This window comes from Dipodomys spectabilis, unplaced genomic scaffold (genome assembly GCF_019054845.1).
Source record: "Dipodomys spectabilis isolate Male_0828 unplaced genomic scaffold, ASM1905484v1 ptg000273l, whole genome shotgun sequence".
Taxonomy (NCBI): domain Eukaryota; kingdom Metazoa; phylum Chordata; class Mammalia; order Rodentia; family Heteromyidae; genus Dipodomys; species Dipodomys spectabilis.
Window position 1 is genome coordinate 8,530,902 of NW_024870950.1, and position 282,915 is coordinate 8,813,816.

Genomic DNA, 282,915 nt, shown 5'->3' on the forward strand with positions numbered 1-282,915 from the left:
TCGAAATGTGATAGATTAGATGGATCTTGATTCAGGCTCATTCCTGGTTCTGTTGATAAACTCTTATCCCTAAGGGACCAAGTGCCAGTGCCAAGTCCTTTGGACATCATGTGGTTCTTGAAGTGTGCATGGTTTCCCAAGCATTCACTCTGTTGTTGACTCAAAAAAATGCTGAACAGTGTGGAGCTGGAGGCCAGGGGGAGGGATGTATTTTTGAGAATCTTTTCCCCAGAAGGATCCTCAAGGTTAGGCTAGGGAGAGGAGTGGTACGCGTATGCACAGTAAGCCAGTGATCAAAGGCTGAAGTAACTACAGGAGTCTGGGTTAAAGAGGCTTGGCTATGGTAGCAGTAAAGCTGTCTAAGAGTCTGAATTTCATTTTCCTCACCAAATACGTGATTTTGTTGGGTAAGTAACTTTCAGCTTTTGTTCTTTCCTCCCTTCCTCCCTCCCTCCCTCCCTCCCTCCCTCCATTCCTTCCTTCCTTCCTTCCTTTTTATTGGTGGTGGGGCTTGAAATCTTGGCCTGAACGCTGTCCCTCAGCTCTTCAGCTCAAGGGAAGCGCTCTACCACTCTATCACTAAATATAACCCAGACTTCAATTTAGGTGACATGACTGCACAGCATGCACTTAACCACTCTGATCAAGGTTCAAGGTTAGCAGGAATGCAATAACTATTTGAAGGAGAGAGTGATAACTATCTGAGGGAGGGCACTTGTTGGGAGATCTTCTGCTTGTTTTTCAGGAGTGGGTACAATATGGAAAGATGCTGAGGATGAGTAGAGTGAGGAGAAAATGAAGATAGGAGTTTCTATAGGAAGTGGATATCTAAAAAGACTTGAATAGCCAGACATCTGTGGCTCACGTCTGTAATCATAACTACTCAGCAGACTGAGATCTGAGGATTGCTACGTAAAGCCAGCCCCGGGCAGGAAAGTCTGTGAGACTCTTATCTCCAATAAACCACCAAAACAAAAAGCCAGAAGTGGAGCTATGGCTCAAGTGATAGAGTGTCAGCCTTGAGGAAAAAAAAAAAAGACCTCAAGGACAGCCCAGGCCCTGAGTTTAAGCCCAAGGACTCTCTCTCTCTCTCTCTCTCTCTCTCTCACACACACACACACACACACACACACACACACACACACACACACACATATCTTTGGTCATCAGAATAACAAGTATTAGAGAATCAAATGTGTTCATAGGCAAAGAAAGATATGGAAAAGCTCCAACTACCAGTTTGTGGCATCTCATGGAATGTAGGCATTTTGAGGCAGTGTTGAGCCTGCTCACTGAGCATGCCCAAAGCCAGAACTCATGGAGGGCCTAGCCAAATAGTGGCACCGGCCAGCCTTCCTACCAGAGCTCTTCACTTTGCAAAGAATTTGCATGGCCTTTTCTCTTCACAAAAGCCCTTGGAGGGAGAAGGATGGGTGGCCTGATGCAAGGTCTGCTGCTTGTGTCAAGTGGCCGGCAGCAGGGACTGCCAGGAAGCACAGATGCCAAGCACAGTTGTGGAGCCCAAACCCAAGCACAAAGCTTAGGAGAGCCCTCCTCTATGAGGAGAGGCAGGAGGTTTGCTCCCTGGGCTGAATTCATCTCCCTGTGCAGAAAGGTCCTTTGGTGTGTGGTTCCCAGTGACACTCCCCAAGTGGCTACCTCCCGGGGTGGACGCGGTGAGGGCATCAGTCAAGGTCATTGCAAATCTCAGCCTTTTTTGGGTATAGCACTTGTCAGTAGTGGTTTCCTCCCAGGTAGAGGGCTTGTTTCACAAATGGAGATTTTTCTGGACTACCTCTCAATCACATGCTGCTTATTTTTTCTATATGCAGCAGAGCTGGAGACTAAACCCCATTCTCTTCAGGCTGGTGAGGAGAAAAATCTCTTTTTCTGTTCTAATGGCTGCAGTCACAATCTGCACCAGATTTCTCTCCATGACTACGCTTCTATTAACAATGGAAAACAAAGACAGGAAGGGAGCGGGGAATGGATGCAACACTTCTTCCAAGAGGCACCTGCAGATCTGTGGAGGATGGGGGGGGGGGGCTTTTACAGCTCTGAGAGAATCCCTTGATGAGTAAAAGAGGGTTTGATGTACAAGATGATAGAAGATGAAAGATCATGGTGCCTCACTGTGTTTTCTTTGAAAAGTCAGGCTAGGATTCCAAATGCCCTCCACAGTTCTGAAAGCCTAAAGACAGAGGTGGCCAAGGCCATGAAGATTTTTGCCAGATTGTCTAGTGATAAGTCCCTAGGATTTATAAACATCTCACTAATGAGCAATGATGAACCATTGACTTCGGTAACAACGAATGTGTGTCTACACATGCTAAATGCCCCAGGGTTGGATAGTGACTCCTAAAGAACAAAATTAAATCGAGTTGGGGAATCAGAAGAATAATAACTCATGGGTGTTTGGAACAGCTGGGTGTCAAAAAGTAGGGCTGTGCAGTTACTCAAGGCAGCTTTATTAGCCAGCCCCCGTTTTGCCTGATCATTCTGAACTCAAGGTTTTGATGTGCCAGTTGTTGGAAGCGTCTGTGATGTGGCCCCTCTTACCCAGCAGGTGCCTGGCAGCTGTTCTCACACCTAGCTCTCTGCTAGGAATTTGAGAGACAGCAATGGTGAGACGATCTCTATCCTTAGGAAGTCTTTTCTTTTTCGTTGTTGGTCATAGGGCTTGAACTCTGGGCTTATTCTCAAACAGAACAGAACAGAAAGCTGGGTGCCAGTGGCTCATGCCTATAATCCTAGCTACTCAGAAGGCTGAGATCTGAGGCTCATGGTTCAAAGCCAGCCCAGGCAGAAAAATCCCCATGAGACTCTTATCTCCAATTAACAACTCAGAAACAAGAAGTGGAACTGTGGCTCAAAGTGGTAGAGTGGTAAGCAAAAGAGCTCAGGGACAGTGCCCAGGCCCTGAGTTCAAGCACCATGGCTGACAATAATAATATTAATAGGAGTACTAGTAGTAGTAGTAGTAGAACAGGAGTGCAGGGTAGGAAATGTGCAAATGAAATGGCCACCCTTCTAGGTGCTTTCTCACACCTTTGGAACAATGTAGCCTAACAGGTAAGGCAAATTGGATCTCATAAATATTACTTACCTTATCTAACATTGGGTCTAAGCAGACCTAGATGTGAAGGCTCATGGAGCAGCACTCTAGAGGCTAGGTAGGCAAAGTGTGAGTTTGAAACCAGCCTTGACCCCATAATAGATATGTGTCAAAAAACAATGAAAACACACTTTTGAGATCCTTTGCCTGCAATTAGAGCATCCACCACAAGGGGCAGCAGGAAGCGTGTAGTCTAAGCAGCCATTGCTCCAGACAGGAATGCTATGTTGAACAAAGTATAGGGTTTTTTTGTGTTTTGTTTTTTTTTCAATTCTTAAACCTTTAGAACACAATTTAAAAATTAATTGTTAAAGTATTCATTTTAATTGGTACACTATATTTGTGTATATGCTAAAGAAGTATAATTCAACATATGTATATAATTTGTAATAATCAAATTAGAGTAATTAACATTTCCATCATAAAGAGAGAGACTGCACATTTAATAGACCCAAGCTGTGGTAACCTATATAGAGTTTAGTGGAGGGCTGTGAATTCATCAGCATTCATTTAACAAAGTCCATTGTGTGCCTACTGTGGACAAAGCACAGCCCAAATGTTCCTGCTCTTAAGTAGTCAAGTACGGAGACAGATAATTACAGTGCAGCAAGATAAGTGGTATAATGAAGGGATGGGCAGAGAGCACTCAGAGCATAGAAGAGGGACTCATTTTGCCAGCAGGAACACACACACACACACACACACACACAAACACACACACACACATTTCTGTGTGCTGGGGCCAGATGTTCACCTCTGAGTTAGAATATTTACACGAACATGAGGAGGAGGAAAAAAAACCCAACACACTGGAATATATGAGGTGCTGTAAGGAATTTAGATTGGTCTTTTGGATAACTTTGGACCTGAGGGGATGGACACTTCCATTTCTGGTCCTTAGCTTCCTAAACTGAGGTTCTCTGATCGCTTGGCAGCGCCATCCTGACCGTGTGGGCTAGAATGACATGCGAATTAGTGATGACTTTGATCTCCAGGGGCCAGGGCTGGCCTTGTCCCAGCCCCAAAGGCCTCTTTGGCACCTGCTTGTCTAGATCTATGTGCTGCTATCTCTTCATTCTGGCTGAAATGTTCCAGGATATCGTAACTAGGATTCTGGTCCCAGGAACTCAGTGTCTGTGAGGAATTAGCCTTTGGTGTCCAATGGAAATGGACTAGCTCTCCTGAGGTGCTATTTGGCTGTACCATCCCCAGAAGCCAGACTGGTCCCGCCAAAGCACTAACCACTGCTGTGCTGTCCTACCTTCTTCTCATCAGCAGATTGACCTCTTGTCTGTCCCTGAGGCCACTATTGAAAAGCTTTGGCTGGGTGCTGTGGCTCATACCTATAATCCTAGCTACTCAGAAGGCTGAGATCTGAGGATCAAAGTTTGAAGTCAGCCTGGGCAGGAAAGTTCATGAGACTCTTATCTCCAATTAAGCACTAAGTGGAGCTGTGGCTCAAGTGATGGAGCACTAGCCTTGAGCACAAAAGCTTAAGGACAGCACCTAAGCCTTGAGTTCGAGCCCAAAGACAAGCATACAGAGAAAGAGAAAGGAGGGGGGGGGAGGGAGGGAGGAGGGGAGGGAGGGAGGGAGGGAGGAAGGAAGGGAGGAATGGAAGAAAGAGAAAGCCTTGACTCAGTCAGGTAGAGGATTTCTGGTGTCAGGTCAGACCCACAGCTGCCTTTGAAGACCTCTAGAAGACAAGGCCCTACCTGGCCTGTGCTTCCCTCTGTAGACCTTCTTGGGCATCAGACAGTCTGATCAATTCAGGCCAGCCCCTACCCTGTTTTTTCCCAGACCCTATACCTCGCCATCTGTGGCTACAGTAGCATATTAGTGTTAGGGGATTTGGAGAAGCAAACATCTTAATAAATTGAATAATGCCAGCATTTTTAGAAGCAAACCACTTAAAACTGCTAATTGTACTATAGAGAGTTTTAAAATACAGTACGCTAGAGCTGTGCCTTGTTAAGTCAGTAGACAAATAGAGGCACCCAGAAAGCCTTTCCTGAAATGCCATTTACAAGTCTTTTAAAGATTGTTTGCGTACGTAGGGTATTTCATGCCTGAGTCTGATATACTCTGAACAACCTGTTTAGTCAAAAACCCAGCTCATGTCCCCTGTACCCTCACTCTGGTCCCTCAGTCCCGAACCCTCTTCTTCAAAGAGCTCACCCCTACCAGCTGGGACTACATCACTCAGACTGCCTTTCTCACTCAAGAGCCAGCAGAGCCTGAACAAGGGGCTTCCATAACACAGGTAGTGGAATGACACTTTCTTCCTCTGCCATCCTCTCCATTGACAAACATCCTCCTCCCCTGGTGAGGGTCTGGCTGTCTCTCATCTCTCTGGAAGCACCTACCCAGAGTAGCCCACCTCACTCCTGCTCTAAGCACGCCCGACTCCCTTCCCAGACTCAGCAAACAAAGCAAAATCAACATAGGGCCTTGAAAGCTCTTCTGCAGAGGATGCTGCCTCCACTAAAGGAGATGAGAGGGGCCGGCTGAGATACGCAGGGCTGCTTAGAAACTGAACACAAAGACAAATTAAAACACTCCTTGGAAGCAATAGAAGGCAGATCAGTGGAGTGAGAAACAAGATGTCTCCCTGCCCAGATCACTGCAGAAGAGAAAAGAAGAAATTATCAGCGGTGGCTCCAAAGTCAGAAAAGAAAAGGAAATACAGAAAACACAAGAGGCCACCCGGAATGATTATGACAATAAATGTAATCGTTTAACACTCTCTTGACAGAAGACAAAGGTTCCCAGATTAAATTAATACAAGAGACTCACCTAAAATAAAACAGCTCCCAGGGCAGGCAAAGCTATAGCAGGTAAATGCAAACAAAAGAAAAAGCGTGAGTGGCTATATCAGACAAAGCACAATTTAAGGCAATAATCAGTGTCAAGCAGGATAAAAAGGGTAATTTTATATTCATAGGAGCAATTGTGAAGGCATGACTGTTCTGAACAGTTGTACACTCAGTACTTTAGCATCAAAATACATGAGGAAAATCTGTTACAAGAAATACAAGAAGCTGGCCAAATGACAGTTGTGGGCATAAATTTGCATACTACTCTCAGAACCTGACATCAAGTAGCCAAAACATATATAAAAATAGAAAGGAGTAATATCATGAAGATTGAACTAAAAGGTGGGTACTGACTTTGCTATGGGTCTTTAGCATGTTTTAAGAGATCACTATAAATTGATGCTTGTGATATGAATGTTAAATTTAAGACATATTTTATGTATAGTGTAATTATAACCACAACTTTAAAAACCCAAAGCCACTGAAAAGCCACTGAAAGAAAATACACCAAAATGTTAACATTTGGTGTGTTTAACAAGGTTGGAATTTAGATATTTAAATTTTTTTCTTTCCACTTCTCCTTCCAGTGTTCTTTAGTGATCTTATACTATTTTACAACTTTAAAAAATGAAGTAAATTATGTAACTGTAACCACCCTGTATACCACCTTTATAATAACAATAAAAAACGTTAAATGAACTAAAAAGAAAAAGAGATAGAGGAAGACTCATCCTCCTAGCATAAGGGTTATGATTTTCAAGATTTAAGATAATATAGGGGGCTGGGGATGTGGCTTAGTGGTAGAGTGCTTGCCTAGCACGCATGAAGCCCTGGGTTCAATTCCTCAGTACCACCTAAACAGAAAAAGCCAGAAATATCACTGTGGCTCAAGTGGTAGCCTTGAGCAAAAGAGGCTTATTGACAGTGCCCAGACCCTGGAGTTCAAGCCCCTGGACTGGCAAAAAAAGAAGAAGAAAGAAGAAGAAAGAAGAAGAAAGAAGAAGAAGAAGAAGAAGAAGAAGAAGAAGAAGAAGAAGAAGAAGAAGAAGAAGAAGAAGAAGAAGAAGAAGAAGAAGAAGAAGAAGAAGAAGAAAGAAGAAGAAGAAGGAAGAAGAAGAAGAAGAAGAAGAAGAAGAAGAAGAAGAAGAAGAAGAAGAAGAAGAAGAAGAAGAAGAAGAAGAAGGAAGAAGAAGAAGAAGAAGAAGAAGAAGAAGAAGAAGAAGAAGAAGAAGAAGAAGAAGAAGAAGAAGAAGAAGAAGAAGAAGGAAGAAGAAGGAAGAAGAAGAAGAAGGAAGAAGAAGAAGACGACGAAATGGTCAAGGAAGATTAGAGTAAATCTAATAAACAAGGGGAGAGGTGAGGAATTCCAGCAAGCCCTGCATAGCCTGGGCCTCTTAAAATCTCCAGGCTTTCTGAGGGGGTCACTTCCTGCTTGAAACTGTTTTCTTTGCCTAAAAATAGGATCTCAAGTAATTAGGAGTTGTCTTTTAGGCATTAGTGCATTCTCATCTATGGAGCTTCCCCATATAGATTCTCAATGATCAGGCATGGGGCAAGTGTGAGGAATACCAAATTCTCCCTTGCCTCTATTGTGCCTTCTCTATTTTCCGTCCATCCTCCACTAGCAACTCAAAAATGACTGTTCCAAGCTGAGACACATCTGGAATCCCTTCCTTTTCCTTTCTGCCCATGCCCCCAGGTAACCTTGTCTAATTTTTTTTTTTTTTTTTTGGCCAGTCCTGGAGCTTGAACTCAGGACCTAGGCTCTGTTCCTGAGCCTTTTTGTGCTCAAGGCTAGCACTCTACCACTTGAGCCACTTTTGGCCTTTTCTGAGTAGTTTATTGGAGATAAGAGTCTCACAGACTTTTCTGCCCAGGGTGGCTTTGAACCACAATCCTCAGATCTCAGCCTCCAGAGTAGCTAGGATTACAGGTGCCTGGCTCTTGCCTAATCTTATAGAGGGACATAGCTCACCTTTACATGCAAAGGACCCCCAGATTCATCTCCAGCCCCAAATACATCACAGATGCTCTCCAGCCTTCAGGCTACAACATACAGGCTGGAAAGCATTGGATAGATACGGGACAGGAATGGTGGACATGCCTACCAGTCAGACCCCTCTAAGCATCTGATGGTGGGGCAAAGAATGATTGAGTGTGAGACAGGAATGCCCCTGGGGGTGGCGATGAGAACATTTAGGCATCCCCAGTCAAATGTAGAAGGTTCCCACGAATGAATCAGAATAGATTGTCGCCCACTCTGTGCCATCCAAAAATGAAACCTAGGGCTCACTCAGATTTATGGGATTATAAACTATTTCAGCACCTAAGAAAAGCAACAAAGTTGAATTTAAAAAGCCAGATCCAGGATGCCCTGACACTTAGGATATTCACTCTGGACTCTTTGAGTTTTCTTTCTCTTGCTTTTTTTTTCTTTCTTTCTTTCTTTCTTTCTTTCTTTCTTTCTTTCTTTCTTTCTTTCTTTCTTTCTTTCTTTCTTTCTTTCTTTCTTTTCCTTTCTTTTTTTTCCTTTCTTTCTTTCTTTCTTTCTTTTCTTTCTTTCTGCTATGAGGCTTGAACTTAGGTCCTGGGCACTGTTCCTGAGCCTCTTCATGCTCAAGGCCAGCACTCTATCACTTGAGCCGCAGCACCACTTCTGATTTTGAGTGGTTAATTGGAGATAAAAGTCTCAGAAGGCCTTTTCTGCCCAGACTGGCTTCGAACCACAATCCTCATATCTCAGGCTCCTGAGTAGCTAGGATTATAGGCATGAGCCTCTGGCACCCAGCTCTTTGGATTTTCTTGTGCCCACTGCATACATCCAATCTCTGGATGTGTGGACAGTCAAGGGACAGAGTCCACCTCACCTCTAAGACTTGCCAGTCAGTGGTTTCTGGTCTGGCCTCCTGGCTTCTGAGGGCAGAACAGAAAGTCTCTAAATACTCTGAAGTTTTTAATCTGCCAGTAAAATGAATGAGGATGAAACCACTGATGTGGTTTGTTAATTTAAAGGCTTTTATAACTACAAGGTACAGTCTCTTTTGAAATGAACAAAAAATAAACTTAAGTACTAATTTGAACCCTATATTCTTATCAATTTCAGCTCAAAGTACATAGTCTCATTGGAAAGTAAATCACTTTGAGAGCTTTCTAAAAGCATGACATATAATTCTTCTTAACTTTCCTAAGTTTGGATTTCTACCCAATGCCATTTTATTTTGAAAGGCAAATGTGATGAGACTAGACTTTGGGAAAACGGCTTCATGAAATCCTATGCAACTATCAGGTTTTACAGAAGAGATGTTGCTAAGTAACTTCTTGCAAGTCACTTGACTCTTCCAATTCATAACCTCCTCTTGTTAAAATGAAGGAAATATTATCTGCCATAAACTGTTAAAACAACCAGAATTTGTGTGTGTGTGTGTGTGTGTGTGTGTGTGTGTGTGTTGGTTGTAGGGCTTGAACTCAGGGCCTAGGTGTTGTCACTGAGCTTTTTTTGCTCAAGGCTAGCATTCTACCATTTTGAGCCTCAGCTTCATTTCCAGTTTTCAAGTGGTTAATTGGAGATAAGAGTCTCATGGACTTTCCTGCCTGGGCTGGCTTCAAACCACAATCCTCAGATCTCGGCCTTCTGAGTAGCTAGGATTACAGGATGAGCCAGAGCCTGGATATTTTTAAATAAAATGCCTGGTACGGTGTCTGTCCTGCAGGAGGAGCTCAGTAAGCAGCGGTTATGATTCTCAAATCCCCAGATCCCCCGCTCTTCACTCCTGCCCCATGCGTTGAGATGCAGGGGGGGGAAAGTCCCCAGGTCTTGTATAGTTCCAGATCAGCTCCATCTCCATCTTTTCCCAACTCACTCAAAAACAAAACAAAACAAAATTAAAGGCACTTTGATTACAATTGATGCAATTGTAAGGTAAGTCCCTAGGACATTTGTGTATTCATTTGTAAATTATTACTCTGGATTGTTTTTTTGTGGGTCGTGGGGCCTGAACTCTGGGCCTGGGCTCTTGCCCTCAGTTCTACAGCTCAAGGCTAGTGCTCTACCACTTGGGCCACAGCACCATTTCCGTTTTTCTGGTGGTTTTTTTTATTGGAGATAAGAGTCTCACAGACTTTCCTGCCCGGGCTGGCTTTGAACCTCGATCCTCAGATCTCAGCCTCCTGAGTAGCTAGGATTACAGGCGTGAGCTACCAGCGCCCGGCACTCCTGATTTTTAATGTTTTATCATCAAGAACTAATAAATAAGGGTACACTAACATCTAAAAGACAAGTTCCAATGACTTGAGAACCTATTTTCACAAAACAAGGCCTGTCCTAACTTCCCTGGGAGACAGCAACGCTAACAGCCCCCTTCATTAGGTGAGCATGAGCCCTGGGGGCTTCCTCCTTTCTTTACACTCTAAAGCAACTGGGCACTAAGGGCCACATTTTCTTACTCCCTTAACCCCTATCCACTGATTGGTACAGTGCCTTGCTTTTGGTTGACAGTTAATAAATGTTTCATGAATAAATGCCTCTGAATCTGCCCCCCTCCTGCACTGGGACTGGCAAATGCTCATTATGAGCCAAAATCAGGTCAGATGACCTGGCTTGCAGCAATAATGCACACAGAAGGCAAATGATTAAATAATGCATGTCTATCCACTTGACATGACATTCTGCAGCCACTGGAAATGATGCTCTCGAAGACTCAAAGGCCACATGGAGATGCATCTAACATTAATTGAATAAATAGACCATAAAGAGAGTTTCCTGGTCCAGCCATTCTGCACTTGGGCCCAGACTGAAGGGGAAGACCAAACAGAAAACGTTGCCACGAGAGCAACATGACTCTGCATGAGCTGTTTCCAAATTCTCTTCTATGTTGGTTTCGCAATTAGCAATGGGATGTTTGGAGAGAAGCCCTCTCCACCCCCCTTCATCACCCCCCCCTTCCTCACCTCCCTCCCCCCACCCCCACCCCCCGCCCCGCAGCCTAAGCAAAAATTAGCCTTGGTTTTCTCCATAGGCACAGAACCAAATGCAGTGCAGTGAATTCAGAATGAAGGCTGAGTAGCCAGACCAAGGGGAGGATGGGTGAGCCAGAGTCCATCCAGGAATGAAATATGGACTTGACCCAAAATAGCTGTCATGTTCAGCTTCGGCGTCTGCATTAATCCTCCTTTTAGTTTATTGACATCTATGAAATTGATTCTCACCACAGAATTACAACCCATGGTCCTGGCATTGCAGTCAATAAAAAGCGTGACTGGAGAGGCAGGAAGGAACATCTGCACCAAGTATTTGCAGATGGGCACCATGGTGGGCTTTGCTGAGTCTTGTGTGTTCTCTGAGAAATGTCCCTATGCTTTCCTGGAAAGAAAGGGAGGTTATGACTGGAGTGGGGTGTTTTCTGTTGCTATAGCAAAATACCACAGACTGAGTAATTTATTTAGAATGCAGGCTTATTGGGCTCATGGCTCTGACCTGAATGCTGTGAAGTTCAAGATGAGATGGTCACATTTGATGTTATCTTTCTTGCTAGGGGAGACTTCCTGCAAAGTCCCAAGGCAGTTCAGAGCATCACAGGACCAGACAGAACTCTTCTTAAAAAGCTACAGGACAATTAGAAACCCATACTTTTTCTTTTTTTGTCAGTTATAGGGCTTGAACTCAAGGCTTGGATACTATCCTTGAGCTGTGCTCAAGGCTAGTACTCTATTGCTTTGAGCACTATTACTTGGTCTCATGGATTTTCCTGTCCAGGCTGGCTTTGAACCTCAATCCTCAGATCTCAGCCTCCTGAGTAGCTAGGATTATAGCTGTGAGCCACCGGCGTGCAGTAAAGAGCCCATTCTTATGGCTTCACTTAAATTTTATTACCTCCCAAAGGACCCATCTTCAAACACCATACTTAGGTCAAATTTAATATTTCACAATGGGCATTGAATTTCAACATGAGTTTTGGTGGAGATGTTCAAATATAGCAGAAAGTCCACACTAGTGGCAGGACTGGAGGACAGGACCTTCTATTTCTTTTAGATCAAAGCCCCATGGGTGCCAATGAAACTCCTTTCTCCTTTGAAAGTTCAAGCAAGAAGTCCCCTCAGACACTAATTAGCCAGGCCCTTCTACGGCTGTACCTGATTCCCCCAAACCTTTAGGGGAGAAGTAAGGGTACATTCAGTTTGCAAGGCAGAGGTGGAACCGGCTGTCAGAGGCAGCCCTCTTCTATTAGAGGTGTGGCCTCCACATACCCATCAAGCATTTGTCCTAGTCTTTCTGATCATGCACACTTTATTGCCTTCGGCTTCCTAATGCCTTTTTTTCCATGGGCAAATTGTCTTGAGCGATGCTCATAGAAGCAAAAGGGCCTTCACACTGGAAAATCTTGGGCCATTAGCCGCTGTAAGTGGAGTCAAGTGAGTTTGTCTCCACGGTGATGTTTGTTTTCCTGCTCCCTAGATGAGACATAGGCTGCTCAGATTCACCAAAGCAAACAAAGAAATGAGATGTGGGTGAAAGCGGGCACAAGCTTACAGGAAGTCTAGGATATCCTGGCAAGCAACTGGAAAGGTGCTTCCTTTGGGGCAGGCCTATTAGCTTGAGCCCTCCCCTCATCTTTATATTTATGGGCTTTGATCCTAGGGAACAAGGGACTGCATCCTCAGGTGAACTCATGTACTTGCCCCCACTTTCCAAGCCCCTCCTCTCCTCAGTCCTGCCCACTCTCTCCCTCCTTCTCTGATTTAATGCCTTAGCTCCCACACGTGGAGGTGACTGCTCACAACGCACCAGCACTCCCTCTTCATTTTCAGTTCTCCATCCCACTCCTGTGATCCAAAGGAAAGGTGTTGCACAGTCCCCACTCCAGAATCGTCCTGTTGACTTCTGCCCATAGCCACAGGCTCATGTGGTCCAGGATGGTAGCCAGTAGCAATGTACAGCTATGCAGAATTAAATTACATTGAATTAAAATTTCCATTTTTTTCATTCACACTAGCCACATGTAAAGGGCCAAATGGCCATGTGTGGCTAGTGTCTACCATACTGGACGGATATAAACATAGAATATTTCCATCATTAGCAAAAGTTCTACTGGACAGTGCTCCCCAAGGCCTCAAAATACTTTAGGGTCGATTCTTTCACTAAATGCATTCACTATTCCCCCCAGCTCTGTCTTCCACCTACAAGTTTGCTAACACAAGAGAAGTAGGAAGATCGTCTTCTTTGAAATCAGACAGACCTGTTTAAATTTCTGCTTTGAAATCTGCTTGCTGAGTAAACCTCAGATGCTTCAACGCTAACTGTAAAGTAGAAACAATCTTCTCAACCAAGTGGATTCGTAGGATTAAATAGGGAAATATAAAGTATTTGACAGAAAGAAATAGCCCATCACTGTAGTTATTATTGTTCTTGTTATTGATAAGCTGTCAAACATCCCGGGGCTGAGACTGTCTGTGTGAGAGGTTTAGATGTGTGCATATGGTCAGCTTGGAAAAATGACTTCAGTGATGGAAATGGTGAAGAGGAATGCAAACCTGTTCCTTGGTCTCTTGGGGATATTTCTATTTTTCGGTGCCATTTCCTCGCCATATTGATTTTAAATCATTTGTTAAGAGCTTTTCATTGTTTCACAGCTTTTTGAAGCGTGTCTTTCTCTCTCGCACGTATTCAGTAGTAACCACTGGCAACTTCCAGCAATGAATCACTTGCACAGAAACCAAGCAGTAAGACTTCCAGGCCTCCTTGCTAGACCCTCCGGGGGTCAACTTCAGCCTGCATGGGGAGACACACGTGGTTCTTGTCATAGTCGAGAACTGATTGTCAGTGTGACCTGGGTCAGCTCTTTGCTTGTTCTTCATGTCCAATCCTCACAATAACATAATAAATGGGTTGTTAGAGATCAAATGAGGTTATCAAATCAATATTAACTTCCCTACGGGTGCCCTGTGTCTGACATCCTTAGTAAACCTTAGAAGATGATGGAAAATGTGTTCATGGCATGTCAGATCTTTACATGAATCAAGGTATGCATTTTATAAAAGTGGACCTAGATTATTACTACAATAGATACGATGGATGGGGGTGGGGGAGGACACTCAGGCTGGGAGCATAGCTCAAGTGACAGAGGCTTGTCCAGCAGACATGAGATCCTCAGTAGAATACCCAGTACTGCAAATAGAGCCTCTTTTATTTTCACCTTTGTTGTCTGAAGTCTGAAGTTTTATTTTCCTGGAAGAAAATGTGACCCAGAGTCAGCATCAGAAGATCCCAGCTCCTTTTGGGTCAAACCCGCTTACTCAGTGTCCCCTGAGGCTCTGTGATGGGTGCTGGGGTATACTATCAACCGCAGAACACACATGCGCTGCATTTCTCTACAGCAGGGCACCCGAGAGAAGGGCTGGCTAATCAAGGTGCTGTCTGTCCCTTCAGGATTGCAGACCTCTCCCTTTCTTTCAGAGGATGTTTGCTCTCTCCCTGTCCCTACCCACTACGTCCCAGCCTGCGCTGGCTCAGGCCAAGTATCCCGTTGAGTATCCCAGTCTGTGGAACAGAGCTAGGAATAGATTTGCTGCTTTCGATGGTCTCCACCTTCCTTCTCTGTCCTTCCTTCTTCCCACCATGGCTAGAGGGTCAGCAGAGCCACTGTGCTCTTCAGGGGACTCTCCTTGTCTTCATGGTATCCAATGAGCTTTTCCTCCTGTAGCTCCCCCATTCCAACAGCCAAGGACCCTCTCCACCAGATGAAGAAGCTGGACTGCCTCCCTCCCTGTGCTAAAATCAGTCATGGGTGCTTCACATGGAATCTGGGAGCCATAAGGCTAGAGGAGACCCCCTTGGCATGGAGGGCTCTTGGCTACCGCATCTGACCCTAGCAGTGTGTTTTGCTGCATCTGACCCCAGCAGTCTGTTTTGCTGAATGGGAGAGACCCCCTCTTCATCTCAGTTTCAGCTGCAGTACACCTCCAGGGTCATCCAGAAAGTTCACTTTTTGTTTCTCATGTGCTAACAATTGACAGCCAAAAGTCTAAAGCCAGAGGGACTGATTCTAACCCTTGTAGGCCTGGAGAGATCTGAGGATTCAAAGCCCCAAGGCAACATCTTTGGGATCCCTGCATCCTGTCGTGTACACACAGGGTGTAAGGACCTGGCAGTGTACCAGGCTGAAGAGGAGCTAGGAAAGACTGTTGTTCTGAAAGTCTAGTCAAGATTGAGAGAACTGTAGCCAACCCACCATGCTTTCATATAATGCTGCCCCGGGATCTCCTCCCTCCCCCAGCCAGAATCCTGAAGGACTCAGCTTGCCGCCGTTTCCTCTACTGAAGCAGAAAGAAGAGCTAAAGATAGAACAGCAACCCCCAGAAAACAGAGAACCAGCTCCCCTGGCTCTGGGCAAGGCAGGCCTAAACTTTGCAGGAGATTACCCCAGATCTAGCCCTTAGTCTTTTTAGGCCTGTCCACCCTCAGTGTGGGCTGTTCCCTAGTGTGGTTCAAGGCCTTTCTTTCCTTTCCCCAGCGTTGCTCTGCTCCCCCTCCCCGCACATCCCTCCCACCCCCCAGCAGCATCTCTTACCCACTACTGGATGCCAGAGCTGCCATATTGGCTTCTAGACTAACTTCTTCCCTCCATGCTCAGATTACCCTGGAAGAGTACCAAGCTTAGGAAATACCTATCAGTGGGTAAACAATGAGGCAACTTGGGGTGCCTTATCTAAACCTAAAGCAGAGGTCTTGGGTACAAAGATAAGACTTGGGAAGAAAGATCCAATCCAGTTTGCTGGTAACTCCTTATAGATTCTCAGAGCCAGGTTACAGGATAGCAATGAAGGGATCGTCAAAATCTCTTCTGTGTCACAGAAGAGGCAACAAGGCAGCCAGAAAACCAGAGTCAATCAATACCCTGGCTCTAACTTGAACCAATCACCTGTTTCTTCACCTGTAAAGAGAATGATTGGTATCAGATGCTTGTAGGTTGTTGTTGTAAAGATAATTGATCTCATAACTTTGAGAAAGCATTCTCTGGGGGTCTGTGTGAATGTTAATGATTCTAATGAAAAATCCTATAAACTACAGAGGGGCCATAAAATGGGGAAGGAAATGGGAGATTCAGACTTTTTATGCTGAAAGGGATCTCTGAACCCCCTCTCTAAAGAAGGAACTAGTGCTTCCCAGCCAGACCTCTGACAGCCTGCCCCCCTCAGATTTCCTCTCTGTGGTTCGTTCATCCTCAGGAGGCAGAAGTTGGCCCACCATACCCTTGAGGTAAAAATATAGAGACTGCAAAGGAAGCTATTTGCCACCCTCTAAGAGCTATAGCCAAGGAGACAATCTCCTTCCTTTATTCCTCAAACCCTCAGCGCCATCAACCAGTAACTGGATGCTAAATAGGAAGTAGATTTCCTCTCCATTAGTTCTCCTCTGACCTTACTCACCAACAGCAGTGAACACCATTCCCCCCACACCTTCGCCTTTTCTTCTCCTCTGCCTCTCACATACTCTTCCAGTTCTTTTTCTGGGAGTCCATTCCTCTAGTCTGACTTCAGTGCCTTGGCTTAGGGCTCCTACCACCTTCTAGGCGTATGTGTGTGTGCCAGATCTGGGGTTTGAACTCAGGGCATGGGCTATGTCCCTGACCTTTTTGCTCAAAGCTATTGCTACCACTTGAGCCACAGTTCCACTTTCTCCTTCCACCTTCTAAAAAGCATGCAAATTCAACTCTTGCATCCCATCATCACCCCCCCCCCCAATCTGGCATTCTTGCCTCCTCTTATAAAGGCTTTCCTGGGGCTGGGAAGGTGGCTCAGTGGTAGAGCGCTTGCCTTGCATGCCTGAGGCCCTGGGTTCGATTCCTCAGCACCACATAAGAAAAAAGAAAAAAGCCGGAAGTGGTGCTGTGGCTCAAGTGGTAGAGCGCTAGCCTTGAGCTGAAGAGCTGAGGGACAGCGCCCATGCCCAGAGTTCAGGCTCCACGACTGGACCCAAAAGAAAAAAAAAAGGCTTTCCTGACTACATTGTATCCACCTGGATAATCTACTTCAAGAGCTTTAATTACACTTGCAAAGTTCCTTTTGCCATCATCATAGCTTCTGGAGATTAGTGTCAACATCTTTTAGGGACCAATATTTAGCCTGCCATAGAGGCCTACAGGTCTAGAGGCAGGCTCCTTAACCCCTGAGCTGTGGTTTCCTCAGCCAAGAGTAGAAAAAACAGATGCCTACCCTCTGACTCAATGTGAACCAACTGAATGATGCGTTAGAATGTCAATGGCCAGGAATGGAGGCTGGGCTATGAGTGTCCCGCCTGATTCCTTGGCCCAAGACAAAAAGGAGGTACCTGGGAGATGAGGGCCTGGGTTTTGGACTTGGGTTCTTTTACCTGCCAGTCCTTCTTCAGGGGAATGGACAGACCTGATCTGTACACTAACATTGCAAGTTGGTCATAGTGCTTGACAGAGGGCAAAAATGTCCCGCAGAATGAGTGTGTCTAGTGGTCACCCCTAGCTAGCCCAGGTGGGCCAGCAGCTGGGCATCAGCGGGGGCCCAGGCATGGAGCTGTTACGTGGCCCTCATCCACACGGGAATTGGCCTCTGCGTGCCATGATTATAAGTCTGGAAGGACAAGAGGGAAGTGTTTTGCTCTGCAAATAATTTTGGCCCAACTCCAGGGACAGGGAATGCCCACTGGTCTTGGCTGGGCTGAAGGCCATGGCTTGCTGAGGGAGTTGGTTTGGTCTCTATATCGGCTGAAGACACATAAAGGGGGCCTGGGGCTCCCAACTAGCTGAGTCACTGCCGTGAAGCTTAATGAAAGCTTGCAAAGCACTCAGAGGCCTTGACTGAGAGGCCCCACGTGAACACGGAATATCTTTATTAATCACCGAGACAGCACCAAGTGGGGTGGCCTAGGGGGCAGCTGCCTCCAAGCACAGAACAATGGACGGTTAAATTGCAGTGTTGAAGAGTCGTCTTGATCAGCGGGGCTCAAAAGCAGCTTAGCTGGAGGATGCAGGCCCCTGTAGGAGCCACTTAACTCACCTGGCCCTTATCAGCCATGCATTAAGTAGAGGCGATAAACCTAACTCCCTGCTGGGCAAGGACTGTCAGGCAATGGTGAAACATCCCTTTTAAACCCCGCCAAGTGGAGGGGCACAGAGGCTCTGTCAGGCTGGGTGTTGTTGGGCAAGTCTCTGGACCTCCCTGAGCCTCAGTTTCCTCCCCTGCAAAGTGTGACATTTAAAAAAAAAAAATCCTATCACTTCCATGTAGGATTGTGAAACTCAAATGACATATATACGAAAAAGCCTCGACACCTATAGTATAATGAGACCAGTAAGAGAAACAGTTGGCAATGAGTTAATAACAAGAACAGTAACATACGGGCTGGGAATGTGGCTTAGTGTTAGAGTGCTTGCCTAGCATGCATGAGGCCCTGAGTTCGATTCCACAGTACCACTAAAAAAAGTTTAAAAAATGGTGATAGTTTAAAGAGAATGCCTGGGGGGGGGGGGGGGGGGGGGGGAGATCTAAAAACCAGTAACATATTAAAGGCACCATTGGTAAGAATAGCAATAATAGCAGCAACAGATGTGGACACTGCTCCTTGCTAGGCACTCTTCTAAACTCATTCCAATAATTAGCTACTCGGACCTTCATTGTTTAGATGAAGAAGTGACCTCCAAGTTTCCACAGTCAGTGAGAGAGGGGACTGGGAGATGGCCCAGAAAGTCTGGCTCTAAAGTCTCCTCTCTCCCAGCTCTCTAATGCTGCTTTGTCATTAGTGTCATTATGCTCATTTTAGGAATGAAGCAGGCTTCGTTATGATTGACATTATCATCAGCAGCAGCATTTCACGGAGTAAACAGAAGCTGGACCTAGGGCCAGCTGTGCTTCAGGAAGGGACCCTCTGGTCATCTTTAACTCTCTGTCTGTCTTAAGAAAGGGGGAAAAAAGGTATTGTCAAGACAGAGGTGGAGTGTGTGGGTCTGCTCTCTAATCAAAACTCGAGATACAAGGAAAAGTATAACTAACAGATTTTTAGAAAGAAAGAAAAAAAAAAAACAACAATTGTCAGCAGATGTTGGAAGAGATTTAAATGTAGCCCTGCCCTGCCCTTTCCCTCAGGAGGCCATGCACTGAGGGGGACACTGGCCCCACCTCTGGGAGGCAAGTTGCTATCTGTGGGTAATGGAGCAGGTTAGTCTTTTTGCATGGGATCACTCCCCCAGAAAGGTTCCTGCAGCTTAGTCTACATCCCAGAACTTCAGCTAGTCCCTGCAAGTGGCACTGTGACTCAAGAGCATAGCCCTAACCCTCTCTTTATGTCATTGGTAACTGAAGCAGCTCAGGGCAACTTCCTCTAAGACTCACCTAAGCCAGGTACTGTGGCTCTCACCCGTAATCCTAGCTGTTCAGGTGACTGAGATCTGAGGATCTGAGTCAAAGTCAGCTCAGGCAGGAAAGTCCACGAGACTCTTTATCTCCTCCAATTAACCACCAGAATAACCTGAAGTGGAGCTGTGGCCCAAAGATAAGACTGCCGGCCTTGAGTAAGAAAGCTAAGGCCCTGAGTGCAAGCCCCAGTACTAACACTAAAATGTATACATATTTAACTAACTAGCCCCAAAGGGGTCAGGAAAGCTGGGCACTAAGTTTTTAGCAGGACTAAATGCCCTAGTCAGATATATGCTCTGTTCCCTAGCCGTGTGTTACTGCTCCTCTTACCCCTCCTGAGGCCACTCCCACAAGCAGATCATGCTGAGAACCTCTCTGGACTCAGCTTTGCCCTCGTGTCATGTCCCCCTTGTGTCCCCCCCCATCATGCTCCTTTATCCTACCCTCTATCCTTACCATCCTGTCCTCACACCATCTCTCTCTCTATCCAAGGAAGACGCACCTATGGGCATGCTCCAGACCCAGCGTGGGTATGGTTTCCTGCTCTGGATTCCTCATCCCTCAAGACAAGAAAGGAACTGGGCATAGTGACCTAGGCCTGTTATCCCAGCACTTGAGAGGCTGAGACAGGAGGATCACAAGATTGAGGCCAGAACAGATTAAACAAAGTGATCCTAACTCACAAGAAACAAACATGCAAAACAAAGTGTGGTGTGATGGCTCATGTTTAAAACTCAGCTTCCCAGGAGGCAGAGCTAGAAAATGCAGCTTGAGGCCAGCCTGGCAAAAAGTAGGAACAACAAACAAGCTGGGCATGGTGGCATGCACCTGTCACCCCAGCAAGGATAGAGGTATAAGTAAGAGAATCATGGTCCAGGTCACGTAGGTAAAAAAACAAAACCCAACAAAACAAGATACTACCTAATAACTAAAAGCAAAAAGGGCTGAGGGTATGGGTCAAATGTTAGAGAACCTGCCGAACAAGTGCAGAGCCCTATAAGTTCAAAATACCACCTACAGGGGCTAGGAAGGTGGCTCAGTGGTAGAGTGCTTGCCTTGCATGCATGAGGCCCTGGGTTCGATTCCTCAGCACCACATAAGCAGAAAAAGCCAGAAGTGGTGCTGTAGCTCAAGTGGTAGAGCTCTAGCCTTGAGCTGAAAAGCTGAGGGACAGTACCCAGGCCCAGAGTTCAGGCCCCACAACTGGCAAAAAACAAAAAACAAAAAACCCTAGAAACACAAAGGAAATCCACTTTAGACCCATCTTTTGACAAGTTCAAAACTAGGGTTTAATCCTATTTGGTGGGTGTAAGGGGAAAGAACCAGAAGAACAAAAGAAAGACCTTCCTAAACCACCTTCACTTTGAACTTGGCTTCCCTATGCCCTTGTAGTTCTGACCTGATTTGCAGGTAATATGTGGCACTTGGGTTGCTGGTGTTGACTACAAATTGCACAACTTCTGAGCTTCCCAGAGGAACTTGAGATGCCAAGATGGATAGAGTCTGCCTTCCCCCTTGCCTTTTGGGGAACGTGTCTCAATCAGGAAAGTGAGTCTCTCACCCTAAGGAAAGATCTCAGCTTTAAAAATTTAGTGCAATTCTTTTTATATCAGAGGGTTATATTTAAAGTATTCAAAGGCCTAGATTTGCATCGTCTTACTTAAATTACTCATTACCCACCTCTCACCCACAACCCTTTTCTCATTCTATAAAATCTCAGTTTACATAAAGTGTTTAGAGATTTGCCAGGTATCGCTGGTACATACCTATAATGCCAGCACTCAAGAGGCTAAGGCAGGAAGATTGGGCATTTGAGGCTGCATAAAAAATTATAGGCCAGCCAACACTACCTAGCAAGATGCTGTCTCAAATAAAACCAATTTTAAGTTTCTTCCAGCCATGTAGGTGATCATTTCTCTCACTGGACAGGGTTATCTACTATGTTATCCAGTCCAGACCTGCCTGGGACTACAGGCCTGCACCACTACTTCCAATTCTCTCATTCTGATCAAAGTTCACTGAGCATTCTCAGTGGCCTTTCTTCTGCTATACACCATCTACTTTGAGCTGCAAAGGCCTAGCCAACATCTTTCTGTCACTAGAAAGTGAATCCAAACAGGCTAGAAATACATTTTAGTTGACAGCAAGCCAGCACACAACAGGAAGGCAGTTACTTAAGAATAAAATGGCCAGGAGCTAGTAGCTCACACCTGTAATCCTAGCTACTCAGAAGACTGAGATCTGAGGATGGCAGATCAAAGCCAGCCCAGGCAGGAAAGTCTGTGAGACTCTTATCTCCAATTAACCACCAGGAAACTAGAAGTTGGCAAATGTTGCAAGTCATTAACTAGCAAACAGCTCTGTCTGATGCCATACTTCCATGGCTGCATATATGTATTATTCATTTTTACCTTGGTACAACAGGAAAACTACACAAAGCTACAATCAAGAAGCTATGCTAAGAGACTATGGAGGATGGCCAAAAATTTCAATTGTTGGTGTTGATAGCATAAATACAAACCCAAACCTAAACAGACCCAAGGAATTTAGAAGCACAACTTTCCCTCAGTTCCAGTTCAAAAATAAGTGCTCCCAAAATGACCTCTCAAGGAGCCTGAGTATCATGCAAGAATGTAGCGGTCCAACCAGTGAGGGGGCTCTGTTCCACAGGGTCCTCTCTCAGAGGCTTCTAGAAACATCTTAGCAGTCCTAGCCCAGCGTGGACAGGTGGCTCAAGAGGAATCAAAGAGCTATCCATCAGCCCAGCTTTCTCACAGAGCCATAGCAGGGACCCTAGACTAGGCTTCTCAAGTCTGTGCACATTTGTGCAAAGAAGACAGGAAGACAGGACTAGACAGTGGGGAAAATGGACCCAGATTGTGCTGGCTGCTGAAACTTCAGCAGTTCTCTCCATGGAACTCAAGGGCTGGGGTGGCCCTTCAGAGTTCTTCCGGAATGGTCAGGGGCCTGGTCCTGCTACTCCTCATCCCATCCCACCTCCATCCACCAATCATTGATCACAGACTTATCTCTGGGAGGGGATTTGAAGGAGAAAATGCCCTGGAGTGCCACAGCTGTAAGGAATTCCTCACACCCCTTTGGTCCAGCGTTTGTGATCAAGTGCCCAGCAATGAGCAGGCAATCTTCCAGCCATGAAACTCACTAGTGACCCAGGCATCCTCTCATGCCAAGCCTCCCCTCCGAACTTGGCCAAGGCAAGCCCAAGGACCAGCTAAGCTACCCCTGGTAGAAAGGACATATTTCCTGTGCTCTGAAGCCTCAAGGCTGAACCTTCTAGTATGGACAACAGTAATTTCCACTGGGAAACTGTCAAAACACCAACCTGTGGTATAACTACCTACACACACACACAACTTCAGAAACAAAAGCTTCATAAAGCACCTGGCTTTAGCAGTGTTAGTACTTCCTGGTGAGCGTGCCAAGACAAACTGTTTGCTAAGCATACAGGGACGAGGTAAAATTAAGGGACGAGTTGGGTGATGCTATTAACAGGAAAGCTGTCAAGGTTAAAGAAGACAATAATAGCCTTCGATTTGAACTTCATTAAGTCGGCCATTGATGGGTTAGAGGAGACGGTCAGGAGGGATCAGGGCCACCCCAGCTGGGCAGCTGCAATGATCTGCAGAGGGGACAGTGGTAGAGGAAGTAGGGGAATAGCTCAGGGTCAGTGGTCCCATAGAAGGGAAGATGGGAAGGCACTGTCTCAAGACCAGGAGCTGAAGTACAGAGCAAGGGAAAGGGGCTGTGCTATACTCTATGGTAGCTTTCATTCACTATCAGTTTGCCCTAGCCTAGCAGGAAGTGGCTGGTGCCTGATCTCCAGGCACGAGGACCATAGCAACTTGTAACTTTTCTTAATGGAGATCTGGTGTCATGTTCCACAGAAGGCAGAATCCTCCGTTTCATTCTGATTCTATTTGGTTCTGCTGGCCTCGCCTAGCTGCCCTTGCAGCATAGATGTTGTCAGTTTGAATCTGCTGCGATGAACTCTTTAAATAGCTCCCCTAATGGATAATCAATCATCTCAGAGTTTTAATACTGAATCAGGCTGCTGGACATATTTGGGGGCAAAGCTGTTTGTACCGGAGCCAAAAACTGACCTTTCTCTTTTCTTTTGCAAAGCAGAACATGTCACATTAAATACCTAATGGTCTAAGACAGGTCTCTAGTGACCTAAAAAGAAAAAAAAAAAAGCTCAAGAAGTGGACTCTCCAAGAGTACAAATTACATTTAATTGGTACATCTTTTTAAATTAGGCTCTTCACTGAAAAGTTTAAGGGATAATAAAATAGAATCTCATGTTAATATTTAAAAGCATATCATATATATATGTATATATATATGTATGTATATATGTGTATATATGTGTGCACATATATATACCTATATATATATATATATATATATATATATATATATATCTCATAAGAGAGAGTTTGAACTCAAAGCTTTAGCACTTACCAGGCAACAAGCGCTCTGCTGTTGAGCCAGGCCTTCAGCCTGCATCTATTCTTTGTGTGTGTGTGTGTCTGCATGTGTGCTTGCACACACATATGTGTGCACACCTGTACTGGAGCTTGAACTCAGGACCTCTTGCTCTTGTTATTTAACTCACAGCTGGTGCTCTACCACCTGAACCACATCTCCACTTTTGGCTTCTTTTTTTTTCTTTTTCTGGTTAATGGAAGATCTCACAGATTTGTTTGCCCAGGCTGGCTTTGAACCTTGATTCTCAGATCTCAGTCTCCTGAACAGTGAGGATTACAGGCATGAGCCACTAGTGCCTGGCTCTGCTCTTTTTTTTTTTTTTTTGGTTGGATATGGATATGAACTCTGGGCCTGGGCGCTTTCCCTCAGTTCTTCAGCTCAAGGCTAGTGCTCTACCACTTGAACCATACCTCCACTTCCAGCTTTTTCTGCTTACATGGTGCTGAGGAATTGAACCCAGGGCCTCATGCATGCAAGGCAAGCACTCTACCACTGAGCCATGTTCCCAGCCCTCTCTGCTCTATTTTTGAACCTCAAGTGTAACATAAATGCAGTGTTCATAGTTACCCCTTTCAGGTTCCCTACATTGACAAGAACCTGGCAGGGAGAAAATTTACACCATAGCACAAAATGTTCACAGATCTTCTGGAAACCCCCAGGGAAGCCCACTTGAACCTTCTGTCCAGGAAACAAGCCATCTGCAGAGTTGCAGAGCTGGCTCAATGGCAGCTGGAGTTTCACAGCTGGAGCCTCTCTATGCTGATCAGGCAGGGTGCCTTTCCTTCCCTCCCTCCCTCCCTAGCTCTCCATTCCTGGTCCCTCCAATTCCTGTCCCTTTCAAGTTAATGCAGTAAGTAGCCATTCTCAAAGGCCTCCCTGCTGCTGTTCAACCCCTGCTGATTGTGGTTTCATGGCTCCTACCTCATGCTGTCTGCCCACTGCTTGGGCTTCTCTACAGGAGATCATTTCTTCAAACTCCAGGAGTTTCTTCCTGGTCCTCCTTGAGTTTCACTCTGCACTTTTTTTTTTTTTTGCAGGGGCAGCGGGGTGGGGGTCATGGGGCTTGAACTCTGGGCCTAGGCACTATCCCTCAGCTCTTCAGCTCAAGGCTAGCACTCTACCACTTGAGCTACAGCGCCACTTCTGGTTTTCTGGTAGTTAATTGGAGATAAGAGTCTCACAGATTTTCCTGCCGGGGCTGGCTTTGAACCACGATCCTCAGATCTCAGCTTTCTGAGTAGCTAGGATTACAGGCGTGAGCCACAGGCACCCATCTCCCCTCTGCACTCTTTTATGGGATTTCTCAAGCCACCTCTGGCTTTGCCCTGTAAGTCCTAGTACCATTTCTTCAGTTTCTGCCTGAATACAAACCAGGAAACAAAGGCCAGCTCCCATTTGTGAGGCTTGGAAAACACATACACACACCACACACACATACACCAACCAGACGCGTGTGCGCACACAGACAAACAGACAGGCACACACACACACACACACACACACACACACACACACCAGGCAGATACTTTAGGTCTGGAAAACCAGGTTGCCATCCCCACATCAAGTCTGATTGCATCTCCCAAACCCATCATTGGATGGGTGATGTGGGAGAGACCAGGTGGGCTCTCCCCACAGCTGGGATGGCACACAACTTGATTTGATCAGGGAGAAAGGATACTCCTATTGCTTATCTTCCCTAAGACACTTTTCAAGATTTCCTCCAAGTTCTTAAGTGTTTTCAAAATACTCTGCCATCCTCCCACTACGTGCTTAGCTTCGCAAAAGCTGTTGAATTACCCAGTGCCCTTTTTAAATGTCCTTGTGATGAGGATCTCACAGTTAACTTGTTTATCCTCCAGTGGCAAGGATTTTGCAGGTCACCCAAGTCCATGTACACCAGAGTCCAATCAGAGTCTAGGAATGGAGTCAGGTGGCCAAGTGGGGAAAGAGGCCCAGAGCAGGGACTCCAGTGGCAAGGACCACAGCCTGTCAGTGCTCTCCTCAGGTTCTGAATTGCCGGCAGGCCCGTCCAGGCTTCCTCTGTCCACATCTCAGGTAGAAGAGCACAGGCAGGATGGTAGAAAAGGTTCAGCCAGAACGTTCATACCAGGTCTTTCCGGAGAGCACTGACACAGGGAGAGCGTGCCCATTTGGCAGATAAGGGAACTGAAGCTTGGGAGGTGAGGGTACTCGCTTGAGGTTTTCGTGGGTTTTTGTTTTGTTTTTGCCAGTCCTGGGGCTTGAACTCAGGGCCTGAGCACCATCCCTGAGTTTCTTTGTGCTCAAGGCTAGCACTCTGCCACTTGAGTCACAACACTACTTTCAGCTTTTTCTGTTTATGTGGTGCTGAGGAATGGAACCCAGGGCTTTGTGCATGCTAGGCAAACATTCTACCACTAAGCCACATTCCCAACCCCTTGCCTGAGGCTTTATACTGGTGTATAACAGCTGGTAAGGATAGGGTCTGTACAGCGCTCCACACTCTACCCACTGAAAGTCACTTGCTTTGGGTCCTTGAACCTGAAAACAGACATTCAACACACACGGAGAGAAAGAAAAGAGGGGATTATCATGAGCTCTTTCCAAAGGAGGATTCAATCCTTTTCTGGATGCATCCTAATGCTTGGCCATGTTCTGTGACTAGCCTAGAGTTCTCTGAGTCCACTTATCTTTTTATAGTTTGACCTTTACACAGGAAAAAAAAACCACAATGATTTTCAATTATTTTGAATAAACTGAAATGGATGTGTTTTTCTAAATGATTAAAGAATGAAAAACAGAGCCTGTCACCATCAAAGTCCTCTGGGGAGTACTTAGAGGATGGGTTCACTAAAGTCCCTTCCAAAGCTGGGCGCTGGTGGCTCACACCTGTAATCCTAACTACGCAGGAGGCTGAGGTCTGAGGACCGAGGTCCAAAGCCAACCCAGGCAGGAAAGTCTGTGAGACTCTTATCTCCAATTAAACACCAAAAAAAGCCAGAAGTGGAGCTGTGGCTCAAGTAGTGTAGAGAACTAGCCTTAAGCACAAAAGCGCAGGGACAGTGCCCAGATCTTGAGTTCAAGCCCCAGGAGCAGCACAATACATACATGCATGCATACACACATACACACATATGTGTATATACATGAATACATACATACATGCATGCATGAAGTCCCTTCCAGGTGAGCCAACCCCTTCGTTATGACGGGGAGCTTGAAGCCATTTGTTTTTCTTCCACTACTCATACTCTTGTCATTAGGAAAAGGAAGCTAAGTGCTGGATGCAGTCAGGACTAGACTTGGCCCTCATCATCAGAGTTGCTGACACCATGAAGACCAGGGCAGGACTATCTTGTCCCATAGAGAGTTGATAGGATGATGACATCCGTTATCCATGTACAGACTACATGGATCAGCAAAGCATTCCGCTGTAGTCTCAGATACTTAGAAGGCTGAAGGAGAAGGATCACTTGAACTCAGGAGTTTGCAGCCAGCCTGAGCAATATAGTAAAATACTATAAACAAATAAACAAACAAGAGGCATTCCTTACTCACACTCACCAGGGACAGGCCAGCCAAGGGAGAAATGAAAAAGGCATTAGCAATCTGAGCAGAGTGGCAAACAACTTCAGCTCTCTTAATCTGCTTCCTTTTCTGTGAAATGGTGAAGGTGATGGTGCCTTGTAGGATTGTTAGAAAGTTAATGAGTTTAAGAAAGTGTGTAAGGCTAGGTATGATAGCCCACACCTGTAATCCCAGAATTTGGCAGCATGACTGTGAGTTCCTAATCAATTTGGGCTACAAAGTGAGACCCTAAAATTAAAATAAAATAAATGATCATGTATACAGATGAAATGATAAACAGATCGTGTGTTTATATGGTAGGTATTCAATAAATGTGCTTCCCTCTCTCATCAAATGTTTGTTTAAAAGCACAATTTCTCTTTGATACAAAGGTCTGAACTCAAGGCCTGATTGCTTGGCTGGTGTTCTACCAAAGGAATCACACCTCCAGTCCAGCTCTTTTTCTGATTAGCCAGAGAGGGATCCTCCAATTGAGATCAGATTCCTAATCCTGGGTAGCTAGGATTACAGGCGTGAGCCACCAGTGGCTGATACAGATTGGCATTAAAAAAAAAAAAATCAAACTAAATAGCAACATCTATCACAACTGTGTGTTATATCACACAGACAGGCTGTGAGCAAGGCTGCCCCTCACAAAAGGAGCCCACTAGGATCAGAGGTGCTGGGGCGGCCAGCCAGCCAGATGTTTCAGAGGTGCAGTCTGCTGACTCATGGGCCGACAGCTCTCTTTTGGGAGGTAGTTGTGGCTGGACATCAGTTGAATCTCCTCATCTTGAACTTCCCTTTGTTAGGTGGTTTGGTCACTTATGGGTCTCACAGGCTGCCATCCTGGCTTTGGGCTTTTCCCCTATCACTCCCAAGAATCGTTTCCGGCAAGCAGGGACGGCGGTGCATGTCGGTGCTGGTCATTAGGCCAGGGAGCACTCATGGCTGCTAATGAGTAGCAGGGCTGTCACCTGGCTCCTTAGCACATTTTTTTTTAATTAGTCATAGACCTTGAACTCAGAACCCAGGTGCTGTCTCTGAGCTTTTGTGCTCAAGGTTATTGCTCTACCACTTGAAGCCACAGCACCACTTCCGGTTTTCTGGTGGCTAATGGGAGATAAAAGTCTCACAAGACTTGCCTACCCAGCCTGGCTTTGCTCCTCAGATCTCAGTCTCCTGAGTAGCTAGGATCACAGGTGTAAAACACCAGTGGCCAGCTCCTCGGCATATTTTTGATGGCCATTCTGCTATGCTAGAATCCCCATCCCTAGGGTACTATGCCTGGACCTTTCCCAGCCACCCACAAATCAGAGCAAAGCAAGAGCTAGTTCCATTTGGGGTAAAGCGAGCTGGCTTGACAAGGATGCTCTTCACGTTCACTGCTGTTCTCCATCGCTGCTGTGGACCTCGCTTTTGATCATTATCCACCACCGCTTCCACCTGCCTGGCCTTGACTCAAGGCCCAGCTGGCCATTCAGCTCAGACTCAGTCCCCTCAGCTCCCTTCCCCTCCTCATATCCTCCCCACCTTTCCTGGCCTGCAAGGAGTCCATCATTAGGGCCTGCTAAAAGAACAGCTAGAGCCAGGGTAGCACTGTCACCATCAGTCCTTTCCCCCACTGCCCCATCAAGTCCCAGCCACCACCCACAGGAACCTCATGAGATACTAGAGCACTGTACACCCTGAACAGAGCGCCCCCCCCCCCCCCACCTACCAAGTTCCACCATACTCTTCATCCAATAACTCAAAACAGCCAAGTCCTGCTGGGCCGGTCCACTGAAGTATTCAGTGTGATAAAATAATAACACTGGAAGATTCTATTCTTCTTACTAAGAGCTCTAAAACACTCCCAGAAAGTTCTAAGTAGAGTTTGTCCTTTCCTGATTTTAGTTTGTGAGCTATAATTATCCAGTACTGAGTAGCAACTGGTACCAGGCAGATGACCCCCAGATTCTGGGAAAGTGTCTTTGCCTTCCTCGACTTTTTTTTTTTTTTTTTTTTGTCAGTCGTGGGGCTTGAACTCTGGGCCTGGGCACTGTCCCTCAACTCTTCAGCTGAAGGTGAGTGCTCTACCACTTAAGCCACAGCACCACTTCTGATTTTCTGTCAGAGTTTCTTGAAAGGGCTGGCTTTGAACCATGATCCTCAGATCTCAGCCTCTTGAGTAGCTAGGATTACAGGCGTGAGCCACCAGTGCCTGATTTTCTGGACTTCTTAACCCGATAAGACAGCCATGTCTCCTTGCTCTTTAGGTACAAACACACCAGGCTGTCTGGTATACAAATATGTATAGACATATGCATACATGTATCTACATGTTTGTACATGTAGATACATGCATGCACATACATATGTACATGCATAAATAAGATAGCCAGGTGCAATGGCTCATGAATGTAATTCTAGCCACTTGGAAGGTACACATTGGGAGAATCTTAGTTTGAGGCTAGCCCAGGCAAAAAGTTCTTGAGATCTTATTTCAACCAATTAAAAAAACTAGACATGATGGCATGCACCTTCATCCTAGATATAAGAGAAGTATAAATGGTAGGTTCTTGGTCCAAACCAAGGCACAGGTGAGATATCTTATTCAAAACAGAACCAAGGAAGAAGGGCTCAAGTGATGGAGCAACTGATTAAGTGAACACAGGATGCGTGTGCACACAAACACATGCATGCATTTTGTCAGTACTAGGAATTGAGCCCAGGGCCTCACCTTGCTAGGCAAGCTTTTCATTTATATTTTAATCATCTTGCTAACATATCTTTTGTCATTAGTCTTCACTAATCCTTTCTTGATAAAAGGCATGTCATTGTAGCCACACGAGAAGCATAAACAGGAGAAACACAGTACAGGCCAGCACAGGTCATATATCTAAGACCTTAATCCAAAGATAATGAAGGCAAAAATGGGGTAGTGGGGGCATGGTTCAAAAAGGCAGAGCATTTGCCAGCTCAAGATCCTCAGTTCAACCCCAGTACCACCAAAAATAACTAAAAAAAAAACCCCAAAACACTCTTAGTTCTTCAAAAGAGGCTATTATTTAAATTATTACTTTCCAAAGACAGTAACTTTGGGTTCTGCCCGTGAGCCAGCCTGCATGCCCTTCCAGATGTGGTCTCAGACATAAACTTTGTAAATTGGTGGGGACAATTCTCATTGCCTGTTTGGTTTCCCCTACATGCCCTCAGCAAGCTATAGATAAATCAATACTTCTCGCTAAGCTACATTTATGGTTAAGCAATAATTATAAATGGAGAGTAAATGTTCACCTCAAGCAAGATGTGAATCCCTTTAATATTCTCCTGGCCAAGCTTCTGCCCTGTTTCTTGCCCTACCCCCTACCTCTAGTCTAAGGCCACGTTAATTCACACACACACACACACACACACTCACACACACACATACACACACACACACACACACACACACACACACACACACACACCCTGTAACACCCATCTGATTTTAGAAGACTCCCCGGGCAAGCATTAAGTCCTCAGCCTCCCCTCCCCCATGCCCTGATGTGCTGCTAAGAGCAACTCTCATTGCTACAAGCTGATTGTGTTCAGCAAATGTTTGTAAATGTCTATGGCCATGTCTCTTCCACGCTACGGTGAGCTTCCGCCCCCTGAAACTGTTTTCTGAGTCTTTTGTGTCTCCTAATGGTGCCTGGAACATTTTGCACATGATAAGGAACTCAAATAAAATGAACAATAAGCATCCCCATCCAGCTTGAGCTTTTTACAAGGCTCTCAATGAAAACCCTGAACCGCATCCACGTCCGATAAAGGCAAACATCTGGAGAAGCCCGAAGCAGATGCCCAATTATGCTGAGCCTGACGGACGGCCAGGGAGTTATTTGGAGCTCAGTAGCATCGCTCAGCTTTGCTGCTGCTGCTGCTGTAGGCAACAGGCCGTCCCTTCCCTAGACACAATGCTGGCCTGGAACTAGGCTTCAAACAGCTGCTCATCTACCCACCATCTACCTACTAACACCTGCCATCCCAAAGGACCACTGCCAACAGTCCCATCCTCAAGATAAGGAGGACTGGATTAGGTTTATGTATTTATTTTTGCTGTGTGTGGGTATGTGAGTACACATGCACACACACCAGGCCAGGCTTGGGCGCTATCCCTGAGCTTCTTTTGCTCAAGGCTAACCCTCTACCACTTGAGCCATAGTCTTTTTTCTGAGTAGTTTATTGGAGGTAAGAGTCTCATGGACTTTTCTACCCAGGCTGGCTCTGAGCCATCATCCTCAGATCTCAGCCTCCTCAGTAGCTAGGATTACAGTCATGAGCCACCCAGCACCTGGCCAGTTTATTTTCTCATTCACTTTTCCACCTCAAGAAATACCATACTTTCTACAAGAAAATGCTAATTGCACCGCAGACACCATCAAATGGTATTAAGTGATAACTAAATGTTCAGGAGGTTGACATGCATATTGTTTCAAGTGGCTTTGTGATTTATTATCTAATTTAGATAAATGGCAAATAGTGATATCATAATAGCCTCTTTTTATTCTGGTTTCTGCCTCATTGTCTCTGGATATAGACTAAGAAATGAATCATCAAACAGGCCCCACAGGAAGACTGGCAGACTGGTTCAGAGCATAAGCGCTTGGTGTCAGACCCTTGGGGTTCAAATCCCAGCCACATGGCTAAAAAAGAACAAAAGGAGTCAATACTAAAGGGCTTCTCAGAGAGGGACAGGCATGAAGCATGTGCTTCTATTAGTTTTAGTATTAGTGAAACCAAAGTTTTAGGCCCCCGACCCAAACTTCTGGGCTTCTACATCAGGTCTAGCCACTTGTCCCTATATGCCAAGAACAGAGACATGGTAAAGGTAGAGAAAGCAGCTTTCTTACCTGGTGTGGGCAGTAATGGGAAGACAGCACTTCAGGACCTCTTCAGTCATCTTCTACCTATAGACCTGAGCTATGGGCTAAAATAGGGACAAGAGTGAGAGGTATGCAGAGCTAATCGTGGCCTGGTTGATTATTTGTTTGCATTCTGGAGAAGTTATCACTAGCACAGATGAGGCTCTGATGTTTCCTTCTTTTGGGAAACATACTAATCCTTTCTGGATTCCAGAGTGACTGAAAAGTGGATGGTGGACATGAAGACAGATAGAAAATGGAGGTATATGCCCCACCCAGCAAAGACAAGAGGGCTGTAAGTGTTTCATGGTGAGAGGGCATGCTTGTGGCACGCCATCCTGTGCTGAACTGGCATTTTTTCAGGGTCTATGCCATGCTAACTTCAGTTCTGACAGAGAGAGGAGCCTTTACCCTAAGCATTGTTATCTGAGTGTAAGTGTGTTCACAGTGGCCTCCCAGCCATGTTGTCTCTCAGCAACAGACAGCAAGGAATCCTGAGGAGTCACAGGAACTGAGGAATCCAGGCCAGCAGGTCAGAAGATGCAAGGCGTCCATGAAACCTAAAGCTACATCCCATTAAAACACCCATCCAAAGTTGGCAGTGAAGGTCGACGGCCCAGCCGTGTGCAGAAAAAGCTGAGCTAGACCACCAGGCCCTGAGTTCAAGCCTCCAGTATGGGCACAAAAGCTAAATAAATAACTTTGCTGTCCTCTACTAAGTAGTCGATCTTTACCAGCAGTCCTGTAACCTAAAAGTCAAAGAGAGCAATTTCCAAAGGTGATAATCCCCAAAAGTTAAAAATCCCCAAAGATAAAAATATGACTAACACAAGAGGAAAAGTATATTTCTCAAGAGTTACCAAATATTTGAGTAAGAACCAGGTTCTACTCCAGTGTGACCCATGGGGCCTGCCAAGCCCAGGCACATTTGGCTGGGACTGTAGGTAGGAAACTCACAGCACCCTCATTTTAGGGATGCCAAAAACTGCTCATCCCCCCACCCACACTTCCCCAATTGATCTTAGTCACTAGATTGTCAAACACCAGTGCTTCCCCTCCCCCCCCCACTTCCATCACACTCTTGGAAATAGTATCTCAGGTCATTCTGGTCCTTCATGTTCTGTACTGGGCTGCAAAAACAACAGTCAGTGGGGGCTAATGCCTCAGGGTCAGGTGGATCTTGGCAGAGAAGGACTCCTGACACATCACCTCCATCCTGCTTCAAAAGGTTGCCTGCCACAATCTCCTCACACCCTCCATCCCCACCCTTGTGGTTTCTAAGCTATAGCCCGTGATGATTCCAGGAAAAGACAGAGACAAAGCCAGGGGCTGGAATTCTGCCTAGCATCCCAGCCATCCCGGCCAGGACCTGGTGTTCCCTGCAAAATGAAATGCATGGGGCTCCAAGAACCTTCCCCTCAAGGGCTTTAGCTCCCATGACTCATGTTGGGGGGAGGGGGTCACCCTGTAATCACAGACACTGAGTAGGGTCTTCACGTGAGCATGGAGACCTACACCCCTCCATCACAGGTAGATCCAGCAGAGAACTCTCCAGGGCCCTGATTTTGAGATGAGCCAGGGTAAAATCATTGTGCAAATAATCAAACCTCAGCAAATCCCTTCTAATTCACTTCATTTAAAACTTTTGTTTTCCATAAAGGATTAGGCTAAGAAAGAATTTAATCATAGCAAATCCACTTTCAAAATAGTTACAGATCCCATGATCAAGAGGAATAATTAGAAGAAAAGACTGAAAATCCCCCCTGGATGTTGAGAACTCCTGACATTGAAGGTAGCCTGCTGGGATGTTGTCCTCGCATATAAGACAGAGGCAGAGGTGAGGCTACGTTTCTTCGGGGGCTGTTCCGTCTTTGTCTAGTGCAGGAGTTGTTCTGGATGGCTCATGTCCAACAGTGGACATAACAGCAAAGATCCCTGCCCTCATGAAACTGTTCCATTCCCATGGCAGAAGAGACAATATAGACACGCACCGTATGTTATAGTGGTTTCAGAAAGGAAAATGAATCAGGGAAGGGTGATGGAAGGGACATTATTTGTATGCTGTGGTCAAGAAGGCTATTCAGTGGAGAGAACAATTGCTCATGAACCTGAATAAAGAAATGAGTCACATAGATATCTGAGTGTTACAGTAGAAGCAAAGGCACTGGGGCTGGAAGAGACATGGGGCTTTATGGACTGCATTCTGACACAGCATCTACAAAACCACTTTGTAGACTCAAGTGGCAAGAGTAGCTCATCATCATTACAGGAACAAAGCTTCTCCAGCAAGTCAGCAGAGCACATCTCATTACACGTCCCCACGCGCCCATCTCACCCTTCTCAGCATCTTCCTGGAAGCCTCCTAGCTTCAGCACACTCTGGCTTCCCAGGGGAAGGATGTCCCACTGGGGATTAGATTCCTGACTGGAGTTGCTCATCCAATCAGAACAGGCTCTGACCAGTGGCGCCTCAAGCACTCATTCACAGCAACCATCCACCATGTCATTTCCAATCAAACCACTGGAAGGATTCCCTGGCTCCTTCTACCACAGGTGGGTAGGGGCACCCTACCTCAGGTGGGTCTACTCTGACAGTACCAAGGTGAAAAACCCAGCTACATCATGATGCTGGCATGGAGCATGTCCTCTGGTTATGCCCAATCTACATGCCACAGAACCAATGCCAGGCTATGGCCCCTTAGCTCCAAGATGCAGCCCCCTTTGGGGAAATATATATCCAACTATCCTCATTTTACAAGGGAGAGAAACTGAGGCCAGAAGAGTAAGGGGCTACAGCAGTCAGGCTCAATAGCCCAAGCAGGGCCACTCTAAGCATGATGGAATCAGGAATGTATCCTAGGAGTTAGACCTTTCCAATTGTAGATGTTGCTGGGGAAATGGAGACATACAGGATCAGAGAAGATCACTAGCCAGCCCTGGGTGGAGGATGGGGAGCAGCAAAAAAGGGTTGGTACCTATGGAAAGGTCTAGACTGTGGCCTCTCTTGCTAATGGAGAGCTGAGGTAGGAGTCCCTGGAAGTGAATTCCATCGCTGTGAGCTTGCAGGGAAGTGTGGTGGGAGCCTGGCTTGCTGTGGGGCAGCTGTGCTGGCAATCAGAAAGAAAGGCTGGATACAAAGCCATGGAAACAAGAACAAATGAAACTGCCAGTCTCCAAGCCCTTTTGATGACCACGTTTTCTTTCCTGGGATTCTAACGTTCTTTGGGGAAATGTTGTCTATGATCCTGAACACCTGGCTCAGCAGTCTGCCTTGCACTTGCCCTGCCTAGGATGCTCCATGGAAGCCCCAGGCAATACAAAGACTACACTTCCTGGCACCAGCCTCCTGGGTGAGGATCCCAGACAAGCACCTTTGAGGCAAGGTCTAAATCTAGGAGGGTGGAAATGTGAAGCGGGGGTGGGGGGAGGGGGGGGGTTCTGGAGGCTGTTTGGTACGCTTTGCACATGTCTGCCTCACCCCTCCCAGCCCTGCCCTCAAATCTTCCAGCCCTCCCCCCACCTCTAACACACTCAGTAGCATCTCATTTACTCCATAATCTCTGCTTCCTCCTCCCACTGATCCCTCCCAATTCCACTTCCAGCCCGAGTTACCCCAAACCAGGCCTTGAACATCAGTGGCTGACATTGTCACTGCTGTGCAGTCCAAACACCCCATGAGCAAATGATCAGCTCCATGCTAAAGCACCCCGTCCTTCAGATATTGTATGACCTAAGATGGCCAGAGCAGAAAGCAGGTGAGATCTGCTGTCCAGGTTTCTGGGGGGCATGAAAATTTAGAGTTCTAGTCTCAGTTCTAACAACCACTGGCTTGGGTACCTTATCCCACACCCTGGGCATCTGCCCCACTGTCTGTGTGATGCCTGAAGGTTACAAGGATTCCAACTCCTATTTGTTCCTTGCCCAGCACTGCCAATAATGCTAAGTAAGTAGGACCCGATACATATAGCCTTAAGGAGAGAACAAAGGTAGGAAGTACTGGATAGAGGCCCAAGGCCAGGCCTCCTCAATCTGCCTCTGCCCTGCCCACTACACCTCTTTCAGAATCTCCTTCCTTTTTCTATACCCTGCACCACAGCCCAGTAGCTTCCCTAGTTTCAAAGACTCAGCTCTTCCTACTCTAATCTTCTCTCAAGCATCCATCCAGTAATGGCAACCTGGGGCTGAATTGAGTTCTAGACATCTCAGCTTTAAGTCCTAGCACCTCACAGAGGGACTAAGAAAAACTAGAAGATAAATTAGATGATTAAATCCTTTCTCATTCAGAGGCGGCCAGATATTTACGATCTACACATACCCAGTTAAGTCCTCAGGCACAGAAGGGGCTGGAATGGCTAGCCACCCTCACTGACAGATCTTCCAGGTTTGGTTTGAACAGAGCAATGTCCCAGGCACCTTTTTCAGGGTTTGAGGTACATGATCATGGCAAAAGGAAGCCAGTACAAAAGATGCTCCCATCTGGATCTGGGATGTATGAGCTTGTGTATCGGTGGCATAGAAGTAGTTCACCTCTTCCAGTTACGTTTTAGAAAGCTAGCAGAAAATTCAAGTCGAGTCTTCTTATCTGAATCGAATCCTACCACCACAGCTGTCTCACCCCCAAACCAGCTTCTGTACCTTGATAAATGTTACTTAGAGCTACCATATTGAATTAGGAGCCCATTATATCTGATTTACCCTGTAACAGGGTTAGATCTATTTCCTGGGATCTAACAGAAGGCCTGATGGTGCCCAAGCCACTCCATAATTATGTTTTAAAATTATAGCCCAAAGCTGGGCACCTATGGCTCACGCCTGTAATCTTAAGTACTCAGGATGCTGAGACTGAGGATAGCAGTTCAAAGCCAGCCAAAGCAAGAAAGTCCAAAAAATGGAGATATGGCTTAAGTGGTAGAACAGTAGCCTTGGGCAAAAAAAAGCTCAAGGGCAGTATAGGGCCCAGAGTTCAAGCCCCAGGACGGCACACACACACACACACACACACACACACACACACACACACACACACACGTATGTGCACACACACACACACACACACACACACACACACACACACACACACACACGTATGTGCATAGCACCTGGGGAGAAATCCAGCTGAGCTGAGCAGCACTTGACAAGATGCACCCTGGCTGCACATTTCAGAGGGTAGCACCTTCTAGAGGCCATTTTGCCAAAGACAAGAATTAGGACCAGGAAGCTCAGTAACAGAGTGAGTTGAAAACAGTGACAGTTTAGAAGTTAGATGCATCTGGGTTCAAATCTTATTCCTCTACTGCAATCTTGGGCAGCACACTTCCCCCCTCTGGGCCTCAGTTTCCTCATTTGTAAATGGTAGTAGCTGCTTGGCTGTAGTGTCAAGTAGGGAGGTGTGGTAGATGCATCCATACAGGTGACTGAGGAGCATAGTGCTAAGATGGCGAAGACCTGGGATCCAGCCACTTGGTCTCAACCCAGAGACTATGCAGGACTCTGGGTTTATCTTACCCCAGGGATGTGAGCAATTTTGGACTAAGAGGGTCCTTTGTGGGCACTACAGAAACAATGGCAAAACTTGGCTACTGGCCATTCAAATCAAGGAGGACAGGAGGAATCTGGCAGTCAGGAGGCAAGAAGTGGGTCATTTAGGGAGAAAGGCCAATCCAGAAATACTGACCACCACTTACCCACTGATGCACTGCTTCAGCTGCCTGGGGAGGGGGCACAGGAAGGTCCTTCTATAAGACTAGCAGTTGGCAATATTCTGGAGCCCATGGACCTAAAGGGAATTCCTCCAATCCCTAGGTAAGGACAGCAGTGTTATTCTGCTTACATGCAAGGCTTGTGGGGCCCTCATTCATAAATGAAGCACAGTGGTAACAGATGTCTGGTGGGGCATCAGGCACTGGGACAGTGGGAGTTGGAGGAGACTCCCCGCTGTCTCCCCTGCCCTCCACGTGGAGGACAGAGCAGGAGCTGGGTAGAAGAGGCCAGAAACCAGCAACCGGAGAAAGCAAGGCCTCCTGCAGCAGGCTAGGCCTAAATTTTGAATCCTGAAGTGACCCTACCCACCCAGAGGGCCACCTCTCTGGTGGCAGCATTTGGATGTTAAGTCCAAGAACCCAGAGGCCCAGGAGAGAAGCTCAGTCCCAGTCTAAGGCAGCCTAGGATTTGCTCTCTTTGTTCAGAGCCAACAACTACAGTCTCAGTGTTTTCAAATGTTTGAATCAACAGAGAGACTGTTTATCAATATTTAAAAAAAGAAATGTAATTAGAGGTTGGCGAACCCCCAGAGCTCCTGGCCACAGATGTCAAAGGCTTCCTTGAGTTGCAGTGGGAGGGGACAGAACGCAAAGCAACCACAGACACGGCCTGCCATGCTGTGCTTGGCCACAAATCCCACTTGACAGGCGCTCCCCACCGAGCCTATAAAAGATTCTGTGGCTAATGGAACGACATTTCACATATGGCCACCTTTTTTTTTTTTTCTTTCATTCCTAGGTGGTTTTTCTTTTCTAAATTTGGGACTGTGGAGATTCTATTTGAAGAACATTAATTACTGTCCAATGTTAATGTAACTAATGTGAATCCAAAATACAACTGTGAAGCGAGGAAAGGAAACAAAAGCAACTTGTGTGGTAATTTTGTGTTCACATCCCTCAAGATTGCCTGAGAACATTAGTCTGATGCATTTATTTCTGGTCAAAAGAAGTGAATAGCCAGCTTTTTGGGGGTTTCTGGAAAAGGAGATGAGGGTGGCCACATCGGCCTTAGAGACGCCAGCCCAGGCCACCTCAGGCCAGACTCCCTCTCAGGGGCTCAAAGAGGCAGTGTGGGAGGGTAAAAATAGTGCGAGAGAGGGTTTCAGCCACAGCTTTGACACATGGCTTTCTCATTGCAGGGCCTGCTACAGAGGGCCCTCCTCTTCTAGCTATTCTAAGTGAAAAAGAAAAAAATAAGATTATCTGAGGACTAAATAAAAACAGTGCTACATTTTAGCCACCTCTCCTGCAACCCTCCCCCTTTCCCACAACCCTCCCCCTCTCCCAGTGCTCTTTTGTCAGCTCTTCTTTCCTCACCAAGCCAAAAATGGATGAGCCCCAAAGTTCTGTCCTTGACCCCCCTTTTTCCTCCACCTGCCTGCCCTGAGAACTGGAATCCACAGCTGTAGCTTCAACAGGGGTCCATGGGGATCCCAACCCTGGCACTCCCCCAGGAGTTCTTCCAATACCCCAGACCCAAATGGCACATTCCCCCTTTAGAGGGGCACAACTGGACCCGATTCTTTCCTGTGGTCACTGTCCCTGTCCCCTTGCCTGACTGTAGGTGACTAGGACTGCTTGACCTGGGACCAGCTTCTCAGTCCTACCAGAGCTAGCAGTGCTGGGGGACCTGCGGGTTCCCTGCAAGAGGCCCTGATGGTAAAGGAGAGGAGACATCAGGAAGGCGTCCCTGAGAAAGATCATCTTCAGCTGGGCATTGGTGGCTCACACCAGTAATCCTAGCTAGTCAGGAGGCTGAGATCCAGGTTCTAAGTCAGCCCAAGCAGCAAAGTCCATGAGACTTTTTTTTGGTCATGGGACTTGAACTCTGGGCCTGGGCACTGTCCCTCAGCTTTTCAGCTCAAGGCTAGTGCTCTACCACTTGAGCCACAGCGTCACTTCGGATTTTCTGGTGATTTATTGAAGATAAAAGTCCCACATAGTTTCCTACCCGGGCTGGATTTAAACTGTGATCCTCAGATCTCAGCCTCCCGAGTAGCTAGGATTACAGGCGTGAGCCACCAGCACTCAGCTCCATGAGACCCATCTCCAATTAATCACCAGGAAACTGAAAGTGGCACTGTGGCTCTGTAGCTCAAAGTGGTAGAGCGATAGCCTTGAGCAAAAGATCTTAAAGACAGTGTTCGGACCCTAAATTCAAGCCCTACAACTGACAATAAATAAATAAATTAATTAATTAAATAAACTTAAGAGGCACCCAAAGTGTGGACATGGCAGCCGAGGAAAGGCTCACACAGGAGACCAAGGAACAGAGGAGAGAGGGCACTGAGGACCAGCAGGGGAAAGATTAGCTGGGAAAGGAAAGTGAATATACGGTGTGAATCTTTCTGGGGACCAATGCGTGTGGGTCAAGATGGGAATACACTCTGCTTGAATATGTAAAAGTCACTCTGCTTGTGGGTACAGAGTGGGAAGGGCGCCAAGGCTAATGGATTTGGTGTGAGCCATGAGGTGTCTCCTCCCATCGCTAGCCACAGCTGCTGTCCCAGACATCTGTCTGGTGAGAGAGCTGACGGGCCTGTTCACACTCCAATGTTGGGGACAAATAATGGCAGTGTTCTCAAATTCTCCTAGGACTGGTCAGAGGACAAAAATGGGTAGAGTAGACACCAATAAGCCTTTCCACACCAACCCCCTAGGATATGCGCTGTGCATTAGGGGGTCCTGTGCATTAGGGGGTCCTGTATTGTCACATTTCTAACCTGATCCAGGTATCTGTGCTCACATCTGTTGTCCTTGATACTTGGGAGGCTCAAATAGAGAAAATTGATGCTAGGGACTAGCCTAGACAAAAAAAAAGTTTGCAAGACTGATTTTCAACCAATAGATGGACACAGTGGTGAATATCTGTCATCCTAGCTTCATGGGAAGCAGAAATAGGTAGATTAAAGTCCAGGCATGTGCCCAGGCAGGAAGCAAGACCCTATCTTAAAAACAACCGAAGCAAAAAAGAGGGCTGCAGGAATGGTTCAGTGGTAGAGCTCCTACCTAGAATGCAAAGTCCTGAGTTCAAACCCCCAAACCAGGAAGTAAATAAAAAACACCAAACATTTAATTAGTATAGGCCTGCAGAAAATCCTCAACAAGCCATACAAGTCCCTACCCAAGTCTAGTTTTCCTAAGAATAGGACGTAATACTACCCAACTTCCCAGTCTACTTCACTTCCCTCATTTTGGGGAACTGAGCCCAGGGCCTTGTGCATGCTAGGCAAGTGCTCAACCACTTATGTCATACCTCGGGCTCCACAGCCTTTAAACAAGAAAATGTACATCCAATGTTCTTAGCACAATGTCTGGCATACATAGGTACTCCCAAATGATGATGAAGAGGAGGAGGAGGAGGAGGCTCACTCAACCTAGCAAGCTGTAGGTGCTAATACCACCCACTTGAGTTCACATACATTTTTTAACTTCAGGTCTCCATTTTTGTACATCTTTATGACACACAGCAGATTGATATAGCGGTTCAAACAATGGAGAGTACTTGCCCACTATTCCTACTGTTCTCCTGGTGTGCACAGAGGGAAAGAAATATGTTGTGACTGACATGCCAGCCTGGCTAGAAACTATTTGATTAATTTGACCAAGGTCCCCCAGGTACTTTGCAGAGTACAAGCACAAGTACAGAGCCCTGAGCTTGGTGCTCAGGTTTTTGGGCTTCTGAACAAACTGTGAGGCAGTACAACTGAAGAGAACGTTGACAGTTTAGAGATGCGCCTTGGAGGATGGGTGCCAGGTGGATCATCCAAGGGCTGCCTGGCAGACACGGGCATGTGAAAGGTATGGAGCGATGGTATGTTCTAGGCCACAGGAAAGTTTGAGGTTGGGCCCACAGAATAAGTTTGTGGAATAGAGGGAAGGAAGAAGAGAAGGAGGGATAGAAATGGGGTTGGAGAGGGGCACAGCCAGATCACCTGGAGTCCCAAGTCAGGCCAGGTGGAGGGGTTTATCCTGTGGCAAGGGGAAGGCAGATCTGAAGATGATAGACAAAGGCAGAAGGAACTCCCAATTGATCTTGGTGGGGATCCAAGATTTGGGCATGGAGGGTGATGGCAGAGACCAAATGCAGGCTGGGTGGTTGGGCCCAGTGCGAGCAACAAGAGGCAGCCTTGAGTGGAGGTAATGGCTAGGGAGGAGTGGGAAGCAGGGACTAGAAGTAGTCTCAGGAGCTGGCCTTGACTCCAGACAAGCTGAGGGTGAGGGAGGGGCCAAGTTCAGAGTGAACAGCTGGAGAGGGTGGGCAGCCAGCCCTTGGTAGGCAGAGAGCCAAGCACCAGGGGTGAGGAGTCCATGCCTTGCCTTTCCTCATCAACTTTCAGCCTCCTTCTCTCTTCCTTATCTGCTACAATGGGAAACAAAATATTTTTATTTTTCCTTCCTGCAGTGCTGAGAATTGAAACCAGGGACTCACCCATGCTAGGCAAGCACTTTACTACAGAGCTATATCTCCAGCCTGAAAAAATCAAGTAGTTCTTAATTGTTTAATATACTTCCTCATTTTAAATGTAAAAACTGAGTAAATGTTTTATTTCTTCCTCAGAGAATCAAAATTATATATACAGTTTCTCAAATGCATGAATCTCTAGATTTTGTGTGTGCATTGTGTGTGTGTGTGTGTGTGTGCGTACGCACACGCGTGTATACACCATTTCTAGGCTTGAACTCAGGTCCTGGGCACTGTCCCTGATCTTTTTGTTCAAGCACTGTACCATTTAAACCACAATTCCACTCCCATCTTATTTGGTAGTTAATTGGAGATGAAGAGTCTCACAGACTTTCCTGTCAGGCTGGCTTTTTTTTTTGGGGGGGGGGGTCCGGTCATGGGCCTGAACTCTGGACCTGGGCACTGTCCCTCAGCTCTTCAGCTCAAGGCTAGCGCTCTACCACTTGAGCCACAGCACCACTTGCGGCTTTTTTTTCTTCTGCTTTATGTGGTGCTGAGGAATCGAACCCAGGGCCTCATGCATGCAAGGCAAGCGCTCTACCACTGAGCCACCTTCCCAGCCCCTCAGGCTGGCTTTGAACAGTGATCCTCAGATCTCAGACTCCTGAGTAGCTAGGATTACAGGCGTGAGCCACTGGGGGTCAGCTTCCCTGAGATTTTGTGCTTAAGGCTAGCACTCTACCACTTAAGCTACACCTCCACGTCTGGCTTTTTGGTGATTCGTTGTAGATTTTCCTGCCTTTGGCTGGCTTTGAACTCGAACACTCATGTCTCAGTCTCCTAAGTAGCTAAGACTACAGGTGTGAGTCACCGCTGCCCAGCAAATCTCCAGATTTTATTTTCTCTTATATTTAAAAAAAAAAAAAAAAAGACAGTTTAAGGACCCAAATGAGGTCTGGAGACGTCTGTCGGTGCCCCGCTGTCCTTCCAACCTCTCATCCCGCAGCCCCGGCAGAAGCTCAGCACTCAGAGGCCAGGGCTGTGTGGTCACACAACCGCCCTTTACCTGTGCGACTGAGATTTTTTTTTTCCCCAGAGCTTGGAGGATATTCTGTAATCCCTGGGGCATTGACATTTTGATAAGGTTTAAAAGAAAAAAAGAAGATTTCACTTTGCAAGACAAACAGCTAATAAAATAGATTCTTTTTTGGTAACCACCCATACAAGCAATCAATCTGTCACTTGGAAAACCTGGCTTCTGAGAAGTGAAATGAGGTTACTCTGCAGTTCTGTGGGAACAGAGGGCCCCCCAGAAGTCCTCCTCAACACCAGATGACACTTGCCCCTGAAACTGGGAGCACCTTTGATAACAGCACAGGAAACACACAGCTAATTAGCTGCTCAATCAATACTGACTTTGGGAGGCTGAGGTACAGGGAGTGTTACATTGTTTACATGCAGCCTGCCCACACCAACACCAGTGTACCCCCCCTTTCTTTTCAATTCTATCTCTATTGGGGAAAAGGCAAGGGGAAAAAAAAAAGAACCATTTCCCACTCAGGGGGCAGACAGTGAGTCAACACCCCAGGGGCCCTCTCCCGGTGGCAGCCATTCAAGCAGGAATTTAAAACAAAGGGTCATTTCAACACCACCAACAAAAATCAATAGGACAAGGCTCAGTCATAATACATATCCCTCTATGTTCACCTGAGGCCGTGCTGAAATAAAGAGACTGTCACCTCGCTCCCTTTCCTTGTATCTCCAGTTCTGCCTGGCTGCTTCTACCTTTATTTTCCTATAGCAATACTTTCTCTTGCTGGTTTTAAAAAAAAAAAAGCTTTACACAGTACATAGAAATAGAATATAGTTTAAATCATTTCAAGAACAAGATAGAACAAATAAACTAATCAGAAACTGCCCCCAAAGCAGCTCTCACTGAAGAATTCTGAATAGGGCTGCACTAAACTTGGAAAGGACAGATGGCCACAAGTACTAATGAACAGCAGTGTCTCCGGCACACATTAGGCCCTTGATAAATGTCAATGAATTACTTTCTTTCTTTCCTTTCTTTCTTTCTTTTTTTGTCTGTCCTGGGGCTTGAACTCTGTGCCTGGGCGCTGTCCCTGCCCTAGGATTACAGGCGTGAGCCACCCGTGCCCAGCAATGAATTTCATTTTTAAATGATGGAATCTGAAAGGTCTCGGGAACAAACAGGATAAACTGAATGATAACTATTTAGAAATAAATAAATGACCAAAAATTACTAATGGGAACAGATCAGAATTAAAAAGTAGCTGTACTTTCATGGTAAAAAGCATAAAAGAATTAGGAAACACCTAGAAGGGATTGGCATCAAGCTGAAAAACCTGAAGTCAGTGACATTGATAAAATAAGACATCAGACCAAAAATGTAAGCAAAACAAAAAAACAAATAAAACAGAGAAATGAATAATTGATTTGGAAAACAGGAAATAGCATTACAGCCCTAAGACAAATAAAAAATTAAAAAATAAAGCATAATGAATGGTGTGAGGCATAAGATAAAGGGAACATTGAGGGGGAAATAATGCAAGACAAGACTCCAGAGCTAAAGAGAATTAAAGAACATATATATATATATATAGTGCCTTTCAAGTTTCACTTTGAGGAAAGAACTGAGCCTTTGCTGGTTAAATTTCTGAATTATACATTACCCAAAGTGAAGGGAGATATGCTCTTTTGAAAGCTGATAAAAATGACAAGAGAACTGACATCACAAATATTGAAGACAAAATGAGCAAGGGGGGGGAGATGAAATTCGAACCATATTCTCATCCTCTATCAGTTGTGCTCTGAACAAGACTTGATTATAGCAAGTAGGAAAAAAACAAAATCATGTAGAAATTTGGGAGACTTGGTTCACAATTACACTTTAAAAAAAAGCACTGGAGGCTGTCTGCTCTTTTTTTTTTTTTTTTAATAAAGCTACAAAAGACAAAAGCTGTCTTATATAACAAGAAATTAGAATTAGAATGGACCAACTGAAGACAGAAGAATAAATGATCTGACGATATGTCGTTGTCACTCTCAAGACTTCGTCTATACTAGGGCTGGGAAGGTGGCTCAGTGGTAGAGCGCTTGCCTTGCATGCATGAGGCCCTGGGTTCAATTCCTCAGCACCACATAAGCAAAAAGACTTCGTCTATACTCTGACAATTCCCAAATCCCATCCCTGTCCAGATCTGACTTCCAATGCTATTTGCACATCCACACAAATGTCACACACCACCCAGTGTACCTCGATGACCCGCGGGTAATGGTACAGATGAAAGAAATGCTCAAACTGGGAAACCTCTGAACTCACTCTTGGTGTTCTTTTGCTATTCAACTACCCCTTGGGTCCCTCCCATCCATCCGTCCATCCATCCATTTGTATTCATCTGTTTGAGCTGCCATAAAAATACCACAGACTGGGGGGGCTCAACAAGCTAGAATTTATTTCCTCATAGTTTTAGAGGCTGGAAATCTGAGATCAAGATTCTGGCTGATTCTGTTTCTGGCAAGGACTCTCTTCCTAGCTTATAGACAACTCAACAAGTTCTCACCTGGCCCTTCCTGAATGTGTGAGTGTTCCCCAGTGTTTATTCTTAGACATTAATCTTACCTGGACAGGGCCCCACCCTTACGATCCTCACTACCTTAATTACCTCCTTAGAAGCCTTATCTCTAAATTCAGTTACACTAGAGGCTAGTACTTCTATATGTGAACTTGGTGTGGAGGGATACAATCAGTCCAGAACCCACTTCTCCCCTCTTCAATGTCCCTCAGATAGGGGCTGGGAATTATGGCTTAGTGGTAGAGTACTTGCCTAGCATGCATGAAGCCCTTGGGTCCATTCCTCAGTACCATATACACAGAAAAAGCAGGAAGTGGTGCTCTGGCTCAAGTAGTAGAGTGCTAGCCTTGAGCAAAAGCAGCTCAGGGACAGCACCCAGGCCCTAAGTTCAAGCCCGGGGACTGGCAAAAAAAAATAGTAATGTCCCTCAAATAGGTGACTCCCACTCTTCACTCCCTGCTTCCACTACCACACTGGCCTTCCTGCCTGTATTTTGTTATCCCAAATAGATAAGAAATCACTCAATACCTACTAAGGATTTCCCCCAATATTGTTTCTCCTTAGCATCCCAACAAAGTGGAAGGAAAGTTTGGAGAGGCTAAGTGAAAGTCCTATGTTACTCAGAGGTGGATTTGAATCCAGACTAGACTCAGAAGTGCATGTGCTCTGTGTCTCCCCATCCTTACAGTCCAAACACCTGAAAGGGTGCCAGGCCCGCAATACACATCACAATTTACCATGGGCAGATGAGCATGGTTTAAGTGTAATCATAGGGCTGGGAAGGTGGCTCCGTGGTAGAACGCTTGCCTTGCATGCATGAGGCCCTGGGTTCGATTCCTCAGCACCACATAAGCAAAAAGAAAAAAGCCGGAAGTGGCGCTGTGGCTCAAGTGGCAGAGCGCTAGCCTTGAGCTGAAGAGCTGAGGGACAGCGCCCAGGCCCAGAGTTCAAGCCCCACGACCGGACCCCCCCCACAAAAAAAAAGTATAATCATAATCTCGCCTTCTCTTTAATCAGTACTGATGGTAAAGTTGGCTTCCCTTCTGATTCCAGCAACAGATAGTCAGGTCCTCTGATCTGGAAGCAAAAGCACTCTTTGGGGGCAAAAGAGAAGTCATTATCAAATTGAAAATGCATACAGGTTCTTATATGTGATTCCCAATTATATACCAACAAACTTGCCTTTGCTATTAAGGGCAGAAAGTTTTCCCAAGTATGAAATGACAAATGAACTACTGCTTTGTGTTCATTCCTACTAGCAGATGCCTTAGCCTCTGTTCACAGATCAGAAAATCAAGTTGAACCAACCCAAGTGAGACAGTTCCCTCCCACAGCACTCCACGGGGAGTCCTTGAACCAACTTTCTCCAGCAATTATTCTCAGGCACCTTGTACACCCTATACCCAATGTCTCAACCAAATGGACAAACAGGTGCCATGAACATACCTGCCACTCCCCTTGCCTTGGTGCTGAGGGCCTCGGAGTGATTCCTTCCCCCAAACCAGAAGCTGCTTCCACTGTTAACTTGAGACTGGAATGACTCAAATCTGCATGAAACCTGAGCCTGACACTTGACTGGAGGCCTATGAAACTTTGAATACATGACCTGGGCTTGAGCCTCACCACGTGAATAAATCAATCTTCCTCCTAAGAGCCAGCAAACATTCTTGCACCTATGAAGTCAGGTGGTATGGGGTAGGGAGGACACAAGGGAGCCGGGGAGCAGGTGCCACACTGTATCCAGCAACGTTTTGCCAAACATCCTGCCCCATCATTGTCCTGGAGTAATGATTGGCTATGGTTGAGACTACTTAGTACAGTGGTTAATGGTCCTTAGCAACCACCCCAACAGACTTCCCCACCTCTGGAGATAAGCCAGAGGCCTCATCCATGTCTCACTGTGACCTCATCCATGGCTCACTGTAGTTGTGGTTTCATGTTCCCGCCCCCACTCAGATTGCCATCTTAGGTCTGAAGACACCTTACGAGGTAAACCATTCTATTCCCCTTTCTTAGAAATCACCACAATTGTGTACAGATCTTAACATAATCAATAGCATAATTGTTAAATCCAATCTTGAGACTAGAGGTTTGGGGTACTTGACTATTGCTGGTCAAGCCATCTGCCTTCAGTTCCTTTTGGGGGGAACATCACTTTAAGATCACTCTTACTTTCATAAAATCTAGCATTAGCCAGATGCTAGTGGCTCATGCCTGTAATCCTAGCTACTCAGGAGGCTGTGATCTGAGGACTGTGGTTCAAAGCCAGCCTAGACAGTAAAGTTCATGAGACTCTTATTTCTAATTAAAAACCTGAAGTGGAGCTGTGGCTCAAAGTGGGAGCTTTGAGCAAAAAGAGTTCAGGGACAGCGCTAAGGCCCAGAGTTCAAGCCCATGACTGACAAAAAAAAAAAAAATCTAGCTTTAATACATAAATCTATTCTTTCCTCAGTTAGACCAAGGCCTTGCCACCCATCTCCCCCGGCAAGTATTACCTGCATTTTAAGAAAGTGGAAACTAGTCAGGCACCAGTAGTTCATGTCTGTAATCCTAGCTACTCAGGAGGCTGAGATTTGAAGATCCTGGAAAGTCCATGAGACTCTTATCTCCAATTAACAACAACAACAAAAGAAGTGGAGCTGTGGCTCAAGTGGTAGAGCACCAGCCTTGAGAGAAAAAGATAAGGGACAGCACCCAGGCCCTGAGTTCAAGCTCCAGTAAGCACATCAGAAAGAAAGAAAGAAAGAAAGAAAGAAGAAAGAGAGAAAGAAAGAAGGAAGGAAGGAAAGGATGGAAGGAAAGAAAGAAAAGAAAGAGGAAGGAAGGGGGAAAGAGGAGAGGAAGAGGGAGAGAAGGAAAGAGAGAAAAAAAGAGAAAGGAGAGGGAAGGAAGGCAGGAAGGAAAGAAGGAAGAAAACTAAGTCTTGGAGAGGTATCCTGCCTGCTCTCAGCTGCTTCTGAAGAGCAGGTCCATTCAATTCCACACTGGTTCTGTTACTCAGGCAAAATACAGGCATCCAAGAGCTTTACCTGGCCCTGCTCAGAAAATCCAGGGGCTTGGTCTCTAATTGAAGCTGCATGTCCATCAAGGGTCACCTCAGGTCCTGGTCTGTGGTCTAGGGGCCTACAGGCTTGAGGCCTCCTGGTGGACAGGCAGGCAGGCAGGCAGGCAGGCAGGCGTGTGCTGGACCACTGCTGGCTGTGTGCACACTGTTCTGCTGTGCTAGGTAAATAGCCCATTTTCCATGCCCGGCCCCCAGACCGGCCCTGCCCCACTTCCATTGCCTATTTAAACTAGAGGCCCCAACTCAGCCCAGGCACAGACAGCTTCCGGAGCCAGGAAGAGCAGCACTGCAGGCCCCACTCACCCTGGGATGAAAGATTCTTCTGTTTCACCATTTCCAACTGGTGCGTTCTCAAAGATGCTGTGGATCAGGGCTGCAGTGGGACGGGGTTCGGGACAGGATTCTGCTCTATTGGGAGTACATTGAGATGTATAGTTGGCAAAGGGAGGCTTGGGGCGGATTCCTCGCAATTCGAATTCCTGACTTGGTGTGATCTGATTTTCAAAGTGAGAGAAAGGCTGTAGTTTGTGAAAGGACTGTGAGAGAGCAGAATTTTAAAAAAAAAAAAAAAAGGTCTGTCTCAGAATATCAGTGATCTTACATGTTTTTCTATTCTTTTGAGAAAAGGGCCTATAATGTCAAGGCTGGAGATAAGTCATTTCCCATCAGGAACTCCTTCCTAAATAGTCAGTTCCTGTCACTTAATTCTATTTTGAAAAACATGTAAGGGATTTTTTTTCCCACAAGTTTGGCAGAGAGTATGAAGCTTGGAAATTGTCCACTTAGAGACTGTCAGGGGCCAAAGACTGCTTGACAACCTGAAATCCTAGTGAGAGTGAGCGCTTCCCAACGTGGGGAAAAGACATTGCAGGCTGAGACTTGCCCAGATCCTACAGTCCAGGAAGGGTCTGCCCTTTTTTTCTCTCTTTTCTTTCTTTCCAGCTTTTCTTCCTTCCTTCTTTTTTTCTTTTCGTTTTTCTTTTGTGTGTGTGTGGTCTTGGATTTCAGACTCAGGGCTTAGTAATTACAAGGTAGGCATTCTAGCATCTGAGACACTTGTCTTTTTTTCTTCCTCTTTGCTTTTATTAGGGCTTGAACTCAGGAATTCCAGGTCACTTGGCTTCCTTGCTCATAGTCTACCGGTTGATCCATCCCTGCAGTTGGACTTGCTGGTTAATTGGAGATAGACTCTCTCATACTTTTCTGCCTAGGCTGGCTTTGAACAAAGATCCTTCAGGTCTCAACCTCCTAAGTAGCTAGGACTAGAGGTGTAAACCCCCAACACCCAGCTTATGTCCACTTCCAAAAGCTTGCTAGCCTGTGGACTAGGGTTATCCACCTAACCAAGGGTGAGGAGAAATACATCCCAGGGACAGGAGTCAGGGTATCTCCTGGAAGTCAGGATAGCTTGCAGACTCTCCTGGCTATGGGGTGGGGGAAGGGGTTCCCAAGTACTTAGCTTAAAGGGAAAAAGTCAAGGTGTCCATGTGGGAACTAGGACCCCAAAGGGAACTTAAGTTCCCTTGTGGGCTCTGACTTCCTTCTTCCCACCTTGATCTGAGAGCATCAGGTTCTGAGATGCATGTAGTGCTAGCTATGACCACCCATGGTCCTGCACTTGGCCCCAGTGTTCTAGGGCAGCAGGTACTGGAGGCTCAGCAGCTACATGGGTGGCTGGAGGAGAACCAGGCCTCTGTGGAGCCCACACACTGACTTTGCCATGAGAGGAGCCATTCATGCCAGCCCCTACAATATCCTTGGCTGCAGGACAGCAAGTGGATGGGGACTCAGATTTCAAATTATTCTGAAACATTTAGTTTGGGTGACTGGCAAGCAAATTGTACATAAAAGATAGGACACGGTCCAAAGAAATCCTGTGGAGAGTGGTAGCTCTACTTTGGCTATGGGGATGAGAGAGCTTTGGAACCAGGCAATTAGCCATACCTATATCTCAGCAGTGAGGAGGCTATGGCAGGAGGACGGAGAGTTCAAGGCCAGCCTGGGCTACATATGTTTTGTAAAAAGAAAAGCGGGGGGAGGGGGCTGATGGCATAACCTTCTTTTATGAGCTACTATGAGTGTGTGTGTGTACACATAGTAGTTAACTGGAGATAAGAATCTCATGGACTTGGGGCTGGGAAGGTGGCTCAGTGGTAGAGCGCTTGCCTTGCATGCTCGAGGCCCTGGGTTCGATTCCTCAGCACCACATAAGCAAAAAGAAAAAAGCCGGAAGTGGCGCTGTGGCTCAAGTGGTAGAGCGCTAGCCTTGAGCTGAAGAGCTGAGGGACAGCGCCCAGGCCCAGAGTTCAAGCCCCACTACCGGACCCCCCCCCCCCCAAAAAAAAAAAAGAATCTTATGGGCTTTCCTGCTCCAGCTGGCTTTGAACCAGGATCTTCAGATCTCAGCCTCCTGAGTAGCTAGGATTACAGACATGAGCTACTGCCCAGTTTATGAGCTACTTTTTCATATTTGTATACCAACTAACCAGGCTCTAGGCTCTGTCTCCAGTAACAAAACAATACAAAACAAAAAAAATTTAAAAAATGAGGACTCTGGGTACCTCCTTAAGAAAGTGGAGGGTACAGAGAGCTTCGCTAGCCGGGCTGGCTAGACCCTGAACTTCCCCTGCAAGACTCAGACCAGAGAGCAGGGCCAGGAACCCGGGATGCCAGCTGGGCGGGGGCGGGGCTAAAGAGTCCAGACAGCCTGGGAGGCCGGGGTGCGTGATGGGAGAATTGCACTTAGCTGAGGAACAGCACCTGAGGACCAGGGTGGATCAGGAGGGCCTGGGGCGGGGCCTTGGGGTATTAGGTCCAGAATCCGAGGCCCCGGGCCGCCACAGGATGAGAGAAGCCTGTGCAATCTTGTCCAAAGGCCTCCTCCACTCACCAACACTCACCTCCCAAGACCCCGCTGGGGTCACGAAACGTCCTCGCCGGTCCTGCCCTTTGCCAGATCTGCTGCCAGATCTTCGTGACGCTGCTTTTTTCTCCCCTGCAACTCACCCAGGTGACCACTAGGTCCAGGGCCTGGATTCAGCCCCTCCTCCGCCACTCCCCACCACGCTGTGGGTGGGAGGTAGAGATTACACCCAGCGCCCTCGGGGAGCACCCTGATGGTCCGGACTTCCGCCAGCAGATCCAACCCAGGGCTGCGGTGGCAGCATTGATTGAATTCGCCTTTTTCCTGGGCCCCGCCCCCCAGCGTGCCCCGGCGGGCCCGGGTACTGCGTCCAAACGGAGGGTTCTTCCCCTCCCCTCCCTTGGAGTCCCGCACTGTGTTCAAACTTCCTCCTGGTGCCTCACAGAAACCCCTCCTCATGATCCCCTCCGGGGCAGCCCTTTGCCGGAGTGGTCAGCCAGACCCACACCCAGGCACTGGCGACAGGGAAGGGTGTGGCAACGCCTCCGGCGCAGGTGGAGCTTCTCTGGTCTTTGTACCTGGCACACCTGTTCTGGGCTGATCCTTGACTGTTGGTAGAGTTCCGGAGTTTGTTCCGGTCACCTTGGTAAATTGCTCTTCTCTTTCTAGGTCTTGATTGCAGTGACATCCCCTCTGTTCAGAAGAAAAGTCAAGATCCAGGTGGCCCCCTCCTCAGGTAAGACTGAGGCTTTTGAAAGGGGTGGCAGGCTAGGCCTCTCCTGGCCTGCTAGAGGGTTAGTGTTTTTAGTGTAATGAAATGCTATGTGAAATTGCTTAAGAACAGTTCTGCTGCCCAGTTTTAAGTTGGAAACTATTAGCTCCCCGGTTAATAGTCTAGGCAGGCCTGTCCTCTTGTGGGGCACAATGCCAGCCTAAAGGAGGTCTGTCTGTCTATGTCTGTGAAGAAAATACAAACTCCTTCAGTTCCCAGGAAAAGGACTGAGTGGAGGGATACTAGTGAATTATCTAGGAAAATGAAACCAGTATCACTGCTCACCAAACAATAAAAAGTTTTTACATGCTAAAACCAAAAGCTGGTTATTATGAAATAGCCATTATCAAACAATCTGTAGGTAAATTGACACAACCTTGGTAGAAATCAATCTGGATCAGAAGCTTTAAAGTTGACCAGTTCTCTCTTGCCTCTCTCTTTCTCTCTCTCTCTCTCTCTCTCTCTCTCTCTCTCCTCCCTCTCTCTCCTCCCTCTCATAGGTTGTTGGGACTGAAATCTGGGCCTGGGCACTGTCCCTCAGCTCAAGGCTAGCGCCCTACCACTTGAGCCACAGCGCCACTTCCAGCTTTTTTCTGCTTATGTAGTACTGAGGAATCAAACCCAGTCCTCATGCATGCAAGGCAAGCACTCTACCACTGAGCCAACTTCCCAGCCCAGACCAGTTCTCTTAAATTCATCCCAGAGAAATAACAAACTACTAGGAAATCTCAGGAATAAAAGCAGAAACTAAGAACATCATGACCTCCTGAGAATCAGGCGCCTCAGACCAGGAGTCAAATAGCAAGATCATTAGAAGAACCCCCCACTTCCCAATATTAACAAAAATAATGTCCTCAGAGCTGCCAGGAGTGCCCCCAGGCTAGGAAGGAAGAGAGATTTAGGGGGCCAAGGTAGTGATAACTGTACTGGGGAACAAAAGAGGAACTAGGCTGGCTGCTAGTGGCCACACCTTTAATCCTAGCTACTCAGGAGGCTGAGATCTGAGGATCACAGTTCAAAGACAGCAAAAAATTCCATGAGACTCTTATCTCCAATCAGATAAAGCTGGAATTGGCAATGTGGCTCAAGTGGTAGAGTGCTAGCCTTCAGCAAAGAAGCCCAGGGACAAAAGCAAGTGAGCGAGCAGGAGGGGGGGAGAGAGAGAGAAAGAAAGAAAGGAAGGAAGGAAGGAAAGAAAGAAAGAAAGAAGGGTCTGGGAAGGTGGCTCAGTGGTAGAGTGCTTGCCTTGCATGCCTGAGGCCCTGGGTTGGATTCCTCAGCACCACATAAGCAAAAAGAAAAAAATCCAGAAGTGGCGCTGTGGCTCAAGTGGTAGAGTGCTAGCCTTGAGCTGAAGAGCTGAGGGACAGCGCCCAGGCCCAGAGTTCAGGCCCACGACCGGACCCCCCCCCAAAAAAAAAAGAAAGAAAGAAAGGAAAGAAGGAAAGAAAGAAAAAGAGATGGATGAAACCTGCGGGAAAGGAGGAAGATATTAAGGTTGTCACTAAGACCACTGTAGGTTACAAGTGTAACCTTTAGGATGGAAGTCAAGCAGGAGTTTTGTCTTGTGGAACTTGTGGAACAAGGACAAGGCAGATAATGCAGGAACTATGTCATTCTTCTTAAGAACTCCTCCTGGAAGGGATGGAGGCTTGGTGCTCATTTACATGTTTTAACATGCATTAACATATCATTTATAGTCAGCTTTGTTGGGAAAGGTAGAGAGAGAGAAGGGAAATTGTATTGAAGTGATCCAGCTGTACCTCTCAGGGACTGTCATTTACTTCTGAGTCTCAGTTGACTACCCTTGCAGTGTGGTTGTGCAGTTTGATGCACTCGCAGAGATCAGAGCATATCCTTGGAGGTGTTTGTTCTGTGGCATCTGCTTGAGGTCACAAGTGGATCCAATATTTCTGCCTTTCTGATGCTCATTGTGTCCTTGTTGTGGACTGCTTCTTGGCTGGGGCCCCACCTCTGCAGGAAAAGAAAAAGGAATGAAAGAAGGCCACAGGTGGCCTCAGAGGAGATGGCTCCCTGAAGCTGTTCTTATGGTGCTCCTGGTCAGCAGGGGGCAGGGCTGTCATTTGTCAGGCAGGTGGCAGGCTTCCCATTACCTGTTGGCCAGCCACACACAGACAGGCAATAGAAAAAATACATATATATATACTGAGGGCCTATAGGATGTGAAGTGGGGTACAAGCCTCATTCCTCATCTGGCCTCAGAGTTAGACAATAGACTCCTCTCTGGAAGTGTGGCCCAAGTGGTAGAGTACCTATCTAGCCAGCACAAGGTCCTGAGTTCAAACTCTAATACTGCCGAAAAAAGAAAAAAACCAGAACCCTCACTCCTTAGGAAGAATTGAGTTGGAGTGGATGTGCTCCCAGAGTGCCCTTTGCACAAGGTCCCTGGTGCTGCAGAGACAACCCACAAGCCCCTGTGCATCTTGCTTAGAGGAATGGATTTGTTGACATAGGTTCAGCCTCCTGGCTCCACCTTAATAGATCTCTGCAAGTATCAGATCTATGTGATAGGAGCTGGGCACCTTTCTGGTGTGCAGTCTGTAAACCTGGACAATACATGTACAGAAACAACCAGCTGTCAAGACAAAAATGGCCTATGTAAGGCCAGCCAAGGACCCTCCTGAGGCCTGCAGGAGCCCTGGGCACAACGGGGAGCAATGTGGTCAGGATTATGGAGGCTGGCCTGCACTGCTGAAGGGATGTTGTACCGGTGAGCCGCTAGAGATCTGCTTCTAGGCCCATGTTCCACAGCTCCTCCCCTTCCCCCCCCCCGCCCCCCCCCCCCCCCCCCCCCCGTCTCTTCCTGACCTCCAGGCAGAGATCTGGAGGTTGCAGTGGTCATCAACGGAGGGGTCCTGGCACCATGGTCCTTTCTGAGTGGCTCCATCCCCCTTGTGTCCACTCTCAGTTTCCTGTCTGTCCCTCTATTGTCGCTGCCTCTTCCTGGTTCTCCACCTAACACCTTCCTGTCCACATACCTTCTGGGCGAACCAGCACCCTGAGTTCACACACTAAGGGGGCAAGGTGTCTCTGTTGCTGCAAATTTTCAGGCCCTTGCAGGTAAAATGCCACAAGCAGTCCTGTCTGATATGCTGGTAGTCCTGACTCCCTGTTTTAATAGCTGCTGTTGCGGCCCCTGCCCCTGTCCACCAGCATGATGTGGGGGTGTCTGACCATACCCCCAGCTTCTTGGCTCAGACTCTAGGCTTGAAGGACTCTCAACATCGCTGCCTCCTGCCTGACACCTGCAGGTCCTACTTGGTCTCCAGATCATCCCTTCCCACTGACCCTTCACAGAGGTTGCCAATGGATTTGCTTCTTGGTGTCAGTGGATTTACTTTCTACCTGTGTCACCAAAGCAACTGCCTCTTTCTGAGCAGAAAAAAATTTCCACTAAAAATTAAAAGATTAAGGCTCAGAAGCCCTAATACCTCATAGTCCCAGAGGACTTAGGCACAAAACAAGAATAACCTTTTTCAGTCCCCACACTGAGGCAGTGAGGCATGAACCTCCACTTATTCTGGATTCAGGGTGGGGAAATCACAATTGTTATCAGTATGAAGGGGAGGAAGTGGGGTCGAGAGGTAGATCTGGCTATGTTTTTGGAAATCAAAGGCCATCAATCAAGGCAGTCTGGAGCATCAAATAAATAGACTATTACATAGCAAACCAGAGCCTTCCTCCACTGGCCAGGATGGGCTGGGTGATGCTATGATTAAAATCCAAAGTGGTAGCCAAGCACTGGTGGCTCTTGCCTATAATCCCTGCTACTCAGGAGGCTGAGATCTGAGGGTTGCAGTTTGTAGCCAGCCTGGTCAAGAAAGTCTGTGAGACTCTTATCTCCAATTAACCAAAAACAGCCTGAAGTAGAGCTGTGCCTCAAGTAGTAGAGAGCTAGACATGAGCAAAAAAAGCTCAGGGTCAATGTCCAGGACCTGAGTTCAAGCCCCAGGAATGGCACGCACGTGCACATGCTTGCACACACACACATACACACATACAAAATCAAAGATAGTATTATTTTTGCTCTTGTGGGCTGATGAGCCCTGCTCCATGCCTCCTCATCCTGAGCCCTAGCTGATGGAACAATTACCATTTAAGCTCTGTGGGTCAATGTGGCATTGGGAAAGAACTCTGGAATGTCTTACTCCTGATACTAGCAGACTAAGAAGTTAGACTATCCTCTGTGCCCACTGTGGCTGTTCCAGAGGCCAAAGGAAGGGATGAGGCCGGAGTCCTGGACCAGGCCTGGAGGGAGATGCAGACAAAGGGAAATCTCTACTCACCACTTTACCCAGGCAAAGCAGGTTAGGTTTTTAAGTAGCCACTCCTGAGTGGAGATGTATCACTGACTACACTAGTCATCTGAGTACACATAGCTGTTACAACTAGAGCCCAGAGTTCTGTCTCCTCTTTCAGAAGTGTAGGATTCAATACTGTTGCCACCCCCAAAGGGGTAGCTGTTGGTTGGAACCCAGAACCCCATAGGACCTGTAGTGTTGGAGGAAGACAGATTTGGAGGCAGAATTTAGAAAACTCCCATAATCTCTTTCCCATGGGTCTTGGATTTGGACAAATGACTGATCTACTGTTGAAGCAAACAGACTCCAAGTCCCAGCTCCCAGGATAGCTGACTACAGCTGACTCCTGAATCCCCTTCCCAAGTATATACAGTAGATACACGAGACAGCCTTACGGGCAGCTTGAAGAACTCCTCACACATACAGTCCTTTCTTCAGCCTGAGCTGGGTACCCTCTCTCGGAGGGGCAGAGTCCTGGTTGGTTCTCAGTGGCCTTTAACCAGAAATCCCCCAAAGAGTCCAGAACAAGGGCCTCAGGCCTCAGCAGGAAGTGAGAGTTGGGCCTCAGCCCAGAAAGCCCAGCCCTCTGGCTCAGCTGCCCCAGCGTTGGTGACACGCGGACACCTGCTCTTATTTACTCACCCTCACTCATTGACTGTTTGATCTCTGCATAAATTCTCCTCCAGAACTCAATTTGTTAAGTATTCTTTGCATAGAAAAGTTCAAGCTGAATGTGAAATGATTGCCTTCGGAAGAATTTCAGCAAGTCTGTTCTGTTTCAGGAAGGTTTGTTGTCTTCATCTATGTTCTCTGGTGCCTGGAAATGCCCACACATCGCTCAGTCAGCCAACCCATTCCAAGAGGAAATGCTGTGCTGGAAACACAGCCGATCCCAGGGTCTGCAGAAATGCTAGCATTCATGTGCACTTAGGTTTAAAATCTTCCTCCTCCAGAAGGCAGGTTGTCATTCCTTCTAGAGCAAAGTGTGTTCAAGCCTTGTTTGCCTCACGAGCCACTGAATCAGCCTTTGTGGCAGGGAGACAGAGACTTTGTTGAGGCACACACAGTCTCATCAGCAGGACTGAGAGAAGCAAAAGGCCTCTGGTTGCCATCCCTGAGAATGGTCTCCTATGGGTGGAGATGGTTTGGGCCAGCAAGGGGCATGCTGAGGGGGTCTTCCTTGGCACTCAATAAGCAGATACCAGAGAATTTACCAAAGGCAGATAAGGCAACCTGCTGAGGAGTTCCAGGATGCCCTGCTTGTGGCTATTGCTGAGGTTCAGCTCAAACTCAGACCCCAGTACCCAGGCAGGCTCAGGGTGCTTGAGGATAAAAGGCCCAGGCTAGACTGGCAGGAGCCCCATGGCTTCTGCTTGAGCAGCTCTAGAGAGCTGGATCTGCTTCAGGCAAGTTCTTGAGAGTAACACCAGGGTCTATGTAGCATGGCGTAGTTCAGGCACAAGTTTTGGTGCCTGTCCTTCTAGCAGTGCCCTTTGTGGGTCACCAGTAGATGAAGCTGAAATAGTAAGTAGTGGAAGGTAGGGAGGTCAGATCTTCAAACTCAGTCTTCTTCTGTGCCTCCTATTACTCTCTCCTCTGTGCTGCCCATTGCTCTAGAGGCAAAGCTCCAGGGGCTTTGCTATTTTAAACATCAGATTGTCTTGGTATCCCTGGCTCCTGCTCCAGCTTGAGATTTCCTTACCCTCCTTCCCTCCCTCCCTCTCTCCCTCTTTCCTTCTCCTTCCCTCACTCACTCTCTTCCTTGCTTCCTCCTTCCCTCCTTCTTTCTCTGCTTGCCTTCCTTCCTTCCTTCCTTCCTTCCTTCCTTCCTTCCTTCCTTCCTTCCTTCCTTCCTTCCTTTCCTTTCTTATTTTTGCTATTGTTTTGGGATTGCTTCTGGGGCCTCACTCTTGCTAGGAAAGTATTCTACCACTTGAGCTATGCCTAGTCCTTTTTGTTTTGTTTTGTTTTTTCCTGAAACAGATGTTGATGATTTTGCTCAGACTAGCCTCAAACTCAGATGCTTCTATCTGTACCTTCCAAATAGCTGGGGTTACTGATTTGTTCCACCACACCAGGCTTGCTGTCCAATCACAGACAAGTCAGCTTCCTGCAGGCTTTCTGAGTTCTAACAGAAATGCAGAAGCTGGCTGGTGAAAAGAATATCCCAGAGCTGCTTGCAGCCTCTTCCTCCTCTCAGAAACCACATGATGCATTCATAGCTCCTGCACAAGGTTTCTTTTTGAAAATTTTATGGCTCTTTTGTATGCACCTGGCTTCTGCAGAGGCCTATGACTGAAGCTTGTACAAGCAACCCACAACAAACAGCTTGGATGGTATCCTGCCAGAAGACAGGTTCTGACATCTCCTACATGGTCCTTGCCCTTCATCTGGAAGAGTAGGTCCCTCTTTGTAAGGCTAGCTAGGCCACATGAAGGAAACTCTGAAGGCTCCAGCTGCATGTGTGTGTGTGTGTGTGTATGTGTGTACACGCACGCGCGTGTTGGGGATCAAACCAAGGGCTTGGCAGATACTAAACATGTACTGTACCACTTAGCTGGACCCCAACTCTCTTAAGGGCCTTTACAGCAAGGACATCATGCTGGTGATCATGGCAGAGACAAGTTAATCTCTATACTAAGCACTGAGCATATGTGGCCCTTTCTAACCATCCCAAAGGATGACCCATGTTTAACCAGGAGAAAACTAAGGGCTCAGAAGCATCCTTTAGGCAACATGTCCAATATCCAGCAGGAAGACCTGGTCCCAGAGTTTGTATGAATATCTGTTTGTTCAAGTTGCTGTCTCTCTCCAACGGGTGTGCTGAGCCACACAGATCCCATGAGAACTTGAGTCCCCTTGGGATTCAGAAAGGGGTCTCTACTCTGCCAATCAGGGGAAGCACTGGAGGTGCAGATGGAGGCAAAGCTGAGAAGAACTGCATTTTAGAACGATCACATACCTGATGTGTATAAATACAGCACGATCTCTTTAGTGGCAAGTGACAAAAACCCAAGTCAAAGTGACTATAGCCAAAAAAAAAAAAAAAAAGAGGATAGGGATTTGCTGACTCATTAATTAAAAAGTCTATGGATTGTGTGGCTGCAGGCACCAGGCGATCAGAGCTCAATATGTCACTAAGACTTGGTCTCTCTCCTTCAAGCCCTAATGTCTTTTTTTCCTCTGAATTGGATTCTCTCTCAAGGAAGGTTCCAGATGCCTCAGGCTCTCTGTGCAATACTTTCAACTCAGAGGAAATAGAGGCTTCTTTCCTGCGGGAAAGCTGAGTTTGGTTCTGCTTGGGATCAGAGGGAACTAGAGTGCAGTTCAGCCTGACCTAGCTTCCTGCCCTCCCTTTTGAGTATTATAAGGGCAGTGGTCTGCCTCAACCAGAGAAATAGAACAGGGAGGGTGTAGGCAGTACAGAGGTGTTTGGATCTAGAAGGATGATAGACAGTTGTTACCTGGCACACCTGTGTCCATGGGCATCACTGCTATAGCCCACATATTCATGCACAACCCCAGACCCCCAATTCTTTTGTGTGTGTGTGTGTGTGTGTGTGTGTGTTTGTGCGTGTGCACGTGTGTGCACGCACGCCCGTCTTGGAGTATGAACTCAGGGCCTGGACACTATCCTTGAGCTTTACCGTTCAAGGCTAGTACTCTACCACTTGAGTCATAGCTCCACTTCTGGCTTTTTGTTGGTAGTTAATTGGAGATAAGAGTCTCTTGGACTTTCCTTCCCAGGCTAGGTTTGAATCATGATCCTCAGATCTCAGCCTCTTGAGTAGCTAAGATTATAGGTGTGAGCCACCAGCACCCAGCCCCAGACCTCAATTCCGTCTGGGATGTGGTTTTCACCTGGGTTTGCCTGCTCCATCCCACTCAGAAACACATTAGTCTCTCTTCAATCTTTCTGTCCTCCCAGTGACGAGCTGACTCCAAGTTTCAGCAGCTCAGAGCTCAGGTTGCCATGCCAACTCCCGAGGTAGCATCAGGCAGAATGTGCTGGCCCCAGCTCCGTGCTGCTGGCGGATGCAGGCACATTTGGGTAATTGGATTGGAGCAACCCACAGGCCTTTCCTGTGGAAACCTGGGACCTGGCCCAGCTCCTATTTAGACATGAGCATGGACACAAAGAGAACTTGGAGAGGAGGGTCCTTTGCTCCAGGACAACTTGGGTCTAGGAAGAGAGTGCTCAGCAGGCCCAAGGGTTAGTAAAGGAAAAACAAGTCCTCTCCTAATGCCCAAATGAGCCAACTGCAGACCTCAATTAACCAGAAGCTTCCCAAAGCTCAGAGCTTCCCCATTCCTCTCCCCCACCCCCCACCTTGGCCCAGAGCTGGTGCAGGCCTTCACAAAGCAGCCAGGGCTTGCCTTGCCTAACAGAGAACTGGCTTACTTACTCACTGCAGAAGAAATTCAGAATCAAAGTCAGCATCCCTCTGGACCCTTTGAAGCTGCTCTGCAGGCGGGCCCTGTACACCAGCAAGCCTGGAGCCGAGTTCCTGTCCCAGGGCCTGTGATACTTTGGCGTCCAGTGGCAGCAGTCCCATGTAGTTGCCCCTCCCCCAAAAAGAAAAACAAATCCAGTGCTCAGCTTCACCTTCCTGAGAGGACCATTCCTGGTGAGAATAGGGCAGAGTATCTCAGGTGAGAGACCACGACTCAGCGGAGACCTCTGAGAAGCCACTTCCCCCCCTTTCCCAGGCTGTGGTGCCTGCAGGTCTCAGCAAGTATCTCAGTGGTGACGGGTGAGCTGGTAGAAGCAGCCATACTGGAGTTGGAATTGCTTGCTGTCAATGTCCCTGGATACCTAGAAATGGCGAGTACCTCTGGGGTCCGGCCATGGTCCGCTTTCTCCTCTCCCAAATGGTCTTTCCATTGTCTGGACTTCCAGACATCTCTAGGCATGACCCCTCCTGTCCAGGTCAACTTGTGAACTGTAGGGCCCTCTGCCCCTCTATCTATCCTAGATATATGGCACAGTATAGTTCCTACTGCAGCGGAAAGAGACAAGTTAGCAAAGGCTATGGCTCTGGCCCAAACAGTGTAGGGGCATCTCTGAGGACCATGGAGGCATTCTGAGTCAGAGTCCTAGAATCTTGAGGCTGGGCTCAGATCAGCCTCCAAACAGGGCAGAGAACACAGGCTTGGAAGAGAGGAAAAAGCATATGAGGGTGAACCTGTGGAGAGAGTGGAAGGGTGAAGAGGAGGGAAGGAAGTAGAGCTGGCAAGGTCACCATGGTCCTCTCTAGTCCTCATGAGAAGTGCCAGGATCTCATGCAGTTGAGTGGTTGAGGGCAGAGCCGTAAAGCCCAGGTGAAGGCAAGGCAGGTCTCTGCTTCTAGAACATAAGAGCCTGGCTTCTTGGAGCACTGCCTGGATCACTGTGTAACACCTCTTGGTGTTACATCTTGGACCCAAGGCTCTGGAGTAAACCCCGGGGTATACCAGGATCTCTGAGGATATAAGGGCATCTAGGAATCTAGCCCAGCCCTAGAGACCGTGGTGTTTGGAGGGTGGCTTTGGGTAACCCTGGAAACCACATAACAGGATTTGCAAAGAGGATCAACCCAGGGGTGACTGTTGGTCTTCATTCACATAAGGAACCTTAAAGGACAATCTAGTCTAAGAGGCTGAGCTGCAGAAGCTCAGAACACATAGGTTTGGATGAAGGGAGCTGCTGACTCCATCAGAGGTGCCCTGTGGTGGGCTCTGCTGGGCAAAGCTGCCAGCCCAAGAGCATGGGAGAAAACAGGGCATGGAGGAGAAGGGATTCCTCGCCCAGAGGCAGAGCCTGGGCAGGTCACACCCACAATGTCCAGCCTGCCAAAGCAGCACCAGCAAGATAGAGAGGCCTGGAGCAGCTGAGCCCCGGCCTGTGTCCCGCCAGCCCAGGAAAGCCACATCCTACTGTGGCCATACCTCTGAAGACAAGGGAACTCTCTAGAAGTTGCCAGCCTCTAATGTGTAACTACAGCACTCCTCCTTCATGGGGAAAGTGTAGATCAGACTAATTAATGTGTGTTGTTTGTTTACCCTCCTTTCATTTCCCTGAGACAAAATAATTAACCACAGAGCTTTAGAAACCCATTCATCAGTGGCAGTCCTTCTGTGTTTCCTATGGCTCAGCTTCTATGTGTAGATGCAGGGACCCCGTGTGGGGCAGGGGCAGTGGCAGCACCTGGGACAGCTCCTATCTACAGCACTGCAGGAGGAGAGCCTAGTAAGGGGGGCTTGGAACCAGAGGAGGGCCAGCTATGAAGGGCCTGGCATGGGAGCAGAAAGGGCCAGGAGGCTCAGGGCTCCATTGATTTAGGGGATCAGTGTGGTGGCACTTCTGTCACTTGCTCCTGGCTGCCAGCCACCTCAAATCCTAGCTAAACACTAAATGATAACAAAAACACCTCTGACGGCTCATTGCCACTGCCAGGAGGGGAGTTGCTCAGAAGCATTTCTGGGGTCACAGCTTGAGTGAGGGAGAACAGGCCAGCAGGGTCTCTCTTTCCTTACCCCCCCCAAATCCCTGTCTCAGTTCATAGCAGAGCCCAACATGCCCCAGCTTGGGCCAAGAGCTGGAGACAAGATGCACTGGACAGAAGGTTTTTCATAGAAACACTCCCACACCCTTTTTTTGTTTTTGTTTTGTGCTGGTCCAGGGGCTTGAACTCAGCCTGAATGCTGTCCCTGAGCTTCTTTTGTTCAATGCTAGCACTCTACCACAATGCTACTTCCAGCTTTTTCTGAGTAGTTTATTGGAGATAAAGACTCTCACAGGACTTTTGTGGTCCAGCCGGCTTTGAACTGCAATCCTCAGATCTCAGCCTCCTGAATAGCTGGGATAAGAGGCATGAGCCACCAGCACTAGGCACAGAAACCATTTGATGAGACCACACCCGCCCATAGTCAAAGCACAGGGATTTAGCCGCCTTGTAAAACCAAGCCAACACTACCTTGAGGGCAGCAAGGTCCAAACCCTGCAGAGGAGCCTTGGGAGACCCCATCCCATCCACCATTGTTCTTGCAGAAACTGGCCTCTCTTAGCTCTGGTCATCTGATGAGACAGCCCAGCTTCTGAATTTCCCAAAGACCTGGCATAGAGCCAGCTGTGGTCTGCGGTTTGCGTGGACACACCTGCAGCTCTGAATGGAGACCTTCCTGTGCTCACTTCCAACGGATTGCCCCTGAGGAAAGGAAAACCCTTGTGCACAGTGATGGTCAGAACCAGATACAGCCATCAGCTTCAGGGTCATCTTTAGATGGGGATGGAGGCTACAAGGTGCTTGGGCCACCAACTCGCTGCATAGACAACCCCTTCTACCATGGTACTGAGCTGGGAAAACAGCTGCCTCCTCCACCAGGGGCAGCTCCGATCAACCTCCACTCATTCATCCCAGCTCTGGAGCATCTGTGACTGCCAGCCTGGGGCTCTGTCACTGGGCCACATCTCCACCTCACCCCCATCCCATTTTGTTGAGACAAGTTCTCCCTATGTAGCCCAGCATGGACTCAAATTTATAATCCTTCTGGGATGATATAAACTACCAAGCCCAACTCTAAACTGAGTCTCCAACGAGAGTGAGTGAGGCAGGGAGAGGGGGCTGAGGGCTGGGAGATACCAGTATGAGAACTCTACAGGTCTGTGGAGGTGGAAGCCTCCAGCTACTGTAGAGAGTGGGGGCTGGTGATGGAGCAGCAAAGTGAAACCCTAGGCCCACATTGGGAGGGGGGATTCTTAATGGGCAGAAGGAGCAGATGGGAACATGTGGACTGAGAAAGAGCAGTCCAGACAATACCCAGGCCTCTGGCTTGAGTGACCAAGGATTCAGAAAGGAAGAGAGGGGCCAGGATGAATGATGGCCCCACAGGCCCAGACCCACTCAGTGCCAGTGTAGAGACAGGCTAGGAAAGACTTCCAGCTGATCTGGTCATAAAAATGCCAGGTGAGGGGCTGGGAAGGTGGCTCAGTGGTAGAGCTGCTTGCCTTGCAGTCATGAGGCCTTGGGTTTGGATTCCTCAGCACCAAATAAGCAGAAAAAGCTAGAAGTGGCGCTGTGGCTCAAGTGGCAGAGCGCTAGCCTTGAGCTGAAGAGCTGAGCGACAGCGCCCAGGCCCAGAGTTCAGGCCCCATGACCAACCAAAAAAAAAAAAAAAAAAAAAAGCCAGGTGAGGCCTCCACAAGTTTCACTCTGAAGCAGCACTGGGGGTCCCTGGAGACCAGGTAAACTTGAGCTTCTTGTCTTTATTGGTGACATAGCACAACAAGTGCACCAAGTAGCCTCTGCTGGTTGGGGCCCTGGGAAAGCTCCAAAACTCAGAGCCTCCCAAGAGCCTGGGACAGGAACCCAGAGTGGATGTATTCAGTTGCTGCAGGCCTTGCATGGGTTGCATCTTGTAGGACAGGACAAGCAGAGGTTGAATAAAGTTTGGGTCAGATCCATGCAGGCCCCAGGAGCTTTTCCAACCATCTCAAGGACTGGCAGGGCCTTGCAAGTAGAAGCTGATGATGCCTAGGCCATGCTGGGTCCTCATTGGCTGGGGTTCTGCTGAATGTAGAGCATAGCACCTGACCCAGGCTGTGGGCAGGCATGGTTGCACAGGGGTAGAGCTGCCCTGCCTCAGGCCCCGCCAACCACACTGCCTTCTGCCCCAGGACCTTCTGGCCCCCTTTCGCAGTCCTGATGTAGGCAGCCCTCAGTGACAAGTGACAGTGTTTGCAACTTTTCTGCCTGCCCTAACTCCTAAAAGACTTCTTCCAGTCTCAGCTAATGCATCCTCTGGGGTCCCCTGCATGTCCTCACTGTACCCACAAAGCTGTGCCCCTGGAAGACCTAGGTCATTTTTGTTGTTGTTGGTTATTGGGCTTGAACTCAGGGCCTGGGCACTGTCCCTGAGCTTTTTTGCTCAAGGCTAGTACTCTAGCCCATTGAGCCACACTGCTACTTCTGGTTTACTGGTGGTTGATTGGACATAGAATTTCACGGATTTTCCTGGTCTGGCTTTGAACTACAATCCTTAGATCTCAGTCTCCTGAGTAGCTAGAATTATAGGTGTGAGCCACCAACACCGGGCTTGACCCAGGTCTTTTCTAAGTAATTAGGTTACAAGGTCAAGATGGTCAATCCAGTCATCAAGCCATTTAAGAGAACAAAACATAGATAGGCTGGGCACAGGTAACTCACACCTGTAATCTTAGTACTGAGGAGGCTGAGATCTGAGGATCATGGTTCAAAGCCAGCCTGGGCAGGAAAAGTCTGTGAGATTCTTATCCCTACTAAACCACCAGAAGTGGTGCTATGGCTCAAGTGGTAGAGCACTAGCCTTGAGCTGCAGAGCTCAGGGACAGTGCCTAGGCCTAGAGTTCAAGCCCCATGACCAACAACAACAAAACCCCCAAAACATACAGATAAATGGAATGTACCAGGGCCCTCTCTTGCCCCTAAATGTCCCATATGAGCCTGTAGGCTCTGGCATGCTCCCTGAAAGATCACTAACAGCCCCACTTTCTGTCTCTGCAGGTTCTCAGCAAGCCTTGGTGGCTCAGCATGGCCTACTGAGATGAACCATGACCTACCGACCAACATTCACCACTAACCATCCAGAGCTGAATCTTGACAGGAGGTGATTCATCCTTCAACGGCCCCCCCAACTTGCCCACCCCTGCCAGAAAAGTGCCCTGGCTGCCACGGACACCATGTAGTAGGGCTGGCCGCAGCGCCCAGTGAGCTGCGATGGTTTTGCACACGACCCCCTTTCCTAATAGCTGTCTGTCTGCTCTTCACGCTGTGTCCTGGGCCCTCATCTTCCCATGTTACTGGCTGTTGGACCGACTGTTGGCCTCCTTCATACCCACCACCTATGAGAAGCGCCAGAGGGCTGATGACCCGTGCTGCCTGCAGCTCTTCTGCACTGTCCTCTTCACACCCATCTACCTGGCCTTGCTTGTGGCTGCTCTGCCCTTCGCCTTTCTTGGGTTCCTCTTCTGGTCCCCCCTGCAGTCTGCCCGTAGGCACTACATCTACTCACGGCTGGAGGACAAGGTTGGCGGGGCGGCCCTGCTCAGCGAATGGAAGGGCACAGGGGCTGGCAAAAGCTTCTGTTTTGCCACTGCCAATCTCTGCCTCCTCCCCGACTCACTTGCTAGGCTCAACAACGTTTTCAACACCCAAGCACGGGCCAAAGAGATTGGGCAGAGGATCCGCAATGGGGCTGCCCGGCCCCAGATCAAAATCTACATCGATTCACCCACCAACACTTCCATTAGCGCGGCCAGCTTCAGCAGCCTGGTGTCACCACAGAGCAGTGATAGTGGGGCCAGAGCCATCCCTGGGAGCATTAAAAGGACAGCCTCCGTGGAATACAAGGGTGATGGCGGGCGTCAGCCCAGTGATGAGGCTGCCAATGGCCCAGCCTCTGGGGACCCGTCTGATGGCAGCCTTGAGGATGCCTGCATAGTGCGCATTGGGAGTGAGGAGGGAGGCCGGCCGCCAGAAACCGATGACTCTGCCACTGGGAACCAAGCCAGGAATGGGGCCACTGGAGGCCCGAAGGGTCAGACACCCAACCACAATCAACATGATGGGGATTCGGGGAGCCTGGGCAGCCCCTCCGCCTCCAGGGAGTCCCTGGTGAAGGCACGAGCTGGGCCAGATAGTGGCGGCGGCGGCGGCGGCGGCGGGGATACAGGTGCCAACAGCAAGCTCCTGTACAAGGCCTCCATGGTGAAGAAGGCGGCGCGCAGGAGACGGCATCCCGACGAGGCCTTCGACCATGAGGTCTCAGCCTTCTTCCCTGCCAACCTAGACTTCCTGTGCCTGCAGGAAGTGTTTGACAAGCGGGCAGCGGCTAAGTTGAAAGACCAGCTGCATGGCTACTTCGAGTACATCCTGTATGATGTAGGGGTCTACGCCTGTCATGGCTGCTGCAATTTCAAGTGTCTCAACAGTGGCCTCTTCTTTGCCAGCCGCTACCCCCGTCATGGACGTGGCCTATCACTGTTACCCCAATGGGTGCAGCTTCGATGCCCTGGCCTCTAAGGGAGCTCTGTTTCTCAAGGTAGGAGCCCTTGGCCAAACCTACATCCTAACTGGTACCCAAGCCACGTGTGTATGTGTGTGGGGGGGGCGGTTAAAATGGAAGGCAGAAAAGGGTTTCCATGAAGTTAGACCAGAGGATTCCCCAGCTCAGGAACAAGGGAAACAGTTCCAGACTTAGTGTTCTGAACCCACTCCTCAGACCACCTCAGATCTGAGCTGCCATCTTCCCATCTGTAAAATGGGAGCAAGCAAGGTGGGAGTGAATCAGCACAGCAAAACCCAGAAGGAGGTCCGAGCTTCTGCCCGCATAGTGGGTGTGGTGATGATCGCTGCTAGCCATGATGATGGTGGTGGAGATGGGGGGGGAAGAGGAATTGGGCCCTATCTCCATTCACACAAGGCAACTAGAGTGCAGGCTGGCAGACAGACCTCTCGCCAATGAGCACAACTAGTTCTTCGGGCCACCAGCAGCCCCTCCCCCCTGGCTATCAGCAGCTGCATGCCAGGCTCTCTGCCCACCAGCCCATGGCTTCACTTCCATAGTCACTAATTAAAGTGAGTCATAATTATTTCTGCTAATTTGGCTGCAATTGGAGGAGTTTTTAGACCATGGCAATTTGGTCATTACGCATTATCTTCCATTGAGTTTGAGACACTTGGATGTTAACTTTTTGTTCTCTATCCAAAAGCCATTGCTGGTGCTTCCAGAGTTTTCTGAAGCATTATTTGGCCACCTGATGCGGAGCAAGGCTTTTTGCCTCCTCTGCCTCCCTCCCCCTCCCCTGGCAGTAGCTGATGTGGGGATGGGTTCTGTTATTTTAAGGTGAGAAATAACAAAATGAGTGCTTACTAGGAAAGCTGGGGCTCAGATGCCCAGGGCGGCCTCCCCTGACTCCTCAGTTCCCTGTTTGAAGTCACTGGGCTCAGCCTGTCCAGGAAAATGTTGGTGTGGGAGCCAGGAATAAGTGAAGGTAGACTGTCTCCATAGAGCAAGTTACAGCCAGGGTGGACCTCTGTGGACCTTGGCAAACTCCTCAGGAAGGCTCAATGTGTCTTGTATGGCTCTGACAGGCTAGAATCGGGGTCTCTCTGGCTTTCCATTCACAGCTGAAATTGAACCAACTCTTCCATCAGATAGATCCAGCCTTCCTATTCTGGCATATGGTTCGTTGGTGTTCTGTTCTGTGGGTATATTTTTGTCTCAGCAGTCAGAGTGACTTTCTGCAGAAGAAAGGAATATGTTGTCAGGCTCAAGGTGGGAGGGGTACCCTGTCACCCTTGCCCTATTATGGAAGGCACCAAGACAGGAGACCCCACTACCCATCAATCTTGTGCTATGCAGGCCAATCCCTCCTTTAGCTGGGACCCTGACCACAGCTCCAGGGTCAACAACAGTGTCCTTGGGGACACTGTGGCTCTGTCCTGAATGCTCTGTTACCCTCTTCTACCTTCTGGATCTCAAACTTGTCTGCAAATTTGTTTAATTTGGATCATGCCAAGACTTTTGTTTTTTGGGGGGTGGAGGGGAGAGTAGTAAGGTTAGAGATGTGGTAGAGCACTTACCTAACACGTGTAAGGCTGTAAATTCTACCCGAGACGTTGTAAGGGGAAAAACTAGGTTTTAGAACCTCACACTGTGGCAAGCCTGGCAGCACCAGCCTGCCACACATGCCACCGCTGCTGGAGACTGGGATCCTCACACCAAACCCTGCACCTTGGGAGTGTGACCCAATAGGCTTTACTTCTGCCCTTGTTAATGACCTTTGTTCCAGCCCATATTTCCAGAGCCCTAGCCCTCTATCTGATCATCTCCTGAACACATCCATCTCTTCTCAAACCAAACTCCTTGACTAGCCTCTCCCAGGCTCCACCACCCCCATGCCAGACAGAGCCACGGAGGCTGCTGCTTGTGCCTCCTGTCCGTTCCAGGTTCTTCCGTTCATTTTCCAATGCCCTGGCTCTGCCTTGTCTCCAGCTCTACCACTTTGGCCTAGGCTCCATTCCTCTGTCAGTCCAACGTCTGGTTGCCTGATGCCTTCCAATGGCAACTCTACTCCTTTCCTCCTCCATTGCTTCAGGAGAAGCCCAACTTCCGCCTCAACCCCTCCCCACAACTTATGCTCTGCCCCAGCCATACCACTGTCAAGGGACCACCACACTCTTCTGGTCTTGGTTGTGCAGAGCATAACCCAGTTCTCCCAGCATGGAGGCTTTACTACTCTGCCAGGCTGATTGTCACATCAGACATAGCACTATAAAGCCTGGCCCCGCAGCACCCACAGCACCTCTGTTGGCCCAGAGCATGGCTGTCTTCCTGCTGTGGAGGACTGAAATCAATGCAGCTTCAAAGGGTCTGATCTACCTGGAGAAGAACTGGGGACACAGGAAAGGTCCTATCAAGGTCCTTTCCCCCAACACCTCTGCCATGGGGGCCTTCTTTGCCCTCCTGGTTTACTCCATGATACTATAGATTCTTTGGGGAAATCCAAGTCTCTACAAAGGAAGGGGCAGTAAAACCGAGCTTAATTCCAAGCACCTGTTGTATTGACGGTCAGCCCACCAGGACTAAAAGGCACCACCTCTCAGTGTAATTGTTTGTTTCTGCAAGAGAAACACACAAGACTGTGGCTCCCCACACGAACCAGGGATCAATAAGCCCAGCAAATAATAAAGTGGGTCCTGGCAGGCTCACACACTATTTGAGGGAGAGGCGGGGTGCATGATTACAGCTGTGCTGTGCTGCTGTGATCTGGCTTTCCCAGACCGGCTCTCCTCTGCAGCAGGGATGAGTAGGACAACTTTTTTTTTCCCCCCGTCAGTTGTGGGGTTTGAACTCAGGGCCTGGGCGCTGTCCCTAAGCCTTTTTGTGCTCAAGGTTACCTACCACTCTACCACGTGAGCCACAACTCCACTTGCAGTTTTCTTTCTTTCTTTTCTTCTTTTTTGGGGTCCGCTCGTGGGGCCCGAACTCTGGGCCTGGGCCCTGTCCCCAGCTCTTCAGCTCAAGGCTAGCGTTCTACCACTTGAGCCACAGCGCCACTTCCGGCTTTTTTCCTTTTTTGCTTATGTGGTGCTGAGGAATCGAACCCAGGGCCTCATGCATGCAAGGCAAGGCTCTACCACTGAGCCACCTTCCCAGCCCCCCACTTGCAGTTTTCTGGTGGTTAATTGCAGATAAGAGTCTCACGGGGACTTTCTTCCTGGGCTGGCTTCAAACCACTATCCTCAGATCTTAGCTTCCCTGAGTAGCTAGGACTATACAGGCGTGAGCCACCAGCACCCTGCTGCACAGCTTTTTTTTTTTTTTTGGCCAGTCCTGGGGCTTGAACTCAGGGCCTGGGCACTGTCCCTGAGCTTTTTTTTCTCTCTCTCAAGGCTAGCACTCTACCACTTGAGCCACAGTGCAACTTCCGCCTTTTTTTTTTTCCTGTTTATGTGGTACTGAGAAATTGAACCCAGGGTTTCATGCATGCTAGGTAAGCACTCTACCACTAAGCCACAGTCCCTTGCACTTTTTTTTGTTGTTGTTGTTGGTCGTAGGGCTTGGCACTGTCCTTGAGCTCTTCAGCTCAAGGTGAGTGCTCTACCACTTAAGCCACAGTGCCACTTCCAAGCACATATCTCTTATCCCTGTCTGGGACTCAGTACAGTGCACATAACAAACACTAAGTGTTAAGAGAGGAAAAGGCTGACACATTAAAACCAACAAATGGTGGTCTGTAAGAAAGCTCACCAAAACACTATTGGCTCAGATCTGATCTGCCTTTCCCATCTGAGCCTTGTGGCCAATGACTTAACTTCCCTGAGCATTGATGTTTCCATCTGTTAAAATGGCAGGTTTTTAGTGTCCTTCTTGCCCTCCGTGTGGAGAAGTGCTATGCCGGAGTGCTCACTCGTTGCCTGAGGAATGCAGGGACCACAGTGCCATCGTGTGACCCTTTTGAGCAGTGCTTTTGTTTCTGCAGTGGGATCTGTCAATGGCACCAGGCTGGCAGAGCTACAGGATAGAGGTGCTGTTGGGGGGCAGTTTGGGTCTGGAATATAGGCAGAAAGTAGACAGTCAGCATGTGGGTTTAAAAATAGTCATATAAGCCGAGCCCCAGTGGCTCACTCCTGTACTCCTAGCTACTCAGGAGGCTGAGATCTGAGGATCATGGTTCAAAGGCAGCCTAGCCCAGGCAGGAAAGTCTGTGAGACTTTTTTTTTTTTTGTCAGTCCTGGAGCTTAAACTCTGGGTTTGGGCACTGTCCCTGCACTCTTCAGCTCAAGGCGAGCACTCTACTGCTTGAACCACAGCGCCACTTCGTTTTCTAGTTAATTGGAGATAAGTTTCATGGACTTTCCTTCCCAGGCTGGCTTTGAATCGTGATCCTCAGATCTCAGACTCCTGAGTAGCTAGGATTACAGGCATAAGCCACCAGCACCTGGCTCCCGTGAGACTCTTATCTCCAATAAACCTCTAGAAAACCAGAAGTGGTGCTGTAGCTCAAGTGGTAGAGGGCTCGCCTTGAGCTGAAATGCTGAGGGACAGCGCCCATGCCCAGAGTTCAAGCCCTACAACCAATAACAATAAATAGCCCTACTATGAATACCAGTGACTCAGACCGTAATCTTAGCTACTCAGAAGGCTGAGATCTGGGAGGTCCATGGTTCATAGCAGCCCTGGACAGGCAAACCTGAGATTCTTCATCTTAAATAAACTACTAAAAATAAGCCAGAAGTGGAGCCATGGCTCAAGTGATAGAGCACTCGCCTTGAGCAAAAGCTCAGGTACAGCACCCAGGCCCTGAGTTCCAACCCCAGGAAAACACACACACACACACACACACACATGGCTTGTCCTGCGGACAGGATTTGGCCAGGGAAAACACACACACACACACACACACACACACGGCTTGTCCTGCGGGACCTGGGGACAGGATTTGGCCAGGGAACACACACACACACACACACACACACACACACACACACACACGGCTTGTCCTGCACACACACACACACACGCGCGCGCGCGCGCGCGCGCGGCTTGTCCTGCGGGACCTGGGGACAGGATTTGGCCATCCAGTTGGGGAGAGAGGTGAAGAGCTGTTAAAAGCCAGGAGTTTTTGCTGAGAAAGTCAGATGGGAAAGAAGACCCACCAGACTTTGGCAGCAAGAGGCAAGGTATGCCACTAAGCGAGGCATGGTCACTACACCCTCAGCCAATGGCTGGAGCAGGAAGCTTGTCCTTTCCAATCCACCCTTACCCCACCTCCTCACCTCCAACATCCAGTCTCATCATCCCAGAAAATCCATCTGAATGGAACTGTGCAGTCCAGGGAGGACAGTTCACAAGGGCAGTCTAGGAGCTGAGAAGTATCCCTGGGGACAGGTCCAAAATGATCCCTGAGGGACATGCAGGTAAGGATCATTGTCAAGAGGGCCAGGAGATTCATCAGGTGGGGAAGAAGGACTTCTCACTCTGTGATCATCCTCACTTTCCCACCATGGCACTGACAAGGGCCAACTGTGGCATGGTTACCACATTCAATGGGGCAGCTTGGAGTTGCCTTTCTGAAGTTGAGATGTCCATTTTTATTAAGCCAGCATTGGGACAGCAGTCATCTGCAGAGTGAGTGGGGTAGATAGAACCTGGTGGCTCCATCCTTCATGAAGGAGGTGAGCTATGGAGGTAAGGACAAAGGTCCAGGGAGAGTGGAGCTCTGGAGGAAGGAGGACGGGTCTCAGGATGAGGCCAGGGGATCACAGCTTACAAAATAGATGGAACAACTTACCATGCAGCTAGAAGGAGCAGATAATGGGGACAGCAGGAAGATGATAGGGTCTCAGGCCTCTGACCCCAGGCTCAGGATGGAGGCCTAGGCTTTGAGGCTGGGTCTACATGGTTAGATCCACCCAACCTTGGTTTCAGAGGGAAGGAGCAACAGGGTCAGATCAGACTAGGTTGTAGCTAGGGAAGAAAAGCCACAGGTGAAGAAGTTCCATAGGTAAACACTATAGTTACCAGTAGATGGCAGGAACTAGGGAAAAACTCAACTGTGGTTTCTGTATTTTCCCCTTAAAGCCCTATACTATACCAAAGGCTGATGTTACTTTTTGTTTGTTTTTAATTGGTCTTGGGGCTTGAACTCTGTCCCTCAGCTCTTCAGCTCAAGGCAAGCGCTCTACCAATTGAGCCACATAGCCACTTCGTTTTCTGGTGGTTTATTGGAGATAAATAGTCTCACGGACTTTCCTGCCTGGGCTGGCTTTGAACCATGATCCTCAGATCTCAGCCTCCTGAGTAGGTAGGATTACAGGCATGAGCCACTGGCACGGTGCCTGGCTTGATGTTGCTTCTTTATGTACTGGCCTCCTGAACTGGACTGAAAATTCCCAGAAGCAGGATGTGTCCTGTCCTTACCTAGGTCCTGGAGTCTAGCTAGGCATGTAGCACAGAGCAGCTCTTGTGAAGTTTGGACCCAAAGGGACAGTGGACATCAGCAGGGTCCTTTGGCACTCAGAGCAACGATGACCAACACCTTGTCTCCCTGACCCCAGGTGCAGGTGGGAAGCACACCTCAGGACCAAAGAATTGTCGGCTACATCGCCTGCACACATCTGCATGCCCCGCCAGGTACGTCACCAGCCCACGGTGCTTTGGGAGTGGGATCAGTGTCAGGAACTTGGCCAGGGAACTGGGTGAGCTTCACTGTCCATTTTCCATCCACTCTGCAGAAGACAGTGCCATCCGGTGTGAGCAGCTGGACCTGCTTCAGGACTGGCTGGCTGATTTCCGAAAATCTACCTCCTCGTCCAGCACAGCCAACCCAGAGGAGCTGGTGGCGTTTGATGTCATCTGTGGGGATCTGAACTTCGACAACTGCTCCTCTGGTGAGGCCGTGCTCCTCCCCTTGGGTGTATTGCTCTGGCAGGAAGGAGGGTTCCAGGCACAGTCAGAAAGCCTTCGGTTAGCAACTCACAGAACTTCCTGCTCTTTATGAGAGTGTGGGTGGGAAATTTAGCAAGACTGTGATGTCTCTGCCCCCCAGAAGCCACAGAACAGAAGAGCCCACGCTCTACCTCAAAAGCTCAGCAGCATCTGCTGGAGACAAAGTGATCCCCTAAAACAAACTTGCACCAGGCAGACCTGTGACCTCTGAAACTGAGATGGAGGGACAGTCAGCTAGCAATTCTCATGACGCGTTTATTCAGCCCTTACTTTTACCAGGCATGAGGCCAACTGCTGTTTAAGTCTCCCAACAACCTGAAGAAGTAGGCACTATTTCTCCACACTGTGGAGAGAAGCAGGGACACAGTGAGCCCAAGGTCACACAGCCAGTAAGCAGCTGAACTAGAATTTGAACCCTGCGAATCTGGGAAACCTGCCTAAACCATCAAGCTAAAAGTTAAAGTTCATTCAGTGAGACTGTAAATGATTGGTTTAAGTAACTGATCTTATAAGGTATCTTCTGTTGTTTTGGTGGTTCTGAATATTCCTTGGCCTTGAAGCTTTATTGATTCCAGCTATAGTTCCCAAAGGAGGCTGAGGATGGGGTGGGATGTGGGTCTGTCTCAGCAAGGTGCTCTCAAGTAGTAGCATCCAGTGACAGCTATTTTAACCTGTTCTTTGTCAGAGAAGTACATCCTGATAACAGGGTAAGCAAGGAAAACAGTCAACAAAAGTCCTGCAATATAGGAAATTACCTTCCACTGAAGCCATGTGGAACGTGAGGCTGTCACCTTAATACACCAGCTTCTGCCTCAGCCAGGACCCTAAGATCCCATCATAGTCACACTCCTGATGCTGACGCCTCACGATGGGAACTCCTGGGGTCCTAAGTCAGCATACACAAGAAGAAGCTGTTGGGAGGAGGATCCACCAGACAGGCCAAGCTCAGTGCCCTTCCCTCCCAGGACTCAGAGAAATGCTTTCTGGCTCAGTGTTGACAAGACAAACAAGAACCTGTGCAGGTCTCCCACCTTGCTGAGCCTTGTGGGGTCCACTCTTCCCTCAAGGCAAGGCACCCAAATCTATGAAGAGGACAGAAGTCTGGCCCACGAAGTATCAGCCAGTCTTCCACAATTGACCTGGAAGGTCTTGAGGTGGCTGTCCCTGACGCCCAAGAGGGATAGGGACCACTGTCCTTGGATTGTTATGTTGGGAGACATAAAGTGATGCGTGAGGCCTCTGAGAGGTGGCTACCTATGAGACAGGGACCCGGTGCCATCTCCTAGGAGTAGCTGCTAGGAAGCAGGCCTCTGGGAATGAAGATATCCAGAAGCATTTCCTTCCTCTTCCTCCTGTACAGATGATAAGCTGGAGCAGCAGCATTCCCTGTTTACACGCTACAAGGACCCCTGCCGCCTGGGGCCCGGGGAGGAGAAGCCATGGGCCATTGGTGAGCAGGGATGGGAGGAGTTGGGTGCTCCTCATGCTTCTGAAGTTACAGATTACCAGGACTGGGGCCCAAGGCCCTACTATCAAGGGTGGGCTCTAGTCAGTTTCCTGGGGCTCCTGGCATGCCTCACCCAAGAAAGGCTACCTTCTCAAGGCTGGCTGGCCCCTGCCTGTGCTCATCTCTCTCCCTTGCCCCAGGTACCCTGCTGGACACAAATGGCCTGTATGATGAGGATGTGTGCACCCCCGACAATCTGCAAAAGTGAGTGCTGATGTTCTCGGGTCTAGAGGAGACACCAAAGACTCTGGTGGCGAGGGATGGGGGCTGGGCAGAACTAGCTCATTCATGCTAGTAAGGGCTTCTGTTTGGTGGGAACCTGCCTCTCATCTGCCTTTGACAACTCTGTGGTCTCCAGCAGGAAGCCTAGTGGCAGATGGATGGAGGCTGTTCTGGCCTTTACACATTAGAGCTGGTCTTGCTGAAAAATCTCAGAGCCTTATGGGGTCTGGAAGAGCCATTTCCTAAACCAGCAGCCAGTCAGGACTATGTTCAAAGGCTCTCCCTACTCCAGTTGTGGCCTAACTTGCAGGTTCTGAAAAAGGAACCCTATCCTCTTAGGGCCAACAAAGGCCACACTCTATAGCAGAGTCACTGGGTAAGATGTCTGCCCTAGCCAAATTTCATTCTTTTTTTTGTCGGTCGTGGGGCCTGAACTCTGGGCCTGGGCGCTGTCCCTGCGCTCTTCAGCTCAAGGCGAGCGCTCTACTGCTTGAGCCACAGTGCCACTTCCGGTTTTCTGGTGGTTTATTGGTGGTTTCACAGACTTTCTTGCCCATGCTGGCTTTGAACCACGATCCTCAGATCTCAGCCTCCTGAGTAGCTAGGATTAAAGGCGTGAGCTCCAAACTTCATTCTTGATCCAATGAGGCTCAAGGGGACACAATGGAGGCTGTGGACACAATGAGGCTCAAGGACACAGTTGAGGCCCGCAGCAGACTTGATATATAACCCACAGCCTGAGACTGCACAGACCCATGACTATGGATCCTTGCAGCTAATTTAAGCCAATTAATTAGACTACAGAATAAATGTGAAACATCATTCCGTGCTGAGAAAATTATCTTTTCATGAGATGATTAAAAATGACTCTCAGTAATTCAGATCATTGATGCTAGAATTATCAAAGGCAAAAGACAGTAATGGATTATATCTCTCAGCCATAACAATGCTCTGAATGCCGTTAATATATTTACCTTAAGACTGATTTAAAAACAAAAAAACCAACGACTTGTAGGAACTCATGTTTACCAGCTTGGTCTTTCCAGTCTTGAGAATTTTGTTCAGGCATCTGGAGGCCTGAGCAGTGCCTCCCAACACCACCAGCCCATCACCTAAGCTTGGCCTCACAATGCAGGGGAAGAGAGAAATCCTAAATCACCTTCCTGGGGTGCTTGGGTTTCAGGGGAAAGGCAGGCAGAATGGAGACAGGCACTCTGCTGTCTCAGGGCAGTCATACCAGAAAGGAAAACAGAACCAAAATGAAGAGGCTAACAGGCCCTGCCTGAGTCTGCCTTCCCTATCCACCAAGAAGGGCATTTAAGCACCCAGGTTTCATCTAAGAACTGGAGTAACTGTCAATTCCCTGAAGCATCTTGGTGCTCACAGTAACCACATTTTTTGTGTATATGTGCTGGTTCTGTGGCTTGAACTCAGGACCTAGGTGTTCCCTTAGATTTTTTACTGGTACTCTTACCACCTGAGCCACAAGCTCCACTTCTGATTTATTTCTTTTGTGATTAATTGGGGGTTAGAATCCTCTGGGCTTTCCTGTCTGGGCTGGCTTCAAACTTTGATCCTCAGATCTCAGCCTCCTCAGTAGCTAGGTTACAGGGATGAGCCACTGGCACCCATCCACAGCAACTACCCATTTCAGAGGAGGAAGTAGAGACTTAAAGCTTTGGTACATGCTGGGTCATACTATTGCTTAGAGACAGACCCACAGAAGTTCTGCTCTCCTATGGGGCCTGGGTATTCTCCTGGCTCCTTCAGCCCCTTGCCAAGCTTCACAATTATGAGGCAGGGTATAGGGAGTAAGAGGAGATTTCAGGAGCGACTGGTCCCTTAAGCTCATGACAAAGACCAAATTCTCCCAAACATGCCTCTACTGGCTCAAAAGCCCCTTTGGGAAAAAGGGTACAGTGGCATCCTGAACCCAGCCACAGCCAGCATTGTTCCATGACCAGTGTCCAAATTCTGAGAGGAAAAGCGAGGGCTGACCGCCTGAGGCAGACACAAGAACCCAAACAGACCTTAGAGGATCCCTTGCTCAGCCAGGCACTGGAAGACTTAGCTTCCCTTCAGCCCAGGCCCTTTGTGGAGTAAGGGGGAAGAGAGATGGTCAGATCTGCTCCCCTCTCACTGTGTGAAAAGACCATGGCTCCTCGTTGAGGACTGTTGGGCCCAGGGTTGGCATGAGGCTCACTTTGGTTCATGCCCAAATGACAGGGTCCTGGAGAGCGAAGAAGGCCGCAGGGAATACCTGGCCTTCCCCACCAGCAAGAGCCCAGGGGCTGGACAGAAAGGGAGGAAGGACCTGCTGAAGGGCAATGGCCGGCGAATTGACTACATGCTGCATGCTGAGGAAGGCCTGTGCCCGGATTGGAAAGCTGTGAGTCTGGGGATGGGCCCTGAGACCCTCAACAGCACTGAGGTTCTCTTTGGACCCTAACCTCCTTTAAGATGAAAGCTATTATTCTCCAGAACTGAGACTCTCTGGGTCCTCTGTATCTGAAACCCTCATATTGCATTGCCATCTCCTACTCCCCAAACCCTCCTTTGGGAGAACACTTTAGGTCTAACCAGAACCCTCTCTTCCCCCCCCCCCCCCCCCCCCACAACAGGAGGTGGAAGAATTCAGTTTTATCACCCAGCTCTCTGGCCTGACGGACCATCTCCCAGTGGCTATGCGGCTGATGGTGTCTGCAGGAGAGGAAGAGGTGTAAATCAGCCAAGCCACCGGCATCCGGAGCAGGGGGACCTCTGCCAACCTTCAAAGTACAGCCCATCCCTGGGCTGCATACCCTCTACCCAGCAGCAGTGCTGGAAGGAGGAGGGGAAGGGGCAGGGAGGGAGCCTCAGTCAATCCCCAGGGAGCTCAGCGCCTCTGGGCCCTCTCTGAGGGCCATCTCCCGGGACTCAGGCTGGCCTGGGAGCCCCTGGCTGCCTAACCAGTGCCATTCTTTCCAAACACAATTTTCTACAGATCTACACAGCACAACCTAGTTTGTAACCCGAGCGTTAGTTATGAGGACCGGGTTTATGTACTCTTTGTATTTCTTCTCAAGCTTCGTCCAGGGTTCATTACTTTTGTCTGCTGCCAATGTTGTCTCGCATGCCTGCACCCTCGCATGCACGCTGCCCGCATGCCACGTGCCACACTGTAGCCACCCAGACCCCTTGCTCGGGCCTCACCCAAGGCCAAACTCCAAACACAATCAGAACCAGCCAAAGAAGCACTTCCTGGGCACGGCTACCAGCTCTCCACCTCCAGCCAGGACTGCACACTGGGGATGTGAGGGCTGCCATTACCAGCCAGCCCAGGGCTCTTCCCAGGGTCTTGCATTCAAGGGCGATTACATTTTAAAAAGAAAACAGAAAAAGGTTTAAAAAAAAAAAATTACCCTTCACTTTAAAGGGTCTGCAAGTTATTAGGTAGAACTTTGCTTTTTCCAAGTCAGGATCCCTTCCCCGGCCCCCACACCAGGGTCTGGCTGGCTCCACCTGCCCCAGCAGCAATTTGGGAGACTGACCCCTGCTGTGGAGTCATAATGGGAAGCCCTAGAGCATGATTTTTCTATAGAAAACTCACAGCATAAAGGGGAAGGGCATCCTTACTTTGAAAATGACAGATTTGTAGCTTCTTATATCCAAGCCAACATGTCCTGTCTTTCTACCAAGCCCCTTATTCCCCTACGGACACCTCTGGTTCAGGACCAATCTTTTCCTAGAGACTTTCCCCATCCAAGTGTTGGCTGAGCTCAGGATCTGCCTGTCTATCCCCAGGTAGGGCTGCAGTTCTAGCCTTAAGGGCCTTCCCTCCTCAACAGCTACCCCAGCCAATGCCATGTTCTAGGAGGTGACTTTGGAGGAAGGAACAGAAAGCCAAGGGGTGAATACTGAACTGTCCCTCACCAACGTGCAGGCTGGGGATTTCCTAGCTGATAGCTACTGCTTGTCCACAGCAAGGGGCGGTACTATGTGGCATCCAGGCCTATAGAAGCCACTCTGCTACTGTGGCCAGGGTCAGCCCTAGGCTCAACATGGCAGACTGGCCAGCAGCCCAAGGTCCTCCATCTGCCCCAAGCCTGGGGCAAAGGCACCAGGCAGCACTGCCTCTGCCCACCTGCCTTCTGAGGTGAGCATGCTCCCCAGCCACAAGGGGAAGGTCTGTTTCAAGGTGCCAGGCTCCAACTTGAAAGACTGTTTTTGACAACCCTACTGGTCTCAAAGTGACCTGCCCTTGCATCCACCATGCCTGTCAATGCTGGAAGGAGCACCAGGACGCTGCTGTCCAGACCTTTTGGTGCTGGTGCACTGAAGCTGTGCCTTGTCACCCACTTAGCAGAAAGAGGGATTAAGAGAGGGTCTGCAACCAACCAGCTGCAAGGCCCTCTGCTGGGGTAAAAACCCTGCAGAGCCTGCAGCTTGGCACTAGGATGTACATCCCTAGTCTGGATGTCTGAAACCTGCTCATGCCAGTGTCCAGAGCCAAGAAGGGACTGCTCACAGCAAAGGCAGCCCTGCTGGGCTCTTTCTTGTTCTCCTCTTCCACAAGGGCCTGGCCTTCCAGGGTCCTGACAATGCTTCATGGGGTAGAAGGTCCTCCACTTGTGAAAACAGCCAGGGTTCTGTTCATACCTAGGGTTCAAGTGGGCAGGCCCAACCCCTAGACCTATGCTGCTGTACACACAGGGAGAGTAGCCAAGGCCAAGGCCAGGGGCCCTGCAGGGAAGAGCTCCATGTAGAGTCAAGGCAATATGATCCTTTCCCTCCAAGCTCCCAAGGCAGCCTTAGACAAGTCATACTGCCCTGTGCCTCAGTCATTTCCTGTCATCACAAGGTGGCCTCTGCCAGTCAGGTCCTGGAATAGAGGAGGGATGTCCTGCCTCCCAGCGCCCCCACCTCCTTCAGCCCACCACATATTTTACCATGGTTTGCCTGTGAATTCCCAGGGCATATAGCCAGGCTTTTCAATTTTTTAAGGAAGAGGAGGGAAAAAAAAGACATTGCCAGGATCTCAGATTCTATGGCATCTAAACCTGGGAGGGGACAGTTACAGGGGCCACCCAGATCCCAAACCCAGGCTTTGGCCTGCCCTAGGCCCACAAGGGAAGCCTCAGGCAGGTGGGGTCAGCTTAGGAAGGAATTGTTCATTTGTCCAAAGCCACCTTGAGTTTTAAGTATGGATATTAATCTTGAGGCTTTTTAATATTGTATTAACTTGCTGAGATTTAGAAATACTGTTTTAAAAAAAAAAGAAAAAAAAACACTTTTTTAATTTCTGTATTTTCTTCTGTATTGTATCTTCATGGGACATTAGGGGTTTTATATGGTAAGACACCTAAGGTTTTGGTAAAAAACCATCAAATATATATCCAGACGACTCATCCCACCTGAAAATAATCTTCATACCTGATAAAAAAATTTTGAAGAGAGGTGGATTTTTCCTTTATGGTGCTGAAAGGAAGGATGGAGAATGAGGAGAAAATAAAACTGTGAGGCTCAAGGCTGACATTCTCTACTTATTTGAGCGACAAGCTGGGGAGGGCCCTGCTGAATCTAGACCCAGAGGCTGGACAGCTTCAAGAGGTAGTACGTGACTGTAGGGGCAAATAACAAAGGCTGCCCCAAAATACAAAACCACAGGCCATCTAGCCCCTCCTCCAGTGGCTTAACCTCGGGGCCTCACACTTACTAGGAAAGTTTCTTACTGTTCCAGCCCTTGTTTGTGCTGCTTATTTCTGAGATAAGGCCTAATTTCCTGCCCAGGCACATGGATGGACTTCAATCCTATTTTTTTCTAATGCTGCTGATGGGATGATAGATGTGTCACGATGTCCAGCTTCTTCTACCTCATAAACTTTTCTGACTTGGCTGGACTGGAACTGTAAGCATCCCAAATGCAGCCTCCCTCATAGCTAGAGTGACGGTGTACAACACTATGCTCAGCTATTGGTTGAGAAGGAGTCTCATAAACTTTATGCCTTAAGTGGGCCTCCAACTTCAAGCCTTCCAATCTCAGCTTCCCAAGTGGCTAGGATTACAGAATTAAGCCACTTGTGCCCATTTCCATCTGGGTGTTTACTGGGTATCTCCCCTATCTTGAGACCTGGAAGGTCAGTAGTAAAAGCACATCTGAGTACGTGGGAGAAATAAGGCTGTGGCCAAATCACCAATTTCAAGCTGTCCTTGCTAAAGCAAGGCCAGCACATTGGAAGTGGCGCTGTAGCTCAAGTGGTAGAGCGCTCTCCTTGAGCTGAAGAGCTGAGGGACAGCACTCAGGCCTGGAGTTCAAGCCCCACGACCACAAAAAAAAAAAAAAAAAAGCAAGGCCAGCACTATATTGGCAAGACTTCTGAGGGGGCACACAGGAAAGGGCTATGCCCTCTGGATCCCTTCCTAATGGCTGGTTTCCCAGGGCTCTACCCCAAGAACTGCTCTGGGATGCAGGGCACCAGTGGTTCATGCCTGTAATCCTAGGTCCTTAGATGGCTGAGATCTGAATGTTGTGGTTTAAAGCCAGCCCAGGCAGGAAAATCTGTGAGACTCTTATCTCCAATTAATGACCGGAAAACTAGAAGTGGTGTTGTGGTTCAAGTGGTACAGTCCTAGCCTTGAGCAAATAAAGCTCAAGGATAGCACCCAGGCCCTAAGTTCAAGCCCCAGGACCAGCACACACACAAAAAATTGCTTTCGGATGACCTCTAACCTGGCCTGTGCACAGCTCTTGGAGCATGGCAGGCCACCTAATGATGTGCATTAAGACCAGATGTTCAGGTGCGATGAATGGCGTAGTGAAGGTACTAGCAGAGGAAGGGCCAAAACCTAGTCCTTTCAGCCCTTGTGTCACTAGGATTTTCAAATGCCAGATTTCTAGAATTTCCTAGAAAGTAGACAGGCCACCCATAATCCTAGCTACTCAGGAGGCTGAGATCTGAGGATCACAGTTCAAAGCCAGCCAAGGCAACAAAATCCAAGAGACTCTTATCTTCAATTAACCACCAAAAAGCCAGAAGTGGAGCCATGGCTCAAATGGTAGAGACGAGCCTTGAACATAAAAGCTCAGAGACAGTCCCAGGCCCCTGAGTTCAAGCCCCAGGACAGGTACCAAAAAAAAAAAAAAAAAGAGAGAGCCATGCCAGGCATAGGTGCAATGATAGCTGCACTGCCCAGCTAAGCAAGCAGCCCATCCCCACCCCAGCTGGGACTATGCCTCTGTTCCCTTAATGGTACAGTAGTGGGTATCACTGCCTAGAGTCTTCCAAACCCTCAGAACCACAAGCACAGGGGTCACCCTGGTCCCTCCAGAGCTCCAAATCAGTCACACTGTCTGTCACACCTAGAAGTAGAAGCCAGCAGTGCAAAAACGCAAAGACAGAAGAGGATTCTTCTGTGCAGAGGCCAAGCAGGTCCCTGGAAGGAGAAAACTGCCTTGGCTTGTCTCCCTAGTTAGCCACAACCCATTCAGAGCCCATAGCCTTTATTTCTCAACGAGGATTGGGGGTGTCAGACCAGAGTGTGAGTGAGCCTGAACTCCATGGTGACATCTCCAGTGTGAGGGTGAAACTCCACTGCATAGCTGACTGTCTGAGGGCCATCCAGCGGCACTCTAGGATCCAGGGTGGTGCTAAGGAAGTACACGGCCTGCTTGCAATGGGGGTTCCAGCAACAGTCCCCCTGTAGGACAAGCATCAAGAAGACTGGTAAGAGTTCCTGGCATCTGTGTCACTTCCTGTCCAGTGTTGGGCCAAGTGACCCTAGGTCACAAAAGTCAACTTGTGGCCTGAAGGACACAGGACAGGAATACACAGAGCACAGGCAGGCTGTACCTGCTTTGGAATCAGCACAAAATAGTCCCAGTGTACTACCTTGTCTTCCACAGGCTCCAGGAGGCCAGTGCTGACTGTGCTGTCCGGTGTCAGGTGGTATTCCATCCACAGAACGGCCCCATGGCTCTTCCCAGGCCTGGGAGGAAGAGTTGGATCAAAGACAGGCACATAGAGATGGGCAGTCCCAGTTGGCCTTCCCTCTGCTTTCCTAAAACTTTCTGGTCTTCATTACTGCCCTCCTCCAGTTGAACACTCCTAACACTCTACATCCCAGCTAACCAAGTCCACATAGATAAGACTGAGGAAGAGCAGCCACAGCTCATCAGAAGTGCAGTCATTCCTTGCAGCCTGGCTAGGCCCTCGGAGTAAACCCTGGGGCAGACCTGTGAAAATGCAGGGTCAGTTCCCACAGGCTGAGGTCCAGGAGGGCAGAATAGAGCCCTGGCACTGAAGAGATGCTAGAAAACAGCCCAGGCGGCAGTAACATCTGCTCCCAATCCAGAGCCCGAGGCTCATGGTCTCCACTAGGATAGGAGGAGCCCATGCTCCTCTGTAAAGAGAACTAGCATTGGGAGAGTGTCTCCCATGCCTTGAGGCAAACAGCCTTCACCAATCCTAACCTACTTTAATCCCAAGAGATGAGGGAAAAAATGGGCCAATGGGTAAATAACTGAGCTCACATTTCTCTGCAGTGATAATCCAGTAAAGAGGTCTCAGATGGGGGGGCCCTTTCCTTACACATGCCCTGAAGCTGTGGGATATGCCACAAAGCAAGGATAGAAAAGATGTGGACATGAGGTCACCGAGCGGAGCAGAGGAAGTGTCCTGCATGGCTGGTACCTCCTCCCAGTTCTTCACCCCAGCCCCCCACCTCCAGAGCGTCCATTCACTCACTTCCTCAGCTCCAAGCAGCCCTCAGCACGCACAGACTGCTGGGGGACAGGCTGCTGAAAATTGAAGGTCAGGATCCGCTCGGGCACAGAGAGGCTGCGACAGGGGTACTCCCACAGTGGGTGGGGTTCCGCTTCCTTGCTCTCCCGGAAATCCAGGGCCCGCTGAGAAGAGAAGGGGATTTGAAAGTCTGTAAAGATGCACTGGAGCCAGCCAGGGGAAATTCACCCTGTGGCCCAAGTCACCCAGGGAAGGGAAGGTCATGTGATCATTCTGTGAAACAGCTTCTCCTTCTACCACTCCTCCTCAGTGGCCTAAGCCTTGCTTTTTAAATGGGGGAGATAATGGTTCTGAGGACCAGACATCTATGTAGGTGAAATCATGCAGGAACTGGACACACACCCCCACCTGCTGATACTGACATTACAGTCATACATCCCTTCTTAAAGGCTAGGGAAAGACAGCCATGTAAATAAGCAAAGCTCAGCGTGGGGAAGAACAGAGACACATTAGTTGAAAGTGGGGCTGTGGTAGGCAGAAGCAGGATAGAGAAGCTACCTGGAGGAAGTGACTGTAGGCAGGGTCTTATAGGTCCTAAGGTCAAATAGGAATAAACAGAAGGGCTAAGAGATGGACAAAAGCAAAGCAGGTAGAGGCGGCTGGGGTAGCTCAGGGTGACTGTAAGGTAAGGAGGACTTTTCTGTAGTGGACACATGGCCAGATTTAGGAGCTACGTGTTTCCTTGGACAGGAGACTACGGACTAGAGAGACCTGATTTGTTTGGTAGCAGTGAGAGCACAAACCTGGATTGGCAGGTCCTGGAAACCTGACAACCAACTAAAAGTAAAACCAGGACTGGCAGGGAGGACGCCTGGTCTGGGAGCAGTAGTAGGAGCTGATCTAGAGGTAGCTATGGGACAGGTACAACTGGGGCAGCATGAATATCAAGTGGCCTGACAACACTCAGCTGTCAGAAATATTTACTGATCTTAACTATCTGGTCTGTGCTCAGAAGAGAACAGACATTGATAATGAGGCTGGCACCAGATTTGCAATGATAGGAGCAAGAGATAAAAGATGCCCAGGAAGGCAGGTGCTGGTGGCTCATGCTTGTAATGCTAGCTACTCAGGAGGCTGATCTGAGGATCAGGGTTCAAAGCCAGCCCATGCAGAAAGTCCCTGAGTCTCTTATCTCCAATTAACCACCAGAAAAACCATAAGTGGTGCTGTGACTCAAACTGGTAGAGTGCTAACCTTGAGCAAAAGATCTCAGGGACAGCATTCAGGTCCTGAGTTCAAGCCGCAACCACCACCAACAACAAAAAAAGGTGCCTAAGAAGGAGCTTAAGAAGAGGTACTCAGAGCAGAACCTCAGCACATAGGACATTTCTAGAGACATGGATACTCAGTGGCCTACCAGGGAAAAATGAGACGCAAACAGAAAATATACACAAGGGGCTGGAAAGGTGGCTCAGTGGTAGAGTGCTTTCCTTGCATGCATGAGGCCCTGGATTCGATTCCTCAGCACACATAAGCAGAAAAAGCTGGAAGTGGCGCTGTGGCTCAAGTGGTAGAGCACTAGCCTTGAGCTGAAAAGCTGAGGGACAGTGCCCAGGTCCAGAGTTCAGGCCTCATGACCAAAAAAAAAAAACAAAGCGCCGGGCGCCGGTGGCTCACAGCTGTAATCCTACTAAGGAGGCTGAGATCTGAGGATTTCGGTTCAAAGCCAGCCCGGGCAGGAAAGACTATGAGACTCTTATCTCCAATAAAACCACTAGAAAACCGGAAGTGGCGCTGTAGCTCAAGTGGTAGAGCACTCACCTTGAGCTGAAGAGCTGAGGGACAGTGTCCAAGTCCAGAGTTCAAGCCCCATGACGGACAAAAAAAAAAAAAAAAAGAAGAAGAAGAAAATATACACGAGGGCTGGGAAGGTGGCTCAGTGGTAGAGTGCTTATCTTGCATGCCTGAGGCCCTGGGTTCGATTCCTCAGCACCACGTAAGCAAAAAAGCCAGAAGTGGCGCTGTGGCTCAAGTGGCAGAGCGCTAGTCTTGAGCTGAAGAGCTGAGGGACAGCGCCCAGGCCCAGAGTTCAGGCCCCAAGACTGGACCCAAAAAAAAAAAAAAAAAAATATACACGAGGCATATTAAAACTATAGGTGGGCACCATAGCACATATCTGTTATCCCAGCTACACAAGACATTAAGGTCAGGAAGATCGTGGTTTCAGGCCAGCCCGGGCAGAAAATCTCATAAGACCCAAACTCAATGGAAAAAGTATGTAACAGTGCATGCTTGTCTCCCCAGCAATAGCAGGAAGTACAAATAGGAAGACTGTGGTCCAGAACGGCCCAAGCAAAAAACATCTTATCTCAAAAATAACCAAAACCAAAAGGGTTAGTCATAGCTCAAGTGTAAAGTGCCTGCCTAGCAAGTGTGTGAAGCCCTGAGTTCAAATTTTTTTTTTTAAAGGTTTACTCACAATTTAGGTTCACACAGAAAAAAACATGAACTGAAAGAAAAGCAAGGGGTGGGAGTTAATTGTTAAATTGTTAATTTGCTTTGGTTTTTTTTTTGTCAGTCATGGAGCTTAAACTCTGGGCCTGCGTGCTGTCCCTCAGCTCCTCAGCTCAAGGCTAGCGCTCTACCACTTGAGCCACAGCGCCCACTTCTGGCTTTTTCTGCTTATGTGGTGCTGAGGAATCAAACCCAGGCCTCGTGCATGCAAGGCACGCACTCTACCACTAAGCCACCTTCCTAGCCCATAATTGCCACTTCTTTTTTTTTTTTTTTTTGGGTCCGGTAGTAGGGCCTGAACTCTGGGCCTGGGCGCTGTCCCTCAGCTCTTCAGCCCAAGGCTAGTGCTTTACCACTTGAGCCACAGCGCCACTTCTGGCTTTTTTCTTTTTGCTTATGTGGTGCTGAGGAATCGAACCCAGGGCCTCATGCGTGCAAGGCAAGCGCTCTACCACTGAGCCACCTTCCCAGCCCAAATTGCCACTTCTTAAATGCAGTTAGCACTGTAGTGTTCATGATTTCTCTCTTCTCTTCTCTTTTTTTCTCTTCTCTTCTCTTTCCTCTCTTCTCTTCTTCCTCTCTCTGTAGATTTTCTTCATCACAAAAATGACCCCACACCCTCCTGCCCTGTCCTACTTATGAGGACCTACCATGACTCTCTCCATCTCAATTTTCACATCACTGTTGCTGTCATGACTGCCCCGAGTTCTGGGATATGCAGCTCTGGGTGGTCACCGACTTCTGTTTGACACCCATGGAATTGTCAACATGTTACATAAATAACCCTGTAAGGCCCTCCTTATACATCCTTCCCCAGCACTCTCCTATTGGACAGAGTGCTCAGAATGAAAATGATTGCCATAGAAGGTGACCACATTATCTTGTAGAAAGGTTGTTCTAATAGAAAACAAGCTGCTAGCACTGGCAGAGGCAGTTCTAATGGTGTGGTGACACTCAAGTTTTAGCTGAATTCTTCTGTTTTTCTTTTTAGGGCTAGTATTAGGGCTTAAACTCGGGCCTTGTGTTCTTGTTCAGCTTTTTTACTCAGCTGGCACTCTATCACTTGAGTCATCAGTCTGGCACTTTTGTTACTTGGAGATATAGTCTCAGGGACTTTTCTGCCTGGGCTGGCTTCAAACTGTGATCCTTAGATCTCAGAAGTAGCTATGAGCCACCAGCACCCAGCCCTGGCTGAATTCTGATTCAGAGATTCCAGCATGGGGTCAAGAATGGGCCTGAAAACAGACATCTGGTACCACATTGTATCCAGGTTAACATTCATGCTAGACAGAGAAAAACAGCAACACCAGGGAGGCCTGCCTGTAGTCATGTAGAAAGGGTAGGTAAGACAATGCTCAGAACCATGGACCTGCCGACCTTAATCATGTCATCCATGATGTGTACATCAAAGCCTTCACAATCACCACAGGGGCTCCGGATCCGCCACAGGTCCTGTGGAGAAGGAAGAACTCTATAACCATCAGAGCCACAAGGAAGTGAGGCAACAAGAACAACAAAAAAATGAGGAGGCCAGCAGGAACCAGGGAGTGTATCTTGCTATTTCTGTACAACTGAAACTTAAGATTCCCAGAACTGAAAAGATGCAGAAATCACAAAGCCAGGGGCTGGGAAGGTGGCTCAGTAGTAGAGCGTTTGCTTTGCATGCATGAGGCCCTGGGTTCGATTTCTCAGCACCACATAAGCAAAAAGAAAAAAGCCAGAAGTGGCGCTGTGGCTCAAGTGGTAGAGCGCTAGCCTTGAGCTGAAGAGCTGAGGGACAGCACCCAGGCCCAGAGTTCAGGTCCCCCCAACCAGACCCCCCCCCAAAAAAAAAGAAAAAAAAAAGAAATCACAAAGCCAGTGTTTCTATAACAAATTGGAATGTCAAAATATCCTCGCCTCTAAGGAGACAATCAACCGGAGATTTTAGAGGAACAATTTTGTGCTTGCTGTCCAGACCATTTCCAGACACCACTCCAAAGCTAGTGTCTGCAAACAGAGATTGAGACATGGAGAGGAATGGACCAAGAAGCATGCTCTGGCCAACCCCACTTCTTTTTTTCTCTCTCCTGGAACATATGCATATGCCTGAGGCGAGTGTCCTTCTCTACAGTCCTTCTCTGGCTATGAGAAGTAGAATTACTATAGAAACTTGACCAGATAAATAATACTGAAAAAATGCCCAGAAAACAAGTGATAGAGTCACTTGCTTTCAGGCTGGCCTAGGGTCCAGACTGGCCTAAATTCACTATGTAAGCCATGCTAAACCTCAAACTCATAATCTTCCTGCTTCAGTCTCCCAAGTGCTAGGATTATAGAGCCATTTTTATAAAGAAATTATCAAGTGCAACCCATTCTACATTTTAGGTTTAAAAGCATTTCAATAGCCTTTAAAAAAAAAAAAAGCCTTTTCTCAAAAGACTTTGTGACTGTGGTTCTGCTTTGATGAGAAAATTAAAAGGAAGCTTTTAAGTTGCTTCCTGAATGAAGAAGTTGGCCCCCATCTCTGAGCACTTTAGCAGCCAGAGCCTCAGCTCTTAAGGAGAGCAGAGCAAGCTCTCAGCGTGTGTCTTCTGAAACGCCTAATTTATATTTTTTAATTATTCTGATAAGCTACAATTGTAAAATGACAACACATGGCTATTTCTATTTCATATGTCAAATTACTTCTTTTGAAAGACATAAGCTGCCTCTATTCAGCTCCACAGTGCACTGATATAGAAAAAGAGCCCACGTTGTTCCACCTGCACCCAAGGTGTATGTAAAAACACACATCTCCCACCCTCCTCTTGCTTGGTTGTTGCTAGTTTTTGCAAAGCCCTCTGGGTGGCCTACCTTAAACTCCACAATCATGGCGTACAGTGAGGCAGCCTGAGGCATCACCACAGCATCAGGCTCCAGGTGCTGGTCCACAGCAGTGCGGACATACCAGAAGTACAAGTTGTGCCATGGCAGAAGGCTGGTGGTGAAGAAGGGTTCACCCAAGAGGAGGGAGACCTGGTGACCAGAGCAGGAAGCAGGACTCAGGAGTCTGAAGTGCTCAACTGACAAGTGAAGGGCAGATCAGCAGTTTCACAAGAACATGGAAGGAACAGGCCATTCAGTCAGTCAATCAGTCAACAATGCATGCCAGGTCTGTACCAGCCCCTGAAGATATAAACAAGAGAAAGACAGAGTACTGCTCTCAGGAGTGAAGAACAAAAGATGAGTAGAAACTATCTTCATGTGACAGGAGCAAGGAAGAGGCATGTAGAGCCCCAGAGATCATGATGTACCCCAGGAAAGCTTCTAGGATGGTATCTTTCCCAGCTCCATTTAAAGCTGCATCACCCATTTATTAAGATTGAATGCACTGTCCCTGTTACTAGGTTTAAGCACACTATAGGAAACATAGTAGCAGAATGATATTGCTGGCACCCAACACCCAGAACAATGCCAGGTAGGGCAGATGTTTAGTAATCATTTGCTGAAAAAACAGATGCATGATGATGAATGAAAAGCCAGAGTGATGAGGTAAAGAATAAATAAATAAATAAAAGGTATAAGCAGAAGCAAGATCTTCCTGGAGCTTGTCAGGAGAGGGTACAGAGGACATAAATGGTGAGGGGGAGGTCAGAGATGCAAGCAAGAGCCGATCACTCAAAGGCAACTGATGACAGGCTAAGGGGGCTCAACTCACTCTGGAGGAAGGAGTTTGCCAGGGTTTAAAGTAAGTACTATATTGTAAAAGATCCTTCTGAGGACTAGAACGTATGCAGGGAAAGTTCTAAGGGTGGAGCTGGGGACCACCTGCTACATAGGAGAAAGCTTCTGTAACATTCAATCCAGGGGTGGGAGGATATAGCTGCACAAAGGGAGGAGAGAAAGCCAAAGAGACTCTGACAAGACTCCCCAGAGCTGGGAATGGAGAAGTAGAAACACCAGAAGAGCAAAGTCAGTCTTGAGTACTTCCCTCATGCTCACCCCTGTACAAATACCTCCTCTCACTATTTCTACTCAATAGGGATCTAGTATCTAGCCAATAGAAATGGCTTACAAATTTAATTATCTTCTAAACCCTCATGAAATTAGGATATCTAAGAAGACATCTAGAGATCTAAGAAGATATCTAAACTTGTATCTGAATGTTCCAAATGCCACTACTCATAAGAACCATAAGGTGGAGATAATACAAAAGTTCACAAATTAATATATGAATAAATAAAATACAGAATATCCACACAATAAACTATAGTCCAGCAATAAAGAGAAGAAGTAGGTCAGGCATAATGGCATACTCTCTTTATAATCCCAGCTACTTGGGCCAGACACTAACGGCTCTCTCATGCCTGTAATCCTACATACTCAGGAGGTTGAGATCTGAAAATCACCATTCAAATTCAAATCGGGCAGGAAAGTCTGTGAGACTCTTATCTCCAATTAACCACTAAAAATCTGAAAGGAGAGTTGTGGCTCAAGTTGTAAAGTGCCAGCCTTGAATGAAAAAGCCAAAGGATGGTGCCTAGGTTCCAAGTTCAACCCCATAGCAGCATGCATGCACAGGCATGCACACACACACACACACACACACACACACACACACACACACACACACACACACACACACACACACACGCCAGTTCAACATTAGCACAAGCTCCCACTGCATCTAAAAAAAACCCAAAACCTAAAAACATAAGAACAAGGATTGTGGCTCAAGTGGTATAGTGACTGCCTAGTAAACTCAAGACACTGAATTCAATTCCTAGTACAATAAGGAATGAAGTACTGATTTGTGTTACAATATGGATGATCCTTGAAAGTAGTACACAAAGTGAAAGAAGTCAAACACAAAGGTCAATATCTACATAAACATATATATGCATGTGTGTGTGTGTGTGTATACATACATATACATATATATATATATATATATATATATATATATATATTCCCCTTCGTATGCTTTGTTCAAAATAGGTAAATTCAAGTAGACTAGTGATGGCTTTAGGGCTAGAAAGATTAGAGACAAATAGAGCAACCATTAATGGTAATAGAGACCTTAGTAAAGTGTTCTAGGAAGAAAATGTTCTAGAAATGATCTGGTTATAGTTATACCCTATGTATATACTAAAATCTAATGAATTGAATACTTCAAATGAGAAAGTTGTATATGGATTATATTATAGAGCTCTTTACTTTAAAAAGCATCATGATAAATGGGCAAGAGACTTGAATAGGCATTTCATAACACAAGACCTAATAAGCACATCAACATCATTAATCATCAGGTAAATACAAATTAAAACTGGAATGAGATCCCTGCACACCCACTGCAATGGCTATATTGAAGAAGAGAAAATGTAGCAAGTGTTGGTAAGGACATCGAGAAACGAGCCCTCATACATACTGATGGGGGATGTTTGATGTGGCCACCCAGAATGACACTTTAGCAGTTTCTTAAACATAATTACCATAGCCCAGCAATTCCATGCCTAGGAATCTTCCTAAAAGAACTGAAAACAGTCCACAAAGATTTATATGCCAGTATTCATAGCAAAAATATTCAAACTAGCCCAAAAATGGGAACAGTAGACAGATATATCAAACTTGGCAAATTGATATTATGGAATATTATTTAGCATTAAAAAGGAACAAAATACTGACACATCCTACAATAATAGATGAGCCATAAAGACATGCTCAGTAACAGAAATCTCATACCCAAGACTAAATATTACAGTATGGGGCTGGGAAGGTGGCTCAGTGGTAGAACGCTTGCCTTGCATGCCTGAGGCCCTGGGTTCGATTCCTCAGCACCACATAAGCAAAAAGTAAAAAGCTGGAAGCAGCTCTTTGGCTCAAGTGGCAGAGCACTAGTCTTGAGCTGAAGAGCTGAGGGACAGCGCCCAGGCCCAGAGTTCAGGCCCCATGACCGGACCCCCCCCCAAAAAAAAAAATTACAGCATTTTACTTTTGTAATGCTCAGAAATGGCAATTGTATGGAGGCAGAAGCCAGAAAGGCAGCTGCCTGGTTTCAGGGGATGGGTACACTGCATTAGCTGGCTATAAAAATAGGTTCCCAGGAGTTTGGTAGAAATATTCTAAAACTGGATTATAGCTGTGATACTATGCATAGAGGAAGGACAAGATGGTAGAACGGAGTGGAAGGAGACAAACATGAAAGAGACTGAAAACGAAGCACCAGAAAGGAAAGAACAAAGAAAACCTGGGACAAGTAGCCCGACATAAATGCTTAGTAACCCCAAGGTCTCTGGTAGGAGTAGCTCTGGGGGCTGCAAGAGCAGCTGTGGTAGGACATGATGTGAACAGGAAGAAGTGAAGCAGCGTGCTATGAAGGAAAAAGTGGGGATAGATGAGCCTGAGTTCAGAGGAACAGTTTTGTGCTTGATGGGCCTCTCTCTGCAAACACCTCACGCATCCTCACGGTGGCAAGGTTTCAGCTGGTAAGTTAGCTGAGGGACATCACACACCAAGAGGTCTAAAGGACAGTGGGGAGTTGGGGCTACCTCAGCACTGGGCTGCCCCCTGCTCATGTGGCCCCAGAATGACCAAAAGCCCCTACTCCTTACCTTTTTACCCTCCAGGTCTGAAGAAGTTAGCAACTCAGGCCGTTTCTCAATGATACTAATTTTATCTTCCAAGTGGTTAGTCTTGAAGATCTTAGAAAGAAAGTAATATGATTACTGCATTTATAATGAAGCATTTTAGTCCAGGAGGGTAGGGGAAACTTGGGCTGAGGGTATAGGTCAGTGGCAGGGCTCCTGCCTAATGTGCTGGAAGTCATGAGGTTGATACAAAGAAAAGGGAAGGGAGAGGAGGGGAAGGAAAAGGAAAGAAAGGGATAAGAGAAAGGAAGGGAAATGAGAGGAAAACCAAACACTTCTCAAAGTTGCATTCTCTGCTTTTGAATTGTCTGGCCAAATGGCTCAAGAGCACCAAATTAATTGTTGTGCGGAAATTCCTCCCCAGCAGCTCCTATAGACCAAGAATGAGGTCATGAAAAAAGACTCTTGGCACTTCTTACAGTTGTGGTAGAAGTAGATCACCCTCCAGTGAGGAAATCAAACCAACACTGCCAAGCAGAGAAGTGCCTCCTCCAGTTGGGCTTGCAGTGACTCCCTGGACAAAAATTTAGTCCCAAGAATAGAGCTACAGCTGAAGAGATTTTACATGAAGGAAGGAAAGTCTAAGCTGAAGAGTTATGAAAACCAAAGCAGAGTATAAACATCTTCCAGTTCAAAGGGCTTCTATGTCAGTACTTCAAGCAAGAGCCAGAATCACAGGAAGGATTTTCAATATAGTGGCTACTTCTGCCAGTTCCTTGGTTCCAATATGCTGCAAAACTACCCTCCCAGACTCAGGAAGGAAGATGTAACAGATTCCCTTATTAATTCAGTAACATTTATCACTTACCCTTTTCATTAGTTTATGTGAAGCTGCTGAACTCTCAATTGTAAATACCTAAAGAGAACACCATGGTATGAGTTATCAGAGATGCACTTAACATATGGAAAAAACTCAAGAAAAAAGGGATGAAATCAATGAAGATTAATTGTACTTAAATGAAAATATTAAAAAAAAAACAACAACAACAACAGAAGTCAGCTGGGAATGTGGCTTAGTGGTAGAGTGCTTGCCTATCATGCATGAAGCCCTGGGTTCGATTCCTCAGCACCACATAAACAGAAAAAGCCAGAAGTGGCCTGTGGGTGAAATGTAGAGTGTTAGCCTTCAGCACAAAGAGGCTCAGGGACAGTGCCCAGGCCCTGAGTTCAAGCCCCAGGACGGGCAAAAATAAATTAATAATAATAAAGGAAAGTCAGGCACCAGTGGCTCACTTCTATAATGCTAGCTACTCAGAAGGCTGAGACTTAGAGGATTACCATTCAAAGACATTCTAAGTAGAAAAATTTGCAAGACTCTATCTCCAAACTAATCAGCAAAAGTATGGACTGATGGCATGGTTCAAGTGGTAAAACATTAGCCAAGCAAGGCATCAAAAAAGCACAGGATTCTGAGTTCAAACAAAAAACAAAAACAAAAACTAGAGCCCAAGTTGGATGCTGGTAGCTCACACTTGTAATCATAGCTACTCAGGAGGCTGAAATCTAAGAATCATGGTTCAAAGCCAGGCTAGGAAAAAAAGTCCATGAAACTTCTTTCTCCAATTAACCACAAGAAAAACAGAAGTTGCAAGTGGGTCAAAGTAGTAGAGCCCTAACCTTGAGCTGAAAAGTTCATGGACAGTGCCTAGGCCCTGAGGTCAAACTTCATTGACCAATCAAAAAAAAAAAAAAAAAACAACTAGAGCCCAGGCTTCATGCCTATAATCCTAGCTATGCTGAAGATTGAGATCTTAGGATAGAAGTTTGAAGCCAGCCAAGCTCTTATCTACAATTAACGCAAAAAAAATAACAAAAAAAAAAAAACCCAGAAGTAGAGCAGTAGCTCAAGTATTAGAACATCAGCCTTGATCAAAAAAACTGAAGGACAGTGCCCAAGCCCTGAGGTTCAAGCCCAAGACTGGCAAGCATGCACATACACACTTAAAAAAAAAAAAAGTCCCTTGCCGACCACTGGAGGCTCACGCCTGTAATCCTAGCTACTCAGGAGGCTGAGATCTGAGGATCACTGTTCAAAGCCAGCCCAGGCAAGAAAGTCTGTGAGACTCTTATCTCCAATAAATCACTAGAAAACTGGAAGTAGCACTGTGGCTCAAGGGGTAGAGTGCTCACCTTGACCTGAAGAGAGCAGGAAAGTGACCAAGCCCAGAGTCCAAGCCCCACGGCCACAAAAAAAAAAAGCCCCAGGACTGGAGCGCGCGCACGCGCGCGCGCACACACACACACACACACACACACACACACACACACACACACGAAATATGAAATGGGGGGAGGAGGAAACAAGCAGACAAAAGAGACAGAGACAGAAAAACTATCTTTAGGATGCTGATTAAAAGGCATGTGTCTAGTACCTGCTCTGCTCCAAGGTGATGGGCCAGCATGGAGAGTAGACTTCCATCACTGACACAGAGGCAGATGCTGTCTGGGGTCAGCACCTGAAAGAAAAGAACAGGCTCAACACAGGTTTGCTTAGCCTCAGACCTCAACCCATCCTCCTCATCACATGGATGGATCCTTTTGGCTCCCATGCTGTCATGTCTGTCTCCTAGATTCAAGCAATAAGCAGTCCTGACCTACTCATCTCTTCCCTCCGTGCTCACTGTCAGGAAACTCCCAATTCAACCAGAAGGCTGCGCAAATGCCCCACGTGAAGAAATCTACCTCCCAATCTATGAGAACATTTTTCCTCTTTGTCCATGTTTTCATTGACTCCTCAAAGGCAGGGGGACTTTATGGACCACAGACTCCTCAGATAGGAACTTGGGACAGCATGGATCCTTCCTCTCCCTGAAAAATGTATGCATTCACACCCAGGCACACTGTTTCTACACCCATATCCAATGGGTGCCCAAGACCTCTTGCAAAGGCCACATAAGCTCCCCAGGTGGATCCCCTTGCTACAGGCAGCAGGAAGCAAAGGTTTTCTAGCTGGATTTACATTTTAAAATTTATAGAGGGGCTGGGAAGGTGGTTTAGCAGCAGAGTATTTGCCTAGCATGCATGAAGCCCTGGGTTCCATTCCTCAGTACCACATAAACAGAAAAAGCTGGAAGTGGCACTGTGACTCAAGTGGTAGAGTGTTAGCCTTGAGCAAAAAAGAAGCTCAGGGACAGTGCCCAGGACAAGTTCAAGTCCCAGTACTGGAAAAAAAAAAAATTAGCAAATCACAAGCAGAGTACTGGGGTCTTTGGGATGGGATACTTACGGTCCTCAAAGCCTGAGCATACTGATCAGTTCTGTCCTGATCATTAATCTCTCCAAACCGAGGCCGATTCCACAGCAGATGAGCCTGGCAGTCACACACGGGACGCATTTGGTGGACCTTCCCATTTTCTTCAGGGCTAGGTCAAGAAAGGAAAAAGCAGACATAAGTGATTAAGCATGAACCATAAGATGCCAGTAAGTGAGGACATGTACAAGTCTCTAGTGAATACCAGCTCCCAAGCAGGCATAGCATCCAGACTTTGCTGTCATCCAAACAAGACATAGCAACCCATGAAAGCCTCTTATTGAGTATACACAAAAGTATATACCCTTTATTCTTATTTTATTCTATTCAGGTACGTATCACTCCGCCTTCATCTCTGAGTCTGTACATGGGAAATTTACACCAATATGCAGTTTCTAAGAAGCCTCAATCCTCCACTGCAAAGCACGGCATACCTGGTCCTCTGAAGGCTATACCATACACAGTAGTCATCATGGTGGGCAACCAAGCAGAGGGCTGCACCCTGTACAACAGGCTCCTCTTGTGGCAAGAAATACACACATTGCATCCAGTGGTCCCGCCACTGAAATGGGGAGCAGAGAGATAAGAGTTACCAAGCTGTACCAACAGCAGCAATTCTAATCCAGGGACCAAAGCCACGCTAGTATGCAAAGACATGGTACCCAGCTGAACTCTGTCTTAAAGAAGACTAAAATAATAAATAACTAATAGGTCTCTCTCCATATTGGGTTGCTTTCCAAATATGAGTTTTTGTCGATGCTTAATCCTTTAAATATTTCATCTATATCACAGTCTTACCATTTTAAATATCTGTGAGTATTCTGCATAAGAACTTAACTTACATCTAAGCTTAACTTACATCCAGTTTTTGCTAGCATAAATTCTGTAATGTACATAGTTCTGTGAATACACCTTTTTCTTTTTTATTCTTATCCTGTATATAAGGACACAAGAAAGAATAATCTGTATTTCCTTTTCTGTAATTCATGATTTTTACTTTCCACTAAGCTAGAGAAGGTGAGTTTTTCTGTTGTTGTTGTTTTTGTAGGTTGTGGGACCTGAACTCTGGGACTGGGCACTGTTCCTCAGCTCTTCAGCTCAAGGCTAGTGCTCTACCACTTAAGCCACAGTGCCACTTCTAGCTTTTTCTGTTTATGTGGTGCTCAGGAATCGAAACCAGGGCTTCATGCATGCAAGGCAAGCACTCTACCACTGAGCCAACTTCCTAGCCTGAGATGAGTTTTGAGGGCACAGAAAGTGAGGCTAAAGCTCTCTATTCCAAATTGCTCAGAGTCCCTAGTATTATCCCAGTGGAGGGCTAGTGGTCTTCGTGGCTGTGCCAGGATGACGGAAAGAGGTATAACTAATACACTAAGAATTTTTTGCTGCTTATTTTAATTTTTGTTGGTTGTGGGGCTTGAACTCAGGGCCCGGGTACTGTCTCTGAGCTTTTTTGCTCAAGGCGATTACTCTGTTATTTTGAGTCACTGCAGCACTTCTAGTTTTCTGGTGGTTAATTGGAGATAAGAGTCCCAGGGGAACTTCCTGCCCACACTAGCTTCGAACTGCAATCCTCAGATCTCAGCCTCCTAAACAGCTAGGATTACAGACTGAGCCACCAGCACCCAGCTGTTGTTCATTTTATTTATTTTTATTTATTGTTTTTTGTCAGTCATGGGGCTTGAACACTGGGCCTGAGTGCTGCTGTCCCCGAGCTCTTCAGTCAAGGCAAGTGCTCTACCCTTGAGCCACAGGGCCACTTCCAGTTTTCTGGTGGTTATTTGGAGATAAGAGTCTCACAGGGCTGGGAAGGTGGCTCAGTGGTAGAGCGCTTGCCTTGCATGCATGAGGCCCTGGGTTCGATTCCTCAGCACCACATAAACAGAAAAAAAAAGCCAGAAGTGGTGCTATGGCTCAAGTGGTAGCACGCAAGCCTTGAGCTGAAGAGCTGAGGGACAGCGCCCAGGCCCAGAGTTCAAGCCCCACAACTGGACCAAAAAAAAAAAAAAAAAGAATCACAGCCGGGCGCTGGTGGCTCACGCCTGTAATCCTAGCTACTCAGGAGGCTGAGATCTGAGGATCCCGGTTCAAAGCCAGCCCGGGCAGGAGAGACCGTGAGACTCCTATCTCCAATAAAACCACCAGGAAACCAGAAGTGGCGCTGTAGCTCAAGTGGTAGAGCGCTCGCCTTGAGCTGAAGAGCTGAGGGACAGCGCCCAGGCCCAGAGTTCAAGCCCCACCACCGACAAAAAAAAAAAAAAAAAGTCTTACAGGCTGGGTGCCAGTGGCTCATGCCTGTAATCCTAGCTACTCAGGAGGCTGAGATCTGAGGATCACTGTTCAAAGCCAGCCTAGGCAGGAAAGTCTGTGAGACTATTATCTCCAACGAACCACCAGAAAACCGGAAGTGACATTGAGGCTCAAATGGCAGAGCACTCACTTTGAGCTGAAGAGCTCAGGGACAGTGCCCAAGCCCAAAGTTCAAGCCCTATTTCTGACAAAAAAAAAAAAGTCTCACAGACTTTCCTGTTTGGGCTGGCTCTGAACCACAATCCTGAGATCTCAGCCTTCTGAGTAGCTAGGATTACAGGCGTGAGTCACCCAGCTTGCTGCTCATTTTGACTAGTGGTGCTGTCCATGAACTCACCAAGAGGTATGTCTTCCTACAGATAGGCTGTGTTTCTTAATATCTATCTACTTATTTATTTTGTATAGTTCTGGGGACTCTGCACCTCCTTATTAGTGAGTGTGAGTGTGTGTGTGTGTGTGTCTGTTGGTGCTAGGGACAGAATCCAGGGCCTGAAGAGTGCTAGACAAGCACTCTATATCCCCAGCCCCATTTCTGTTTCATTTTCAAAGGAATTCTTCTTTGCCTTTGATCGATAGTACTGCCTACAATTTTGTGATCAAAAGTTCTACAGGCTATTTTTCCCAATAACAAAAGATTCTTTCTAAGAAAACATGCTCAACTACTACTATCTCTTACCTGGAGCCCCTCTGGGTCTGACTGTGCCCAAAAGGGAGCCATGGTGCACTTGATCTTCCCCTCAGGGTCCATTTCAATGTCCCACCAGGAGAGAACCACCTGAGCTCGGCCAGATGCCAGAGGTTCAAACTGTTTGCTGTGGCAGGCTGCTGAGCTACTGACTTGCTTGCTAAAGTCCACACTGTGAAAGAATATTCAGGAACTACATATAATTTGATATCACACATTCTACTGTTAAACTTCTATGGAAGGAGAGCTCTCTATGACACTTAATTGCAAAGAACTTAGGTTTTCTTCCCAAATAAATAGAATTTCCCAATTCCGAAACCACCAAAAGTCTCAAAGCACCAGCACCTAGGGAGGATCCTTGGTACCTGAACATAGGCAGCACATGACTGAGGACAGTGAAGTCAGAGGGTGATACTTGGTTCAGTTGAATGTCGTAGACAGAAGGTGCACCAGGACACCTCTCTAGTTCTGAGGGGGGAACGATGACCTGCTCCCCAAGGCTGGTCTGAACATGGACAGGAAACAGCTTGTTCCATGACCACATTCTTCTGGACTCCACCAGCTGGGCATAGACAGTTGCTCTGTGAGGCACTGCTTCACAATTCTCCTAAGTTTGTATTAAAAACAACAACAAATCAGACATCCAACCCATAGGAATTTCTATTGGCCAAAAGATCTATTACTCATTTGGCAAGGAAAAGTTAGTAACATCTTTTCCACTATCAGGATAGTGACTGCTTTTAGTCAAATGCCCTTGGGGAAAGGAAAAAAAGAAGCCAATTTTTTTTTTTAAAGGGGGTGGGGTGGGGGGCTAGGAAGGTGGCTCAGTGGTAGAGTGAGTGCTTGCCTTGCACACATGAGGCCCTGGGTCCGATTCCTCAGCACCACATAAGCAGAAAAAGCCAGAAGTGGCACTGTGGCTCAAGTGGTAGAACACTTGCCTTGAGCAAAAGAAGCTCAGGAACAGTGCCCAGGTCATTAAAAAAAAAACTTAAGGGGCTGGGAAGGTGGCTCGGTGGTAGAGCACTTGCCTTGCATGCCTGAGGCCTTGGGGTTCGATTCCTCAGCACCACATAAGGAAAAAGAAAAAAGCCGGAAGTGGCGCTGTGGCTCAAGTGGTAGAGTGCTAGCCTTGAGCTGAAGAGCTGAGGGACAGCGCCCAGGCCCAGAGTTCAGGCCCCACAACCGGACCCCCCCCCCAAAAAAAAAACAAAAAGAAAACAAAACTTAAGACTTACAATCTCCTTGCTTCTGCCTCCTGAGTGCTATAGGCATGCACTACCACAACCAATTTTTACACCTTTTTTGTGGCAATACTCTTGCTATGCAGTCCAATTCTCCTGCCTCAGCTGCTCAGCAAGACTGAGACCTGAGTTTCACATGAGACTTTTACCTCCAGTTACCAGAAAAAAGACAGAAATGGTGCTGTGACTCAAGTGGTAGAATGCGAGCCTTGAACAAAGAAGCTAAGGGACAGCATACAGGCCCTGAGTTCAAGCCCTAGTTTTTTTTGTGCTGGTCCACAAAAACAAAAAGCCTGGGCTGGGAAGGTGGCTCAGTGGTAGAGTGCTTGCCTTGCATGCCTGAGGCCCTGGGTTTGATTCCTCAGCACCACATAAGCAAAAAAGAAAAAGCCGGAAGTGGCGCTGTGGCTCAAGTGGTAAAGCGCTAGCCTTGAGCTGAAGAGCTGAGGGACAGCGCCCAGGCCTACAGTTCAGGTCCCATGACCGGACCCCCAAAAAAAAAAAAAAGCCTGAATTGTCATCATGCTCTGTCATCATTCCAATTTCCATACCATCTTGGAAGACAGTCCAGGTCTTACTGCCAAGTAGCAATTCTGGTCCCAGGTTTAGTGTCCATTTAGCTCAGCTCTTGCTCATATATAAGAACCAGAATCTCCTCACTGCAATGACCAATGGAGAGCTGCCACCCTGACCTACTAGTTTTAACAAGCACTGCTGACCACTCTTCCCTGTTTGGTTACGGCTTGAGCTCCTTCTTTCACTCATTCATTTATTCACTTACTCACTCATTCTGCATCCTCTATATATCAGGCCCAGGAGACCCAGTAGGGAAGGAAAGTACTTATAGCCATTACCACTAGAAATGACAAGCACACAGCTTATCTACATCAGCACACCTGGCCACCTGAGCCAGATTCCTCCCAGGATTGAGGGGTATCCCAGAGTATACAGAGAGGTAGGTACTAATGTCTGTGCTGACCATGGTATAGCAATAAGCAATGTGTGCAATAGCTCACCTGCACCAGATATCTGTGTGCATGTTCATAGGATGGAAGTGCTCCCTCCCCAATCAGTTCTGTGTCAAACAGCTCTGTGACCAGGATATTGGCACGGCACGGCATGTCACCATCTGAAAACACAACATAACAGAATCAAAGCAAGGAACAGAATAGGAAAAGTAGTCATAGTAAATATGTAAAAGATAAGAAAGCCAGGTGCTGCTGGTAGCTCATGTCTGTAATCCTAGCTACTCCAGAAGCTGAGATTTCAGGATCACATTCAAAGCCAGACTCGGGAAGAAAGTCCATGAGACTCTTATCTCTAATTAAACACCAAAAAACCGGAAGTGGGCCTGTGACTCAAAGTGTATGAGCATTAACCTTGAGCCTTGAGCAAAAAAAGCTCAGGGACAGCATCCAGGCCCTGAGTTCAAGTTCCACAACCGTCAAAAAAAAAAAAAAGAAGCAGTTAATGGATCATTATATTGAAATGAAATGCATATGCATAGATTTGAAATATTATGCCTGCAACTGATTTCCCAGTGAACCCAATGGTTCAACAATGAAAGAATCTACATACCATCATAGTGGTATAGGCCTATAATCCCAGCACCAGGGAGGTGGAGGCAGGATGATTGAAAGTTCAAAGTCAGAGCCGGGCGCCGGTGGCTCGTGCCTGTAATCCTAGCTACTCAAGAGGCTGAGATCTGAGGATCACAGTTCAAAGCCAGCCCAGACAGGAAAGACCATGAGACTTCTATCTCCAATAAACCACTAGAAAACCTGAAGTGGCACTGTAACTCAATTGTAGAACGCTCGCCTTGAGCTGAAGAGCTGAGGGACAGCGCCCAGGCCGAGTTCAAGCCCCACGACCAACCAAAAAAAAAAAAAAGAAAGTTCAAAGTCAGGCAAATGATAACTGGCAAATACAGAGTCAGAGAAAATGAATATACTATACCACTCTTTTAACTCTTCTGTATATTTAAGTTTAGGGTACAGAAGACTTAGAAATAAGAAACTAAATACTATGCCCCCCAAATGTATACTAGATGGAAAATATAAACTGGAAAATGAAACAGTTCCAAATTGAAATCAGTTAAAAATATAGAAATCTTTCCATTCTATCAACAAAAAGTATTTTGGGAGCAAAAACTACCAAATATTTCCAGACTACACAGATGGACAGAAAATCAAATCCAGAAAGGGAAGTTAAGCTGGGAACTGGTGGCTCATACCAGTAATCCTAGCTACTCAGGAGATTGAAACCTGAAGCCAGCCTAGACAGACAAAACCAAGAGACTCTTATTTCCTCTAATTAACCAGTAAAGAGCAGTATGTGGAGCTCTAATTAAAGTGGTAGAACACCGGTCTTGATGAAAAAGCCAAGCAAGAAACTGAGGCCTTGAGTTCAAGCTCTAGCACTGGTACACACTGGCTGGCATGTGCACGCACACGCACACACACGCAAACACACCCAAAGTGGGGAGTTGTCTGATAATCTTCCAGTCACTTAGCTGCACCACTAAAATTGAGACTCATGATTTAGAATTCCCCAGAGTCTTTCTATTAAATCCTCCTAATTAAGTTGGTGTCTTGCTACCAAGTAATCTCCCCAGAACCATCTGTTTTAATAAAGTAGGACTTTGGAGAATTCTTTTGTTAAATGTTTTCTAAACCTCTGTAATAAGTTACTTCTATAATTAAAACTTTTAATGAACCAAGAAACAAAATAGACTTTGGAAGGAGCTATTCATCATAAAGAATTATTGTAAACATTTCTAATGGCTCATAAATTATAATTTGACAAAATCCACTCATCTTCCTTACAAGAAGACAAATCTGACAGATGATGCTAGAAGTATCAAAATAGTTCATAACAGGACAAGAGCTAGCAGCTCATGCCTGTAATACTAGCTACTTAGGAGGTTGAGATAATGAGTATCAGGGTTCTAGGCCAGCCCCGCAAAAAGTTCATGAAACCTCATCTCAACAGAAAAATCTAAATGTGGTGGTAAAAATCTGTCTACCCAGCTATGGTGGGAAATATAACTGGACTACAATCCAGGGTGGCCAAGGCATAAAGCAGATCCTATTTCAAATATAACAAGAACAAAAAAGATTGGAGGCAACCTCTACTTGCTAGCAAGTACAAATCTCTGAATTGAAACTCCAGTACTAAAAAACAAAAAACAAACAAACAAAAAAAACACAGTCATCTGAAATACAGTTCAGAGATGGGTATAGTGGGGAGAGCTTAAGCTTATAGTCCTATAAATCTGATCTGGATCTGTCTTTCTAACCTTGAGCCCTCAGATCAGACCATCAAATGTCTCATCTGTAAAAGGGGGATGGATGGTAAAGGGCAAGGACAAATGAATTCTGCCTCCTGTGATGGTATACTAACATGAAGTAAAACAGATGTTAACAAACTTCAAGTCAAAACCAGTGGCTCACACTTACAATCCTAGCTACTCAGGAAGATCTGAGAATCTCTGTTTTGTACCAATCCCAGGCAGACAAATCAGAGAGACTCTTAACTCCAATTGGCCAGCAAACAAAACAAAGCAAACAAAAACCACAGAAGTAAAGGTGTGGCTCAAGTGGCAGAGCACCAGCTATGAACAGAAAAGCTGACTGGACAAAAGCTCAGTCTGAGGTTAAGCCTCAATATCAAGAAGAAAAAAAAAAAGAAGAAACTGGCACAGGGACCAGTACGTTAAGGGGCCCTGCCCATCCTAATGTCCTGCCACAATGCTGATTGTCTCAAGCATAAGTACGTAAGCCTGGAGTCCCACCTCCTGCTGCACACTTGCTCCTGTCTCACCAAACAATAGTCTCAGTCATACTGTCCAGAAAATATCACTACCTTACTCCAATGCCTAGTACCCCATGAATGGGGAGCAGATACCAGCAGAATCCTTGATTCCTCCCCCGTTATCCTGCAGCCAATCAATCACCAAGCCCTGCCAGTTCTACCTCCTGAATAATCTTTAAGCTAATTATGCAACATAAAAATGATACATGATCCAAAACTGCTTCATTAAAATGAAAATAAAGCTTTATGACCTAGTGAATTTTAATAAATACTTCATGGGAACCTGTCATTTAGCATTGTGAGGAACAATGAAGAGAGGCCTGGAGAGGAGCAGTTTACCCACGTGTGGTATAGTCTTTGCCACATGAATGGGTAAGAGCTGCTATATCTGTTCTGTGCAATCCATCTCTGGGAAAAAGACCATAAACTTAAATGGCATTTCTAAGGAAGAATGACAACAGAACCTTGGAGAATTCACATTGGGACTAAAAAGTAACAAAGGACAACGAGTATTGGGAGACATCACTAAGAGAAAGTGTCAGGAAGGACTAAGTGACAGACAAGTACCAATGCTGCAAAAACTAGAAAGAGAAACAGAGGAAGACACCCGACTTGGCAACAAGAAAGCTGTATGTTGAGATGGAGAATTAGTAACAAAGTCTGCCTGGCACTGGTGGCTCCTGCTTGTAATCCTAGCTACTCAGGAGAATAAGATCTGAGCTGAGAGCTGAGCATCACAGTTCAAAGCCAGTTAGGGCAGGAAAGTCTGTGAGACTCATCTCATCTCCAATTAACCACTAGAAAACCAAATGTGGCTGCACTCAGAAAACTGGAAGTGGTGCTGTGGCTTGAGCCGAAGAGCTGAGGGACAGCCCCCAGGCCCAGAGTTCAAGCCCCGCAACCGACAAAAAAAAAAAAAAAAAAGAAAATCAAATGTGGTGCTGTGTTTCAAAGTGGTAGAACACTAGTCTTATCTAGCCTTAACAAAAGAGCTCAGGGACAGTGCCCAGGACTCAGTTCAAGTACCATGACCAACAAAAAAGAAAAGAAAAAAAGTTTTACATCAAGCTCAGTGGCTCACACCTATAATCCTTGCTACTCAGGAGGCTGAGATATGAGGATCAAGGTTCAAAGTCAGCCCAGGCAGGAAAGTCTGTGAAACTCTTTTTTTTTTTTTTTTTTTGGTCCGGTCGTGGGGCCTGAACTCTGGGCCTGGGCGCTGTCCCTCAGCTCTTCAGCTCAAGGCTAGCGCTCTACCACTTGAGCCACAGAGCCACTTCCAGCTTTTTTCTCATGTGGTGCTGAGGAATCAAACCCAGGGCCTCAAGCATGCAAGGCAAGTGCTCTACCACTGAGCCACTTCCCAGCCCCAAGTCTGTGAAACTCTTACCTCTAATTAACCACCAGAAAACTGGAAGTGGCGCTGTGGCTTAAGAGGTAGAGCACTGGCCTTGAGCTGAAGAGCTCAGGGACAGCGCCCAGGCCCAGAGTTCAAACCCACAACAAAACACACACACACAAAATGGGGGTGAAAACTTGACTTTAGGTAGATAGTTCAATTCTAAATAACTCTAAAAAAATAGAAAATTTTTTACTTTACTTTGCAAATCTTTCAAATGTACTCTCCAACTATCAAAGGGTATATAAAATTTTACAAGTCTGAATTGAGTTGCTCCTTCTAACTAGAAAACAACATTCTAGATATATAGAGGGCCTGTCCACACAGAATAATCTTACTTGCTGTACGTTGGGGCAGAATTTACAACTAAGTAAGTTTCGTTTTTTTTGTTTTTTTTTTTTTTTGGGTCTGGTCGTGGGGCCTGAACTCTGGGCCTGAGCGCTGTCCCTCAGCTCTTCAGCTCAAGGCTAGCACACTACCACTTGAGCCACTGCGCCACTTCTAACTTTTTTCTTTTTGCTTATGTGGTGCTGAGGAATCGAACCCAGGGCCTCATGCCTGCAAGGCAAGTGTTCTACCACTGAGCCATCTTCCCAGCCCCAACTAAGTAAGTTTCTTTCTGTGACCTTCATTTTATTTCTGTCAACCAAACTTAAGAGTTGGGCCATGCAAGAAGTCCAACTTGTTAAAGCAAAAGGTGCCATTTATGTGACTGCTGTACTTGATTAGCTACTTGCTTTAATAGACAAATATCAAGAGACCCAAAAAAAGAGGATTAAAGAAGCTATACCTATTTAACTGGAAACAATCTTTTCTTCCCTCATGTAAGAATGAGTAAAGCTTTCCAAACAGATGTGTAGCTCTCACCTGGCCCAACGGTCACCTCCGTGGAATGTTTGTTGATAACCTTAATCTTATCACTAAAGCCATTTTTCTCTACAATCTTCACAGCAGCATCAGCCATAGGCTTGAAAACCTGGAAAGCAGAGCCAAAACCAGAAAGAAAAAAACAGAGTAGCAGTAAGCTGGAAAATATTCTACCAAAGGGTAAGGGAAAATAACAGAGGGACTAAAGTTGATACATATACACTATATAAACAAATATACTTTGAGGGAAACAAATTACCCATGTCAGCCAGGTACCAGTGGCTCACACCTGTCATCCTAGCTACTCAGAAGGCTGAGATCTGAGGATCACAGTTCAAAGCCAGCCTGGGCAGGAAAGTCTGTGAGACTCTTATCTCCAATAAACCACTCAGAAAACCAGAAGTGACGCTGTGGCTCAAGGAGTGAAGTGCTAGCCTTGAGCTGAATTGCTGAGGGACAGCACCCAGGCCCAGAGTTCAAGTCCCACAACCAACAAAAAACAAAAACAAAAAACCTCCATGTCTAACTAATACAAGCTAATTGGAAAAAAAAAACCCACAAAGTTAGCAAAATATTTCTGGATTCTGGGCCTAAGATTTATAACTTATCTGCTTTATTCTACAAATGTTTGTCATGAAAATGAGCCCAGGAGAATGAGATTCAGATTTAAGGTACAGGCAGCGTGTGAAATTTCCACTGCATGCTAGCTAGCTCCTACTTACTGAACGGGGCTGAGGGGATCCTGCAGTACCAAGCAGGAGCAGTAGATGTCACTCTTATACTGTGTGATGCCAAAGAACAAGAAGAGGTCTTGCCACACAAATTTAGGGAAATGTGCTCTACTTGCCAGAGAGAGACTATTACCAGGTATGATATTGAGTATGAATAAGTAAGCTTCTTGCCCAGAACAGTCCCAGACCCCCATTGATGGCAGAAACTATCTGAATTTCCTTATGGTACTTGGAACCCTCTACAACATAATCCATTTTATCTCCCTTCAACATTCCTCACTTCCTTCCAGACCCCACAACCAATGCTTAGCCACCTAGACCTCTGAGCATTTCACAGGCAAGTCCAAGCTTTCCCTGGGCTAGCCCCATTTGTCCAACCGGCTAGCCCCACTTGTCCAATCAAACCCAGCTTCCCAGAACAGAACAAATCCTCTCCTTGCCGGAAGTCTTTCCTGAGTCTTTCACAGCTCCCTAGATACTAGTCCCTCCAACTCTTACATCCAACATCCCAGTCTAGACCTCATAGTACCAACGACGTCAGTGCATAACATACAACTCTCATGATGACATACACAGATTACAAATAAAAAAATGATAAATGTGACTGGTCATAATGACAAGATTGTCGTTTTTTTCTACATCTTTTTCTGTATTTTCTACATTTAAAAATATTATCAAAGGGGAAATAGTATATTGTTTTATAAAGAATATATGTGTGTGTATATATGTATATAAACATATATGTGTGTACACACACACACACACACACGTGGGGGGGGTGAATATATACCTATGGCTGGGTGCCAGTGGCTCATGTCTACATTCCTGGCTACTCAGGAGGCTGAGATCTGAGGATCAAAGTTCAAAGCCAGTGTTGGCAGGAAAGCCTCTGAAATTCTTTTTTTTTTGGGTCCGGTTGTGGGGCCTGAACTCTGGGCCTGGGCACTGTCCCTCAGCTCTTCAGCTCAAGGCTAGCGCTCTACCACTTGAGCCACAGCGCCACTTCCGGCTTTTTTCTTTTTGCTTATGTGGTGCTGAGGAATCGAACCCAGGGCCTCATGCATGCAAGGCAAGCGCTCTACCACTGAGCTACCTTCCCAGCCCAAGCCTCTGAAATTCTTATCTTCAATTAACCACCAAAAGAGCAGGAGAGCTTGGTTCAAGTGACAGAGCATTAGCCTTGAGCAAAAGAAGCTCAGGAACAGGCCTAGGCCCTAATTTCAAGCCCCAGGACTGGTACTGTAACCAAAAAAAGAAAAAAAAAAAAACAAAAAAACTGAGGCTGAAATCTGAGGATCCAGATTCAAAACCAGCCTGGGCAGAAAAATCCATGAAACTCTGACTTCCAATTAATCACCAACAACTGCAAGTGAAAACTGTGACTCAAGTGATAGGAATGCTGGTCTTAAGCACAAAATGCTAAGGGAAAGCACCCAAGCCCTGAGTTCAAGCCCCAGTATCAGCACACAAAAAAAGAACTCCAACTCAAAGTGCCAAAAGTTAAACCCCGTGACATGCAGGTCCCACATAATCTGGTGGCAACCCATATGGATTTTTCTACCATAAAATTCTTTGCCAAGATGTGAGTGGAAAAATATTAAGTAGATAATATTTCTGGTAACACTGTTCCCAAATAAACTATAGGATTTCCTCATCTTCCTACACTATGAGAATGTGGATCACAGTGTAAGAATGACAAGGTAGGCAAGTATATTACACTACACTTTGTATAAAAAAATAAAATGAAGTGGTGCTGTAGCTCAAGTGGTAGAGCGCTCACCTTGAGTTGAAGAGCTGAGGGACAACGCCCAGGCCCAGAGTTCAAGCCCCACGACCAAAAATAAAATAAAATAAAATAAAATAAAATAAAATAAAATAAAATGAACACTTCTATCTTGCTGAAGCCATTGTTTTTTGGGGACTTTATTTTCAACGCAATAACCACCTGAATCCATTTTGTTGTTTGGTGGGATTGGTGTTTAAACAATGGCCTAGCAAGTACTATCCCACTTGAGTCATCTTCTAGCCCCTGAGTCTAATTTTGTATAAGAGGCTGGATGCTAGTACTTAAATATATACTCTCAATCCCCCAAAAATATTAACAGTGGTTAACTCTGGGTTAATATGTTTCAAATTTTACATTTATCGATTTCCTACAGCAATATGTATTATCTGTGTTACCAGAAATATTATCTACTTAATATTTTTCTACTCACATCTGGTGATTCACTCGAGCCACACCTCTAGTTCTATTATACATCTATATAATGTTACTAACAAGCCAGGCTTCAGTGGCTCACATTCATAATCCTAGCTGTATCAGAAGGCTGATGATACCTGAAGGATGGAAGTTCAAGGTCAGTTCATTCAAAAAAGGCTGTGAGGGTGGGAAGGTGAATGGGAAGTGGTAGAGTGCTTGCCTTGCATACATGAGGCCTTGGGTTCAATTCCTCAGCACCACATAAGCAGGAAAAAAAAAAAAAAAACAGCCGGAAGTGGTGCTGTGGCTCAAGCACTCGCCTTGAGCTGAAGAGCTGAGGGACAGTGCCCAGGCCCAGAGTTCAGGCCCCACAATCAACCAAAAAAAAGGTTGGAAGACTCCATCTCCAATTAAAAATCAAAATGCTGGCTCACTTCTATAAACCTAGCTGCTCAGGAGGCCAAGATCTGAGGATCACAGTTCAAAGCCAGCCTGGGCAGGAAAGTCCCAGAGACTCTTATCTCCAATTAACCACCAGAAAACGGGAAGTGGCGATGTGGCTCAAGTGGTAGAGTGCTTGCCTTGAGCTGAAGAGCTCAGGGACAGCGCCCAGGCCTAGAGTTCATGCCCCACGACTGACATACATATAAACATACATACATACATACATACATAAAATGGCAAATTTGTAAACATAACAAAATAGCTAGGTCTTTAGGCCACATCCCTGAAAAATTAAATCAAAATCTCTGGGGAAGCCAAGCACTGGTGGCTCATGCCTATAATCCTAGCTACTTAGGAGGCTGAGATTTGGGGATCATGGTTTAAAGCCAACCTGGGCAGAAAAGTCCACGGGAAAGTCTGTGAGACTTTTATCTCTAATAAACACTCAGAAAAAGCTAGAAGCGGTGCTGTAGCTCAAGTAGTAGAGCACTAGCTTTGAGCAAAAAAAAAAAAAAGCTCAGGGACTATGCCCAGGCTCTGAGTTCAACCGCTGGGATGGACACACACACACACACACACACACACACACACACACACACACACCCCTTTGGGCTCTGAGTTCAACCCCTGGGACGGACGGACACACACACACACACACACACACACACACACACACACACACACACACACACACACACACACACACACACCCCTTTGGGCTCTGAGTTCAACCCCTGGGACGGACGGACACACACACACACACACACACACACACACACACACACACACACACACACACACCCCTTTGGGCTCTGAGTTCAACCCCTGGGACGGACGGACACACACACACACACACACACACACACACACACACACACACACACACACACACACACACACACACACACACACACACACACACACACACACACACACACACACACACACACACACACACACAGCCTTTGGGAGTTGGTGGGATAGGATAGACTACACTTGAGTTTTAAAGCCATATCAGTCAGTCTGATGTCCAGTCAAAACCAAAAGCCAGCCAAGCGCCAGTGGCTCACACCTGTAATCCTACCTATTAAGGAGGCTGAGATCTGATTCACGGTTCAAAGCCAGCCCGGGCAGAAAAGTCCATGAGACTCTTATCTCCAGTAAGCCACCAGAAAACCGGAAGCGGTGCTGTGGCTCAAGTGGTAGAGCACTAGCCTTGAGCTGAAGAGCTGAGGGACAGAACCCACACCCAGAGTTTAAGCCCCACCACTGGCAAAAAAAAAACAAAAAAAAAAAAAAAAAAACTGAGGATACAGACCAGAACAGTGTGGCTTACCTCAATAGCATAGCAGAAGTCTGCACCTGCTGTTACAGCCATCATTGACAAGAGTCCTGTGCCAGTGCCAATGTCAAGAACCAAGGCCTTCTCTCCTCTGTCCTTCACCCTGCTCACAGCAGCCCGAATACCCTGGTAATATTTTATATTCTAAGAGAGAAGAAGAAATTGCTATTACTTCACATCTGTTACTAAAAATAAGTGAGAAAGTACTGTATGCAGTTGGTGAGTCTGAGTTGGCAGCATCAATATAAGCCAGAATCCTCTGGCCTTCTTGGTCTCTAGAGGAATAGCACAGCTCAGATGAGCTAGGCAGGGCTTAGAAGACTTTAGGAGTACTGGCTTAGCTTCCTGCCCTGATTAAGCAATTATCTCTTCAATATTCACTCAAAAAATAATGGCTTAGCAGTAGAACACCTCTACCTAGCAAATGGGAAGCCTGAAGTTCAAACCCCAGTAGTACCATTAAGACAAACAGAAGAATCCTAACAAAATAATATCTTTTTTTTCTTGTCTAAGTACTAGGACTTGAACTCAGGGCCTGGGCATTCTCCCTTAGCTTTTTTTGCTCATGGGTGGTAGTCTACAACCTGAGAACTGCTCCATTTCCAGCTTTTTCCTGGATAATTGGAGTTAGGAGTCTCATGGACTTCTGTGCTCCAGCTGACTTCAAAATGTAATTCTCAGATTTCAGCTTCCTGAGTAGTTAGGATTATAGGTATAAACCTGTGATGTCCAGCAATTTGTCAATCATATCTTAATATAGCTGAGGAGGAGAAATAAAGCCAGAGTTAGGACTCAGCCTCCTGATTGATTTAATGTCCTAACCACTACATTACATTGCTTTTTGTATCATTTTTTTATTTTGTTTTTGTGAGTCATGGGGCTTGAACTCAAGATCTAGGCACTGTCCCTGAGCAATTTTTACTTGAAGCTAGTACTCTACCACTTTGAGCCACAGCTCCATTATCAGTTTTTGAGTGGTTAATTGGAGATAGAGTTTCACACACTTACCTGCCCATGTTGGCTTCAAACAGATCCTCAGATAGCTAGGATTACAGGTATGAGCCACTGGCCATCCGCTGTTTTTTGCATCTTTTAATCCAAGATTTCAAACACCATGTCAAGATAATGTTTTCCTACAAGTGCTCCAGTGGCTCATACCTTTAATCCTAGCTACTTAGGAGGCTGAGATCTAAGGAACATGTTCAAAGCCAGCTCGGGAAGGAAAAGTCTTATCTCCAGTTAACCAACAAAAAGCTACAAGTGGAGTTATAGCTCAAGTAACAGAATGCTGGCCTTAAGCAAAAAAACAAAAACAAAAACCAAAGAACAGTGCCCAGGCTCTGAGTTCAAACCCTAGAAAAAGAGTGTGTGTGTATGCGCGTGCATGTAAACACACACACACACACACACACACACAAAATAATGGTTTCCTTTTATACTTACCCTGTCTTTGTCATGCAACATATCTGCATAAGATGACCTAAAAAAGAGACAAGTCAAAAACCTTTGATAATTATCAACAAAAAGAAACATCCTTATATATAAACTAATTTCTCAATTAGATAGAATAAATACATGGTTGATTTGAAGTTATTTTAATAACCAAGCTGGTGGCAAACACTTGTAATCCTAGCACTCAGTGTCTGAGGCAAGAGAATCATGAGTTTAAAGGTAGCCTGTACTAAATAGCAAAATCCAAACAAAGCTAGGCACTGGTGGCTCATAATTATAATCCTAGCTATTCAGGAGGTTGAGATCTGAGGAACAAAATTCAAAGTAGCCTACACAGAAACATCTGTGAGATTCTTAGCTCCTATTAACCAGCAAAAAGCCAGTTAGGTATCAGTGGCTCACTCCTATAATCCTAGCTACTCAGGGGCTGAGACCTGAGGATAATGGTTCAAAGCCAGCCTGGGCAGGAAAGTCCCTGAGACTCTTATCTCCAATTAACCACCAGAAAACTCGAAGTGGTGCTGTGGCTCAAGTGGTAGAGTGCTTGCCTTGAGCTGAAGACAGACAAAAAAAAAAAAAGGAAAAAGAAAGCGGGCTGGGAAGGTGGCTCAGTGGTAGAGTGCTTGCCTTGCATGCCTGAGGCCCTGGGTTCGATTCCTCAGCACCACATAAGCAAAATGAAAACAGCCGGAAGTGGCGCGGTGGCTCAAATGGTAGAGTGCTAGCCTTGAGCTGAAGAGCTGAGGGACAGCGCCCAGGCCCAGAGTTCAGGCCCCATGACCAGACCCCCCCCCCCCCCCAAAAAAAGAAAGCCAGTAGTAGAGGTGTGGCTTAAGTGGTAGAACATCAGTCTTGAGTGAAAAAACCAAGTGAGAGTTTGAGGCCCTAAGTTCAAACCCTATACCCAACCCTCCACACCCCAACCCCAATCCAAATTTTCACTCAAATGAGAAGCTGTCATTCTTTAGTACTGCAGAAAATAATCTTAGAAACACATGCTTTCAGACTCAAAAATGCTCTGGTAGTTAGCTCTGTCACAATCGTGCCATAGCCAGAAGCATCTAATCATTTTATGCATTAGGTATTTTTTATGCATTATTTTTTATGCATTATTTTTCTCTTCAGAAAGAACTGACTCAATATCCCTCACACTTAACCTTGTGAGCCTTGGGAAGAGCAGGGTCATGACACTAGAGTTGTAACACCATCCTCTTCCCAGTCCAAATGGTTTTTGCTGCGTCTCTGTGCTGAAATTTTTTTTTTTAATACATCTGTCTCTCACTCAAAATTACATGTTTCTGAGGCTGGAAACCATATCTCCTCCAAATTAGCATAGATAGCCCTTGCACTACACTATCAAGTTGACTGCACTTAATGGTTATTAAACTACATTTGTTTTTTGTTTTGTCAGTCCTGGGACTTGAATTCAGGGTCTGGGTACTGTCCCTGAGCTTCTTTTGCTCAAAGCTAGCACTCTATCACTGAAGCCACAGCACCACTTCTGGCTTTTTCTGTTTATGTGGTACTGAGGAATCGAACCCAGGGCTTTGTGCATGCTAGGCAAGCACTCTAACATGAAGCCACATTCCCAGCCCCAACAAGGCATGTTTAAAAATATGTAGTTTAGCCGGGCGCTCACGCCTGTAATCCTAGCTACTCAGGAGGCAGAGATCTGAGGGTCGCAGTTCAAAGCCAGCACGAACAGTAAAGTCCCTGAGACTCTTATCTCCAATAAACCACCAGAAAACCAGAAGTGGCACTGTAGCTCATGTGGTAGAGCACTAGCCTTGAGCTGAAGAGCTGAGAGACAGCACCCAGCCCAGAGTTCAAGCCCCACGACTGACAAAAAGAAAAAAAAAAAAGGAAAAAAAATATGTAGTTTAGGGACTGGGAATATGGCTTCGTGGTAGAATGCTTGCCTAGCATGCACAAAGCCCTGGGTTCGATTCCTCAGTACCACATAAGCAGAAAAAGCCCAAAGTGGCACTGTGGCTCCAGTGGTAGAGTGCTAGCCTTGAGCAAAAAAAGAAGCTCAGGGACAGTGCCCAGGCCCTGAGCTCAAGCCCCAGAACTGGCAAAAAAAAAAAAAAAAAAAAAGCTTTCTAAGGAGAAAAAGAAAACACTTTGTTTTTTCACACAAGAGAATTTAACTACATAATTAAATTTCATAAACTCCCTGTTACTGAACCTGGGTCCTTTTTCCTTCACTAAATAGAATCTCTAAGACTCTGGTAAGGCTGCTGCTATTTAACATATGGCACTTCAGACAAGCAGGACTTTGATCAACTCCTACACACACACTACCTGGCTAACCAAAGCTGCTAGTGACCACATCTCCCCTGATTATCTACATCTGTATTCTGAAATGCCTGCTCTAAGACTAAGTGCCCCATCCAGCTGTGTAGCCAATCCTTGTTACCTGGCAATCTCCTGGTGGTAATCATAGTGCTCATCTTCCTCCAGCCATTCCACAGATCCTGTGGTTGGATTGGCTCGCCCACAGAAGACCTTCATGGTGCCAACCAGCTTCCTGGTGTTGGGATAGAGAAGCAGCCCTCCAAGTTCACTTCTTAGGGACAAATTTGATAGTCAGAAATCTATTCAATCATGCACCCAACCATCAAGGGGCTGGGGGGGTGGAAGAAAAGAGGGAAAAAAAATCAAGAAATTAACAAAAACATTGAAACACTTCAAAGTATTTGTTAATCAGTATTTTAATATTTCCAGGAAGAGACCCCTTAATTATATACTCAGCATATAAAGAGCTACAATAAAGGAGCTGGGAATGTGGCTTAGTGGTAGAGTGCTTCCTAGCATGCACAAAGCCCTGGGTTCTATTCTTCAGTACCACATAAACAGAAAAAGCTTAGAAGTGGTGCTGTGGCTCAAGTAGTATAGTGCTAGCCTTGAGCAAAAAGAAGCTCAGGGATAGTGTCTAGGCTCTGAGTTCAATCCCCAGGATTAAAAAAATGTCATATTAAGCCCCCCAAAAAATTGAAATGCGTGGAAGTATGGCTCAACTAACAGTATCCACCTAGCAAGCTGAAGGGCCTAAATTCAAACCAGAGTATGACCAAGAAAACAAAAAGGTAAACCAGGTACCTGTGGCTCACGCCTGTAATCCTAGCTACTCAGGAGGCTGAGATCTGAGGATTTCAGTTCAAAGCCAGCCTAGGATGAAAGTCTGTGTGTGACTCTTATCTCCAATAAATCACTCAGAAAATGGAAAGTGGCGCTGTGGCTCAAGTGGTAGAGCACTAGCGTTGAGCTGAAGAGCTGAGGGATAGTGCCCAGGCCCAGAGTTCAAGCCCCATGACAGACAAAAAAAAAAAAGGAAAATCACAGAATGCCTGTTCCACACCTACCCATCATCTTCTTAAAAACTAGCTTCAGGCTGGCACGAGTGGCTCATGCCTGTAATCCTAGCTACTCAGGAGGCTGAGATCTGAGGATCATGGTTCAAAGCCAGCCCGGGCAGGAAAGTCCGTGAAACTCTTATCTCCAATAAACTACCAGAAAACTGGGAAGTGTCGGTATAGCTCATGTGGTAGGAGTGCTAGCCTTGAGCTGAAGAGCTGAGGGACAGCGCCCAGGCCCAGAGTTCAAGTCCCAAGACCGGAAAAAAAAAAAAACAAACTAGCTTCAAAATCTCCCTATTCTATTAGTCAGAATTTTTTTTAATGCTCTTCTGAAGTTACCTAGTCTAAGTAAACATAAAATTCTTCTAGAAAGACAGGAAAATAATCTTTCCTGAAATGATGCTGTCACCAGCCTGGCTCAAAGTACTCAAATTGTCTTCTGGGAACACCCTTCTAAGTCAGGTGCCAGTGGCTCATGCCTATAATCCTAGCTACTCAGAAGGATCTGAATATCCTAGTTCAAAGCAAGCCAGGACAGGATAGTCCATGAGATGCTTATCTCTAATTAGCTACCAAAAAGCCAGAAATAGAGCTGTGGGTAGAGTGGTAGCCTTGAGCATAAAAGCTCAAAGGCAGTGACTGCCTTTTTTTGAAGACAGACAACCCACAACTATCAAAATCTGTAATGTGCTTTGGAAAATTGTGTCCACCAAATGCTATGTCAGAAATTATCATATGTGGCTTGAATACTCAGGATAGACATAAAAGATGGATAGTATTGGGAGGGGCTATTTTACTGTATCAGAAAGGTCTAGACAATCATATACACTAAATAAATTAGTTTGGCTAAAGTGAAAATGAACAAGTGAAAACAAACACATCAATAAGATCCTCATGGGGAAGGATCCAGAAGCCCTTATCCTATGGTTCACGTGGAATCAATTTTAAAACCATTTAAAAGATAAAACTGTAAAGAAGTTTAGTCAACGGAATTCCTTTCTTCTCTGTGATGTTGTGGCTCAACCTAGGATTACAATGTTTTTTTTCGGTGGCTCAGTGGTAGAGCGCTTGCCTTGCATGCATGAGGCCCTGGGTTCCATTCCTCAGAACCACATAAGCAAAAAGAAAAAAGCAGGAAATGGCGTTGTGGCTCAAGTGGTAGAGCGCTAGCCTTGAGCTGAAGAGCTGAGGGACAGCGCCCAGAGTTCAGGCCCCACAACAGGACCCCCCCAAAAAATAGAGATAGGCTAAGAGTGAGGTTCAAAGATAGAGCACTTGCCTAACCTGTAGGAGACCAATACCCAATTTTAGAGGAAGAGATTATACAGAAATCTAAATAATTACTTTTGGGGGGACATGATGCTGGGAAGTCAAGCCCAAGGTCTCACACATGCAAACTCTACCTCTGTGCTACATCCTATCTTTACATAATGAAGACGGAACCATATTTTGGTTTCCAATTCTATGAAGGAACAAACTGGTTCTAGTTAAAAACTATATATCCTTTATCAGTAACTTTCCTCAGGTATTGCTGTAATTTGTTCTCTCTCAGAAGTCCATACTTCGGATTCAAGAGAGCTCTAAGATCTTCTTCCTAATCTTCAAGAGTTGAGAACGCACATGGTCATTTACAAGGAATGAATGGAAATCACCTTCCCAAATCTCAATCATAAGAAGCATAATCATAAGCAACCTAACCATCCATAATCATTGTAGTTCTAGTATTGGAGATCAAGTACCTCCCTGATGCAAGGCAAACTCAATACTACAGAGCTACATCCCCAGTTCTCATAGAGAATAACGGAAAGAAAATAGGTCAAGGGCTGGGAAGGTGGCTCAGTGGTAGAGCGCTTGCCTTGCATGCCTGAGGCCCTGGGTTCAATTCCTCAGCACCACATAAGCAAAAAGAAGAAAGCCGGAAGTGGCGCTGTGGCTCAAGTGGTAGAGCACTAGCCTTGAGCTGAAGAGCTGAGGGACAGCGCTCAGGCCCAGAGTTCAGGCCCCACGACCGGACCCAAAAAAAAAAAAAAAAAAAGATAAGAAAATAGGTCATGGATGGATAGATTAGGCTAAAGTTGTGTAAGGGTAGTTTCTAATATGTGGATATTTATCCAACTTTTCAATGACAGGGCCCTAAAGTAGAAGTAGAAGATGCAAAAGGAAAACGTGACAAAAGTCCACTCAGAATTTTGAATAAAAGTGCAAAGAGCAGAGGAACTGATGGCCTTCTGGAAGTGACACCAGGCTTTCGACTTCGGAAAGGATTTTGCCCTGAGTGCATGTCCATACCGTGAGCTACGTCTACCTCGGGTGCATCCCTTTACAAAACTACTCCAGGTGAGCTCACAGAATGCTTTCCACTCGTACTTTCTACTAATCCTCGGAGTCGTGACTTAATAAAGGCCAGCTGCCAGGCATCCCAGCACCTAAGAGCACAGGCCAGTTTCGCGTGCGAAGGCTGAAGCAGTGTGAGGTCTGGCTCCAGAGAGGCGCCGGGCACGAGTACCGTCAATGACCCGGGCCCGGCGCTGGGCTCGGCCACGGACCCTGCGAAGGCTTTCAGCAGGCCAGACTGCAGGGGCGGGCGGGCCTGCAACCTCGCTCTCCCGTCCGCCACGGGGCTCCCACTCTTTCCATGCGGACTCAAGAGAATGTCCGGCAGAGACGCGTGTCCTGGCGTCCAAGCACAGCCACACCAGACGCCTCTGCCAGAACCCTAGAGGTAAGGGAAGGATGATGGCTGTCCCGGGGACTCCAACCACACGACCCCCTCCTTCTCAGCACACCCAGCACCTCACCGGCCTCTCTCTGACCAACCCGCTCACCTCCGCCGCCATCTTGCCGCGGCCAGCATGTGGGGGCGGGGCATCCCGGCAGCAAAGCAGAACGTTCCGGGGGCGGGGCCAGGAGCGGAAGTAGAGGGCTTCCCTAGTTCACCCCGCGTTTTCCCACAGTCCTCCGCGACAGGGGCTATGGAGGCCGGAAGGACGGCGGTGCTCCGAGTGAAGCGGAAGCGCAGCGCTGAGCCTGCCGAGGCTCTAGTGCTAGCTTGTAAACGCCTCCGAGGCGCCGAGGATGGGTCTGCCGCTCAGAAGACTCCCGAGTGTCTGGAGAGCGCGGCGGAGAACAATGTCTTCCAGCTGGTGGCCACCGTGCGCTCCCAGGTACCGGGCGGCGATGGAGTCTGTGGGGAGGGGATCTTAGGGTACCGCTGGAATTCCACGGGATGCCCTGACCCCCTCACACCCTTGCTGATGCCGTTCCCCGCTCCTGCCTGTCCCCCGCCAGGAGGAGCCACTTCAGCCCCTCGTGCGGGCTGCCCTTCGCCCTTCCCGGGACAGCCAGCAGCGCATCCGCCGCGATCTCCGCGCCTCAGCTCGGGAGGTCCGCAAAGAAGGCCGCTACCGGGTGGTCTCCAGCCGCCGGGCCTCCGGGACCTCTGGCAATCTGGAAAGCCAGTGCGCGCCAGAAGCTGCCGAGGATGCAGGCTTCGAGCTGTTGGACCTGATCCACGAGGAGAAAGACCCAGAAGGTGTTGTCACGGATTCCTGCACAGTAAGCACCCAGAAGTAGGCCCTGGGAGTCTGGACTGTTGTACCAGGAGTCTGCGACCGAAAATAGGGACGGTTGTGATCTGTTTGGAGTGATGGCCTCATTTTACCGATTTGATTTACTTTTGACATGTGTATACGAGCGCCAGACGTTGTTCTTAGATTCTGTTGAACAGCAGTGAGGACTTAACATTCAGGGAGATGAGAAAAACATAAAAATTAAAATCAGTGGAAGGTGGCAATACAGGTTGGGGGGTGCGAAACACTAAACAAGTGGACCCTATTTTTAATAAATGAAAAAGACATGTGAGTGAAGATTTAAAGAAGCTGAGTAGCAAGCAGAGGCATTGGGGATATCTTGGAGAGAGGCTTTCCGGGCAGAGGTCTTGCAAGAACACAGGTGGTTTAGTTTATACCAGGTCAGTATGCCTGGAGTCCAGCGAGATAACATAGTAGTAAGGAATTGGAAGGGATGCTTTCTAGACCCTGTAACGTTTGTAAGAAAATTGCTTTTCACTCTTAATGAAATGCAGGATCAGTGGAGCAAAGTAGATAGGGAAATTGATCAAAGGGAGAATAGAGACTAGATATCCCCGATTTCTTCAGTAACTGAGCCCATGGTCCATGGGACCAAGAAAATTGAAATCAATACAGAGAACTATAGCAGGCCTGCCTTCATCCAACTCTTGGAACATGTTTTGAGTCATTCATCTATCATCTGTATTTTTACAGATAGCTGACCCAGATGTGATTCTCTGCAATTCTGTAGAGTTAATACGTGAGCGGTTGGTTGTATCTGAAGATGGACCAGAAGTTGGGCGCCAAGAACAGAAACATGAAGACTATGTGTATGACATTTACTACTTAGATATGGCCACTCCAGGATGGATTGAGAACATTCTTTCTGTGCAGCCCTATAGCCAAGAGTGGGAGCTGGTAAGGGATTCCATATGGAACCAGCGTGTGACAGCCTCTCTATCTATTGTCAGGGTACTGTGCCTCTCAACATTCTAGTCCTGATAACATTGTTCTTAGGTCTTGTTACTTAAAAGGAAAAATTTAAGGCAAGTGGCCAAAGTGGTAGAGGGCCTGCCTAGCAAGTGCAAGTTCCTGAATTCAAGCTGCCAAGTATATGTGTATGGAATGTGTGAGTGTGTGTATTTTTTTTCTTTTCTTTTCCTCAAATACTTTTACAAACCTAATTTAGTGCAGAGAATTTAAGGAAAAACCATTAGTATTTATAGATTTTTTTTCTTTGCTAGTCTTAGGGCTCGAACTTAGGGCCTGGATACTATCCCTGAGCTTCTTTCACTCAAAGCTACCACTTGAGACACACCACTATTTCTGACTCTGTTTATGTGGTACTGAGAAATCAAACCCAGGGCTTTATGCATGCTAGGCAAGCACTTTACCAGTAAGCCACATTCCCAGCCCCGCCACCCCTTTTTTTTTTAGTCAGTCATGGGGCTTGAACTAGGGCTTGGATGCTGTCCTAGAGCTCTTTCACTCAAGGCTAGCACTCTACCACTTGGAGTTACAGAGCCACTTCTGGTTTTCCAATGGTTAATTGGAGGTAAAATTGTCATGGATTTTCCTGCCCAGGCTGGCCTTGAACTATGATCCTCAGATCTCAGCCTCCTGAATAGCTAGATTACAGCTGAGCCGCCAGTGCCTGGCTGTTTATAATTTATGTTAATAAGAAATCTTTTACAATGTTTACAAGATCTTTATGGCTACCCATTCTTGGGTAGAATATGTGTAGAGGCATTTAATAAAGTAATCTAGATACTTTTAATAAAAATGACAGCAATAGGGCTGGGAATATGCTTGCCTAGCATGTATGAAGCCCTACGTTCAATTCCTCAGTACCACATAAATGGAAAAAAACAGAAGTGGCGCTGTGGCTTAAGTAGTAGAATACTAGCCTTGAGCAAAAGAAGCTCAAGGACAGTGCCCAGGCCCAGAGTTCAAGCCCCAGAACTGGCAAAAAAATAAAAAAGCAAAACAATTTTTAATTTTAAAAGAGGAAAGAACCTTAGGTGATGAAAGATAACATCCTAACACCACTATTCTTAAGTTCTAACATCATTAATGAGAAAATTAGAGATAGTATCTGTTACACTAATAATGTAAGACAAGCACTTTATCCTCTCACCTGCACTACTACCAGTTTGACAGTCATACACCTGTTTGGACCAATGCATGGCCCTCTACTCCTGCCTTCCCATAGCTGGTACTTTTAAATTTTGTTCCTGGTCTTTGGCATTAACCACATTCCATACAGTCCTTCTCCCCCATGACTGCCATTCAGGAATTTGAAGATGGTTGCATTACCTACTCAGAGCTGTTGCTCCTCTACCCTGCTGATGGAGTTGGAATATGGTATTCTGAAATTGGATTCTGGGTAAAACAGGGCTCTTTGCCCACTCATAGCCTGAGATCACTACAGCCTCTTTTGCAGCAGTCAAATTAACCCCCTAGTCTACCTTTATCACCTGGCACCTTTCTCTGAGTCTTCCTACACTGATATGCTAATAGTTCCCATAAACTTCATAACCTTAGAAGTTTTCATTTAGACTCATGTTTGCTTTGAGATGTGCAGGTGAATGATGAACAACCAGCAGAGGACATTTATGAAGATGAAGATGATGAGAACAGTGAAAATAATTGGCGCAATGAGTACCCAGAGGAGGAGAGCAGCGATGGAGATGAAGATTCCAGAGGTTGGTGGCAGCCCAGATAGGGCGGGGACTAAGTATCCAAGACTAATAAGGTCTAAGAGTAATTGGTAGTTTTGTTGTAAATGACTTTCCTTCTCTGACACTGAACAGTGTTTTCAGAGACACTGCTGTGAGGTCGGTCAGGTGTAATGTCAGGCAGGCCTGTGCTCAGATCCTTATGTCATTGCTTCTCTATGGTTTCAGGCAAGTTACTTTACTTTCCTGAGCTTTATTTATTGTCCTTTTTCCTATTCTTATCAAGAAAATATTAAGCCAGGTATGAGTGGCTTATACCTGTGATCTTACCTTCTCAGAAGGTTGAGATCTGAGAATCAGTTTGAAGCCTGCCTTAGTAAAGTAGTCCTTGGAATTCTTATTTTCAGTTATCTGACCCCCCAAAAAAAAACTGGACTGGAAAGTGTGGCTTAAGTGGTAGAGTGCAAGCCATGAGCCAGAAATGAGTATTATGCTAGACTTGGACCTGTAATCCCACCACTTGGGACATTGAGGAGGACTGGGAGTTTGTTGTCAGCCTGGACTATATAGCAAAACCCTGTCTCAAAAAGTTTTCCATTAGCAGTAGGCTCAGGGTTGTTGAGTTATTTAGCACTAAAAACTGTTGTGTTGGGGCTGGGAAGGTGGCTCAGTGGTAGAGCGCTTGCCTTGCATGCCTGAGGCCCTGAGTTTGATTCCTCAGCACCACAGAAGCAAAAAGAAAAAAGCCGGAAGTGGTGCTGTGGCTCAAGTGGTAGAGTGCTAGCCTTGAGCCGAAGAGCTGACCGGACCCAAAAAACAAAACAAAACAAAAACTGTTGTGTTTTTCATCTATTGTTTTAAAAATATCCAATATTGACATATACCTGGGGGAATAGGAAGGAAACCTGGCCTGGCAACCCAGTTCCTTTGACAATTATGTCCTTCTAAGTGCAGCCAACAGAAACCAACATACTGCCTGGTAAAGGAACAATTAAACAGTGGCATAACAACAAAATCCTATGCTAAAGTGATGTAAACTGGGGATGTAGCTCTGTGGTTGAGTGCTTACCTAGCATGTATAAAACACTGAGTTCAATCCCCAGCAATACAAAGAAATTTTTTCAGCTTTTGCTGAGCCTGGTGATATACATCTATCATCCCAGTATTTGAGATGCTAAGGCAAGAGGATCCAGATTTTAGACCACCTCAGATACAAAGAGAAACTGTGTCAAATCAACCGGGTAAAGGAAATACTCCAGTGTTAAGGGACCTGAATTAGTGAGAATATAGTTGCTGCTTTTTTTGGGAGGGGGGAGGGGAGGAGAGGGGGTCTGTAGTAGTACTTGAACTCAGGGCCTGGCCTAGGCAGTCCCTGAGCTCTTGTGTTCAAGGCTAGCGCTCTACCACTTTGAGCTACAGCTCCACTTCTAGTTTTTTGAGTTGTTAATTGGAGATAAGAGTCTCATGGGGTCTTTTCTGCCCAGGCTGGCTTTGAACTGAGATCCCAGATCTCAGCCTCCTGAGTAGCTAGGATTACAGTTATGAACCTGATTTTTAAAAGATTTTTTAATTGTTATTATAAAAGTGATATACAGGGGGTTACAGTTACGGAAGTCAGATACCAGCAGTTGTACAGCAGTTAAATTAACCCCCCTAACTCTACCTTGGCACCTTTCCCTGAGTCTTTCCACACTGATATGCTAATAGTTCCCACAAGCTGAATAACCTTAGAAGTTTTCTTTTTCTGGTCAGTCGTGGGGCTTGAACTCTGGGCTTGAGCGCTATCCCTCAGCTCAAGGTGAACGCTCTACCGCTTGAGCTACAACGCCACTTCCAGTTTTTTAGACGTTTATTGGGGATAAGAGTCTGACAGACTTTCCTGCCCGGGCTGGCTTTGAACCGCGATTCTCAGATCTCAGCCTCTTGGGTAGTTAGTATTACAGGAGTGAGCCACTGGCGCCTGGCACCTTAGAAGTTTTCTGTTTGGATGTCACCCCTTTCTTCACTCTCTCCAAATATGACTGCTTTTTTTTTTTTTTTTTTTTTTAAAAAGGGTACTCTGTATTCTAAATTGAGCATGTGTTCTAGAAAGGGGAACAGCAATAACAACAAAATGCCTTTTTAGAATGGAAGAGGCTCTTGTAACAGCCTGCATCATACAATAAGTCTATTCCTGATTTCTTCCATCTAGGCTCTGGCTCTGATGACTCGAACAGCCTCAGTGAGGAGGAAAGAGACTTCAACGTGCGACAGGTGTGGAGCAAGTACCCTTTGGATGTACAGAAGGCGTTTGACTATGACAACCCCCAGGACCTGGATTCAGATTGACTTGTAATATCCATGTAGTTCTTCCATAGACTCTTGAGGGATTGGACCAATGTCAAGGCCTGGTGACATCTTTTTGGATTTCTAATCCTTTTGGATTTCTAACTGAACATACGGAGGGAAAAAGCATACCCAGTAACAGGGAAAACTTAACCTAAGAGAATGAGTTTTTTCCTCTCACAGTAGAACTCGTTGGCTTCAATCAGAGGTGATCCTACAATGGAAGAAAAATGCTATAAAAATGAAAGTTTCTTTCACTTCCTGTTGTAGGCTTCTTTTTCCCTAGTACAAGTCTGTGCTGAAGGCCAAAGGAGAAGCAGTAAGGTTCTACTTCTGCCTCTAGTGAAAGCCCATTCACTCTGATGAAGGGGCTGGAAAAGACTAAGTATAGTACAGCCTAGGTAGCAGCAGCTGTTAGGGGAAAAAGTAGACTCTGTCTGAACCATGAGGTTTTAGTAAACAGTCATCTCTGCTTCCCTTCTTGGGATTCTGACAATGATAAACAGATTATTGTCATCTTTTGGCAGTGGTGCCAAGGAACAATATGTATTAATGTGATACTCAGTTTAATAAACACTTTTGGGGGGGGCTTGAACTCAGCATGTGGGTGCTGTCCCTGAGCTTTTGCTCAAGGCTAGTGCTCTACCACTTGAGCCACAGTGTCATTTCCAGCTTTGTCTGAGCAATTCATTAAAACCAGCTGGGGCTGGTTTCAAACTATAATCCTCAGATCTCAGCCTAAGTATCTAGGATCACAGGCATGAGCCATCAGTTCCCAGCTAATATTTTATATAGAAGAAAGCAGTTCCTTTAAAACCTTTTTTTGGGGGGGAGGGGGAGGTCTGGTCGTGGGGTCTGAACTCAGCCTGGGCGCTGTCCCTCAGCTCTTCAGCTCAAGGCGAGTGCTCTACCACTTGAGCCGAAGTGCCACTTCCAGCTTTTTTCTTTTTGCTTATGTGGTGCTGAGGAATTGAACCCAGGGCCTCATGCATGCAAGGCAAGCACTCTACCACTGAGCCACCTTCCCAGCCCCCGCTTTAAACCTTTTAAATGTCTTAGTTGTCATCTATCTATCTATCTACACACACACATATATACATATATATATGTATATATATACAGTCCCCACACATACCCACAAAGAAAAAAAGCTGGTGAGACAAGTTTCAAACTTAATCTTACTAAGGATTTGTGTATATGTGTATGTGTGTGTGCCAATACTGGGTTTTGAACTCATGCTTTCAGGTAAGTGCTCTACCACTGAGCCATGCTCCAGCTTGGCCAGTGAGTTTGTTTCTGACTCCATTACATGGGAAAGTGCATTACTCAGAAAATGCCTTTGTGGGGTTTTTTGTTTGGTTGGGGTTTTTTTGTTTTTGTGGTACTGGGTTTTGAACATAGGGCCTTGTGCTTACTAAGCAGGCTGTATCTTTGAAATCATGTCAGACTTCCAGCCCTTTTTGTGCTAGCTAATTTTGATAGGGTATCACTTTCTACCTGAAAGCACATTGGATCATAATCACTTATTTTAGGTGTCCTCTTGTTGCCAGGATGAAAGGCAGATGGCACCATATCCAGTTTCCCTCCATTGAGGTCAAGTCCTGTGGACTTTTTTGCCTAGTCAGGCCTTGAAATCTCTTCTTCCCAGTCTCAGCCTACCACATAGTTTATACTTTATAAAAAGTATATCACTGTATTCAGCTGTGTGTTGAGACGGGGTCTTGAGAGCTCCCCAGGCTAGCCCCCAACTACCACCCCCCCATGCCTAGCCCCTCCAGAAGCTAGGATCAGAGGTGTGAGCCACCAGTGTCCAACTCCTACATTCTACTGTTGTTTGTTTTTTTTTTTGGGGGGGGGGGTTGATCGTGGATCTTGAACTCTGTCTTCAACTCTGGACCTGTGTGCTGTCCCTGAGCTCTTCAGCTCAAGGCAAGTACTCTGCCACTTGAGTCATAGCACCACTTCCAGTTTTCTGGGCTGGCTTTGAACTGTGATCCTCAGATCTCAGCCTCCTGAGTAGCTAGGATTACAGGCATGAGCCACCAGTGCCCAGCTCTACTGCTTTTTATTTTCAGATGCTTCTCTACATTGTTTCATTTGTCTATTTTATAATCCTTTGCTTATATTCTCTAAATGTCAGAGTGATTCAGTTCTGTGTATTTAGGTCCTACTATTGCAACCAATTAGACTAGACTAACAGACCCAATTTTTTTAATTCCAAGTTCCACAAAGGTAAAATTCAATGTTGCATAAATAGGCAACAACTTAAGTGTATAAAAGCCTCTTGCAGGCATAGAAATAAAGGATTAAAAACTATTCTACCATTCTAATGTGTTCAGTGCTTCATATGTATTCAGGTTTTGTCAACCTTGGAAGGACTAACAACTTTATGAAGTATACCCTCAGTAAAAGTGCACAAACTGTACCATTGCAGAAAGGATTAGCACACCAGGAGATGGATTTAAGGAGGCAAACAACAAAGACTTTGTGGGAATTAATTCCACCATGAAGCTTGAGTGCTGTTAGTCAGGCTTTGCTCCCATAGAAGACCCCTGGGGGCAGTCTGTATCCAACACAGAAGAATGTTGTCCAGGTTCAGTAATGAGTTGACATGGCTCACTAATCAAGTGCTAGGGCACCTGGAGTATGAGGCCCTTGCTTCTCCCAGAAACCACTGGGAGGCAGCAAATTCCAAGGATCAGCAGGTTGTGGGTTAGCAAACATTAAAGCCAGGGTCGGGGACAAGCACCCACTGCTTAAAGTATTAGCTTCAGAGGTACCCTGGGATTAGTGCCATCTTGGCTCACAGCCTTTGCACAAGACTCCTGTCCTCAGGAAGGAATCTACTATATGAATCCTTAACCCATGACAGGAATGTCCCCCCATATTCTTACAGAAAAATGACTTAAACGAAAGGCAACTGATCATACTCCCCTAAATCTTTATTGAACAAATAAATGTTTTTTAAGCTTACTCTGCAACTGGGACCAGTTTGATGAATGAATAGAGAGGGAGATTGTCTGTAGGGTAGGTATGTCAAGCCAATAGGTTCTTCAGGGGAAATGACAGTGGAGCATTCCATGTATGGGAGCATTCCAGAACAGTTGTACAATCCAATGCAACAGCCCATGAAGGAAGATCCAAATAGGCCAAGTCTGTTGTTCTAGCCTTACCCAGTAGCCCAGCTTGAGCACCAAAATTAGTTGCTTCCACTTTTGCAGTTTGCTGGGAAGTCAGATTGAGGTTGAAACAACAGTTCCACCAGGAGGGAGGGAGGGCATGCAAATGAGGAATGCACTATCCCAAGACCCACCAAGGTAGTCTGGAGTGTAAACAGAACCTGGTGCCGGGGACAGAAGAGAGAATGCAGCCTGGGGTAAGGTTTTCCAAAAAAGAAAATGATCGCTTCCAGCACCAAGGTGGGCTTGCCTGGGTCTGCATAGCAGGCCTTACAGAGAACAAGCTATTTAATGACATGGGTCTGTAAAATGTTCCCCAAGTCAATGACAACTGGTAGAATGCAGGTGATTCACCTGGATTCCAGAACATTCCAGCCCTGTTAAAGTTCATTATAGAAACCCAGAGATCAACTATCAACTAGAACAAAGACCTAAGGTCTCATAGGGTTATCCTTCAAAATAATTATTACCAGACTTACGACTCATCATCATTGTCCATCTGTCTTTGCTGTATCTGAGCCAGATGCTAGTAACATGACATCTAAAGTGTAACCAGGTACATGATCTTAAAAAGTTCACCTTTCTGGGTAAGACTCAATGGAAGATTGTGGGAAACTTAGTATAAAATCTGCTGCCAGAACCTGACCTGCCACCATACTGAGTGAGACATCCCTAGGAGAAGAGAGACTGCATTTGGGGTTCTTGAATTTTTAAACATAATCAGCTTATTATATCCTGTAAACAAATGAATGCTGATGTTCAGCTAGAATTGGTGTTTTCAATGAAAAAATAACAGAATCCAGGAGTTTGAATTTGGTGGCAGCAGTAGCATGTCTAGTTAGCTGCAGAGCTGCTTTCTCTCCAGCTGCAGCATTTTCCCTGCCTTTCAGGACCTTCATGGGTCATGTTTCCATCTAGGAGGGGCACAGTTAGGTAACCAAGATCAACTCATTATAAAGCTGGTAATTTGCCTATCTTCATAAGGATTTTAACCAGAGTGTAGACATGATCCAAGCAAAGTCAGGACCTCCTCATGGAGATGCATAATCTGTATAAAATAGGAGCTGTGGCTTCCCAGACATACAGACCCACAGCTGAGAAACCAGTCTTGACAAAAACGTTCAGTGAGCACAGCTGAGACCCTGAAATAATCCCCTCCCATCAAGCCTGTTTGTTTTGAGTGAAATTCCAACACAAGGTCCTCATGAAATTCAGGAACACAGATACACATGGTTCCCATATCAGTTAAATCAGTTTTGCTATTCATACCACCCCAACCATCCAACAAGCAGGAATGCAATTCTCTCCTGAGGAAAGAAGTCTGAATCACAGGAAGAAATGGTATCATTTCAGGTCTCTAAAGTCAGGTGATTGCACCTAATTAGAGGAAGGCTTCCCATAAAGAAGCTCCTCTGTAGAGACTCCTGGTTCAAACCTTCTGTGCTGGTGAGCCACCAGCACAAAATCAACCTAGCACTTCATCTTTCCCTGCTGCAGCTCACCAAGGTTTGTCATGGCTGTACCTACCTACCAGGAGCAAAACTAAACCACCATTCCCCTGCATCTCAGCTTCCCCTCTATCCTGTGGTCCCCACCTTCAGGCTGGCCTGAACCCTGAGTATCCTCCCATAGCTTACCAACCGGAAAGCATTAGCCCTGAGCCCCCCTTACAGTCTCTTTTACTTCAGGAGGGTTGGCCCCAGTCTTATCTTGGTGGTTGTGGCCACATCCTTCTGGGCTTTAGGGGATGTCATCTTTGGCCTCTAGTCAATTTTCCTCTCAACCTTTTTCTCTTCAGCTATATCTAGCTCAGTCAGGACACAAAAGCAAAGCTTCTGGGTGACTCTGGTGATAGTAGCTAAATGAAAATAGAAAAGCATAAAGTTTAGCAAACACATTTAGCTAGTGCCCCAACCTAAACACCAGAAGACTGAAAGTTCATCTGGCGCTCCCTTCCCACCTGTCCCTTGGGCATACTGAAATTGGCTTTAACCCACCCCCAACCAGCATCTGTTCTCCATTTTATGTCCAGCCAGAGTCTAAGATACTTAAGACTCCTTGTCTTCCCAGGTGAGTGGCATAGTTTAACCCAGAATAGGACACTAATTGTGTCAAGATCAAAAGAGAAGCAGGGCACCAGTGGCTACACCGCCTGTAATCCTAGCTACTCAGGAGGCTGAGATCTGAGGTTCTCAGTTCAAAGCCAGCCTGGGCAGTAAAGTCAGTGAGATTCTTAGCTCCAATTAATGACCAGAAAACCGGAAGTGGCTCTGTGGTTCAAGTGGTAGAGCGCTTGCCTTGAGCAGAGACATCACCCAGGGCTAGAGTTCAAGTTCCACGACCAACAACAACCAAAAAAAAGGATCAAGAGAGAAGTATGTGGGTACCCATGTTGACATAGCTAGTGAGTAATGGAGCAGACACTCACCCAGGACATTCCGGATAAACAATGGCCTCCGGGACTCTGGCAGGTAAACACCCATGAAGTAGACAGGGACCCCAGACAGGGCAATCCCAATGCCAATGAGAGAATTGATGGCGTCACTGAAGAGGGGCACGATCACCAGAAACATGGAGCATAGGCAGAACACAATGGGAAAAAACAGGCTCAGCTAAAATGGAGGGAAATGAGATATATGAGATGATGGTACAAGCCATAAGCAAGAAGGTACTTTGGAGAGAGGGCCCACCCCTCTAAACCTGACCTTGAGAGGCCGGGGCCGCTCGGGCTCCTTCCAACGAAGGTAGAGTTGTCCGACAACAGAAAGGCCCACAAAGAACCAGTAGCTGAAGCTGAAGTAGTTGATGAGAAGGAAAACGTCCTCCACAATGAGGTAGATGAGTGTCATGGTGCACTGTGGAGGAGGTAATGGGGAAGAGGAGTGAGCACTGTCACCTCCAGCCAACCCAGAGACTCTACAGCCAATCATCTTACACCTGGGTCTCAAATACTTAGGATATAAATGGAAGGAAGGCCTCCAGAAGCATCACAATGCCCTGTGGCTTTAAAAATGCATAAAAGGGGCTGGGAAGTTGGCTCAGTGGTAGAGCGCTTGCCTTGCATGCATGAGGCCCTGGGTTCGATTCCTCAGCACCATATAAGCAAAAAGAAAAAAGCCAGAAGTGGCGCTGTGGCTCAAGTGGTAGAGCGCTAGCCTTGAGCTGAAGAGCTGAGGAACAGCGCCCAGGCCCAGAGTTCAGGCCCCATGACCGGACCCAAAAATAAATAAATAAATAAATAAAAGCAAAATTAATCCATACCCACTTGGAGAGAAGACCGAAGTCACCCTCTCAAAGGGATCTTAGAGGACGGATCAGGGACTGAAGTCTTAGGACAAGGTCCAATTTGCCTAAATGTCAAGCATACAGAATATTCCCATCTATCTTTTTCCCTCAAAATAACACAACTTAAGGCAAAAAGATCCTATTCTGCAGAGACATGGAAGGACCCTCTGTATTAAGAAAAATGGTCAGGCTGGGAAGGTGGCTCAGTGGTAGAGCACTTGCCTTGCATGCATGAGGCCCTGGGTTCGATTCCTCAGCACCACATAAGCAAAAAGAAAAAAGCCGGAAGTAGTGCTGTGGCTCAAGTGGTAGAGCGCTAGCCTTGAGCTGAAGAGCTGAGAGACAGTGCCCAGGCCCAGAGCTCAGGCCCCATGACCGGACCCCCCCCCCCCCAAAAAAAAAAAGAAAAATGGTCAAGCTTAGTGGTATATGTCTAATTCCAGCACTCGGGAGGCTGAAACAGAAAGAGCTAAAGTGGAAGGGAAAAAAAAAGAAAGAAAGAAAAATCTAAAGTGTAAGGTCAATCTAGGCTACACAGAGATTTTATCAAAGAGAGAGAGAGAGAGAGGGAAATAGTGGAGGAGTTTGGAGTACAGTTCAGTGGTAGAACACTTGCCTATTAAGTGGAAGAAGGCCTAGGTTCCATCCCTAGCACTGCATAAATAAAATATGTGCAGATAGACAGATGGTTTTCAAATCTTGGAATAAGGCCTATCTATAAAACACTTTAGTGCATATTAGAAAGAACCCTACATAAATATGCCCAAACCCCCACCCTCTGTGAGCACAGCTTACATTGAACAATAAGGCAGGAATGGGTGTGAAACGCTCAATGTGGATCATAGACAGAAGGTCTGGGAGGTGGCCCTCACGGGAGCCCACAAAAAACAACCTGTAAAGATAAGAAATGTGTCAGCAGGATCCTTTTACTCAACCACACAACCATATTCCTTACTTAGATAAACTAGTCTCAGAGCCCCAGAAATAGCAGGGAACAGTCTTTCATACTCCATGCATGCCTAGCCCATTATGCATGAATACCCACATCTCCACCCTCTTCAACTATTAGCAACTCACCACTACTTGGAATGTACCATGCTACCATTCATTATCCACTGCCCACCCCTCTCCCAATCCTCAGCAGTGAAACTCAACTATCCTTCACCGACACTCCCACAACCAAATACCTCACCAACATCCCATTGATGCTGCATCCTGGCATCACCTACCAGCACCCCAACCCATCCAACCAGTACCACCCTCACTCTGCTATTTGCAAATTTGTAAATAAATTTGTAAATTTACATGACTTTTAAAAAGAAGGGCAGCCGGGCGTCAGTGGCTCACGTCTATAATCCTAGCTACTCAGGAGGCTGAGATCTGGGGATCAAGGTTCAAAGCCAGCCCAGGCAGCAAAGTCCATGAGACTCATATCCAACCAACCACCAGAAAAACCAGAAGTAGTGCTGTGGCTCAAGTGGTAGAGTGCTCACCTGGCTGAAGAGCTGAGGGACAGCGCCCAGGCCCTGAGTTCAAGCCCCACAACTAACCAAAAAATAAGAGCAGCGTCTATGCCCTTCCATGACTTCATATATGATAGACTACGGTGAACTAGGGGATCAGAGACAACCCAGGCCTCCTCTCCATATCTAAAACACTCCACCAGGCTGGGAATGTGGCTTAGTTGTAGAGTGCTTACCTAGCATGCATGAAGCCCTGGGTTCAATTCCTCAGTACCATGTAAGTAGAAAAGGCTGGAAGTGCTGTGGCTCAAGTGGTAGAGTGCTACCCTTGAGCAAAAGAAGCTCAGAGACAGTGCCCAGTAACTGAGTTCAAGCCCCAGGACTGGCAATATAAAAATAAAAAAAATAAAATTCTCTCCCAGCTGGGAAAATGACCAATGTAGATGAAGTATCATCCAAGGTAGCCTCCAACAGCATAGAGAGCACTCACTTATTGGACTTGAGAGTTGACTGAGGGAGCAAAAAGCTTTAAAAGAGTGGATCATATCTGAGTTGGGAAGAAGAGCTGGAGTATTCCAGAACTAAGTGGGCAGATAGGGAACCATCACATTTAAAGACAAAAGACCTCAGAGTCATTACAAAGTGTAGCTCAGCCAAGCGCTGGTGCCACATAATCCTAGGCTACTCAAGAAGCTGACATCGGAGGACTGTGATTTGAAGCCAGCCCTGGCAGGAAAATCCGTGAGACTCTAATTAACCACTCAAAAACCGGAAGTGGCACTGTGGCTCAAAGGGGTAGAATGCCCCCTGGGCACAGGTGGCTCATGCCTGTAATCCTAGCTACTCAGGACATCTGAGTTCAAACCCCATGACTGACAAAAAAAAAAAAAATACAGGCCCTAGGCTGGAGGTGATGAAGGTAGGCACCCTGATGAAGGAGAGAAATGATAACCTCAGTTAAATTTAGTGAGTGTGTGTATGTATACAAACGTGTATATTTGCGCACGTTTCAACTGGGGGAAAAGGATGGACATTAAAGGAAAATTCCAGATGCCAAGAGGCCAAGCAATTAAAACAGCCATAATGGCACAACTGGAAAGAAATAACATGTGGAATAAATAGTAGATGTTTGCAAGCCACCCAGGAAGAACCCCAGGAACTGATGACACCACCAAAAGTTTGAGTTGGCTAGTGAGAATTAAGGATTGTATCTGGACATGGTGGCACATGCCTGTAATTCCAGCACTCAAAAGGCTGAATCAGGAGAATCATAAGTTTAAGGCTAGCCTGGGTCCATATAGTAAGAGTGTGTGTGTGTGTGTGTGTGTGTGTGTGTGTGTGTGTGTGTGTGTGTGTGTGTATGTTTATATATGTCTATCATTGGTAAAGTTGACACTCAGTACCTTGATGAAGCAAAGATAGATGCATTAAGGCCCCCAAAGCAGGACAGAGCAACAGCAATAGGGATGGTCCAACTGAACATGCCAAACGTCTGGTCAGCAAATGTCTGGGGACAAAGCACAGGAGGACATTCAACACAGGACAAAGTTTGGAATCAGCCTACATGTATGATATTAGGTCAGAAGCAGTCATTGCTAAGCAACCCACCCTCTGCTCTAGACTTATCCCCTCATACTACAAGAGCTGGTCTGGCTGCAGAGAGAAAGAGAGAGAGAGGGGGTCATTTAGTGGGGCTAGATATCATGAGCTGATGATCCTCATTTGAGGATCCCAAGAGACTCACCACAGCCACAGCATCACTATTACGGACATCTGAAATGCTCAGCACTGTGTAATAGGCAACGTTGGTCAGGATGTAGATGAACATCACAATTGGCATAGAAATCCCAATGGCCAAGGGCAAATTTCTGTTAGGACAAGGGAAATAGGACCACCTAAAACCAACCTCTCCTGGGACCCACGGTTCATCAAGTATCCACTGGAAGGTTTTAACATTTAACAGTTTATTGGCCACTGGGTCTTTTGAGGCTGGCTCCTCTCACCTTATATCCCAAGGTGGGTATGTATCTTATGCCCATAGGCTCTTTCTACTGAGTAAGAGAAAGAGAGAGGGTGAAAGAAAAGAGAAAGGGACAGGAAGAGAGGGAGAGAGAAAAGGGATCAGAGGCAAGGAGGGAGGAGCACTTTTTCTATGAAGACAGCTCCTTGCCACAATAGGTCCAATGAGTCCCACAGAACTTTATGTTCATGCATCTCTGATCTCTGGGGACTAGAAGCTAGGCGATGGAACCCAGCTGGCCAAAAGAAACTCAAGTTCTGCCATTTGTTATCTCAGCACCCGCTGAGATTACAAGGCCCTGAGAGCTCAGCCCCAGCTGAGTCTGCTGCTGGCTTCTCCTCTAAGGAGGACCCTGGGGCTCTCCAGTGGGAACATGAAGGTATGAGCCAAGGACCTTCCAGCTTTCACTCACTCCTATCCTACCTCTTGATCTCTCCTAACTAGAGAAGGGTGAACAGGAAAATAGGATGAGAGGCAGAGGGAGGAGGCGTGTTCAGGGCAAGTGCACCCACTACAGCAGCAGTTTCAGTCAAGTTGGAGAGTGAAAGTATGATTTTTGCCTTTACCTTTCTGGGTTTTTTATTTCTTCTGTTACAAAATTAAGGGTGTCCCAACCTGAATAAGAGAAGAGGGCAGAGTAGAGGGCAAGAGAGAGGTTCCCCATATCCCAGGAGGAACCCTCAAAGGAGTTCATGAAGTGCCCAGAGTGTCCTACGGAGGCAAAGACAGATGGGGATTCAGGGAAAAGGAAGAGGTTGAGGAAAAAACATGGAAAATATGTGGAGAAGAGGAAGGATGAGGAGAAAGGACAGAGGAAGGAAACATGAAGAAAGGAAGGAGGGGAAGGAAGATAAAGAGGGGCAAACAAAAAGGGAAAACGGGAAAGAAAGAAAAAAAAACGTTATTTAACACCAAAAGAACAACAGCCCAAGTTTTCCCCCACACTTTATTACCACCCCACCTGATCACTCAGAAAAGTTCCTATCTCTTCAGGAAAACTGGACAATCTCAGAAAAATAAAGTTCTTCCTGGCTGATGTGCCTTGCTCTGATTTTTTTCTAACACCAGTAGCTGTTCCCCTTAAAGGAGACATTTTCTACTAGCAGTGCAAGGTCTTGGCTCAGATCACGACACAATTTGGTCACATGGGTTTATTAATCTCACAGACCACTGCTCTATTAGCAGTGGGTGCAGGTTGATAGAGACAGGAAATTACAAGCTAAGAGTAACTGAGGTTTTCTTATCTCATACTGGGTCACCCCCACTCTTCAGGGGGCCAGCTCAGGCCAAGATACATATATGTCCTTCTCCCTAAAGGCATCTGGAGACTGCAGACCTGAAGCCCAGGGGCAGCATCAAAATACACAGAGATCTCCGGAACACATTAGGGGTTTTAACAGAGACTCAGCCTTCTAAGGGAATTTGTTACTGACCTCTGTAGAAAGATAGACTCAGATCTCATTGTGGCAAAAAGGCTAGGTATGCAGCAAGAGCAAAGAACACAAAGACTCCTGTTCTCCAGAGCTGTCAGGCACTGTACATAGCAGTGGTTCCCTGAGGTTTATCTTGAGGTCTATGTTGATTGCTCAACAATCCAATTTGACCCCAAGATGCTCCTGAGACTCTGGGGACATCTAGATGGTTGCCTGCACTTACTTGGCATGAGCATAGTCCAGAACTCAGATCCTGGACCAACTGCCTAAGAATCCCCTAGGGCACTTCATAAAAACACAGCTTTTCGCTGAGGTATAGCTTGATGATCAAGCATTGTATAGTATTCATGAGGCCCTGGTTTAATCCCCAGTACCACAAAAATAAAAACAAACTGGGCACTGGTGCTTCACACCTATAATCCAAACTACTCTGGAGACTGAGACTGGAGGATTGTGACTCCAAGCCAGCCCAAGCAGGAAAGCCCATGAGACTCTTATCCACAATTAACCTCCAGAAAACCAAAAGTAGAGCTGTGGCTCAAAGTAGTAAAGTGCTAGCCTTGAACAGAAAAGCTCAGGGACAGAACCCAGTCCCTGAGTTCAAGCCCCATGACCAACAAACAAATAAATAAACAAACAAACCCAACCTTTTAGACTTAAAGCCAACCAGAGATTGAGTTGAGGGGCTCAGCTCTCCAGGTTATTTTAAACACAGCTGCATTTAGAGTCTGATCATCTAGAGGAAGGGGCTGTTAAATGAGGGAGAAATCCTTGGCTGAAGATCCTTAGGATTTCCCTTTTAAGCCAAGGAGATTATGGGAAGCCTATTACTCTCATGGTCAATTCAGTGTGCTCTGATCCAGAAATGAAAAGCTCTACAAAGCCAACATGCAGAAAAGCAGTGCCAATTTCACAATATTCTGCTATTTTGCTCAGTGAGCTGGCTTGGGGAGGAATGCTGAACCCAAATCCAGATGAAAAGTGAAGGCTGTAAAATAACCACAAAGCCAACCTCCCAGATTACTTACACACACACACACACACACACACACACACACACACACACACACACACACAGTCACCCTTCTATAGGAAGACCAAGTTTTCCTACTTGCTGCCCACCCTGCTGTCATAGACCAAAACCAGAGACCCCTCTATCTACTACCCCCACCCCCACCTCCAGATGGCTTCTGTGGCCCAATTATGACCAAAGTTTCACAAGCTGCTGTGCCTGTGGCTGGCTTCCTTCAATGCTTCCAGCCGCCCTGAGAGTTGGTACAATACTTCCAGTTAGCCAAGTCAGGCTGGCCCACAAAATTCAAGAAGAGATATATGACCATATCTTGCACTCACTGACACACACTAGCATAACACAGAAAGAGCTGAGCAATAAAGCTAGTAGTGTCCCCCAAATCTTCCTTAGGGAACCAAAGGAAATCCTGGGACATCCACCTTCTTCCCACATCAAGCCCATCTTACCCTGGCACAGTTTAACAAGGCCCATGACAATGATGGCAATGAGCGCCAGGACCTTGGCGTAAGTGAACATGTCCTGCACTCGTGTGCCCCACTTGACGTAAGCACAGTTTACAAATGTCAGCAGACCTAGGAGGAAAACCATAACGTTACTGGCAAGTTACTTTTCACAGAAAACATTACTCCTGACCTTCTTCACAAAAGGAAGGACCTGCCCCTGCTGAGAGCACCCATGAATATCCCAACACCGTTGACATCCAAAAATACAAAAGCATGTATGAACTTATAATCAAACATTCTGATAGCCAGAATCGTTTTTGGAAATTCTCCTCACACCCAAAAAGGGTTGACTTCATTTCACCCAATCTTCTCCATCCAGATTCCCTCCCAAGGTGTCAAAGTACAAACAAGAGGGGTTGGTGCCGTTGGTAGAGTGCCAGCCAATGAGCAAGTGTCAGGAACTGAGTTCAAGTCCCAGTCTTGGGAAAAAAATTGTACAAGAGCTGGGCGCTGGTGGCTCATACCTGCAATCCTCGCTACTCAGGAGTCTGAGATCTAAGGATCACGGTTCAAAGCCAGGCCAGGCAGGAAAGTCCCAGAGACTCTTATCTCTAATAAAACCACTAGAAAACTGGAAGTGCCACTGTGGCTCAAGCGGTAGAATGCTCGCCGTGAGCTGAAGAGTTGAGGGACAGCACCCAGGCCCAGAGTTCAAGCCCCACGACTGACCAAAAAAAAAAAAAAAATGTACAAGAGGCACAAAAGCTCTCTCTATGGACATTAGAGAGGGCCTATAAATACATTAATAAGTTAGGTAGATTTGAATGCAGATGATTGATTACTGAGGAATTAGACAATGTTTGGGGGCTCTTTTAGTTGATTGTTTTGTTTTGTTTTTGTGTCAGTTCTGGGACTTGAACTCAGGACCTGATTGCTATCCATGAGCTTTTTTTCTTTTTTTTTTTCTGCTTAAGGCAAGCATTCTACCACTTAAGCCTCAGCTCTACACTTCCATGAGACAATGTTCTGTATGTGTTAAAAAAAAAAAATCTGTTATGTAATTGACAACCTCACATATACTCCCCTCAATCAATTCTCACAAACCCCAAAATATAAGTATTTCTGTTTCCATTTTATAGATAAGAAAACGGAGGCCAGGTGCCGGTGGCTCACACCTGTAATCCTAGCTACTCAGGAGGCTGAGATCTGAGGATGCAGTTCAAAGGCAGCCCAGGCAGGAAAAGCTGTGAAATTCTTATCACCAATAAACCACCAGAAAAGTGGAAGTGGTGCTGTGGCTCAAGTGGTCTAGCCTTGAGCTGAAGAGCTGAGGGACAGCACTCAGGCCCAGAGTTCAAACCCCACAACTGACCAAAAAAAAAATTGAGGCTAAAAAGGGGTTAACTATCAAACTATCATTCCTAAGCCCAAAAGATCACTGGTAAGTACCCACAGTCCTTATCCAAACCTCTCAGGGAGGTCCATGGAAAAATGAGTTTACCAAGTGCTCCCAAGGTTCATATCAGCAGTGCTGCCTTAAGCTCCAGCTCATTCCTTATGCACCTCAGTGATATACGGGCCCTATGTAGAGGATCCAGCACCTTGCCCCCACGGGGGTTCTACAGTAAAAAGCATAGTGGTACCTCCAAATACTGCTGCTAACCTTGGAACTTAAAGATGCACTCAAATGTTATCACAAAAGCTGTCAGGCCCATCCTCTTGGCCACTTGTACCTACATTTTACCCACTTTGACAACAAGTCAAAAAACACAGCCAGGCTCCAGTGGCTCACACCAGATATAACACAAAAGAAATGCCCTCCTTTACCTCCTCCTCCTGCCTTAGCTATGCCTACTTCCAAGTCTGGCTCAGACACTAGGAAAACTTTCCTAAATTTACCTGCCACCCTCTGGAGCTCTCTACTCTCCACAGCACAGCTCAGTGTCTAGGGCTGTTGTCCTGTGGACATCTGTTGACATGAGATCTCCCTCTCCCTCTCCCTCTCCCTCTCTCCCTCTACCTCTCCCTCTCTCCCCCTCCCTCTCCCTCTCTCCCCCTCCCTCTCCCTCTCCCTTTCCCTCTTCCCCTCCCCTTCCCTCTCCTCTCCCCCTCCCCCTCCCCTCCCTCACATGTTGTTAGGTTTTGTTACCCCAAGATCATAAATTTCCAGAGGGCAATAAAAGCATAGTGCATTCTTAAACTACTTCTTAGCAAAAAAGAAAACGAATGAACGGTGGCTGGAATTAAGGTGTTGATGACTCTCGTCAAATGGACACTTCCCTGCGGCAAGCAAATTTTCAGAAAGGTAGACATTCCTCCTTTCAAAAGAACAGAAGCACCCCAGGACCAGCTGTGAAAATGAACACATGGTAGTAATGGCCTCCACAGTGTTTCAAGAGCTTCACTCACCACACTGGTAAGTAATACAGGTGTTCACTAATAACAATTATATGGAGGTGGGGGAACAGCAGCCAAGAGTGTCAGGGAGAAACTCCTAAACTGCTGAGCCAAGTTCTCTGTGTGGAATAGCCCAGACGAGCTAACACAGGCAGATAACCAGCAATTCACAGTAATCCACAGGCCCACGTGCAATATAATAAGTACATTCTGAGGTACTACTTGCTCAGCCTCTTGTTTTGGTTTTGGGTTTTGCTTTTGCTAGTTGTGTGGGGAAGGGAGGGGTGTCCTGGTATCTTTGCAGTGCTAGTGATCAAACTCTGGCCTTGAGTATGCTAAGCTAACATTCTACACTTGGGAATTGTTCCCACTTCCCTATAATCATCAGTCAGACCAGATAATGAGCCCAAGTCTGGCCTAGGAGATTGTCTCTCCAAGGAACTGCCCTTAGACTCAGAATGCCAAGAAACAAAATCTTTATAGTATTGGGCTACACCAAGAGGCAAGAACTACAAGTCAAAAAAATAATTCAAAGCCAGGCCAGGCAGAAAAGTCTGTGAGACTCTTATCTCCAATGAACTACTCAGAAAAAGCCAGAAGTGGGCTGGGAAGGTGGCTTAGTGGTAGAGCGCTTGCCTTGCATGCATGAGGCTCTGGGTTAGATTCCTCAGCACCACATAAGCAGATAGAAAAAAAAAAGCCAGAAGTGGCGCTGTGGCTCAAGTGGTAGAGGCTGGCCTTGAGCTGAAGAGCTGAGGGACAGCGCCCAGGCCCAGAGTTCAGGCCCCACGACCAAAAAAAAAAAAAAGGAGAGAATAGGAGGGAGAAGAGACCCAAAAAAAAAAAAAAAAAAAGTATCAAATGGAGACATGGAAAAATGGATATGTTCATGGAGAGAAACTGGCTCACTAAGCTTGTTTATAGCCTCAAGATGAGGAAGAGATTGAAATGCTCCTCTGCCCACAACACCAGGCATTATGTCTCACTTCTTCCCTCCATCCTACAGCACGTTTCCTGCAGGGTTGATTCTCTCTGCACACATTTAAGTACAGACAACACTGAGTGGAAATCCAGTAACCACTCTAATGAATGAAAGCGGTTTCTCATGGTCATCCCTGAAGGACTCATTCCATGACTAGCTGGATGAATACAAAAGTACCTCATCAGCTGGGAATTGCTTGGAAGACTGAGGCTGGGTCAGCAAGCCTGTCTCTACAGAGGAAAACTAAAGATCTGGAGAGACAATGAATAATGGATGGCTCACACTATCTTAACAGCTACAAGAGAGACATAAATAGGGAGATCATGGTCCAGGCTGCCCTGGGCAAAAACAAGTCAAAAGGGCTAGGGATATAGTTCCAGTGGTAGAGTGTCTGCCTAACAAAAAGCAAGACCAGAAAGAAAAAAGAAAGAAAGAAAGAAAGAAAGAAAGAAAGAAAGAAAGAAAAAAAGAAAGAAAGAAAGAAAGAAAGAAAGAAAGAAAGAAAGAAAGAAAGAAAGAAAGAAAGGGAGAAAGGGAGGAAGGGAGGAAGGGAGGAAGGAAGGAAGGAAGGAAGGAAGGAAGGAAGGAAGGAAGGAAGGAAGGGAAAGAGAGAAAGAAAGAAAGAAAGAAAGAAGGAAAGAAGGAAAGGAAGGGAAAGAAGGAAAGGAAAGAAGGAAGGATCTTATCAGGTGCTGGGAAATTTTTCCCACAGTATACTCCTTATATTTTCACTTATTTGTCTTTTTTATTTCCCTTTGGTTGGTCATAGGGCTTGAAATCAGGGCCTGGGCACCATCCTTGAGCTCTTTTGCTCAAAGCTAGCACTTTATCACTTTGAGCCACAGTTCCACTTCTAGTTTTCTGAAGAGTAACTGAGATAAGAATCTCACAGATCTTTCCTGCTTGGGCTGGTTTTGAACCTCAGTCCTCTAGATCTCAGCCTCCTGAGTAGCTAGATTATAGGCATGAGCCACCAACACTTGGCTACTTACTCATCTTTATACTTTTACTTATTTACCATGTACATTATGCTTCTTTATTCATGAAAGTAGTTAATTAGCCAAGATGTATTGCTAGGGCCAGGAGCAGTGTGAAAAGAAGCAGGTGTCTAGGGTACATAGCGTAAGGAGCACTCACTCTAGTGGGCCAAGTCCAGGAACTTGAGAGTGAGTATATCCTTTAAGACCAGCCCCAGGCACATAGGTTGCCTCATCCATTCTCAGTCCTGCCAGAGAACATAGTCTGCCAAGCAGATGCCAAGTCCCTGGGCTATTTCCCAGACTCTAAGAAATAAAAGGTCCTCACTTAGGTAACTGGAACCCCTCTGTACATCATCTTTATAATATGTGTGTGTGTGTGTGTGTGTGTGTGTGTATACAAAAAGGAAAAATAAATAAAATCTCACCACCCGAGCCATAACCCTCCATGCCAGCCAAAACTTAGCCATTTCGCTCCCCAAACTTTATCAGAGCACAAACTAAGATAGCAGAGCCAAACCTTGAGGCCAGATGCTCAGATTTCACAGTTACAGTTCATATCCTAAGCCTTCCTTCTTCTCCTGATTGCATTTTCATCTTCTATGAGGGTCTCCAAGCACGTCTGGGAGCTTGCTGTTTTTGTGGTTATTTACTTGTTTGCTTATTGGTGTGTGTGTGTGTGTGTGTGTGTGAGAGAGAGAGAGAGAGAGAGAGAGAGAGAGAGAGAGACAGAGACAGACAGAGACAGAGACAGACAGAGACAGAGAGTTTTTGCAAAATCAAACTGAGGACTTCAAGTACACTACCAGCTTGATTACTCAAGTTCTGGTTATTCAACTTGTTGCCAAGAAAGTATACTCTAATAGAAGAAAGAAAGATCCAAACACAACCTCTAAACAGAAATAGATCCCCAAACACTCTCTGTGGCAGAGACTTGCAAATCATCTTCCAGTATTTACTCTCTTTTCTTCCTTCATAGGAATTTTAACTGAAGTCATGACTAAAACAACTCCCCAGCTTCCCTCACAAGTAGTTATGGCAAAGAAACTAACACTAACCAACCCCACCCAAGGGGATTGTAAAAAGATGTTTCATATAAGACTCCAAGAAGCACTTCTGTGGGTGGGTGGGGTCAGGGAGGGGGGGAGGGGGGAAGATGAGAAGGGATGGGAAGGGGAAACAAAGGAGGAGGCAACAATGCTTGATAAGAAATGTACTCATTACCTTGCTCAAGTAATTGTAACCCCTCTGTACAGGGTGCTGGTGGCTCATACCTGTAATCCTAGCCACTCAGGGGGCTGAGATCCAAGGATCATGATTCAAAGCCAGCCTGGACAGGAAAGTCCGTGAGATTCTTGTCTCCATTTAAGCATCAAAAAAGCTGGAAGTGGAGTGAAGCTGTGGCTCAAAGGGGTAGAATGCTATCCTTGAGCACAAAAACTCAGGGACAGCACCCAGATTCAAGCCTCATGATTCTCTCTCTCTCTCTCTCTCTCTTTCACACATATACACACACACACACATGCACACACTCATTCATGCAAGCAAGCACCTCTGAAGGAGGAATGTTTTTCTTTACGTTTCCTAAGGAAGACACGACATCAGGAGTTTGAGTAGCCACCTTAGGTCATGGCTAAAAGTCATGCTGAGGACATCAGGAGTTTGAGTAGCCACCTTAGGTCATGGCTAAAAGTCATGCTGAGGACAGCAGAGATGTAAAAGAGAAGGAAGGAACTTGGATTGCTGATGCATTTTTGGAACTGTCCTTCTAGCTTCCCTAATTTAACGTATGAGAGGAATAAACTTCAGTGTTTCAGTTATGTTGCCTTAGGTTTCCTGTTGCATGAAATCCAAACTAATCCTGAATAATACATGTACCTCCTGATAGAATTGCCTCTCCTACACAAGGAGGGGGCTGGGAAATCTGAAGCTGTAGTCCTAGCTATGCTAAGCGTCACAGCTCCCCATTCCCTCCCACAGACAGGGTGTGGTTAACAGGCATTTGCGGACAGAGTACAGCCCTACACAACAACAGTGAGTGTTCTAAAATAGTCCATGGAAGGTCAGGCCCACCAAATGGACATCTGGAATCCAGGTCTACCTCCTTAGCCTATGCATGATTATCTAATGTACATGCATACTTTTATATATATTTTAAACTATTCTTAAAGATGATCCTGGTGTTGTACATCTGTCCTCCCAGCTACAGCCTAAGGAGGATCATTTGTGCGTAGGTTTGCACTCAGGAGTTTGAGACCACATTTAAAAAAAAAAACAACCCACTTGGAATTGAGGTACAGCTCAATGGGAGAGTACATGCTTAGCACGTGTAAAGGTCCTGGGTTCAATTCCAGGCACACACACACAAAAAAAAGTATCTTTGTTTTTTATTATACAAATACATTTATTTATTTATTTATTTTTTTTTGTTGGTCGTGGGGCTTGAACTCTGGGCCTGGGCGCTGTCCCTCAGCTCTTCAGCTCAAGGTGAGTGCTCTACCACTTGAGCTACAGCGCCACTTCCGGTTTTCTGGTGGTTTATTGGAGATATGAGTCTCACGGTCTTTCCTGCCCGGGCTAGCTTTGAACCACGATCCTTAGATCTCAGCCTCCTGAGTAGCTAGGATTACAGACGTGAGCCACCAGCGCCCGGCTACAAATACATTTAGTCTTATTATCAGAATAGTCTAAATAAGATGAAGACCCAGTTCTCCTTAGGTCTGTGTAACTCTCAAAACATGAGGGCTGTCTATCCATGAAAATAACTGACCCAAATGAGGGGAAAATACCTCTTTCTAAATCAAAACCCTGACTAGTTGTGAGTCTAAGAAAGCAGGAGACCAGGGCAAGATATTCAAGGCAGCCGGGGGCTGGTGGCTCACGCCTGTAATCCTAGCTACTCAGGAGGTTGAGATCTGAGGATCGCGGTTCAAAGCCAGCCCAGGCAGGAGAGACTGTGAGACTCCGATCTCCAATAAACCACCAGAAAACCGGAAGTGGCGCTGTAGCTCAAGTGGTAGAGTGCTCGCCCTGAGCTGAAGAGCTGAGGGACAGTGCCCAGGCCCAGAGTTCAAGCCCCATGGCCGACAAAAAAAAAAAAAAGATATTCAGGGCAGGGAACCAATGGCTCATGCCTATAACCCTACAACTCATAAGATTGAGATCTGAGGATGACTCTTTAAAGCGAAGTGGGACAGACAAATCAAGAAGCTCTTATCTCTTATTAACTAGCAAAAAGCCAGAAGTGGAGGTATGTCTCAAGTAATAACACCAGCTTTGAGCAAAAAAGCCAAGCAAAAGAGAGAGGTTCAGCTGGGAATATGGCTTAGTATAGAGTGCTTGCCTAGCACGCATAAAGCCCTGGGTTCTATTCCTCAGTACCACATAAACAGAATAAGCCAGAAGTGGTGCTGTGGCTCGAGTGGTAGAGCGCTAGACTTCAGCAAGAGAAGCTCAGGGACAGTGCCAAGACCCTGAATAAGCCCCAGGACTGGCAAAAAGAGAGAGAGGTTCTGAGTTCAAGCTCTAGAACCTGTACACACACACACACACACACAGGAAAAGTGCACTGGCAACACATAAGCCAGAAATGTCATCCTTCTAAAGTCAAATCAAATATTAGGCTCTTACAATCCTCGGAACCAGGTTAAAAAGAATACTGTTGGCAGAGCTGGGAATGTGGCTTAATGGTACAGTGTTTGCCTAGTATGCATAAAGCCCTGGGTTTGATTCCTCAGTACCATATAAACAGAAAAAGCCAGAAGTGACACTGTGAATCAAGTGGTAAAGTGCTAGCCATGAACAAAAAGGAAGCTCAGGGACAGTGCCCAGGCCTTGAGTTCATGACCCAGGATTGGCAAAAATAAAAATAAAAATAAATAAAATACTGTTAGCTAGTAACCAATGAGGAGACCCTATATTCCTAAGAACTAGTGTGTGTGTATGTGTGTGTGTGTGTGTGTGTGTGTGTATTAGTCTGGGCTTAAACTCAGGGCCTGTCACTGAGCTCTTTTTGCTCGTAGCAATTGCTCTACCACTTGAGCCACAGCTCCACTTCTAGCTTCTTCTTTTTTTTTTGTACCAGTCTTGAAGCTTGAACTCAGGGCCTGGGCACTATCCCTGAGCTCTCTTTTGCTTAAGGCTAGCACTCTACCACTTGAGCCACAGCACCACTTCTGGCTTTTCTGTTTATGTGTTACTGAGGAATTGAACCCAGGGCTTCATGAATGCTAGGCAAACACTCTACCACTAAACCACATTCCCAGCCCTACTTCTAGCTTCCTATTGTAGTTAACTGGAAATAAGACTCTCACTGACTTTCCTGCCCAGACTGGCTTTGAACCAGGATCCTTAGATCTCAATGTCCTGAGTAGCTAGGATTACAGATGTGAGCCACCAGCACCAGGCTATTAAGAACTATCATTGTGCCAGGAATATTGGTACACACCTGTAATCCTAGCACTTGGGAGACAGAGGCAGGAGGATCATAAGCTCCAACCAAAAAACTAAGGAAGGAAAATAAAATCAATTCCTCTCTACAGTTCCGTTGAGTCCCAGTGAGTATCAGTGCTTAAGCTTGCAGCATTCTGTCAGCAGCTTAATCATCTATCACAGAAAATTCCAAGACCCCAGAATGTATACAAACAAGTTCATCTGTAGGATGGGTTCTCAACAGCAACACTACTGATATTTGGAGTGGGAAAGTCTTTATTGTGTGGGCTGTTCTGTACATAGCAGCTTTTCAGCAACACTTCTAACTCCACTAGATTGCCAGCAATACCAACTTCCAGTAGAAGTATCCACTAAAAATTTATCCAAAAATTGTCCAATGTCTCCTGGGGCCAAACCCACCTCTGCGAATCACTACTAATAATAAGTAGCTAAGACAATCTGATATTCCCCTAAAGCTGCTTAGATCTCCCCACTAGTATAACCTGGAAATGTGGTGGGGTACAGCTAGAGTTTGCAGCAACAGTGCCTTCAGGGACCAAGAAAGTAATCTGAATGGACAAAGACAAAAAAAAAAATTAGGTTAAAATGAGAGGAAGCAGAAGACTGCAATGGACTGAGAAATGTCTAATCCACTTAAGGGGATTAACTGCTACTATAATCTAGCTGATTTCACCAGGCAGGAATTTGAGTTCAAAGTTGCCAGAGTTTTTGATTTTTCAAGAAAAAGAATCTTAATTCCATTGACATTCTTCACAGAAACGGAAAAAAAAAAACACCAACAATACTACAATTCATATAAAAGCACAAAAGAGGGCCTGGGAAGGTAGCTCAGTAGAGTGCTTGCCTCATATGCATGAGGCCCTGGGTTTAATTCCTCAGCACCATATAAGCAGAAAAAGCCAGAAGTGGCACTATGTGGCTCAAGTAGAGGAGAGCTAGCCTTGAACTGAAGAGCTAAGGCAAGTGCCCAGGCCCAGAGTTCAGGCCCATGACCAACCAAAAAAATAGCACAAAAGACTCTGAAGAGCCAAAGCAATTCTAAGCAAAAGAACAATCTTGAATTTGTCATAATAGCTGATTTCAAATTATACCACAGAACCACAGTTACAAAATAGCACAGTATGGGCTGGGGGTGCGGCTTAGTGGTAGAGTACTTGCCTAATATGCATGAAGCCCTGGGTTCAATTCCTCAGTATCACATAAACAGAAAAAGCTGGAAGTGGTGCTGTAGCTCAAGTGGCAGAGTGCTAGCCTTGAGCAAAAAAAAAGCTCAGGGACTGTGGTCAGGCCCTGAAGCCCTAGGACTGGAAAAAAAAAATTGTGTGATGAAGTGAACAATTCTCAAAACAAGTACAAATGGCCAATAAATACTTGAAAAAGCAGCGCACCAGTGGCTCATGCCTGTAATCCTAGCTACTCAGGAGGCTGAGATCTGAGGATCACGGTTCAAAGCCAGCTCAGGAAGGAAAAGTCCGTGAGACTCTTATCTCCAATAAACCACTAGAAAAAAAAAAAATCGGAAGTGGCATTGTGGCTCAAGCAGTAGAGCACTTGCCTTGAGCTGAAGAGCGCAGGGACAGCACCCAAGCCTAGAGTTCAAGCCCCATGACCGACCAAAAAAAAAAAAAGGGACATGTTGAACTGAAACCCTTTTTATAAAAAAAAAAAAAAAAAAGAAAGAAAGAAGGCTGGGAAGGTGGCTCAGTGGTAGAGTGCTTGCTTCGCATGCATGAGGCCCTGGGTTCGATTCCTCAGTACTACATAAGCAAAAAGAAAAAATCCAGAAGTGGTGCTGTGGCTCAAGTTGTAGAGCGCTAGCCTTGAGCTGAAGAGCTGAGGGACAGTACCCAGGCCCAGAGTTCAGGCCCCACCACCAACAAAAAAAGAAAGAAAGAAAAAGCCAGAAGTGGCACTGTGGCTCAAGTGGTAGCCTTGTGCTAGCCTTGAGCACAAAGAGGCTCAAGGACAGCATCCAGGTCCTGAGTTCAAGCCCCATGATCAACAAAGAAAATATCATACACATCTGTGTCCTTTTTTTTTTTTTTGTTGGTCGTGGGGCTTGAACTCTGGGCCTGGGCGCTGTCCCTCAGTTCTTCAGCTCAAGGCGAGCGCTCTACCACTTGAGCTACAGCACCACTTCCGGTTTTCTGGTGGTTTATTGGAGATAGGAGTCTCACAGTCTCTCCTGCCCGGGCTGGCTTTGAACCGCGATCCTCAGATCTCAGCCTCCTGAGTAGCTAGGATTACAGGCGTGAGCCACCAGCGCCCGGCCATCTGTGTCCTTTGATTTGAGTGTCTTTATCCCCTTGGACACAAGGATTCCCCTTATTTAATTTTATCCTAAGAAATATGCAGATATTCTAGAATAATTTATGTGCAAAGATCATCACAACAGCATTATTTATAAAAATAACATTATAGAGCACTTAGTATGTATCAGATAGGAAGAACCACTTATATACATATTGATTCAGTTACTCCTCATAACAATCTTTTCAGCTAGGCAACAATCTGAAATCTCATTTTAGCAAGGTGACAGTGGATCACATCTATAATCCTAGTTACTCAGGAAGATGGGATCTGGAGGATCATGGCTCAAAGCCAGTCCAGGCAGAAAAGAATTTTAAAATATTGCTCTTGAAGAACATTTCATGAAATAAGAGTAGGGGTAGAGTGGTGTACTATATTTAAGAAGCAGAATATTAGCTAAGCGCCAGTGGCTCACACCTATAATCCCAGCTACTCAGGAGACTAAGATTTGAGGATCGCAGTTCGATGCCAGCCAGGGACTCTTATCTCCAATTAACCACTCAAAAATCAGAAGTAGCACTATGGCTCAAGTGGTAGAGCACTAGTCTTAAGGGAAAAAGAGCTCAGGGACAGCACTTAGGCCCTAAGTTCAAATCACACACACACACACACACACACACACACACACACACACACACACACACACACACACACACACACACACACACACACACACACACACACACACACACACACACAAGACCCCTGAGCCAGTGGCTCAAGCACTTAGGCCCTAAGTTCAAATCACACACACACACACACACACACACACACACACACACACACACACACACACACTTAGGCCCTAAGTTCAAATCACACACACACACACACACACACACACACACACACACACACACACACACACACACACACAGAAGACCCCTGAGCCAGTGGCTCAAGTCTGAAATCCTAGCTATTCAGGAGGCTGAGATCTGAAGTTCAAAGACAGCCTGAACAGAAAAGTCCTGAGACACTATCTCTAATAAACTAGAAAAAAAAAGTCTGGGCTGGAGCGGTAGAACACCAGTCATGATCACAAGAGAGCACAAGATCCTGAATTAAAGCACTAATACCTGCAAAAATAAATAAAAATCAATAAAATTAAAAACCAGTATATAGTATTGAAGATATGGCTCAAGTAGTAGAAGACCAGCCATGAGCAAGAAAGGAAGACAGAGCACAAAGCACAAGGCCCTTAGTTCAAGCCATAGTACTGCAACCACAAAAAAAAATAAAGCAGAGCAACTGAGTGGCAAAGCGCTTGCCTAGCAAGTACAAAGTCCAGGGTTCATTCTCCCATAACAAAAGACAGACCAAAAGAAAAAAAGTTGGGGCTAGGAATGTGGCTTAGTGGTAGAGTACTTGCCCCCCGCCCCCATCTTCAGTAGATTTGAGAGTATTTAAATTTTCTCCTTGATGAACGTATCTTTTTAGGCCCAAGACAGGGACTCAAACTCAGTACTTGCAGTTTCATTCACTGACTAGTGCTCTACCAACTGAACCACACCTCCAACCCCTTGATGTACATATTCTATCATCACAAGATTAGTTTCCTTTTAAGTATTTAGTTAGACTAGAATCACACTGGCCAAAGCCCATGGGACACCTAGCTATTCACACACTTTTCTTCTTCCTTCCAGGATTATTTGTTTCCCTTTCACTTTTTGCATATTTTTTTAAATCCTTAAAGTCAAGAGGCATAGTATAATGTACAGTTATTGGGCTGGGAAATGTGGCTTAGTAGTAGAGCCCCAGGATTGGAATAATAATAATAATAATAAACAATTCTTTATTGCTAACTCTAAAGTACCATCAGTTTATTTTTTTTGCTGGTCCTGAGGCTTGAACTCTGGGCCTGGGCACTGTCCCTAAGCCTCTTTGTGCTCAAGGCTAGTGGTCTACAACTTGAGCCATAATGCCACTTTGGGTTTTTTCTGAGTAGTTTATTGGAGATAAGAATCTCACAGACTTTCTTCCCCTGGCTGGCTTTGAACTCGATCCTCAGATCTCAGCCTCCTGAGTAGCTAGGATTACAGGTGAGCCACCAGTGCCCGGCTCCCTCCGTCTATTTTTAGTCTTGTGGATAAACTATATGTGCAGCCAAAGTTTTTGCAAGCAGAGATAAAAAGCAAACAGTATAATCAAGTGCCTCTGGCAACACAGTGCTAAGGAATACAGGGAATTCTAGGCTCACTTAAGCACTACTTCTGCATGGCTAGATTAAATTCACAGTAATCTCTCCTTTTTGTCATTTCACCTAGAAACCCTCTTTTCTACCTCACAAGAGGGAAAGGAAAACAGGGATCTACTGGAATCTCTCAGGCTGTTACCAGAAGACTAAATGTGGTATGGAAGCTACCTTCCTCTTACTGGCTGTTCTTTTTTGAAGAGCTTGTTTACAAATTAAGCTTAAAGAAATCTGAAACATCAATGGATAAAAGCCATTTTGGTATGCTGCCTGCTGCTTAGAATAGAACACAAAGAATGACAGTGACAGGAAAGAAGGGTCCTGTGAGTTAAGGCATAAAGCTTTGGAACCGACCCCCTCTATACCCCCATAGTCTAGAGAAGTCTACTTCCTCACTGATGCCTTTAAACAGGCTTATGATGAATAGCTTGGAGGTAAAACACTACTACCTCCACCACCCCACCATCACCCCGCCTCTACTTTTTCTTTTCAGCAGAATAAAAGTCTCAACATTATTATTTTTTCTTTGCTAAGTTATAAGTAATGATACTGGCACTAATCAAAACACTGACTAGCCAGTCACCAGTGGCTCCTGCCTATAATCCTAGCTATGCAAGAGGCTGATACCTGAGGATCAGGGCTCCAAGTCAGCCCAGGCAGAAAAGTTCCCTGAGACTCTTATCTACAATTAACCACTCAAAAACCGAAGTAGAGGGCTGGGAAGGTAGCTCAGTGGTAGAGTGCTTGCCTTGCATGCATGAGGCCCTGGGTTCAATTCCTCAGCACCACATAAACAGAAAAAGCCAGAAGTGGCGCTGTGGCTCAAGTGGTAGAGCGCTCGCCTTGAGCTGAAGAGCTGAGGGACAGTGCCCAGGCCCAGAGTTCAGGTCCACAACCAGCAAAAAAAAAAACAAAAAAAACGAAGTAGAGCTGTGGCTCAAAGTGGTAGAGGGATAGCCTTGAGCTTTGAGCACAGGGACACTGGTCAGGCTCAGGCCCTGAGTTCAAGCCCCATGATCGACAAGCACACACAGACACACAGACACACAGACACAGACACACACACACACACACACACAGAAAAAACTAAAAAAACAACATGACAAAACATATATGAGACGTGTACCAATTTGTCCCACGGATAGGGACCAGATTTCAGTGACAGCCACGAACAGATTCAGACTTCTCCCTTCCCCATCCTTTATGCTTATTTCTCTCTCAGGACCAAACAACTTTGGTGAAATGACATCTTCAAACAGTAAGACACCTCCCTCCTCCCAAAAGAACAAAAGCATGCTCTTCAAATAAATGACGCCCACACAATTATCACAGCATCCCACCCCTCCTCACTTTCTCTACACCCAGCCCTCATACTTACAGATGCAGGCAGCAGCAAGAAGACGGCAGGCCACATAGGGGGGATCACACGTGGGGAAGGAGGGCTGGATGATGTAGTTGGCAAAGGTGATGGCGATGATGGCCTGACTGGTGGGCTCAACAATTAGCAGTGAGGCCCACAGGCGGATGAAGGCAATGAAGCCCCCAAAGGCCTCTAGAATATAAGCATAGCTAGCCCCTGACTTGGTGATGGTGGTCCCCAGCTCTGCATAGCAAAGGGCACCCACAACAGAGAAGAGTCCACCAATGGACCAGACAACTAGTGACAAGCCATAGGAGGCCGTGTGTGCCAATACTCCTTTGGGTGAGACAAAGATCCCTGAGCCAATCATGTTGCCCACCACCAGGCTGATCCCATTCAGCAAGGAGATTTCCTTCTTCAGCTGCACAGTTTCTGAGTTCTCTCTAGATGGCAAGCTGACATCCTCTTCCATCCTGGGCTGGTTAGCTGAGGTGAGGAGGTGGTAGGTAGGGGCAGGTCCCCCATGCTCCCGGGCTTCCATAGCAAATGGTTACTATATGCTTGTATTTTCTGTGGCCTGGCAAAGAAAACTAGTATGTCCAGTCTAAGTCAGTTGCTGGTGAGGGGTCTCCTTAGGGATAGCTTGCCACACATGTAATCAATAAGCCTCAGTTCCCACTTCAAGGCACAGGGAAAACGAAGGCAGGCAGATCTCCACTGCTCCTGGAAAAAAAATATAATGATTTAAGTCATGATCTGGGCTGGGAAGGTGGCTTAGTGGTAGAGTGCCTAGCATGCATGAAGCTCTGGGTTTGATTCTTCAGTACTACATAAGCAGAAAAAGCCAGAAGTGGCACTGTGACAAGTGGTAGAGTGTTAGCTTTGAGCAAAAGAAGCTCAGGGACAGTGCCCAGGCCCAGAGTTCAAGCCCCAGTACTAGCAAAAAAAAAAAAGAGGTAAGGCATGATCTGGTGATAATTTCTTTTTCTTTTTTTTTTTTTTTGTCGGTCGTGGGGCTTGAACTCTGGGCCTGGGTGCTGTCCCTCAGCTCTTCAGCTCAAGGCGAGCGCTCTACCACTTGAGCTACAGCGCCACTTCCGGTTTTCTGGTGGTTTATTGGAGATAAGAGTCTCACGGTCTCTCCTGCCCGGGCTGGCTTTGAAACGCGATCCTCAGATCTCAGCCTCCTGAGTAGCTAGGATTACAGGCGTGAGCCACCAGCGCCCGGCATGGTGATAATTTCTAATAAGAACCATGTCATGCTGGGTGCTAGTGGTTCATGCCAATAATTCTAGCTACTCAGGAGGCTGAGATCTGAGGATTAGAGTTCAAAACCAACCCGGACTGGAAACTCCATGAGACTCTTATCACTAACCACCAGAAAACTGGAAGTAGTGCTATGGTACAAAGTGGTAGAGCGCTACCCTTGAGCAAAAAGAGCTCAGCACCCAGGCCCTGAGTTCAAGCCCCATGACTGACAAAAAAGAAAGAAAGAAAGAAAAGAATATATATCATATCACTATTACAGAGATGACCAAAAGGAGGTCCTCTATGAAAATGCATAGCCAAATGTCACACACTCACACACCTATTTTACTCTCCACATTGTTCTAGCACAACCAAATACCCAAAAGAAAGAAGATTACAGAATGAGAAAAGAAGGAGAAAGGACATCCACAGGGTATCCTAATCTGAGACTAGGTCGTTATGGTCTCATTTGTTTCAGTCTTCAACAGCACACTCCTCACTATTACCCTGGGTTACAAAGAGATTCTCCCACAACACTACTCCAGAACCCAACCAAAGCCATAGGCTTCTCTTGGCCATAGATATTGGAAAGCATAGGCATTGGAAAGCATACTGTAGGGAGATTGCAGACACAAACCTGCCACCTTTGGATGGGAGATTAATCTAGAAACCTCAAGAAAGTTAGATCCCACAGTAATCTACCCATGAAGGATCCAAAATCTGTCAGAGGAAGACAAGAACTTTCTTGACCCTATATCCCATTGTGGCTTTCTCCCTCACTTCCTTCCTATGTATCAGACTCATCAAACCCATCTCATCTTCTGGAGAAAGGAACATGGTGAGCTGTGTGAGTCTCACCCAGGAGTCAGTCCTTGACAGTCAAAGGGATACCTTCCAGGAATAAGAATGTGATCAAAACATCAATATTCCCAGAATCCTCTTCTCTACTCACCGAAGATATATGTCCCTGATTCTGATCTCAGAGAGCTCAGAACAAGTTCAGAGCTTCTGTCACTTGAGAGTGAATAGTTCTTTTTTTTTGGGGGGGGGGGGGTCCGGTAGTGGGGCCTGAACTCTGGGCCTGGGCGCTGTCCCTCAGCTCTTCAGCTCAAGGCTAGCACTCTACCACTTGAGCCACAGCGCCACTTATGGCTTTTTTCTTTTTGCTTATGTGGTGCTGAGGAATCGAACCCAGGGCCTCAGGCATGCAAGGCAAGCACTCTACCACTAAGCCACCTTCCCAGCCCCGAGAGTGAGTAGTTCTTGAAAACTCTGATCTCCACAGCCTCCCACCCCAAATTCCTGCTTTACCTGTCCTAAATACCCTTCCAGAGTCTGAATCTCAACCCAAGTGAAAAAACTCCACTGGGGGGGCTGGGAAGTTGGCTCAGTGGTAGAGCACTTGCCTTGCATGCCTGAGGCCCTGGGTTCGATTCCTCAGCACCACATAAGCAAAAAGAAAAAAAGCCGGAAGTGGCGCTGTGGCTCAAGTGGTAGAGCGCTAGCCTTGAGCTGAAGAGCTGAGGGACAGCGCCCAGGCCCAGAGTTCAGGCCCTACAACTGGACCCAAAAAAAAAAAACAAAAAAAAAAAACTCCACTGGGGCTGGGCACCGGTGGCTCACACCTGTAATCCTAGCTACTGAGAAGGCTGAGATCTGAGGATCACGGTTCAAAACCAGCCCAGGCAGGAAAGTCCATGAGACTCTTATCTCCAATAAACCACTAGAAAACCAGAAGTGGCACTGTGGCTCAAGGGGTAGAGCATTTGCCTTGAGCTGAAGAGCACAAGGACAGCGCCCAAGCCAGGAGTTCAAGCCCCATGACAAAACTCCACTGGAACACTGGTAGCCTTCCCTGGTCCCAGGAGAGTTGAGTCTATTTACACCTGCTTAGATGAGGCTGGGCTTAAGCCATGCAGGTTTCTCTGTGCAGGCATGTGGAAGTATATTTGTATTCACATGTCCTGTCAGGTGAGCTCAGGCATCTGTGGGAACAAATCCAGTAACCAGCTCCCTAACTGTTTATTCATTCTCACGTTGAGTCATATGCAAAGAGACCTAGATTGCCTTTTTCTACCTAACTCAACACAGTGGCCCAAGTGGCCACTCCAACTTTACTTCTCTCAGACCTTAGATGGGGAGGTCAGGGATTGTGGTTACCAGCTATTCCTTTTGTCTCACGTAATTTGTTTACAGCTGTCTGATACACTGGGGAAACTGCTCAGTGGCAGTCTTGGACATGCAGACTTCTTGTCGATATGAGAAACAAGGCTCTTGCTAAAGTTTAGAAAAGATTCCTCCTCCAGCCCAGGAGTCCTAAGTAAGAGCAACTGAGGATTCTTTCTCCTCACTTGATAAAGTGGTTACCACTAGGCCAAAGTAATTAAAATTGTTCTTTGATAACAAGAGCAGCAGGTGATATAACACTAGCAAGTTCCCTAAGGCCAAACGGCCAAGTCCCACAATAGCTTGGTCACACAACTCCACACCTTTCCTCTATATTTAAACTCCACAAGCAGAGACAGGTGCCAAGCACCTACATCGTATGACTCTGTGCTGAGAACACAGAAAAGTAGACCATGTCCTTGTAGAAAGACATGAGATCACAAACTAGCTAGATCCCACCTTTCTCTGACCTCAGCTCTTCCCAGTTTGCACCACTTCCAGTTTTCTAGTGGTTTGTTGGAGATAAAGAGTCTCATGGACTTTCCTGCTGGGGCTGGCTTTGAACTATGATTCACAGATCTCAGCCACCTGAGTAGCTAGGATTACAGGTGTGAGCCACCAGCACCTGGCTTCATCTAGGGCTTGAACTCAGGGCCTGGGCACTGTCTCTGAGCTTCTTTTGCTCAAGGCTAGAACTCTACCACTTGAGTCATGGCACCACTTCTGGCTTTTTCTGTGTATGTGGTACTAAGGAATCAAACCCAGGGTTTCATGCATGCTAGGCAAGCACTCTACCACTAAGCCACCTTCCCAGCCACTGTACTGACCCTTTACATTAAATTGGACAACATGAAACTATGATAAAATGTGAACTGTTCCTTATCAGGGTTAATGTTGCTGGGAGACAAATTCTGGAAGCACGGAAGAATTAAAGGAAAGAAAAGAGTTAAAAGTTCTTTTCACTAGAAGATTAAATACAGTATAAAATAGATGTAAAGTATAACGTACCAGTGGCTCATGCCTGTAATCCTAGTTACTTATTGGGGATGAGATCCCCAAGATTGAAGTTCAAAACCAGTTGGGGACAGAAGAGTCCACAAGACTCCATTTCCAAACTAACTAGCAAAAACCAAGCTAGAGCAGGGCACAGGTGGCTCACGACTGTAATCCTAGCTACTCAGGAGGCTGAGATCTGAGGATCTTGGTTCAAGCCAGCCCAAGCAGGAAAGTCCATGAGATTCTTATCTCCAATAAACCACTCAGAAAACTGGAAATGATGCTATGGCTCAAGTGGTAGAGCACTCACCTTGAGCTGAGGAGTGCAGGAACAGTGCCCAAGCCCAGAGTTCAAGCCCCATGACCAACCAAAAAAAAAAAAAAAAAGCTAGAGACATGGCTCAAGTGGTAGAATGCCAACGTAACAAACAAATCAAATAAATGAAAGAACCTGAGTTCAAGCCAGCAAAAGAAAAAAAGAAAAAAAAGAAGGAAACACAGGCCCCTCAAGGAGAAAGAAATGCAAGGTTTGGCTTTCTCATGGTAAAAGACTACCATAGAGGTGGGTAAGAATTCAAGTGCAATTTTATTTTTTCAAGTGCAATTTTAATAAGCTACTAAAGGTCAGGTTCAGGTTAACAAAAACCACAGACACTGAGGTTTTTCTCCACAGACTCAGTAGTTGCTCACAGGAAACACTGGGCAGGAAACAAGAAAAAAATCCTCCTCAGTAGTGCTGGCCCTGGAAGAAGAAAATGCAAAGGTCCGCCCAAACCCTTCTCCTTTAAAGAACAAAAAATTATAAAGCCCTGAAGAAATATTAGCAAACTCTGTCACTAGAACAGGGTAAAAGAACATAACCAGAGAAAATTGGACAAACCCTTTATGCTTGGGAGAGTGGAAAGGTGGGAAGAGGCAGGAAATTCTGCTCAAGACCATTAGAGGTATCTTCTATCTAGGAGAATCACCCAAAAAGTTCTACCCTGAAGACTCAAGAAAACTCCCCAAGACTGAGGCTAAACCAGAGAGAACTTCTCGGCTCCCCACCATCATGTTGGCAAGCATCCAGGAATAACCAATGGCAGCCTGCCAGAGTGTGGTAGACTGTGCATGGAAAAGAACTAAAGCCAAGGGCAGAGTATAAACACTGAGAAAAAGTCTTCCCCCAAGCAAAGCAAAGCAACCCTAAACCCAAGAGGGTTATAAAGGAATTACAAGAGGGATCTGAAGTAAGGTTTACCTAAGGTAACCACAGCAACAACAAAACCCAAACAGAACTCTTCTCATGGGCTCAAACTCCCTAACCAACAACTTAACAAAAGAATTTATTCCCCAGAATAAATAGATAGCTCAGTCTTCTGTTCTATATACGAAGTCCAGCATTCAATAACCTGTTATAAGCAATAGTACACACACACACAGAGAGAGAAAACTACTATCAAGAGCCAGGTGCCGGTGGCTCACACCTGTAATCCTACCTACTCAGGAGGCTGAGATCTGAGGATCTTGGTTCAAAGCCAGCCCAGGTAAGAAAGTCTATAAGATTCTTTTTGGGTTTTTTTGGTGTTGTTGTTGTTGTTTGTGGGGCCTGAACTCGGCCTGGGCGCTGTCCCTTAGCTCTTTAGTTCAAGGCTAGCACTCTACCACTTGAGCTACAACGCCACTTCTGGCTTTTTCTGCTTATGTGGTACTTAGGAATGGAACCCAGGGCCTCATGCATGCAAGGCAAGCACTCTACCACTGAGCCACCTTCCCAGCCCCAAAGTCTGGTTTCTTTTTTTTTTTTGGTCAGTTGCAGGGCTTGAACTCTGGGCCTGGGTGCTGTCCCTCAGCTCTTCAGCTCAAGGTGAGCACTCTACCACTTGAGCCATAGCACTACTTCCTCTGTGAGATTCTTATCTCCAATAAACCACCAGAAAATTGGAAGTGGCACTGTGGCTCAAGAGGTAGAGTGCTCACCTTGAGCTGAAGAGCTCAGGGACAGCACCCAGGCCCAGAGTTCAAGACCCATGACCGACAAAAAGAAAGAAAGGAAGGAAGGAAGGAAGGAAGGAAGGAAGAAAGGAAGGAAGGAAAATAACAAAACAAAAATTTTTAATGAGGAGTCAAAACCTGTGTTGCACACTTGTGGTCTCAGGTACTTAACAAGGCTGAGGTGGAGGATTTGCTTGAGCCAGGAGCTTGAAACCAACCTAAGCAACATAACAAGATCCTCGTCTAATAAAACATGTTCTTTTTCAATCCCAACAACCTCCAAAAATTAGAAATAAAATAACTATAATTAGTACATTAAAAGTAAGGTGGGGAAAAAATGTGGAATTTTAGCAGAAGAAAACTATTTAAAACAAAATGGAGGGGCTGGGAAGGTGGCTCAGTGGTAGAGTGCTTGCCTTGCATGCATGAGACCCTGGGTTCGATTCCTCAGCACCACATAACCAAAAAGAAAAAAGACATAAGTTGCGCTGTGGCTCAAGTGGTAGAGCGCTAGACTTGAGCTGAAGAGCTGAGGGACAGCGCCCAGGCCCAGAGTTCAGGTCCCACAACTGGACCTAAAAAAAAAAGAATAAAGAAAGAAAGAAAGAAAGAAGGAAAGAAAGAAAGGCAGGAAGGAAGGCAGGAAGGAAGGAAGGAAGGAAGGAAGGAAGGAAGGAAGGAAGGAAGGAAGGAAGGAAGGAAGGAAGGAAGGAAGGAAGGCACTCAAAGCCTGGTGTTGGTGTCCCATGCCCGTAATCCTAGCTATTTAGGAGGCTGAGATCTAAGGATCAAGGTTCAAAACCAACTTTGACAAACAAATCCAAGAGACTCTTATCTCTAACAATTAAAAAATTGAAATTGGAGGTGTATAAGGTCCATTCCTGGATGGCGAGCAGACCCTGCCCAGTACCTGGGTTACCTAGGCAACTGGGATACCTGGAAGAGGTCACATCCGAATCCAGTGAAATCACATATGGATCTGATGTGGCCACACCTTTCTCCAACCGGGTCCCACCTCCTCTTATCCGGTCCCACTTCCCTTTACTTGGCCACACCTTTCCCCACCCCTACCCTAGATAAGGCCTAACCCAGGACCAGAGGAGACGCCTTCTTTGCCAGCTGCCAACCTGGCCTGGTCCCAGCAGGTCTACTGAATAAACCTACCCTTTACCTGAATACCATGTGCGTGGTGTTGTTCTTACTCGGCTACCTCTTTTTAAAAACCTAACAAGGTGGGGCTGGGAAGGTGGCTCAGTGGTAGAGCACTTGCCTTGCATGCTCAAGGCCCTGGGTTCGATTCCTCAGCACCACATAAGCAAAAAGAAAAAATCCGGAAGTGGCACTGTGGCTCAAGTGGTAGAGTGCTAGCTAGCCTTGAGCTGAAGAGCTGAGGGACAGCGCCCAGGCCCAGAGTTCAGGCCCCACGACCGGACCCAAAAAAAAAAAAAAAACCTAACAAGGTGTAGTTCAAGTGGTAGAGAATCAGATTTGAACCAAAAAAATTTAAAGTAAGAGCTCAAGGCCCTGAGTACACACACACACACACACACACACACACACACACACACACACACACACACACACACACACACACACACACACACACACACACACACACACACACACACACACACACACACACACACACACACACACACACACACACACACACACACACACACACACACACACACACACACACACAGAGGAAGGGAGGGAGAGAGAAAGGGAGAGAGAAAGCTAGAAAGAGGGGCACAATGGTACTCACCTATTATCCCAGCACTCTGAAGACTACACCAGGACAATCTTAAGTTTGAGGGTAGTCTTAGCTGTATAAGACTCAATTTAAAAAGAAAAAAAAAAGGAAATAAAAATAAGAAAAGAAAGCTGGATTATGGATTTATTTTGAGGAATAGGTAGCACTTTGTGACTGATACAAATGAATTCAAAACTATAATGTAGTCACAATAGCTCTTTGCAATTTTTTTTCACTCTGGCAAGTACTCTTTAGGAAGAGATCTAAAGATATACTTTATTTATACATTATAATATTTATATAGTACTCAGGAGGCTGAGATCTGAGGATTGTGGTTCAAAGCCAGCCCAGGCAGAAAAAGCCCCATGAGACTCTTACGTCCAATTAACCACTCAAAAACAGGAAGTGGCACTGTGGCTCAAGTGGTAAGAGTGCTAACCTTGAGTACAAAGAGGCTCAGGGACAGCACCAGGCCCTGAGTTCAAGCCCTACAACCACAAATAATAATAATAATAATAATAATAATGTATATTGTAAACTACAGAGCTGAGTACTGGTAGACCACTCCTTAATCCTAGCCAACTCAGGAGGCTGAGATCTGAGGATCAAGGTTCAAAACCGTTGAGGTAGGAAAGTCCATGAGATTCTTATCTCAGTAAACTACTCAGAAAAAGCCAGAAGTGGTGCGGTGGCTCTAGTGGTAAAGCCTGAGCTTTGAGCATAAAAGAGGCTCAGGAACAGTGCCCAAACCCTGAGTTTAAGCCCCAGGACCCACAAATAATAACAACAACAACAATAAAATTACAATGTTATATAACATTAATACTGATCCATAACTAATGTAAGCTATTTTTTTTTTCTTTTGCAGGTACTGAGGCTTGAACTAGGCCTAGACACTGTCCCTGAATTCCTTTTGCTCAAGGCAAGCACTCTACCATTTAAGCCACAGTGCCACTTTGGCTTTTTCTATGATTAATTGGAGATAAGAATCTCCTGGACTTTCCTACCTGGGCTGGCTTCAAACCTCCATCCTCAGATCTCAGCCTCTTGAGTAGCTAGAACTATAGGTGTGAGTCACCAGTGCTGGCTTAAGCCATCTATTTTTACTAGTGTTGTGTTCATATGCAGATAACAAGTTTTTTTGTTTTGCTTTGTTTTTTGGTTGGTCTTGAGCCTTGAACTCTGGGCCTGGGCACTGTCCCTGAGCTCTTCAGCTCAAGGCAAGCGCTCTACCAAGCCATAGCTCCACTTCTGGTTTTCTGGTGGTTAATTGGACAGAAGGGTCTCTGGGCTGGCTTTGAATTGTGATCCTTAGATCTCAGCCTCCTGAGTAGTTAGGATTACAGGTGTGAGCCACCGGCGCCTGATTAATAAGTTTTATAAATCACAAAGGCCAAAAAGAGTCAATAAAGACGGCAATGATACTCACCTGCCACCAAATAAGTAAAAATCACACTCTTATAGGCCACTTCATCATAAATGGGTCAATTCTGAGAAGAAAACGAATTCACTACAGCAAGGGCTAATTCCACTTGTCTGTTTTGGCCATTTAATTTGCAACAAAGAATAGGTGTAACCTGCCAAAAAAAAAAAAAAAAGAAAGAAAAGAAAAGAAAGAAAAAATTGGATCTAGTAAGCAGCAAAATGGTCATTTCCCTTTGTAAAATCTAAATTTATAAGCCCTCAACTGCTGAGTTCCATCATATCCACAGGGCATATGACTGAAGCAATCAACTCAAATATATCAGAAAGAGCTTGAAAATTTCAAATCATGCATGTTAAGGCAGCTAGTTGTTCCAGGACCTTGTGGCTCACGAGCACATCATTGCTTAACTTTTGTAGAAGTTTCTTCTGCCAGAAGTTCCAGGGAGCCGGCTGCTGATGGCTCACACATATAATCCTAACTACTCAGGAAGCTGAGACCTGAGAATCATGGTTAAAAGCCAGCCTGAGTAGAAGTAGAAAAGTCACAATGAGACTTTTATCTCCAATTAACCACTCAAAACCAGAATTGGGTCTATGGCTCAAAGTGGTAGAGCACCAGCCTTAAGCAAAAAGAGCTCAGGGACAGCATCTAGGTCCTGAGTTCAAGCCCCAGAATTAACATAAAAAAAAAAAAAAAAAAAAAGCTGGGCATTGGTGGCTCACGCCTATAATCCTAGTTACTCAGGAGGCTGAGATCTGAGAATCACAGAATCACAGTTCAAAGTCAGCCCAGGCTGGAAACTCCTTGAGACTCCAATAAACCACTCAGAAAACCAGAAGTGACACTGTGGCTAATAAAGTAGAGCACCTGCCTTGAGCTGAAGAGCTGAGGGACAGCGCCCAGGCATAGAGTTTAAGCTCCACGACCAACAAAAAAAAATAAGTTCCAGGAAGATAGGTCACTTAATTGGAATACACTTTTTTGGTCTATAATAAAAATACATCCACAGCCAAATAAAGGAAGGAGGTACAGGTGAGAGAGATACTGGGAACTAGGCTTGAAAGAAGTAGCAAATATAACAAGTCATGTAACGTCTGAGACTTCAGTCAGGAAGCAAAAACCATCCATGTACAATCACAAGGGGGCCTTAGTAATATAGGCAGCCTGGGCCATTTCCTGAAGGCAGGCTAAGAGGTGAAAAGGATCTTAGGAAGCAGTTACAGACTTTAAGTCCACTGCTCCTAGATCTTCAAACAGGAGAGCAGCATCTCAGAAAGAAGATAACAGATGTCTGGCTGCATTCTGCCATGATGCTGTTACATTAGCTGGCTATGGCAGTAGGTTTTTTCACCCTGATCAAGGGCAGAGACTGAATTCTTTTTAACTGTATCACCAAGGACATAGCCCAGTGCCCAGGAGAAGTTCCCCCAAGACATCTATTAAATGAGATGCTGATTCCTAATTATTGACCATTATAGAATATGGTAGTCAGACTCTCACTCAAGACCACTCTATCTCCCTCGCACTGGCCATGGCCTTCACTCAGGGTCTCACACACAGTCTTCTCATACCCTTTGTTTTCTTTTTCCGCTTTCACACATGTGGTTTCCCCCCACACTCAAGGTCTCACAGACACTCAATTTCCATTGTTAGCATTATGCCCACCTTTGGTCCTCAGCTCCACCCATACCTGAGCTCCTCCCTGCCCTGGAATTCCCGCCCGACAGCTAGCCACTCCCTCTCTCTGCCCAGACCCACCTGAGCACCCACTTCCTGTCCACAGACCCTCCCACTACGTGGATAGGGACAGGTGCGTGCTCCCTCTCCTGGGGGGGAAGAGAGAGAGAGTGAGAGAGAGTGAGAGAGAGTAAGAGAGAGAGAGAGAGAGAGGAAAAAAAAGAAAGAAAAAGAAAAGCTGGGTACTGGTGACTCACCTGTATAATCCTAGCTACTCAGAAGCTGAGATCTAAGGATCATGGTTTGAAGCCAGCCCAGGCAGGAAAATCTGAGACTCTTACCTCCACTAAACTATAATAAAAAAGCCAGAAGTGGAGCTCAAGAGGTAGAGGTGCTAGCCTTGAGCAAAAGAAGCTCAGTGACAGAGCCCAAGCCCTGAGTTCAAACAGGATAAACTTAAGAAAAGGAGGCCTGATGAATGCAACTCAAATACTTAGAAACTTTTGTTTGTTTGTTTTTTTGCCGGTCATGGGGCCTGAACTCTGGGCCTGGGCACTGTCCCTCAGCTCTTCAGCTCAAGGCTAGTGCTCTACCACTGGAGCCACAGCGCCACTTGCGGCTTTTTCTGTTTATGTGGTGCTGAGGAATCAAACCCAGGGCCTCATGCTTGCAAGGCATGCACTCTACCGCTGAGCTACCTTCCCAGCCCCATACTTAGAAACTTAAGAATGCTATTTTTGCTTCAAAGAGAGACAACTGAGGGATGCATTTCTCACCCAAGGATTAACTGACAGGATGCCCCAAAATGCAGATAGCAGGGCACCTGACCTGTTTTATGGCAACATGCATTCTTACCTGGAAACACACCAGGTGTGGTTAGAGCAAAGACAAAGAACCTAGCTTTGCATAACTTGAAGGCAGACCCACTGCCTTTACCCTATAAATACTCCAACAGTCCAAGGAGCTGTGTGTGTGTGTCTCTCTCTGGTTGTTTCTTTATGTGTGTATGTCTGTCTCTCCCTCTCTGGGTCTGTGTGTGTGTGTACGTGTCTGTGTTTGTGTCTCTATGTCCCTACGAGAGCACCCACACTCTGCCAGAGTGTGCCCCTGCCCTTCAGTCTGCTTTTTTGTCTGTCTGCCTCGTTTATGTACTCTATAAAGCTCTGCCAAGTTTTCTTACCACTGTGACTTATTCTATGATCGAAGTCAAGGACCCTAAGTGAAGAGTTTCTATATTTAAAGGGAAGCTTCACTAAACCTCACCTCCATCCGGTGACAGGAGCAGCAAAAAGAAAACAACAGTGTTTCCTCTTTCACACACAAGCTCTCCCCCCCCCCCCAATCACCTTTCCCCAAACACACTGAGTCCCCTCACACCACGTGTTTCCTCTTTCACACACGTGGCTCACATTCAGGGTCACCCTCACAGCCTGGGCTTTCTCAAGCTCTTGTTCTTCCCACATATTCAGTGACCCTCACACCAGACCAGATGAGTCCTTTTTCACACTACAGTCCCCCCACAGTCACCTTCGCTCCAGTTTATTCTCTCTCTCTCTCTCTCTCACATATTCAGTCCTGGTCAGTCACATATTCAAATCTGGTGTTTCCTCTTCCGCACACACGTGGTCACCCCCATATACAGGGTCTCCTCCAGTCCAGTCTCCCACACACCCATTTTTTTCCCCTCTCTTTCACCTCTCCCAATTCAGGATCTCTCACATTCACTAGCTTCCCCCCCACCACACTCCGGGTCTCCCCCACTAGTAAAGCTGAAGCCTGGGGGAAAATGAGGTACGACCAGGGAACAGGAAATGCAGAGCTATTCTTTTCCAGAAGATGAAGGGAACAAAAGTCCTTTTGGGGGGAAATGAAGCAGGATAACTTCAGGCAAGTGAGGCCTGGTGAATGAAGGCAGCTCAGAACTCGGGTGTTTAGAAATAACAGAAGGGCCATCTTTGCGTTCCTTCCTGAGGGCTGCATTCCTCGCCCCCCCCCCCGCCCCCCAACAAGGAACACTTGTGTGTCTTCCTGAGAAAAGTCAAACTTAAGCCACCTGCCCCAAAAGACAGCTAGCAGGGCGCCTCCGGGTCTCAAGGACAACGATCCGCCTTGTGGCAGGATCTGTTGGAGGCATTCTTAGCCAGGAAAGTCAAAGAAATAATGCCAGGGGTGCTCAGAGCAGAGACAAAGCGCCCAGCTTTGTGTAACTCTTACAGCCAGACCCCCTGCCCCCCCCCATAATCCCCAAGAGCTGTGCCTCTCCCTGTGGACGCACCACGGGTACTCCGCTAGAGTGTGTCTGTCTGTGTGTCTGCTGTCTGTCTGTTTACTCAGTGAAGCTCTGCCACGTTTTCTCACCCTCCGTGACTAGTCCGTGGATTCTACTCTGCGATGGAAGGCAAGGACCTTCGCTAAACCTCAGCCGCGGCCGGTGACAAAGCCACCATCAGCGCGCGCGCGCGCGCTCTCTCACACACGCACGCGCGCGCACACACTTTCTCATCCTGCGGGTCTCCCGCCCTTCTGGCGTCCCCGGCCCCCGCCGCGTCCCTCACGCGGCCGGCTCGCCCGCCCCGCGCCCTTCGTTTCCGGCCCGCATCCAGCACCCGCGCGCGCGCGCGCCCAGCAGCGGCGGCGGCGGCGGCGGCGGCTTCCGAGCGTTCGGCTCCCCCTCCCCGCCTTCCTCAGGAGGCTTAGAGGCCCGACCCCAGCCCGGCCCCGCGCCCCGGCGCCCCGGCGCCCCGGCCGGTTACCTCCCGGTGGCCAGGCGCCTCCTCCAGGATGCTCCGTAGCGCGGCCTCCGCGGCTGCTCAGGCCCCGCCCCGCCCCGCCTGCTCGGGTCCCGCGTCACCGCCACCCGATCGCTGCCCGGCGAGCCGTGTCCGGAGCCGACTCCGCGAGGGAGCCGAGCCGCTCTGGGCCCCAGGGGCTTCCGGACGCCGAGGCGGGGCCCATGGGCGGCCAGGACCCAGGGGACAGATGGGAGGCCGGGCCGGGGGAAGAGATGGTCGGGCGACCCCGGCCTCCAGTGGATCCAGCGGGACCGGCTGAGTCACCGACCTCGGCATCAGGATACTCAACTGGACACCTGTCCTGGGCCGGGGCCCCATGCCCGGGAGACCCCCGACAAGTTCACACAAAGCTCCCTACCCACACCTGCCCCACCCAGTGACTGCCCAGGGACACCAGGAAGACCACCCAGCACCTCCCAGACACCCCTAGCCACCCCAGACCTTCCTGGGACACTGTCCTGGTCTTGCCTAGCCCTGCTGATGCCTGCCCCCTACTGCCCCCTCTAGTCCTCCCCTTCTCCCTCTGCTTGCCCTTCCTCACTCTGTCTAGGGTCTCTTGACTGCATGGACCCCTGCACCCTCTCTCTTAGATTCCAGCCCTGACGGGTGTCCACGCTGCACACACTCTGGTTGGTCTCAGATCACATTCAGACCCTTGTCCCCTCCACAGAGCGCATAAGCCAAAAATGACAGCACTCTGACTTTTCATCTTTCCCCCTCCCCAGAGCCTGCATCCCATCTCCCTAGCTTGATAGCCTACGAATCTCTAACCTGCTCCTGCACCCATCCCACGGTAGGGATGCTTCTAAAATACAAATTGCATTGGCTTCATATTCCCTAAAAAAAAAAACAAAAAACCTTTCCATCCTCCTCCGTAGAGATCTAGGGACCCATTCTTGTACTGCCTTCATCCTGTCCTTTGCCTAAAACACCTTCAAAAGTGTGTGTGTGTATGTAGGGGAAGCATATATATGGATCAATTGTTTGACACTTTACCTCCAGAGGGGGCAGAAGGGACACTTGTCACTCACTGGCCACAACTGGCCATAAAACCTGGAGTCAGGGGCTCACAATGATAATCCTAGATACCCAGAAGGCTGAGATCTGGGGATGGTGGTCAGAAGTTAGCAAGGCAGGAAAATCCATGAGACACTTATTTCCAGTTAACCAGCATAAGCTGGAAGTAAAGCTGTGACTCAAATAGTAAAAGCACCAGCCTTGATGAACAAAAGAGCTAAGGGATGGTACCCAGGCCCAGAGTTCAAGCCCTGTACCAGCACCAAAAAACAAAAACAAAAAACCTGCTGGTCCCCAGATTTTTTTTTTTTTTTTTACCCATAGTGGGTCTTGAACTCAGGGCCTGGGCACTGATTTTGAGTTTCTTTTGCTAAGACTAGCACCCTACCACATGAGCCACAGCTCCACATCTGGGTTTTTTTGTTTTTGTTTTTGTATATTGGAGATAAAAGTCTCACAGACTTTTCTGCCTGGGCTGGCTTCAAACCATGATCTTCAGATCTCAGTCTCCTGAGTAGCTATGATTACAGGTGTGAGCCTCCAGCCACTTGCTTCCCAGGTTTCTTTACAATCTCATAGTTAAATCAGTCAATCAGCTGAAAATCCACCATGTGTGAAACTTTACTAAATCAGATGTTCCCCCAATAACCATCAGTGTTTGCTCTTCAGGACCATCCTTCAGATCACATTTCTTTGTCCTCAATCTTCAGATGAGGGGAGTGAGGCTCAGGGGGATCAAGGGCATATCCCAAGCTATTTGTTGGAGCTGGTAGAACTAAGATTTGAACACAAGTCTGCTGATCCTAAAGTTTGCCGACTCCACACTCTGCACCTGTGAAACTGAAAGTGGCAGTGCGACTGAAACAGGCAGGTAGCGTCCGTGTCACAAGTGATGGCATGAGTGGGTATCAGGCTGGCAAGGTCCGAGTATGAGACTTCTCTTCGTGTTGTCGTCCTTTCACTGAGGCCAGAACTGGGCCTAAACTTGTGTCTACCAGCCTCACTTGACTCCCTTTCTCCTGGCTATTTCTTCCAGGTATAGCCTAACCACCTCATTGTAGCAGGGGCAGTAGGAAGATTTGGGGTGCCCTCTAGTGGCCAATGTTGAATTAAAGTCTGGAGTCCAGACTGGCAGGCTCAACGGGCGGACAGGAGCCAGGGTTCCTACCACCACGCTGGCTTACAAATTTCCCACTGGGACCCCATCCCTGTGCATACAACCTTGTCTGACTCTCTTGCCCATCTCCAATTGTACCATATTTTGGTCCGGGTCTCTGCTCTCTATCTCTGCCCAAATCAGTTTCAGAGTAGTCTCTTCCTTTCCCACATTCTTTCCCAAAGAAGGCCATGTAGCAGGCAGATGAACTGAAAATTCCAAGTCAGTGACATCTTAAAGAAGCTCTAGCCATGCACCGATGGCCCATGCCCACAATCTTAGCTACTCAGAAGGCCGAAATCTGAGGATCATGGCTCAAAGCCAGCCCAAGGCAAGAAAGTCTGTGAGACTCTTATCTCCATTAAACACCACATAAGCCAGATGTGGAACTGTAGCTCAAGTGGTAGAGTATCTTTGAGCACAAAAGCTCAGGGACAGCACCTAGGCTCTGAGTTGAAGTCCCATGACTAGCACAAAAGAAAAGAAACTCTAGGTTTAAGCTGGGTGTCAGTGACTCATGCCAGTAAGGAGGCTGAGATCTAAGTATCACAGTTTGAAGCCAGCCTGGACAGGAAAGTCCATGAGACTTTATCTCCAATGAACCACCAGAAAACTGGAAGTGGTGCTGTGGCTCAAAGTGGTAGAGCACTAGCCTTGAGCAAAAAAAGCTCAGGGATAGAGTTCAGGCCCTAAGTTCAAGCCCTACAACCAACAAAAAGAAAGAAACGTTAGCCGGGCGCTGGTGGCTCATGCCTGTAATCCTAGCTACTCAGGAGGCTGAGATCTGAGGATTGCGGTTCAAAGCCAGCCCGGGCAGGAGCGACCGTGAGACTCCTATCTCCAATAAACCACCAGAAAACCAGAAGTGGCGCTGTAGCTCAAGTGGTAGAGCGCTCGCCTTGAGCTGAAGAGCTGAGGGACAGCACCCAGGCCCAGAGTTCAAGCCCCACGACCAACAAAAAAAAAAAAAAAGAAAGAAATGTTCTCTTTACCTGACTTAAGTAACTGTAACTCTTCTGTACTTCACCTTTATAATAACAAAGAAGGGAGTGGGGGCTGACCAGGCACTAGTAGCTCTCACTTATAATCCTAGCTACTTAGGAGGCTGAGATCTGAGGATCTTGGTTCAAAGCCAGCCTAGGCAGGAAAGTCCATGAGACTCTTAGCTCCAATAAACTACCAGAAAACCAGAAGTGGAGTCATGGCGCAGAGTGCTAGCTAGCCTTTAACGAGAGGTCAGGGTCAGCACCTAGGTCCTGAGTTCAAGCCCCACAACTGACTAAATGAATAAAAGCTGGAAGTGGAACTGTGGTTCAAATGATAGAATGCAAGTTTTGAAAGGAAAAAACTCAGAACATCCAGCCCCAAGTTCCAGTTCCTAGTACCAGAATGCATGCATGCATAAGCGCACGCGCGCATATGCACACACACACACACACACACACACACAGAATGAAAGAAAAAAAGAAAAGAAACTCTAGGTTCAGAGACCTGTAAGCTCGGAGAGGGAAGGCACTAGGAAGCCTAACCAGGGTGACCTTCAGAACTGTCTTTACTTCACCTCTGAAGTATGTAGAACCTGCTGACCAAGAAGAGAGATGGTCCAGATTTCAGTTCTTCCCCCAAATAAAAACTGGACCAGGAGGATGAAGCCCAAGGAGGTAGACAAGGACGGAGTTCCAATGCTGAGACCCCAGTCCAGCCCTGATTACCGACCTCTCCAGCACTCTTACACCTCCACCACCTCCCGCCCCTCATGCTCAGAGAAGGCCAGGGCAGCGTATAGCATTCAGAATACTTTTATTGCCAGAATCGAGGTACAGCCTGTTCAGAGTGGGACCCACCACTTGGGAACAAAGGGAGACAGATGTTGGACATGTGCACAACAGGGGAGATCCAGTGCCAAAAAATGCTGTGGGAGAGTGGCAGAGTCCAGCCTGAGGGTGTCTCTGGAACCCCAACCTAAAGGTTGGACCCAAGTTTGAGGTCACAGAAATTTCACCATCAGCACCATTCTTCCCATCAAGGGTCCTTTGCTCCACTTTTTTCTTCTTCTTTTCACTGCCATAGAGGAAAGATAAGAAACTGCCCCAGAGGCTTCACAACCTAAGACCCAGAACTTTGAATGGTCAGTTCCATTAAGGCAGTTCCCTGTTCTCACTGGGAAACTGCAGCATCCCTGGGCTCTAGGATCCTGGCCCTTGAAAGGGCCAATCCCTGCAGGTTAAATATCACTCAGTGGAAACAACAGGTAATTGGCAGGAGTCCCATCATCTCTTAGTACTGTGCCAGCCCAGCTGGGCACTAGAAAGACTCTAGGGCAGAGGTCAGCAGGGTGGTGGGGTTTGCACACAGCTCAGGATAGCTCTGAGCAACCGTGGTTGCTTTGAGTTCCCTTTCTTACAGGCACCTAGAAGAATAAAGCACTGGGTCCTGCTGTCCTTGGACCACAGAGCCAGAGCCATAGGAGGCAGCTTTAATACTGGAATCCATAACACAACCAAACAGATCAGAACTCCTGAGAGACAGCCACCAGAACTGCTGCCCATTCCATAAGTAGGCTGTTTCTGGAGATGAGAGGTAGGAGTGGAGTGAATGTCCCAAGACCTGGGAACCACGGAGAAGACCTCCAAACTGACCCTGCCTGCAGGGGAATACTGGGCTGTCCAGCAGAGAGGCCACGAGGAAGCCAGCAGCTCCTGCCACCCACAACCAGTGGTAGGCCAGAAGCCAGTGTATGGGAAGAATCACCTGAAACCTTTGCAAGCAAGGACCACAGCTCAAAAATAACCCTCACGAGAAGTCCAGGGTCCAGTGGACAAATGTAGGAAAGTCCATGGGTTAGCAGGACTGCATAGTCCCCAAATTGAGGAATGGAGTCAGGTGCCAAGCAACCCACCCTGCTGAGCCAGTGTGAGGTCACAGCATTTCATTCTATCAAGGATCCCTTGAGTCCACACTCTTTTCTTCCTTCCCCACTGCCACAGAAAGATAAGAAAGAACACTTCCCCCAGACACGTCACAGTCCAAGACCCAGGACTTTGAATGGTCAGTCACAAACTCTGCTAAGTTTGTGGGCCAAGAGAAGCCCCGTGGCTGAGCCATCCAGCAACTTGAGCCTGGCCCAGGAATCAAGGCCCAAGGAGCACACGTTTTAGGTAGGCCAGGGTGGTGGCGTTGGCTAACATTTCAATGTGCTCGCTGCCAGGCAGCTCCTGCAGTGACACCTGCTGCTCCTGGCGATTCTGCCACAATCGACACTGTAGGGAGCTCTCCAAGTTCACAGTCCCATCACCATCACCAAAGCAGATTTTCGGATCCCGGTCGGGGAAGTTCTCATAATAGAAAGACTCTGGCGTGGGCACACCAGTCCCATAGAGGCAATGCAGCTGCACACCTGGTGGCACCATGGCTTCAACCAGCCCTTCTGTGTCCTGCCGCATGAACCAGCCATCTTCAAAGCCAATGTCCTGGAAGAACCGGTGGTAGTCCCGCAGTGTATAGTTGGTTGTGGGTGTATGCACAAATACCTTGTCAGGTGACCAGGTATAGTTGTAAGGTAACAGCCAGCTGGTGGAGACAGCAGACCGCTGCTGCTCCCGGATCTTCAATGGCCCAATGACAGGGATTCGGTTGTTATCTCCTGCAGGGAGAGGGCTCCGGTCAGGCTATGCCCAGCAGGGCAAACTGACTAAGCAGCAAGTTTACCAGTCAGCAGCCTAGCTAACATTCCAGAATCTCAACACTGTCAATCATCATAACTCCTATCTCTGCATTGCCTTATATTGTTTCTCTTCATTTTGGCTCCATTTAGGAAAAACACTTCCAAGCCCTGCTCTTTCTTTCTTTCGGCAGTCATGGGGCTTAAACTCTGGGCTTGGGCGCTGTCCCTGCACTCTTCAGCTCAAGGCGAGCGCTCTACCGCTTGAGTCACAGCACCACTTCCAGTTTTCTAGTGGTTTATTGGAAATAAGAGTTTCATGAACTTTCCTGTCCGGGGCTGGCTTTGAACCGAGATCCTCAGATCTCAGCCTCCTGAGTAGCTAGGATTACAGGCATGAGTCACCAGCGCCCGGCCCCTGCTGTTTCTTTTAGTACTTCATCAGGGTTTTTTGCTGTTGTTGTTTTGTTGGTCATGGGGCCTGAATTCTAGGCCAGGGCACTGTCCCTCAGCTCTTCAGTTCAAGGCTAGTGCTCTACCACTAGAGCCACAGCGCCACTTCTGACTTTTTTTTTTTCTGCTTGTGTAGTGCTCAGGAATCGAATCCAGGGCCTCATGCATGCAAAACAAGCACTCTACCACTGAGCCATCTTCCCAGCCCCTCATCAGGGTTTTAAGCAGGACCCATTGCCGGGTGATTTATGTCTCCTCATCCACAAATGATCCCTCTTCTGGTATACTATCATGGCAGCAGGCACCAGCCTGATCTATGGTGAAGCATCCAGATGATACATTCCTCTTTCATCTTTCTCTCTGAACTTTTTTTGGGGGGATTGGCATGGGGCTTGAACTCTGGGCCTACGCACTGTCCCTCAGCACTTCAGCTCAAGGCTAGCGCTCTACCACATGAGCCACAATGCCACTTCTGGTTTACTGGTGGTTTGTTGGAGATAAGAGTCTCACAGAGGGCTGGGAAAGTGGCTCAGTGGTAGAGCACTTGCCTTGCATGCTCGAGGCCCTGGGTTCGACTCCTTAGCACCACATAAGAAAAAAGCCGGAAGTGGCGCTGTGGCTCAAGTGGTAGAGTGCTAACCTTGAGCTGAAGAACTGAGGGACAGCGCCCAGGCCCAGAGTTCAGGCCCCACGACTGGACCCAAAAAAAAAAAAAAAAAAAAAAAGAGTCTCACAGATTTTCCTGCCCAGGCTGGCTTTGGATCACAATCCTCAGATCTTAGCCTCCTGAGTAGCTAGGATTACAGACGTGAGCCACCAACGCCCAGCTAAACATATTTTTTAAAGTGTATACCAATCCTGGGGCTTGAATTCAGGGCCTGGACACTGTCCCTGAGCTTCTTTTTGCTACCACTTGAGCCCCAGCACCACTTCTGGTTTTCTGGTGGTTAATTGGAAATAAGCATCTCATTGACTTCCCTGCCAGGGCTGGCTTTGAACCTCTGCCTCCTGAGTAGTTAGGATTACAGGCGTGAGCCAGCAAGGCCCAGAGGACATTTTTCCATGGACCCAGACCAGCATTCAGCCAGCCTGGTCTCATCCCACCTAGCTGCCTCTTCAGTGACCTGGGTGGCCGGGGCTGCTGGAGACAGGGGCAGTGGAAGCTGCAGACAGAAACTCCTCAAAACATCCCCAGTGAGGGGCTGGGAAGGTGGCTCAGTGGTAGAGCACTTGCCTTGCATGCCTGAGGCCCTGGGTTCGATTCCTCAGCACCACATAAGCAAAAAGAAAAAAGTCGGAAGTGGCGCTGTGGCTCAAGTGGTAGAGTGCTAGCCTTGAGCTGAAGAGCTGAGGGACAGCGCCCAGGACCAGAGTTCAGGCCCCACGACCGGACCCAAAAAAAAAAAAAAAAATCCCCAGTGAGACTTCTGGAGGGAGTGAGCTAAGAGGGGCTTCTTCTGGGTGTAGCCTCTAGGAGTCTGTACATTTCCTTTTTTTTTTTTTTGGGATGGGGTGTTTGGTCGTGGGGCCTGAACTCTGGGCCTGGGCGCTGTCCCTCAGCTCTTCAGCTCAAGGCTAGTGCTCTACCACTTGAGCCACAGGGCCACTTCCGGCTTTTTCCCTTTTTTCTTATGTGGTGCTGGGGAATCGAACCCAGGGCCTCATGCATGCAAGGCAAGCGCTCTACCACTGAGCCACCTTCCCAGCCCTGAGTCTGTATATTTCCATCTCCTCATATCTCACCCCCACTCCTAGATGGCTAGGACTGACAAATTTCCCAGAATATGAGCTCTATGAGGTCTCATAAGGAAGAGTTGTAGAAGACCAGTCTTCACTTTTTCTTTTTTCTTTGTTTTTGAGGGGCCTGGGGCCTGGACACTGTCCCAGAACTGTGCTGCACGAAGCTAACACTCTACCACTTGAGCCACGGCTCCACCTTCAGCTTTTTTGGTGGTTAATTGGTAAGAAGAGTCTCACAAACTTTCCTGCCTGGGCTGGCTTCAAATTGTAGATCTCAGCCTTCTGAGTAGCTAGGATTACAGGCGTGAGCCACTGACACTCAACCAGGGCTTCATTCTTATCACCACTCCCTGTACAAATTCAGAGGGTACCTATCTTTTTTTATTTTGCCAGTCCTGGGGCTTGAACTCATGGCCTGGGCACTGTCTCTAAGCTTCTTTTGCTCAAGGTTTGCACTCTACCACTTGAGCCATAGCACCCACTTCTGGCCTTTTCATATGGTGCTGAGGAACTGAACCTAGGACTTCATGCATGCTAGGCAAGCACTCTACCACTAAGCCACATTCCCAGCCTGGTACCCATCTTTTTGAGTTCCAAGGTGGGCAGAGTAAATTGTCTAGGTTGAGGCCTCAGGATAAGTGAATGTCTGAGCCAGGAACTCACTGTCCAGTCAAATCAGGGTCACTTCTAGGAGAGAGTGTGGATCTGACCCAATCAATAATGATCAGTTAACTGAGCAGATCAGGCAGTGCCAGTGACTGCAGAAAGTTCATGAGTTTCTTGGGCTGGGAAAGTGGCTCAGTGGTAGAGCATTTACCTTGCATGCATGAGGCCCTGGGTTCGATTCCTCAGCACCACATAAGCAGGAAAAAAAAAAAAAAAAAGCTGGAAATGGTGCTGTGGCTCAAGTGGTAGAGTGCTAGCCTTGAGCTGAAGAGCTGAGGGACAGCACCCAGGCCCAGAGTTCAGGCCCCACGACTGGACCCAAAAAAAAAAAAAAAGAAAGTTCATGAGTTTCTCAACATGACCCTGTCTCAAGGCCCCCAAAGTGGCATAAGAGAGAAAGCTTCCGCAGCAGGAAGCCCCACCTCCCGGCTGCACATGGCAGGTTCTGACAGTCATAAAAGGGCAAGTGAATTGGAGAGGGACCAAGAAGGTAACTTTCCCAACTGCCAAGAGAGCAAGCTCAGACAGATCTGCACCTGTTTCCTCCTTGCATTGCCCAGAGAAACTTCCTTCTGCTCACACAGGGAAGTGTAACTCATGAGCAGGAAATTGTTGTCCAGTCTTTGATGTGTGTATATATATATAAGCAAAGTACATCGTGCCTGCCATTCCATGATGAGGTCTCAGAAGCTTATACTGATTGCCAAGTGTTATCAACTAGAGAGGTGAAATTAGGAGTGTTAGGAGTAGTGTTAATCTTTTCTTCTCTTTTTTTTTTTTGTCAGTCATGGGGTCTGAACTCTGGGCCTGGGCGCTGTCCCTCAGCTCTTCAGCTAAAGGCTAGTGCTCTACCACTTGAGCCACAGCACCACTTCTGGCTTTTTCTGCTTATGTCATACTGAGGAATCGAACCCAGGGCCTCATGCATGCTAGGCAAGCACTCTACCACTGAGCCACCTTCCCTGCCCAGTGTTAATCTTTTTTTTTTTTTTTTTTTTTTGGTCAGTCATGGGGCCTGCACTCTGGGCCTGGGTGCTCAAGGCTAGCGCTCTACCACTTGAGCCACAGCACCACTTCTGGCTTTTTCTCCTTATGTGGTACTGAGGAATCGAACCCAGGGCCTCATGCATGGAAGGCAAGCACTCTACCATTAAGCCACCTTCCCCGCCCAGTGTTAATCTTTTTTGAAGAAAAAAAAATAAGTATTTGAAAAAGAATGTCACTCTGGAAAAAGAGGGTGTCCAGGGAAAGAAACATGAAGTATTAGCGCAGTGGAAAAAAGAGAGCGAGAGACAGATGAAGAGAGTGAGGGAGGGAGATTGATTGGCTTCGGGAACAAAAGTCCACTTGTCCATGTAGGTCTTACCTGAGGCCAGGACACGCAGGGTCTTGGCCACACCCCCCCAGGGTGCGCCCAGTGACACAAAGGCACGGATGTACTTGTCCTTCCAGGCCTGGGGTTGCCGCTGCAGAAAGTAGAGCGTGTACATGTTGCCCATGCTGTGGGCAACCAGCACCACGGGGCCCCCATACAGCTGGTACATCTCCTCGATCATCTCTCGGAGGGCCAGGAAGTAGGGCCCGTTTTCATCTGCAGGCCAGAGCCAAGCAGGGGTCAGGAGTCAACCACTAACCAATCTTCAGGCAAGACCCAAGACTAGGGAGAGTACTAACTAGAGTTAGGGAGAGTACTAAAACCTAAGTGAGACATCTGGTCCCTTCCCATGCCACCTCAGCCTCCACAAAGGAATGCCCAAGAGGTTTCTTCCCCTCCCTCCCCCAGTCTTAGGCCCTTCTTCCCCAAGGACTTAGAGCTAGAGCCCAGAGGCCACCCAGGGCTAGGAGAGAGACCAAGACCTATGGTGGCTAAGACTGCTTTGTTCCCCCTTCCTCAACCTCAAGGAAGGAATGAGGGTGACTTCTTACTTGGGGCTCGGCGCCAGTCATAGGGGGCCCCTCGGACATCTTCGCCCTGTGTGTAACCCCAGCCTACAAGGCTCTCCACCATGGTGTGGAAATAGGAACCTAAAGACAGAAAGGTATAGGATTAGCCAAGGTATAGCCAATGCCAGCCACCACCCCTACCCTGACACCACACCTGCCACACACAGTGTGACATTCATCTCTGGAAGGTGACAGGGATCTGTGACCATGCTGATCAGAGACAGCACTCCTCTAGGAATTCAGCAAAAGCCCCTTCTATCCCCTGGAGGCCCTAAACAAAAGCCACATACATACCCACACTGCTTTTGCTGGGGTCCAGGAACTCCAATGAGAAGGTCTTCCCAAAGCCAGGGACACGCACATCCACACCATCAGGGAACTGAGTGGCCCGAGATGTTCGGTTATAGGCCAGTCTGTCAGGAGGAGATCGAGGCAGTGACCCAGACATGACACTGAGGTTGGTACATCCCAACACTGTTCTGTGACCTGGGCCATAATTACATCCTTTCATCCACAGTATAAGGAGCGGAAAAGGTAACAATAAGCACTGAAGATATAGCTCAAGTGGTAGAGAACTTGCTTAGTAAGCATAAGGCCCTGAGTTCAAATCCCCAGTACCCCAAAAGAAAAGCATGTAATAAAAATTTGTAAAAACACAAATGAGAGGAACTGTATCTAAATGAGGACCTCACCAAAGCTTATTTACTCTTTATAAGACTGTCCACAGGACTCCTGCCAAAGCAAAATTCCCTTCTCTTTGGTGTCATCTGCCCCAGTAGGAAGGTCTTAGGCTGGTTAAAAAAAAGTCTCAGGTGCTGGAAACTTGGCTCAGTGGTAGAGTGCTTGCCTTACATGCATGAGGCCCTGGGTTTGATTCCTCAACACCACATAAGCAGATAAAGCCAGAAGTGGCGCTGTGGCTCAAGTGGTAGAGGCTAGCCTGAAGCTGAAGAGCTGAGGGACAGCACCCAGGCACAGAGTTCAGGCCCCAAAACCAACAAAAAAAAAAAGAAGAAGAAGAAGAAGTTTCAGGGCTGGGAATGTGGTTTAGTGGTAGAGTGCTTGCCTAGCATGCATGAAGCCCTGGGTTCAGTTCTTCAGTAGAACATATACAGAAAAAGCCAGAAGTGGGTAGAGTGCTAGTCTTGAGCAAACGAAGGTCAGGGCTCAGGACCTGAGTTCAAGCCCCAGGGCTGGGAAGGAAAAAAAAAAGTCTCAGTCCTGGCTCTGTTGTAAACTTCATACTTGACTCCAAGAAGCAGTCTACCCTTGTAGTTTCCCTTTGCTCCAAGGACTGCAGCCATCCACTTCAATGCCTCACAGAACAAAGGAGATAGTGGCTACTTTATGGATAAGTGGGCAGAGGGCAGGTAGGGAAAGAGGAGAAGGACCCTGTGCAAACTCAGATGGATGTAGCTAAGACCCATCTGCTCTGGCCATTGGACCCAGCATAGCTATCCTTTCTGCAGCCCAACAATCCGCGAAGGAAATGAACCATGACACATGGCCTGCTTGGTATCCTATCAACTGCCAGCCAACTGTAACAATCATTTGCCCAGCAAATTCCTAAAAGCAGTGACATATGACATATGAACTGCTAGCTTCTTAGGATCCCAAGAGCCCTCAGGTAAAATTTTTCTGTTGCTGTGGAACAAATTACCATAGATTAAGCAGCTTTTAACACTACATATACTATCTCCTCCTTTCTGTAGCAATGGTATAAAACAGAAGCAGACAATAAGGACTTGGATCTCAGGACTGAGTATATACACAGCTGTTTCACCCCTCCTTAGTCAGGGGGACTGCAGGGCTTGGAAAAATGGAGATGAGGGAGTGTAGAAAAGCCTGGTGCTAGTCTAGGAAATTTGCTCTGGCCTCACCTGACCAAAGAGAGAGGAGAGGGAGAAATAGACCCCCCAAAACCCTGAAGTTCCTGGTGATCCTGGGTCTTATGTACCCTTAAAGATCGATCACAGAGGGCTGGGAAGGTGGCTCAGTGGTAGAGCACTTGCCTTGCATGCATGAGGCCCTAGGTTCAATTCCTCAGCACCACATAAGAAAAAAGAAAAAAGCCGGAAGTGGCACTGTGGCTCAAGTGGTAGAGTGCTAGCCTTGAGCTGAAGAGCTGAGTGACAGAGCCCAGGCCTGGAGTTCAGGCCCCACAACTGATAAAAAAAATAAAAATAAAAAGATCAATCACAGAGGGCTGGGAAGGTGGCTCAGTGGTAGAGCACTTGCCTTACATGCATGAGGCCCTAGGTTCGATTCCTCAGCACCACATAAGAAAAAAGAAAAAAGCCGGAAGTGGCACTGTGGCTCAAGTGGTAGAGCACTAGCCTTAAGCTGAAGAGCTGAGGGACAGCACCCAGGCCCAGAGTTCAGGCCCCATGACCGGATCCAAAAAAAAAAAAAAAAAGATCAATCACAGAGTCAGAAGCCGGTGGCTCACTCCTATAACCTAGCTACTCAGGAGGTTGAAATCTGAGGATTGCAGTTTAAAGCCAGTCCAGGCAGAAAAATCCCTATGAGGCTCATGTCCAATAACTACTCAAAAAAGCCAGAAGTAGTGCTGTGGCTCAAGTGGTAGAATACTAACCTTGAACACAAAGAGACTCAGGGACAGTACCCAGGTCCTGAGTTCAAGCCTTAGAACCAGAAAAAAAAAAAATCAATCACAGAAAGTTAGCAACTCCCAAATATTAAGTCCTGGGGGCCCACTTTCTTCAGTATGTACATGGCCACCCTGGGTAGCATAGAAAGTTGTTTTGGAAAGCAAAAGTAGTCTATGCTAGAAGAAATCCAAAGAGATCAGAGGAACAACAAATCAGAAAAATTCCTCTCAGAATCAGATTATACTGCCAATTGCCAGTATCTGGGGTCATGTCTCTTATTATAAAAATAGAAATGCAGATCAGCAGCACAAAAATAACCCCAGTGATCCACCAAGGAAGAAAGAGTCAACAAAGCAGACAATAGAAACAACAAGAATGGTCAGGTTAGCTGGCCACACTGTGGCTCATGCCTGTAATTCTAGCTAATTAGGAGGTTGAGATCTGAGAATCAAGGGTCAAAGACAGCCTAGGCAGGAAAGCCAGTGAGACTCTTATTTCCAAATAACCAGCTGAAAACCAGACATAGTACTGTGGCTCAAATGGTAGAGCACTATAGCCTTGAGCTGAAGAGCTCAGGGACAGCACCTAGTCCCAGAGTTCAAGTCCTGTGACTGACAAAAAAAAAAAAAAAAAGGTCAGGGTGCCTGGAGAACCAGAAAACAGTTCGTTGGCAAGAACTTAATTTGTGAAGCTCCAGTTAGCTCAACCATACACAGGGTTCTGGCTGTTCTTGGTTCTGCTGTTACTAAAGATATAACCTAGATATAGCCTTGCCTCTCAGAGGACTCAGTGTAGGAAGGATACTTTAGCTCAGAGTCACACAATTCTGGGTATGAATTCTGATTCAGTTACTAGCTGAGTGAGCATAAGCAATTTTGTAACTTCTTCGAGCTTCCAGATTTCTTTATCCATAAAGCAAGTTTGTTCCATTGCAGTGCTCAGGATCAGACCTGGGGCCTTACGTATGCTAGGCAAGTGTTCTTCCCATGAGCTATATCCCCAGGCTTTTGTGAAGCAGGTTTAAAAACAGCATCTGTTCCAAGAGGAAGTTCGTAAGACCAAATGAAAGAAGTCATGTGGGGGCTGGGAAGGTGGCTCAGTGGTAGAGCACTTGCCTTGCATGCCAGAGGCCCTGGGTTCAATTCCTCAGCACCACATAAGCAAAAAGAAAAAAGCCGGAAGTGGCGCTGTGGCTCAAGTGGTAGAGCGCTAGCCTTGAGCTGAAGAGCTAAGGGACAGCGCCCAGGCCCAGAGTTCAGGCCCCATGACCGGACCCAAAAAAACCAAAAAAACAAAGAAGTCGTGTTAGTTGAGGACAAAAAACATTCTGAGAAATGCATAATTCAGTGAATGATGTAAACATCATCACGGTATCCTAACACAAATTATGGCTTCTTGATACAGTCAAGAGACTTAAGTAAACCTGTTTGCCAGATGTGGTGGCATAAACCTGTTATCCTAGCTACTTGGGAGGTAGAGGCTGGAGGCCATTCATTTCAAAGTTAATAGAGTAATGCATACCTGTATTCCTATTACTTAGGAGTGTATGACAGGAGGATTGTGAGTTTGAGGCCAATCTAGATTACAAAGTAAGAGTTTGACTGAAAAGAAAAATTAATTTTAAAAAATCATGAGATATATATGAGGCTGCTACTGGTATGTAATGTAATGTATGTAATGTAATTTTACAGCAATCTCTTTTTTTTTATTATTTTATTTATTCATTTATTTATTTATTTTTTGTCTGGGCCTGGGCGCTGTCCCTCAGCTCTTCAGCTCAAGGCTAGTGCTCTACCACTTGACCCACAGCGCCACTCCTGGCAGCAATCTCTTTTTTTTTAACTTTCCACTTCTGGGGCTTGAACTCAGGCCTTCACATTCTCAGTTGGCTTCGATTTGTCTACCTGGGCTGGCTTTGATCTGAGTTGCTAGGTATGAGCCACAGGTACATAACCTTTTTTTTTTTGGTCAGTCTTGGGGCTTGAACTCTGAGCCTGAATGCTGTCCCTCAGCTCTCAGCTCAAGGCTAGTTCTCTACCACTTGAGCTACAGCGCACTTCCAGTTTTCTGGTGGTTTATTGGAGATAAGAGTCTCATGGACTTTCTTGCCCGGGCTGGCTTTGAACCGCAATCCTCAGAACTCAGCCTCCTGAGTAGCTAGGATTACAGGTGTGAGCCACCAGTGCCCAGCTGACCGGTTTGTTTTGAGATAAGGGTCTGGCTATGTAGTACAAACTGGCCTTGAACTTAATCCTGGGATTATAGGCATCTGTTACCATATCCAACTAGACTTTCATTTGTTTTTTGTTTTGTTTTGGTCCGGTCGTGGGGCCTGAACTCTGGGCCTGGGCGCTGTCCCTCAGCTCTTCAGCTCAAGGCTAGCACTCTACCACTTGAGCCACAGCGCCACTTCCGGCTTTTTTCTTTTTGCTTATGTGGTGCTGAGGAATCGAACCCAGGGCCTCTGGCATGCAAGGCAAGTGCTCTGCCACTGAGCCACCTTCCCAGTCCCTCATTTGTTTTTTATAAGTAAGAGTATATTCCAAAAAAACTAAAAAGTTATGTATATAATAGTTATGTATGTAGTAAACACATAAAGCAGCAACATCAAGTATTGTGTACTAGGTTGCTTATACTAGCATCACAAGCAAGTGAATAATGTATTTCATATTAGGGTTTGATGGCTACAAAGTCATTAGATGACAGGACTTTTTTTTTTTTGCCAGTCCTGGGGCTTGAACTCAGGGCCTGGGCACTATCCCTGAGCTTCTTTAGCTCTGGGCTAGGACTCTACAACAGCACCACTTCTGGCTTTTTCTGTTTATGTGGTACTGTGGAATCAAACCCAGGGCTTCATGCATGCTAGGCAAGCACTCTACCACTAAGCCATATTCCCGGCCCTGACAGGACATTTTAAACTCTATTATAGTCTTTTTCCTTTTCTTTTTTTTTTTTTTTTTTTTTGCCAGTCCTGGGACTTGAATTCTGCACCTAGGCACTGTCCCTGAGCTCTTTTGCTCAAGGCTAGTATTCTACCATTGAGCTACAAGGCCACTTCAGCTTTTTCTGTGATTAATTGGAAATAAGAGTGCCATGAGGCAGGGAAGATGGCTCAGTGGTAGAGTGCTTGCTCTGCATGCATGAGGCCCTGGGTTCTGTTCCTTAGCACAACATAAGCAGAAAAGGCCGGAAATGGAGCTGTGGTTCAAGTGGTAGAGCACTTGCCTTGAGCTGAAGGGCTGAGGGACAGCGCCTAAGCTGAGTTCAGGCCTCAGGACTGACAAAAAAAAAAAAAAAGATACATTGTACTAATAACCTGACTTGGAGCAACCCTGTGGGAGAATATGAATGCCAAGGCGATGAGGTCTAATAAAGAGAATTGGAGGAGTGCCATTCCCTGACTTTTAGAAAGCTGGGAGTGGCCTGAGAAAGATCAATCACTCCTTAGCATTACAGAACCCCAAGATTCTACCCTAAATGTGATTAATCCAGACTCAAACTTTCTTGGACCTTGAAGTTACATAAAGGCTATGCCAACTGTACTTGTATGCTACTTGCCTTACTAAGATAAGAAAGTTATTTATCCTATCATTGTTTCATCTGCTAGTGTCTGTAACTCCAAAGGAGATTACTACCTTACTTTCTGCAAGTACTTCCCTGTGCCAAAATCAATAAGGACCCTGTTAACGGGACTTTGGGGTTGTCTGTTGCTTGTGAGGGGCAACAGACCCTCTGCTGCCCCAAAACCAGTTCCACAGTTAATGCCTTGCTCCAGGTCACAGTGGGTTATGGTGCTCATGGGCAGATCGCAACACAGCCCCTTTGTACACATTTTTTAAATTTTATTGTTATTATAAAAGTGATGTACAGGGGCTGGGAAGGTGGCTCAGTGGTAGAGCACTTGCCTTACATGCATGAGGCCCTGGGTTCGATTCCTCAGCACATAAGCAAAAAGAAAAAAGCTGGAAGTGGTGCTGTGGCTCAAGTGGTAGAGCGCTGGCCTTGAGCTGAAGAGCTGAGGGACAGTGCCCAGGCCCAGAGTTCAGGCTCCATGACCAGGCCCCCCCCCCCCTCAAAAAAAAAAGATCCTATTTTAGAAGTGGCAGTGTAACTCAAGTGGTAGAACACTGGCCTCAAGCTGAAGACATCAGGGACAGCACCCAGGCCTAGACTTCAAGCTCCATGACTGAAAAAAAAAAAAAAAAAAAGACTCAGCATAGTCTCTGGGCTGGGAATGTGGCTTAGTGATAGAGTGCTTGCCTAGCATGCATGAAGCCTTGGGTTTGATTCCTCAGTACCACATAAACAAAAAAGCCAAAAGTGGTACTATGGCTCAAGTGGTAGAGTGCTAACCTTGAGCAAAAGAAGTTCAGGGACAGTGCCCAGGCCAAATTCAAGCCCCAGGACTGGCAAAACACACACACACACACACACAAAATCAAGATCTTTTCTCAAAACAATACAACAACAAAAACAGACCAGGTACTGATGGCTCACACCTGCAATCCTAGCTACTCATGAGGCTGAGATCTGAAAATCACAGTTCAAAGCCAGCCAGGTCAGTGAAATCCATAAGACTCTCAACTCCAACTACCAAAAAGCCAGAAATAGAGCTTTAGCTCAAATGGTAAGCACTAGCTTTGAACACAAAAGCTCAAAGACAGTGCCCAGGCCCTAAATTCAAACCCTAGGACTGGCATAAAACAAAACAGAAACAAAAATAACAACCATAAAAACCATCATATATAAGGCCTGAGGGCTGATTGAACCAGAGAAGCTAGAGACACAAGCAGAAGGAAGAGAAAGAAAGTTCTGTCAGGGACTGGGAAGGTGGCTCAGTGGTAGAGCGCTTGCCTTGCATGCATGAGGCCCTGGGTTCGATTCCTCAGCACCACATAAGCAGAAGAAAAAAGAAGCCGGAAATGGCGCTGTGGCTCAAGAAGTTGAGCACTAGCCTTGAGCTGAAGAGCTGAGGGACAGCGCCCAGGTCAGAGTTCATGCCCACCACTGGACCCCAAAAAAAAAAAACAAAGAAAGTTCTGCCAGAAACAGTGCAGAAATAGCTGATCAGAGTAGATCAGTCTAGACCAGAACAGACTAGAGCCTGGGGACAGAGAGAGGTCATTGACCTCCAGTTTTCTAGAGGCTGGATAAGAAGGAAATGGAATCTGGAGGCCTCTCAGGGTCCCACTGGTACCTTGTCTGTGTGCCCTAGGCCTCACCTGATATTGTCAATCCAGCAGTCAATGATGACGGGCAACAGCAGCTCAAGGTTCAGCCAGAGTGTGAAATAACTGTCCGTCTTCTTGGAGCAAAGGTAGTGCACGACCTTTGGCTTGTCCAGCTTTGCTTCCAGCTGATTGCCCAAATCACCGGGCACTGCAGGGGGTCAAAGAACATATGTAAGCCCTGTGCTTTGCAGGCTGGAGACCCCCAAGAACCCTGAAGTCTGAAGACGACTATAGCTCTGGATAAGATGGCAGACCTCTGCGCTTGCACTCCATATTAGTTAAAATACAGTGCCAGGGGCAAAAATATCAGAGGCCAACACTCTGCTACCTTCAAGCAGAACTGCCACAGGGTGCATATTGGTGGGAAAGAAGCTTGAGGGCTTAGAGTTTGGGGAGCTTGGTAAAGACCTAATGTTTTTTCTTTTTTTGGTGGGGGGGTCCGGTCGTGGGGCCTGAACTCTGGGCCTGGGCGCTGTCCCTCAGCTCTTCAGCTCAAGGCTAGCACTCTACCACTTGAGCCACAGCGCCACTTCTGGCTTTTTTCTTATGTGGTGCTGAGGAATCGAACCCAGGGCCTGCAGCATGCAAGGCAAGCGCTCTACCACTGAGCCACCTTCCCAGCCCCAGACTTAATGTTTTTGGTCGGGGAAACCAACCCCAGAAAAAAAAAATAAGTCCTTTAGTGGGGTGCCACTGACTCACATCTGTAATCCTAACTACTAAGGAGGCGGAAAGCTGAGAATCCTGGTTCAAAGCCAGCTTGGGCATTAAAAAAAAAAAAAAAAAGCACCAAAAAAGCTAGAAGTAGAGCTGTGATTTCACTTCCAGTAGAACATTAGCATTGAGCTTAAAGAAGCTCAGAGACAGTGCTTAGGCCCTGAGTTCAAGCTCCAGGACCAGCACAAAATAAATATATCCTAATAAATAAATCCTCTAGAGCTTCATTGGAACTTCCTTCTGAGCTAGTCACACAAGGGAAGGGAGATCAGGTAAAGTCACTGCCCCATGCAAGCCTCCAGTTTTCTTATTTGTCAAAAGAGCTCTATGGGTGGCTCATACCTGTAATCCTAGCTACTCAGGAGGCTGAGATCTGAGGATCACAGTTTGAAGGCAACATGGGCAAGAAAGTCCTTGAGACTCCTCTGTCTAATTAACCACTCAAAAACTGGAAGTGGCGTTCTGGCTTAAAGTGGTAGAGTGACAGCCTTGTGCAAAAGAACTCAGGCATAGTGCCTAGGCCCTAAGTTCAAGCCCCAGGTTTGGCATACACACAGACAAAATACAATATGTTTGGGGAGAAAACATTCAGAGAGAGAAAGGACGGTATCATCTGGGTGCTTCATCTTAGATAAGGCCTGTAAAGGACCCCAGGCCTTATTACAGGACAGTAAAGTTCAAGAGTGTATGTTAAAACCTGCTGCATGCTCCTTAATCCCCTGTAACCGGGAGCAACACAGTAAAGGAGACTGGACAGTGGAACTGAGGTTTGAGGTACCAGGAGACCAGTAGCCTTCTGCCAGCAACAGACCCTAAGGTTCCATCAACAAAGGTTTTTATCGGTCTTGTGCAAGGAAGTAAGGAGAGCCAAACAGTAAACAGACTACAATTTACATAAACCTAAGTCTACCCTTAGGCTCCCACACAGTTTAGGTGGAATCTGAGTTCTCCTTAAGGCTGCACTGATTGACCTTTCCAAAAAAGAACTTGGCATTCTGAGAGTATGGCTTTTTCTGCTTATGTGGTGCTGAGGAATCGAACCCAAGGCCACATGCATGCAAAGCAAGCACTCTACCACTGAGCCACATTACAGATGGCTACTTTGAAATAGCATACCATTCCAGACATAGCCCAGAAAGGTTGTATGTGACCTGGCCACAAAGAAGACTTGATTCCATTTCAGCCAACCTGTTCAGTCCATATAGAGACGCCATTCCAGTGCTCTATTGCCCAGCATTCAAAACTTTCCACAGATTACTACTTTCCCTCCTGGATCTTTAGGACATACCTACCCTTTCATGCTATCCTCTGGATACTTCTAAAACACAGCCCTATTAGGATCCATGATCCTAAATAGTGAACAGACAGGGTTCAGATGTCCTTGGCATTCTACTGGATGTTGACTATGAATCCTATGAACCCAAGCCAAGCCAGAACCTGCCTTCCTGGTGCACCATATCAGTGCCATGGGAAGTAGGTATGGCACCCGCTCTCACCTCCTGTCATGATGATTTATGTGCTGATGCAGGGAGCTCCACAACCTCTTGATATGTATGTGGATGGACATATGGATGGTCAGTCTCCATCAAAGGGGAAATGGCTGAAAGAGGAAGCTACCATAGCTGCTTTGCGCAGATACCCCTTGCCCTGGTCAGGCTGTGTGGTGTCTAAAAATAGCAGTGGCCACTTCCTGAAGCCCTTTGTATCTGGAACTAGGCACAAGAGCCATACACAGGGTACCTTTTACCTCAAATAACACTGGGAGGAGAACATCTTTTCCTCATCTTCACAGATGAAGAAACTGAGGCTGGGAGAAGTAGGAGTGTCTTGTCTAAGTCCCTTTTCTCCTACATAGGGCCATCTATCTAGCTCTGATGCCTCTTCTACCAATTCAGGACTCATAACTCGAGGATTTCAAACCTCAAAATCAGGGTTGCAAATGTGGCTTAGTGGACGAGTGCTTGCCTATAGCATGCTCATGAAGCCCTAGGTTCGATTCCTCAGTACCATATAAACAGAAAAAGCCAGAAGTGGTGCTGTGGCTCAAGAGGTAGAGTGCTAGCCTTGAATGACAGAAGCTCAGGGACAGTACCCAGGCCCTGAGTTCAAGTCCTACAACAAAAGAAAGAAAGAAAAGAAAATCACTTTCCTACTCTGTATCTAGACTGAGCTCACCCACTGCTCACAAGGGGATCTCTGAGTTAATATGATCAGCCTCACTCCCAGAGAAGATGGGCAAATTAAAATTCCAGCTTTTCAGATCACTCTGCTGTAACCTTGGATAACTAAGAACTAGATGAACTAAGAAGAGCAGTCAGCACCACTCCAAGCAAAAATGTGGCAAAACCTTTGTGACCACAGACCAAAAACTCCCAATTCCATATACCGCATTCTAAGAACTCTTTAAGCCCACACATAGCTTCCTTTGACCCCCAAGATAAAGTGTGCACATGACTCAGGTCACAAGCCTTGCACAATCCACTCCCCACCCCATTCCAGCCTTCTTTGACTGGTTCCCTAGAACTCTTTCCTGATTTTAGTTCCAGAATACTTCAGAAAGTCTTGCCTGACACACACATATTCTAGTTTGACTCGGACCTCACTTCTGGGATTACTGTTATCCCTTACGTGGAAGTTTGGGAAAGGAGGGTCAAATTTTTGTGAATCTTAAGGTAAACCTGAGCCCAGAATTCCCCTGAGTCACTTCCTGTCCTGGAACCTTACTATGCCTCCTGGGACCACTTTGCCTCTCATGCTCATTAAAACAGTCCCAACAGAAAGAGGAGGTCAAGTTCTCGCAGATTACCTGTAGAACCTGTGACTCAATTAAGCCTCTTGCTGGCCACACCAGAACTAAATGGGGGCAATGGGCTAAAGGAAGTACCTGAAAGCGTCCTAGACAGAAGCCACGTTCTGTCCCAGCACCACAAGAAAACATGTGGCTCCTATTCAATTGCCCAGTTTGGAAGCAAGGAGAGAGTGGGCAGGAGAGATCACCTAGCTCCAACAGAACCAGCTTAAACTAGGTCTGGCAGGAGTGAAAAGTATAGCTATGTTCCCAGACACTTGTATAGCCAAAGGTGCCATCATTTTCCCTGCCTTCAGCAATTCTTGTTCGCTTTGGGCCTCTTGTGCACAGGCCCAATACCACTTCTCTGATAAGGTGAGGGTAAGGGAAAATAAGCTTGGTGTCCAGCTAAAGTGGCAATCTCTTCCCAAAAAACTAGCTTCCAGTAATGCTTTCTGGAAACATAGAGGCGTTGAGGGTGACAGCTCGGAACCAATTCTGAGGTCACCAGCCCTCAAAAGTGGAACTGAACCATCTCAGGCTTCCCAGCTTAAAAAAAAAAGGTATGTAAAGACAAGGTTTGGAACCAAGGCGGAAAGGTAGGAGTAGACGTTCAGACAGCAACCCTCCATTTACTCCCTTTTCTTAAGAGGTTGGAGACACAGGTGGTGGCAGGAGGCTGACCACACCCGTGCCCAGCTAGGCGGGAGGTGAGCCAGTGGATCCAGGTGACAAAATCAAGGTAACCAAGGTGATCAAGACATCTCTCCGTCGGTGCTTAACACAGATGCAGACCGGGAAGACCTCCCCCCCACCACCACCTCCGCGGGCACCTCTTCCTGCAGGACCCACCCACCATGAAATGCACGCCTCACCAAGCACCACAGGGGGATGTCTCTGGGCCGGGAGCGCCGGGTCCGAGAGCAGCATTAGCAGCAGGAGGAGGAACAAGAGGCCTTTCGGGAGCAGGGCGGCGCGGCAGGGGCGGGCAAGGTGGTCCATGGCGCTGTGCACAGCTGTAACACGGACGCGCGCGTTTAAAGCTCAGGGCTTGTACCTAGGCCAGGCCAGCAGCTACGTGCTTAACCCCGCCGCCCACAGCCTCTCGGCCAATTAGAACCCAGCTCTCGCAAACAACCTGCCAATAAGGACTTGCCGCCAGGCGCGTCCCTCCCACCCGAGCTCGTCGCCCCGCCCTTGCCCACCTCTGGGCCCGCTCTCTAGGAAGTGTTGCGCGCCGAGCACATCGATGGGTCAGGGGAGAGTTGGCCCCGGCTTGCAGCTCACCCCGGCCACCCTCAGCCTCAGCCCGCGCTCCCCGACTGGCGACTGTGTACTCAGCCCAACCAAGCCCAGTACCTTAAGTACCCGCAGTCCACGCTGCACAACATACACGCCAGAGTCAGCACTTGCGCTGAACCACCCCCTCCAAAGCAAGAGGGGACATAAACCCAGGGAAATTCTTGGATCTTCGATGGCCAGACCTGACCGGGAATTGTGTGCCATTCCCGGGTTCTTCCCAACTCTCTCCCAAGGACACCAAGGCCCGAGGCCCAGTCAGCCCGCTCCGTTTCCAAGTGAGAGGTCTGTCCATTCATTTAGGGGAGGGAGCATGGCTGTGACCCAACCAGATGAAGCCGTTTGGGAATAGAGTTGGAAGTGGCTTCATCTGCAGCCCTGCACTCGGGCCCTTTCATAAATTCTCCATGCGGAGTAGGACAGACATCAGAACCAGTATTTGCCATCTTCTCCCCCACCCCAGGCAAACCTGGGGTGATACAACACACCAGGTGCCAGGAAGGAGGCCAAATAGTCACAGGACAGCAGGTATATACCAGCATTATATGACACTCTAGGACAGCGAAACCAGTGTGTTTGGAGAATGGAGGGTTTTAGGTTTATTTTTCCTGAGACAGAGTCTCACTCTGTAACCCAGGCTGTCCTGACAGTACAATTTTCCTCCTGGCCTCTCTGATTCTGGGATTCTAGACATATACCACTACTCTGCAGGGAATGAAGGGCTTGATCCTCGAGGCCAGCGATACCCTGGTCATCCTTGCCTGGTCTAAGGATCTCTGTCCTGCTGCTTCTTTCCTTCCATCTTGGTAAGCAACTGACCCACCATAAAGTTAATCGATATGTTCAACTGCCCATTGTGAGTTCCTGTAATGAAAACAAGTGAATAGGGTGCACCTTCCTCTGTGTTTGTGTGTGTGTGTGGTGTGTGTGTGTGAGAGAGAGAGAGAGAGAGAGACAGAGAGAGAGAGAGCGCACACAGGCACGCACGTGCATGCTGGTCCTGGGGCTTGAAGTCAGGGCATGATTACTGATCTTTTTTGCTCAAGGCTATCACTCTGCTGTTTGAGCCACATCTCCACTTCTGGCTTTTTGGTAGTTAATTGAATTTTCCTGCGAGGCTGCCTTTGAACTGGGATCATCAGATCATCAGATCTCAGCCTCTTGAGTAAGATTACAGGCTCGGAGTACTCAGTTCCTCTTATCTCTTTTTTTTCTTTTTGCCAGTCCTGGGGCTTGAACTCAGGGCCTGGAGAGCTTCTTTTGCTCAAGGCTAACACTACCATTTGAGCCATAGCACCATGTCTGACTTTTTCTGTGTACGTGGTACTGAGAAATTGAACCCAGGGCTTCATGCATACTAGGTGAGCACTGTACTACTAAGCCACATTCCCAGCCATCCCTCTACTCTCTTGAGGTCTAACTATCTATTACCTTAAACCATGACTTCTCACCCTCAACCCTGGAACCAACAAAAGGTAGCTGAAGATTGATGCTGTGATGGAAGAAATGTGGGTGAGTAGAGATCCTTCTGCCAGAGTGAAGACAGGCAGAAGTCCAGAGCCTGGGGGTTGGGGGCGGGGGGAAGATCAGGAGAGGCTGGACAGCCTTGGGCTCTGACCAGTCTAAGCATCTTGTCAGCCTGTCAGCGCAGTCTCAGGTGACCATGGGACCCTGGACAGGCAGCCCTGTCAGGAAGCTTGCTGGTGGTACTCCACCTCCATATGGTGTTCAGGTGTTAGGAACTGACAGGTAGCAGTTAGCCTTGTGCTATGGAGAAATCAAAAGGGGAAACCACCATAGTAGGAATGTCATACAATTGTTGGGTTTTTTTGCACCTACCTAAGGATTAATAAATGGCTCCATTAATTTCTTTTCTCCTCCCCCCCCCCCCCCCCCCCCCGCCTTTCACTCTTTGTCTTGAACTCAGAGCCTGGGTGCTGTCTCTGAGCTTCTTTCCTCAAGGAAAATGCTCTACCACAGCCCCATTTGCAGTTTTCTGGTGGTTAATTGTAAAGAAGAGTCTCACAGGCTTTCCTGCTCAGGCTAACTCTGAACCTCCATCTTCAGATCTCAGCCTCCTGAGTAGCTAGGATTACAGATGTGAGCCACCAGAAATCAGGAAAAAAGGCTTCATTTCATACTAAAGCAAGTCAACAAATAGTTCTTGGCACAGTAGATTCTTTTTTTTTTTTTTAATTTTATTTTACTTTATTTGAGAACATACTGTACAGAGGGGTTACAATTACATGGGCAGGATAATGCATACATTTCTTACCAAGCATTGCAGCCTCCTCCTTTGTTTACCCTTCACCTCCCTTCCCACCCTCCCCTCTCCCCCCCACCCAATCAAACCCCCCCTCCCCCCCACTCCGACATTATAAAGCTGGTTTTGACATGACATTTTGTACTTCTCATTGTTGCAACAGGTCCTCCTGAATCCTTAAACGACTTGTTTGTCCCCGTCTCCTCCACATGTTATACTGACATCAAATATAGTGAAAGCGGGGGTTACACTGTGGGGGAGGGACATACAAAGCAACAAAGAAATAATCTTATAAATGCGTTAGAAACACATGCATGAAAGAAACAAAAACATTAAAATACATATTTGAGGGTTCGTTTTCCTAACATCACATTATCTGACTTTTTCCGCTTGACTCATACCTATACTAGATATTGCAAATAAGGGAAACCATGGGACCTATGTTTCTTTGGGCCTGGCTTACTTCACTTAATATAATTTTTTCCAAGCCTTTCCATTTCCTAACAAATGGGGCAATGTCATTCTTTCTGATGGAGGCATAGAATTCCATTGTGTATATATACCACATTTTCTTGATCCATTCATCTACTGAGGGGCATCTGGGTTGGTTCCATATCTTAGCTATGGTAAATAATGCTGCAATAAACATAGTTGTGCTGGTAGCTTTAGTGTGGTCTTTTTTGTAAACATTAGGGTAAATGCCCAAAAGTGGGATTGCTGGGTCATAGGGGAGTTCTATGTGAAGTCTTTTGAGGAACCTCCATACTGCTTTCCAAAGTGGTTGAACAAGTTTACATTCCCACCAACAATGAAGTAAGGTTCCTTTCTGTCCACATCCCCTCCAGCATCTGTTGTTGTTAGAGTTCTTGATTTTTGCTGTTCTAACTGGAGTGAGGTGATATCTCAATGTTGTTTTGATTTGCATTTCTTTTATGGCTAGGGATGTTGAACATTTCTTCATGTGTCTATTGGCCATCCTTCTTTCTTCTTCAGAGAAGCTTCTCTTTAAGTCTTTCGCCCACTTACTTATTGGGCAGTTGTTTCTTTGAGGATTTGTTGTTGGGTGGTTTAATTTTTTGAGTTCCAAGTATATTTTAGATATGAGACCCTTGTCCGTTGTATGGCTAGTAAAGATCTTCTCCCAATCCGTGGGCTTTCTATTGATCTTGCTAGCTATGTCATTTGCCCTGCAGAAGCCCTGCAACTTTATGCAATCCCATTTATCCAACCTTTCTTTGATTCGTTGTGTTTCCGGGTCTCTATTCAAAAAATTTCAGCCTGAGCCAAGGAGACCTAGGGTTTCTCCTATTCCATCCTGTAATGTTTTCAGAGTGTCTGCTTTGAGTTCAAGGTCTTTGATCCATTTGGAGTTGATTCTGGTGCAGGGTGATATATAAGGATCTAGCTTTAGTTTTCTACATGTAGTTAACCAGTTTTGCCAGCACCATTTACTGAAGAGGCTGTCTGTCTTCCATTCTATTATTTTAGCTCCCTTATCGAAGATTAGATGGCTATAGGTTGGCACAGTAGATTCTTAACTTACTTACCTGTACCGGCTAATAAACCAGCCCTAGAGGTCAAATGTAATTTGGTAAATCTCCACCTTGGGACAGTGGCTCTGTCTCATGGGCTGGTCCTGAGAAGGGATCTCACACTCCAGTAAAAACTGCTGCTGAAGTAAAAATCACTGGTGTTTTCACCCTAGAAATGATTCCTTCCAGTCTATTGCAATTCACTTACTTGAACTCTTTTCTCATCCCATGCTAGGTCCAGGTTAGATAGAAAGTAGATAGCTTGCCAGGCACTGATGGTTCATACCTGTAATCCTAGCTACTCAGGAGGCTGAAATCTGAGGATGAGGTTCAAAGCCAGCTCAGGCAGAGAAGTCACTAGTTTATCTTCCAAGAAACTACTCAGAAAAAGCCAGAAGTGGTGCTGTGGCTCAAGTGGTTGGGCACTAACTAGTCTTGAGCACAGAGGCTCAGGGACAGTACCGGGGCCCTGACTTCAAGCCCTAGAACCAGTTAAAAAGAAAAAAAGTAGTTAGCTGCAATGACTTTCTGGTATCAGAACTGAGAGCACTGGAGGATGGGTAGCAAGGCCTGATTGGCCCTGTAGACAATGGTTAGTGTAAGGTATATATTTTTTGGGTCCGGTTGTGGGGCCCTCAGCTCTTCAGCTCAAGGCTAGTGCTCTACCACTTGAGCCACAGTGCCACTTCTGGCTCTTTTCTTTTTGCTTATGTAGTACTGAGGAATCAAACCCAGGGCCTCATGCATGCAAGGCAAGCGCTCTACCACTGAGCCACCTTCCCAGCCCCAGTGTAGGGTATATTAAGTAGGTAGGTTTCATTAGGTAGCCGATAAAGAGAACACCCTGTGTTCATGCAGGAAAAGAAGTTTATTTACCAAACTGCTGCCCCCCCCCCCCCACCATGTGTGGTAGAGGGGCATGGCCTGGGGAAAAAAAGGGGTGACCCATCCCTGAGCCAGGACTAATCTAAGCCAGGGACAGGAAGAGGTGTGGCCAGGTGGGGAAAAAGGTGTGGTCATACTGGGTCTGAATGTGACCTTGGGTCTGGGACCCACCTAAGGTCAGAGGGAAGGCTTGTGACCAGAGGTGACCTAGCTGGATGGAGATGTAAACTAGCTGGAGGGAGAGATGTCTGCTTCCAAGTGTGCCAGTTACCTAGGTAACAGATACTGGGTGGAAACTTAGCCAAGAGGTAGGGAGGCAGACCTTACAGTTAGAAGGTGAAGATTGCCCATTTCAAAATGACCCTGTCATTGACCCAGTCTCCCTGCCTATAGAGATGAGTTGTTCTGGGCTCTGAACATCTTGTTTCTCAGACTCACAACCAAGGTGCTCAGCAAATTTTTCCTGCTCTAGTTTCAAAAAGTCAAACTACCTGGGGGTGGGGGTTGGCTCATACCTGTAACTCTAGCTACTCAGTAGGAGTAGGAGTAGTAGTACTTTGTAGTCCAAAGCCAGTTCAGGCAGGAAAGTCTGTGAGATTCATCTCCAGTTAACGACTAAAAAGTCAGAAGTAGAGCTGTGGCTCAAGTAGTAGAATACTAGCCTTGAGTATGAGAACTTAGGGACAGTGCTCAAGCCCTGAGTTCAAGTCCCAGAGCTCACACAAAAAATAAAAGATTTTGATTATTAAATAATATATTTTGGTGTGATGGTTCTGGGGCTTGAACCCAGGGCCTGGGTGCTGTCCCTGAGCTGCTTTTACTCAAGGCTACTGAAGAGCCACAACGCTACTTTCAGCTTTTTTTTTTTTTCTGAGTAGTTCATTGGAGATAAGAGTCTCATGGCCTTTCCTGCCTGGACTGGCTTCCAATCACAATCCTCAGATCTCAGCCTCCTGAATAGCTAGGATTAGAAGCATGAGCCACCAGCACCTGGCCTAAACAATTCTTTATTGCAACAAAAGTTACATTGCAAGTGTCCATCACAACTTTTCCTTTGGAGGCTAAGTGAACTGCAATCCCATCTGCCTACATGAGTAACTTCAGATGAGACTAGAAGGTAATTATTTAGCCAGAAAGGAATGTTCAAGGTAAGAAGAGGCTGGTTCATTTGTTACAAAATCCTTATATTACAAAACCACCCTAATCCCATTATCTCTCTGCTTGCTACAATAACATATGATGTGACTACCAACGTAGGAAAAGTTCAGACTGTGTCCCCCGATTAGAAAGCATAAATACCTTGTCTAGCCATTATGCTCTTACCTACTGCATGTCAGGGACTCCAATTTCCCTTTCTATTCTCTCTGATTTAAGAAAACCTTCGTTAATCTTCCAATAAGTACGTCTTGGCTACCTTATTTTCCTAGAAACTGGGAAGCTGGGTAGAAAGTTTCCTTTCTCTCTCTCTCTCTCTCACCCACACACACCCCCACACACACATGCTGGTATTGGGTCTTGAACTCAGATTCTTCTTTCCTGCTCCTCTTCCTCCTTCGTGTTGGTATTGGGTCTTGAACTTAGGGTCATCTTCTTCTCCTTCCTCCTCCTCCTCTTCCTCCAGTCTTGGGGCTTGAATTCAGGGCCTAGGCACTGTCCTTAAGCTTCTTTAGCTCAAGGCTAGCACTCTACCATTTGAGCCACAGGGCTACCACTTCTGGCTTTTTTTGTTTATGTGGTACTGAGGAATCAAACCCAGGGTTTCAAGCATACTAGGCAAGCACTCTACCACTCAGCCACATGCCCAGCACCTCAGGTCCTCCCCTTCTCAGTTGGCATTTTTATTTACAGTTAGTGCTCTACCAGCTGTGCTCTGCCTCCAAGATTAGGCTTTTGCTGACTAATTAAAGATAAGAGTGGCCAAGAAGTTCTGTCTGCCTAGGCTGGCTTCTAACTACAATTCTCAGATCTCAATCTCCTGGGTAGCTTAGATTGTAGGCTTGAGCCACCAGTGCCCATACTTGGACCAGGTTGGAATCTGGGCTTTGGACAATCAAATTAGGACCAGGGCTTTGGAATTGGGATTCCTATTTGACTAGGATTGGCCATCTATCCTTATAGACTGTTGCCTACAATCCTAGCTACTCAGAAGACTGAAACCTGAGGATTGCTGTTCGAAGCCAGCATGGGCAAATTCATGAGTCTTATCTCCAATTAACTAGTAAAAACTGGAACTGGAGGCATGACCTAAGTAGTAGAGTACCATCCTTGAGCAAAAATGTCCAGTGAGGGGCTGGGAAGGTGGCTCAGTGGTAGAGTGCTTGCCTTGCATGCATGAGGCCCTGGGTTCGATTCCTCAGCACCACATAAGCCGAAAAAAAAGCCGGAAGTGGCATTGTGGCTCAAGTGGTACAGCACTACCCTTGAGCTAAAGAGCTGAGGGACAGCGCCCAGGCCCAGAGTTCAGGCCCATGACCAGGCCCCCCCCCCAAAAAAAATGTCCAGTGAGGGCTGGGAAGATAGCTCAGTGGCAGAGTGCTTGCCTGGCATGTGTGAGGCCCTGGGTTCGATTCCTCAGCACCACATAAGCAGAGAAAGCTCGAAGTAGAGCTGTGGCTCAAATGGTAGAGTGCTAGCCTTGAGCACAAAGGTTCAAGGGCAATGCCCAGACCCTGAGTACAAGCCCCAGGATCTGTCCAAAAAAAAAAAAAGAATCTCATGGTTTTTCATGAGTAGCTATGTAGCTAGGACTACAGGGCTAAGCCACTATGGCCCAGCTTAAAAGCATCTTTTTTTTTCTTGTCCTCTCCCTTCCCTTCTCTCCTCCCCTAAAAGCATCTTTTAAGTTGCTTCTTATAGCTGTAGTTGAGCCCATGGGAAGGCCAGTCGATTCTCAGTAAAGCTCAAGACTTAGCAGGCCCTATTCATCTGTTGTCAAGTGGTAAGAATACAAATTCTGGCCAAGCACTGGTGGCTCATGCCTGGAATCCTAGCTACTCAGGAGATTGAGATCTGAGGATCACAGTTCAAAGCCAGCCCGGGCAGGAAAGGCTGTGAGACTCTGATCTCCAATTAACCACCAGAAAACCGGAAGTGGCGCTGTAGCTCAAGTGGTAGAGTGCTATAGCTACAAATTGAAGGATTTAACCCCTCCACCCCCACGTTTTCCCAGGTGCTTACAGACCAGGCAAGCCACCAAAGATAAGTGGAGACTGCCTGATTCAGGCAGGACAATCTAAGCCTGGCTGTAAATATTCCATTGTGGACCCAACCTAAAAGCCCCCCACCTCCCTAAACCTAATGGCTTTTTCATTAACCTCCGCCTCCTTGTTCAGACCCCATAAAAACCCAACTCCTGTCCCATCTTTTTACAGTCTCCAAGCCCGTGGGAAGGCTGTGTCTCTTGCTGTTATATCTCAATAAACAGTCCTGGCCTGTGGAAGATGGAGTCAGCCTGTTTCCTTCTTTTCTCCTTTTTCCTAACACAAATGAGAAGGTAAGTGCTCCAGCAGCCTGGCACTTGTAAGGAATTACAACAATGTGTCCAGGGCACAGGGTGGGGCTAGGTGAGTGAGTGGGACTAGGTGATCAGACCCTAAAAACCAAGCTTTGAACTGGGTGTGGTGCTGCAGATACCAGCAATCCCAGGTACTTGAAGGGAAGGATGGGGAGTTTGAGGCCAGCCTGGGCAAAGGTAAAGAGACCCAGATTCCAAGTAAGATTAAAAACAAGTTTTGAAGCTCAGCTTATGTCCTATGCGCCAGAAGCCACACAAAGACTCAGAGACCAGAGAGAACGGCGTGGGGAGGGGGCAGTATCATTGGGTACACAGCTCCCGCTTGCTCCTCACCATGCAGTTGTGCCTAGAGTCAGCGCGCCATCTGCTGGGCACTAGGTGATATTACGCAAAGGCACAGAGATGGGAACTTGGGAGAAATGCCCAGCTGCTCTGGTTGGTGACTCCACAGATCAGGTGGGGACCAGTGGGGTCAGCTACCAGCCAGTAGGCCACAGAAGGCAGGGACATGTCTGGGATCCTCTTGGCAACCTAAAGCTAAAGGGTGGTTTTGTTTTGTGCTAGCCCTGGGACTTGAACTCAAGGTCTGGGCACTGTCCCTGAGCTTCTTTTGCTTAAGGCTAATACTCTACCACTTGAGGCACGGTGCCACTTCCAGCTTTTTTCTGTGTATGTGGTACTGAGGAATCGAACCCAAGGCTTCATGCATGCTAAACAAGCACTCTACCACTGAGCCACATTCCCAGCCCAAGGGTGGCATTTTTTTTTTTTTGGTAGTAATGGGGCTTGAACTCTGGGCTTGCGCTTGAGCTTTTCAGCTCAAGGCGAGCACTCTACCACTTGAGCCACAGGGCCACTTCCGGTTTCCTGGTGATTAATTGGAGATGAGTCTCATGGACTTTCCTGCCTGGGCTGGCTTTGAAGTATGATCCTCAAATCTCAGCCTCCTGAGTACCTAGGATTACAGGTGTGAGCCACCGGCACCCAGCAAGGGTAGCATTTTTAAAAAAATGTTATTGTACATATATATACATCTTAAGTTACAGGGAAGTTTATTTTGGCAGCTGGTGCTAAACAAAGGTTAAGTTGCATACGCTAGTGACGTAACAACATCCTTCAATAGGTGTAAGAGTGACACATTCTTGCTTTTCCTCTGGGGAGGGGCATGTTTTTGGTTTTTTTTTTTTGCCGTACTTATGGCTTGAACTCAGGGCCTGGGCACTGTCCCTGAGCTTCTTTTGCTCAAGGCTAGCATTCTACCACTTGAGCCCCAGTGCCACTTCTAGCCTTTTCTGTTTATGTGGTACTAAGGAATCAAACCCAGGGCATCATGCATGCCAGGCAAGCACTCTACCATTAAGCCACATTCCCAGCACCCAAGACATTTTTGTTTTAGTTTAACAAGCTTTAGTTTATGCAGCATCCCTTCTTGTTACCCCTCCATATCACTAGCTCTCCAAATTTTTTGGTGATATGGGATCTGAACTCAGAAACCTCTAGTTTGTTAGGCTGGTGTTCAACCACTTGAGCCATGCCTTCAATTCTCTTTTTATTAATATATATTAGTTGTAGAAGGCATTTTCATTGTGACAGTTCCATACAAGTGTATCATTACTCTCTTCTTTGCCTTTTCTTAAAACAATTTCAATAGTTTTTTTGTTGTTGTTGTTAGTCGTGGGGCCTGAACTCTGGGCCTGGGCGCTATCCCTCAGCTCTTCAGCTCAAGGCTAGCACTCTACCACTTGAGCCACAGCACCACTTTCCAGCTTTTTCTGCTTATGTGGTGCTGAGGAATTGAACCCAGGGCCTCATGCATGCAAGGCAAGCGCTCTACCACTGAGCCACCTTCCCAGCCCCCTTCAATAGGTTTTATTATCCCATTTTCATGCATGCAAAGAAACTATATTCATCCTCAAACACCTTCTTCAGTTAAATTAGCCCTCCCTCCTCCCCTATGGCCTCATCTGCTTCCAGCCCCGTGGGGTTTTGTTGTTGTTTTTTTTTTCAGTTAGCTCACACTAGTTATACAGAGATGAATTTCATTGTTATACTTTCATTTTTTTGTTTGTTTTTTTGGTCAGTCGTGGGGCCTGAACTCTAGGCCTGGACACTGTCCCTCAGTTCTTTAGCTCAAGGCTAATGCCACTAGCCATAGTACCATGTCCGCTTTTTTCTTATGTGGTGCTGAGGAATCGAACCCAGGGCCTCATACATGCAAGACAAACACTCTACCACTGAGCCACCTTACCAGCCCCACACTTTCACTTGTTTACAGAATTTTCCAATCAACCTCACCTCCTCTACCACTCTCAACCCACCTTGCAGAGTTTTTGCCTGTTAGGGGATGTATGTTTTTTTTATTCTTTTATGCCGATCCTGGGGTTTGAACTCACTGCCCTGGGCACTGTCCCTAAGCTTTTTTGTTTGTTTGCGCAGGCTGTGAGGCTTCAACTCCAGGGCTGAGCATTGTCTAGTTCTTTTGCTCAAGTCTAGTGCTTTATCTTGTGGAGCTATTTCCGTTTCTGGTGGTTAATTGGAGATAAGAATCTCATGGAGGGCTGGGAGGTTGGCTCAGTGGTAGAGCGCTTGCCTTGCATGCCTGAGGACCTGGGTTCGATTCCTCAGCACCACATAAGCAAAAAGAAAAAAAGCCGGAAGTGGCGCTGTGGCTCAAGTGGTAGAGCACTAGCCTTGAGCTGAAGAGCTGAGGACAACGCCCAGGCCCCACGACCGGACCCAAAAGAAAAAAAAAAAAGAATCTCATGGACTTTCCTACCCAGATTGGCTTCAAACCTCTCCTCAGATCCCAGCCTTCTGAGTAGCTAGGATTACAGGCATGATCCAGTGCATAGCTCTATTCTGGAAATAGGGTCTAGCTATGTAGCCCAGGCTGGCCTCAAACTCTAAATTCTCCTTCCTCAGCCTTCTGGAGTAGCTGGAATTACAGGTGTGCAATATCACTCCTAACTATTAGTTTGTTTTTTTTTCAAGAAGAGTCCAAAGTTAAAATACTGTATGAACCACTAAAGTGAAACCTCTTTGAACAATTAGCACACACACACACACACACACATACACACAATGCCAGGAATGTCAGTAGAGAGGGAGAAAACAAAGGATGAAGTAACTATGGTCAAAATACTTGATATACATGTGTGAAAATGAAACAATGAAACTTCCCATGCTGCCAACTTGATGGCTCAGGTTCACCTTTCAGAGAAGACCTGCACACGCAGGAGCAACTCTCCAGTCGGAATCCGCTAGGGCTGCCAACAGCGCGGCATCAACTGGAGAGGATCTCCAAGGGCGAAGGCGACTAGGAACCCGTGAACACCAGATCAGTTGCTCCAGTAGCTCCGTGGGGACCCCGGGGCTCCTTCAGGTAGTAGGGAAGAGGAGTTGTTTAGGAGGGCGCGACCTAGAGGAAGGCGGCCCCCTACCTGCCGCCCAAGCCCTCGGGGGCGGGAGGTGGAAGGCCTGTCCTTGGCGTTGCGCCCCGCCCCAAGAACAAATATTTAACATTCCTAGCCTGTCTGAGGGGCGGGGCCAGGGGAAAGTAGCCCTCCCTCCCCGGTTTCTGATTCGCTGCGAGCCGACGGGGAGGGGTCTCGCCGGCAGGCGTCGGGTGGGGCGGGAGGGCTGGCCCAGGTAGGTGAGCGCACTTGCTTTTGATCCAAGGACGTGAGTTAGTCACGTAGAGGCGCTGGACTTCGGCTCCCCTCCCGCTCCTCGTGTCCTGTGTCACTTTCGCCTCAGTGTCTCCATTTGTTACCGAGAGTCACACCCTAACCTCCCTCTCCTCTCTTCTCCCCGGGGCCATGCTCTTTCCCTGGGTAAAAGGCAGGGATGCGCCCTGGGCTTTCTCCGGTGCACAAGCCCCGCTTTTCCGAACGCACACAGCGCGGCTTTAGCTTCAGATCTCTGCTTCCATCGCGATGGAGCCCTTTCTTCCCGCGGTTTCCTAGTGAGTTACGTAAGAGGGAAAGTTTGAGACAGTACAGGGCTGCGCGGAGACGCTCAGGAAAGGAGTTTGCACAAATCCGAGCGGGCGAATGAAGCTAATTAGGAGTTAGTTACGCTGTTGGCTCAAGATGAAGGCTCCACGGTCCGAAAGCTCCAGGCTACAACCCCGCCGTCCGGGAGAGCGAGGCAAAGCCGCAGGCGCCCCCACGTGGCGCAGGGCCGAGGCTTCCGACCCCGACCGTCTCGGGCGGGGCCTCCTCTCTCCCGGGCATCCAGGCCGGCACACTCCAGCGGAGGGCCGGCACTTCGCGGACCCCGGCTGTGTGGACCAGTCCTTAACGATGACCTCTAGAGACCGACCATAGCTCTAAAGACGCAGGATCTTTGCTCGATTTTCCTTTCCCAGAAGATCTCTATGCTCGCCCCCCCCCCTTTCTCCAGTCCTCTAAAGTAACACCTTGTAGCTCTCACGACGCCCCTCCTCTCCCAGTGACTACCACCCCCGGAGGGCTCGACTCCCCTCTCCAGTCCCCCCTCCTCCCCAACCCTCAGGTTGCCTCTCGATGACTTCAACTGGTCTCGGGCGACCCTCCAGGACGGGAGAAGGCCTCTGCTCTTGCACGTGGTTCTCGTGGAGACCTCGTGGTCCTCGCTGGGGAGAGAGGAGGAGGAAGGGGATGGCTCCAGGAGTCGGACAGGAGCAGACCTAGAAGCGGGAGTCCGGATCCAGGACGACCCAGCTGAAAGTCCAACTTCTCCATTCCAGGGCGGGTTCCGGCCAGGCCCCTAAGTTGTCCGGGCCGCTCCCGGTCACGTGGACGGCGGGGCCGCAGGTAACTCTCCCAGGAGGGCGGGGGCGGGCAGCCGCCCCGCCCCGCCGGACGCCCAGGGCGGGTCTCAGCAGCGCCCACAGCGCCAGCCCAGCCACAGGTGCCGCCCCCAACACACGGTGTCCCGCCCTGGCTCCTCCGCGTCCGCCGCGGGTCGGTGCGTGCGTGCGCCTCGTCGGTCCGCGCGCGCGCGCGAGTGTGTGTGCGTGTGTGGCCGAGCGCCCCCTTCCTCCGCGGCCATGACTCCCCCGCCGCCGCCTCCGCCCCCGCCCCCGGGCCCAGACCCCGCGGTTGATCCGGCCGCAGACCCCTATTCCGGGCCCGGATCTCTCGTCGTGCTGTTCGGGGCCACGGCCGGTGCGCTGGGGCCAGACCTGGGCTCCGACGAAACCGACTTAATTCTCCTAGTTTGGCAAGTGGTGGAGCTGAGGAGCCGCCAGGTAGGGTGGACCGGAGGCGGGGGAAAGGGTGGGGAAGCCGCGGGGCCCGGCGGCTGATGGGTGTCCCCCGCAACTCGCAGGTGGGGACGCTGCACAAGTCGCTGGTTCGCGCCGAGGCGACTGCCCTGAGCCCGCAGTGCCGCGAGGCGAGCGGGCTGAGTGCGGACAGCCTGGCGCAGGCCGAGTCCCTGGACAAGGTGCTGCAGCAGGTGAGCGCCGGGCCCGGCGTGGGTGACCACAAAGGCCGGGCTGCGGGGGTCGTTCACCGCGGGAGGCGGCAGGAGGCGAGGCGAGGCCTGGCGCGCCACCTCCCACCGGCCCGGGCGGTGGCACAGGGTCTGATCTGAAACTTTTGATTCTTGCCCAGGTCTTTCTCTGCCCGCCCCTTCCCAGGCACGCTGAAGGGGTGGGGATGGCGGCCTGAGAAAGCGAGGCCCAACGGCCGTCTGGAAATGTGCCATGGGTGAGGGGTGGTGGGTGAAGGATCGAGGATCGAGGGGTTCAGGCTGGGCCGCCCTGCGCCTCGGTCCTGCCCGCCCGCCTGGGAATCTCTGGGGCGGGGGCGTCGGGCGGTGTTTGCCTCCCGGGCAGACGCCGCCAGGTGTAAGCTGCTCGTCTAGGCCTGTCTCTGCCGGCTGGCCGGTGTGGGTGCTGTCCGTACCCTGCCTGGGGGCTAACTTCCTCCTGACTGTTCAAGATTGGGGTGCTTCCAACCCTGGCCAAAGTGGAAGGCAGTTCCCATTGCTGTTTATTCTAGTCTTCACTGCTGCCTTTACCCGGTGACTGATTCTGGCTTAGTGAGTGTACCTTGCTTTACACGCACAAATTCTTTCCTCTTTCAAATCTGGTGGTTCTTCATGAAGAAATACAAAAATGCTGGCTGAATCTAGCCTATACCTGGGGAGGATCCTGGAGAAAAGCTGGGTGGGTGCATTGTTCTGTCAACCTCAAGTTGTGAGGTGTCATAGAATTGGCAGAGGTAGGAGAGGGGGTGGAGATTTGTTAGTCTGTGCTTAGTGCTTATACCGGTTTTCCAGCTGGGTTGGAGCGTGGGGAAGGGGGTGCTACCCCCTCTAAAAGCAAACAGTTCAGTGCCAAGCCGGTCGATAGGGTGTGGGTCAAAGCTCATGCTGCTTCTGGTGTCCAAGTGTGGAGTTGTGTCCTTGGAGTTTCGCTGCCCCTGGGTTGGTCGGACCTGGAGGCGGGGCTGCTGTTGACCATGAGCCTCCTGTCCCTCAGGCAGGCCTGGGCCTCCCCCCACCTGTCTGAGGGCGGTGCCTGATCTGGGACTGGTTTAACCTGCTTTACCCCGCCTCTTCCCACCTGCTTCTCCCACTCCACCAGGTGTTTGCTCTGGCCCCACTCCAAACTCCTGGAGTGTGTGTGATGGGGGCTTGGGTTATGTGTGAGTGCCCTCATTCGGCCTAGAGAAGGTGACAGTGAACTGGGACAGGGATTGGAGTGGGGGTGGTGGTCTAAGGAAGTTATGCCACAGAGCCAGGCCCACTAGATGTGGCCTCTGCCCCAAGCAGGGTAGGGCTGAACATCTGGAGGAACCAGCTTTGCAGCCTGAATCCTCCCTCCTCCTACCCCCCCCCCATTACTGCTTGTCTAGCTGTGAGTCTGAGTCTCCTTACTCCCTGTCCCCAGTTCTCACAGCTGGTGAGCGGGGATGTGGCCCAGCTGGGCGGGGGCCCCTGCGTGCTCTGCACCGATGGGCAGCAGCTGTTGCGACAAGTCCTGCACCCTGAGGCTTCCAGGAAGGTATGCCACCGAAGGCACAATGGTAGTTGGGTTCCCAAGATTCCCACTGTAGGGGTGCTCAGTACACCCCAGTTCCCTCATTCATCCCCACTCCATGTGCCCCCAGAACCTGGTGCTCCCCGATATCTTCTTCTCCTTCTACGACCTCCGCAGAGAGTTCCATATACAGCACCCAAGCACCTGCTCTGCCAGGGACCTCACAGTGGCCACCATGGCACAGGGTATCTAGCTCAGGTGGATGGGTGGCTTTGGGCTGTATCTGAGCATGTGCATGCTGCTAGATGGGTTATATGGACACAAAGCAAATGTGCATTATCTGCTGAGTCCTTGACTGTATCCAGGGCTATGTCTATGCTGGATTGCATTTGGAATGTGGGTGTATTTCTGTACTTGGGCTGGGGGCCTGTAAAGTGCATGTTGGGATTCTTTATGTGTGTAAAGAGGAGACGTGGGCCTGGGTTGAACATGGTTAGTAGTTATGCCAAGTACCCTCAGGTGGGGCCTCTGAAGCTAGGATTTCTTTATTGCCACTTTTCTGCCCATAGACTTGGGACTAGAGACAGATGCCACAGAGGACGACTTTGGGGTCTGGGAAGTGAAGACAATGGTAGCTGTCATCCTCCACCTGCTTGAAGGGCCCAATGGTATGTATGATTCCCTCACTTGGACTCTCACCCGCTGTCAGGCCTATTCTGTCTTCAAATTCCCCTTGCCATGCTGGGCGCCGGTGGCTCACAGCTATCACCCTAGCTCCTAGCCTGTCCTCAGGAGGCTGAGATCTGAGGATCGAGGTTCAAAGCCAGCCCAGGCAGGAAAGTCCATGAGACTATCTCCATTTAACCACCAGAAAAACTGGAAGTGGAGCTATGGCTCAAAGTAGTAGAGTGCTAGCCTTGAGCAGAAAAGCTCCCAGGCCCTTTGCCCGCTCTCGTGGCCTTCTCTAAGCCAGCACAAGGTAGACATCCCATTATCACCTCATCCCCCTCACCTGTCCTCTTTTTGCAGCTTGGTGGGGAGCACCCCTCTCCCCTCCACCAGACCCTGCTGACCCCCATGCCATCTCCTCTCAGGTCATTTGTTCTTGAAACCCGAGGTGGTAAAGCAGAAATATGAGACGGGGCCCTGGTGAGTATGGGAGCAGGGGTGCGGGTGACAGCAGTCGGACAGCTCTGACCCTGTGCCCTCCCTCCCCCATAGCAGCAAAGCGGACGTGGTGGACAGTGAGACTGTGGTACGGGCCCGTGGGTTGCCCTGGCAGTCATCAGACCAGGATGTGGCTCGCTTCTTCCAAGGGCTCAACATTGCCAGGTGGGTGTGACAGGAGAGGAGGGCCACCAGGACAGACCTAACCCAGGAAGCACTAACAGCGCTTGGCTCCACAGGGGTGGTGTAGCACTCTGCCTCAATGCCCAGGGCCGCAGAAACGGTGAGGCCCTCATTCGCTTTGTGGACAGTGAACAGCGCGACCTGGCACTGCAGAGACACAAACATCACATGGGCATCCGCTATATTGAGGTGAGGAGTTTTTCCCCAGGAGCGGAGCAGGGCAAAGCGGAGTCAGGCCTGAGACCCATGGGCTATTCCCTCTACGCTCACAGGTATATAAAGCCACCGGAGAGGAGTTTGTAAAGATTGCAGGAGGTGAGTGTGCCTTTGCTTCTTGACCTCTATCCTATTCCTACCACCTTTTGCCTCTGCTCTCATGTGGGCCTGGGTTCAACTCCCATTTTGACTCCCATTCCCTCCGCAGGCACATCACTAGAGGTGGCTCGTTTCCTGTCACGGGAAGACCAAGTGATCCTGCGGCTGCGGGGACTGCCCTTCTCAGCTGGGCCAACCGATGTGCTAGACTTCCTGGGGCCCGAGTGCCCAGTAACTGGAGGCACTGAGGGGCTGCTCTTCGTGCGCCACCCTGATGGTAGGCCAACTGGTGACGCCTTTGCTCTTTTTGCCTGTGAGGAGCTGGCACAGGCTGCACTGCGTAAGCATAAGGGCATGCTGGGTAAGCGATACATCGAACTCTTCCGGAGCACTGCAGCTGAGGTGCAGCAGGTATGTAGCGCCCATGGCTCCTCATCCTCCCCCACAACACACCCCGCCTCCTTGGGGTGAAGCTTCAGTTCTGTTATGTGGCGTGAAAAGCCCATTGCCTTTCTCACTAGGTCCTAAACCGCTATGCATCCAGCCCACTCCTTCCCACGCTTACTGCTCCGCTGCTGCCCATCCCCTTTCCACTGGCAGTTGGCGCTGGAAGGGACTGTGTACGCCTTCGAGGCCTACCCTACGCAGCCACCATCGAAGATATATTGAGCTTCCTGGGGGATGCAGCAGCTGATATACGGCCTCATGGTGTGCACATGGTACTCAACCAACAGGTGAGGCTGCTACTGGGAGGGGAACACACATGCTCTTGCATACAACAGATTGCTTACAAGATGGTGTGCACAGGGCCGGCCAAGTGGCGATGCCTTCATCCAGATGATGTCAGCAGAGCGTGCCCTTGCTGCTGCTCAGCGTTGCCACAAGAAGGTGATGAAGGAACGCTATGTGGAGGTTGTCCCCTGCTCCACTGAGGAAATGAGCCGCGTGCTGATGGGGGGCACCTTGGGCCGCAGTGGCATGTCCCCTCCACCCTGCAAACTGCCCTGTGAGTGCTCCAGGGGCTGGCAAAGGGACACAGAGGCCAGGTGTTCTAAGCTGCCTCTTCCCTCAGTGGGGGCTCCCTCTAGGGCAGTCCTCAGCTCCCTGCAGACGTACCTTCTACTTATCTCTAGGCCTCTCGCCACCCACCTACGCCGCCTTCCAGGCCACCCCAGCCCTCATTCCCACTGAGACGGCAGCTCTGTATTCCTCTTCGGCACTGCTCCCAGGTGCCAGGGTGCCTGCTGCCCCTACTCCTGTTGCCTACTACCCAGGACCAGCCACTCAACTCTACATGAACTATACAGCCTACTACCCCAGGTACCCTGCTGCCAGAACCCCGCAGATATTCCCATATGTGGAAGGTACTGGTTCATTTCTGGGCCAGATAATGTAAAGTCTTAGACTTTATTCTGAGATAGCAAGGAAGTATATAGGTGGCTGATGATGTTACCTACTGGAGGCAGGGAAACAAACTGGAGGCAGGGATTTCAGGGTGGAAGAACTAAGCACGAGACAGAAGCAAGGGAGGAGAGAGACAGGTCTTGATCTAGACCACTACTAAACTGTCCCTTCCACCCTAGCCCTCCAGTGTCCCCTACAACTGTGGGCTACCTTGCCACGCCCCCTGCTGCTCTGGCCTCTACTCCCACTTCAGTGTTGTCTCAGCCAGGAGCCCTGGTCCGTATGCAGGGTGTCCCATACACAGCTGGTATGAAGGATCTGCTCAGTGTCTTCCAGGCCTACCAGGTGAGGTTATGTGGCTAGAGGGCTTGAAGGCCTGGATGAGCCTGGAACAGCATGCCCTAAATCTGTGTCCCTTCCACAGCTGGCCCCTGATGACTACGCCACTCTGATGCCTGTTGGTGATCCACCTCGCACTGTTTTACAAACCCCCAAGGAGTGGGTGTGTTTGTAGGAGGAAGCCAGTAAATAGAGTTAGCTGATCTCCCCAGCTAATATGGTCTCCTGGGCATCCTCAGCCAGATGGCTTCCATCTAGCTTGTCAAAGCTCTCAGATGGCATCCTGAGAAGCTCAAGCCCAGATCCATCTTCCATATATTTCTCTACCTATTCATCCAAGATGATGGCTGAGGGTAAAATGGGACTGTCCTGTTTCCAGTGGCATGCCGAGGCCTCCTGACAGGCCTGTGCCCGCACATACTGTGGGACTAATTGGTACGCTACAGGCTTGTGCTTTTTAAAATCTAAGCCCTAGTAACCTTCATATAAGACTAATGGGAGGGCCAAAGGTCCATTTGAGCCTCCTGAGTGGAGATCTCAATGCTCTCTACTCCACCTCCCCTCCTGTGAGGGCAGGGAAGAAAGAGAGGGGCAGTCCTTGCCCTCAGGATACTTGGATGCTAGGAACCACCATGTGCCAGGGGTGGTGGCCCCCATCTAAGAATGCTAGCCCCACTCCAGCTACACACAAGGAACGTAGAGGGCAAAATACCAACCTATTCTGGACTGTGCTGCACTGTCTTCAGAGAACACTAGGGGGCAGGAGCCCCTTTCCAGACAAAAAAATCAGGCATGGATTTTAAAAGGGACTGTCTGACAACTTTTTTGCAACACCTTTGGAAGGTCAGTTGTCCAGTGCCAAGCAAACACGATGGCCTGTCCTTTGCACCCACTAACGAGTGCAGTACTGAAGCCTCAAGGAACTTGGAACCGTGTCCTCTATGTAAAATGAACAAAAGTTCCTGACCCAATGGACTTTAAAAGCTGCAGCACCCTAAGCTTTGGCCTGAGAGTGAAAGGTTCCACACCAACCTCAAGCAGAGAAAAACTCAGACTGCAAGAGGACTGTCAATCTGTCACCATTTATTATTTCAGCACTAAAACTGAGGAGGAGCCTGAACTAGTGGCTCCTCTTCCCTTTATATTTGTGGTAAGGAGCACTGCACTCCTATAAAAGGTTTTAAAATACAAAATGTACAAGAAAACACAATCCCAAGTGCTGTAAACGTAACTGAGAACCAGTTTCTTTACTAAACATCCATTTTATAAAACGCAAAGTTTCAGTTTACACCCATCTTGAGTCATAAAGGTAACCCAACCATCTTTTTTGAATATAACGAATAGCCTCACAAAGCCAGGCCCAGCAGAGAGCTGTTGGTAGTGACTAGCCTGGGGGTTGGAGGGTGTGGGCTGTACCCTGGGAAGCAGCACCACAAGTGAACCCAAAAGCATCTCTTCCTTACAAAGCTGTTTTCATCCATGTTTCTCTTATATATCGAGTAAGCAGAATGGCTGCTTGTTCTATTCTTTAACCCAAGATTTAGCACAGGTTTGAGAGGGCTGTGTGCCCACTCACTCAATGCTGCTACTAGAAATCAATTTGCATAGTCCAATGGATGTGTGCTTTATAACCATTATGTTGCACAAAAAATTCAAATCTTTATCTACAAAGCCAAAAAATATTCTTACACAAAAGCTTTTACAAAGCGGATATAAAACTGCTTACATAGTAGACAAAGCTCTACTTTAACTTTTGTTTTAAATAGGAAAGCATTTCTAGTGCTACAGGCATCAAGGTATTTAAAAGGCATCAAAATTTGGTGCATAGCAACGCTGGATCACAGAGGCTTTTATTCTTGAGGGGAGCAAAGCAGCCCCCAAAGGATGAGACAAGTACTCTACAGCCCCAGGAAAAGAGGGTAGAAACAAGTCTGGTCATGTTTCTGGAACTTTAACTCGGAGGCTAACCCTCTATCCTTCAAAGAAAGCTGTGGGATTCCAACCACAGGCTCTGAAGCATTATCTTATATCCATACCAACACAAACTTACTTTCAAAGAAAAATTAAAACACTCAGCTCCAAGAGAGTCCAGAGTAACGTATTGAAGGATAGATTGTTCTCTAGATTGTTTTAGGGAAGAAATCCAAATCATGACAAAACAACAAAAAAAACCCAAACTTCCTTAGCCTGGGTCAACAGCTTTTACCCTGCTGACTGCAGGTGGAGGGCAAAGACCAGCCCTTGGCTCAGGCCCTATGTGACCATAATAGAGCTCTGGCACTAAGGGTCTGTAATTGCTTGGAGTAACAGTGTCATGTCTGAAGCCAGCCCAAGTACTCTGTCTTATGTGTAGGCACTCAAAAATTTTTCTTCCTGAATAAATGAAAGTACATTTCATCTGAAAACATACTATAAAGTTCAGGGATTTAAAAATAGGCCCAGAAACAGGTAATAAATCCCTTTAAGAGGGAGAAGATAAGGGCAGGGTAGGTGCCCAACTTGTGTACCTCCTTTGGTTGATAGCAGGTTGGAGTTTCTGCAGGATGCTGCCTGGGCTACAGTCTCACCAGCAGCAGGACCAGGGCATCTTTGGTGTAGAAGGTGAGGTCCATGACACCACTTCATTTTTGGATGTGCCTCAAGCCTTGTAAAGAAAAGGCTGGTTTCTAGGTCACAGAGAGGGAAGGGTGGGCCAGAATCATTTCAGGCTGTAAACAGAATGGAGGATAAGCCTTTCCATCTGGAGTCTTGCATTTTCTCGGCTCATCTTAATGCACAGCTCATTTACACTTAGTTCCTGACACAGCTGGCCTGTCTTCTATAGAATAATTAGAACTACAAAGCTGCTTGAACCATCAAACATTACAGCGCAACCAAAGGCAGAAGCTCCCACTTAAGAGAAGGTTCTGGGGTCAGAAGACATAAATAGGAAGAGCATGCCAAAGTCTGTTTAGGGTGGCAGAAAATTAAAGCTACCAAGCTAAAACTCCACCTTTCAAATTCACTTTACAATTAGCCATCTTATCTATACAAGGTCCTAAAAGCATAAAAATTTTAGTAACATGGAGAGACTGCAGAAAGGTTACCCAGAAAGTTATGTAAAGGCTATGCTCTGGAATGTCTTTATCCCAACACTTCAATGATGGAATGGTCTCTTCTCATTTTATCTAATAACAGTTTACTTTTTTATAAAGAGTATGAGCTACATTTGGCTTTATTTCCTATGAATCTATGAAAGGCTTCAGGACACATGCTGAGTTTCTGAGGCATTAAGTGTGGGTTTAAGATACTTTTCTTTTTCTCCTTTTGCTTGCCTCTAGAAGATTATCAAAACTTCCTATTTTTAAAAATATCAAAACTAAAGGGCCTCCAAATGACCAGAAAGCAGTATAAATCACTAATTCTATTTACACAACCAGGTCACCTGCAAAAGCAGCATCTCTAAAATGAAGAGCTTGCTGCATCCACACTCAAAGCACCTGTCATATAAAAGTATTCTATTTAAATATAAAAAAATGCAAAACTCATTTTTCCATCACTCAGCCTATGCTGTTCCTGTTCTTCTGTGAACAGATGCTTTCTCCATAAATGGCTGAGTTTAATTCCTGGTACAGGTCCTGAAGGCCAAAGAGTTAGAAACCCAAGGTCTGAGAGAGAAGTATTGAGAAGCTGATCTGGCACAAGGATGCAGGTTTGCACTGTTAGAGCCCATCAGATCTTCCTAAATCCAGGGACTCAGAACCTTGGAGAGGAGCTTCTGTGTTCACGCTTGAGCCGTGGGAAACAGAAATCTGGGACATGTCTCTCCCAATTATCTCGTTCACTGAAAAAGAAGAAAAGGAAGAGTGATTAATGATATACCATATGATGCTTTACCTAGAACTCTCGCCAGCCATTGCCTTTCCCATGGCTTTCAGTATTTGAAATCTGTTCCAGAGCTGAGTGGCATTAAAGTGAGAAACATTCCCAGCCAGGTGCCAGTGGCTCATGCCTATAGGAGGCTGAGATGTGATGACTGCGGTTTGAAGCCAGCCCAGGCAGGAATGTTCCTGAGGCTCTTATCTCCAATTAAGCACCACAAAAGCTAAAAGTGCAGCCATGGCTCAAGTGGTAGAGCTATCCTTGAGCAAAAAAGTTCAAGGACAGCACCTAAGCCTTGAGTTCAAGCCCCAGTACACACCCATAAAGTAATAAATATCATTCCCCAAGTGGCTCCAGACTCCTCCATCTGTCTCTCTGTTTAGTTTGAGTTGGGAAGGAAATGGCTGGCAGGTCAGGAAAGATTTTGTGTGTGTGTTGGTAAAAGGGTTTGAGTTTAGGACTTTATGCTTTCATTTGGCTTTCTTGCTCAAGTTTGGAAATCTTCATTTGAGTCATACCTCCAAGTCCAGCATTTGCTAGAAAGGGCTTTTCTCCCTGGGCTGTCTTAAAACCTCAATCTTCTAGGTCTTGCCTCCTGTGTAGACTTACAGGCATGAGCTACAATGACTGGCATCAGGAAATTTTATCTTCACTCCAAAAGCTCATGCTTCCACTTAGCAGCATATAAAACGAATAAAAATACTCTAGCAAACCACAGAGGAGATATACATACACGTGTGTGTGTGTGTGTGTGTGTGTGTGCGCGCGCGCGTGCACGTGTGTATTTATTTTTTTGGCCTGTCTTGGGACTTGGAAGTCAGGGCCTGGGTGCTGTCCCTGAGCTGCTTTTAGCTCAAAGCTAGCACTCTACCACTTGAGCCACAGCACCACTACTGAATTTTTCTGAGTAGTTTCTTGTAAAGAGTCTCAGGGACTTTTCTGCCACAGCTGGCTTTGAACAGCAATCCTCAGATCTTCTCCTGAGTAGCTAAGATTACAAGTGTGAACCACGAACGCCTGGCTTTTTTTAAAATCATATTTAATACTATTATTCTGTCCCTTTATCATGCTTTGACACTGGTATAGTTTGCAGTTCTTTCTGATTGTAGGTTCTTCAACTAAAGATTCTACACTAGCCATGCCCTCATGTTTATAATCCTACCTATATCTGGGAGGTTGTGATCAGGAGAAGTAGAATTCCAGTCTAGCCCCATCAAAATAAAGGTTCATGAGACCCCATCTTAACAAAAAGAGCTGTATATGGTGGCATCTCAGCTATAAAAGGAAGTGTATATAGGATCATGGTCCTCAGATCTCAACCTCCTGAGTAGCTAGGGTTGATTACAGGTGTGAGCCACTGGTGCCCAGCTTCACAGTGAGATTCTTATCCCCTATTAACTACCAAAAAAGGCAGAAGTTAAGCTGTGGCTCAAGTGGTATACTGCCAGCCTTGAACAAAAAAGCCAAGCAAGAGCGTGGACCCTGGTATTAGCTTATAGTTGGATTAATATCCACGCTTTTTTGGTTTTGTCTACCCTGCCTGGCTTCAAATAGGGATCCTCAGATCTTACAGATCTTAGCCTCCTGAGAGGCTAAGATTACAGTTGTGAGCCACCAGAACCTGGCTAACATCAATTTATAAGTGAATAATTGGGTCCTAACTTAAGATAATCACTTAGAAGTTATAGTACAGTAAAAGCTCATTAGGTGGGGTTAAGAAGGGAACTATAGAATATCATTAAAAAATAATGCCTGGCATCTTTGTGTGTGAGTGTGCATGCACTTGTGCACATGTATTTTACTAGGGCTTGAACTCAAGGCCTGGGCATTATCCTTTAGCTTTTCTGCTAATTTCAAACCAGGATCTTTAGACCAATGAGCCACTGGTGCCCAGAAAGCATCTAATTTTGGTAGTGTATATTTTAAGCAAGACTTAGAACAGTGATAGAAACCTAGAGAGAGAACTAAGCAAGCATTCAGCTCACACTCAAGTCATTCTTTGCTTTCACTTATGCTTCTAAGGGAATTAGCTTCAGAAATGCTTTAGGTTGCCATGCAACACACCTTTTCCAATTCTGTACTACAGTGTACCTAGTAAGCAAGAGGCCTTGAGTTCAATCTTTATTATTGCCCTTCTCTGAAAAACATCTCTGGCAAACCTATCTGTGAGGCAATGCATATGCAGATTATTAGCGATCTTGACAAAAGGGACTGCCTGAACTGGGTGGGTCCTGGGATAGCTTCAAACCACCTCAGTCTCCTGAGTAGCTAGGATTACAGGCATGAGCTACCAGAGCTCAGCTTACCTGAATTGTTCTTTCTGGCAGTATTGGGGATTGAACTCAGTGCCTCTTGCCTACTTATATGCCCCAACTCCTGTAATTTTTATTTTATTTTGACTACATATGATGAATTTACTGAGTTATTAAATTACAGTTCACTATGTATGAGGTGGCTTTATTTTTCTACCCACTTAAGATAAAAGCTAAAAAGTTGTTTATGTCTCTAATGTATAATTCCATCATGTCTTTTTTTTTTGGTTGATCGTGGGGCTTGAACTCTGGGCTTGGGCACTGTCCCTGCCCTCTTCAGCTCAAGGTGAGTGCTCTACCGCTTGAGCCACAGCGCCACTTCTGGTTTTCTAGTGGTTTATTGGACATAAGAGTCTCACGGACTTTTCTTCCCAAGCTGGCTTTGAACTGTGATCCTCAGATCTCAGCCTCCTGAGTAGCTAGGATTACAGGCGTGAGCCACAGGCGCCTGGCTAACTATCATTTCTTCACCTGGCTAACTCTATCGTTTCTTCCTGTCACAAAAATAAAGTGAACTAAAAACTAAAATGATAGTCAACAGCCCTAAATGCCAACGTTACAGGTTATGTAGGTCACAGCATCTGGCCCACTTTTAGCAACCACTACCCTAAACTTCTACCCCAACACCTGGATTTGCCTGTGCTACCACAACAACAGTAGAACCAGGGCTATCAGTTGTATCTGCTGTTATAAAAACAAAACAAAACAGCTATTTTATCTGAGAAATGTTCACATTAGCAGTGTAATGGAATGCCTTTCTACAAACAAGAATTGAGTGTTTGAGTAGCTACAGGCATCTCCTTTACAGCTATTTCCCATGCTTAAAAGATTCATAGTTTAAGCTAGGTGCCAATGGCTCACATCTGTAATCCTAGTTACTTGGGAGGCTGAGATCTGAGCCAGCCTAGGGAAGGAAAATCCGTGAGACTATTTCCAATTAACCACCAAAAAGCCCTAAATGGAGCTGTAGTTTATTTATTTTTATTTTTTATTTTTGCTTATGTGGTGCTGAGGAATCGAACCCAGGGCCTCTGGCATGCAAGGCAAGCGCTCTACCACTGAGCCAACTTCCCAGCCCCGGAGCTGTAGTTTAAATGGTAGACAGCCTTGAGAGAAAAAGCTAAGTGATAATGCTCAAGGCCTGAGCTCAAGCCCCAGTATTGGTAACCCTACTCCCCCAAAACAAAAAGTTAGTGCTGCCAAGTATGGCATAGTATGAAATCTCACAACTAGATGGAAAGGGGCAGGGTAACTCAGGGCATTTTCCTGCGGTACTTTGCCACATACATAAAAACCCAAAGGCCTTTTTTTGTAGTGGTGGTGGTGAGAGAATCCAAAAGGGTATTTCTAACCAGAATCTTTACAGAAGATTTTGGATTCTACTAGACTCCATTTATATATTATTTTCTTCTGAACCTACACTCAGCAATTTCACTTGAAGAAACAAGATAACTGAAAGCAAAGGAATAGTATATATTTCAGTGGTCGAGAAATCGAGTGGATTTCTCTCTGGGAGATAATAAGTCTAGTAATACTAGATGGCCTGAAATTCACTATGCAGTTAAAGAATATTTTGCGTTGTCTAGCTTATGATTCATTATCCTATAACAGTTTTGCTGAAGTTTTTAGGCTATTTAATAAGTTCTAAGAGGGCTGGGAAAGTGGTTTCAGTGGTAGAGTGCTTGACACCAAAACTAAATACATGAAATATTGAAATCACCCAATTACAGCAAGAATAGGTATTTTGTATTTATCAAAATCTGAATAGTTTTGTCTTTTCAAGCTAAAGATAGAAATAAGTTCTAAAAGAATTTAGAGGTTATCTGTGGTAATGTGTCTCAATTCATTCTTCTCTAGTAAGGTTTTTCTAGTCACGGGCTACCAAGATGCTGCCTACATTTCTTAGCTTCCCATTTGTAAGCTAGGTATGATATGGCCACTGAACTCTGGGCTTGGGCGTTATCCCTCAGCTCTTCAGCTCAAGGCTAGCACTCTACCACTTGAGCCACAGCGCCACTTCCGCTTTTTTTCTTTGTGCTTATGTGGTACTGAGGAATCGAACCCAGGGCCTCATGCATGCAAGGCAAGCGCTCTACCACTGAGCCACCTTCCCAGCCCTTAAGACTCAATCTTACAAGTGGTGACAGCCAAACATCTATAAAACTCTCAGGTGATTTAGAACTAAAGGATTTAAAATAATGTCTTCATATTACAGGCAAGAAAATTAGATGCAGAAAGACACATGGGTAAACTGCCTTAGTTGTATCATAGCCAAACAAAACAAAAGCTTATCCCTTCCAAAGTTCATCAGAGTACTCTCTTCTCATATGTGAAGCAACAGTTGGTCACTAGTGATCTTGTTACAAAAAAAGAATCATTTCTGTGTTGTAAATGGAAGGTGAGAGCATAGAAACAGCATTATAAATAACTCCTTTAAGATATTAAAGTCATACCCAAGTGCTGGTGGCTCATCCCTGTAACCCTAGCTATTCAGAAATATAAGGTCTAAAGGTCGTAGTTCAAAGCTCCAGCCCAGGCAAACAAATCTGACTCTTATCTCAAATTAACAAGCACATGAGCTGTGGTTCATATGGTATAGCACCAGCCTTGAACACTGACCTTGAATTCTGACCACTGGGACAATGTTCAAGCCCCAATATTGGCACATGCACGCATGCATGCACACACACACATATTAAAGTTGTAAAAAAAATTACATAAAGAGGAACATGTGAGATCTAGGGTCTTTTTGGTTTTCAGGGTTATCTTTTTTTTCTTTTAGCCAGTCCTGGGGTTTGAACTCAGGGCCTGGACACTGTCCATATGCCTCTCTGTGTTCAAGGCTAGTGTTCTACCACTTGAGTCACAGCACCATTTCCAGCTTTTTCTGAGTAGTTTACTGGAGACTTTCCTGCTCAGGCTGGCTTTGAACTTCGATCCTGAGATCATAGCCTCCTGAGTAGCTAGGATTACAGGCATCAGTCACAGGTGCCCAGCCTAGGTGGCTTTTTTTTTGGGTCCAGTCATGGGGCCTGAACCCTGGGCCTGGGCGCTGTCCCTCAGCTCTTCAGCTCAAGGCTAGCACTCTACCACTCGAGCCACAGCGCCACTTCGGCTCTTTTCTTTGTTTGCGTATGTGGTGCTAAGGAATCGAACCCAGGGCCTCATGCATGCAAGGCAAGCACTCTACCACTGAGCTACCTTCCCAGCCCCTGGGTGGCTTTTTTGACATAAGGACTGATGAGAAGAATCCAGGAATTGAGGTTGGATAGACTGAGACCAATAAAAGATATGGAGTAAAAGTCTTGAAAAGTATTCAGAACATAGGTGGAGGAATGAGTTAGATGTATTTATGCCTCTGGAGCCCAGGTTTAGCCCCTGGAGTTTCTAGATTTAGGCATTATCAGTGAACAAGGTTATTTAGATAGAGATTCTTCTGGCATTTCTGAAATGCTTCTGAGGGGCTAGGAATGTAGCTCAGTGCTAGAACACTTGCCTAGCATGCATAAGGCTCTCTCGGTTCTATCCCCAGGATGAGACGGCAGTGGTAGGGAAAGTTTTTGCGTTCCACATTTTTTTTTTTGTCGGTCATGGGGCTTGAACTCTCAGCCTGGGTGCTGTCCCTCAGCTCTTCAGCTCAAGGCTAGTGCTCTACTACTTGAGCCACCGTGCCACTTCTGGTTTTCTGGTGGTTAATTGGAGATACGAGTCTCATGGACTTTCCTGCCTGGTCTGGCCTCAAACTGTGATCCTCAGATCTCAGCCTCCTGAGCAGCTAGGTGTGAGTGAGTTCACATTTTTACACAAACTGAAAAAGTACTTATTTTTTCATATTTCAACTATTGCTGATTCAAAAGGGTACATGTCAATACTTGAATATTCTTTCAAGTATCTTCACACTGTTTACTCAGCTGGAGGTTTAATGTTTATAGAATATTTTGTTACAGGCTGGGAATGTGGCTTTGGTGGGAGAGTGCTTGCCTAGCATGCATGAAACCCTGGGTTCGATTCCTCAGTACCACACAAACAGCAAAAGTCAGAAGTGGTGCTACGGCTCAAGTGGTAGCTAGCCGTGAGCAAAAGAAGCTCAGGGACAGTACCCAAGCCCCAGGGTTCAAGCACCAGGACTGGCAAAAAAGAAGAAAAAAGAAAAAAAAAAACAACTTTGTTACAAACTTAGGATTTGTATAGCATTATCCATCAGACATTTCTTTGAAGAAATAAAAAATTTTTGTTATTGCTAGTGGGGCTTGAACTCAGGGCCTGAGCACTGTCCCTGAGCTTTCTCACTCAAGGCTACCACTCTACCAATTTGAGCCACAGCTTCACTTCTGGGTTTCTGGTGTTTAACTGCAGATAGGAAGTCTCACTGACTTTCCTGCCCTGGCCAATTTTGAACTGTAATCCTCAGATCTTAGCCACATAAATAGGATTACAAGTGTGAGCCTCTGGTGCCCGGCCCTGAGCTCTTTTGTTCATGGCTAACAATACCAAACGAACTACATCTCCACTTCCAGCTTTTTGGGTAGTTAACTGTAGATAAGATTCTCACTGACTTTACTCCCTAGACTTGGTCTTGAACCATGATCCGTAGATTCTATCAGGATGGCTACAAAGTCAAAATCCTTCCTTCTTTTTGCCTCCTAAGTACAGAAAGGAGTCTCCTTCCTCCCCCAACTAAGGTTTTAAATTCAGGATCCTCACTGCCCACTCACAGCTGACACTACCACTTGAACCATGCCTTCAGCCTAGCTTTCTAGTGGTTATTCTGAAAATGGACTTTCTCAGACTTTTCTCACCAGACTAGCTTCAAATTGTGATCTTCTAGGTCTCGGCCTCCTTAGTAACTAGCATTACAGGTTTAAGTGCCACCAGCACCAGTTTAGGCACCACTGTTACTGGCAGTATTAGGGTTTAAATTCATAACCTTGCATTTGCTAAGTAGGCACCCTAATGCCAAGCCACATCTCTAGATAGCCACTTTTATTCCTATCATGGTAAGAATAGAATGACACCAGCATAGGCCTAGATTCTGAGAAAATCCAGGGTTTTGATGTGCAATAGCTAATTAGGAGCCTCAACAATCTTAAAGATTTGTGTAGTGGACATGCTTTCTAAGGTCTCTTCCAAATTCATACTCATTTTAAAATAAAATTAGGCCTGGGAAGGTAGCTCAGTGGGAGAGTGCTTGCCTTGCATGTATGGGTCCTGATTCAATCCCTCAGCACCACATAAGCAGAAAAAGCCAGAAGTGGCACTGTGGCTCAAGTGGTAGAGTGCTAGCCTTGAGCTGAAGAGCTGAGGGACAGCACCCAGGCCCAGAGTTCAGGCCCAACGACTGACAAAAATAAAGTAAAATAAAATTAAAAGAAAATCTGAGAAATTACAATCTTTATAATTTCTATTATAACCTTTTTTCTGGTGATACTGGGAATTGAATGTAGGGCCTTATATCTGCTAGAAAAATATTCTGACCACTAAGGTATATTGCTGACTTAAATTTTTTATTATTTTGGGCTGGGAATGTGGCTTAGTGGTAGAGAGCATGCCTAGCATGCATGAAGCCCTAGGTTCATTTCCTCAGTGCCACATAGACAGAAAAAGCCGGAGGTGCCACTGTGGTTCAAGGGGTTGAGTGCTAACTTTGAACAAAAGAAGCTCAGGACAGTGCCCAGGCTCTGAGTTCAAGCCCCAGGACTGGGGAAAAAAAATACTGTTTTGATAAAAGTTTTCACTAAGTTGTCTAGGCTGACCTCAAACTTGTGATCCTACTGTCTCAGTTTCTTAGGTAGTTGGGACTACAGGTATGCACCACAATACAGGTACATACTTTAAGGGCTACAAATCTTGAAGAAAGGCACTAACATGACCATGAGGGAAGATTGTGTTCCTGGTAGGCTGTTGAAGTCTACAGGCCTGAAGCCTATGTTCTTCTCTCACTGATACTGGGCTCTACTACTATGGCTTAATTTCAAGTGGAGCCCTAGAAGAATTACCAGGATTGCAAATCTGGGTATATGCTCAGGCCAAGAATGAACAGTCTGATTGCCTATCAAAATGAGCTTCTATTCCATAGTGCTTCACACCTAAACTTAAGGAATACTTGACCAGAAATGGCAGGCCTGCACATCTGATCAGCAACTAAATGTAGGTAACATCCAGGTAATACAATTAATATATATGGGACCTCTCTCTGCTCTGGTTTAATAAATATTTGGTTTTCACTCAAACCCACACTAAAATGTTAAGTATGAATATGAGAACCTAAGTGTGGTTAGACTGAAAAAGCAGAATCTTCTAATGTTATCTTTGGGTAACAAGTGGATCTACCAAGAAAGTGCCTATGCACACCCCCTCCTTTGTAGCACATGCAAATCCAGCCACTGCATGCAAGTACCAGACTAGGGCACAAAACAATGACATAGTTCAATCAACACTCACCCTCTAGATTCTCCAGAAAGGAGCTGGACATGAGAGCTCACTGTGGTTAGGCCATTTCTCTGCTGAACCTGATGGCTGGTGTTCCAAGTCAGACATAAATTGGTCTGTGTCAAAGAAGACAACATCACTACTGAATGGAACAAACCAGAGGGTGAACTTAATCTATTACAGTGCCTGGCCTGTTTATTTTTCTTTCTGTAATCAAGAATAATTTAATTCTCCTTTAATTGTCAATTATTTGTCATAAAATGAGTCCCCACATTTTACTGGTGTTCAGATAGTTTAAGTTTTCAATTAAATAGGCAAAATTACCCAGGTGCTGGTGGCTCATACTTATAATCCTTGCTACTCGGAAGGCTGAGATCTAAGGATTAGGATTAGGATTTGAAGCTATTCCAGGCAAATGAATCTAAGAGACTCTTAGTGCCAATTAACCAGCAAAGAGCCAGAAGTGATGTGGCTCAAATGATAAGACAGCTAGCGATGAATGAAAAAGCTGAATGAGAGCATGAGGCCCTGAGTTCAAGCCCCAGTACCAGTGACACAGAGAGGGAGGGGGAAAAGAGAGAGGGAGAGAGTGATAAATTAAAAATGCATAATGCATACATACACACATAATGAAGGTAATACATTGAGTTAAATTATGGTTTTTTAGTGGTTTTAAGGGGTAAATTCTATTTTAAATTAGTTTTTATTATACTAGATCAGTCATTTACAAAATCTCTTCCTATGGTTTATAAAATAATAATTTTAGCCTATTGTACAATTCAAACAAAACTTAACTTTTGAAGAATACAGTCTCTGTAAACACTAATTAACACGTTCCTCTTTTTTTGGGGTCGGTTATGGGGCCTGAGCTCTGGGCCTGGGCGCTGTCCCTCAACTCTTCAGCTCAAGGCTAGCGCTCTACCACTTGAGCCACAGCGCCACTTCTGGCTTTTTTTTCTGCTTATATGGTGCTGAAGAATGAACCCAAGGCCTCATGCATGCAAGGCAAGCGCTCTACCACTGAGCCACCCTCCCAGTCCCAACACCTTCCTCTTAAAAGAAGAAGGAAAACCAAAAAGATCCAATCTGTATAATATGTACTCTCACTAAAGGGGTAAAAATAAAAACAAACCCAGAAATCCTTTACTGTATACAGATTTTTTTCTGCTTCAACTTTGGTATTAAATTTGAGACCACTCACCTAACTTTCAGGAATGATTTAAAGATTCCAGTATGTCATGTCAAGCATTTTAAGAACTGAATACATTTGTTGTGTGAAGTATCCTTTTCTTTGCCAGTGTTAGAGTTTGAACTCAGGGCCTGGCCCTCTAGCTCATAGCTGGCACTCTATCACTTGAGCCCACCTGCAGTCTAGCATTTTGCTGGTTAATTAGAGGAGTCTCAAGGACTTCCCAGTATGACTCTGAATTTAGATCCTCTAGATTTCAGCCTTCTGAGTAAATAGTACTTACTACAGGTGTTATCAACTGACAATGACAAATCTCTACAAATGAATCCTCCAAACAGACTTTAAGTGTATGACATATAATCCCAGGTAAGTCAGTATGTACATAAGAATAAAAAAGTGGCCGGGCGCTGGTGGCTCACATCTGTAATCCTAGCTACTCAGGAGGCTGAGATCTGAGGATCGCGGTTCAAAGCCAGCCGGCAGGAGAGACCTTGAGACTCCTATCTCCAATAAACCACCAGAAAACCGGAAGTGGCGCTGTAGCTCAAGTGGTAGGGTGCTCACCTTGAGCTGAAGAGCTGAGGGACAGCGCCCAGGCCCAGAGTTCAAGCCCCACGACCGACCAAAAAAAAAAAAAAAGAATAAAAAAGTGCATGCCCATGTAATTGTAACCCCTCTGTAAGGTATTTTCACAATTAAAAAAAAAAAAAAAGGAATAAAAAAGTGCAGAAGCATAGCTAAGAGACTAATATAAACTGAGGACTCTGTGTGTGTGTGTGGGGGGGGTAAATGGGGTTTAAATTCAAGGGCCTACCAAGTGCTTTTTTATTATTATTATTATTATTACTACTACTGTCAGTCATGGGGCTTGAACTCTGGGCCTGACCACTGTCCCTCAGCTCTTTACTTCAAGGCTAGCATTCTACCACTTGAGCTACACAGCCACTTCTGAGGATTGAGATCTGAGGATTGAGGTTCAAAGCTAGTCCCCGCAGGAAAGCCCGTGAGACTCATATCTCCAATAAACCACTCAGAAAATGGAAAGTGTTACTGTGGCTCAAGTGGTAGAGTGCTAGCCTTGAGGTGAAAGGCTGACGGACAGTGCCCAGGCCCAGAGTTCAAGCTCCACAACTGACAAAAAGAATCAAAATCAGGGCTGGGAAGATGGCTCAGTGATAGAGCTCTTGCCTTGCATGCCTGAGGCCCTGGGTTCGATTCCTCAGCACCACATCAGCAAAAAGAAAAAAGCCGGAAGTGGCGCTGTGGCTCAAGTGGTAGAGTGCTAGCCTTGAGCTGAAGAGCCTGAGGGACAGCACCCAGGCTGAGTTCAGGCCCCACGACCGGACCCAAAAAAAAAAAGGAATCAAAATCAATCTTTCTGAAATTCTAACTAAATTGGAAGGCCAGCATTATCCTTGATACCAAACCCAGACAACGTGGTGGAGATAGAGCTTGGTGGTAGGGTGTTTGACTAGCATACAAAAAGCACAATACCTAACAAATAGAAAGATTTAAGAGGGAGAGGGGAAAAACAAGACCTACAGAATAGACTTTAAATATATACATGGAACTTGCCTAAAAAGTATGAGGCTCTGAGATCAAGCTCCAGTACCACATTAATAAAAGGAAGTTCTTATGTCTAGCAGATGTGGTTTGAATGATAGCTCTTGCAAGAGATGGAAAAAAAGCCTCAACAAAATCTAGGTAAACTAATCTTAGAAGCATATTAAAATGATTAGACCTCATGAACAAGTTAGTTTTATCCAGAATACAAGGATGAACAGAATCGAAGAAGAAACAAACAAACCACTCCTTACCCCATGATCTCTACTGATTCAGAATAGCATTTGCCAAAATTCAATGCTCTTTAGGATAGAAATAAAAAACTAGTGCTAGTGCTAAAACTCAGGGCCTGGGAGCTGTCCCTTAGCTTTTTCACTCAAGGCTGGAGTTCTACCACTTGAGCCACAGCTCCAATTATGGCTTTTTGCTGGTATTGGAGATTAGAGTCTCATAGGTTTTCTACCCTGGCTGGCTCTGAATGGTCATCCTCAGATCTTAGCCTTCTGAGTAGCTAGGATTACAGGTTTGAGCCACCAACACCTCACATAATTTTTTTGTTGTTGTTGCCAGTCCTGGGGCTTGAACTCAGGGCCTGGGCACTGTCCCTGAGCTTCTTTTGCTCAAGGCTAGTACTCTACCACTTGAGCCACACAGTGCCACTTCCAGCTTTTTCTGTTTATGTGGTACTGAAGAATTGAACCCAGGACTTCATGCATGCTAGGCAAGCACTCTACCACTAAGCCACATTCCCAGCTCTACCTCACACAATTTTCATATCAAGTTTAGTCAAAGAAAAAAAATCTTTGTTCAAGTGGTAAAAATAATACATTTACTTAAAGAGTTATAACTAATTTGTGATGTAATACATAAAACACACTTAATATAAAAGATAGCTACAATCTAAAGCCTACATGGGCATATCTGGGACCTTTAAGCCTTTAGAATTACACATAAATAAGTTTAGGTCTACACAGTATAGTATGCATCCTCAAGTAGGGCCCAGTGTCCAGTTAGACAAGTTCAGTATTATTATTTTCTCATACTTTTTGTGCCTGTAAGTCAATAGATTAACATATCTGATTAATTACATTCTGTCCCTGTAGGCTATGCATGACTTTCTTTTCCTCAATTAGATATAATATTTTACATAAACAAAATACACACAAGTGAAAAATTATCCAACAGATCCAAAAACACTGGATGTATTTACTCTTGGCTCTTCCTACATATCAGTCTCCTGTCTTCCTTGGAAAGCAACAATATTGTTCTTGTGATTATCATTCCTTTGCTTGAAAAATGTATGTACTAAGCCAGAGGTATGTCTTTAGAGGTGTGAGACCTTGAGTTCAAACCGTTAATTCTGCAATAAACAAATAAACCAAACACCTATTAAGCTGGTATGGTAGCAGCCACCTGTAATCCTAGCACTTGGGAGGGTTATGAAATGGGAGACTAAGCAGGGCTACAAAGCAAGACCTTTGTCTCAACAAAGGGAAAAAAAAAGTATCCATTTAAAAAGAGGATCATCTGTTTGTCGTTTATACACTGAATAGAATTAGCTAAGATCATGTCTGGAGTTCTTGTTCACTGTCAAGTTAGCAACTGCCCTATATTCAGGATCAGCGTGTTGCTGCAGAGCCTGCAAGTGTCAGTGTCAGTTTTCACCAAAGCAGCAGATCGAGCTATATTTAACACGCATCTTCTCTGATGAAGCTGCAGCTGTGGTTTCTCTTAGTTTGTGAACAGAGGACAAGTGGGAAGTGAGGGAGAACTTTAAGGTAAAGCTGTAACAGGATTCAGTTAGCTCAATCATAAACAGCCTTGTGTTTAAAGGTCTAAAATGCCTTTTTTTTTTTTTTTTTTGTGGGTCATGGGGCTTGAACTCTGGGCCTAAGCACTGTCCTTCAGTTCTTTAGCTCAAGGTGAACACTCTACCAGTTTAGCCACAGTGCCACTTCCAGTTTTCTGGTGGTTAATTGGAGTCCCACAGACTTTCCTGCCTAGGCTGGCTTTGAACCATTATCCTCAGGTCCAGCCTCTTGAGTAGCTAGGATTATAGGTGTGAGCCACTGCTGCCTCAAATAGTTTTCTAATACTATAATCTCAATTAAGATGTTTAGAACCCAGCTAGGAAGTGGTGGCTAACACATAGCTACTTAGGAGACTGAGATATAAGAATTACAGTTTCAAGTCAGCCTGGGCAGGGAAGTTTGTGACATTCTAATCTCCAATTAACTTCTAAAAAGTGGGAAGCCGGGCGCTGGTAGCTCTCGCCTGTAATTCTAGCTACTCAGGAGGCTGAGATCTGAGGATCGCGGTTCAAAGCCAGCCTGGGCAGGAGAGACCAGGAGAGATCGTGAGACTCTTATCTCCAATAAACCACCAGAAAACCGGAAGTGGCACTGTAGCTCAAGTGGTAGAGCACTCGCCTTGAGCTGAAGAGCTGAGGGACAGCGCCAGGGCCCAGAGTTCAAGCCCCACGACCGACAAAAAAAAAAATAAAAAAATAAAAAGTGGGAAGTAGAGCTATGGCTAGAGTGGTAAAGCACTATCCTTGAACAAAAAAGCTTGGGGATAGTGCCCACACCCTGAGCTCAAACCTCAAGACTGGCATGCATATGCAAACACACAACATAAAACCCAACTGTGACAATTTCTCTCATTATATATGGCTTTTGGTCCAAGACTATGATTTGAACTCGGTACCCGACATTTCAGTTCTTTAACTGGTACTCTATCAAGCCATGCCTCCAACCATTTTGTATTTGTTTAAAAAAATCAACCGTTGGCTGGGAAAATGGCTCAGTGGTAGAGTGCTTGCCTTGCATGCATGAGGCCCTGGGTTCGATTCCTCAGCACCAATTAAGCAGGAAAAAAAAGCCAGAAGTGGCGCTATGACTCAAGTGGTAGAGCGCTAACCTTGAGCTGAAGAGCTGAGGGACAGCACCTAGGCCCAGAGTTCAGGCCCATGACCAACTAACTAACTAACTAAATAAATAATCAACTGTTAAAGCTGGGCATTGGTGGGCTCATGCCTGTAATCCTAGCTACTCAGGAGGCTGAGATCTGAGGAGCACAGTTCAAACCCAGCCCAAGCAGGAAAGTTCATGAGACCCTTATCTCCAATAAACTACCAGAAAACCGGAAGTGGTGCTGTAGCTTAAGTGGTAGAGCATTAGTCTTGAGCTGCAGAGCTGAGGGACAGCGTTCAGGCCCAGAGTTCAAGCCCATGACCAACAAAAAAAAAGAAAAAAAAACAACTTTATATTGGGGTATACATTCCATACTACTATACAGAAAGGTTTAAGGAAAATTATAACTCCAGGCACACAAATTATAATATGTGAGTAGTAACTCATTGATAATTTGCAAAACATACTCTTCAAGGCAAGACAATGATATGTAGAGGTAGCAAAAAAAGAAATATTAAAGGCAAGTAACAAAACAGTCTTCAACAATGTCTTAATTGGCTGAATAACAAATTATGTGAATGAGAATATTGCTTGGTCAAAGTCCAATTTCTTCTGTCATTACTCTAAAGGAGAATTTCCCCCCACCCTCTACCAGGAAAGAGCAGCAATACTCTTCTACGAGAAAAGCAAGTTTGAGTTCAACACCAAAATATAATCTGCGAGGCCAGATACTGGTGGCTCAAGACTGTAATCCTAGCTACTCAGGAGGCTGAGATCTGAGGATCATGGTTCAAGGCCAGCCAGGGCAGGAAAGTTCGTGAGACTCTTACCTCCAATAAACCACGAGAAACCACAAATGGCTCTGTGGCTCAAGTGGTAGAGGGCTCACCTTGAGTTGAAGAGCTCAGTAACAGCGCCCAGGCCCAGAATTCAAGCCCCATGACTGACGAAGATGGGAGGGGGAGAATATGTTTAAAAAATAAATGTGTGTGTGTGTGTGTGTAATATTTATTTGGGGGGTAGTGTGAGGCTTGGGCACTGTCCCTGAGCTCTTCAGCTCAAGGCTACTGCTCTACCACTTGAGCCACAGTGCTACTTCCGGTTTTCTGGTGGTTAATTAGAGATAAGAGTCTCACAGACTTTCCTGGCCAGGCTGGCTTTGAACTGTGATCCTCAGATCTCACAGAATTACAGGCATGAGCCATCAGAACCCAGCAAGAGAGTAGTTAATATTTTAAGAGCCTATTTATATATAAGCTAGGTGACACACTCCTATAATCCCAGCACTCAGGAGCTAAAGACAAGAGGATTTTGAGCTTGAGATCAAACTGGACTAAATAACAAGTTCCAGGCCACATGCACTACTGCCTCAAAATAATATACAAATGTCTATGTATTTGAAATGATGTACTTCATCATTAAGTAGGCAATGATCTTAATACCAGCTATGTAAAAATAGAAGATGCTTAATAACAGATCAAGTATTCTTAGATATAGTATGTGTTCATATACATAATTTCCTAAACATTTCCATATTCTAGGAATTTAAAAAACCTTTAGTGGGGCTGGGAAGGTGGCTCAGTGGTAGAGTGCTTGCCTTGCATGCATGAGGCCCTAGGTTTGATTCTTCAGCACCACATAAGCAGAAAAAGCTGGAAGTGGGACTGAGGCTCAAGTGGTAGAGCGCTAGTCGACAGCTGAAGAGCTGAGGACAGCACCCAGGCCCAGAGTTCAGCCCCCACGAATGACAAAAAACACCTTTAGTTACTACTTGAGAGGCTGAGGTAGAAAGATTTCAAGTTCAAGGTGAGCTTTGACTATATAGGGAGACCTTGTCCCCTAAAACACACACTGAGGGATCTCCTTTGGCACAAAGTGTTGACCACCTGTTGCTGAGCATCAGCTGTAGTTGTAGAAGCAAAAGATTGGAATTTTTAAAAAGTGAATTCAGCCAGGCACTGGGGGCTCATGCCTGTAATCCTAGCTACCAGGAGGCTGAGATTTGAGTACAGTGGTTCAAAGACACCCTGGGCAGGGGTGTCCATGACACTATTATTTCCAAATAAACACCACAAAAGCTGGAAGGAGAGTTGTGGCTCAAGTGATAGAGAACAAGTCTTGACCAAAAAGGCTCAGGGACAGGATCCAGGCCCTAAGACTGGCATCAAAAACAATAAACAAGTGAAAGTGAATCTAGTCTTAGCTCTGCTGCTAACAATTTGTGATCTTCAGAATATCCAACTGTATAAATGTGATCATCTACCTCAGAGGTAATAATTATGTTCTCTCAGACATATCTCTATGTTTGTTTTTTGTTCTCTGTTCCTCATTTACTGAAAACATGTACTCAGCATCCAAGATCTAGCTCAAATGTCACTGACTCACAGAAACCTTCCTGAAATCTTCCTATGAAATCTGGTACATATCAATACTAATCTCTTACTATGTATGTTTCTTTTCTTTTTTAAAGTGTTATTGTATGTTCCTTTTATACCTTGGTTATAGTAATTCAAGGCAGTACTTATCTGACAGGAAAGCTCCAGGAGACAATAACATGTGTGTGAGCGCGTGCGTGCATGCGTGCTTGTGTGTGTGTGTTGGTCATAAGGCTTGAACTCTGCACCTGGGTACTGTCCCTCAGCTCTTCAGCTCAAGGCAAGTGCTCTACCACTTGAGCCACAGCGACACTTCCGGTTTTCTGGTGGTTTACTGGAGGTAAAAGTCTCATGGATTTTTCTTGCCCAAGCTGGCTTTGAACCACAATCCTCAGATCTCAGCCTCCTGAATAGCTAGGATTACAGGTATGAGCCACTGGTGCCCAGCTGAGATGGTACATTTTATTTGCCTTTCTTGCTCTTTGTACTCAAGACTTGAGACTTAATGTCAGCTTTGCAACTAAGGAGTAAACTCATCCTCTTTAAAATTTGTAAAAAAAGACTGGTGATCTAGATTTCTTTCCTAGTAGATTAATACAGAATCAAAGAGAGAACTAGAATTCTATATTGATGTTTCAGAATCATTATAATTTTCACAGTAGAATACAGTTATGGGTAGCTTTCACTGAATTCCTAGTTAGACCCTGTAAATGATTATATTCCTCATTATTTCTATTTATTATTCTTATAATATTTGAAATGATTACCAATTCACTACTATATATATATATAAACAACACCTTTTTTTTTTTTTAAATCCTTGAGCAATGACTGTATTAATAGCAACAACAGTCCATCACCAGTAACCTGATTAGGTAAGCTGGCAGAGCCAGAGGGGTACAGGTTATTTACTTGTGTGAATCTTTTTAAAGATAGTAGTTCTTTACTACATTCTTGGAATTCTGCTATTTATCTCAGTGCCTTCCAAATGGATGACATTCAGCAATGTTTTCTGAATTATTGCTCCTGAATTCATTCTTTAGACATATGTTCAAAACAAAGAAAATGCTATATTCTGCAGTATAGTGGTAAAATAGACTTTAAGCATAGGTTCTCTGCTCAAATTGTATATTAATGTATTTCTAATAATTTATTAAGAAGCCCCCCAACAACAACAAAAAAGAAGCCCAACTATATGACAATAGGTAATTTATAGAACAGGTATGAGCTTACCATCATCTAAGGTGATGTCCTGTAGACCAATGGTTGCAAAATTAGGTTCTCGATCTTCAGAAGGTTCAGGTTTAATGCTCACAGTTGCCCCATCAGGTGGAAATGATGCTGGGTCACACAAATTGTGACATATTAAGGATGAAGGTGCAGAAAGACCTCCTTGACCTGTATTTTGTGCTTGAGTTGAGTGCTGTCCAGAATGAATTCTGGTGGCTGGAGATGGTGATGAGGCAGTTCCTGAGCTAGGAGATTGGTAAGGCATAGTCTGCAGCTGAGGGGATGATGGACTAGAAAGTGATGAACTAACCAGAGGACAAGAGGCTGCTGGGGGAGCTGTTGTAGCAGACCTTGAATGTGAAGGACCATATGTAATAGGTTGCAACTGAGGAGAAGGCTGACCTGTGACTTGATCTGCTACTGGAGAAGAAAGAGATCTTTGTCCTGCAGCTGTATTTGAACAATGGTATCCCACTGACTGAAGATGAGGTGAGGTTTGCACAGAATGAGGTGCATGTGCTAAGAGATGTCCTGCTGAGCTTGAATTTGAAGAAAGAAATGGCATTGATGACAGTGGTTGACAGCCAAGACTTACTAAACTGGAAATCGCTGCATCCTGCTGAAACAGAACTGGATCAAATTCTTGATTGGAGCCAGCATTAATGGGAAGACAAGTTGGTCCATTATAAACATTAGTTTGCATAGGTTGATAGGAAGACCTCACAGGAGATGTTGGTGTAACTTGAAAAGGCTGGTGCACAACTGAAGAAGGTATCATATGTTGTTCTTTACCTGCTCCTTCATCCCTACACTGCAACTGTGGTAGATGGGATGAGGTTAAAACGGACGTATATGCTTGCTGGATGGGGCAAACCAAGCTTCTCTGTGGTGAGAGTACACTATCATGTGGGTGCCCTGTATCTGAAGAAGGCCTTTGGGTCTGGGTAGGATGAGGCACAGGCAAAGGTGGAACTGAAGTCAAATCTATTTCTTCTCTGTGTTCTTGCTTCATCATAACTGAGAAGAAAGTAATTATAACAAATGTTATTATGTAATATATAGCCATATGAAAGGCCTTTATTATAGGATATACAACTGTAGTTATGTATCCAAACCAGGGGGTAGGTAGCATATTCAATGTTTTCAGGGAACAAAGAAAATATAATTTTCTTAATATCTGAATTCAGAAGTTTGTTTTCCTATTATCTGAAAATTTAAAAATAGAAACAAACTGTCTTTCTACAGAAAGATGGTTTTATAAATTATGCTATATGTGCATATTAGGTATTGGTGTCTATTAAAAAATTTAATTTTATTGTAAAGATGCTGTACAGAAGGATTATAGTTACATGAGTGAGGTAATGAGTAAATATAAATTTTGTGTTTGTGTGGAAAATATACACATACATAAACAATTCTGCACACAGATACATGTGTGTCTATATATTATATATAGATTATATATATTACATATATCTATTTGTAAAAATGCGTAAGAAGCTAGCAACTTATAGATTTTCTGCTAGGAAGAAAAATGAGGTGGTTTGAAGATAATTAGGAGAGAAATTTATAGAAACTTCTTTTTTTTTTTTTGCTCCCCCCTAGAAACTTCTAAAAGAATATTTAGAAATAAATGTAATCAGGTAAGGCAAGACTGACAAAAATTATAAGATTGCTACAAAAATTTAAAGATCTGGGGCTGGGAAGGTAGCTCGGTGGTAGAGTGCATGCATGAGGCCCTAGGTTTAATTCCTCAGCACCAGTAGAAAAAGCCAGAAGTGGTCCTATAGCTCAAGTGGTAGAGCGCTAGCCTTGAGCTAAAGAGCTGAGGGACAGTGCCCAGGCCCAGAATTCAGGCCCCACAACCAACAACAAAAACAACAAAAATAAAAGATCTTGCCAAAAGAAATTTAAAGATATTGCCAGGCGCTGATGACTCACATCTGTAATTCTAGCTACTAAGGAGATTGAGATCTAAGGATCAAGGTTCAAAGCATCCCAGTCAGAAATCCTTTTTTTGTTGTTGTTGTTGGTTGTAGGGTCTTAACAACTTAGGGTTTGGACAGTGTCCCTGAGCTTTTGTGCTCAAGGTTAGTGCTCTACCATTTTGAGCCACAGCGTCACTTCCAGTTTGGGGTTTGTTAATTAGAATTAAAGAGTCTCACAGACTTTTTTGCCAGGCTGGCTTTGAACTGCGATCCTTAGATCTCCTCCTCCTGAGTAGCTAGGATTATAACTATAAGCCACCAGCACCTGGCCCAGGCAGAAATCTTGATGAGACTCTTATCTCCAATTAACAAGGTGGTGATTTTTTTTTCTTTTTGTGCAGGTACTAGGGTTTGAACTCAGAGCCTAGGTGCTGTCCCTTAGCTTCTTTTCTTTCCTTTTCAAACAATGCTGGCACTCTACCAATTGAGCCAAAAGCTCCACTTGTGGCTTTTTGCTATCTAACCTAGGTAAGAGTCTCATGGACTTTCCTGCCCTGGCTAGCTTCAAACCGCAATCCTCAAATCTCAGCCTGCTGAGTAGCTGATACCTTCTAAAAGACTTCAAATTTAAACTCCGTCTTCTAATTTCCTTATAACAAACCAATACAAAGTGGTCACTGAGCTGGGTGCTGGTGGCTCACACCTGTAACCCTAGCTACTCAGAAGGCTGAGATCTGAGGATCCCGGTTCAAAGCCAGCCCAGGCAGGAAAAGTCTGTGAGACTCATCTCCAATAAACCACTCAGAAAACTGGAAGTGGCACTGTGGCTCAAGTGGTAGAGTGCTGGCCTTGAGCTAAAGAGCACAGGGACAGAGCCCAGGCCCAGAGTTCAAGCCCCACAACCGACAAAAAAAAAAAAAAGAAAAAAAAAAGTGGTCATTGATAGCACATCTAATACTTAAAGTCAGTGCAAACACAGATTATAAACAGTAAAAATATCAACATATTCTTAATCAGTCTACCTTAAAGGTTCCAACATTCACTGAGTAACTTTTATTTATTTATTTGCCAGTCCTGGGGCTTATACTCAGGGCCTAGACACAGTTCCTGAGCTTCTTTTCTTTTTTTTTTGTCCGGTCGTGGGCCTCAACTCTGGGCCTGGATGCTGTCCCTCAGCTCTTCAGCTCAAGGCTAGCACTCTACCACTTGAGCCACAGTGCCACTTCTGGCTTTTTTATTTCTGCTTATGTGGTGCTGAAGAATCGAACCCAGAGCCTCATGCATGCAAGGCAAGCGCACTACCACTGAGCCACCTTCCCAGCTCACCTTCCCCCCTGCCCCAACCTCCTTTGCTTAAGACTAGCACTCTACTATTTGAGCCACAAGGCCACTTCCAGCTTTTTCTGTTTATGTGGTACTGAGGAAACAAACCCAAGGTTTCATGCATGCTAGGCAAGCACTCTACTACTAAGCCACATTCCCAGACCATCAAATCTTTTTCTTTTCTTTCTTTCTTTTTTTTTTTTTTGGGGGGGGGGGGGTGTCCGGTCATGGGGCCTGAACTCTGGGCCTGGGCGCTGTCCCTCAGCTCTTCAGCTCAAGGCCAGTGCTCTACCAGCTTTTTTTTTTTCTGCTTATGTGGTGCTGAGGAATCAAACCCAGGGCCTCATGCATGCAAGGCAAGTGCTCTACCACTGAGCCACCTTCCCAGCCCCTAAGTAACTTTTTCTACATTATGAAAGAAAACTCTACAGTAAACTATTACAACTCATACCTGGTGTGTAAGTAAAACGTTGAGACTGGCTTTTTTTCCTCTTGCCATTGCAAAGATAGAAGTGCACCTGCACTGCAGTGGTGATTGCTGGGTTATGATAGGGAGGAACTTCAAGGACAATATGAGCCTAAAGGAAAAAGGAAAGTAAGACTGTGTTACACTCAAATCTAAAACTGAAATATACTTACTAAACTCAATGCAACTTATTCATCTTAACTACAGATTTCTCCTATCACAGAAAATTATGTACATCAACTGGTCACATAGTCATCTAGAGATTTAGTATATGGACAGTTCACTCTTGAATCTTTTTGGTATTTTGGCCAGCCCTGGGGCTTGTCCCTGAGCCTCTCTGTGCCCAAGGCTAGTACTATACCACTTGAGCCATAGCACCACTTCTGGCTTTTTCTGTTTATGTGGTACTGAGGAATTGAACCCAGGGTTTCATGCATGCTAGGCAAGCACTATACCACTAAGCCACATTCCCAGCCCTCAAAAATAATTTTACACAAGTAGAAAAAAATCTTTGCCCAAATGAAAGGCAATTCTCAGCTGGGTGCCTAGCTACTCAGGAGGCTAATATCTGAAGTTTGTGATTAGAAGTCAGGCTAGGCAGGAAAATCTATGAAACTCTTATTTCTAATTAACACCACCATCTATTAAAAAAAAAAAAAGCCAGAAATGGAGGTATGACTCAACTGATGAGTCCAACCCTGAATTTAAACCCCAGTACCAGCACAGAAAAAAGAAAAAGATGACAGTAATTCTCAATCTAACTGCTCCAAATCATTGGAAAGCATAATAGAAATAGCATTTGCTAGCCCAGAGAAGATTCCATCTTCAATGCAACCAGGATGGAGAACAATGTGACAGGATAAGGGATAGCTTGCAGGGTGGAATCTGAAAGTCTTAATAGCCAGGCACTGGTGGCTCATGCTTGTAATCCTAGCTACTCAGAAGGCTAAGACTGCCGTTTAAAGCTAGCCCAGCAATAAGTCCATATGACTGTTATCTCCAATAAACTACCAAAAAAGCCATTAGTAGAGCTATGGCCTTGAGATTGAGAAATTCAGATACAGCAACTAAGGCCTGAGTTCAAGCTGTACGACTGGCAAAAAAAAAAAAAGCTTAATAAAGTAGCTGTAAGCTACTTATAGGCTCATGCCTATAATCCTAGCTACTCAGGAGGCTAAGATCTGAGGATCATAGTTCGAAGCCAGCCCGGACAAGAAAGTCCATGAGACTCTTATCTCCAATAAACTACTTAGAAAAAGCCGAAAGTGGTGCTGTGGTTCAAGCGGTAGAATGCTAGACTTGAGCAAAAGAAGCTCAAGGGACAGTGTCCAAGCCCTGAATTCAAGCCCCAGGACTGGCACGCATATGCACACTCATGTGCATACACATACACAAACAGCTGTGAAGTTAGAACAGCATATTAAATCACAAATCTTTAAGGGTTTGTACCATTTTATATGTTGTTTTTTACATTGTTTTAATTTCTTCACAGAATTCAATAAATGACAAGTTCGATAAGAGACTTCCTATTATAATCTTTCATTTCGAATTCCTTTTTATTATATACGAAAGAGAGGACTCCAATGTTAATTTTCCCAAGTTTCAATTTTAATACTAGAAAGGTGTTTTACTCTTAAACTTAAAAAAAATTCCAATTTGCTTTTCTATTACTAAATATTCTCAATACTAAATAAAGCAGAATTGCTCAATTTTCTACTGCAAGTTTCTAAAGTATATCTCTACCAAGTGCAAGGCTCTGAATTCAAACCCTAAGTAACACAACACATAGACAAACACAATAAATTCCTTACCCCTTGACACTTTTCCCTGATTATTTTTCCTTCTACTTCCCATTGAGGTCGTCCATCTAGTGAGAGAAATAAATAATTTGCAATTAAAAGCAATTCAATTTGAGCTGGGCACTGGTTGCTCACACCTATAATCCTAGCTATTTAGGAGAATGAGATCTGAGGATCACAGTTCAAAACTAGCTAGGCAGAAAGTCCATGAGACTCTTTTTTTTTTTTTGGTCCAGTCGTGGGGCCTGAACTCTGGGCCTAGGCGCTGTCCCTCAGCTCTTCAGCTCAAGGCTAGTGCTCTACCACTTGAGCCACAGTACCACTTCTGGCTTTTTTTTTTTTTTTGCTTTATGTGGTGCTGAGGAATCGAACCTAGGGCCTCATGCATGCAAGGCAAGCGTTCTACCACTGAGCCAACTTCCCAGCTCCCAAGAGACTCTTATCTCCAATTAACCACTAGAAAACCACAAGTGGTGCTATAGCTCAATTGGTAGAGCACTGACAGCACCCAGGCCCAGAGTTCAAGCCCTACAACCAACAATTAAAAAAGAAAAAAAAAAGCAATTCATGTCAGGAAGCATACAAAGTCTAATCCTTATAGTAAATACAAGTTTATTGGCAAAGGGAATCTTTTGCTCAGCAATCTCTAAAAAAAGGTTTTAAAAATGTAAGAATAGAAGCCGGGCACCTGTAATCCTAGCTATTCAGGAGGCTGAGATCTGAGGATCACAGTTCAAAGCCAGCCCAGGCAGGAAAGTCCGTGAGACTCTTACCTCCAATAAACCACTAGAAAGCTGGAAGTGGCCCTGTGGCTCAAGCAGTAGAGTGCTCGCCTTGAGCTGAAGAGCTGAGGGATAACGTCCTAGCCCAGAGTGCAAGCCCCACGGCCAAAAAAAAAAAGTAAGAATAGGGGCTAGGAAGGTGGCTCAGTGGGAGAGTGCTTACCTTGTATGCATGAGGCCCTGGGTTCAATTCCTCAACACCACATAAGCAGAAAAAGCCAGAAGTGACACTGTTGAGCTGAAGAGCCGAGGGACAGGGCCCAGGCCCAGAGTTCAGGCCCCATGCCCGACAAAAAAAAAAGTAAGAATTGATGAAATTTTTTTTTTTTCTCTTCAGCTCAAGAGTAGCACTCTACCACTTGAGCCACAGTGCCACTTCCAGTTTTCTGGGGGTTAATCAGAGAGAAGAGTCTCATGGACTTTCCTGGCTTTGAACCATAATCCTCATATCTCAGCCTCCTGGGTAGCTGGGATTACAGGCATGAGCCATTGGTGCCCAGCAAAAGCAAACATCTTGATAAAGGTAATATTTCTTGGGCTGGGAAGGTAGCTCAGTGGTAGAACGCTTGCCTTGCATGCCTGAGGCCCTGGGTTCGATTCCTCAGCACCACATAAGCAGAAAGAAAAAAGCCGGAAGTGGCGCTGTGGCTCAAGTGGTATTGTGCTAGTCTTGAGCTGAAGAGCTGAGGGGCAGTGCCCAGGACCAGAGTTCAGGCCCCACAACCGGAGCCAAAAAACAAAACAAAAAATTTCTTTTTCAAAAACTGAATGCATACACTATAAAGTTTATCCTTCTAAACTATACAATTCAGCAGGCATATGGTACATGTCTGTAATCCTAGCTACTTGGAGGTAACAGGAGAGTCATAGTTCTAGGACAGCATGGCTCAAGTAATAGAGTGTCTGGACTGGCAAGCACAAGGTATTAACTTCAAATCAATCCCAGTATGGTCAGAAAGAAAGGAAGATAGAGATAAAAAAGTATACCCAAAAACCCAGAATATAATTTAGAGATTGTTAGTATATTCACAGAATGTTGCAAGCATTGCCATTCATTCCAGAACATTTTCATAATCTCCAGAAGAAACACTATACCAATTAGAAATCATTTCCAAAGCCTGGCGCCAGGGCTCACGCCTGTAATCCTAGCTACTCAGGAGGTTGAGACCTGAGAATCACGGTTCTAAGCCAGCTCGGGCAGGAAAGTCCATGAGACTCTTATCTCCAATAAACCACTAGAAAACTGGAAGTGGCGCTGTGGCTCAAGAGGTAGAGTGCTCGCCTTGAGCCGAAGAGCTGAGGATAGCACCCAAGCCCAGAGTTCAAGCCCCATGACCGACCCCCCCCCAAAAAAAAAGTCACCCCTTTCAACATTAGCACCTACCCCTCCTAACCCATCCGTTCTTTTTTTTTGGGGGGGGGGGGTGTCTGGTTGTGGGGCCTGAACTCTGGGCCTGGGCGCTGTCCCTCAGCTCTTCAGCTCAAGGCTAGCACTCTACCACTTGAGCCACAGCGCCACTTCTGGCTTTTTTGTTTTTGCTTATGTGGTGCTGAGGAATCGAACCCAGGGCCTCATGCATGCAAGGCAAGCGCTCTACCACTGAGCCACCTTCCCAGCCCCGTCTTCCCGCTTTTTTTTTTCTTTTTGCTTACGTGGTGCTGAGGAATCGAACCCAGGGCCTCAGGCATGCAAGGCAAGCGCTCCACCACTGAGCCAACTTCCCAGCCCCTCATCCGTTCTCTTAATTTGGGGTTATGCATTGAATTTTTTTTTTTTTTTTTTTTTGCCATCTAACAAAGCAGATTATGTGTACAATGAATCTTGGTCACTCATTTTTTAAGTGTGTATAAATTCTTCAAAGGTATTTAATTGTGATGTTTTACACATTCATGTACTGTGTCTTAAAACAGATTGATTCCTTTCTCCTTCATTCCCTTAGAAAAATTTTGCAAAAAGAAAAATTTTGCATGAGTGTGCCAAACTAAGGCGTTAATTCCAAGACAAGGGGCTTTCTTTTAGTGTTTTTCTGCTCTGTCACTTATGGCTGGCTTTTTCAAGTAGCACAGGATCTTCAAGGTTTATCCATGCTGCAGTAATATTGGTATTTCATTAATTTTTATGGAGGAGAAATATTCTATTGTGTGGATATACCACATTCTATCAGCTGGTATTTGTGATATATTCATTTTATGGATATTATGAATAACACTGCCATAAAAATTTGTATCTAAGCTTTCATGTGAACATACTTTTAACATATGAAAATATTTTTGAGACATTTAAAGAGAATTTAACATTTATATAAAAATTTAGTAACTAGTTTGAAATAAAAATCTAGTGCATAAATAATGCATGAGAATTTAGGCAAACTACTTGGGATTAATATCACTGAAATGCCTAAATAATTTATTTCATCCTTTTGTCACACTGAAGTCAATCAATGTATATTATTTACCTTGTCCTTTTTCAAGAAAAATGATTTTGGACTCCGGAAGAAAATTACATCCAGTTACAATCATTTCACGGCCGCCATTTACAGAACAACTGTTGATACTGTACTTCTCAATATGGGGAAGTTCTTGGGCAGATCGCTGGGCTGTTTTTTTTGACAGTTAAAAAAAACAAAATGTTAGTTTAAAATATTTTATACATGACAACTTCAAGCTAAAAACAATTACAAATAAATGTAAAATTTGGTTATTAATTCAGGTGGTTTTTGTTTTGTCTTTGGGTGCTAGTCTGGGTGCTCTTGCTGAGCTGCTTGTGCTCAAGGCTAGTGCTCACTACTGCAATTACAGCTCCACTTCCAGTTAATTGAAGTTAAGAGTCTCATGGACTTTCCTGGGAGGGCTAGCTTCGAACCTCGATCCTCACATCTCAGCCTCCTGGGTAGCTAGGTTTTCAGGCATGAGCTACTGATGCCCAGTGACATTTTGTTGTTGTTGTTGGTCACGGGGCTTGAACTCAGGGCCTAGGCATTGTCTCTGAGCTTTTTCACTTAAGGCTAGTGCTCTCCCACTTGGAGCCACAGCTCCATTTCCAAAAATAGTATTTTTTTAATATTAAAATGTAACACACAAGCTCACTTACAGCACTCAACAGGTATAGAAGCTATTTGTAGAGAAAGTACTTTTCCATTGGGTTGTGGGATGTGTACACGAAATACAAGTCGGACTCTAGTATTCTTTCTGCCGATATCAGTTTCTCCTTTTCGAAGTTCTATGTCTGAATTACGTAGCTTTAAAATACCTGCACAGTCGATACTAGGAAGAAAAATATAAAAAATATAAAAATCATACATACATACATACACACATATGTATCTTACTGATAACAGTGGTTGTAAGCAATTCAACTCATATTTATGCTGGGCACCTGTGGCTCACACCTGTAATCCTATTCAGGAAGGTGAGATCTAAGGATCACTGTTCAAAGCCAGTCCAGGCAGGAAAGTCTGTGAGACTCTTATCTCTAATAAACCACTAGAAAACTGGAAGTGGCACTGTGGCTCAAGGGGTAGAATGTTCGCCTTGAGCTGAAGAGCTGAGGGACAGCGCCCAGGCCCAGAGTTCGTTTTTGTTTTTTTTTCCTCGGTCGTGGGGCTTGAACTCTGGACCTGAGTTCTGTCCCTCAGCTCTTCAGCTCAAGGCTAGTGCTCTACCACTTGAGCTACAACGCCACTTCTGGTTTTCTGGTGGTTTACTGGATATAAGAGTTTCAAGGAGCCGGGCGCTGGTGGTTCACGCCTGTAATCCTAACTACTCAGGAGGCTGAGATCTGAGGATCGCGGTTCAAAGCCAGCCCGGGCAGGAGAGACCGTGAGACTCCTATCTCCAATAAACCACCAGAAAACCAGAAGTGGCGCTGTAGCTCAAGTAGTAGAGCGCTCGCCTTGAGCTGAAGAGCTGAGGGACAGCGCCCAGGCCCAGAGTTCAAGCCCCACGACCGGGGGAAAAAAAAAAAAAAGGGCTGGGAAGGTGGCTCAGTGGTAGAGCGCTTGCCTTGCATGCCTGAGTCCCTGGGTTCGATTCCTCAGCACCACATAAGCAAAAAGAAAAAAGCCAGAAGTGGCGCTGTGGCTCAAGTGGTAGAGCGCTAGCCTTGAGCTGAAGAGCTGAGGGACAGTGCCCAGGCCCAGAAAAAAAAGAAGGCAATTCTATAAAATTATTCAAATAAATAAAAGTAAGTATTGTATTAAAATTGTTTAATACTACAACTTCTCGTTCGCTTGTTCATTATTGAAACAATCTTACAATGTATTCCAGGCTGGTCTTGAAACCATGATTCCCATCCTTACCCTACCAAGTGCTGAGATTACAGGGAGGAAGGATTATCTGAAAGGATAATCCATGGATTACCAATTTCTCTTTTCTGAAATTCAGTATATAAATTGCAATTTCAAAATACATGGGGATGTAGCTCAATGGTAGAGCACTTCAAATATGTGCAAAGTTCAATTCCCAGGACAACAACACACTACTATATAAACTATAATAATTACTCTAATTTATTATGAACGTCTTAGAAACAAAAAAATACAATAAAGTTTTTTGCTGTCAAGTGGGACATGTCCTCAGGAAACACATACTTTTTTAAGTTAGGAGGAGTCTCTGTGTATGTCTATGGAATAATGACCAACCTAAAATATACTGTCTATTAACAGTAGTTTTCACAAGATGGGTAAAGTGGTACATATCTATTCCTAGCCAGGCCTCAGGAAGCTACAGTAAAAGAATCACTGAACCCACTAGTTAAAGACCAGCCTGGGCAACAAAATGAGACCCAACTAAAAACAGAAAAAAAAAATTTATACAGGCAGTTAAGTAGCATAATAAGTTTCTGATGATAATTCTATTTAACTTGACTCAATTATAGTGCTTTTTTTTTGGCCAGTCCTAGGGCTTGAACTCAGGGCTTGGGCACTGTTCCTGAGTGCTTCTTTTGCTCAAGGCTAGCGCTCTACCACTTGAGCCACAGTGACACTTCTGGCTTTTTCTGAGTGGTTTTTTGGAGGTAAGAGTTGACAAATTTTCCTGCCTAGGATGGTTTTGAACCAGGATCCTTAGATCTCAGCCTCCTCAGATAGCGGGAATTACAGGCATAAGCCATCACTACCAACAAATATAGTGCTTTTGACTGTCTAGAGGGATGAAGAGAAACATGGCCTGTAATCTGACCCTAAGAATTTTTTTTTTTAGTTCCTAGAAAAAGTCCAAACCCAGGTGCCAGTGGCTTATGCTTATAATTCTAGCTATTTGAGAAGCTAAGACCAGGATCAATTTGAGGCCAACCTAAATAGAAAAGTTCACAATTGGCCTGGGAATGTGGCTCAGTGGGAGAGTGTTTACCTAGCAAACATGAAGCCCTGGGTTCAATTCCTCAGTACCACATAAACAGAAAAAGCCAGAAGTGGTGCTATGGCTCAAATGGTAGAGTTAGGCTAGCCTTGAGCAAAATAAGCTCAGGGACAGTGGCCAGGCACTGAGTTCAAGCCCCAGACTGACAAAATAAAAAAAATAAAAAAAAGAGTTCACACCCTTCTCAAAACAATAGTTGGATTCAATAGTGCACACCTCCCATCCCAAGCTATACAAGAAGCTGAAACTGGGCAGATTGTGATACAAGGCCAGCCAGAGCAGAGAATTCCATGAAAATCCATCTCTATAGAGGGAATCCAGATATAGTGCATACATTTATGATTCTGGTGATGACAGGAAGCTTGAGTGTGAGCCTGAGTGAGAAGCAAGACTCTATCATAAAATTAACCATTGAGGGTGGGGGGAAATTAACCACTGAAAAACAGGGCTGGATAAGGATGAGAGGGGAAAATAGCGGAGAACAATGAAAGGGGTGATAATGAACAAGAAGCATCAAAGTACATTAGACACATGTACAGAAATATAAAAATGAAACCTCTTTATACCATTAGATTTTTTTGTGCATGTGCCTATCTTGGGCCTTGAACTCAAGGCTTGAGTGCTGTCCCTGAGATTTTAGTTCAAGGCTAACACTCTACTACTTTACCTCAAATCCATTTCTGGCTTTTTGGTGGTTAGAGACAAAGAGTCTCCTGGACTTTCCTGCCCAGGATGGCTTTGTACTATAATCCTCAGATCTCAACCTTCTGAATAGCTAGGATTACAATCTTGAGTCACCAGTGCCTGGTGCTAAGACTTTTTTACAGACACTTGACAAATGAGAATATGCGGCAATTGTTTATTCTATTAGATGTAAGAAACCTAATGAAAGTCCATATATTTTATCTTTATCATTTAAGATAATGCTTCACTCTATAAATATTTGTTTGCTGAGCTGAATTTTCTTTCTAGAAATACGTTACTATCCTTAGCAAATCTACTAGCTATTTACATATTTTTCAGCTAACTTAGGAAAATGAACATTTTATTTTTTTTGCTGGTCATAGGGCCTGAACTCTGGGCCTGGATGCTTGAGCTACGGCACCACTTTCAGCTTTTTTTCTGCTTATGTGGTGCTGAGGAATCGAACCCAGGGCCTCATGCATGCAAGGCAAGCTCTCTACCACTGAGCCACCTTCCCAGCCTCACATTTTATTTTATTTTATTTATTTATTATTATTTTTTTTTGGGGTCCAGTTGTGGGGCCTAAACTCTGGGCCTGGGCACTGTCCCTCAGCTCTTCAGCTCAAGGCTAGCGCTCTACCACTTGAGCCACAGCTCCACTTCTGGCTTTTTTCTTTTTGCTTATGTGGTGCTGAGGAATCGAACCGAGGGCCTCATGCATGCAAGGCAAGCGCTCAACCACTGAGCCACCTTCCCAGCCCCCATTTTATTTTTATACTAAAAGAAGAAACAGGTTTATTATTTTCAGAGTTATCTCAGGAGAAGAAAGAAATGTTTTGAGAAATGTTTCAAGGTACCTGGCCGACATATTATTTTCAGGAAGAAGTGGAATTTCCAGAACTTTCGTGCTGGCGATTATTATCTCTTGACTTGCAGTAGCAACTGTCTTTCCAGTGATTCTATGTACTTGGTAAAATGCATGAGGTCGTAAATATCGATCATCTGCTGTTCCAATAAACATCTGTAGATTTATTGGCTTTTCACTGTAACCCAGAAGCTAAGGAGGAAGAAGAAACACAAATATTGGCAATTCATTATCCATACACTTTATAATAAGCTTGTATCAGTATCACATATACTATTATGTTAAAAAAAATCTGGCCAGGTGCCAGTGGCTCATGCCTGTAATTCTAGCTATTCAGGAGGCTGAGATACGATGATCACGGTTCAAAACCAGGCCAGGCAGGAAAGTCCGTGAGACTCTTATCTCCAATAAACCACTCAGAAAACCTTAAGTGACACTGTGGCTCAAGAGGTAGCACACTCGCCTTGAGCTGAAGAACTGAGGGACAGGGCCCAGGCCCAGAGTTCAAGCCCTACAACCGGCAAAAAAAATAAAAATAAAATCTGTCCTCCAAATTTCTAAATTTGTTTAAAAGAAAACAATGGAATATATTACAAATGAATATGCTTTTTGTGTTTTTGTTCTGTGCCAGTCCTGGATCTTTTTTTTTTTTTTTTTTGCCAGTCCTCGGGCTTGAACTCAAGGCCTGAGCGCTGTACTTGAGCTTCTTTTTGCACTTCTAGCACTCCATCATTTGAGCCACAGTACCACTTCTGGATTTTTCTGTTTATATGGTACTGAGGAATTAAACTCATGCTAGGCAAGCATTCTACCACTAAGCCACATTCCCAGCCCCAGTCCTGGATCTTGACCTCAAGACTTGGATGTTGTTCCTGAGCTTCTTTCTTTTGCTCAAAGCTACCAGTACTCACTTGAGCCACAGCTTCACTTCCAGCTTTTTGGTAGTTAACTGGAGATAAAAGTCTCACAGACTCAAAGCCTAGGCTGTCTTAGAATCACTATCCTCAAATCTCAGCCTTCTGAGTACCTAGGATTACAGGTCTGAGCATTAGTGCCTAGCTACAATCTTTTTGATGTGCTGTTATACTTGGTTTACTAGTATTTTGTTAAAGATTTTTGCAGAGGCTGGGGGATATGGCCTAGTGGTAGAGTACTTCTTGCCTACCATGTATGAAACCCTGAGTTCATTTCCTCAGTACCACATACACAGAAAAAGTCAGCAGTGGTGCTGTGATTCAAGTGGTAGAGTGCTAGCCTTGAGCAAAAAGAAGCTCAGAGACAGTGTCCAGGCTCTGAGTTCAAGCCCCAGGACCAGAAAAAAAAAGTATGTATTCTTTTGTAACTACAATTGTAAAGGACAAGATTTATAGTTTCTAATTTTTTTCCTTTTATTTTTGTCTACCTTATTTTCTTTTTGACTTTTAAAAAATTTATGAAGGAGCTGAGAATGTGACTTAGTGGTAAAGTGCTTACCTAGTGTGCATGAAGCACTGGGTTTGATTTCTCAGTACCACATAAACAGAAAAAGCAAGAGGTAGTGCTATGGCTCAAGTGGTAGAGTGTAAGCCTTGAGCAGAAACAGCTCAGGGACAGTGCCCAGGCCTTAAGTTCAAGCCTCAGGATTGGCAAAAAAAACAACAACAACAACAAAATTATGGAGTTACCATGTTTCCCTTTTCTTCATATATGGAACCCTCTTTTTCTTTTCTTTTCTTTTCTGGGTCAGGTCGTTGGGTCTGAACTCTGGGCCTGGGCGCTGTCCCTCAGCTCTTCAGCTCAAGGCTAGCCCTCTACCACTTGAGCCACAGCGCCACTTCCGGCTTTTTTCTTTTTGCTTATGTGGTGCTGAGGAATCCAACCCAGGGCCTCATGCATGCAAGGCAAGCGCTCTACCACTGAGCCATCTTCCCAGCCCAGAATCCTCCTTTTCTATAAGAAAATTTAACATTTTTATCTAATTATTCTGAAAGTCTCTTTCTAACAACTCAAAAATCAAATCTAAGCCATCTCCCAGTTTGCTACCATTGTTTTCTCTCTTCCTTTTTTATTTATTTATTTATTTATTTTTGGCCTGTCCTGGGGCTTGATCAGGGCCTGGGCGTTGTCCGGGAGCTTCTTTTGCTCAAGGCTAGCATTCTATTACTTGAGCCATAACGCCACTCCAACCTTTTCTGTGTATGTGGAACTGAGGAATGGAACCCAGTGCCTCCAGGGCAAGCATTCTACCACTGAGCCACCTTCCCAGTCCCTGTTTTCTCTCTTCCTACTTTTTAATATGGATAAAATGTGTGTTTTCATGGAATATCTGGAATAGCACTCATCAGACTGCAGAGATCTGCCTATGCTCTACAGTCAAGTTGCCCACCCTTTAAAACTGATAAAAGACCAGACTTGATTTGGGGTCTATGAGTTTTCTTTGTTGTTTAGTTTTATCTTTTATTTCACTTTCTCAAGATAACCAATGATATCTCAACCTGGCTTTATAGAAGTGCCTTGGAGGACTTTCTCTCAGCTCTTCTGATTACTACTCTATTCTTCTGTAAATGATAGCTGAGAGTATCTCAATCTGTTGCAGTCTCTAGCAGGTAAAAGTATGAAGTGAGTGAAGTGAGCAGGTCTGTCAGTTCTTATGGCATGCCTCTTATTTTGGGGATTAGTGAAATCTTCGTGAAGATTTGGTGAAGTTTTACAAGTTTCCAAGTGATTTTTTTCAGTAACACTCATTTATAATTTTGGCCCTAAATTGTTTTGCATTCACAAGAAAGTTTTATAGTCCATCAAACCATTAAAATCCATTTTTCAGAAAATACAGTGGAGGAGATGTCTAACTATTAACACTGTAGTGGTAGAGTTTTTGGCATCCAGCCCCAGCACTGATAGTACAAGTTGTTGTAGCGAGTCACAGTGCCAGTAGTTATTTTTGCAACAGCAGGACTAGAAGAGTAGTTCTAGGTCATGTAGCTTCCAAGCTTGAGATTTAATGAACTATTAATAACCTTTACAAAAACTCTTCTTCTGCTTCAATACTGTAGAAGTATTTTGACACATAGTATCAAGTACAGAATGCCTATTACAGTGTTGAGACATATAGTTAATAATGAACAACTGGTAGCTATGCGACAGCATCCATGCATCTAGTTTGAAAATTTCCACAGCTCCTCAAATGTATGAAAAGAGTTTTATTCTATCATATGGTCCTGAAGGAGGATAGTTTATTTCCTTTTACTGTTCATCCCTCGCCTTTTGTGAACTTGGGGCTTAGGCACTGTCACTGAGCTCTTTTACTTAAGGTTAGTGCTCTACCACTTTGAACCACAGTGCCACTTCCAGTTTTCTTGTGGTTAATTGGACATAAGAGTCTCATGAACATTCCTTCCTGGGCTGTCTTTGAACTGCAATCCTCAGATTTTAGCCACCTGAGTAGCTAGGATTATAGGCATGAGCCATCAGTGCCTGGCCAAATTTAGTTTTTTAAGAATCTGATGAACTGGGCTGGGAAGGTGGCTCAGTGGTAGAGCGCTTGCCTTGCATGCATGAGGCCCTGGGTTCGATTCCTTAGCACCACATAAGCAAAAAGAAAAAACCCAGAAGTGGCGCTGTGGCTCCAGTGGTAGAGCGCTAGCCTTGAGCTGAAGAGCTGAGGGACAGTGCCCAGGCCCAGAATTCAGGCCCCACGACCGGACCCAAAAAAAAAAAAAAGAATCTGATGAACTATGTTCCTGAGTAGTTGTAAAAAAGTTTAGGCAAAATCTAGTTTTCTGCATCCTTGCTAGCATTTACTTTTTCTTTTTCTCTTGGTAAGCCATGAGGCTTGAACTCAGGGCCTGCGCACTATACCTGGGTTTTTGTACTCAAGGCTAGCATTCTACCACTTTGAGCCACAGTGTCATTTCTGGCTTTCTAGTGGCTAATTGGAGGTGAGTCTTATAGGATGGGGCTGGGAAGGTGGCTTAATGATAGAGCACTTGCCTTGCATGCATGAGGCCCTGGGTTCAATTCCTCAGCACCACATAAGCAAAAAGAAAAAAGCCGGAAGTGGCGCTGTGGCTCAAGTGGTAGAGTGTTAGCCTTGAGCTGAAGAGCTGAGGGAAAGCGCCCAGGCCCAGAGTTCAGGTCCCACGACCGGACCCCCCCCCCCCCAAAAAAAGAGTCTTATAGGCGCTGGGTGCTGGTGGCTTATACCTGTAATCCTAGCTACTCAGAAAGCTGAGACCTGAGAACTGCAGTTTGAAGCCAGCCCAGACAGAAAAGTTCCCCTGAGACTCTTAACTTCAATTAACCACTCAAAAACTGAAGTGGGGCTGTGGCTCCAAGTGGCAGAGCACTAGTCTTGAGCATAGGAGTTAGGGACAGCACCCAGGCCCTGAGTTCAAGCCCAACTGACAAAAAAATAAATAAATAAATAAATTCCATAGACTTTCCTGCCCAGGCTGGCTTCAAACCCCATCTTCAGATCTCAGTCCCCTAAGTAGCTAGGATTATAGGCACGAGCCACACCAGTGCCTGGCATCACTTTTTATTTTAGCTGTTCTAATAGGTATGTAGTGAATTTCATTGTGGATTTAATTTGCATCTTCTTAATACCTAATGATGTAGAACATTTTTTCACATGCTTATTTGCCACTTGTCAGTAAATGTTCTTTACAAATTTTTGTCTTTAGAGAAGTGGATCTTGCTATTTAGTCAGGCTAGCCTTGAACTCTTGATCTTACAGCCTCAGCTTCCCAAGTGCTAGTGTTACAGGAATGCCCCATCAAGTCTTCCCTGGTGCTCTACCAGGTGAGCCATACCTTCACTTCCTAGTTCTTAGTATGTAAGCTTTTTTTTTTTTTTTTTGGTGGGCGGGCAGGGCTGAAAATTGAACAAAGGGCCTCATGAGTGCTAAGCAAGCATTCTATCAGCCTGGTATTTTTTAAAAGGAACTAAGGACCCTACATCCTGCTCCAAGGTTTTTCAGAAGTAGAAAGGGTCATTACAGATTACCACCTACTAGAACGTTATGTTGTACATTAGAGAGAGAGAGAGACAGAGAGACAGAGAGAGAGAATGGTTCATAGATTATAATGACTGAAGAAAATTCAATCCAGTATTAGTTTTTCCACTGAAATATTCAAAGTCAGTAAGAAAAATGTCTATAAGATCTAAACACCACCTTGAATAAAAGCAAAAAACAACAAAATGGTGAAATAAAAAACGAGGGCTGGGAAGTTGGCTCAGTGGTAGAGTTCTTGCCTTGCATGCATGAGGCCCTGGGTTCAATTCCTCAGCACCACATAAGCAGAAAAAGCCACAAATGGCGCTGTGGCTCAAGTGGTAGAGCCCTAGCCTTGAGCTGAAGAGTTGAGGGACAGCGCCCAGGCCCTGAGTTCAGGCCCACGACTGACCAAAAAAAACCACCATGACCAACAACAACAACAAAAAACGATATTGCTTTGAATCTACTTATATACACAATTAAGATTAAGTAAGGGTAGAAAGGTGGTTGTACAGCAGAAAGAAATAAAATTAGTAAGCAATAATTTAGGAAGGCAAGGTAGAGAAAGGGAAAGAAGAAAGACAATTACCTTATTTGTCAGATCAAGGAGTCAATTCAAAACTGAAACAGTGAGCTCAAACTCCTAATAAAAAAAATTGGGGGGGGGGGGGGCGGGCTGGAAAGGTGGCTCAGTGGTAGAATGCTTGCCTTTGCATGCATGAGGCTCTTGGTTCGATTTCTTGGTACCACATAAGCAGAAAAAGCCCTAAGTGGAGCTGGGGCACAAGTGGAAGAGTGCTAGCCTTGAGTTGAAGACCTGAGGGACAACACCCTGAGTTCAAGCCCAATTGACAAAAAAAAAATTCCATAGATAAGACAGACTTTCCTGCCCAGGCTGGCTTCAAATCATATCCTCAGATCTCAGTCCCCTGAGTAGCTAGGATTATAGGTAGAAGTAGAAAGGAGCTAGGGACAGCACCCAGGCCCAGAGTTCAGGCCTCACGATTGATCCCTCCCCCCCCCAAAAAAAGAGCCTTGCTAGTCACATACTCTACTATTTGAACCATGTCTCCAATCTTCAATAATATTTAATCTCTTTTTGAAACTTCTACCTTTTAAGAACAGCCCAGGCTGTCCTCAAACTTGTAATCTTTCTGACTCAGCCTCCTAAGCACTGATGAGGCTACACAGAAAAATTCTGTGTCAGCTAGGTGCTGGTGGCTCATGTCTATAATCTTTGCTACTCAAAGGGCTCAGATTTGAGGTTGGAAGTTTGAAGCAAGCCCATGCAGAAAAGTTGATAAGACTTTTATCTCTTAAGGGAGATAAAATACAATCCAGATTTGACTTCTCTCTCTTAGGGGTCTAAAGTACCTAAATGAATAACCTTGTATAACCACCAACAAATATTTGACATCTACAAAATAAACCTCAAAAGTTTCATACCTTTACAACAGGATGTCCACCAGTAGATGCTTTGACTGCCCCTCGGCTACCTTCAGTTTCATAATGGGCTCGATGATGAGTTTTAGGTTGCACTTCTATTTTCAGTTCACATTGTCCAAAGTGAGCTGGTAAAGGCCAGTCTAGTGGAGGTAATGAAGATGTGCTATAAACAAAACACACAAAAAAGCATTTCACTATGCTATTATTTCCGATTCAAGTCACTTCTTTGCCAATACCAACATGTCTTCCTGTGATCCTCAAAACAAAATAAAACTTCCCTTAGTAAGTTGTAACACTAGGAATTATAGATACTTAACAATTATATAAATTGAAAATTAAAATCTATTTTCTACTTTTTGGTTTACTGTATTTTTTTAAAGACTAAACTCTAATAATTTATTAAATAAAACTGTCCCTAAACTGTGTATATGTAACTACAAAAGCCATTTAGAGGATACAGAACTAGAAAATGAGAGCTGGGCACCAGTGGCTCACACCTATAAATCCTAATTCAGGAGGCTAAAATCTGAGGATCATGATTCTAAGCCAGTTTGGGCAGGAAAGTCTGTGAGAATCTCAGCTCCAATTAACCATCAAAGCCAAAAGTGGAGGTAAAGCTCAACTGGAGAGTCCAGCCTTGAGCTAAAAAGCCAAGTGAGAGCATGAGGCTCTGAGGTTGAGCCCCAGTATTAACACCGAGGTTGGGGGGTAAGGAGAGGGCAGAAATAAATTGCTGGTACTGGCAAATCAGGTCTCTAATTCTAGCTACTCAGGATGCTGAGATTAAGAGGATCAAGGTTTGCAGTTAGCCAGGGCAGACAAATCTATCTCCAAATATCCAGCAAAAAAACAAAAGTAGATGTGTGACTTAGGTGGTAGAGCACTAGCGATGATCAAAAGGCCAAGTGAAGCAAGGCACTGATGGCTTATGCCTATAATCCTAGCTACTGAGGAGGATGCCTGGAAAGTCCAGGAGACTTTTTTTTTTTTTTTTTTTGGGGGGGGGGGGGCCCAGTCATGGGGCCTGAACTCTGGGCCTGGGCGCTGTCCCTCAGCTCTTCAGCTCAAGGCTAGCGCTCTACCATTTGAGCCACAGCACCACTTCCGGCTTTTTTCTTTTTGCTTATGTGGTGCTGAGGAATCGAACCCAGGGCCTCAGGCATGCAAGGCAAGCACTCTACCACTGAGCCACCTTCCCAGCCCAGTCTAGGAGACTCTTATCTTCAATCAACCACCAGAAAAGCAGGAATGGTATTGTGGCTCAAAGTGGTAAAAGAGTTCAGGGACAGCGCTCAGGCCCTGAGTTCAAGCCCCGTGACTAACCAAAAAAAAAAAGCAACTGAGCTGGGTGCAAGTGGCTCATGCCTGTAATTCTAACTACTTAGGAGACTGAGGAGTAAGGATCAAAGCCAGCCTTGGCAGGAAAGTCTGTGAGACTCTTATCTCCAATTAACCAACAAAAAGCTAGAACCGTGGCTCAAGTGGCAGAGCACTAGCTTTGAGCACAAATGGACAGTGTCTAGTACTTAAGTTCAAGCCCCTAAATGGCACACATACACAAAAAAGCCAAGCAAGACCACAAGACCCTGAGTTCAAGAACTGGGGTACACATACTGAGTCCTCAGCCTAGCTTAAGTCTTCCTACTATGAAGCATATTAATCTTTTTGTTTGTGTTTCTGTGCCAGTACTAAGGCTAGAATATAAGACCTTGTGGTCTAGTTTCAGCTTTCTTGCTTATATCTGGCACTCTACTACTTGAGCCACACCTCCAGTCTAGCATTTTGCTGGTTGAAGATGGAATCTCACAAGCTTTTCTACCCAGCCTGGCTTTGAACTATGTTTCTCCAAGTCTCAATTTCTTGAATAGCTAGGGTTACAGGGGTTAGCTGCCATCAGCATTCAGCAAACATATTTCAGCTGTACCCAATACTCAAATTCTTAACAGCAAAAAGCTGGAAGCAGAGGCATGGCTCAAGTGGTAGAATGCCAGCAGTGAACAAAAACACTGAAGGAGGAAGGCTCTGAGTTCAGCCTAGTATTATACATAAACCCCAAAAAGACCAATCTGAATTCACAAAAATTTTGAGTGTTCTACAAGAACAGTAACAGTAACTTATAAAGTTAAAAGACAAAAATCAAATTAAACAGGCCAGGCACAATGGCATGCACTTTAAGTACCAGTTACTTGGATACTCTTAAATAGCATTTTTTTTTTTAATTTTTTTTTTGGGGGGGGTTCAGTTGTGGGGCCTGAACTCTGGGCCTGGGTGCTGTCCCTCAGCTCTTCAGCTCAAGGCTAGCACTCTACCACTTGAGCCACAGTGCCATTTCTGGCTTTTTACTTATGTGGTGCTGAGGAATCGAACCCAGGGCCTCAAGCATGCAAGGCAAATGCTCTACCACTGAGCCACCTTCCCAGCCCAAGTACCAGTTACTTGGGAGGCTGAAGCAAAATTACAAGTTTGAGGCCAGCCTGAGTAACAGGTAACATAGCAAAACCCTGTCTCAACAAATGAAGGGAGGGAGGGAGGGAGGGAGGGAGGGAGGGAGGAAGGAAGGGAGGAAGGAAGGAAGGGTGGGAGGGAGGAAGGGAGGAAGGGAGGAAGGGAGGAAGGGAGGAAGGAAGGAAGAAGGAAGAAGGAAGGAAGGAAAGAAGGAAGGAAGGAAGGAAGGAAGGAAGGAAGGAAGGAAGGAAGGAAGGAAGGAAGGAAGGAAGGGAGGGAGGGAGGGAGGGAGGAAAGGAGGGAAGGGAAGGAGGGAAGAGAAGGAGGGAGGGAGGGAGGGAGGAAAGGAGGGAAGGGAAGGAGGGAGGGAGGGAGGGAGGAAAGGAGAAAAGAAAAGATAGCCAGGTGAGCATATTTGATCTTAGCTTCGGTTTTAGGCTACCTCCAAGTAAAAACACAAGATCCTATTCAAAAGATAGATATAAGGCAATTATAGCAGTAAGGATGCGCCTAGCAAGTACATGGCTTTAAATTCAATCCCCAGTACCACCAAAGGAAAAAATAAATAAAAGCTAATAAATTGTTGGAAAAAGGCAAGCTTCAAGTATGACAGGATAAATCCTAAGCTATTAACAATGTAGCAATATTAAGCTTACTTCTATTAGCTTTATTAGTAGTATACTTTATACTATTACTTTTACAAGCTTTTCTAAATTTATAAAATTCCCCTTTATAATTTATTACATATAATTACCAATATACTTTTAAATTTTTAACTTTAGCCTATCTAAAAATAATATACTTACAAGTTGTCATGTCGAAAACGAACTTTACAACTTGGGGGGGGGGGAGGATTGGGTGGGGGAGAGGGAGGATGGGAAGAGATGGGAAGGGTAAACAAAGGAGGAGGCTACAATGCTTGATAAGAAATGTACTATCTTGCCCATGTAATTGTAACCCCTCTGTACAGTACCTTCACAATAAAAATAAAATTAAAAAAATATATATATACTTTTCTTGGTAGTACTAGGGTTTGAACTCAAAACCTTGCTAGGCAGGCATCTAGCCCTTTTTTGCTTATACTTTTCAGATAGGGTCTCCCATTTTTGCCTGGGGCCTATCTTGGTCTATGATCCTCCTACCTACGACCTCCCACCAAGCCTAATGATACTTATAAGACTTAAGGAAACGGAAGTGGCGCTGTAGCTCAAGTGGTAGAGCGCTCCCCTTGAGCTGAAGAGCTGAGGGACAGCGCCCAGGCCCAGAGTTCAAGCCCCACGACCGACAAAAAAAAAAAAAAAAAAAAAGACTTAAGGAAAAATAACTGGCTTTTAAGTTATTTATCTAGTATAATTTTAAAAATGAAGGAAAGGGCGAAAAGGAGAGGAAGGGAGAACAGTTATAACCATTACAAATAATGTAAGTTACATGATAGAAATAACTCATAAGCATGAAAAATATCAGCAGCCACTTCCATCAACTCACCGAAATATAGGGGTGTGGCCAGGCTTTGGTTTGCTCCAGGTAAAAGGTGAAGGAACTGAAAGAAACTGGTCACCAGATGAATCTTTCTTTAAAGGATACTGAGATCCGAGGCTATCATCTATTGAAGTCTCCCGGGATGGTGATAAACTCCCTTGATCATCTGAACAGAGCTCTAATTTTCCTGGTAGTATGGCAGCTTGATCTTCAGAAGTCTTCCTTGTTTTCAAAGGGATATCAGTCTCTATACAGTACTGAAATGGAAAAAGTGCAGGGCCAAGGCCTGACCCACTGTGTACAGAAGCACTGAGCCAGGTATCTTCTGTTATACTTCCTCTAGGCGAGTGACCAGGAGAAGGAACTGGTGAGTGATGTGGTGAAAGGGAACCAGCATAACAAACTTCCGCACTGGAGTGCCGCCGTTTCCCACAGGGAGAAGTGGGCCTGGATGATGGTCCTGAGGCTGGCCTGGGACTCAACCAATTTTCATCAGTGATACTGGATCTAGGAGAATGGCAGGGAGATTGTCTGGGTGACAAGGAGTGTCCAAGTCCATACTGCTGATGCCAGGACTCTTCTCCAGGGCAACCCCCTGGGGAGCCACCTGGAGAAGTCAGAGGAGATCCAAGAGTAAACCGGGAAGCAGCTTCATTTAACTCTGAGTCCACGTCATCATAAATGTGTGAAAGAGATTCACAAGAAGATGCATCTGAGAACCAGCTCCTAGAAGAAATGCTGCTGGCAGGACTAGGACTAAGGGAAGATTCTCGGTAGGATGGCTCAAGAGGAAGATATAGATGATCTCTAGAAGGTCTTTCCAAATATTCCCTTTCTGGGTCATTTATATGTAGGTCATCTTCATGTGTATCTGTTTCTTGATGACAGTTAGGAGAGATGGATGTAATTTGAATACTTGGGCACTCAAAGGGTTTGGGACCACCTAGTGAGCTGTATTTAGATTCAGCAATATCACCAGTTCCTTCATAATTTTTGTGACCTTGAAGCTGAAAGGATGGTGACAAAACAGAAGAGTGAGACGGTAATCCATGATGTGGTAAGCAAGGCGATGAGTTTAAAGTAGATGGAGGTGGATCTACATTAAAGATGTAAATGGATTCACAATCATCAGGCTCAAGATCTAGAAGGGGAAGGCAGCAAAAAAAAAAAAAGTCAACAAAACATGAAAATGTATAAATTTACTAAGAAAATAATAATCTTGGGGCTGGGAAGGTGGCACAGTGGTAGAGTGCTTGCCTTGCATGCATGAGGCCCTGGATTCGATTCCCCAGCACCACATAAGCAAAAAAAGCCAGAAGTAGCGCTGTGGCTCAAGTGGTAGAGCACTAGCCTTGAGCTAAAGAGCACACAGACAGCACCCAAGCCCAGAGTTCAAGCCACACAACCAACCAAAAGAGGAAAAAAAAAAAAGAAAAGAACAAATGTTGGAGATGTCTTAGAGAAATTGGAAACTTATATGCTATTGATGGTAATATTGTGAAAACAGTTACCTGTAATCCCTTGGGAAACAGAAGAAAGAGGATCTTGAGTTCAAGGCCAACTTGAGCCACATAGTAAGACCTATCTCTGTCTGTCTGTCTGTCTCTCTCTCACACACACATACACACACACACACACAGGAATTTTTGAGCCAGACACAGTAGCACACATCTGTAATTCTGGCTGATCAGGAGGGTCATAATTGGAGGCCAACTCAAGCAAAATATTTGGACGACCCTTTCTCAATCAGTGTCCATGCGAAGCATCCCGTCTATAAAGAAGATTGAGATCAAGAGGACTGGTTCCATATCACTTGGGACAAAAGAAGTTTATGAGACTCCAACTAAATGGAACGAGTTGGGCATAACAATATGTGTCAGTCATCTTAGCTATTGTAGAAAGCAAAAAAATTAGGATTAAAGTCCAAAAGTGGGGGCTGGGAAGGTGGCTCAGTGACAGAGCGCTTGCCTTGAGCTGAAGAGCTGAGGGACAGTGCCCAGGCCCAGAGTTCAGGCCCAATGACTGGACCCAAAAATAAAAAATAAAAAAATAAAAAATAAAGTCCAAACGTGGGCTAGAGCAAAAAAGTGCAAAAAAACTTGCAAGTTTGGTTCAGCATTAGAGCACCTGCCTAATGAGAAAAGCCAGCACCACCAGAACAAGAAAAAATAAGAAAGAAAAAAATTCATATAACTCAGCAATTCTATTTTTGGGTAATACATTCAAAAGAATTGAAAGCAGGACTGGGAATGTGGCTTAGTGGTAGACTGCTTGCCTAGCATGCATGAAGCTCTGGATTCAATTCCTCAGTACCACAAAACCGAAAAAGCAAGAGGTAGAAAAAGCAAGAGGTAGTGCCGTGGCTCAAGTGGTAGAGTGCTATCCTTGAACAAAAGAAGTGTCCCAGGACTGGCAAAAAAACAAAAATTCAAAGTAGAGTATCAAAGAAACATTAGTAAAACTGTACGTAGCAGTATTATTCATAATATCTAAAAGGTAAAAATAATCCACTTATCCATCATCAGATAAGCAAAAGGTGAGGTTATTTCCAAAAACATATTACTCAACTATAAAAAGGAAGAGATTTCTTTTTTTTTTTTTGCTTATGTGGTGCTGAGGAATTGAACCCAGGGCCTCAGGTATGCAAGGCAAACGCTCTACCACTGAGCCACCTTCCCAGCCCCCTAAAAAGGAAGAGATTTCTGACACAAGCTACAACATGGTCAAAACTTTGGAAACATGCTAAGTAAAATAAGACAAGCACAAAAAGATAAATACTATATAATTCCAATTATATGAGGTACTTAAATAAGTCAAATTCATAAAGACAGAAAGTTAAATGGAGTTGCCAAAGGCTGTGGTGATGAAAAATGGGGAGCTGTTAAAAATGGGAGAGTTTTAGATAAAATTTCATAAGGCAGGGAGTCAGTGGCTCATGCCTATAATCCTAGCTACTCAGAGGCTGAGGTATGGGTAGGAAGCCAGCCTGAGAAGACAAATCTGTGAGACTTATCTCCAAATTAACCAGCAAAAAGCTGAAACTGCAGGCATGCAGGTTCAATGTAAACATCTTATGCTTTCCTTCCCCATTTTTCATACAATAATGTTCTTAGCTTTTGCTGAAATATACACTGTCCCAACTGTTGTCTATTCCTAAGTTGAAAGTTACAGGAACTTGTCCCAGGATCTCTTCGTTTTTCTGGCTGCCACCAATAACAACTCAAAAAACTTATTTTATTGACTTCTTTTGGTCTGACAGCTCCCAAAGTAGAAGGGATAAAAAGTCAGATTTTGGCAAATGGCAGAATAGACAGAAATCACTGGATATGAGAAAATAGTCAAGGGCTGAACGTATAGCTCAAGTGGTTGAATATCAGCCATTAGCAAGGAAATCATGGGGCTCTGGAGGAAAACAAACAAGCAAACTGCAAGTCAAGTAGGACACACCAAAGTTTCCTGAACTATTAAAAGAATGGAATTTCAAGCTGGGTGCTGGTGGCTCATGCCTGTAATCCTAGCTACTCAGGAGGCTGGGATCTAAGGATCGTGGTTCAAAGCCAGCCTGGGCAGGAAAGTCACTGAGACTCTTCAATTAACCTCCAGAAAACTGGAAGTGATGCTGTGGCTCAAAGGGCTATAGCATTAGCTTTGTCTGCAAAAAGCTCAGGAAACAGTGCCCAGACACTGAGTTCAAGCCCCAAGACTGACCAAAAAAAAAAAAAAATGGAATTTCAGAGAACATAATGGTACCCTTTTCAAATAAGTTAAAATAGGCAAGTTACATTTTGGTCTTAGGCACAAAAACAGCAAATTCAACAAAATCATCCTTGTAGTTAAAAAATGTAATGCCACTAAACTACTCAGTTAAAGTTAAAAATGAGCTTGTTGCTGGTGATTTATGCATATAACTAGCTACTCAGGAGTTGAGATCTGGAAGATGGTGATTCAAAGCCAGCTCAGTCAGAAAAGTTCATGAGATGTCTCCAAAATAATCAGCAAAAAGCCAGGCTGGAGTCATAAAGTAATAGACCTCCAGCCAAGCAAACAAGCCAAGTGACTACAGGCTCTGAGCTCCAACCCCACATTACTAGAAAATAAAAATACAATTAATCCCCAGGCTCAGGCTTATAATCTTAGTTTTTTAGCAGGCTGAGATATGAGAATTACAGTTCAAAGACAGTTCCAGCAGAAAAGTTCCTGAGATTCTTGTCTCCTACTAATCAGCAAAAAGAAGTGTAGGTGTGGCTTAAGTGATAGAATCCCAGAATGAGCAAAAAAGCCAAGTGAGAATGTGAAGCCCCAAGTTCAGCTCCCAGCAACGGCATCAAAAAATGAATTTGATATTAAAAATTCATTAAACTTCAACTCAGAAAAAAAGGACAGAAAATCACTCATGAAAGTCTTTATACTTTTATTCTAATGTAATGATTATACTAATGTCACTTCAGTAGTTGACTAATGCTGAAATCCACACCTTATGAAGTATGGATAAAGCAATTGTAAATATTTTATATAAGGATATCTAAAAGTATTTCAAAGTCATGAACTCAAAATGTGGAGAAAGTTCTGCTTCATCATTTCCCCAAGTGTCACCAATGTCCAAGACTTGAAAACCATAGGTACAGGTACTACAGACTCACCATGATAAACACACAGAGTCTACATTTTCAACTCTAAAATTCCCACATTCATGATAATTCAGAAGTCTGACCTAACAAGACTTATTTGTTCTATGTTCTGTCAACCACCAGAGGGGGCCCCAGTGATCTGGAGAACACAGGTTGCCTATGTCTACTTTTTATAAACCAGAAGATGACAAAATAATCTACAAGCCAATCAGGCCTACCATTGTTATTCTACAATGTAAAAGCTACAATTTGAGGGGGGGGGGGGGGACTGTATTAAAGTTTGAACACAGAGCCTTATGCTTCTAGGCTATCAGTGAGCAATACCTCCAGTCTTAAGAATGTTTTTGTTTGTACCTTTCTTGGGGCTTGAACTAGGGGTTTACGTGCTGTCCCTAAGCTCTTTTGCTCAAGGCTAGAGTTATAACTTTGAGCCACATTTCCACTTCTAGTTTTTCTGGCAGTTAATGGGAGAGAAGAGTCTCCTGGACTTTCCTGCGTGGGCTGGCTTTGAACCATAATCCTCAGATCTCAGCCTCTTAAGTAGTTAGAATTACAGGCGTGATCCACTGGTATCGGGTGAAATTCTAGTTTTTTGTTTGTTTGTTTTTGGGGTCTGGTCATGGGCCTGAACTCTGGACCTGGGCGCTGTCCCTCAGCTCTTCAGCTCAAGACTAGCACTCTACCACTTGAGTCACAGCGCCACTTCTGGCTTTTTTCTTATTGCTTATGTGGTGCTGAGGAATGGAACCCAGGGCCTCATGCATGCAAGGCAAGCGCTCCACCACTGAGCCACCTTCCCAGCCCAAATTCTAGTTTTTATAAATAAAATTTTATTAACAGTTATCTATGGCTACATTTCCATCACAACTGTTGAGATTAGTTATCTACGGAAGATGCTACAAGAGTAGATACCAGACTTCTAATTGATGAACTAACAAATTAGCGACAGTTCTAACTTCATTACATTTCAAGTGCAAGGAACACTGTGACTTTTTTCCTTTCTTTCCTTTTTTGGTGCGGGTCCTGGGGATTGATTTAGGGCCTGAATGCTGTTCCCTCAGCTTTTTTGGTCGAAGTCAATGCTCTACCACTTGAGCCATAGCTCCACTTCCTGCTTCTTGGGGGTGAACTGGAGATAAAAATGTCACAAATTTTCCTGCCTGGACTGGCTTTGAACCACAATCCTCAGATCTCAGCCTTCTGTGCAGCTAGGATTACACGCATGAGGCAGTACCTGGCTTGTATTTTTTTTTTTTAATTACCAATACGTGGGCTGGGAATGTGGCTTAGTGGTAGAGTGCTTGCCTAGTGAAGCCCTGGGTTCGATTCCTTAGTACCACATAAACAGAAAAAGGCAGAAATGGTGCTGTGGCTCAAGTGGTAGAGTGTTAGTCTTGGGCAAAAAAAGAAGCTCAGGGACAGTGCCCAGACCCTGAGTTCAAGCCCCAAGACTGGCAAAAAAAAAAAAAAAATTAAAAATTAAAAAAATTGACCAGTACCTAGCCACATAGCCATCACATGAAAATACAAAAAGAGTGGACTCTGAGTGTTATACTCAATGGGTTATTTGGTTATCAAATTAGATGGTAAAGCATTATGTTTATTATAAATGACATTATGGCTATACTAAAAGAATACATTGTATGCCTGGCGCCAGTGGCTTGCACCTATAACCCTAGCTACTAAAGAGGCTGAGATCTGAGAATTGAGGTTCAAAGCCAGCCTGGGCAGGGAAGACTCTTCTCTCCAATTAACTATTTAAAAATTAGCCAGGTGCTGGTGGCTCACACCTGTAATCCTCAGGAGACTGAGATCTGAGGATCAGGTTCAAAGCCAGCCCGGGCAGGAAAGACTCATATCTCCAATTAACCATCAGAAAGCCATTGTGGCTCAGTGGTAGAGTACTCACCTTGAACTGAAGAGCTCAGGGACACCACAAAGGCCCAGAGTTCAACCCCATGACGACAAAATAAAACAAAAATAACTCAGAAGCTGTGGCTCAAAGTGATAGAGTGCTAGCCTTGAGCAAAAAGAACTAGAAACAGCACCCAGGCCAAGTTCAAGCCCCAAGACCAACAAAATAAATAAAAATAGTACATTGTGTGTTAGCATTGCCATAGTAAACATTTATCACGAGAACTTCAAAAGACAAAGCCGGGTGCTGATGGCTCATGCCTGTAATCCTAGCTACTCAGGAGGCTGAGATCTGAGGATCATGGTACAAAACCAGCCCAGACAGGAAAGTTCATGAGACTCTTAACTCCAAAAAAAAAAAAAAAAAAAACCACTAGAAAACTGGAAGTGGCGCTATAGCTCAAGCAGTAGAGCGCTCGCCTTGAGCTGAAGAGCGTAGGGACAGCACTCAAGCCCAGAATTCAAGCCCCACGACTGACCAAAAAAAAAAAAAAGAACTTCAAAAGACAAACAAAAGAAGGGCTGGGAAGGTGGCTCAGTGGTAGAGCGCTTGCCTTGCATGCCTGAGGCCCTGGGTTCGATTCCCCAGCACCACATAAGCAAAAAAAAGAAAAAAGCCGGAAGTGGCACTATGGCTCAAGTGGCAGAGCGCTAGCCTTGAGCTGAAGAGCTGAGGGACAGAGCCCAGGCCCAGAGTTCAGGCCCCACAACCAGACCCAAAAAAAAAAAAAAAAAAAGACAAAAGAAAAACTAGGGGCTGGGAAGGTGGTTCAATGGCAGAGTGCTTGCCTTGTATGCATGAGGCCCTGGGTTCAATTCCTCAATACCACATAAACAGAAAAGGCCGGAAGTGGTCCTGTGGCTGAAGTGGTAGAACGCTAGCCTTGAGCTGAGGGACAGCGCCCAAGCCCAGAGCTCAAGCCCTACCACCGACCAAAAAAAAAAGAAAAATTAGAAAACTTAAAACTATATTCTATCATAATAATATTTCTTACCAGGAGAGAAAAAATAAGCTGGGTATGGTGACATACAGCTCCAACAGTAACACTTGGGAGGCTAAGGCACAAACAAGGCAGTGAGTTCAGGTCAACTTAGACTATATATACGTACCAAGACTGGTAAAAGCACTTGCCTAGCAAGCATAAAGCCTAGGGACGTAGAGGAAAAAATGAAGGAGAAAGGATGGGTGGCTCAGAATTGAAGAAATAGAAAGTCTTAACAGACAGACCGATAGGAAGGTAAAGGCATTAAATTAGTAGTCAAAAATCTCCCAATAAAAAAAAGTCTATCAGATGACTTCATTAGTATAGTCTACCAAATGTTTAATGAATAGGACTCTTGCAAAAAATACAAAAGGAAAGAATACTTTCTAAGCCAGGCACTGGTGGCTCACGCCTGTAATCCTAACTACTTAGGAAACTGAGATCTGAGGATCATGGTTCAAAAGCCAGCACAGGCAGGAAAGTATATGAGACTCTTTTTTTCTTTTTCTTTTTTTGTCGGTCTTGGGGCTTGAACTCTGGGCTTGGGAGCTGCTGTCCCTCAGCTCTTCAGCTCAAGGCTGGTACTCTACCATTTGAACCACAGTACCACTTCTGGTTTTATGGTGGTTTATTGGAGATAAGAGTCTTATGGACTTTCCTGCCTGAGCTGACTCTGAACCATGATCCTCAGATCTCAGCCTCAATAGCTAGGATTACAGGTGTGAGCCACCAGCACCCGGCTGATTTATTTATTTATTTATTCATTTATTTATTTATTTATTTTCGGTTGTGGGGCTTGAACTCTGAGCCTTGGCTTTGTCCCCAAGCTCTTCAGCTCAAGGCTAGTGTGCCATTACTTTGAGCCACAGTGCCACTTCTGGTTTCCTGGTGGTTAATTGGAGATAAGAGTCTCACGGCCTGGCTTTGAACTGTGATCCTGAGTGAGATCTCAGTCTCCTGAGTAGTTAGGATCACACGGGTGAGCCACCGGTGAAAAGCAGAGTGAGACACTCATCTCCAATTAACCACTAGAAAAGCAGAAGAGGGGCTGTGGCTCAAAGTAGCAGCGCACTAGCCTTGAGCAAAATAGCTTAGGGACAGTAGCCAGGCCCAGAGTTCAAGCCCCATAACAAACAAACAACAAATAAAAAATTACTTTTTACTATGTCCTAAGAGACCAGCTGATTTCCCAGATGCCAAATAACCCAAAGACAGCAAAACAAAATTATATACTGGGGCTGGGAATGTGGCTTAGAGGTCAAGTGGCTAGCGCTCTATCACTTGAGCCACCGTGCCACTTCTGGCTTTTTCTGTTTATGTGGTACTGAGGAATCCAACTCAGGCCTTCATGACTGCCAGGCAAGCAATCTACCACTAAGCCACATTCCCAGCCCCTGTTCATATAGAATCTTGTACACAAAAGTTTCTAACAATATTATCAATAAATTGCCAAAGGTAGAAAAAACCCAAATATTCCTAACAGATAATCAAGTTATGGTATAAAATAGCATACACACTGTTGAGGGGTGGGTACCAAAGAGAATGACCAATGAGTTGACAGGGTGAATGAGGACAAATATGGTCAAGGTACTTTTTATACATATATGAATATAGAGCAACAAAACTTGTTGAGTTTTAAGAAGAGGGAAGATGAAAGACAGAGATGGACTGATGAGTTTGAAGGGGTACATTATATATCTGTATGGAAATGTTACAATGAAACCCCACTGGACAATTAATGTATGCCAATTTAAAAAAATCTTAGTGGGAGGGAAGGACAAAGTAAGGTGCTTATAACAATATGTGCCTATATGCCTGCATTCCCAACTACTGGGAGACTGAGAGAGGAAGATCACTTGAGCTTACAAATTTAGAAACCAGTGTGAACAAAGGAAAATAAAAGGCCATAAAAAAGCAGGGTTGGGGGCTGGTGGCTTATACCTGTAATCCTAGCTACTCAGGAGGCTGAGATCTGAGGATCACTGTTCAAAGTCAGCCTGGGCAGGAAAGTCAGTGAGACTCTTATCTCCAAAACCACCAGAAAACTGGAAGTGGGCTGTGGCTCAAGTGGTAGAGCACTTGCCTTGAGCTGAGGAGCTCAGGGACAGCGCCCAGGCCCAGAGTTCAAGCCCCAAGAACACTACTAACAACAACAAAAGCAGACACAGAGCTGGGAATGTGGCTTAGTGTTAGAGTGCTTGCCCCAGGTTCAATTCCTCAGTACCACATAAACAGGAAGTGGCACTGTAGCTCTAGTGGTAGTGTGCTAACCTTGAGCAAAAGCAGCTCAGGGACAGTGCTCAGGCCCTAAAAGCCCCAAAGTGGGGGGAGGGGGGGGAGAAAAAAAGAAAGAGAGGGAGGGAGGGAGGAAGGAAAGGAGAGTGGGATGGAGGGAGGAAGGAAGGAAGGAAAGAAGGAAAAGAAGGCAGACAAATGTTACATCTTCAATAAACCTTGAAAATGTATGCTAAGTGAAAGATGTTAGACAAAAAAAGTCATCTATTATTTGATGTAATTTACATAGGCAAAATTCAGAGATAAAAAGCAGATTAGTTTACCAGGAGACACAGGGAGAAATGAAGAGTGAATATTTAATTAGTATGGGTATTTTATGGAGTGATAAATCTAGACAAAGCTGGTGGTTGTACAGCACTGTGAATACCATTGAAGTACAATTAAGTACCAACTAATTGTGTATGTGTATTTTTTAATTAATTAATTTTTGGAGGGCCATCTTGGGGCTTGAACTAGGTTCTGGGCATCCCTGAGCTATTTTTGCTCAAGGCTAGCACTACCACTTTGAGCCACAGTACCACTTCCAGTTTTCTGATGGTTTATTAGAGATAAGAGTCTCATGGACTTTCCTGCCCAGGCTGGCTTTGAACCTCAATCCTCAGATCTCATCCTCCTGAGTAGCTAGGATTACAGGTGTGATCTACCAGTACCTAGCCCCATTTTTTTTTTCAGATGAATTCATACACTCAACCATTTAAAAATATACAACTAAAGCCAGGCACTGGTGGCTTACGCCTGTAATCCTAGCTACTCAGGAGGCTGAGATCATCCCAGTTCAAAGTCAGCCCAGGGAGGAAAGTCCGAAATACTCTTATCTCCAAATAAACACCACAAAACTGGAAGTGGCACTGTGGCTCAAAGTAGTAGAGTCCTAGCCTTGAGCAAAAAAGCTCAGAGATAGCACTCAGGCCCTGAGTTCAAGCCCCATGACTGACAAAATAAAATAAAAAACTGGCCTGGTGCTGGATAGCTGTAATCCTACCTACCCAGGAGGCTGAGATTTGAGGATCATGGTTCAAAGCCAGCTCAGGCAGGAAAGTCACTAAGGCTCTTATCTCCAATTAATCACCAAAAAGCCAGAAGTGGAGCTACCATTCAAGTGGCAAAATGTAAGCTTGAGCAAAAAAAGCTCAGAGACTGCAAACAGGCCCTGACATCAAGCCCCAGAACAGGCGCACATGCATGCATGCATGCATACATACACACACACACAATTTTAAAGTACACCCAGGTCAACAAAGAGGACTGAAAACACATATTTACCTAGTTTACTGAATGACAGAACATTTGTTCTAAGATAGTAAATTCACAGGAACAAAAAGAAAAGGAGATGAAACCATAGCAATAAAACTTTTAGACAGGTGCTAGGGGCTTATACCTGTAATCCTAGTTTACTCAGGAGGCTGAGATCTGAGGACTGCAGTTCAAAGTGAGCCCAAGCATGAAAATCTGTAAGACTTTTTTTTTTTTTCTGTCGATCATGGGGCTTGAATTCAGGGCCTGGATGCTGTCCTTCAGCTCTTCAGCTCATGGCAAGCACTCTACTACTTGAGCCAAAGTACCACTTCCAGTTTTTGGTGGTTAATTGGAGAAGAGTCTCATGGACTTTTCTGCCCAGGCTGGCATCAAGCCATGATATCCTCAGATCTCAGCCCCCTGAGTAGCTAGAATTATAGGCTTGACCTACCAAGACCCAGCTCTATAATACTCTTATCTACAATAAATTACTCAGAAAAAGCCAAAAGTAGCAATGTGGCTCAAGTGATAAAAGTGCTAGCCTTGAGCACAAAGAAGCTCAGGGACAGTGTCCAGTCCGTGAGTTCAAAGGCCAAGACTAGCAAAAATAAATTAATTAAAAATTGAATGCTGGGTGGGGGGGAGGGAAGGCTGGGAAGGGATGGGAAGGGGAAACAAATGAGGAGGCTACAATGCTTGATAAGAAATGTACTCATTATCTTGCCCATGTAATTGTAACCCCTCTGTACAGTATTTTCACAATAAAAAAAATTAAAAAAAAAAAGATTTTAATTAAAAAAAATTGAATGCTGGGCTGGGAAGGTGACTCAGTGTTAAGAGTGCTTGCTTGCCTTGCATGCCTGAGGCCCTGGGTTTGATTCCTCAGCACCACATAAGCAAAAAGAAAAAAGCTGGAAGTGGCGTTGTGGCTCAAGTAGTAGAGCGCTAACCTTGAGCTGAAGAGCTGAGGGACAGTGCCCAGGGCCAGAGTTCAAGCCCCACAACGAACAAAAAAGAAAAAAAAAAAAAAAGAATGCTGTAATATAGGACAACTGTAATACAGGAGAGAAGCTACAATTTAAGCTAGCAGTAAGGAAAGCCAAGAAGAAAACTGATTTGCAACGAAGAACCTCAAACATTTAGGAAATATAGTGACAGGTTCTTTTGAAAGTGGATGTGAAACCAAAGCTGGTACAGATTCCCATACCTCCCTACTCTGTCCTATTGGATGATTTTTCCTTTAGGCAGAAGACAAAATTTTCTTAATAGGAGAAATAGAAGGATGACCCAGAGCCTGGACAATGACACACAATGAAAACAAGGTGATGAAATAAGTCTCTCTAAAACTTGTATATTGAAACCCTAAGTGCTTTCTACTCCCATGGCTCACAGAATAACAGGCTTCAGTCTGTAGGCAATAGACTAGAAGATTGCTCTCATGGGAATCTAATTAGCCTAAGAGAAAAGACCTACAAATAATGACATCAGGAGTAACTAGTAAAAACCTCCTACAATGCCTGTAGTTAGAAAGGGCCACTTGTGACCATAGGGTAACCAATACAATTTTCGACCTCAATAAAGAGATAGTAATGATCACCAAACATCTGAAAAAAGTTTCATCATCAAAAACAGAGACAAAAAAAATGCAGGAGGGCTAAGAAGGTAGCTCAGTGGTAGAGTGCTTGCCTTGCATGCATGAGGCCCTGGGTTCAATTCCTCAGCACCACATAAGCAGAAAAAAGCTGTAAGTGGAGCTGTGGCTCAACTGGTAGAGTGCTAGCCTTGAGCTGAAGAGCTAAGGGACAGCACCCAGGCCCAGAGTTCAGGCCCCAAGTCTGGCATAAAAAAAAAAAATGCAGAAGGAAAAGACTATGCAAAATAAGATGAAGCCACAAAATGAAAAACAGAACCTGTCCTCAGTATTCTCAGAAAAAAAAGAGATGATACTGCAACCCTGAAATAAGTATGTATGGGCTGGGAAGGTGGCTCAGTGGTAGAGCGCTTGCCTTGCATGCCTGAGGCCCTGGGTTCGATTCCTCAGCACCACATAAGCAAAAAGAAAAAAAGCCGGAAGTGGTGGTCTGGCTCAAGTGGTAGAACTCAGCCTTGAGCTGAAGAGCTGAAGGATAGTGCCCAGGCCCAGAGTTCAGGCCCCACGACCGGACCAAAAAAAAAAAAAAAAAAGCTGAAATAAGTATGTATGCTTATTTAAAAAGATTAAAGAAGAATCATTAACCCCCACTTCCTAAAGAGAAAGCAGGAAATTATTTTCTCCCTATTTCAACCCCATTTTACTAAAAAAAAATCCTGGCTAAAACTTTCAGAAAATAAAAATAAAAATATTAAAAATTAGTATGCAAGCTGGGTGCTGGTGGCTCACGCCTATAATCCTAGCTACTCAGGAGGCTGAGACCTGAGGATCACAGTTCAAAGCCAGCCCAGGCAGGAACATCCGTGAGACTCTTATCTCCAACAAGCCACTAGAAAACCAGAATGGTTCTGTGGCTCAAGTGGTAGAGAGCTGGCCTTGAGCTGAAGAGCTGAGGCCCAGAGTTCAAGCCCCACAACTGACCAAAAAAAAAAAAAAAAGCATGCAGCAGGGCACTGGTGGCTCATGCCTAATACTAGCTACTTACGAGGCTGAGATCTAAAGGATCAAGGTTCAGAGCCAGCCTAGACAGGGAAGTCTGTTAAACACCAAAAAGCCAGACTTGTGACTCAAGTGGTAGAGTGCTAGCCTTGAGCAAAAGAAGCTCAGGGATAGCAGCCAGGGGAGTTTTTACACACACACACATACACAAAATTTAGTGCTGGGAAGCATAGCTCAAATGATAGAAAGCCTGCCTAGCTTCAAGTTTAAATCCCAAATGCCAAAAATAAAAATAAGACAAAAAAAAAAGTATTTTATACGTTACACAAGTCAACAATACTGAAAAAGGTTATGAGAAAATAATCAGAAATTAACCCAATTTCAGAGCTCATATATTCCTATTTTTAATTAAGCAAAGAAGCTGATTTTTTAAAAAAGTCTTTTTGTTGTTGTTGTTGTTGTTACCAGTGCTGGGGCTTAAACTCAGGGCCTAGGCGCTATCCCTGAGCTTCTTTTGCTCAAGGCTAGCACTCTACCACTTGAGCCACAGTGCCACTTCTAGCTTTTTCTGTTTATGTGGTACTGAGGAACTGAACCCAGGGCTTCCTGCATGCTAGGCAAACAACTCTACCACTAAGCCACATTCCCAGTCCCCTAAGAAGTTTTTAAGATACTGAACTACATACATGTGATGTTAAAGCTCTCACTGTTGCTGTTAATAAGACTTACTAACACTGTACATTCTGTAGGAAAATGAAGCCTTCAAGTTACTTCTCCCAGTGCACTGGGAATTTCAGTCTTTAACTAATTTGTAGTTCCTTTTCACACAGGAAGACCAATATGTTATCTAGAACAGTCTAAACAATTATCAGTTGTTGGTAAGCTACCAGTTCGTAGGATATACTTGCACAGCTTCAATTGTTCCTCCCTCCATAAGTTCAGTCAAACTGGTGAGAACCATACAATATAAATACGCAAATATTATCAGAAATACTTGAATATATGCGGACTCATACGTAGTTGAAATAATGGCATTTAAAAAAGCTTGCTCCTGCTTGTGACTATCCTCAGCCTCCCTGAATAAACTCACTCCTCTTAAATTCCACTGTTACTTGAACCTCATATGGCATGCCTGGGCAAATTTGATGACTTGGATTTAGTTTTAGAAGCCAGGCTTACTGCCAAGTCTGCTGTGTCTACTCCCCTGACCCACCAAGACAGCTTTAGACAACACCTCCCTTATTTATGTTACTGCCTTAAGCAAACTACCACTTAGTATCAAATGAGGCTCAACCTGCTCAGGTTTCCTATCTCTTAGAAGTAAAGTAATTGCTTTTACAACATTATGACTTCCTTAACCCCACCTCTATTTAAAATACAATATTACCACATTCACCCATTCCACTTTTTCTTTTTTTGGGGGGGGGGGGGGTGTACGGTCGTTGTGCCTGAACTCTGGGCCTGGGCACTGTCCCTCAGCTCAAGGCTAGCACATTCTACCACTTGAGCCACAGCGCCACTTCCAGCTTTTTTCATTTTGCTTATGTGGTGCTGAGGAATCGAACCCAGTGCCTCAAGCATGAAAGGCAAGTGCTCCACGACTGAGCCATCTTCCCAACCCAAAATTCCATTTTTTTTTTTTGGTCGGTTGTGGGGCTTGAACTCTGGGCTTAGGCTCTGTCCCTGTACTCTTCAGCTCTAGGCGAGTGCTCTACTGCTCGCGCCACAGCGCCACTTCCCCATTCCACTTTTAACTAGCAATAATGAAAAGGAAATCAGTAATGCAAACCATTTCTTAAAAGACTTGTTTCTGTGTAACACATCAGTATTTGTGACTTTAGAAAAACAGTACAATTTCTCACTAAAACTTCACACACATACAAAAAGAACCTCAAAAGCACAGCTTGGTTTATTAAAAAAAAAAAAAAAAACACTATAAATTTAAGAAAAAATTGTAGTTACTTCAGCAAGGCAAGCCACAATAAGTTGCTTCTACAACTCAATGAATACTTTTAATGTTTTAGACACAAGCCTTAACTGAATCCCTTACAATTTCTTAGCTATTTACATAATAAACAAGTTTTAACTTTTATTTTGTTTAATAAAACAACCACAATTTAACCGCTAGGAAATGTTCACAAAGCATGACAAAATATCTCTTCTATATTGGCAAATGGAAAACCTTCGAAAACACAGGAATATTTAACTTCTCACACTGAGCAATGTTTTTAATAAATAACACTGACATTTTTCCCTGGATTTTTCCTCATGTTCACTGAAATGCATTTACTCACAAATCTCCATCATAAAACTTCTTCTGAAGCCGGGCACTGGTGGCTCACACCTGTAATCCTAGATACACAGGAAGCTGAGATCTGAGGATCACGGTTCAAAGCCAGCCCGGGCAGGAAAGACGGTGAGACTCCTATCTCCAATAAACCACCAGAAAACCGGAAGTGGCGCTGTAGCTCAAGTGGTAGAGCGCTCGCCTTGAGCTGAAGAGCTGAGGGACAGTGCCCAGGCCCAGAGTTCAAGCCCCACGACTGACCAAAAAAAAAAAAAACTTCTGAACGGAGGAGGAGCATTGGGAGGGGAAAACTGGAAGAAAACAAACAAGGAAAGAGGTGACATTGTTGAAAAAGAAATGTATTCATTACCAGACTTATGTAACTGTAACCCCTCTGTACAACATCTTTACAGTAACAATAAAAAACAAAACAAAACAAAAGACCTCTTCTGAAGCCAGGCACTGGTGGCTCATGCCTGTAATCATAGCTACTCAGGAGGCTGAGATCTGAGGATCCCAGTTCAAAGTCAGCCCAGGCAGGAAAGTCCATGAGACTCTTATCTCCAATTAACTACCAGAAAGTTGGAAGTGGCACTGTGGCTCTACTTGCCTTGAGCAAAAGAGCTCAGGGAAAGTACCCAGAGTTCAAGCCTCACAAATGACAAAAACAAACAAACAAAATAAAACAAAAAACACAGCCTCTTCTTCAATCCCTAATCAGGAAGGGTGTCAAAGAAATAGAATATTTAAACTATTCTCCCAAGTAGTACAATGAAATTACCTGTCAGCAAATATATATATTACACCTAATATTGTATCCAAGTGTAAAGGAAAACTGGCTTGTGGTGTGAAAATATGGACTATCAGAAATCAAATGCTCCTCTATAGCCTAGCTCCAGTAGTTTACACTTGTAATCCCATCTCCTCAGGAGGCTCAGGTCTTGGGATTGCAGTTTGAAGCCAGCCCAGGACCTTAAACCTCTCATCTCCAATTAACCAGCAAAAAGCCAAAAGTGTGGTTAAAGCTCTAGTTGTAGAGTACTAGTCTTGAGCACAGAAGCTTAGGGACAGCATCTAGGCCCTGAATTCAAGCCTTATATGAAACAAAAACAGACAAAAATGATTTTTTTTTAAGTATAAAACCAAATATTCTAAAATCTAAGTAGCCACCAGCATCCAACTTTTGTTTTTGTTTTTGTCAGTCATGAGGCTTAAACTCTGGGCCTGGGCACTGTCCCTCCCTCAGCTCTTCAGCTCAAGGCTAGCACTCTACCACTTGAGCCACAGCACCACTTCTGGTTTTCTGAGTGATTTATTGGAGATAAGAGTCTCACAGACTTTCCTGGCTTTGAATCTGGATCCTCAGATCTCAGCCCCCTGAATAGCTAGGATTATAGTGAGCCAGGGGAACCCTGGCAAGCATCAAACTTTTTTTAGTGTTTCAATTTACAACTACATAGAAAAGAGTTTAAGAAAGAATAGTTTTTTGTATTTTTTTTTTTTGGTAAAGATACAGTACAGAGGGGTTAGTTACATGAGTAAGGTAATGAATACATTTCCTATGGAGCATTGTTACCTCCTCCTTTGTTTTTCCCTACTATCCCTTCCCTCCCCCACCCCCCTACCCGTTTTAAACATAGTATTTTGTACATCTCATTGTTACAATGGGTCAACCTGTATCCTTTAAGCATTTTGCTATTTCCCTTCACCTCCCCAAATTGGGGAAATGTATATATAAGATGCAGGGGACTGGAATCAAATACAGTGAAAACGGGGGTTATATACACACACACCAGCAAGAGAGATAAAACCTCTTATGTCCCTATCTTGGGGTTCATTTCATTTAGCATCATCTTATATGGTCATATGTACATAGCTTTTGGACTTTTCTGCTTGTCCTAGACATATACTATTTATTGCAAATAAGGGAATAATTTTTTTTTTGTCCGTCGTGGGGCTTGAACTCTGGGCCTGGGCACTGTCTCTCCACTCTTCAGCTCATGGTGAGCGCTCTACCTTTTGATCCACAGCAGCACTTCCGGTTTTCTAGTGGTTTATTGGAGATGACAGTCTCACAGACTTTTCTGCCCGGGCTGGCTTTGAACTGTGATCCTGCCTCCTGAGTAGCTAGGATTACAGGTGTGAGCCACTGGCTTGTCTGGCTAGGCACCAATGGCTCAAGCCTATAATCCTAGCTACTCAGGAGGCTGAGATCTGAGGATCACAGTTCAAAGCCAGCTTGTGGTAGGAAAGCTCAGGAGAGGGCCTCAATTAAAGTGACAAAATAAACGGGGCACCAGTGGCTCATGCCTGTAATCCTAGCTACTCAGGAGGCTGAGATCTGAGGATTGTGGCTCCACGCTAGCCCAGGCAGGAAAGTCCATAAGACTCTTACATCCAATTAAACCACCAGAAAACAGGAAGTGGTACTGTGGCTCAAAGTGGTAGAGCTCAGGGACAGCACCCAGACCCAAAGTTTAAACACCAGGAAAAAAACAAACAAACAAAAAACACTTTCTATTATGTTCTAAGAGGCCAGCTGATTTCCCAGGTACTAAATTAAGTCAAAGATATCAAAACAAAACTATATACCAAAAGCCTATATGAATACATAAATCCTCAATAAAAAGTTAGTAAAGCCATGGGGCTGGGAAGGTAGCTCAGTCATGAAGTGCTTGCCTTGCATGCATGAGGCCCTGAGTTTGATTCCTCAGCACCACATAAGCAGAAAAAGCCAGAAGTGACACTGTGGCTCAAGTGGTAGAGGGCTAGCCTTGAGCTGAAGGGCTGAGGGACGGCACCCAGGCCAGAGTTCAGGCCCCATGACCGACAAAAAAATAAAATAAAATAAAAAAGTTAGTAAACCAAACCAGGTGCCAGTGGCTCACACCTGTAATCCTAGCTACTCAGGAGGCTGAGATCTGAGGACTGCAGTCCCAAGCCAGCCTATGCAAAAAAATCTATGAGACTTGAACAAAAGAGCTCAGGGACAGCACCAGAGTTTAAGCCACACAACTGACCAAAACAAGTTCAAGGATAGCACCCAGGCTTTGAGTCCAAGCCCTAGGACCAATATACACACAAATTGGCTTATCAGATATATGTGTGTGTGTGTGTGTGTGTGTGTGTGTGTGTGTGTGTGTGTGTGTGTGTGTGTGTGTGTGTGTGTGCGCGCGCTTGCACTGGTGTGAGCTCACACCTGTAACCTGAACTGGGAGGATCCTGGTTTGAAGCTAACACCAGGCAGAAAAATCCAAGATATTCCATTTTCAACAAACCAGCAAAAAGCAAGGCAGGAGGCATGATTCAAGTGGTACAACACTAGTATTGTTATTATTGTCCCTCCCCCCTCCCCCCAAGAGATTATCACCTCTGAAAGAGAACAATGAACTAAGACAGTGCTAAGAGTTTTAAATACACTACACAAGGTTTGTTTTAAAGTGATCTAGGTAGGATGGTACACGCCTATAATCACAGCACTCAGAAGACTGAGGCAGGAGGATCTCTAGAGGAGGCTTACTTGGGCTACACAGTGAGACTCTGTCACAAAACCAAATAAATACTACAAAACTACCAAATAAATTGCCTGAGACAGTAAAATTATAATGAACATATGAATCAGATCTCCAAGTACCAAATTAAAATAAGTTGTACTCTAAGGCAATGTCACATATGAAACATGTATAAGAATATTTATCTGGGAAGTGGCGCTGTAGCTCAAGTGGTAGAGCGCTCGCCTTGAGCTGAAGAGCTGAGGGACAGCGCCCAGGCCCAGAGTTCAAGCCCCACGACCGACAAAAAAAAAAAGAATATTTATCTGATAAGAATATTTATCTCATGGGGCTGGGAAGGTGGCTCAGTGGTAGACTGCTTGCCTTGCATGCATGAGGCCCTGGGTTCGATTCCTTAGCACCACATAAGCAGAAAAAGCTGGAAGTGGTGCTGTGGCTCAAGTGGTAGAGCGCTGGCCTTGAGCTGAAGAGCTGAGGGACAGTGCCCAGGCCCAGAGTTCAGGACCCACGACCAGCAAAAAAATATATACATATATCTCTTATAACAAAGTAAATTTCTTACTAAGATACATTATTATATCTATTTCTGCTCTCTTAGAAAAGACACTACAGCCAGACACTAATGGCTCAGTTTTAATCCTAGCTACACAGGAAGCTGAGACCTGACGATCCAAGTTCAAAGCCAACCCAGGCAGGAAAGTGTGTGAGACTCTTATCTCCAATTAACCATCCAAAAACCAGAAGTGGAGCTTTGGCTCCAAGTGGTAGCCGTAAGCAAAAAAGCTCTGGGACAGTGCTTGGGGCCCTTAATTCAAGCCCCACAATCCACACCAAAAAAAAAAAAGAGGAGAATAAGGAGGAAAAGGAGGTGGAGGAGGAAGAAGAAGGAAGAAGGAGAAGAAGAAAAGACACTACATACCTTATAGTACATAGCCTTCATAGCCCCCCAGTGATTCTGAAGCCTGACCAGGCAGAAAAATCCAGGAGATTCTTATCTCCAAATAACAAGGGGAAAGGCTGGACTTATGGTGGAATACAAGCTGTGAGGGGTGGGAAGCTCCACCAGCAGCAGAAGGACCTCAATGTAAACCCCAGTACAAACATAAAAAAAGTCACAAATCTATTCAATGTTACCAAATGCACCTTGAATAATTTAATGTACACTCAAACAAGCTTGCTTAGGGCACTTGCTAAATCCAGTTCCTTAGCTTGTCATCTCTCTACTACCTCCTCCCACCTAATATTTTTCAAAATCTTTTCCCTCTATTGAAATTTAAGTGTACCCCCAAGTACTTTCAAACCTTCTGACAGAAGGCCAAAATTAACAAGAGCTGCTATTTTATGGAACCAATAAAATCCAAAGATCTCAAACAATGTTCATCAACTTCCTCTATCACAAAAAAACAGTGAGGGCTGGGAAGGTGGCTCAGTGGTAGAGCGCTTGCCTTGCATGCATGAGGCCCTGGGTTCAATTCCTCAGCACCACATAAGCAGAAAAAAAAAAAGCTGGAAGTGCCACTGTGGCTCAAGTGGTAGAGCACTAGCCTTGAGCTGAAGAGCTGAGGGACAGCGGCCAGGCCCAGAGTTCAGGCCCCATGACCAGACCAAAAAAAAACAAAAAAACAAAAAGACAGTGAATATTGACTCAAAACTTTAGTATTTATTCATTAATTTAACAAATACTAGGTGTCAAATATATAAAGGTACTGATAATACAACTACAAACAATGTTCAGGCCTTGTTTTTTCTCTCAAGGAAATTACATTCCAGAGAGGAAGAAAATCAAAAACAAACACACTAATACAACCCAACAACTATTTGAATTCTAATCAAGCAATTTTATTCTCATGACCTACTTGCCTGCACATAACTTCCTAAAAGCTTTCAGTTAATACACTTGACTACTTCAAACTAAATCCTGTATTCACAATTACGCTTATTAAAATAAAAACTAATTTTGTGAAGCTGGGTGCTGGTGGCTCATGCCTATAATCCTAGCTATTCAGGAGGCTGAGATCTGAAGATCAGGGTTCAAAAGCCAGCCAGGGCAGGAAACTCCGTGAGACTCTTATCTCCAATAAACCACCAGAAAACGAGAAGTGGAGCTGTGGCTCAAGTAGTAGAGTGCTTGCCTTGAGCTAAGGAGCTCAGTCAGGACAGTACCAGGCCCAGAGTTCAAGTTCCAGGACCGGCCAAAAAAAGACTACAAAAAACCCCCACTAATTTTGTGAATAAAAAATTCCAATAACGCCGGGCGCCGGTGGCTCACGCCTGTAATCCTAGCTACTCAGGAGGCTGAGATCTGAGGATCGCGGTTCAAAGCCAGCCCGGGCAGGAGAGACCGTGAGACTCCTATCTCCAATAAACCACCAGAAAACCGGAAGTGGCGCTGTAGCTCAAGTGGTAGAGCGCTCGCCTTGAGCTGAAGAGCTGAGGGACAGCGCCCAGGCCCAGAGTTCAAGCCCCACGACCGACAAAAAAAAAAAAAAAAAAAAAAAAAATTCCAATAACTTAGCTCTGATGTTCGGAAATGCCAAGGGTAGAAACAACCCATCAATGGATCAAGGGAACAAATTGTGATGTGTGCATTTATTTGTGTGTGCAGAAATGGAGATCCTTTTTTTCTTTTTCCTTTTCCTTTTTTTAGGGGGAGTGCCAGTACTGGGACTTGAACTCAGAGCCTGGAAGCTATATCCTTCAGCTTTTTCACTAAAGGATAGCACTATACCAGTTAAGCCACAGTTCTACTTCCAGGTTTTTGGTGGTTAATTTCTGCCAGGGCTGGCTTCAAACAGGGATACTCCTCGGCATCCTGAGTAGCCAGGATTACAGATGTGAGCTACCAGCACCCATGCAATACCAGCACCCATGCAATACTAAATTTTTTTTTGGGGGGGGGGGGGAAGGTCTGATCGTGGGCCTGAACTCTGGGCCTGGGCGCTGCCCCTCAGCTCTTCAGCTCAAGGTTAGCGCTCTACCACTTGAGCCACAGCGCCACTTCGGCTTTTTTTTTCCTGCTTATGTGGTGCTGAGGAATCGAACCCAGGGCCTCAGGCATGCAAGGCAAGCGCTCTACCACTGAGCCACCTTCCCAGCCCCGCAATACTAAATTTTAAATGCCACTAAAATGTTCATTTTAAGATGATTTATTCATTCATAAGTATTTCAGTTAATTTTCTTTAGAAACTTTTAAAATTACATGCCAGACTATTTCAAATGAACTTCTAGTTGCAAATGAAATTGTTTATGTTCACATATGGAAATTATATACAAATCAACTTACAAACTTTAATTCTTTCTAGACTTTCTGTGTGCCAGTACTGGGAGTTGAACACAAGGCTTGGTACTCTTTCTCCCTTGGCCTTCTTGCTCAAGGCTAGTGCTTTATCACTTGGATCATGTCTCCAATCCAACACTTTGCTAGTAAATTGGACTAGCAGACTTTTCTGCTGGGGCTCACTTCAAATCCTCCCAGGTCAGGCTCCAGGCCTCAGCCTTCTGAATAGGCATGAGACACTGGTGCCTGGCTCTTCTAGACTCCCTTTAAGTATCAAAATGTTTTTCTTTAGCAAAATGATCTAAAAAGCTATTTTCATGGTTCTTAAATGTACTTTAATAACTTGAATGTACATACAATTCCTACTTAAATGTTGACATTCTTTTATTATTTATTTTGGTTCACACTTTCATTGATCTGTTTAATATATAATGTGCTCCAACCAAGCTTATGCCAACAGAAGTTTGCCAATTATATTATATATAACACTCATTAAGCTACTTTGTCCAGTTTCAATAACCTAAGTACAATGCCATTCTCTCCAAAAATAACAGCTTTCTTGCTTCTTAATTTTAAAATGCATCACAATTCCATCTGCCTATAGCATGTAATTTATGTTATGTGTACTTTCCAACTATTTCTTTCCCCAAGTCCTTGAGAAGCTTCAGTTCTCTATGCACCAGCAACATTATAAAGTATCTAATATTACCTTCAAAACAGTAAGTGCTCAAATGTTAGTGGAACTGAAAATAACTGCATCCAACACATAGCTATTATAAATTATTTATTAAGTTGAAAAAGACATCTAAGGTATAAAGACTAAAAGTGAACTGATAAAGCAAATAATATACTGCCCAGAGAACCTTTTGACTTCATGGTCACCTAAGGTTTTCAATGCAATTCTGAAATGATCTACTGAACATCAATATGAATATTAAATAATTCACCTAATTCCCAGAAAGAATAAATGAGAATTAAACATCTTTTCCTTTTTTTAATGTTCGCTTGCATTTGTAATAGGGAAACTGAACTTGCTGAACCACAATATTCCAAACCAGGTCACCGGAGAGCTCCAAGTCCCCAGTCATCCTGTTTCTATTTCCTGATTGGTCTGACCTGCCAGAATAATGGTGCTCAGCTTTTCCAATTTACGATCCCCTTTAAAATATCAGCCGAGAAGAGTTTTTTCCTTAAAACAACTGACTCCCATAACTTTCTAGAAAAATAAGAAAGGGTGGTGTTGTTGTTAAAAAGAAAATCTGAAAGGCTTTTGCTCAGGCAAGGAAACTGTTTCCAGAAGTCCCGTTAACGTTACACTTCGAAGTCAGCATGGCCCATAAACGTGTACAATTTTAAGTTAGCCGAAAACAATCTCCCAGCAAAGCAGATTTCAAGAAATAGGTATACGAATTTAAAAGGGTCCCTATACACCAAGAATGTGCATCTTTTATATATATATATATATATTTATTTATATATATATATATATTTTTTTTTTTAACAAACTAAAACAGATGATGAAGACCCAAGTGGACCTACACTTTACAGGGGCATTTTCTCTACACCACGCTGGCAAAGCAACGACTAACAGACACCACTTGGGCCGAGGCCCCGACCCTCAACCTCCAAACTCCGAGCGTCCTCCGGCCTTTAACGTCCCGGTCTGGAGTTCTCCCCAACTCCCCCCCCCCCCCCCCCCCCCGCCCCAGTTCACTTGTAGCCAAGCCCGAGGCCACTTCCACGTCGCAGCGATCCACACGCCTCCTCCTGGAATTCAATCCATCTTCACTCGCCACACACACACACACACACACACACACGCACGGGGTTACCGGTCCCCGGACAACCAGGGACCGGAGAAAGGACGGGCTCGCGTGAGGAAGGAGAGGGGACGCTCCACAGTCGCGCCCGGCGCGAAACCCACCTGCAGGCCGCGAGCCCGGGGGCGGCGGCGCCGGCGCCCCGTCCTCGCCGAAGACGAGTTTGAAGTCGAGCTCGTCGTGGGCGCCACAGTTTGCAGTAGTCATCGGCGTGGCCCGGGGTGGTGCGGCTCCTCCTCAGGCGCAGGCGGCGGCGGTGGTGGCGGCGGTGGTGGTGGCGGTGGCGGTGGCGGCGACGGCGGCGGCTCCTCAGCGCCGCTTCATGCCGGGCCGCTCCGGCCAAGAGGTCGCCGCTCCACCGCAAACTTTCCGGGCGGGGCCCGCAACACCACGCGCTCCGTTCCGAACTGAAAAGCTGGCCGCGCGCCGAGCCGCACTGGGAAACTCCAGCACTGCTAGTCGCGGGTGCCTAAGCCGCCACCGTCGCCTGAGCCAAAGTTCCCCGCCCCCCAACTGTGGCCGCCGCCACCGCCGGCGCGCTCCCGCGCCGAGCCGCGCACCTGGCCCCGCCCCCTGTCGCGCTCCCATCCGGTGGAGCCGCCCATAGGCCACTGGAGGCCCGGCGGCCCCGCTTTCGGGCCCCGCCCTCTCGGTGACCTATCGCGCGACTCCCCCGGAGTCGCTCGGAGGAGGAAGTCACGTGAGCACCGAGCGCTGTCGAGCCCCGCTTCCTCTCGGGAGCTGTAGTTAGGCCTGTAATTCTCTCTGTGACTACTACGGACAGACGAGGGTTTAGCTCTCCAATTGGATTGGGGTGTCCACCACAGGCCAATTGGAGAAGACCCCTTTCCTTATTGGGCGGAGTTCACGTCGAGGCTCGGGAGCGTTGGGATGTGGAGTTTGGTGGTGCGTGGCGGGGCAGTTATTTACTCCGTAAGGTTGAGTTTAGGGAATGCATCGAGGCCCCCGGGATTACTTGGACACCACCTCCCACACCCACATTCCTCCATCCTAACCTCAGTGGCGGTATCTCGACCAAGCCCCTGAAAGGTTGGTGGTGGAGCCTAGGGAAACCTGTATTGTGCGTTGTTGTGTCTCATCTTGCAAACCCACCCCTATGGGGCGGTATCCCTACCATGTAGGCCAGGTCTTTGTTGCCAGACCAGCTGTTCTGTCCCTGGCTTACAGGTTGGGCAGACTAGGGAAGTCACTTCTGAACACACCCCTCGCAGCTTATGACTTCTGATGCATAGCTATGAAAGCAGGAGATATCAGACCCATAGCTGCCAGTGACTAGGAAGTGACACTGCCTGAAGAACGGTTTTTTTGCCCTTGGCTCCCTCCCCAAGGGGCCTCTCTTCCCCTGAGATGGCCTAAGATACCATCTGGGGTCTGGGGACTCTGAGCCTGGCTTGTTTACTTAGGACTCCTCCAAGGTGCATGATTACACAGGGAGTTGGGAGACGCAGCAGTAACGGCCTCCCCCAGCTCCACATCCCAGGCTCTGGGCCCACAGGGCTTAGCATCTCTTGATGAGCGTTGCTGGAGAAACTCAAGGCACTGTCTCAAGGACTTGGGTGCAAGTAAGAGGTCTCAAATGCGCCGCTGGGTGCTGGTAGCTCATGCCTTGTAATCCTAGCTACTCAGGAAACTGACATCTAAGGATTGTGGTTCAAAGCAAGCTCGGGCAGAAAAGTCCCCATGAGACTCTTATCTCCAATGAACCACTCAGAAATCTGTAAGTGGCACTTTGGCTCAAAGTGGTAGAGTGCTAGCCTTGAGCACCAGAGCTCAGGGATAGCACGCAGGTTTGAGTTCAAGCCCCATAACTGACCAAAGCTTAGCTAACTCACCTCCATTCCTACAAAACTTAAAGCATCCTCCTCCTCATCCCTCTCTGTATGTCACCCAGGTTGTCATCTGGATTGAGAAAAATGGACCTTTAGCCCCCCCACCCCACCCCTCTGTGAACCAGAGCCTGAGCTAGTCAGGCCAAAGGGGAGGTGAGGTAGAAGAGAGACAATGAATTGTCAGCTCCTCATTGGGGAGGAACCATAAGAAGTTGTAGATACTATGGAAAAACCCATTTGTTAAATGCTTGGTGGTACATGTGTGTTCTCAGGAGAATACATCATGGGCAGGGTTTCTGATCTGGGGTAAAACTCAGACTCTAATATGGAGTAATGAGGGCTGAGGCAGACACCATTAACAAGAAGCAAGTAATCTTTGTAAGAAAAGCAGCAATGGCTGCCCTATCCCACCCTGCCCACACATACCAATATACTCACTCTTTTTCTCCCCTTTCCCAGGTTACAGGGCCAAAACCTAGTCCCATGAACTTTTCTTCCATGTTTTTTGTTTGTTGTTATTGTTGGTTGTTTTTTTGGCCAGGGTTGGGACTTGAACTCAGGGCCTGGGCACTATCCCTGAGCTTCTTTTGCTCAAGGCTAGCACTCTACCACTTAAGCTACAGCACCATTTTCAGCTTTTTCTGCTTATGTGGTACTGAAGAATCGAACCAAGGACTTCATGTAAGCTAGGCAAGCATTCTCTCACTAAGCCACATTACCAGCCCTTCAAGGTACTTTGAAAGCTCCTGCTGGTCATCTAACTTATCCTGGAGACCTGTGAAATATATGCCTAGGGGGACAGTGCAGTACATTGAACTCCAAGGTAGAGACTACAGGGGTTTCTGTATACCATCCCTCTCTTCTGCAGGAATGAAAGGCCTGAGAATCCGTGAAAACCATTTATTTACCAGCTAAGGCCCCACTGCTGAAGGCTCTTCAGTTCCTTGGAGCCATTGCATGATACAGCTTAGTCCAGCTCAGGCTCTTGCTTCACCCTGGCTAAAATAAGAGCCTTGGAAGAAAAAGTTTAGAAAAGCTCTTCCTCTCCATGCTATGCACCTCCTCACCTTGAGCTCTTGCTTTAATTTTCAAAGCCTAGGCCAACAGTGGCCAGAGGACACAAGGATTGCCCTTGAGTAGCTCAGAATCTGGCAGACAGGATTAAGACCAAGCAGCTACAACCTCAAAAGGCTAGTTGCTGAAGTCAGCACAGGACTAAGAAGACAGGCTAGTACTTTGTCCTCTCATGCTGGGCTGAGGGGTTTGGACTTGGTCCAGAGGGCAGTCTGAGAGCCTGGGCAGAGTCCTGAACAGGAACAGCACTTGGGAAATCCTAGCTTGTGGGAGTACAGACATAAGACATTCTCCTTTGTAACTTTATAACTCCAAGTCTTCTTACTGGATTTTTGGAAGCCCTGTCATCCTCTCTAGCC

General features: G+C 46.0%; 7 protein-coding genes across 14 annotated transcripts; 3 read left to right on the top strand and 4 right to left on the bottom strand.

Annotated features, from left to right (window-relative positions):
• Positions 1 to 66,552: 66,552 nt before the first annotated feature.
• On the top strand, positions 66,553 to 79,801 carry Smpd3 (sphingomyelin phosphodiesterase 3). Its single transcript, XM_042700956.1, is given in 8 exon segments — positions 66,553 to 68,011; positions 68,013 to 68,096; positions 74,621 to 74,696; positions 74,798 to 74,953; positions 76,372 to 76,461; positions 76,659 to 76,722; positions 78,967 to 79,129; positions 79,362 to 79,801. Coding segments are annotated over 8 exon segments (1,974 nt in total). The 5' UTR covers positions 66,553 to 66,772; the 3' UTR covers positions 79,464 to 79,801.
• A 4,402-nt stretch (positions 79,802 to 84,203) lies between these two features.
• On the bottom strand, positions 84,204 to 120,586 carry Prmt7 (protein arginine methyltransferase 7). 2 transcript variants are annotated; one of them, XM_042700899.1, is made up of 18 exons: positions 120,504 to 120,586; positions 116,739 to 116,947; positions 114,311 to 114,347; positions 112,862 to 113,011; positions 108,151 to 108,259; positions 103,088 to 103,200; positions 101,193 to 101,434; positions 100,819 to 100,999; positions 98,267 to 98,394; positions 97,809 to 97,944; positions 96,955 to 97,038; positions 95,391 to 95,438; positions 94,547 to 94,636; positions 90,810 to 90,971; positions 89,352 to 89,426; positions 85,464 to 85,624; positions 84,609 to 84,705; positions 84,204 to 84,417 (listed from the first exon to the last, which is right to left on the bottom strand). In XM_042700899.1, the coding sequence occupies exons 2-18, from the start codon at positions 116,831 to 116,833 to the stop codon at positions 84,247 to 84,249; spliced, it is 2,079 nt and encodes a 692-aa protein (XP_042556833.1). In that variant the 5' UTR covers positions 116,834 to 116,947; positions 120,504 to 120,586; the 3' UTR covers positions 84,204 to 84,246. The 2 variants fall into 2 exon arrangements, with proteins under 2 accessions (XP_042556833.1, XP_042556834.1); XM_042700900.1 differs by having other exon boundaries at positions 120,477 to 120,511.
• Positions 120,587 to 120,632: 46 nt separating this feature from the next.
• On the top strand, positions 120,633 to 126,507 carry Slc7a6os (solute carrier family 7 member 6 opposite strand). The gene is made up of 5 exons (XM_042700725.1): positions 120,633 to 120,842; positions 120,967 to 121,233; positions 121,962 to 122,165; positions 123,832 to 123,952; positions 126,117 to 126,507. The coding sequence occupies exons 1-5, from the start codon at positions 120,651 to 120,653 to the stop codon at positions 126,251 to 126,253; spliced, it is 921 nt and encodes a 306-aa protein (XP_042556659.1). The 5' UTR covers positions 120,633 to 120,650; the 3' UTR covers positions 126,254 to 126,507.
• A 2,664-nt stretch (positions 126,508 to 129,171) lies between these two features.
• Positions 129,172 to 167,834, bottom strand: Slc7a6 (solute carrier family 7 member 6). Of its 3 annotated transcripts, none has more exons than XM_042700905.1 (12): positions 167,772 to 167,834; positions 163,345 to 163,492; positions 161,928 to 161,988; positions 153,794 to 154,498; positions 139,110 to 139,235; positions 136,764 to 136,908; positions 135,922 to 136,045; positions 135,581 to 135,684; positions 133,510 to 133,606; positions 132,135 to 132,284; positions 131,858 to 132,041; positions 129,172 to 131,287 (listed from the first exon to the last, which is right to left on the bottom strand). In XM_042700905.1, exons 4-12 carry the CDS (start codon positions 154,314 to 154,316, stop codon positions 131,193 to 131,195), a joined length of 1,548 nt encoding a protein of 515 aa, XP_042556839.1. In that variant the 5' UTR covers positions 154,317 to 154,498; positions 161,928 to 161,988; positions 163,345 to 163,492; positions 167,772 to 167,834; the 3' UTR covers positions 129,172 to 131,192. The 3 variants fall into 3 exon arrangements, with proteins under 3 accessions (XP_042556839.1, XP_042556838.1, XP_042556840.1); XM_042700904.1 differs by having other exon boundaries at positions 161,928 to 161,998; XM_042700906.1 differs by lacking the exon at positions 161,928 to 161,988.
• Positions 167,835 to 172,035: 4,201 nt separating this feature from the next.
• Pla2g15 (phospholipase A2 group XV) lies at positions 172,036 to 190,852 on the bottom strand. Its single transcript, XM_042700933.1, has 6 exons — positions 190,671 to 190,852; positions 186,282 to 186,438; positions 178,742 to 178,860; positions 178,430 to 178,528; positions 177,870 to 178,094; positions 172,036 to 173,626 (listed from the first exon to the last, which is right to left on the bottom strand). Exons 1-6 carry the CDS (start codon positions 190,795 to 190,797, stop codon positions 173,115 to 173,117), a joined length of 1,239 nt encoding a protein of 412 aa, XP_042556867.1. The 5' UTR covers positions 190,798 to 190,852; the 3' UTR covers positions 172,036 to 173,114.
• Positions 190,853 to 204,116: 13,264 nt separating this feature from the next.
• Esrp2 (epithelial splicing regulatory protein 2) lies at positions 204,117 to 212,090 on the top strand. 4 transcript variants are annotated; one of them, XM_042700875.1, is made up of 15 exons: positions 204,117 to 204,521; positions 204,602 to 204,730; positions 206,172 to 206,285; positions 206,392 to 206,506; positions 206,831 to 206,929; positions 207,356 to 207,410; positions 207,483 to 207,593; positions 207,668 to 207,800; positions 207,884 to 207,926; positions 208,036 to 208,337; positions 208,448 to 208,660; positions 208,734 to 208,932; positions 209,060 to 209,246; positions 209,510 to 209,675; positions 209,755 to 212,090. In XM_042700875.1, exons 1-15 carry the CDS (start codon positions 204,321 to 204,323, stop codon positions 209,842 to 209,844), a joined length of 2,157 nt encoding a protein of 718 aa, XP_042556809.1. In that variant the 5' UTR covers positions 204,117 to 204,320; the 3' UTR covers positions 209,845 to 212,090. The 4 variants fall into 4 exon arrangements, with proteins under 4 accessions (XP_042556809.1, XP_042556811.1, XP_042556813.1 ...); XM_042700877.1 differs by having other exon boundaries at positions 204,291 to 204,521; positions 207,486 to 207,593; XM_042700879.1 differs by having other exon boundaries at positions 204,300 to 204,521; positions 209,595 to 209,675; positions 209,755 to 209,846.
• On the bottom strand, positions 211,000 to 279,907 carry Nfatc3 (nuclear factor of activated T cells 3). 2 transcript variants are annotated; one of them, XM_042700874.1, is made up of 11 exons: positions 279,737 to 279,907; positions 255,097 to 256,231; positions 251,167 to 251,329; positions 244,738 to 244,937; positions 240,930 to 241,102; positions 240,295 to 240,435; positions 237,069 to 237,124; positions 235,243 to 235,369; positions 231,544 to 232,557; positions 222,284 to 222,387; positions 213,405 to 213,492 (listed from the first exon to the last, which is right to left on the bottom strand). In XM_042700874.1, exons 1-10 carry the CDS (start codon positions 279,837 to 279,839, stop codon positions 222,287 to 222,289), a joined length of 3,213 nt encoding a protein of 1,070 aa, XP_042556808.1. In that variant the 5' UTR covers positions 279,840 to 279,907; the 3' UTR covers positions 213,405 to 213,492; positions 222,284 to 222,286. The 2 variants fall into 2 exon arrangements, with proteins under 2 accessions (XP_042556807.1, XP_042556808.1); XM_042700873.1 differs by lacking the exon at positions 222,284 to 222,387 and having other exon boundaries at positions 211,000 to 213,492.
• Between the last annotated feature and the right edge of the window lie 3,008 nt (positions 279,908 to 282,915).

Coding starts and splice junctions, on each gene's coding strand:
- Esrp2 (XM_042700875.1), top strand. CDS start 204,321: ATGACTCCCCCGCCGCCGCCTCCGCCCCCGCCCCCGGGCCCAGACCCC. Junction 204,522..204,601: donor TGGAGCTGAGGAGCCGCCAG/GTAGGGTGGACC, acceptor CGCAACTCGCAG/GTGGGGACGCTGCACAAGTC. Junction 208,338..208,447: donor CTGCAGCTGAGGTGCAGCAG/GTATGTAGCGCC, acceptor CTTTCTCACTAG/GTCCTAAACCGCTATGCATC.
- Pla2g15 (XM_042700933.1), bottom strand. CDS start 190,797: ATGGACCACCTTGCCCGCCCCTGCCGCGCCGCCCTGCTCCCGAAAGGC. Junction 178,861..186,281: donor TGCTGGATTGACAATATCAG/GTGAGGCCTAGG, acceptor TCCTCCTGACAG/ACTGGCCTATAACCGAACAT. Junction 178,095..178,429: donor TGACTGGCGCCGAGCCCCAA/GTAAGAAGTCAC, acceptor TCTGGCCTGCAG/ATGAAAACGGGCCCTACTTC.
- Nfatc3 (XM_042700873.1), bottom strand. CDS start 279,839: ATGACTACTGCAAACTGTGGCGCCCACGACGAGCTCGACTTCAAACTC. Junction 244,938..251,166: donor GTGGACATCCTGTTGTAAAG/GTATGAAACTTT, acceptor CTTCCTCCTTAG/CTTCTGGGTTACAGTGAAAA. Junction 240,436..240,929: donor TTCTATACCTGTTGAGTGCT/GTAAGTGAGCTT, acceptor CAAAAAAAACAG/CCCAGCGATCTGCCCAAGAA.
- Slc7a6os (XM_042700725.1), top strand. CDS start 120,651: ATGGAGGCCGGAAGGACGGCGGTGCTCCGAGTGAAGCGGAAGCGCAGC. Junction 120,843..120,966: donor TGGCCACCGTGCGCTCCCAG/GTACCGGGCGGC, acceptor GTCCCCCGCCAG/GAGGAGCCACTTCAGCCCCT. Junction 121,234..121,961: donor TTGTCACGGATTCCTGCACA/GTAAGCACCCAG, acceptor GTATTTTTACAG/ATAGCTGACCCAGATGTGAT.
- Prmt7 (XM_042700899.1), bottom strand. CDS start 116,833: ATGAAGGTCTTCTGTGGGCGAGCCAATCCAACCACAGGATCTGTGGAA. Junction 94,637..95,390: donor CACATAAACTAATGAAAAGG/GTAAGTGATAAA, acceptor TTTCTTTCTAAG/ATCTTCAAGACTAACCACTT. Junction 90,972..94,546: donor CAGACCTGGAGGGTAAAAAG/GTAAGGAGTAGG, acceptor TCTGGTCACCAG/GTCTCCCTCCTCTTGGGTGA.
- Slc7a6 (XM_042700906.1), bottom strand. CDS start 154,316: ATGGAAGCCCGGGAGCATGGGGGACCTGCCCCTACCTACCACCTCCTC. Junction 135,685..135,921: donor ATAGTGATGCTGTGGCTGTG/GTGAGTCTCTTG, acceptor CTTTGTCCCCAG/ACATTTGCTGACCAGACGTT. Junction 131,288..131,857: donor GTTTATCCGGAATGTCCTGG/GTGAGTGTCTGC, acceptor ATTTTCATTTAG/CTACTATCACCAGAGTCACC.